Genomic DNA, 270,532 nt, shown 5'->3' with positions numbered 1-270,532 from the left:
AGGGTAACAGCAATAGCCAAGCCTCAGTTAGAACTTCATTGGCTACAGCATTGCCATCCATTACCCTCCAAGGGTATGGAAAACAGCACAATTTCCTCCCTTTATAATATTACCAAGTGAATGCAGAAGTCATATCACCATATACCAGTTGCTAAAAGCTGTCAACACCTTATTATTAAAATTCTCTGGATTAGAGATAGTTGATGGAAAGTGAAAAAAACTTTCAACAACTATCTATCTCTAATCCAGAGTATTTTTAATAATAAGGTGTGACACCTTTTGGCAACTGGTATATGGAAATATGCCTTCTCCATTACTTCCACCTTAGTATCACCACCTCTGGGTCTGGCTCCCACTAATGAGACCTCAATAAAGATCGAAACTGGTCTGGGTACCTTCCTTTAATGCATTGCATTATACATGTCTGCAAGGAGATGTGCTTTGCATTATGGGATACTGAGGCAAGTGATGCGAAGTTATACCACCTTTTCCAGGAGTTGCCCCACTCCTGAAAGATATTTCAGGCGCAAACTTTGTTTGCTTACACTTGGATAATGGATTAAACCAAGTATATAATTTATGGTATCTTTAATTTATAATATAATCAAGTGAAAAACTTTCAACAACAGCAAAAAAAAAAATCTAGTATAAGATATTTGCTAACCAATCTATTACACAATTCCCAGGGATAACCCCTTGTTCTTTACCTTCCTGTTATGTATTGGGAAAAAAAAAATATATATATATATATATTTCGTGTTAATGCTATAAACCCTTTAATAACTTACAAGTTTCTATCATATCCATTCTTTTTTTTTTTTTTTTGAGTTAGCCAATCACATACGGAGGCAGCAGGTTTTTTCATCCCGCATACAGACAAATCGGCCCTTCAGAATACACGGAATTTACAGACAAAAAATACTTGTTGTGATGGTGGTAATGGGCGGTAGGTGGCGCTGATGTAGTTGATTGGAAGTAGAGGTTCAGGTGGTGGAAACGGAGAGTTTTACAGTAGGTATTCTCCCGCGATGAGTCTTCAGACTCCTTGGAGGTGTCATGAGTAATAATAATAATAATAAATAATAACCTTTTACCAACTTATATGCCACAATCATTTCCTCCTCCTCCTATCCACTATGCTCTGAAAATTGCATTTCCTCAATATTTTTTCAAGCTTAACATTCAGGAGACCAGAAATCACCTTAGTCTATGAACGTTTTCCAATACCTCTTCATTATTTTGAAAAACAGGGCGGTTAAATCTGTACATACACAGTAATACAAATGAAGTTTGATCATGGCCTTATAACAATGTAACCATAATCAGTATAGCTGAAAAGGTTAAAATTGAGTTGGATGAATACAAAAAGTTTACTCCTCAAAGCAAGGAAGAGCTGAAAAACTATTTTTTCAGAAGACCATTGAATATAAGAATGACACTAAATTCTGCTGAAAAACTATTTAGCATATCATGATTACCACTTACCAATGTATCCACAACCTGGTCTCAGAGCATAATTCTCAGAGAGAATATCAGAATCTTCATAGTCTGTTTTGTAATAGTTGTTAGTTTTAAAGTTTGGGTTATATAATCAAATAACTGATGTAATTAAAATTTATTTTATTGACACTAAGCAGAGTGTAATAGGCTATTGTAATAATTTTGGGCTTAGAAATGCATATCTAATATTAATTTGAAAAAACGGAAATGTTTTGCCAATATACTCAACTTAGAAATTAAAGTTTTATTATTATTATTATTATTATTATTATTATTTATTTTTATTTTATTTTATTTTTTTATCATAAAACGAACCGAGGCAGTAGTGTTAATAGGACATTACCAAACGCTGTAACATGGTCAGGTCATCATATAATGGTCATACCGCATCGTCCGTCGCGCGGGTTACCAAGGGATGCGTTCGGGTTTTAATCAGAGGGACCCGTCCGAAAAATATGGTACAGTCTCCCTTAGACACCATTCCTCGGCACTCTGTAGAAAAAACTCCATCAGTGGGCCTGCTACCTGTTTGGGGAGGTGTTTAGGGGAAGCACAAAGAAAGGGTTCTGCAAAAGGAGGGAAATGGCAATGCCAACGGCACCAGATAATGGCTTTAGGAAACTGGAATATCTTTTTCTGACGGGGAAGGAAAAGGATGGTAGAGGAAGCCAAGCTCTACCAACTAGATTTAGTCGGGCTTTCTTCGACCAAGAGGCGAGGCCCTGGAACTGTCGACCTGGATGAGGGATGGAAGCTCTTTACTCTGGTCTGAGCCCGACAATGACTGCTCAGGCGGATGTGCAGATATTCACATCTGTCAGACTGTGTTGCTGAGTGGATCCCATTGGGGAGGACGGGTATGTGTGTTACAGCTCCAGATGAAAAACCACAACTTGGCTGTGGTCCAAGCCTATGCATCTAATCTGGAGTCAGAATACTCTGCCTTAGAGGAAGTGGATGCTACTTGTGACAGGGTGGCAGACATGGAATCAGTCCTGCTAGTAACTTCAATGCACATGTTGGAACAGATTACTAAACATGGAGGGGTATGGTTGGGAGGAACGGAGATTCTGACCTTAACGCGAATGGGTTGGAATTATTGGACTACTGCTGTACTAATGGCTTGTTCATAATGAATACCTTCTTCCAGCACCGAGAAGTTCATAAGTATGCAGGGATACAGTTGGACAAAGGTCTCTGATTGACTTCTTCATAGTCTCAGCAGACCTATTTATCTCAGTGCTGGACGTTCGTGTGAGGAGTGGGGCAAAACTGTCAACTAACCACCACCTTGTTGTGTGCACTCTACAGCTACAGAAACCAAATACTACCATCGACGCTGGTAGACCTAAGCAGCTATACCGCGTGAAATGGGAGGCATTGGGAAATGAGGTGGTGAGGAAGAAATTTACAGATGACATCTCCTCCAGTTTCAAAGAGATTCCCAGACATACTGCAGATGATGAGGAGTGGGAGCTGTTCAGAACTACTGTCACTGCCTCTGCACGCTCATGCTGTGGCAAAAAGCGGCATGGCGTGGGGACAGGCAGTGAGAAAAAGAACACCTCCGTGGAACCAAGAGCTCCAAAAAGCGGTCCAGCCAAAAAAAGGAGGCCTATCTAACATGGCTTAGGGTCAGGTCACCTGAGATGCGTTTTGGGTACACCGAGGCGCAAAAGGCTGAAGACAGCAAAGCAGAAGGCTTGGGAATCCATTGGAGAAAGATTAGACTCATCCTATGCAAATACAAACAAGGTATTCTGGCAGACCATCCGCCGCCTTCGAGGGAGGAAATCGTGCACAGCAAGAGCAATTAAGGCCTCTCATGGTGCATTTTTAACAACCGAGAAGGATATCCTCCACAGATGGAGGAAATACTTTGAGAGCCTTAACCAAGGTGGCCCAGCAGCTGTGGAAATCCAAGAGGTGCAGATCGGGGTGAGACCTAGTCTCACAGCAGAAGAGGAAGATTTAGCTATAAAATCGCTAATATCGGGCAGGGCTGCTGGTAATGATGAAATTTGGAGCGAAATGCTAAAAGCCTTAAATCGAGACGATGTTCTCTGACTGACTCGAGTGTGTCAGGCTGCTTTGGTATCTGGGTCAGCACCAAAGCAGTGGCAGACAGGCTTAATAATACTAGTCTTAAAGAAAGGGGAGACCAGAGAGAGATTGCAGCAACTATCGTGGCATCTCTCTCTCTCTCTCTCTCTCTCTCTGCTCGGCCTACCTGGGAAAGCATATGCTAGGTGCTTGGAAAGAAGGTGCAGGAGCATAATTGAGTCAAAGTTCCAGGAAGAACAATGTGGCTTTCGTCCTAGTAGAAGCACAATCGACCACATCTTCACTTTAAGGAAAGTCTTTGAGAAATCTTGGGAATATGGCAAGAATGTCTACACCTGTTTTGTGGACTTGGGAAGGCATATGACCGGGTTCCTCGGGATAAGCTTTGGGAAGTAGTACAGGAGTATAGAGTGGATGGCCAACTATTAGCTGCCATCAAGTCCCCGTATGAATGCCCGGAGTTTTGTGTCAGGGTAAACAGCACAAAGTCTGAATCTTTCACAGTCTGTGTTGCTCTCCACCAAAGGTGTATTCTGTCACCCCTCCTTTTCATAATATTTATGGACTGGATTGGTATGCAAAGCCGAGGCAGTGAGTGTGTCAGAATTGGAAGATGAAGCATTGGATGTCTGCTTTTTTTTTACAGATGATCTAGTTCTGCTTAGCTCTGCTACAGATGACCTCCAGTGGACCCTGCATAGGTTTGTAGCTGTTTGTGCAGAAGCCGGGATGAAGATCATTGTGGCCAAAACGGAAACTTTTGTGGTCTCAATACAACCATCCCCATACACTCTACATGTGAGTGGAGTCCCATTGAGGCAGGTGGAGAAGTTTAAATACCTTCGGTCCATATTCACGAGTGATGGAAAGTGGGACATAGAGCTAGATACTCGAATTGGCTCAGCAATTGCAATATTGCTGGAGCTTGGTAAGATGGAAGCAGGAGTTAAGCCAGAAGGTAAAGCTATCTGTCTTGAGTACAGTCTGTCTGTCTGCATCCTCACCTATAGTCATGAGAGCTGGGTAGTGACCGAAAGAATGCGGCTACGAATCCAAGCGGCTAAATGAGGTTCCTTCAAGAGGTTTTGTGACTGACAAGACTCGACACAGTCAGAAGTTCTGCAAATCGGGAAAAACCTCAAGATTCAACCGCTGCTTCTCAATGTTGAGAGATCACAGTTACAATGGTACAAGCACCTGGTCAAAACACCTGAGCTTGGTGAAGGAGGATCATGACCATTGAAAGTCCCACTCCCAGCTGCTTCCCCCACAACCCAATTAGGAAAGGTGAGCCTTGAAGATGGGTGGATGGATATATATGTATATAGTGAAAACTATGGGGTTTCCACAACTATAGAGTGACATGTACGCCACAGTTTATACCTTTAAAAAAATCATCTAACGCCTTTTATTTGTCTTATGTATTACAAGATATCATCAGCACAACTAACGAACAATAGGAATTGAATTCATAAAACAGTAGTGGGCATGCTTAAATTTGGAATCCCTCACGTATAGAGTCACGTGTTCATTGATTAAAAACTACTAGACTGAAATTTAAATTACTTAAAATTAATTAAAATATGGCAGATAAGTTATTGAATACAATTGAGGATAACCATTTCCCAAACATTTGGAACAGTAAGACAGTACTTTCGATTAAGATTAGGTCCATGAAATAAGGCTTCAGAACTCTCTTTATGTAAACGTTCATGTTTATACTCGTATGTGGATCTATGTAGTAACTTGGAGTTTTGCCACTGGATCATTTTCGATTTCATGTTGTGCAGACCAGATTTGTGAGGTTTTAAAAGCTAGTCTTGATGTTCAGGATATGTTTATTCATAGGTCTTGCTGTTTGTCCATAATAAGACTGGTTACAGGAACATTTCAACGAAAGAGATTTAGTGATTTTACCGGTCTCATACGGTGGTGAGAGATTTTTTTCACCGGAAACACCTGTTTTTCATCACCCCAGAACAGGCAAACCGTCCCAGTGAACAAACACGCATCTACAGACGTAGGACATACCAGGAGGAATAATGCAAAGCTCCTCTAGTTACTGTTGCGAAGTCCAAGAATACTTGAAAAGGTCGTGGACGCTTAAGTTCCTGTTAGGAATAGCAGTCGTGTGGACTTCTTGTCTGGCTTGATTTCTTGGAGAGTGGTTCATTATTTTTTGGGTTGTTATTGGATTATATCCATTTAGTAAGGCTGTTTCTTTGATCATTTCCAATTCCTGTTTTATGTATAATTCAGAAGAACAAATCTTCTGTGTTCTGGATAATAAATATTTTATGATGTCATATTTTTGAGATGGATGATGAGCTGATGTATTAGGTATATAACTGTGGATATTTATAGCCAGAGTTACCTCTAGTCATGATATTTTTTTATGTACAGGTGAAAATGTAGGCACCTGTGTAGCTCAGTGGATGTGGTGTTTGCACTCCTCAGTATCAAACTGCCTTCAGAAAAAGCGTCGTCAGTTCGATTCTATGATCGACCAGAGGAATTTTTTCTAAGCTTTTTTTCGTCCGGTTCCTGAGTTTATTGATGCCTGGAACGGGGAAGCGAGTTTTCATCGCCGAAACTTGGGAAGCTTATTTCATAAGTCTAGACAATAGGCCTTAGAACCCACACTATTTCGTCATTAGTCTTTTGGATGTAACGTACGAATAATAACGACTGGGCTTTACCTTTCCTAGACTGTTTTTTAACTAGAGAAAAATGTTTTCGGACTGGAAAAACTCTAGGGGTAGAAAAAGCCTAAGAAAAGTGGACTAGAGGACATATTTAGTCTTCTAGCGGGTAGAAATGAACCTATAACAGCATTTCACCTTCTGATCGGGTATCATGGAAGTTATCACGACGAGTTTATGGAAGCACCTGATTTCAAACTGCTTGTACTGATATTCAAGATATATTCAAGCAATTTTTTCTTCTCCCGGAAATTTGGGTTTTTCGTCCCCTTAGCTGAAGAAAATCGATTGTAGAACCCATACTATGTCCAGTACAATAATATAGTATATTAGATTTAGCGCCCACAACATCGCTGTATTTGTCAGTTTCGCTACATCGAATGTTGTTTATAATTAGAAATAGTTCTTAGACATCTATCCCTGATTGGCTATCAGCGAAGATATAACTTTCTCCTCAGTCTACAAAAGTAAGAGAGGGCTAAAAAGGCCTCGCCACCTCCTTGTAGGAAATAAAAGGCCTTAACTGATTTGAAAACAGAGTTCATTATGGTTTTTTTATTTATTAAATTATAACAATTTTTATACTCACCGCTATATTTAATTCTAGCCACCTAGGTGCAGTGCGCGCATAGCACCTCTAGCAAAAACTGCATCGTGTGAGTTAGATCGTTTTGTTGACCAAGTCTAGAGCATCTCTATTAGGTAGTAAGCTGTGGATTATAATCTTAATATGACAAAGATGTTTATGCATCTATTTCGATGAGAGATGAAGTTTATCGTTGATTGTGTGAAATGGTTACAGAAGGCTTGAAAAATCCGATAGCAGTGGGTCTGAGGCAGAGGGGAAGGTTGACGAGAAGTCATATTTAAGTGGATGCTGCCATATGCTAGAGAAAGTGGTGGGTAGCAATGAAGAAATATATAAGCAGTTTGAGTGTTAGTGAACATGACAATGATGATCATTATTGGTGAGTTTAATTAATTATGGTAATATAAAGTAAAATGTAGAGCTAGAATATTGGAATAGGGAAACGAATTTTTTGTGTTTTTGATAGGACAACTATCTCAGATATTATGTAAAAGAGGATATGAGAGCATCAAGCCTTAAATAAATGGTTTCGCTTAGACTTTTGTTGAGATCAGATGTGTTATTTTTTAGATTGAGCCTGATTAGATTTTATACAAGGTCTTTCGGGCAGCTCACATTGCAATGGCGCTAACACAGTCTGAAACCTACTGTCTCCCCCTCTGCATGAAAAATGCACGAGGTCTGATGGCCGGGTAGGCCCCACTCGCAACGAGGACCAGTGTTGGACGAATGGTACTTTAGGGAGGTAGGTTTCTGCACTGTGCCCAAGTGAGTTCTAGACACTCCTTTCGCCTGTTTTTAGGGCATTTTAAACTTTAATATATCGTTTTGCTGGTAGACACCTGTGTGTGTGTGTGTGTGTGTGTGTGTGTGTGTGTGTGTGTGTGTGTGTGTGTGTGTGTGTGTGTGTGTGTGTGTGTGTGTGTGTGTGTGTGTGTGTGTGTCTACGAGATTTGCCAGTGGACCCTCAAAAGTCCACAGGATTATATGTAATTTGCTCGGGACACCTGAGTAATCTTTATTCTTTCTCTATCTGTGTCTTTACATATTTTTCACTTATTACTGTCATGTCAAAACCTCTGAATGAAGCCATATTTAAGGTATATAAGGAATTGCTCAGACTAGGAAAGCTACTGATTGCAACTGGCAGAGAAAAGTTAAGCTTTTTGATACATCCCACCCCCCTCAGTAGTCATAGAAGACAAAATGGATGACATAAGTGACGAATTCATTACACAGATGCAATCAGACTTTGTACACTCCCCAAATCCATAATATGCTACATCTCAAGACAGCATCTGTCAGACCTTGGAAACACATACAGAATTCCAAACGGTCAAAAAGAAGAGAAAAAACTCTAACCACCACAGACGAACCCAAAACAGCAGAAATGGAATCAGTCAATGTAACTAAAGAAAAGGTACCACTAGTCATCTTAAGGGATAAAGAAAAATGGATTCCTGTCTCATCAGGGAACATAACATAAACGCGTGTGAAACAGAAAATAATGCCAGTCGTAAATGTAAAAAACATAAGTTTTTTACATTTACTGTAAGAACTCATAAGTTAAAGTAAACAAAGAAAATATGATATAAGCAGGGCCGACTAGGCTACCGCCTAGGGCGCAAAACTTCAAGCTATGCTTTATTCATACTTTACTAAAATATCAAAATTAAATAGTGATATATGATTTAGGTATCGATTCTTTTTCCTTATCCCTCACACATCACACTATTTTACTATTTAACTCTTGGTTCTTTTTTGTTCCTTACCTAAATGATTTGAACTTATCGCTATTTAAAATTCAGTTAAGATAAATATTTTAAAACGTTAACATTTTAAAATATTAAATTTCGGTATTTTATTAACTTTTTTTTGTCAATGAATTTTCAAATTAATTAAAAAAGAAAATAAAAAAGAAGCCCTATTAATTTAACCTGGAAGACAATTTTATTTTGTTTAATGTCAATTAGAAACATTTTAGTTTATGAAATAAGGGACGCACTTGTAAACTTTGCCTAGGGCGCAAAATTACCTGCCACCGACAGTGGATATAAGTAATATAAAATTCGGGTTTATTAGTGTAGAAATGGATGAAATTCAAAAACCACAATGTGTTTGTTTGCGGTGTAAGTCCTCTCAAATGAATGTCTGAAACAAATAAAATTAAGAAGGCATTTATACGAAGTATCAGCAATATAAAAATAAACCAGATGAATTTTTATAAGAAAAAAGGATGAACTGAAAAATCAGAAGTCCTTCATGAATGCAATAACTTTTAGAAATAAATCATTAGTTAAAGCTTCGTTTATAACAGTTTTGCATGTTGCAAAATCAAAGAAACTGTTTACGATAGACGAAAGTTTATTGAACCCATGCATGATTAATATTTACCAGGAACCGTTTGGAATACCAGAGGTTACTAAAATCAAAGAAATACCTATGTCGAAAGATATTATTTGTCATAGTACTACACTGATTGCGAACGATCTCCAAGAGCAGTTAATAAAAAATATTAAAAATTCTCCGTGGTTTTCACTACAAATAGATGACAGATAAATCAACTGACGTTTCTATGAACAGTATCTGTTTGGGATATGTGCGTTATATTTTGGCCATAATAAAGAACATATATTTGAAGAAATATTGTTTTGTCTAGAATTAGAAACTGATACAACAAGCGAAAGTATATTTAACAAAATAAATTCATTTTTCATATCTAATGGCTTACAGTGGCAAAACTGTGTCGGAATCTGTACAGATGATGCAGCTGCAATGACAGGTCGTCATATCGGTGTTGTCTCTCGAATAAAACAAATTGCAAATTTTAATATAATGGCTACTCGTTGTTTCATACATAGAGAACAACTAGCTTTTAAAGAAATGAGTCTGGAATTAAACGAAGTAATGATAGTTACTGTAAAATTTATAAATTTTACAAAAGCAAATGCTCCTAATTCATGACTGTTTTCTGTTCTTCGTGAAGTTGGTGCCGATCATACATCGCTTGTACTTCATACAGAAACTAGACGGCTGTCGAGAGGGAAACTTCTTGTTCCTTTGTTAGAGTTAAAAACGGAAGTCGAAATATTTTTAAATGATAAAAAAAAATCCAGCCTGGCCATTTATTTCGATGACAAAATTTGGATTGCAAAACTTTCATATTTGGCAGATATTTTCTCTATTCTAAATCACCTAAATTTATCTTTACAAGGAAACCAGTCTAATTTTTTTACTGTGCTAGTAAAATAGAGGCAATGAAAATACAACTGCATAGGTGGATTCAAAGGGTATATTCAGATGTTTTTGAAATGTTTCCGAACTATTCGCAAATGATTTCGGGTTCCAATTTTAAATTTGATGAACTACACGTGAATTCTTAAATTATGTCATCTCCAGATATTAATTAGAAAGTTCGATAAATATTTTCCAAATAATGAACTTGATTGTAGAAAACTGTGGATTCAAGATCCATATAACAACTTTGAAAATACAAATTTATCACCAACGGACGATGACACACTATTGGAACTGACAAAGGATTAAAATCTGATCTCCAATTTCAAGAAAAGTTTGTCCAATTTTGCATACATATCCAGAGGGAATATCCGCACATGTTTACCATTGACATTCAAAGTTTGTTGCCTTTTGTTTCTACATAATTGTGTGTAAAGGGATTTTCCAGAATAGTAAATATTAAAACGAAACAACGAAATCGACTCCATACCCTGCATGCAAATAGCATTGAGTAACACAATTGAAACAAGAATAGACAAATTAGTAAAGAGTGTTCAACAACAGAGGTCTCATTAAAACACATTTAAAGTTGATTTCTGTTTTTTGATTTTTTTTTTTTTTGTCATTATAATCAGTAAGTAAAACTACTATTTTTAAAAAAGTTTAATTATTATTATTCTTACGTTACTATAAATTAGGCGACCGCCGCCGTTCTAGGCAAGTGTTTAAGAATGCAGCTGGTCGGTAATCGTCAATAATGTCGGTCAGAATGTTCGATAAAGGGCTTATTGTGAGTGTTCGTCTGGCTGGAGCCACCATTTTGAAAACCGCAGAGCTGACTGTTTTTTCAGAAGGTGAAATATTCCGTGTGTTTTAATACGGAAAAATAATTTTTCTAAGAGGCGTAACTGTGGTCCTAAGACAGTCTGTCAGGAATGAGATCACCATCCTCTGAGAAAGCTTGTGAAAATGAACTTTCTGTGTGCAACAATTAACCGAAGCATTTAATGCAAGTCATTCCTGACACATCTCACTGAACAGGGAACTGAAGAAGATCGGTACTGGCAGTCACACGCCTATAAGGAAACCACTAATTTATGCGAAGAACTGAAAGGTCTTCTACATTGGTGTCAGGAATACCGTCAGTGGACACTGAAAGACTGGAAAGTCATGCAATCTGACGAGTCACGGTATGTACTGCTCTGTGGCGACAGTAGGCAGAGAGTTGGGTAGGAGTCTCATGAAGAAATGAACCCAGCTTGCCTTGTAAACACAAGTTCTGGAGGTGGTGTCATGATGTGCAGCATGTTCTGTTGGTATAAACGGGTCCCATGATTTTTCTGAAAGGTTGGTTGTTCTCCAAGGAATATTTGAACATTGTTGACAATCAAGTCCCCCTCCCTGCAATGTTGACTTTTTATCCATTAGATGAGTCGTTTCATGGAAGAAAATGATACTGTCTATCACGCAAGAAGCAGTGGTTCAGTGAGCATGCTAACAACCTCTACCATCTTTCCTGGCTACCACAAAGTCCGATCTACACCCAATTGAGAATTTATATGACATGTTAGAAAAACACATCAGCATTCTCTTTTGTTAAATCTATCCTATCCATCCTAGGACGGGTTGAATCCCTCCCCTAACGAGGGGGTGGGTGGGGGGCTTACGACTAATTAATGCAGCCGGGTCGTCGCTCCTTGCTGCATCCCCCTAAGGGTAGTATTTCTGACTGTAATTCGCGTATGTGTGTGCACGGGGCCGGTTTGCCTACTTGCGGAACGAAACACCCCAGATAAACTGGGGAGAAAAACCCTGCAGTCCAAGACAGGTTAACTTGGTTAGGATCTTTCTTAGACATAGTCAAGTTAGCCAGTTCAATTCCGTCACTGACGTGAGGAGCTGAACCTGGGACACTCCTATCCCAGGCATATATGGTTGCGAAGCACATAGCCACTCGGCTAACCGCACGGACATGTCAAATCTGAGCTAGTTAAATAACACTCTGGTAAACGATGCAATCTAGCACCTTGCAAAATCTATGCCAAACTGCATATGTGCTGTAATTCAGGCTAAAGAAGGTCCAACACAGTATTAAATACGTTTCTAATTCAGTGGCCGGTATGCATAGAAACAAAAATAATTATAAGATAATGAAAATGGATGAAATTTGTAGATTGCAATTCATCAGGGTGTTTCATCCTAAAGAGTGAAACAATTAGCTCAGTTGTAGGAGTGAGAGAATTTGGCTCACTGGTGAGTGAGCACGCAATATATGAGGTGCTAGGTATGCTTGACGTAAACATAGTAAGAGGACATAATGACATACCACATACAGTATCTTTAAGGTAATTTCAGGGAATTTGCGTCAGCCTCGGCATACCCGTTTTACAAGTCATGCAACACCATGAGTTCTAAATGAGGGAAAAGAAAGCAAAATTGTTCTACTTTACAAAGGTCCTAGGCCGATCTATACATCTGTTGTAGGAAAGGTATGAGAGAGGTTGGTGAGAGCTAAGATTCAGAAGTGTGTTGATAACAACAGTATTCTCTGTGATTGTCAGCATAGGTTGTGTAAGGGAGGTCGTGTTTTAAAAATTTTCTTATGTACTATATAGCCAGGTAACGAATGCATTTGGACAACATAAATGCATATGCAGTGAGATAATTAGATCTTGCAAAGGCTTTTGATAGTTGCTAAACAAGTTAGTAACCAAATTTGAACATCTGGGATTGGATACTATATTAGTAAGTTGGGTAGGCGACTGGTTGTCAGATGAGACAGGTATCAGCAAGTTGTGCATGGGGATGCAATATCACGAAAGAGCAAATTTACTAGTGGTGTGCTGTATGGGGGCCACTGTTGTTTAAATTAAGGATATTTGGAGCAGGTTGAACTGAAGATATGGAACCGTTTGAAGATGATGCAAAACATAGGATGGGGATGAGAAGTCCAGGTGTCGTGGCCTCACAGGACTTGAAAAGATTATACAAGTGAGTGGAACTATCAGTTGAATGTTGTAAAGGTTCTTAAATATGGTAGGCAATGATGTGAATCAAATTATATGCCTGATGGGGGGCAGGAAATTGTGAAGAAGGTAGAGACGATAGGTAGGGATCTAGGAGTGGTGGCCTGGGACCTGAAAGGTCACATTGCACAAGTTTTGATGTAATCACATCAGTTCATAACAATAATGGAGTCCTTTGACATGCAGAGATAAAGCAGTTATGGTTCAATTTTATAATGCCTTAAGACTATGCATTATTGTGCATAGGCTTAATATAACCCGATTTCTTCACCTTGTTTTCATAGTGATGATAATATAGCTTAAAGAGAGCAGAGGAATTTCATTATGGTGGCAACTGGTCTTTGGGAGTGGAATATGAAGATAGATTGAGAGAATGCAGCTTACAAAGCCTCGTGAATAAGAATGGAGAAGGGGATATAACTGAGGCATATAAGTTGGTAATGTGCTATTACTAAGTTAATGTGGAAGAATTTTTTCATAAAATGGGAGAAAAGGGAGTAAAATAAGAAGCTTTGTCTGGAGACTGTAAAAGAAATATTCACAAACACGTGTGAGGATCTTTCCATGGAGTGGGGTTGGCGAGTGGAATATATTGTCCGCCAGTGTGGTCAATCCAAATGAGTTGTTTAGAGCACAGTTTGATCAGCTCTCTGTGTGTGATTTCGCGATGATTTTTTTTTTTTTTTTGAGTTCATGGAGTTGTGTTGTTCTACTACTATCATTATTAGTAATCATAATGAAAATGGATAAAATCTCATTTTCATTTCCTTCTTCCATTTAAGTCTAGCGATCACTGCGGAAATATTATTTCGTGTGTCATTTGAAGCTACGTGCTAAGATATTTTTAAGTTTACAAGTTTTTATTTTACATTTTGTTTTTATTTTATTACCATAAACTTTTTTTTGTTGTTAAAAGTAAATTCATTACTGCACTAATACAGAAAATAGGAGTTAACAATCTATTTCCTATATAATTATATATAGGAAATATATAAATTCTTAACAACAAAAATTACACTAGGTAACTTTCTTCGAAGACATTCATCATATTTATATCGGGATTTTTTGAGTGTTTATCAGTAGATGAGTGAGCAGAAACGTTTATTTAGGAACCAAGAATTGTCGTGTCAGAATGCTATTCTGGAAATGTTCCACATCGAAAATTATGCTATTAAGAAAACCGAAAATGTCATATTTTAATTATACGTCTACACATGAAAAGCGAAATGAAGATTACTTATTACACGTTTATTTTCCAATGCCTTTTCATAGAATTAAAAAAAAAAAAAAAAAAAAAGCGGCATTTAAACCAAGTTCATTCATTTATTTTATTTCTTCGCCAAAAATGTAACTCAGCATATATTAAGGAAAGGGTAAAACATCTAAGGCATGTCAGATGTGCTTCGCAAACTGCTTAAACACTTCTTAGTCTTTTTTTTTTTTTTTTTTTAAACCATGTACATAAGTTATTTAGAGCTCTAGAAGGATACATTTAATGGAATTTGCAGAACGGAATCTCTACAAAAATTATCAAACCGTCTCCATTTTTGTTTCATTAATCATGTATATTCAAGAAGGAGAACGGAACAGAACGTTTCGAAATCATCCACAACTATAATACTATGAACAAACTGGAAGGAAACTTGAAGATAATTTCGTACTTCGGAATGTAGGTTAGAATATGCGCACGTGGTTCAATTTTGGTTTCGATTGACATTTAAAAAAAAAAAAAACCTTTCCGAACTGATAGTAATAATGTTGCAACTGGTTAGATAGAATTTAATGAAATTTGATTTAAGGTCTACATTTAAATTTATTAAGTCACATTCACAAAGTGTTTACTCAGTTTGATGGAAACAAGTGTTTTCGGATGTTTTAGTTCTAAGAACTTCTTCTTCTTTTAGATTTAATGAAATTTGATTTAAGGTCTACATTTAAATTTATTAAGTCACATTCACAAAGTGTTTACTCAGTTTGATGGAAACAAGTGTTTTCGGATGTTTTAGTTCTAAGAACTTCTTCTTCTTTTAGATTTAATGAAATTTGATTTAAGGTCTACATTTAAATTTATTAAGTCACATTCACAAAGTGTTTACTCAGTTTGATGGAAACAAGTGTTTTCGGATGTTTTAGTTCTAAGAACTTCCGCTTCTTCTTTTTTTTTTTGCCTATTTTTTCTACCCACTACTGGGTGAAGGCCTCTCCCATTGTGGGAGGTTTTGGGTCTACTGCTCCCATGGTAACCCAATCCACATTGGGAGAGGACATAACAAACATCCATGACTACGTGGGATTCGAGCCCACAGCCTGTTGGCTAGGAAGCGGATATGCTAACCACTCGGCCAGCCAGGCCGGCTTAAGGACTTCTGCTTAACATCGCCTATATCAGACAACGAGTTAGTATGGTTCAATTTTTTATGACATTAGGTCTTTTATAACATTATGATCAAGTCCATCACAGGTCTTCTTGCTGATATGAGGTCAGCATGGGTTTGTTAAAGGGTGGTCTTGTTTTACAAATTTGCTTACATTTTATAATAAGGTGACCACCGTTCTGGATAGGGGCGATTCATATACGGTGATACTTTTGGATTTTAAAAAGGCATTTGACAGGCTACCACATAATAAACTGGTATATAAGTTAAGGCAAATGGGATTGGAAAATCAGATATTGCATCATTTAAGTATTTTTTAAATGCTTCCCATGCACTATCGATATTATTCCCATCTAGTAACCAATACCATCGCTGAACTTGGTATACTTCTCAGTTGGTCATTTAATTTCATAATTTCTTAATATCATTAATATCGTAATTTCCTGCTTTGTAGTTTAGCATGTAACTTTTTTTTCTGAATGATTGACTGACTGATTTTCCCTTTCAATCGTTTCCGACCGTAGGTGACTTTGTAGGCTCAGCCCACAAAGTATTCTTGGTGAGATTTTTACAGGGGAGTTCACCATTGTCCCCCCCCCCAACACACACACACACACACACACACACACACACACACACACACACACACACACACACACTGTATATGTGTAGAAAAAAAAGTTTTTTTAACTTGGGTATACTATGTTATCATCCGGAGATTTTTATTTAATAAGGTCAAAGTACCTTGTGGCAACTTGTTTAGGTAAAATTTATAAGCTCCACATTACTTCACCCTTGGCATTTTTATTGTCTGGTTCCCACTGATGAGACCTCAATAAAGGTCGAAACCGATCTGGGTAGTGGCCCTTGCCTTTAATGCATGGCATCATACATCTCCGCAAAGGGATGTCCTTTGCATTAGGGGAAAATACTAAGGAAAGTGATCGGAGCTTACGAGTTGCCTCAGACTTGCACTACGTGCAGGCGCAAACTTGACTTACTTGTTTGTTTGCTTACTTGGGAAAAAAGGATTAAAACCTAGCTTATAAAATTTCCTGGTATCTTTAACACACACACCTATATATATATATATATATATATATATATATATATATATATATATATATATATATATATATATATATATATATATATATATATATATATATATATGTGTGATTAGTACTATTAACTCGGGGTTGGGATATGTTCATTTTTCTAAATTAACTGACTTAAAACCCGAGAATTATAACACAATGACATTTATTTGAAAAAACGCAACATGTTTCGTCAAGAATGACTTCATATATATATATATGTGATTGATTTTTTTAAATTAAATATTAAATATGATAAAATATACATTGGAAGATAGCAACAAAAAAGGACTATTTACATATAAGAATGTATATTACAGAGAAAAAAAAATGATATTTTCTTTTTAGATATACAATAGAAATGAGGGAAAAGATACATTAGTGGTACACAGGATTTTTCTTTTCGGTTATTACAGTTCAGTATCACTTTCAGTTATTTTTCAGCTGAAGTGTGTCGTCGTCGGCAATCCAGAACAGACTGCCAGTTGGATTCCACTCCTCTATGAATTTTACTACAGTTCTTGTTTCTTTGTAATAATCAAATTCTAGTGAAAGCTTACTTTGTGGTTTACGACGTAGGCTACATATGAGGGTTCGTTCCGATTCAGTGATGGATGGGTGCTTGTTATTTCTTGTGTGCTTAAGGTAGAAACTGTAAATGACGGCCTTAGCGCAGATGAAGAGGAAATTACATATTCTGTGTTTGTTCTCTTCTGTAGGGACTAAATTCCAGTAGTCTTCTTGGCTGTGTGAGTAGTTACAGGTGCTAGAGGCTGTATTCAGGGCGCAGGTGATCATTGCTTTGTTTGCAGGACAGGTTAGATATGTGTTCCAAGGTGCCTGAAACTTTGCAAAATAGACACTGATCCGATTCTCTAAGCTGAAATTTGTAGAGCTTAGTAGGAGTTGGCAAGATGTTATGCCATAGTCTCCGCTGTATGTCGGAATCTAGTTTGGCACACCTCAATTTATATGGAAGATCCCACTGAAAACTGGGTGGCATGTGTGCAGCTTAGAGGGTTAAGGATGAATATACGAAGGGCGAAGTTGGAGGCACTGATATATGGAAGTGGTATACAGCATTTTCTTGCAGTTGGAGGGAAGAACAGGAAGTGAGGCTTCAGATGATGCAGGTTGAAAGGTAGGCTCCCTGTAGTTTCTAGAAGGAATACGGATTCCTGAGGTGTAGCGATATCTCGGAAGGCTTTTATAATAGCAGCTTGCATCCGTTGATATTGCTTTTCAATATTGGGTTTTTCAATGGTAGGCATGTGAGTGTTTTACACTTTACCGTCTTGGTCAAAAGGTCCCCTATGATTCTTATTCCTGCCCAGTTCCATGTAAGGAAAAGGAAGGGCTGGCCAGGTGTGCACCTTTATGTTTCTGTCCGAAAACAGTAGTTCTGTTAGTACCTGGAATTGAAGCAACAATCAGCACTACAACCGATGCAGTTGGTAATAACGATTTAATATATGAAGAATTTACTTCAACTGGAGGTGAAGCTGAAGCGACTACCAACTTAGAGGCTACCGAAGTTATAAATTACGAAGATAAAGGTACTTGGCTAGATTTCTTTAGTGATGTAAGTCGGCAATTAATAGTTGTTAAAGGACTAAAATCCGAATCTGAGTTAAATGATATGGTCAAATTAATGTCAAAAGATTGTAAAGGTAGAAAATTTTCTTCATATTTACTTTATTGTAAATTATGAAATGGCCGTGCTCAGTTAGTTCGAGACTGGTTACGCTGGAGTTCAAGCAAACAAGCCTTATATTGTCTTACCTGCCTATTATTTAGCAATGATACAAAAAGTAAACTTGTCGGCGATTTAAGTAAATCAGAAGGGTTTTGTCATCTAAAACAAAAGTGGCAAATGTTATATACATGTTTGCCTGATCATGAAAAATCGCGATCTCATAAAGAGTGCTACTTGTCCTGGAGTCAATTAGAACGATCTCTAACTGGTAACGGAGTAAACAACAAAATGGAAAATTTAGTTAATAACGAAACAAAAAAAAAAAATTATGAATTGCTTAAAAGGTTGCTTCATGTAATTTTATTTTTAGCATCTATAAATTTATCATTTCGTGGTCTAATAAAAAAATTGGTAATCCACATAATGGGAACTTTCCGGGGATATCAGAATTAGTTGCGCATTATGATCGCGTACTAACAGAACATTACAAAAGGTAAAAGAATCTCAAAACACCGGCCGACTTCAGGCACATTATTTATCGTAGCAAACTTAAAATGAATTCATTGACATTTGCAGTAATTTTGTATTGAACAAAATTTTAAGCTAAAAAAAGAAAGATGTCCATTTATTATTCAATAAATTGTGACTCAACTCCAGATTCGTCACATATCGAACAAAATGTTTTAATACTACGATATGTTTTCAGAAATTCTTTAACAAAAATTGTTAAATATATCGTCACATTGTTAAAAAATTTCTTCACATATCGAACAAAATGTTTTAATACTATATGTTTTCAGAGATTCTTTAACAAAAATTGGATGATTCTTGAAAGATTTATAGAATTTCTTGATTTTTATCATAAAACTGGAAAAGAAATAGCAAAAAAAAATTATTAGAACGCTTCAATCAACTAGAAATTGACATACAAAACTGCAGAGGTCAGGGATATGACAATGTTGCAAATATGAGTGGAAAAATAAAAGGTGTTCGGTCTTTTATTGAAAAAGAAAATGAAACTTCTCTTTATTCTCCATGTGCAGCACATTCACTGAATGTAGTGGGCGTAAATGCAGCTAAATGTTGTTCGGAAAGTACAATATATTTTGGAAACTTGGAGCGTTTATTTGCATTTTGTAGCCCAAGCCCAATGAGATGGCAAATTTTATTAGAAAAAACTGGCTGTTACTATATATAAAACTTAAAAAAAAAAACCTCTAAAAAACCTTTTTTAAGTTTTAAAAAACCTCTTTTAAAACTTAAACTGGCTGTTCTCTTCATGGTCTATCTCAAACTCGCTGGAGTTGTAGAATCGATGCGGTTAGACCGGTTGCTCAGAAGCTTCCAAGTATTTTAAAAGCTTTAGAGGATGTAATTTTGATTGGGAAATTATCAAATGAAGGTCATTCTGAAGCTGTTGCTCTAAAACGATATTTTTCAAGTTTCAAAGCAATACTTTATGCAACAATTTGGTTTAAAATTTTAGCTTCCATTGACGAACGAAATAAAATAATGCAATCTAGTACCATATCGATTGATATTGCAACAGCAAATTTTGAGTCTCTTCTGAAAGAACTTGAACATTTTAGAAATAAGTGGCAAGATGCCCTCTCTGAAGCTACACTTGTTGCAATCGAATTGGGTATAATCCCAAATACCGTTATCGAAAACCGGTCGAAAACGAAAAGAATAATGCTAGCAGATGAAGAAAGTGCAGATGGGAATGATACACAAGGACATTTTAAAAGAACTGTATATTTTGTTATACTGGAATTAATTATTTACCAACTTCACATCTTTAAAAAACATTCAGAATTTATTTTCACCAATATTACATTTTCAAACAATGAAGCGTCAAAAAATTTCTGACTCGTGCAATAATTTAATAAGTAAATATTCGAAAGACTTATCATCTCTGAGAGACGAAATCTATCACATAAAAAAAAGATTTATAACGCCATGATTCCCTACCGGCCGATGAGGATGAAATAGTGACACCAAATTGCACTTCTTATCCATGTTATTCAATGGGTGTTAGAGCTTCGTATCCAGATTTAGCTGAACATCTATAGGCGTCGTGGCCAGTTGGGGGGTTAATTAAAGATATTATACCAGGACTAGAGTTATTAAATACCATTTATAAATTTCGACTTCACGGTGTTTTTCCCGAAATATGTACTTCAATCAGAATTTTTTGCATAATACCAGTAACAGTTGCCGAAGGTGAAAGAGCGTTTAGTAAACTTTCAGCAATAAAGAGCTTCAGTAGATAGATCATCAATGCTCCAGGAAAGATTAAACGGCTTAGCTTTGCTATCAATAGAACATGACCTGGCAATGAAAATTGATTATGACGAGGTGATTAAAGATTTCGCTAACCAATAAAGTGAGGAAGTGGATGAGGGCAATAAAAATTTAAAAAATTCTCTTTTTATTTAATTTAATGTTTGTATTTTGTATGGTATGCAATGTATCGAATTTTGAATTTATTGTACACTTTTTTTAAATAAATGTTTAATGTTTTGACTTTTTTTATTAAACAAAAGTGATGCACATTTTTTTTTTTTTTTAAAGTGGGGCCCGGACCACAGACTTGTCACGGGCCAGAAAATTTCTCGGCGACCCTGTCTCCGTATGAGACCAGTTAACTTACCTTTAGTATAAAGTGACCAGATAATGGTTCCTCGTGTCACTGACGGGAATATAATCCAGGTCTTTCTGATAGCAAAGGGCTTCATCTATATTGACTGAGCTTCTGAGTGAAACAATCCTAAACTTAGTCAGTTCAACTGAGTACTGCATGATCACTGTTACCAACCAGAGGCAGAATAGTTACGTCTTTAACTGAAACACCCTCGGACACTATAATCAAATCTAACACTCTTGGAACTAGAGTTCCTTCTGTCACATTCTGCTTGAAGTTGTCTTGCAACAGCTCAATAAATCCAGTTTCATTCTTCTCATGAGATTTTACTGCTACCCAATCAATATTTGGATGATTTAAATCTCCCATTATGATTACCTTTTTCGCACCACTGTCTCTATTTGGTGATGCATTTCTTCATCACTAGCCACCGATCCACCAAGTCTGTTGTTACAGACCTGGTAGATCATTTTATGATAGGTAAGACAAAATATTTACATAATAAAAAAGTTAATAACTGTGACATATGTGATTCTAGAGTTAAAGAAATCTTTCATTTTTAACACCTCTACATCATTGAACAGAAGTCTGTCCCATGAAACATATACTTTGCCATGATATATGTACTGAACCATTTGTTGTATGTATCTTGTATTCCTGTTGTACACACTGATGGTGTACCATTATTGTACAAAATATCTGTACCTACATTAAAGTTAATTCTGTGGTTATTGCATAATTTGTTGTTTACATTTATGCTACAGGTAACTTTAAAGATTTTTATTTTGCACTTGGTTAGACTATAATAAATTTAGTTTAATCCTTTATCCAAGTGTAAGCAAACAAAGTTTGCCTGAAAATATCTTCAGAACTGAGGTAAGGTGGTACATCCCTTGGCAACTCGTAGCAAAAGTGGACCAAGCTCTCATCACTCCTTGTCTCAGTATCTCCCATAGTGCAAAGCACATCTCCCTGCAGACATGTATACTGCTATGCATTAAAGGAAGGGCCACTACCCAGACCGATTTTGACCTTTATTGAGGTCTCATCAGTGGGAGGCAGACCCAGAGTGGTGATACTCAGGCAGAAGCAATGGAGAGGTCATATTTACTTATACGAGTTGCCAACCGGTGTACCACCTTATTATTAAATTACTCTGGATTTAGAGAAAGATGTTGGAAGTTAATTTTGCACTTGGTTAGACTATAATAAATTTACTTTAATCTTTTATCCAAGTGTAAGCAAACAAAGTTTGCACCTGAAAATATCTTCAGGACTGAGGTAAAGTGGTACATCCCTTGGCATACCTCAGTCCTGAAGATATTTTCAGGCGCAAACTTTGTTTGCTTACACTTGGATAAAGGATTAAACTAAATTTATTATAACTTTAAAGATTATTTAAAGGTATCTGTGAAGATCATGGATGAAATTACCTTCAGTAGCAGCATCTATGTCTGTTGCAGCACTGTCCACCCAGGCATGACTCGACGAACATTCATCTGAGTTTGGGACCATCCCTTGGCTCCTAAGGTTTTTGGATTTAAATCTCTATGGGATGCTGTAGAGCAGAAAATCAGATCCATGTATCTGGGACCTGAGGCACAGTTGTGGACAGTGCTGCAACAGACATAGATGCTGCTACTGAAGGTAATTTCATCCATGATCTTCACAGATACCTTTAAATAATCTTTAAAGTTATAATAAATTTAGTTTAATCCTTTATCCAAGTGTAAGCAAACAAAGTTTGCGCCTGAAAATATCTTCAGGACTGAGGTAAAGTGGTACATCCCTTGGCATACCTCAGTCCTGAAGATATTTTCAGGCGCAAACTTTGTTTGCTTACACTTGGATAAAGGATTAAACTAAATTTATTATAACTTTAAAGATTATTTAAAGGTATCTGTGAAGATCATGGATGAAATTACCTTCAGTAGCAGCATCTATGTCTGTTGCAGCACTGTCCACAACTGTGCCTCAGGTCCCAGATACATGGATCTGATTTTCTGCTCTACAGCATCCCATAGAGATTTAAATCCAAAAACCTTAGGAGCCAAGGGATGGTCCCAAACTCAGATGAATGTTCGTCGAGTCATGCCTGGGTGGATGCAGCCAAGTGGGGGCAGCACATTGTCCTGCTGAAAAAGACCCATGGCTGCAGGATGCATGAAAGTGTGTATGTGATCAGCCAGCAAATTCTGGGCTCACAGCATTTAAGGACCTTTACAGACATACTAAAGGACCTAATATGTCAAATGAGAAGGCTCGACAAACCATCAGAGCCACTACCTTGAACAGAGATGACCCTGGAGCCATGGCCTCATGCTATCAAAGCCACACCCACATCCTCCCATCAGCTCGATATAACTGATAACAGAATTCATCAGACCACAACTCTAGTCCATTTTGCAAAGTTCCGGTTTTGATGGTCCTGACATGGGGCGAGACAACCCGATGATCTGTCAACAGTGGTGCCCGATTAGGGAATCAGTTCCCTTAGCCCATAATATGTAGGTACGTCATACTATTCACTCGCTGACAATCCTTGGACCTCCGACATTGAAATTGGATGCGATTTGTGCCACTGTTGCATTGTGGTTGGTCTGTATGAGCCTGGACAGTCTGTGTTGACCCAGGTCATCAATAGCGTGCGATCAACCACTGGTATGTCTGTTGATGGTATACTTACAGTAGACCCTTGATATATGGTTGCCCTTGAGAACTCTAGAGGTCTTACCACTTGGACAATAGAATGACCCATATGTCTTGTACCAATAATACATCCACAATGTCTGCATATTTACTGTCTGCATTCGGTTTGGGTATATTTCACTCTGCATGGATGATGGCAGTGTCAACTTCCCATCACCACTATCCTTAATGTTTTGTTCACTGAGTATATATGAAGTCATCCTTTTCTGTGAATGATGAAATATTCAAGAATGAAGTGGATGCCATGTGGATTCCATTCAGGTTTGATGTAGAGTCCACATGGCATCCACTTCATTCTTGAATATTTCATCATCACTTCAATATTATTACAGTACTTCTTGTAGAAAGTCCTTACTGCAACTCGCATAATGTTCTTCAAACTATGCCTTAAACTTGTTCACTGCTTTTACATTCAATTACATCTTAGGCAATGTATTCTACTCACCAACTTTCTGTTCTGTCCTGTCAAGTCCATCTAGGGAGTTAACTATTATAGATCTCTACTTGAGACCCATAATGTACAGTAGAAAGATGGCAAGACTCATCTCACAACTAGTGTCCTATGTCTGTAGATATATGGTTAAGGGGCTGGTTTTCCTGTTTTGAGGGACTTAAAACCCGAGTTCCTAGAAGGAAAACCTTCCAACTCCGTATGAGACCAGCTAACTAACCATTTGATGAAAAAAAAGGTAAAGGTTCGTTACATCATAAAAAAACTTCAAAAAATTTTTTAACAGATTTCTAATTTGGCAGATGATTTGGGTTAATTAAGTTAATGTGTTAATATGTGAATGGTGTTGAACTGCGGAGTGTGGAAGCATAAGCCTGTTTATGGCATTGGTACTATGCTCCAGGATGCAGACACTATTTGTACAGTGCATTTCTACAATGATAAGAAGAAGAAGAGCAGCATGTAGAAATAAGGAGATAATGGCTGTAACACTGTACAAGGCCTCAAACAGACCAATGAACTACTGTGTATATATATTTACTCATCTCATTTCCATTGTCATAAGGAGACTCTGGAGAGGCTTCAGAGATGGACTTTGGAATGTTGGCATTGGGCAAAGAAGGGAAGAGATATAAGAGAAATGTTTAGGTTATTAAAATTATTACACGACCAGCAGAGATTCGTGAAACTCGCTGCAGGTCTAGCAGAAAGGTAATAAGACAAAATTTGTACAAAACTGTGTATCCAATTAATCATCTGAAACATCATGGTCACCTTCAGAGTAACTTGCCCTGCACAAAATGCACCTATTTCAAGTTTTTTCCACATAGTATAACAGGATTAAAAGTCCTCTTCTGTTAGCTCATTTATGGCTCTTTGGATGTTTTCTATGTTATACTATGTTATTGCTCAGTTTCAAAATGGATACTTTTCATCTCGCTCTTGAGCTAGGGGAAAAGAAAGAAAGTCACACAAAGACAAGTTTGTGTACAGTGCCTGTTCCAACAATGGAATGCATGTTTTTAGAATATTCATGAACTGACAGCACAGAATGGGAAAGTGTATTGTCATGATGCAAGATCCAATCATTCACAATGTCTGGAAGTATCTGTAAGACATGATTTTGCAACTGTTCAAGGGATTTCTTGTAGCAAATTGATAGAAAGTCACTCCAGGAGGTACAAATTCTTGATGGACCATGCCATGGCTATTGAAAAAAGATGACAATCATAGTTTTTGTTTTGCTCATACATGCCTTCCTTGGTCTTGGAGAATTTTTTGTGTGCCACTTAGAACTTTGGTGTTTTGTTTCAGGATTATACTAAAAAAAACAGCTCTTGTCCCCAGTAATAACACAATCTTGGGTTCAGATTGAGATCAGTCTAGAATTTCCAGACACACTGTGGCAGTGATGTTTTTCATCATCACTGCGATTTTTGGACCATCTTCACACAGATCTTTTGCATTTCTAAAGCTTCAATCAAAATCTTGTGAATGGTGAAATAGTTAATATATAATTCTTCTGAGATTTGGAGCATTACAAGTCAATCTTCACAAATGCAGCACCATGCTTGCTCAATGTTGTTTTTTTGTTCATTCTTGCTGTGACAGGCCACCCTGCATGTTGCTCATTTTCCATGCTTTCTCTTCCCTCAAAAACATCTTGTGCCATTTAAACACTTGAGCACATGATAAGAATCATTATCATATGCCTGCTTAATTTTATAGATGTTTCAATAACACTGTCATTCAGTTTAACACAAAATTTAATCAAGATTTTGCTTCTCCATTTTTGTGATGAACACATCAGACATAGACTAACTAAAAAGAGAGAAAGAGAGTAAGAGAAAGAAAGAAAGAGAGAAAGTCACTCTAGCATACTATGTTATTGCCAGTTCAATAGTGCTGCCAACTGTCACAATAAAAAATATCATATTTTTCTGCTAGACCTCGTGTAAACCACAGGTCTATTATATTACTGTCTATTATATTACTCCTTAAACTCATTCACTGTCTGCAATTTTGCCAGTCTCTCAGAAAATGCGTTCCATGCACCTACCACTTTCCATACATAACCCCTCTCTTGTACAACTTCCAGGAATGGATCTCTGTTCTGTCTGCTGAAAAATCTTCATCTGGTAAATCCTCAAAACACCTTAAATGTTTCAATCTCATATCACTTTTAAATTCTGCAAATTACATGTGATCAGTTTATCCTCTTAGCCCACATTCCAATCCTGATATAATTTTTGTTATCCACTTCTACTCTCTCCAAAGCCCACTAAATATCTGAGCACAGTATTCCATGTGTTATTTGATCAAGGCCTTATGGAATGGAACCACTACATCCTTATACCTGCTGGGTTGATTTCACCATCTCTGCAATTCAAATTTCTGTCCACTGTCACTCCAAGATTTCTTTCCATCCTCATTTTTCCAGTATAGGCTCTACCAAAAGAGTAACAAGCATTCCATCTAGAGATCAAAAAGTTCAAAACCTTATACTTAGCTATGTTAAAGTGGCATCCTCCACTCATTTACCACTTTCTAGCTTATCCAAACCTCTTGAAAAACCACAACATTGGCACCATTACTAATAGCATCTCTAGATTTACATCATCTACATATAATTGAATATCTCCACAGATCCAGTATTGAGCCCTGAGGAATCTCATTTGTAACCTTTCTTCTCCATGACAGTGCTTTTTCCTATCATATAAAACTCATTAACATCTGTCAAACAATAAAAAAAATCCAGTTGCTTCATATTCTAAATACATTCCTTGCAACTTAAAAATTGAGTTGTTTGTGATGCAGCAACTTGTCAAATGCCTTTGCAAAATCCAAAAAATTATGTATATGCATTCTCCTAATCAACCACTTGGTTACTTTATTATAAAAGGTTTTTCAGTATATTACTGAAACAAGCGTATCCCTTAACAAATCCAGCTCTTACTAATTTTTATTTTGCTTCTATTTTACTACCAGCTCTATGTGATGGTACTATCTCACTCCATGGGAACATTTCCAATTCTAAAACTTTCATTAAACAACCAATTCAATGGCAGCATCAGTTCCCTGGCATATTTCTTTAAAACAGGTGATAGAGTCTTCATCTGAGTCCTTTCTACATACATCAGTTTCACTCCTTCAATTCACTCTCCAGTTTATCTAGAAATGAATCTATTTCATTTTGGCAGGATGAAATATCTTTATCAAGGTAATTCAGACATGATAGCATTCATGCTATAAAAGTACATATTGCTAATAACTAACATTATGCACTTTGATAAGAAAAGAGGAGATCTGTTATTGCTTATCAGGGAAGATTTGGACTGGCAAATTAATGATAATTGGAATTCCTATTTAGGAAAAGAGTTTGTGTGGAGATTATGTGGTACATATAATAAGTGAGGAGTCTGCCCATAATATTATGGGCTAGTTATTTAAAGAGATAAGGAAATAGTAGTAATGAAGGATTTTAATATGGGAGACACTGACTGGGAGAATAAAAGAACTGTTAATATAAATTTCTAGTCCAACTTCATGAGAGTTATCTGAAGCAACATGGACCTACAGGGGAAAGAGGAATTTGGATCTTGATGATAGTAATCACTTGATCTTGGAAGGTGAATTAAGAGTAAGGGAAGAAATTATAATTAAGAAGCATCAAGCAGTTTATTCCTATCAAGTTCCCTCCATAATCAAAATTACAGAGTCCTGATAAAGATAAGAATGGAACTACAATAAGGAACCAAGAACAAATCCTAAGCAGGCTAGAAGAATTTTATAAAGAACTCTATAGTGATCCTTCAATAGATAAATCAAATATAAATAACTCTTCTCCATCGCATATGGAATTCATCCCTCCATTCTCTTCAGATGAAATAAAACAAGCATTAAAACAAATGAAAAATGGAAAATGTCCTGGTGAAGAACCTAATTAAATGGGGAGGAAACAATATAATTTACCATGTCACAAACTTACTAAATCTATGCCTAGAAGAGGGGAAGATACCAGAAAATTGGAAAAATGGTACTCTGATATTGTTATTTAAAAAAGGGGACAAAGAAGAAGTAAAGAACTATAGACCAATTAGTATTCTCTCTAATCTGTACAAAATTCTCACAAAAGTAATACAAACAGGTTAACACCTCTTCTTGACTCAAATCAACCAGGAGAACAAGCAGGATTCCGTAAAAGCTTTAACACAATTGATCATATTCATGCAGTAAAACAAATAATAGAAAAAGAAGAAGAAAACCAATTGCCTCACTGTTTAGCCTTCATTAATTATGAAAAAGCATTTGATTCCATCAAAACTAATAGAATAATCAAAGCACTCCAGAATCAGGGAGTTCCTGGAGAATATATGGACCTCTTCCAGGCAATATACATCACTGCAACAGAAACAATCCAACTTCACATGAGTAACAATAAAAATATCAATAGAAAAAGATGTCCGACAAGGAGACTATCACCTAAAATCTTCACAGCAGCCCTTCAATATTTAATAATATAAACTGGACAAACCTTGATATAAAAATTAATAACAGAAACTTAACACACCTAAGATATGCAGATGATATCATAATATTTGCAAACATTCCAGAAGACCTTAATATAATGATAGAAGACCTATATCATGAAAGCAGAAAAGTCGGTCTAAAGATAAACAGAGAAAAAACAAAAATCATGTTTAATCATTTTGCAACACCAAAAAACATAATAATAGAAAACAATTTCTTGGAAAGAGTCTCTTCATATACATACTTAGGTCATCTCAATGATCTAAACTGTGGACTCCAAAAGGAAATAAATAAGAGAGTTCAACCTGCCTGGAGTGCATTCAGAAAATTCAAAAGCATTTTTCAAAACAATGATGTCCCACTCTGTTTAAAAAAGGAAGCCATTTAACCAGTGTATACTTCCAGTCATCTCATAAGGTTGTGAAACTTGGTCGCTAACAAAAGCACTGGCAAATAAATTAACAACTCAAAGAAAAATGGAGAGGTTGATGCTAGGCATCACATCAAAAGATAAGCGAAATACCAGGATAACAAGCTAGACTCGAATCACTGACATATTCTTCACCACAAGCTACTAAAATGGAAATGGGCTGGACATCTATCCAGAAGAGAAGATGAGCAATTTACCTCCATACTAACGAACTGGATTCCAAAAGAAGGGAAATGAGGCCATGGAGTGATGAATTGTCAAATTTTGTTGGGGAAAATTGGTCAACTATTGTCAAGAACAGAGAAAGGTGGAAAGAACTGGAGGAGGCCTTCGTCCAGGAGTGGACAGAAAATGTCTGAAAAGAAGAAGATAATGTCTTAGTTACTCATCTCTGGACTCTTCCCAGAGTTTTCACATCACAATGAAAACTAGCTAACCAAATTTGAGCACAACATTCCATGTGTGGTTTTCCAAATGCTTTATACAGTGGTACCACAACCTTATTCCTAACTGTCCATATTCTCCTTACCATAACAGCAACATGCTATGGTCTTTGAAATATTTGTCATGTGCTCTCTGAAAACTTCAGGCTACTGTTCACCATTATGTCTTGATCTCAAATTTCCTCCACCTACACCTCCAGCATAGTTCCACCAAAACAGCACATAGTATTATACCTCGGTGCTCCAAAGGACAATACTCTAAGCAATTACTAACATAAAACTTTAACCTCGTTCATTATCCAAGCTAAAAGTCGAAAACTCCTGGCATTAGTATAAAGCATATAAATGCCACTGTTTCTATCCAGCATTATCCCTTCTAGACTCCACTGGGCTCAGTGTTACCTGACATCGTCTCCCTTCTCCCAAGTATCCATTCCCACAAGAGGCCACCCCTACTATCATCCTCCCTGGGACACACTGACTCGTTCAGAACAGCAATCTCTCCAGATGCCTACGTCCTTCCTCATTCAAATGTAAGCCGTCTCTCGCATACAATTCCTCTCTTTCCTCAAACACACTCCAAGCATCCACATATACTAGTCCTCTCTTGTCACACATTCTCGCTATTATGCCATTCAATATCACCGCTCTTCTGCTCAGCTCATCATTATCATACCTAGGCAACACGCACACTATTTTTCCTCTCTCTGTCTTCTTCCGTACAGCCTCAAGCAAAAATCTCATATCTCTCGCTGCCCAACTTACATGACCACTCAAGTCATTTGTTCCTACCATCACAATCATCTCATCCACCCTTTCACCTCTCTTAATTGCCATAGCCACCCATTCTATTGTTCCTCCTGGCAAACACTCCTCACGCATACTATCTTGAACACCACGGATCATTGAGTCGCCATACATTATACCTCTTACCATTCCCTCTATCCTATTGTTTCCATTCTCTCCTCTTCTTTCATTCCCATAGGTCTCTCTCATTCCCTCTCCTCTACTGCTATTCTCTCTTCTAGCATTCCCATATCTCTCTCTCCTACTGTTTCCATTCTCTCCTCTTCTAGCACTTCCATATCCCTCTCTCATTACGTCTCTCCTACTGTTTCCATCTTCTCGTCTTCTAGCATTCCCATACATCTCTCTCATTCCCTCTCTCCTACTGTTTCCATTTTCTCCACTTCTAGCACTTCCATATCCCTCTCTCATTCCGTCTCTCCTACTGTTTCCATCCTCTCGTCTTCTATTTTGTGAAGGGTTGGTCATGCATCAGTAATACATGGAATTCTAATCAATAACTGCAGCACATGGGAATGGATATAAAGTTGGTGAAGTGGATAAGAGGGTGGTTGATTTGAGAGATACCAGACAGTAGTAGAGTCCAGCAGAGGGCCTGTGACTGGTAGTGTACCACAGGACTCTGTTCTTGGGCCACTACTATTTAATTTGTACATTAATGATATAGGAAATGATCTGTGAGGAACTATTCAGTTGTTTGCTGATTATGCAAAATTAGGTAGTGCAATAGTCAATAAAGATGATGATAAAATTTTGCATGATAATTTAAATAGACTGGCAGTAGGAGAATGAATGTCAGTTTAATATGCCAAAGTGTAAGGTTATGGAGTTTGGGGTGAAAAGATTACCAGCTGTGTACTATATTGAACTATACTTTAGGAAACTGATGAAGCCAGGGATCTGGGAGTGTTAGTGGTTAGGGTATTGAAGTTTCGAGGGCATATTGCAGGAGTAGCTAAAACAGCTCATCAGATTACTTAGTTATTGAAACAGAGCAAATTTTTCAGAACAGCTCTGGTGGTGGGAGAACTAGGGGACCATCCTTAGAAATTGGTTAGCAAGGGTGTTAGGACTAGATGTTTTGCTTGGAGAGTGATGAATGAGTGGAATAGTTTTCTAGAGTTTGTTGTTTGTGCCATGACTGGGAATGAGTTCAAAGCAAAGTATGATAGGTACTGCACAAATGTTGGATAATAATGTTTTTAAGGCTTTCCCTGATGAGTTTACAGATTCCATAGTCACCCACATAATAATAATACATGCTGTTCATCCCCCCCATCATTTTCAGTCAATGACTCTTGGCACGTGGCTAGTTTTGTCCATATACTCTGATTTTTCCCTCACAAACATACAATTGAATTTGAACATATTTGATAGTAGTCATAGTTTCATGTACATCTATATATAAAATGAATTTAATAATTGTAGATATCTTGCCTATCACTACTGTATAAGGACTTATGTCTCCCAGTAGAAGGCTGATAATAATAATTATAATGAAGTGAGCATTAAACAGCTCCACTATGTCATTTGCAGTGGTCACAAGACCATAACTAATAAGGTCTTCATTTTTTGTTTCTCTTTCTAATGGGCCACATCGTGAAAAAAAAACTGGAGATTTCTGTGACTAGCGCGAGTCTCTTCTTGTATTCTAATTTTTATTATTATTATTATTCAGGCCTCCATATAGTCAAAAGACTCATCGTGGGAGGTTCTTCCCAGGAAACACAAATATGATAGACTTTCAGGGATGCCCCCCTGCCCATTACCGCTCCTTCCCACTGTTCCACCAAGCAAAAGAACTCCCCCCAGTGTCAACTCTGTAATTACCTTTCGATTCTTGTATTCTAATTTCTCCTTACTTACTATACAGGTTGCTTTTTTCATCTGAATATTTTCCAGTCCTCTCTTTATACCTTTTTTTAAATCTACAGTTTTCTTTCTCATTGAAGATAAAGAATTTACCATTGTTGTTAATAAATTTTCTTAAGTGGCTCACAAAAGTTACAAACCTTTTTTCTTTTAAATTCTTACATACATACATAGTACTGCCTCAAGTTGGTTTCTAAATCAATTACAATTATCTTCCTTGCAATTCCACATAAATTCCTCTCCTTTGAGATTGCTATATACCTGCTCTTCCTCCTGTGTCATGAAATGGAAGGATGAACAGGTTCTTCTTCCCACTCCTCTGGATGATCACCGTTATTTGTGTGGAAGGCAAGGATAAAATCTCAATCACAAGCAAATCTAAAACTCATTTCATCCACTTTTCACACAAATTATGGAGACTACAACCATGTTAGCAATAATTACTTTAATTTCACAGACAGAACACACTTCCTTTTCTAGATACACTTGTCACAGGAAAGACTGCCAGAAGGCAGTCTTTCCTTCACTGTTTACCGGAAGCCAACACATACTACACAATATTATTATTATTATTTGACACCTCCAAGCACTCATCAAGGGAGGGCACCTGCTCTACAACTCCGTCTCCACCATTCAATCACCAACTGACCGCAATTACACCAATGCCATCTACTGCTGACCAAGAGTGGTATTTCCACAGACAATCACAAACATCCATGCCCATGGCAGGATTTGAACCCACAGCTTTTGGCTGGAGAGCGGATAAACTATCCACTCGGCCAACCGGGCCAGCTTTATATATATTATTATTATTATTATTTTCGGGCTACTCCAGGGAGTCCTTAGACTCATCGAGGGAGGTCCTAAACATCATGTCCACACAACTATACGACATTCTCACAGTATCTATCATACCTTGCCGTGAACTCGCTCACTGTCATAGCACCCACAACAGACTCTGGCAGCTTATTCCACTCATTTATCACTCTAAAAGTAAAGAACCCAGCTCTAACACCACTGCTAACCACACTCTTGCACAGCTTCCATAGGTGTCCCCTAGTTCTCCCACCACCAGTCCTGATCTCAAAAATATCCTCTGAATTAATCTTATAGAATCCTTTTAGCAAATTGAATGTCTCAATCATATCTCCCCTTTTCCGCCTATCAACCAGTTTCTGCAACCCACAAATCTTCAACCTGTTCTCATATGGTTCATTCCATAGACCCACTATCATCTTAGTCACTCGCCTCTGGATCCTCTCCACCTCCTCCCCATCAAGAAGGAACCTAGGTGACCACATCTGGGCACAGTAGTCGAGATGAGATCTTATCAAGGCGGTACAGAGGTACAATAACTTGCTTGTCTCTGCTCGTCAAGGTATTTTTCAACAACCAAGTGAGTTCATGAGCTGATTTAGCTACTTTTGCAATGTGCCCCCTAAACTTCATCTCCCTATCCACCAACCTCCCAAGTCCCTGGCCTCATCAATCTCCTAGAGTACAGGTCCACCAATGTGGTATACTGCTGCTAATCTTTTCACCCCAAAATGCATAACCTTACATTTTGTAACATTAAATTGACATCCATTCTCCTTAGCCCAGAACTCCAATTCTGTCCAAGTCATCCTGCAAGATTTTGACATCTTCTGCATTCACTATCGCCCTCCCCAACTTTGCATCATCAGTGAACAAATGAACTGTTCCACTTAGATCCTTCCCTATATCGTTAATGAACAGATTAAACAGCAGTGGTCCAAAACCAGAACCCTGCGGCACCCCACTAGTCACAGGCCGTCTTTTGGACTCCACTCCTGAATAAACCACTCTTTGATATCTCTCCATCAACCACCCATCCATCTCACCAACCCTATATCCATTCCCATATGTTGTAGTTTACAGATTAGAATTCCATGTGGTATCCTGTCAAACGCCTTTGCCAGGTCCAGCAGTATCACTGTAAACCCATTTCCCTTATCCAGTTTCCCTTATCAAGTTTTATAACCTTGTTATAAAACTTGAGCAAGTTACTCAGGCATGATCTATACTTCACAAAGCCATGCTGTCCCTCATCGAGTATCTCATTTTCATCACTCCATTCCTGTATTTTTCTCTTGACTACTTTCTCCAAGACCTTGACAACAACTCCTGATATGCTGATCGATCGGTAATTTGCAACCATAGTCTTGGATCCTCCTTTATGCATTGAAACTATTTTCCCCTCTTTCCACGCCTTCGGGACTAAACCAGACCCAAGGCTCAGATTAAACAACATGGTCAAGGGCACTGATAATTCCTTAGCCGCTTCACACAAGACCCGTGCCGGTATACCATCCAATCCCACAGATGTATTCACATTAAGGTTCTGTAATAGATTATTCACCTCCACTTCATTCATCACAATTCCCGTATAAACTAATGGCTCCTTCATTTTTTCAATGTCTCCACCTGGATGATATACTTTTGCAAAGTGCACGCTCAGTAACTCCACTATATCGACTGGTTCAGTGACCCCCTTACCATTGTTATTTCTTAAAATCATTTTGCCATATACAGTTATTTTCTTGCTTGCAGCATATTGAAAGAACTGTCTGGGATTCTCTTTTGCTTGCATAGCTAGTTTCCTTTCATAATCGGCTTTTGCTGTTTTTACCACACTCGTTACCCTTCTGGCCTGCACTTTATACCGTTCATGTGCCTGCAGGTCACCCCTTTCTTTAAATTCCCTCAACAGTTGTTTCTTTTTTTGCAGCTCAAGCTTAATGGTGTTATTCATCCATTTAACCCCTACTTGTTTTACTATTCAGACCCTAGGTATACAATCAGCCATAACCTCCTGTAAATGCTCCTTGACCATTTCCCATGCTCTATCGACGTCCAGCCCTTGCAGTTGTACATGCCATGGCACTGATCCAAGAAATCTCCTAAGCTTGTCATACTTGCCAGCACGGTAATTCCACATATACCCTGTCTTGATCAAAAATTCCACACCTTTAGCCACCTCCCAGGTCAAGACCTTATGATCACTCTCACCAATAGGTGGCAACATGGTCATATTCATTACAGTCAAATTGTGAGATGCTATTACCAGGTCAAGCACTCTCACACCCCTAGTATTTTCAATTACATGCTGTCTCAGATAGTTATCCCTTAATAATTGAATAAAATCCATTTCCTTCCTCACATGTGTCCTCTCCTCCTTCCAATCAATGTTACCATAATTAAAATCCCCCATAATTATACCCTCCTTCCACTCATTTCATCAATTTGTTTATGCATACTATCTCCACCATCTATTCCATCACCTGGTCTATAGCAGCACCCAACTGTATATTTTATTCTGCAGTCTCAATCTCACACCAAATAGCCTCAAATGAGCTCCTTTCACTATCCTGCAATACAACTTCAATTCTCCTTGGTTGCAGTTCATCAGCTATCATCAATAACACCCCTCCCCCCATTTTATTCTCTCTGTCCCTCCTAAACACACTATAACCTACACATTCTATCCCACTAACTATATCATCTTCCGTCAGCCATGTTTCACTAATGCCAATAACCTGTGGCAGGAAGAGCAAATCAAGGCCAAAAATTCTTCCTTCTTATTCCTAATACTCCTGGCATTAGCATAGATGAAATGCAGTGATCCCTTTGTCCCACCCATATCATGATGCGTTATTCTAAATGTCCCATTCCGATTTTTTGTCCTTAGTGCTGGCTCAGGTACATTATATACATTTTTACACTCAACTGTCTCACTGATGTCTGCATATCTACTCCCCCCCCCCATCCTTGGTAGTTCTAGTTTCCCTGGTTCTGCACATCCATTTTCACTTCATTCAGCAACACTTTTTCCAGTCTTCACACACCAAGTCCATTCAAATGCAGGCCATCCATCTTGTATAAGTCCTTTTGCCTATCAAACTCATTCCACACGTCCACAAATTCCACATCACACTGTTTGCATAACCTGCGCATAATGTCATTTGTGATTATGGCCCTCCTTCTAAACTCCTCTCTGTCATACTGCGGCAACAGACTCACCATTCTAACTCTGTCACTCTTTTCTTTTGCTACCTTTAACAATACTTTCAAGTCCTCTCTCATAAAAAATTTATCACCTTTCAATTCATTCGTACCCACCACAATTATTAATTCTTTCACCCTCTGTTTTTGCACTCTAATACTCTCACTTACATCCTTAAATTTCGCACCCGGTAAGTACGATTTAGAAGTTTCAGTCAGATAGATCTATTACTCTCTAATAGATCTATTACAGAGTAATAGATTAGAATTAACTCATTAGAATCGATCAAGTATCATGATTTGTGAAAAATGGATGAGAAAGAATTTCATGTAGTGATATACACAAACTTCTACCACCATCACCCAACACAAAAACTAGTGGTCATTAACATGCTAAAAAACAGGGCTTTGAAGATTTGCTCCAATGAACAAACACTTAAAGATGAATTAAAAGTTACCAACAATATCTTCCTGAAAAATGCCTATAGCCAAATTACTATCAACACAATTCTTCACAAGACCTCACTTAAAAACAAAAATAAACTAGTTTACAGTTTAATAAAACTATAACCATTCCATACATTAACTCATTACTCAACTCATCCAAGGATCCACTTCCTCCGCTGGCCCACCCCTGGAGTATACTGTATTCATTGCACCTGTAATTTGCCCTATATATGAGGGCTGCTTGATAAGTCCATGGAAAGTCTAAGAGATGGCACCACCAGTACGTATAGAGGTTTTTTTAGTTGCTGGCAACTGTTGGAGGATCACACACACACTAAGTTTCAGTCAGATAGATCTATTACTCTGTGTTTGGCGTTCATTAGAATCGATCAAGTAGTATCGTGATTTGTGAAAAATGGATGAGAAAGAATTTCATGTAGTGATTAAACATTACTTTTTGAAAGGCAAAACATCTCAGGAAACCAAAGCTAAGCTTCATAAACATTATGGTGAGTCTGCACCTTCGATTAGAATGATTTATAAGTGGTTTAGTAACCTTCGAAGTGGCCATATGAGCACGAGTGATGTTGAACGTTCTAGATGCTCTGTTGAGGTCACTGCTAGAGAAATTATTGAAAAAAATCCATTTTATGGTGATGGATGATAGAAGAGTGAAGGTGCATGAAATTGCTAAGGCTATGTGGGCATCTCAAATGACCGTGTATATAATATTTTACATGAACATTTACATGTGAGAAACTATCTGCAAGATGGATGTCACGTTTGCTCACACTGGATCAAAAGTGTCAAGGTGTGAACTGTTGAAAGGACAGCTTGAAGCTGTTTCAACAGAATCCAGAGGAATTTTTTTGTTTTGTAACAGTGGACAAAACATGGATTCATCACTACCAGCCTGAGACCAAGGAACAGTCAAAACAATGGGTTGCAAGCAGGGACTCTGCACCAAAGAAAGTGAAACTGTTCCTTCAGCAGGAAAGGTTATGGCCACTGTCTTCTGGGATGCTCATGGCATAATCTTCATAGACTTCTTGGAAAAGAACAAAACAATTACCGGAGTGTATTATGCATCTTTGCTGGATTGTTTAAATAATGAAATAAAGGAAAACGACCACACTTGGCAAAAAAGAAGATTCTTTTTCACCACGAAGATTCATTTTCAATGCACTCGCTCACTCTTCTGCAACTGTGACTGCAAAATTGTTCGATTCACACTACGAAGTCCTTTCCCATCCTCCCCCTACTCTCCAGATTTGGCTCCCTCGAACTACTATCTGTTCCAAACATGAAAAAATGGCTGGCAGGAAAGAAATTTTCATCAAACGATGAGGTGATTGCCGAAACAACTGCCTATTTTTAAGAGTTGGACAAATCATACTATATGGACGGGATAAAAAAACTCGAGCATCGTTGGACTAAGTGTATAGACCTCAAAGGAGACTACGTTGAAAAATAAAAAATGTTTCTTCCAAAAAAATTATGTTTTCTTCATTTTTGCACAGACTTATCAAACAACCCTACAAGGGTTGTTTGATAAGTCTTTAACATGGATTGTAACATGTAATAGTGCACAAAAATGCACAATTCCTATCCAAAAAAAGGAACATAAACTGCACATTAAATTTAATAACTATGGTAAATCCAGCCTTTCTGATCATGCCCTGAATACTCAACATAGAATTGACTGGAAAGGCATCTGTTGTTTACATCACACCAAAACGTGGTATGAACTTAAATTTAAGGAGGCCCGTGAAATTCTTATCAACCATCCTGATCTTAACAATAATGTTGGTCTAAAAATCCCAAGAATATGAGAAGGAACATATTCTACCCACATAACCTTTCTGTCCAAGAGTTGATTATAAATAGGACTGTACGTAATCCAGAATCTTAACTCTAATATAAACAACTCTCGTGTAAAATTAGGACACCACTTTTGCTGTAATAAAACTATCTATATGAAATTGTTCTCTGATGATGTTATAAATAGAATTTAGCTTTGATGTAGTTATTTTATTTTATTAATTTATTTTTATTTTCTTTCACTAGAGGTCAGACTAGTAGAATAACTTCGTGTGTAGAGTTCTCTATTTGGCCTCATGGCCCAGACACATTAGACTCCTTCCTCAGTCATCTTAATAGCCTACATCCAAGAATCCAGTTTACTATGGAAAAGGAAAAGAACAACTGTTTACCCTTCCTAGACACCTTAGTCACACGCCTGCCTAATGATACACTTGCCTTCACTGTATACAGAAAACCCACACACACACACAGGCAGATACATTCACAAACTCTCCCACCACTACCCCTCACAACAATATGGCATGATTAAAACTCTTACTAAGAGAGCCCACAATCTTTGTTCCAGTGGAACCGCCCTTACGACTGAGCTTAACCACATACACAACACTTTCCTCTCCAATGGCTATAGCCAACACAGTATCAAAAAAATAATCAGTTCCTCCCCCATTCCCCATCCTTCTCGTCAACAAGAATTTAAAAATTCCATCACCATACCCTACATCCGTGGCACATCTGATAAAATAGCCAAGATACTAAAAAAGTACAACCTACACACAGCATATAAGCCCTACCGCAAACTTGCTACCCTCATCCGTTCTACGAAAGATCAACTCCCTCCTCTCTTGCTGCCTGGAGTTTACAAAGTACCCTGTTCCTGTAAGCTGGCATACTTTGGACAGACAGGCAGATCAGCATCCATCCACCTGGAGGAACACAAGTCTTACATATGCAAACATAACTATGGCCATTCAGGCTTGGCTGACCATGTTTTGGACACCACCCACAGAGTATCATGGAAGAAACCACCATGCTCCACCACAGCAAATTCAAGAAAGAGACTTTTTTTAGAAGCAGCAGCAGCTCTCAGAAACCAACCAAATCTTAATAAATACGGTTGCATTAAGCTTCCAAAGATTTGGGAAACACTCATCACCAGAGGTCCTACGTTACATTCCAGGCCACCTACTACCGCCCTTAGAGGGCACTCCACCTAGATAGGACTTCAGTGTCACCCACGTGGTTGGGCTTAGTATTGTAAGATTTGTGTGTGCATGTTACATTAATTGTTTCTGTAATCCCTGTAGATGTCCTAGCGACTAGGACGAAATATAGGAAGTATTAAATTCTATTTTAATTCTTTTTTAGTGTTGTAAAAAATCCATTAAGCCTCCAACATGAACAGTAGAATAACTGTTGATCAAATCATTGTCTCTTTGGCATACTGTTTGAAATGTAATATAGCTTGTCTCTGTATATATATGTGTGTGTGTGTATACTTCAGATGATGACCTTAATATGAAAGTTGAAATGTCAGGAAATTAAAGTAATTATTTCTACAATGGTTGTAGTCTCCTTAATTTGTCTGAAATGAATGATGATCACCATGTAACACTAAAAGAAAAGTATTCATTCTCTCCACTGCATACTGGTTAAGATATCTATTCCTCAATGATCAATGAGGAACAAACTGTTTATGTTCTATGACTTACAGCAACACTCCACTAAATATCCTGTCCTGCTCACCTCTACCATCAGTGTCATTTGCTTCCTGGTTTTCTATCCTGAGAGAATTCATCTACTACCATAAGTAAAACTCCACCACTCCATCTACAAAAAATCTTGTTAAAGACTAGGATTAAATCAGGCACTAATGATTTGCCAAATGAGCTATTGCAGCTAGGTTAGTTGGTGAGGGTAATTTTATACAATTAATACAGACGGGACTGTGCATAGAGTGGAGGGCAAGAATGAAAAGCCATGTCTGGAAGTTTATTTATTTATTTTTTAATGACAACTCCACCCACACACACACACACACGAAAGGTTACAAGGCCTATAACAAACAGTGAGAAATGTGGGCAAGTGATTAAGGAGAAGGAAGTAATCCATTAATATCTCTTTAAAAAAGTATGGGATTATACTTATTGGATCATTGGGAAAAACAGTATAGGAGAGATTGTTCCAAAGAACAGAGGTCGAGAAGATTATGAGAAATTCATCATATGTTTTGAGATGGATAGTGTATGGGTATTGACCAGTGGTAAATAGTTCTTACATGATTAGAATAAAGTGGAGGAATGGTAGTGGCCAGTTCAGCAGGGCAATGCCTATGAAAGTACCTATAGAAAAGGAACAATGTGGAAACAGAGTGCCTATGGAAAAGTGACTTGAAAGGAGAGTGTGTGTGTGTGTGTGTGTGAGAGAGAGAGAGAGGAGTCACCTATTAAAAGTCTTCTTCTGCATATCATCAAGCATTTTTAGAGAGGTTTTAGGTACACCATCCCAAATATGAGAACAGCAATTCTGAGGCTGGTCAGATCTGAGATTTATAAAGTGTTAGGAGTTGAGCGAGAGAGAAGTAACGTTTTGAATGAAAAAAAACACTAAGGTTTTTAGAGGTTACTGATGTAATATGCCATGGTAAGCTGGATGTGACAGTCAGTCCAAGGAGGGGAGAAATAATTTTGCAAGGTTATTGGAACATCATGAAAAGTAAGTGGGAATAAGTATGATTTTTCTCAAGTAATAGGATAGGACTGAGTTTTAATAGCATGAAATTCCTAAGTTGTCTTCACCTCATTTGAGAATGGTGAGGAGATCAGTATTTAAGTCAGTGGTTAATGGACAATCTTGATGATTCAATCATCTGAGTACTATAGGATTTCTTAAACAAAGAAGAGGAATAGAGAGTATAGTCTTCATCAAAACTATGAATATAGTTTGAAGTAAAAGAGAGACAGAAGGTTACTGATATAAAGGAAGAGGAGCATAAGAGAGTAAGGTAATCCAGCATTGATAAAGAAATCTGATGAGAAGAAGCCATCCACCATGACTCACAGTTAGAGAGGAATCTGGTAATCCAATCACAAAGGATAGGAGGATGACCATGATGGTGGTTTGTTTGGAGGACATTCATGTCGAACATGATCAAATGCCTTTGAAATACCACGAATGACAACGTACATTTCTCCAAATTTTTCCATAGCCTATGGCCAAAGGTGGGTAAGATTGGTGAGGAGCTCTGCTGTAGATCAAGAATGGCAGAATTCATATTGCTGATGATGATCTCCATCACTTTTGAAAGTTACTTAGGCAAAAGAAATGGGACAATAGTTTGATGACCAACTCTGATCTCCCTTTTTAGGTACAGGCTGGATAAAGGTTTGCTTCCATGCTGTTGGGTAGATGCCAGATGAATACATGATGGGCACTAATTCTAAAGTACAAGTTTTGAGCCCAACTGGATGTATTCACTTGGACCATGAGAATTATTAATATCAAGATTAATCAGAATTTTTTTAGGTCCTTCTGACAAAAGATCAGAGGAGACATGATCTTTTGTCATGGACATGCAATGGACAGTTTGTGGTAATGCAGGAAGTGATATGCATTGGTTATCTAAACAAGAGTTGAAGGAAAAGACTGATGCCAACAGGTCTGCCTTATCCTGGGGTGAGATTAACATGGTACCATTACAATGTGAGAGGAGGAAACAAGGAAGGGCTGACGTTATGTCCAACAGTCTTAGCAAAGAACCAGAAGGCTCGACTGCCAGTTGGGCAGAAGGCAAGATTATTGCATTTCATTCTTATGACGTCTGCTTTTGGAATTGATAACTTTTAACACTTGTTTCAGGCTTTAGTACAGTAATCTACCATTTATCCAACCCTTCAATTATCAGAATAGCGAGTTCTGATAAATTAAGTATAATTAAATGGTGCTCTATCAGAAGTCAGTTGACATGCGAGGGTTGGTTAATTGAGGGGGGTCGATCTTTTAAAGGTCGAATAAATGGTAAATTGCTATATAAGCAGAATGAGAAAATGGAGATTTTGATTTAAGGCATTGAATATATGCTGCATTTTTATCATGGACTGCACAGGCAGATGTTTTTAAGAGAACAAGGACTTGGATAAGGATCAAAAGGAGTTTACAGTGGAGTGGGGAATGAAGTCCTCCATTTCAGTGAGGATTATTTTGATTATTAATTCAGTGCAGTGTTTGGATCACATGAGTGAAAACGGTAATGTAATGAAATCTAAAGAGGCATAATCCAAAGAGGTGTAAAAATTCCAGAGGTCATCTGTCAGCACCAATGTAGAGTAGAATGATCTGTAGAAAAGGAGACTTGTATAAGGCTACTGTCAGAGTTGCCAAGAGTGAGGCAGAAATTCATAATTGGAGGAAGAGCTGGTTAAGAAAAGGTTCAGAGTGTTAGAAGAATTATGAGAACTGTCTGATATTCTGGTAGATTAGTAGGCTAACTACTTGTGATATACTGTTTGACTGATGGCATATGATTTGGCTTGATTTGCGAAGTTAGAGAAGGGAAAGCCCGTTTGTGTTGTGGATGTTAGAGGCTCCTAGGAAGATGGTCTCACAATCTGGGTAATTAGTTCGTATGAAATCAATTTTAATAGCAATAAATAGGCAAAAAAAAAAAAAAAAAAAGGTACATAGTTGTCAGAATTAAAGGAGCAGTAAAGGCTGCAGTGAAGTAAGGAAATATTGAGCAAGAGCAGATGGAAAAGTAAGGAGTCCATGTTGGATAGCCTTTGGCAACAGATATATGATTTGACAAAAGCACACATTCCTTCCTTTTTGTGGAGCACATCATGAAATATGTAGTTGGGACAATGGAGGTGGGCTGTAATCATGGAAGATGCCAATTGGGGTTCAGTGAGGAATAGAGATCAGGTTTTGATTTCTGTAAGTGGCAGTGTATATAATCACTGTTTATATTGACACTTCAGTGAAATGGATGTTTTTATTGGAAGAAATTTTGGTGTTACTTTGGATAATTTTTACAATTTATGTTGCATTTTTCATACCCCCACCCCCAACACATACACAAGTACAACCTGGCAAAGTAAGTAGCAGCAGGATTATCTGTTAACTGATCAGGAAGTCTTCAGTAGATGCATTACCATTGGGCTTGGTCCTATGCAAAAGCGCTCTACTGTTGTACTCTGAAATGGAGGGATACTGGTCCCCTAGCTCAATAATATATATAATGACAGTTGTATAAGGGAGTGGTGATCAAGGGAGTGAGAAGCAGATTTTTCACATGGCGAGTGAGCATGTGGAATGCATTCCATCAATTTTTTTTATTCTGCTTGACCTTGATGAAACAGCAGGTCAAGTGTCCATTTTGTCATAAACTGTGGGTTCAAAACACAGTGTAACATGGATGCATGGTGGAAGATAGATATCAACACCAAGTGAAACTGCTACATCACTCAAGGTCTAAAGTGGTATAAAAAAATCCACGTAGAGCCAGAGCAAGATTTTCAGCATAACTAACATTTGATTCATGCAGGATATTTAAGATGTTATAGATTCCTGAATGGAATTTTCTGAATGGGATTGCAAATAAATAAATAAAATAAAATAAATTTATATTCTATGGTTACCTTTTTATAGTTCATATTTAATAATGATATATTTAAAAAAAAAGTTGCTTAATGGTGTATACTATAGCAAGGTAATGAATGCATTGGACAAAGGGGGTTGCATATATAGTAGGATACTTAGATTTTGCAAAGGCTTTTGATAGAATACCATAATGGCAAGTTAATAGTTAGCACGTTTGCTGCCATGCTACTTCGGCATAGTTTGTTCCCCTACGCCGAGCAATTTTGCTTCTTCAAGGTCAGTACGGTAATCTCGTTGCCGGCGGTAAGCGTCATACAAGTATACTCGTAGTTGGCTTGTGCAGAGCATATACCGTCTATGAGAATACACAGTTTTGATGCTAGCTCCACAAGCCAAGTATTTTCACTTCAAGGTCACTACAGTAATCTCGTTGCCTGCGGTAAGCGTCATACAAGTATACTCGTAGTTGGCTTGTGTAGCTGGTTTGCCAACTACGAGTATACTCGTAGTTGGCAGCGAACGTGTTAAACTGAAAAAAGATGGCATTGGTTAGTAGATTGCACTGGATTGCAGACTGGCTGTGTGATATGGGGGGGGGGGGTTGTGTTTAGGTGGGATGATATCCCAGAATAGGAAAGTCACTAGTGGTGTGCCCCAAGAGTCTGTTTTGGGGCCCACTGTTGTTTAATTTGTATGTAAACGATATTGGAAAGGACTTAAATGGTGATATACAGCTCTATGCAGATAATACAAAGTTGGGGAAAGTTATAAGAAGTAAAACAGATATTGCAGCCTTGCAAGCGAACTTGAATAGACTGTTTGAATGAGCGAGCATGTGGGGATGGCAGTTTAATGTTGCAAAGTGTAAGGTTTTAAAATTTGGGAAGCAAAGATGGGATGCAGAGTACAGTATATACAAAGTCCATTTTATAGAAGATGGTGGAGATAAAAGATTTGGAGGTGATGGTGGACTTGAGATTTCGTGGACAATTTGCTAAAATTGTGAGGACAACACAGTAGATTATGGGAATGATTTCCATTGTACAATGCTTTGATCAGGACACATTATTATATATAAGGTGCCTCCATGGAGTCAAAAGACTCATTGCGGGAGACCCAACATTGACATACTAACCGTTATTCACACAATACCTGTCGTACTTCCCCTTAAACTCATTCACAGATGAAGCATTCACAACCACCTCTGGCAATGCATTCCACCCATTTACAACCCTCCAAGCAAAAAATCTAGTCCTAACATCCTTGTTAACCACACTCTTACACAATCTCCAGGGATGACCCCTCGTTCTCTCCCATCCTGCACTGGTCTTAAAAAAAGTTATCAGTATCAATCCTATAAAATCATTTTAATAATTTATATCTCTATCATATCTCCTCTCCTACGTCTATCAACTAGTTTTTGAAGCCCACAGACCTTCAATCTATCCTCGTAGGAGACATCCCACAGGCCTGCAACAATTTTCGTAACCCGCCTCTGAATACTCTCTATCATTTCCACATCACCAAGAAATCCAGGTGACCAGATCTGTGCACGATAGTTCCAAATGAGGTCTTATTAATGCCTTATAAAGTGGGACAATCACTTCCTTATCCCTGCTTGTCAGTGTGTTTTTCAATAACCATGTAATCTGATGTGAAGTTTTGGCGACCTTTTCATATGCCCTCGAAACTTAAGTTCTCTGTCCGCAATAACTCCCAAGTCTCTAGCCGCATCAACTTCTTGCAGTTCAGTTCCATTAATATAGTAAGCAGCATGTGATCTCATCCTTCTGAAGTGCATCACCTTACACTTGGCCACATTAAACTGGCATCCATTTAGTTTAGTCCAAACCGTCAGCCTATTTAAGTCATCCTGCAAGATATCCACATCATCTGAATTAACTATCGCTCTTCCCAGTTTTGCATCATCAGCAAACAGGTGGATATCTCCTTTCAAAGTATTCCCAATACCATTGATGTACAAATTAAATAACAGAGGACCAAGCACTGAGCCACACCACTAGTCACCTGCCTTCTACTGGACTCCGCTCCACCATAAACCACTCTTTGATATCTATCCACTAGCCACCCTCTAATCCAACTCACTAGCCTCAGATCCATACCCATTTGCTCCAATTTATGCAACAGAGTTCTATGCAGAATCTTGTCAAATGCCTTTGCAAAGTCCAGCAGGATCACTGAAAAAGGATTTCCTTTATCCAACTCCATTGTTACTTCATTATAGAAAGTGAGCAAATTGCTAAGGCAAGATCTACCCTTTACAAAACCATGTTGCCCCTTATAAAGTATCATACTGCTGTCCACCCAGTCCTGAATTCTAATTTTTATCAATTTCTGAGTACAATGATTCCCCATATCACAGTTATTATTGACCTTAGTACTATTTACAGCTAACTACTTTCCTGTCATTATTTCTGACAACCATCCTCGCATCCTCCCATTCTAGTAACTTTCATTTCCCTGGTCTAAAATCCTCATATGTTCATTAAATAGTAACTTCTGTAAAAGCTTACTCCCGTACTTATTCAAATGCAGACCATCTTCGGCATATAATTCTTTTCTCCCATAAAACTCCTCCCATATATCCACCCCTCTTTTCCTCCACATCCTAGCTAATATTTCATTCATCATCAATGCCCTCCTTCTCATTTCTCGACTATCATATCTGGGCAGCACACTGACAATCCTAACTCTTACTCTTAAACCTAGCAATCTCTAACATCTCCCTTAAATCACTTGCCACACGATTTATGCTGTTTCCCAAATTACGTCCTAACCATTAAAATAATTTCATCTACACTATCACTTCTCTTTACAGCTCTAGTTACACACTACCGTACCTCCCGGCCAACATTCTTTAAAGACATCTCTGGTTTTTATTCTACGAATCATTGAATCTCCTATTATTATTTTCTTAACCTTTCTCTGTCTATCCATTTCTACCAATTTCATCCTTTCCATTCTCTTATCCAACACTCCAACCTCACTCTGTGCCGTCTGCTGTGAGCTCCAGAGTGCCCTAAATCTCCCTAAAATCTCATTACCGCACTTCCGTTCTTCATTCATCACAGAATTATTCACATTTACATGCATATTCTGGCTTAATCCTCCTTAACTTCATACCACATGTTTTTCTGAAAGCCTGAGGCATACATTAAACAAACATAGCATTTAATATTGTTTCTAAACACCGCATCCTTGAGTACTGGTGGACGAGAAAAAAGAGACGCACTAACAGTTACTCCATTTGTCAAATTTTGTTTACATTTGCTACAGTCCTTTGCACTGCTAGACGTTGACTCTGTAATTCCTTGTGCACAATCAGTCTTACCAACATCTAAAATAGCATCCTTAGACCTAGAGGTCATCTTCTTTTTACCATCAAGGTTTTTCTTTTTGCTAGATGTTGACTCTGTAATTCCTTGTGCACAATCAGTCTTACCTACATCTAAAATAGCATCCTTAGACCTAGAGGTCATCTTCTTTTTACCATCAAGGTTTTTCTTTTTGCTAGATGTTGACTCTGTAATTCCTTGTGCACAATCAGTCTTACCTACATCTAAAATAGCATCCCTAGAGATGGAGGTCCTCTTCTTTTTACCATCAAGGTTTTTCTTTTTGTTTACCTTCTTTCTCTTCCTAATAGAACCACACGTTCTCTTGCAAGTTTCCCCTCACAAGGTGTAATTTCTCGCTGCAGATCTATCAAAGGAATCGATACTAGAATTCGTGGCTGGGCCTGTAATGATGTATAACAAGATCCATTGGCTTTATTTGTTGACAAAGCATGAAGCACTTCTTCTCACTCCGAAGATATTATCTGTTGTTCCCCACCACCAAACACAGACTCTTCCAACAAGGCAGCAGGCGACAGACAAAGTAGTATCTTCTTCAAATACGATGATTCCATTTCATCCATTAGCGATGAAATTTGATCCTCCTTACAGTCTTGGCAATTAATGCCTATGAGTTGTGTAAGGCTGTTCACCTTAAGCATTTGGGCAATTTTCAAAAGTTCAGGCAAACATTCATGAGATATACTAACTTCGCCACTATACATAAAATCTACAACCAATTTTAAATCCGCATATCCTATATCTTTCATAATTACAATAGGATGCTTACATGGATTTTCCACAAAGTTTGAAACAGGGCACTACATGCTACAAGCACTATTTTGGCTTTTAAACTTAATCTTTCACATGCTAAAGTCACATCAACAAGCGATTCACTAGAAAGCAAGTCCTCATAAACATTGGACATATTGGCTTGATGATCATTCCACTTTAAAAGCAACATTGACTCCATTCTCATACCTTCACAATGTTCAATGAGAGAGATAAAGGCAATACTTAACAACTATCCACTACTTACACATCCACAAACCAATACAACCAATATACAATTCATAAATATCCACATACAATTATGTTCGTGTACAAAAATGTCTAACATAAATTACATCAGAAACTTTAAGAAGCATCCAATTAGATATCTAACACAATATCAACACATATTTATAAAATATCACTGAAGTACTTTTTAATATTGCAGTGGGTGGAAAAGTGGAGAGTGATCAGGTATATGTGGTAAGCGGTGATAAAGGTGATTTGGCAGGTGTAGTGGGGAAATCACAACCAACATATGGCTTGGACAGGACTGGCTATAGACCTAAAAATGAACTGTTGTGTTTGTTTACAAATGCCAGAAGTATCAGAAATAAAGGGCATGAAATGGTTTCAGTGATCAAGTTTATTTGCCCCCAAATCATTGGAATAAGTGAAACATGGCTGAATGAAGATGATATCGTAACGGGAATAGAAATGGAAGGGTACAGTATTTTTCATGAGGATAGAAAGGGCAGGAAGGGAGGGGCAGTGCTGCTGATGATAGCAGGGGAATTAAGTCCACATAAGGTAGACATGAAAGGGGGAAATAGTGGCAATGGTTATGATGCGGTGTGGTGTTGCATGGAGGTTGAGAGGAAGACATATTTAGTTGGATGTTGCTATAGACCTGGGAATGTGGTAATGAAGAAATGTATAAACAACTTGGATTAGTGAACAAAGGAAGGGTAATTATTATGGGTGATTTTAATTATGGCTTTATAGATTGGAATGAAGAGATAGCATTTGGAAATAAGGAAAGCGAATTTCTCGAGTTCTTGGGAGATAACTATCTCAGGCAGCACGTAAAGGAAGGCCGAGAGGATCAAGAGTTCTAGATCTGATCATTTCATCAGAGGATGTAATTGTTAGAGGGGAGGGTTTCATATTTTCCTCCAGTTGGTGAAAGTGATCATGAAGTAATCACCTGTGTTGTGGCTAGTCATATGTAGGCTTTTGCGAGGAAAGGATATATGTGGAATTATAAGGTTGGTAATTATGACAAGCTTAGGAGACAACTTCGAGCTATAACATGGAACGAGGAGTTGAGCGGTAAGGAAATAAATGCTGCATGGGAACTTACAAAGAAATACATAACAGCATCAATGTATGAATGTATCCCAAAGGCCAAAAGGCTGAATAAGGTAGGTGTAAAATGGATGAATGTGGAGCTTAAGCATGAAATCTGGAAAAAGGAAGTACTTTGGAGGAAGTACAAGATGAATAATGGTAATCAGTGTCACATGAAGAATATAAAGAACAAGACAGGAGAGTGACTCGGTTAGTAAGGAAAACAAAAAGTAGAGTATGAGCAGAAATTGGCAAATCGGGTTAAGAAAAACCCTAGAGAGGTTTTTTTTTTTTTTTTTTTAGATATGTGGCAAGTAGAAGGAAGAATGATCATGGAAAGATGAAGTTAAGGGATGAAAGTGATAGAATGGTAACTGCTGCAGAAGACACTGCTGAGGTATTCAGTGATCAATATATAAGTGTTTCATCCTGATCAGGGTGGACTCATGAGGAACTTAAGTGTAGAGGACATAGGAGAGGATAGCTTAATTGTGAGTGAGCAAAAAGGTATTTGAGGAAATAAATAACCTTGATGTTAATAAGGTGATAGGATTTGATGACATGTTACTACGCATCTTAAGGGAATGTTCCAGAGAACTAGCAGTAGCATTGTCATTCCTGTTTAATAAAAGTTGCAACAGCACAGGTTCCAAGGGAATGGAAGGAGGGTAAAATTGTTCCACTGCATAAAGGCAGTGATAAGGCTGTAGCTTCAAATTACAGGCCGATCTGTATATCTGGAGTTATGGTGAAGGTCCTGGAGAGATTAGTGAGAAGTAGGATACAGAAATGGGTTGATAATAGCAGTATTCTCTGTGGTTATCAGCATGGGTTTGTTAAGTGGAGATCATGTTTCACTAACTTACTTATGTACTATAACAAGGTGACAAATACCTTGAACAGAGGAGATGCATATACAGTGGTGTACTTGGATTTTGTAAAGGCTTTCGATAGACTGCTACATGATAAGCTCTTAAATAAATTGAAACAGATGGGATTGGATAACAGACTTGTGTGTTGAATCAGTGACTGGCTGTCAGATAGGTATCAGAAAGTTGTATATGGAGAATGCAGTATCTCAAAAGACAAAGGTCAGTTTTGGGCCATTGTTGTTCAATTTGTATGTTAATGATATTGGGTCGGGTTTAACTAGTGATATCCAGCTGTTTGCAGATGATGCAAAACTGGGTAGAGCAATGCACAGTCAGGCTGATGTTAATACCTTACAAGAGGACTGGAATAGACTGCATGAATGGGCAGGTAAGTGGAACTATCAGGTCAATGTTGCCAACTGTAAGGTTTTGAGATTTGGTAAGCAATGATTGGATGCAAAGTATACACTTGGTGGGGAAACTTTAACAGAAGTAGAGGAGATGAGAGATCTAGGAGTGATGGTGGACAAGGACCTGAAATTCCTGGGCCACATTGCACAAGTTGTGAAGATATCACATTGAAGAATGGCAATGATGCAGAGAACCCTGACATGCAGAACTAGAGAGGTTATGATTCCATAACCTCTCTATTTCTGCCTCATATGGATTATTGTGCACAGATTTAGTCACCAGTTTTTCATGATGATGAGGATATGTTGGAAAGGGTACAGAGAAGATTCACAAAGGTAGTCAACGGTCTTTAGAATGTGGAGTACGAGGACAGATTGAGAGAATGTAAGCTGCAGAGCCTCGTGAATAGGAGGAAAGGGGAGGGGTATGATTGAGACATAAGCTGGTCAGGGGTTGTTATCAGGTAGACATGGAAGAGATTTTTCATAGAATGGAGAGGGGAGTAGAACAAGAGGCCATTGCTGGAAACTGTATAAGGAGGGTGTGAGCAAAGGAGTGAGAAGCAGGTGCTCTGCATGGAGGGTGGTTGGTGAGTGGAATGCATTGCCTGAGTGTGTTGTAGATGTGGACACACTGAATCAGTTTAAGATGCGGTTGGATGAGCATTGTATGAAATAGTGAGTACCTCCCATGATGAGTCTCTGACTCCATGGAGGTCAAATGCATGGCTCCTCCCTTAATGCATAACATTATACATATCCACAAGGAGATGTGTTTTGCATTATGGGAGATACTGAGAAAGGAGTGATGTTAGCTTGGTCCTCCTTTGCTACGAGTCGCCCGGTGTTGTACTACCTTACCCCAGTCCTAAAGATAATTTCAGGCACAAACTTTGTTTGCTCACACTTGGATAAAGGATTAAACTAAATTTATTATAGTCTAACCAAGTGAAAAATAAACTTTCAACATTAACAGATCATGAGATCCGCACTTAAAATTCAAAGCCTTACAAATTCCTTTTATTTGCACAAAAGTTTTTAATCCGAGAAATAACTTGCGACGACTGCTGTAGCCATGACACCAACCAATATGGATTACTGTGCACAGATTTTGCACAGTAATCCACAGTGTAAGTAAGTGTCATGGCTGCAGCAGTCGTTGCAAGTTATTTCTCGGATTAAAAACTTTTGTGCAAATAAAAGGAATTTGTAAGGCTTTGAATTTGAACTTTCACTTCACAGCACTTTTTTTTTATGAAATATTTCATAATATAATACAGTATATTTTTTACTTTGAGATTTATTAACAAAAAAATATTTAACACTCCACAATCTGCAGGCAGATATTCATCACCACAAAAAAAGTAAATAAATGAAGAAAATAGCTCTTTTATCACTTAAATTGAAAACAGTATTTAATATATGTTTCTTGCTGTTATGAATTTTGAACTGTGTAATGCTATTTACAGAGCCTTATGGATAAGAGGAGAAGGGGGTAAGATTGAGACATCATTTGGTGAAGGGTTTCTATCAGTTTACTGCAGAAGATTAAGAAATAGAACAAGAGCTCATTCACCTGTAAAGTGTATAAGGCGTGAGCAAGGAGCATCTTTTTGCTTGGAGAATGGTAGTAGTTGAGTGATATACATTGTCTGAGAGAAATATGTGTGGTAAGTAGGGCAAGAGTAAATGAGTTTAAGGTAAGGTTTGATGTGCAATGGGTCTAACAGTAAAGACCTCATAATGGATCATGCAACTCCTGGAAGCAATAATATATTCAGATGGTTGGGTTGGTTGTTAGATTTTGTCAAAGCAAGGCTATGAAGAACATATACTGTCTGTACTTTCTCAACCCAGTATGAATGCCATGTGAGATGAAAAAGCTATAATTCCAAGAAAGAAAATCCAATCACTACTATTTGAAACAACTCACTTTAGTTGAAAATTAATTAAACCCAAAGGAGTCTTTTTTTTCCCCCCAACTGTCTGCTATAAAGGTGCATGCATTACACAGTTCAAAATTCATAACAGCAAGAAACGTATATTAAATACTGTTTTCAATTTAAGTGATAAAAGAGCTATTTTCTTCATTTATTTACTTTTTTTGTGGTGATGAATATCTGCCTGCAGATCGTGGAGTGTTAAATATTTTTTTGTTAATAAATCTCAGAGTAAAAAATATACTGTATTATATTATGAAATATTTCATAAAAAAAAAAGTGCTGTGAAGTGAAAGTTCTTTTCAATAAGCAGTTGTTACATAAATTTGCAAAGTCAATAAATAACATCATCAAGGAGCAGAGCAACCATAAGGCATCTAATGTCTAATGAACTTATGGATGAAATAAGTAACATACGGTATTAGTAGCACATAAAAATGTACCGTGCTGCCTTTAATGCTAGGTTCATTGTTATTACTGTTCTATTTGTGTTTGCTACCTGACACCTACATTCAGTGGCAAATACCATGAGGAGAGACTGCCTCCCAAAGTTTGTTTTTTTTTTTTTAATTGTACTACAAAATCAATTAAATGTTGCAAATAAAAACCCAAATCTATTATACTAATAAATAAACATTCAATAACTGCAAATATATACAGGGTGTTCGGGATAAATTTGACATATTTATAATTAATTATATTTTTCCGTAAGTTACATGTATTAACACACACTTCTCTTCATTTAAAAGTTTGGACCCTTCTTCATTCATATACAAGATGGCAGAAAGGATGGATAGCTGGAACCCACCTGAATCATGGAAGAGAATAACTTGTATCATGATGATTCGTGCCCGCCATCAAAATAAGGATATTACGACTGCTGCCCAATGCTCCCTGAATACAGTAAAAACAATCAGGCATGAACTAGAGACTTGCAATGGTGACTACGAGGATGTAGCAAGAAGAAAGATCCCTAGCAGACGATCTGATTGCGTTCGTACAGCAGAATTCCTCGCAAATCTGCAGGAACAGGTGTTGAAGAACCCTGGCATTGGAATTCGGGCTTTGTTCGTGGAGTTGCTAACTGTAGTCAAGCCCTGGATAACAAGGGTAGCCAATGGTAGGCCGTATGTATGGCAGCAGGATTCGGCCCCTTGCCACACCTCTGGGAAAAGTCAAAAATGGTTGTCTGAAAATTTCTACGACTTCACCAGTCCAAATGTTTGGCCTCCAAACTCCCCAGACCTTAACTCCATGGATTATTTTGTATGGGGCGCAGTTGAAAAAGACACCAATCGCACTTCCAGTAATACAAAAGCCCAGTTAATGGATAAAATTAAAACAGTTTTTGCAGCCCTTCCCAGGGAGACTGTAGCATCAGCTTGTTCGAGGTTCCGAAGCAGAATTGAAGCTGTGATCGATGCTAATGGTGGTTATTTTGAGTAAATCTTGTTGATAGTATTGTAATTAACTCTGCCTGTAATGTTTTTTTGTCAATTCATTAAATTTAATAGATACAAAGAAGATTTTCTTTTTCCTTACGAAACTGTCAAATTTATCCCGAACACCCTGTATATATATACATTAAAAATGCCTAAAACCTTCTTCCCATAGATGCCGATTTTCTTTCTAAAATTGAAAATATGGATCAGCCACTACCAATAATCTCGAATGAAAAAACTTTTATATGTGCATATAAACCTCCGTACACTACCATACTGGGAAACCCCGGAATGCAGGAGGGAAGGGAGTAAATCCGACTGCTGAGCAGATTCAATTAAAGCACTTGAATGCAAAAATCATAATGGATCTGTTTTAAGTTTTATTGCAATCTTATTGTGGGAGGTTATGCTACTGCTTTCAGGTAAAATGAAAATCAAGTTTCTAATTCGAAACCTGGATTCTCATTTTCAGGAATGTTTTCATCTATATCCTCCCCCTCCCCCCCCCCCCCCAAAAAATCACAAGACTTAAGAGACATACGGCATCCTGTTCCTTTGGCTTCGCCTGGTAAAGAACACTTAAAAGACATTCTTCAAAAAATATGAACCACGCAAGTTTGCATTTATTATATTTTCCCCCCATAAAGCTTGGCAAGACCCACCTGAAATTCGCTTGAGAATCATGGATTGCAAACACTGCGACATACAATTCAGATATTAAAATCCAGATGTTTATTCTACAGTGTCATGATGACGGCGTATTATCTTTGTTTGCTATTACGAAATACAGAAAAAGAAAAGTTATACGGTATGTTTCATCGATACTGATGCATCAGAAGAGCATGATTCTTATTTTTCAAATCAACAATTGTTCCTTTTTGACGTCCGATACACCTCCCCCCTCACACACTCCGTTTCATTCCCCACATGGTGCAGGTATGGTAGCGCCGCCTCTGCATAGTACATAACTTGGTCGGCGGCAGAACATCAACCTAATACGCTAAATCGTCCTGATAATTCGCAGCTGTAACGACAGGTTAACTGGATTGCTTAAGAAATGTCTTTATGTCCCAATAACGGGAAACTACAATAATATTGAAATCATTTCAAATGATAATTGCTCTTTTCGCATTGGATTGCTTACGAAGTTAGTTTTTTTTATATCTACAAACTTGGGGCAATGTTTAGAAACAACCGTGTATATAGCACACTATGTTCACAAGAAGACAAGTAAACTTGATCTGATGTCTGCACAATTAATCTCAAATTTTTTAATAATTCAGCGCCTAATCCCATTGGCTGACCAGCAGAACCAGTTTCAATGTTTCCTTGGACGAAGACAAACTTTTAATCACTTTCTATATCACAAAATTTTATCAAGATATACATACGCATGCGCAATATTAATCGCAATGATCAGTTAATCTTACTACATTTACTCAAAATCTATATACAGTATTTCTATAGTATTTCTATATACAGTAGTTCTATAGCTTAGGGTATTTTCATTCGTTCTATATTTGATCGCGAGATGGCGCTGTTAGAAGCCGGCATAACCACTCAGTAGTGGGAGAACGTGAAATTTCTAGAAACTTGCGTTGATTCATTATTTAAACTGCCCGAACACAAAGGACGCATCGCTACAAACGCCAGTGGTTTTGCCTTCCTTGAAGTTTTAAGAATTTCTTTGGCAAAATGTCTGTGTTAGGAATAGATATTGGAAATGAAAATTGTTACATAGCTGTAGCCAGAGCTGGTGGAATAGAGACTATCGCTAATGAATATAGTCAACGACTCACGCCGTAAGTACTTCAGACATTTATAACTCAACAACTCGAAATGCTAAGATATTTCGCGTTTGATTTTAGTGAAAATGGAAAGTTACATTTATCTTAAATCAGATCTTTTCTCTCATAATTCCATAGCTAATATTATTTTTCCTTCTAAGGAAAAACTATAAATTAAAAATTCTGGTATACAAAAATTATGAATGTTGAAGTCTTTGAATCGTGGGCGTGAAATTACTGAAGAATTAACTTTTATATTTGAAGCTGATCGCAGATCTTATTTATGTTAAATCAGTTATTAAAATCGTATTGTAAAAAATAATATACAAACAATGTCAAAGGGAATAAACTCGCACTTGATAAAATCCTGTTATTGAAAAACACCAAATACTGACATATCTGAAAGAATCGAACATTATATTTTGGATTATAAGTTTCATGTAACAAATAGAGAAACATATTAAATATCTGATTTTTTTCCCCGTAAGTTCCTTTTGTAGATTATTCATTTAAGAAAACTAATCATTTATTTCTCCAAAAATGTAAATAAAAAAAAATTGAATTTAAAGTTTCCTTCTGAAATAAACAAAAGGTGCATTCTTTAAATAACTGAGTTAAAATAAAAACTAATTCTCATTGGACACAGCTGTAATCGTTAGATGATGCTAACAATTAGAAATGAATTTCAAAAAAAAAATATTTAAAATGAAAGTAAATCTTTTTGATTATATACTTTAACTGTTAAATGTAATAAACCACTTATTTAACTTATTTTCCAAGTGGTATTATATGTGATTGTGGATGCTAAAAATTGTTTTCTGTCTAGAAGTCAAACTCTCAGCAGTTCTGAAGCTCAAATGGGACTGTCAGTCCTCAGAAATGTTATGTAATGACTGCTTATGCTGAACAAACCTCATTTATGCATATTTGTACTTCTGCATGTTTTCTGTTTAGAATATTTCATAGGTAAAAAGTTTCATGTATCTAGTTGTCTTGGCTCTCTTTTTGCTACAGAATTTCTTGTATGAGTTATAGGAGGTTGCACACATTTCCGTGAGACAGAATGCATAAATTCCAAGTAAGGCAAAGTTCATCAGAATTTTTCTTTTAGTTTTTGGATGAAGAATGCTAAGACTACTTTGGATGAAGAATAATGGAAGGAGTAAAATTCATGAAATACATCTTCCCAATCTGGGATCTTCTTTCTGTTGATCTACTGTCCAACTAAAACAAACAATACATGCAAATCTTAAAGCCTAAAATTAGTTTCCATTCAACTTCAGAAATTTACAATGTCTGGAGTGGAATAACTTTAGGAAATCTTGTGAAATAGGTAGTAATTTGATCTTTACATAACAGTAGTATCTAAAAATCAGTCCTCTTCCTTTTATCTTAATGAATTCATCTCATTGAAGTATTATGTTAATGGAATTGGATCTTCCATAAGAATTTAAAGAAATAAGAAGATAGGTCAGATTCCTTTTTTGTTATGAAATTGATTTTATGCATTGAGATGCAAAATTATAATTTTTTGAGGAATATTTCTAATAGTTTTGGCACCAACTGAAGTTATGGAAATTAATTTTTGTCATAGGAATTAAAGCAAATAAGAAAACAGATCTGGATTAAGTATTTACTAGGTGTGGTCTGTTTCTTACCTGTTTAATTCTTGTTTCTCTATGCGAGAAAGAAAAAAAAAATCAGTTGTTTGGCTTCCTTTTTGTGTTTCTAGACATTTTTTTTTTAAAATATTTTCAATTGACCTAATCTCAATTGCCATGACTGAAAAGTTTGAAGAAACTTATACTGTTATATTGATCCTTTCAAGATATTTGATAGAGTATTGCAAAGAGGGCTTCTCAGCAAATTGCTGTGTTATAGCATGCTTTCCACACTTTGTGTATTCGGTTTGGTCTTATATAGTCAATTTTCTCATACTTTTCTTTGTCTCAGATCTGCTGAGATGTCAGAAGCAATATGGGTTGTGGCTTTATGGGATACTGAGGCATATGGTATGAAGTCGGTAGCAGTCATGAAGATAGTTCATGACAAGCTTACACTCAGGTAAAGGATTAAAACAATATAACTTCTTGTTGAGTATAATGCAACATATAGAACACAGGAATTCATTAGTTATTACCTAAATAAATTATATCAACTAGCTTTACCACCTAAATGAGAACTAGTGACTTCTACAGGAATAGACATAACAAAATATATTTGCAAGTTTATCAATTAAAATAGCAGTTCTTTATAATAACTAAACAAATAACTAAAATTCTGGATACTATAAATATCCAGGAGTATATAGAATTCCAGCTTGTGTGGTTTGGCCTACATAGGACAGATAAGCCATGGAATTGATGTGAGAAAGATGGAACATGTTTCAGATGTCGATCATAAAAAATCACATATGGTTTAGCCAACCATCCTAATACCAACCACATCATTGGAACTTTCAACCGTAGCTTATTTAGAAGAGAAAGCTTATTCCGTACTTTTGAAGGAATCTGTTGCAGTCATCCATTCCCAAGGATCACTGAATAAAAACTTAAGGACTGACATTCTTTAAATAATAATAATAATTATTATTATTACATGACACCTCCAGGGAGTCCAAAGACTCATCGAGGGAGGGCACTACTCTACAACTGTCTCCACCACTCACCACTCAATTCACTAACTACAGTGAACCGCAACTATACCAGTGCCATCTACCACCACCACAACTAATATTTTCATTTTCACAGACAATCGCAAACATCCATGCCCACATGATCGAAACCCACTGGATTCGATCCCACAGCCTTTTGATGGAGAGCAGGTATGCTAACCACTCGGCCAATCAGGCTGGCATTTAATTCTTTTAAATGATTATGAAAATCTTTCAAGATTAGAGATTCAAGATTTAGTCAGTTTCACCAACAATCATCTTCTATTACTAACTGCAGATAGCTAATGCATGTCACATGTCTAGCATGAACTTGCCTATTTGCATTGTAGTGTTTAATCAACTTCATAGCTTTTGTATTTATTGTTTTGATGTGTCTAGCCCTGAAGAAGCCACCAGTTCTCTTTTAAGTGGTGAAACTGGTCAATGTAACTTATTTAGGTAACAACTAATAAATTCCTGTGTTCTGTGTATTGTTTTTAGCCATAAAACTTTCTTTTATCAAAGTATAATGTAAGTTCTCTTATGTCATTTGTTTGCTGCATGTAAGAGCAGAGTATCTTTTCTTGCATGTTTTTTTTCCTGTTGTTGTTCCTCAGGGCTATCCGTCCATCCTCTTCCTCATGTACATGAGGAAGAGGATGGACAGACAGACATAGGTCATGGAACGTGCCATAGAAAGAGTCCATCTTTGTAAAGCGAGTGCATAAGTTTTTAACACCAGATTTTTTTTTTTTAATTAGTTATGAAAAACCACATCATGTAAATTGCTTCCATTTTTTTTGGCTTCATGTGGGCCACCCTGTATATAATCTTCTCACTGATCTCGAATCCTCTCCATGTCTTTGTTTTTGATGCTGTCTCCATTTTGCCTATTTTACAAACCTTGCAATGCTCAAACATGACATGATTCAAGTTCTATAACTAGTCCCCTGTACACTGATCTTCTGAAGTGGGGTGATGACATCTAAACTTTCAAAACAGTCATCCCCCCCCCCACATTTCTGCTAATCCTACAATAACATAAGTAGCAGCTATTCAACATCCATTAACAGATTGATTGCTTAACCTGATGAATATTCCATCTGTCTTTAAAAAGTTTTCCCCATGAACTATTCTCAGGCTAACCTCTAGCTTCTCAAACAGAACATCAACAGATTCCTTCTGTTAACCCTACTCACATGCAACATCAGTTTGCAGTAGGCACTTAACCTCTTGCAAATGGGGATTTAAAGAAACTACATTATCACTGCTTGCTGAACAAACTTCTCAAAAAGAAAAAAGTGAATGCCGGTATTATATAGTTCTTTGTACTTGTTATACAAAAGTTATCTTGTTTTTGTTTTTCAGCAGAACAGATTTATTTTAGAAGCAAGTTGTAAAGCAGATATAGAACTTAAATGTTTTTATCATTAGATGTTCTTTTTTTTTTCTTTTTTTCTTTCTCTATTCCCCATCTGCGATGACTTTTCCTCCTGGAATCTCAGGAGATTTGTTCACAGAAGGCAAAAAATAGACTAGAAGAGATGCATTTAAAAGATAATACTCTGGTCTTGTAGCCTTAGTTGCTTCTGATGTAATTCAAACAGCACTTTTTTTTTGTGCGTGTGTGTGGATGAGATCCTTAAGCATATATTTTGAAATAGAACATATGACAGTTATGCTTGCTATAAATTTCTACTGCATTTATTTTGCTGTGCAGCACATTTTTTATTGAGCTTGCCACTTTTCTTCAAGACAGTGACTTGAATTACATTAAGGCAAGGATTGTAAAAGCTTTCTAGATGAGCTTGTATAGCTCCTTAAGTTTATAAAATCTTAAAAAAAAAAAAAAAAAAAAAAAAAACTATTTGTGTTGAGATGTACTAAATTCCTGCTTTCAGAAAGAACTCTCCTTAGTCAGCACAAGAAAATGGTGAAATTTTTTGATTAAGTGTTCAACCTTGAATAGAGACTCAGTACAGATATTTGTATCTCATGTTATGTCTTGCTTATATAAAGAAAAACATAAATGCTTAACTAAAGATGTTAGTCTCAAATACTGCTTTGGCCTCAGTTACATCGTCAGACTGCCTTTTCCTTCCAAAGTTTACTTTTTGATCGGAAAGAGGTTGATCTAGGTTTTGATGTATTGGTGTTTTTGCATTCATGAATGCCTTCTCTGTTGTAATGTCAGTGTCATACTCTTTAGTTGCAAGCATTTGAAGCTGCTTGCAATTAAAGACTTGATCGAAAAATTTGGATACAAATTTTCAACTTTATGCAAGTCATGAATGAAATGTGCACAGTATATTTAATATACTGCATATTGGATTGTTACTAATCCTCTCTAAATGTGCATGTGTCTAGAAAATTAGAAACACAAACATTCAGTTTAATTTATTACATCACAAGAGATAGCTGAGTGATTACTTAACTTTCAATTTTGGTTTTGCTTTCCCATGTATGTATCAGAGTGGAGGATTAATCTGAAGCAACAGCATGTGTGTGTGTGTGCCAAAGGTACTGGTTGATAGAAACAAAAAAAAAAGTAATGTGTTTAATTGTACAGAAGCCTGAATATAATCTAATTAGTATAGGTACAGACTGACTAAGTTTGATCTTTTGCTGAAATCTGACAACTTGAACTCCAACCCAAGGACCTGATGCAGTGAGTGCATATGTGAACTTAAAAGACTATTTTCATTGATGGCATTTGTTGCCTTTGCACTTTAGCATGCAAGGTAGTCTGTCAGATACAAAACAAGATCTCCACATGTAACTGATAAGATGTACATAGAAATGATATTGAAGGTGTAAGATGTACATAGAAATGTATAGACTTAAAAACAATCATCATGTAAAAAATCTTTACAGTTGCTAAATACTGTCAGTATTCTCTCATGTAGAGAAAACATTATTTTTTATTACATAATAAATATTATGTGGGATCATGACAAGAATCGTTATGAGCTTTTCATATTATTGCTTTTCTTTAATTCAGGTCAGTAGATTTGCATTCTGCTTGCCTGCTATTATTATCCATACAAAGAATATAATCATTCTTTTCTTCCTATATTTTCCTTATTCAGTTTCTAGCAATAATCTTGTTCCTTCTTTAAGTGTTTTCAAAATGTTCATGCACCTATTTGGATTGCTTTGTTTATCCATATACACTAGTCATGGTTTATAAGTTTACAAAATGAGGGGCAGCTGATTTCATTGTCCATAGAGATAGCATGCAGAAATACATTAAGCACCAGCTGATGAACTTTAATTGATAGCATACCAGAGTAAGTTTTGTAGTACCCTTCTAATTGATTCATTATGCTCAACGTATTCCCTCTGAAAGTTACATTAGCTTTTCCATTCCAGTACCGAAATTACATTTCTTCATAGAAAATATACCAAATATAATAAACTATACCTATCTTCATAAAAATTATGGCTTTGCATTTAATGAGAGGTGGTAAAGTATGACATTGGAAATATTTGCCATTTTATCTGCTTTCTCAGTCACTAAACAAATGAGCCCATACTTCTCAAATGATCCACATTACAAAAAAATGGATATTAGAATGAGATTCTCCTGAAGAGGAGAAGCATTTTGAAGGATTTTTGCAATTGGAGGTTTCTTTTGATTTCCTCAAGATGGTAAGGCTTTGGCAGCTGAAAGCCTGACCATTTGCTGAGTTATGAGGAGTAGAAAATTTTACATCATTTCTGACTTGTTAGTTTTCAGTACTTATTTGTTTTGTACTTCAGTATTGTGCATTTTTTTTTTTTTTTTGTAAAATAAATCTAAATGAAAGTATAATTTGTGTTTTGGTATAATTTTTGATATTGACAAGTATTGGACTCAGCATTTTAATATATATATTTTTTAAAATCAGATATTTTTCTTATTCTGGATACTAATTGCTCAGGCAAATGATAATCATGCATATGAATTTATTAGCATAATAAAGCAGTTCTTGGAACTTGGTAAAGGGTTATCATTGTTTAATTTATAATCTGCATTTAATCTCATTTCAGTATTTTTTTAAAAAATCTAGCTTTATAGCAATGAAGTAAATGAGAACATAGGCAGCTGCCTGCAGAAATTTTTTGATTTCAGTATATTAAATTTATGAAGTCAACTATTGTTTGATATAAAAATTTTAAAGAAATTCTACACTTAGACCTTTTTTAAATTAAGTTTATTTTCAGGAATGTATATATCTACATACACATGACTAAGAAGTTACTTAATAACATTATTATTATTATTATTATTATTCAGGCCTCCATGGAGTCAAAAGACTCATCGAGGGGCGGTCCCCCCCCCCCAAGAAACACAAAGTCTATCATACCACTCCTTAAACTCATTGACCGTTCTTGCTCTCACCACTCCATCAGACAATGCATTCCACGGTTCAACCACCCTCCACGCAAATAAACCACTCCTCACCCTCTTGCTCACAGTTTCCTTTCGTAACTTCCAGAGATGGCCTCTTGTCATCAAATGCTGGGGACCAAATCTGAGAACAATGGTCTAAGTGTGGTCTAAGTATAAGTCATTGTATAAGACTTATATAATCAGTCTCTGATCAGACTTATATAATCATTGTATAAGTCTGATCAGAGACTTATACAATGGAATGATAACCATTTTATCTCTGCAGGTCAGTGTCCTTCTCATAATTGCAGCAATCCTCTGTGTTACCTTCACCACCTTTTGCAATATGTCCTTTAAATTTCAGGTTTCTATCAATCATCAGCCCCAGATCTCTTGTCTCCCCTACTTCCTTCAGTATAACTCCTCCCATAGAGTATGCAGCATCCCATCGACGTTTCCCAAACCTCAAGACCTTACATTTTGCTGCATTAAACTGACACCCCCATTCATTTGCCCATCTATCTAGCTTATTCAAATCCTCTTGCAGGGCTACCACATCTGCACTATTACTAATCTAAAAACTACTTAATTTATCTAGCCTGACCATCTAGTTGATATTTTGCTGGTGTTATACCCAGCGTCTTCAAATCACAAAGAACAGTTTGTTACAGTATGTGAACATCAACAATTAGTTAACAGGTCCTTAATTTGTTAGTTTTATTTCTGTCCCCCCTCCCCCATAGACATTTGAATTATTCAAATTCTGATATGTTCTGTGGAACTGACCATTGCATTCTTTCAGCAAAATGATGCCCAGTGTCATAAGGCTGCTACTGTAACTGCATGGTTTGTGGACTTTTTTTTTTTTCATAATCATCTTCAGTACAGAAATGGAAAAGCAATTAAACAGAAAATTCTGAATAACACTACCATTGTAGCTAAGGTAAGGTAACAAAAATGGTTAACATATTCTGACATGAATCTGCACAAAGAAACATCTAGAACCAAGGACTCACAACATGGATTTCCATGATAGGACTAACATGCAGCATCGTCTTCAGTGGTTCAAAGCGCATGTATAGCAGGATGTGGAAGCTTGGAAAGCTGTGTTATGGAGCGACAAATTGCGCTGCACTGTCTATCAAGCAGATGGATGGGTGTGGTGTGGCAGATGCCCAGTGAACGTCTCTTATCAGAGTGCATAATCCCAACTATGAAATTCATATATAATATTTATAATATTGAATGGGATATGAGTCATATGCCCTACATAGAAGAGAACTACCATTCCAGAACATTCAAAGAAGCTGCTACAGTCGCCCGTTCAACAGGTAACTTAAATAAGAATCAAGGCCTAATCCTACCAGATATATGGAAAACTCTAATTAGATCATTTAACCAAAAAGAAATGAACTTTCATGAAAATTACAATAAATATCTCAACAAATAAAACATTGTACTTGCGGCATGCTTATTGTATCACGCACAGTGATAACTTTATATAATTTTTAGAATTTTCGGTTAGTTTCCTAGTTTTTGTTACTTTCCATTGCTTACCAGTGTATCCCTGAAAATGCTGACAGATATTAAACAATTATTTACTTGACTAACATACCGAATTTGGAAAGCTTCCTTCTTTGTGGTGGGGTTTTCTATGAAACTGACCAGTTTTTCTTTCAGCAAAACGATGCACTGTCATAAGGCTGCTGCTGTAACTGCATGGTTTATGGACATAAACATCACTACACTTACTGGCTTCCACAGAGCCTTGATCTCAACCCTATTGAAGATCTTTGGATGGACTGGAGCATTGGGTGAGGTCAAGAGATGTCTGTCCCACAACATTCCAGGGCTTGATTACATGCCTACAGGAAGAATAGTCTAAAATGTCCCATGGGATTGGTGTTCATTATTTCTTTCCATGCAGTAGATAAGTTAGTACTTTTTCAGTCTGTTAATCTTTTCATCTCCCATGAAGGAGAAAACATTGGCAATTGGATCTATTTGAGGGAGCAATGTTTCACAAGTTTCTCCATATAAGAAATAGGCTCTTAAGGATTCTTGTCTTATTCCAGAGAAGTGTGCCTAGTGGAGATGGAATGTTCAACAAGCCTTCAGGTTCACAGTACTTGATATTAGAGAATATTTTAGAAATATTTCATTAATGCTTTGAGACCATTCTACTTATAGGCTTCTCTACTAATTCTACTTGTAGCCAGATCAATAGATAATTTTCTCATTGATATTATTTCTGTTTGGGATGAAGAATTAAAGAAAAAACTTGCAACCTTCCATGCAACTCCTCCAAGATTTTTTGGGTTTGTTTAAGAAACCTGGTGTTCCATTAAGGCTTATTGTTGATTGCATTAGATGTCCCACTAAGAAGTTAACAAAATATTTGTCTACATGCCATTTCTATAGGATGGAGTAATTTGATGGTATCGGATTACTCCATGGAATTCTTGCTGGATATTCTTTCTGATGTTGTCAAACTTTTTGACAATATCAGAAATATATGCTTTGTATATTTCGCCTTTTGAAACAAATTTTATCATCAGATTGAAGGGATAGCAATGGGAAGTCCTCTTTCTCCAACTGTTTTGAACTGTTTTATGAAACACTTTGCAAGTCATCTTGACAATATTTCACCATAACCTCCACATTGGTATTGCTATGTCAGTGACATTTTTGCAATTTGGAACAGTTCTTTTGCTGATTTCAATATAAAATAAATGCAGTTCATCCTAGAATCCAGTTGGCATTTTTGGATCTGTTAATTCATTATCCTGACTTCAGTTTTCAGTATATCAGAAGACTATAGGCTGCTGCATCCATGTAGAATCACACCATCATAGTCGAAAAAAAGTGGAACTATCAAGCCCTTAATACAGTATATTAAGGTTTTGATATACTGATAGATACCTATCATTATCTCTGTGGTAGTGAAGATTTTAGAGAAGATGGTAAAAACTTGCATACAGAAATGGGTAGACAAACAAGCTATACTCTTCAAAGAGCAGCATGGAATTTCTAAAGGAAGGTCATGTTTTAGCAATTTGCTCATATTTTATAACAATGTTATGGCTGAGTTGGATGCACTATGATAATGTTGGATTTTTCTAAGGCATTTGATAGGATACCACACACAAAAGGCTGTTGCATAAATCAAAAAATATGGGATTGGAATATAAATTCTTGACTTGGATCAGGAGATGGTTGATAGACATCAAAAAAAGTGGTATATAGTGGGTGTTAATCTATCTGATTTAAGGTGACCAGTGGTGTACTCAGGGTTCGGTCTTGGGCCATTATTATTTAATCTATACATTAATGCAATCAGGCAGGGCCTAACATCAGTTGTGCAATTGTTTGCGGATGATGCGAAGATAGGCAGGGCAATCAGGGATGCTACTGATGTTCAGCACTTAAAATGATTTGAATTGACTGAAAATTTGGGAGAACGAAAATGACTGTCAGTTTAATGTTGGTAGGTGTAAAGTTATGCACTTTGGCATGATGAGATTTCCAGTGGCATATTACATTAGTGAGGTTATACTACAAGAAACTGTGGAGGCAAGAGATCTTGGCCTATTAGTGGATAGGAATTTGATGTTCAAAGGTTACATAGCAAAAGTTGCAAATACAACTCAGAGGATAATTGTGATGTTGAAGCAAATCTTGACATGTAAGGATAAGGAAGTCATTTTGCCTTTGGTTATAAGGCTTTGATAAAACCACACCTGGATTATTGTGTACAGATTTGGTCTCCCAGATTCCATGGGAATAAAGAAACTGTGGAAAGGGTACAAAGAAGAGTTATAAAGATTATATCTGGATTATGAGGACAGATTGGAGTATGTGGATTACAGATTCTGGTTAACAGGAGAAAGAGGGGAGATATGATAGAGGTCTATAAACTTTTGAATGGGTGTTATAGGATATCATCTGAATGTTTTTTTTTTTTTTTTTTTTCTTTTTTTGTTATATGGAAGGTAGGGAGAAAACACAGGGGCATTCATGGAAGTTAAGTTTGTTCACAGTCAAGAAAGGGGGTAAGAGCTAGGCTTTTCTCTCACAGAACAGTGAGTGAATGAGTGGAATAGTTTGCCTTTAAAGGTAGTGAGTGCATCTAATGTGAATAAATTTAAGGGAAGGTATGATAGCTGGTTTGGGTGATTTCCCTTGATGAGTCCTTTACTCCCTGGAGGTCTCAGGTACTTACATTGTCTGTACTACTACTACTGCAGTTCTCTCCCCTCCCCCTCCATAAATCAATTTATAGCATTCAACAGATCTTGGATTTTCTCCTGTGTAATTACAAGACTTATTGAAATTTGTTGTTCATGTCTTCAGTCCAAATTGCCAGTAATTTTTCAATTTTTTTTATATTGTGCTGCATAATGCAAACTTTATATTTTGTGATTGTTCTGACAGTTGATTCATTCATTTTGTAAGCTTTTGCCTTTTATTACCTTTTTTAATGTCACTTAATAATATACTTCGGTCTCCATAGTTATAATATGCCTCTTCTTACCATTGTAAATGTATGTATTCTCATCACTTAAGTTTTTCTTAGAAATATTTTTAGGGTTCATGCTTTGTTTACAAAAGTATTAAGTAGGATCACGAACAAAATAGAGTTTGCACTCAAGGTGCAAGCAAACAAATGACAATTAAGAAATGGGCTGCCGAGTTTAAACATGACCTACCAGCCTTGAAGCTGATCCATGTGAAGGATGTCTGAAAAGTGTAACAACACCAAAAATCATTGATCAAGTGCACGATATGGTATTGAATGACCGGTGAGTCAAAGTGCGTGAAATTGCTGAGACTATAGACATTTCAAAAGAATATATAGGATATATTTTGCATGAAGAATTGTAAATGAAAAAGCTTCGCATAAGATGGGTGCTGTGCTTGCTCACAGCAGATCAAAAACGCACTCGCATGAAAATCTGAACAGTGCTTGGAGCATTTTAACAAGAATAAAATTGATTTTGTGCGTCGATTTATTACAATGGATGAGACTTGGATTCACCATTACACACCAGAATCCAAACAGCAGTCAAAACAGTGGAACAAAAGCTGGTTGTTCAGCGCCAAAGAAGACAAAGTTGGTTCCATTAGCAGGAAAGGTCATGACATCGGTGTTTTGGAATGCTGAAGGCATTTTGTTTATTAATTATCTAGAAAAGGGTAAAACAATAACCGAGGAATATTATTCCAATCTTCTAACCAGACTAGACGAACTAGCCTGTTCTGCAAGCCAGGTCTTTTTGTGAGAAAAGACCTGGTTTGCAGAAGAAAAAAATCATCTTTCATCAGGACAATGCACCTGCTCACAAAGGTGTTTTGGCAATGGGAAAATTAAGGGATCGCCACTGTGAATTGTTGGAACATCCACCCTATTTCCCAGATTTGGCTCCATCTTAATTTGTCTCTTCCCAAAACTAAAAATCTTCCTCACTGGTCAGCATTTTTTTTCGAATCAAGAGGTGATTGCAGCCGTTGAGGGGTATTTTGCAAATGTTATTGGGAACCACTACAGGGACAGGGTAATGGCACTGGAGAATCACTGGAATAAATGTATTAGTCTTAAGGGAGATTATGTTGAAAAATAAAAATAATTTTGAAATTATAAATTCGTTGTTAGGCCGAGAACGTTTCAGACCACCTTCGTATGTATGATCTGAGTAATCAGAGTCTTATTATATATATTTATATTTACTGTTTATATTTAATTTTTTTTAAAATTTAATTTAATTTTTGTTCTATTTCCATTTATTATCTGAGTTGTATTTGCAACTTTTGCTATGTGACCTTTGAACTTTAATTTTCTTTTTGAATTTTTGAACTTTAAATTTCTGTACTGAAGATACCTATGAAACGGGGGCAGGGGGAATTTTACATTGTATTATTATCAGTAGTATGGCTACTCACTGATATTCCAATTTTAAAACAGTTAGGCATGGTCTTTATTCCAGGAAAATAAGACCAGGTTATGTTATGTTATGTTATGTTTTGTTATCATTATAATTTAATAAATTGTTTTTACTTCACTTGGCTGGCAGAAGACAAGTTGAAAGCATTGACCATAGATCTTGAAGCTTATCTGAACACAAGATTTTATAAATGAAGAAGAATAGTGTACTGTCATCGGCAAAACTTGAATAGGATTGTTTCGTTAATGCTTCCTTTGAATAGTAAGCATGGATGAAAGCACAGAGCTTTGGTGCTGTAACAGAGAGGGAAGAACCACCTTCTATGACATGCAGTGAACCACCAGAGAAGTTGCCAATCCAGTTACCAATGGTAGGAGGAAAATCATAAGATGGCAGCTTGGTAAGAATGCTGTAATGCCAAAAAGCAAGGGCACATCTTTGGCTTTGTAGCTTCTACAAAATTTTGGTTTGTCTTTGCTGTAAAACAAGTCATAAGGTATACATTAAATAAAAAGGTAAAATTTACAAGAAACAAACCCCCTTTTTATATGAATGTTTTTATGCATGTATTATTTAAAGTTAATTATTAAGTATCGAAAAACTAAAATTACATAGGAAAGCGAATATCTCTGTATGGAAATAATACTTTTTAAACAGAGTGTATGAGTGTATTAATTCACTCATGTGAAAAATGTTGCAAGTTTATTTTTCACTTGGTTAGACTATGATAAATTTAGTTTAATCCTTTATCCAAGTGAGAGCAAACAAATTTGCGTCTGAAAATATCTTCAGGACTGAATATGGTGTTGTACTATCTTACCTGGGTAAGTAGCACAACATCAGGCAACTCGTAGCAAAGGTAGAGCAAGCTACCAACACTCCTATCCCAGTATCTCCCAAAATGCAAAACACATCTCCTTGCGGATATGTATAATGTTATGCATTAAGGGATTGGCCACTACCCAAACTAGTTTCGACCTTTATTGAGGTCTCATCAGTGGGAGCCAGGCCCAGAGTTGGAGATACCAGGCAGAAGCAATAGCAAGGTCATCTTTACCTATAGGCATTGCCAAAATAAGACGAAATAAGACACCTCAATAAAGGTCGAAACTAGTCTGGGTAGTGGCCAATCCCTTAATGCATGACATTATACATATCCGCAAGGATATGTATAATGTCATGCATTATACATATGTGTTTTGCATTTTGGGGGATACTGGGATAGGCGTGTTGGTAGCTTGCTCCACCTTTGCTACGAGTTGCCTGGTGTTGTACTACTTATCCAGGTAAGATAGTACAACACCATATTCAGTCCTGAAGATATTTTCAGGCGCAAACTTTGTTTGCTCTCACTTGGATAGAGGATTAAACTAAATTTATCACTCATGTGAAGTTGCAAAACCCAGAACAAGTGATGTGAAGTCATTAGCTGCGATATACGAGTTGCCCAGTTCTCAAAATAGTTCAGGAGCAAACTTTGTTTGCTTAAATAATTAAATAATACTTGGATAAAGGATACAATTTCTTGGCATCTTTAATTTTTAGAGCTATAAACCGTTCATTAATAGAATTTTGCTATAATGATGCGACAAATGAAGAAATTAAATATCTTGATTAGCTCTCTTTCTTGAAAGAGTATAGGTTGGGTTGTAGTTGGACTACCAAATGAAGTTAAGCAGAAATTTTATTGTTCTGCTTTTCACTTCTGGTGAAAAGCAGAACAGTAAATTCCATTTTTATAGAACATAAAAGTGGAGCACCTGCAGAAAGAAAAAGGCACAAAAACATTAGAGTTGGAGTCAGTGTGAGAGAAGGGAAATATCCAGACAGCCTGCTTGGACAGTAAGAAATTTAATCATTTTTTTTTTTTTTTTTTAGTGTACCATCCTAAACATGTAAATCATATTCTAAGGTTGGACAGATATATGAGATGTTGTTTATTTTTTAACGGTATCTATTAGAACACAGAAAAATAAGTAAATTATTAATTTATTAACTTATTGCTGATATTTCGCTGGTGTTATAACCAGCATCTTCAGAGCACAAAAACACAGTTTGTCACAACATGTGAGACTATAACAACATGGTGTAATCAACGGACTAGTTAAACAAAATTGTAGCAGCAACACAAAGACTAAGAGTCTCTTAGAGGCAACAGAAGCCCTGAAACACACTCCAAATCTCAACAAATATGGCTGCATAAATTTGCCTAAAATCTGGGAGACAGTCATCTTAAGAAAGAACTAGTACCGGTTTTTTTCTCTGTTTAGGACTCTAGTCTCATGCGATAGCTGCGATTTTTTTTTTTTTTTTTTTTTTTTTTTTTTTTTTTTTTCATATAGAGGGCATCAAAATCAGGACTAGTCTTTGTGTTGCTGCTACAATTTTGTTTAACTAGTCCGTTGATTACACGATGTTGTTATAGTCTCGCATATTGTGACAAACTGTGTTTTTGTGCTCTGAAGATACTGGTTATAACACCAGCGAAATATCAGCAGTAAGTTAATAAATTAATTATTTACTTATTTTTCTGTGTTCTAATATATACCATTAAAAAATAAACAACATGTACGACGAACACATAAGTCTGTCCACACATTTAAAGATATATGAGATGTCCATCCAGCTACTAACTTTGTACGAGAAGTTTTTTGATGAGGAGAGAGAGTGTGCTGCATTTTTTAGAAGCTACTGATGCAGTGTTAGTCAGGAAAGGCAAAAGTAAATCTTTCCTAGAAGAGAGATCCTGATCTTGTCTTGATTATGAGTTATTAAAAGAAATTATATCTTCTTCCTCTTTGCAAGAAAAATTGGCAAGCCTGTTTTGTTAATGTTAGAATAATTTGGTTATTCTCTCATTACTAAAGAATGCCACGAAGATCTAGCATCAGGAGCCAAAATCTCAATATACTTAGTTGGAACATTGATCTGACAAACTAATACTTTTTTTGAAGGCATTAAGTAATGAAACCTAGTTAGGAACCCATTGCCATGAATTAAATCATTTTCTTTTAAGTGAATGGAACTAAAATAAAGTATGATGTTCTATAAGGATATGCTAGTGAGCTACATTTGGTTTTATAATTATTATTACAGTAACTTCCGTGGAGTCTGTAGACTCATGATGGGAGGCCCACTCAATCAGCAACATTTCTATCATTAGACCTTGAAATTATTTACACTCACTGCATTCACAATGCACTCCAGCAGTGAGTTCTACTCAACAACTCTCCATGCAATAAAATCTCATATCCTTTCTACACTACATCTTTATACAACTTCCAGGAATGCTCTCTCATTCTTCCTATCTTACCATCCACTCTTTTTATAAATCCATCTGTATTAATCTGGTAAAATTCCTTAACTAACTTGAATATCTATCATATCTCCTCTTTTCCTCCTATTCACCAAACTCTAATCTACATTCCCTCAACTGCTCTGCATGACCAAACACCTCAGAATCCCAATAATCACTGTTTGTCATGGAACTAGAGAAAATAGTGAAAAATCAAACTGAAACTCTGAATTCCATCAGCAGAATTCATGATTGTCTCACGCATAAGAGGATTCAACAGAAAAGATTTATTACTAGAAGAAAAACTGGAGAAGTACCAGTTCAACTTGATTGATGTTACCTAAACAAATGGGTAATTTTTCTAAATAACTACAAGATGTTACATTCAGGCCATAAATAATTATAAAAAGGAAGGTACCTAATTCCTTATAGTATTCAATACCTGAATACAAAAATAATCTTCATAAATGAGTGTCAGGAAGTGTGAGCAAACATCAAAATGGGAAATTGAACAATGAGATTTAATTGTCTGTGATCCCACAGAAGGTTCTACCAATGAAGGAATTTTGAGTCAGAGAAGGCATCTTGCATAAAGAAAATTGAAAAATTCATCCTTGTTGGAGGTTAAACAGCAAATTCTATATCTGGGAAATTATTCCCAGTTATGGAATTTGTTTTGGGAGATGGACTAGGTATTGTTAATATCTTGTTCCAGCATAAAAATGTACAGAAATTCACATGGACAAAAGACACAGTAAACAAGTTATTTACTGTTATTGTTGAAAGCAGTCAACATAAATCATGCTAGTTCATGAGAAATGTGTACAGGGGATTTGAAGTAAAGAATTGATCGCCATTTAGTTTTGAACAGGATAAAAATATTCATTTTTATCCTGTTTAAGAAGAATTAGAAATCAGCCTGAAAGAAACAAAAAAACAGAAAATCACCTGGAGAAGATAAGCTAGGTATAACTATATAAATATATAAATATGACCTATATAACTATATAAATATGCAAGAACAAGGTTCAAAGAAAGACTCCTATTATTTTTAAATAAAATCTATTCAACTGGTAACTCCCCCCCCCCCCAATAGAATGGAAAAAAGCAATTGTGATCCCCATCTTTAAAAAAGGTAGTAGAGATGACCCTAAAAATTATAGAGGTATAAGTATACTAAATTCCTGTTACAAAATGTATAGCAGAATTTTAAAACAAACTAATAAAATATTCTGAAAACTTTATTTTAGAAGTACAGAATGGATTTAGAAAAGGATGATGTATAGACCCAGCCTTTTGTCTAAAATTAATAATAGAGAAAAGAAGAGAATACAATTTAGAAACACACATTACATTTATTAACTTTGAGAAAGCATTTGACAAAGAAATTAAAAGAAGCATTTTATGTAACATACTAGAAAAAAGACAAATACCAAATAATATTCTAAAAGCTATAAGTATACAGGTGTCCCTCGATGTTACTGCATATATCAAAATCGCATTAATCAAATCTAATAATCAATGGTAAAAAGTACAATTCGTCCATGATCGATTACTGTATTAATAATTCGTTTTTTATGGTAAGGAAAGATAAAAAATAAATGCAAAGTAAATGTTTAATAAATACTTGTACATTATTTATTTACTGTACACTACATTATTTACTGCAAATTTTTTTGTCAAAAGAAGTTATCAAGAGTCGTTTGAACAGTTTTAGTTTTTTTCTTATCGGCATAAATTCTATGATAACAAGCAAAATGTCTCACCAGACCTCGGCAAACAAGCAATAAAACATAAAGAAAAAACTCTGTAAATATAATACATGATGGTACGAATTAAGTGGATATTGAATCTAATATTATTTCACACCGGAATATAGAAACTACAAAAGTTTCGTGCCGAATATATAGAAACTATAAAAGTTTCAGCAGATGCAAGCATAACAACTTGCAAAGGTGGAGTAAGCTCCAGATCACTTTCCTTAGTATTTTCCATAATGTAAAGCACATCTGCTAGAGGGCATGTATGATAAATAAACCTTTGGCTCTCTATTTCAGTAATACATAATGGTTTATTTATTTTCAGTTACAATCTAGAAATTATTGAACAAAGAATTAAAAAAAAAAAAAAAAACTAAACCATACTATACTGACATCGGAGGTCGTGGTATCTCTCGGATACAATTTACTGTCAAATATCACAAACCTTTACATAGCATTGTGTTAAACCAAATTGACAGCAAAAAAACAGTGCGAAATATCACTCGTAACATATGAATGCACAGCTACTCATGATCCCCAAGCTATACACTGGATATGTGTAAGAATATTTATATTAAACATTTTGCATGTATCTGTCAGATCAGCTGCGAGCTCCACAGGGTTAAAGGTGCATTAATCAAAACTCTTGCCTCGTATATCAAGATTTCCGCAATTAATTTCGGCACGTTAATCAAATCCCACATTAAGCAAGGGATACCTGTATATGAAAATAATCAAATACAAATAAGATTAAATCATGAGCTGTCATATACGAGAGAGAGAGATAAACCAAGGAGTCTGACAGGGATGACCCCTCTCAGCAACTCTCTTTAATATTTACAAAAATGAAATGAAATTGGAATAAAAATTTCCATCAAGGTATTAAACTTTCTCCTACTGTGAACTTAACACTCCTTTTTGCCGATGGCCAAATAATAATTACAAATTCTGAAGATAACTTACAGAAAGCTATTTTAAATCTAAATGAGATAGCCAAAGATTATGGAATGATAATATCAACAGAAAAATCAAAAACAATGGCCTATAAAAAGGACAAGATCCACTAAGAACTAAAATCGTAATAGATAACAAGATTTTAGAACAGGTGAATTCATTTAACTACCTAGCTTGTATGATTACATATGAAAAAGATATAAACCTAAAAATTGCAAAATATTTAAAAATAACAGGTGTAATTCATTTTATATTTAAACCAAACCTAGTTCAAAAACAAAAAAAACTAAAAGTATAGACTAACCAGACTAAAGCCCTACCAGTCCTATTGTATGGAAGTGAAATCTGGACAATAAAACAAAAAGACAAAGATTAATAACAGCTGAAATGAAGTTTATGAGAAAAACTGCAAAGTATACTCTATTTGATCACAAAAGAAACAAAGAAATTATGAAAGATTTAAACCAGGAATCAGTAATAAAAAAAACTAAAAAATATAAACATAAATGGATGGAACACGTTCATAGAATGAAAACAGAAAGATTACCGAAACAAGCTCTTAAATTACAAGCCATTAAGAAAAAGAAAACCAGGACATCCTCTTAAAAGATTCAACGATGACTTCTAAAACTGGAACAGGCCTTAGAATGCCTAAATCCTTGATAGGCATGATGATGATAAAATTGAATATCTGTATTGAAAAGAGAAGTGTAAGAAAGTTTTATTAAAAAGAATAATGTTGACCACCTCTCAGAGGTGAACTGTAGAACCAAATATACAAATTTTATTTCAGAAAAAATGAGAAACAAGAATCAAACCTTGGAGACTTAATAGCAAACTTTGAAAGCATTATTGATCCATCATAGAATATAGCGATATCTGCAGGGGGGGGAGAGGAAGGGAATCGTAGCAGACGTGAGAGTTAGAGGCAGTCATGGAAAAGAAAGCATATCAAGGATTCCAATCAAGTGTTCTTAGAGAATAAAGAGAATGTAACAAGTGAAGCAATGTGTAAAAGCAATTGAACCAAAGTCAGGTGAAGAATTTGGTAAGAAATGGAGGAGAGTGTACTGTAAAAGGAATTGAAGGTGACCCGAAAACTGAAGATAGATATTCTAGATGTTTTGAGAAATTACCTTGAAAGATTGCTAAATGAAAATGAAAACAGTTGTAGAAAACCTTCAAAAGTAGCCATCAGAAGCACATATCGATACAAGGGGGGGGGGACATCAAAACCCTCAAATGTGAAAAGGCAGCTGGAGTGGAGTAATGATATTCAACCAGAAATGCTAAAATATGGAGGTATAAAGTTTTACCATTGTTGCCCTACATTATTCAGAAGGTCTCATCAAGACGAATGACAAGAGCGTTCATCGTACCCATCCATAAAAAGGGAAATAAAGCAGTGTGAGAATTAGAGGAAGTTCCTTATTGAGTGTTCCTGGTAAGATGTATGCAAGCATACTTGAGAAAAATTGTCTAATGGAAAATTAAAGAATAGCAAGCTGGGTTCAGCCTAATGTATTATTTGCAATAAATTTTCACTTTAAGACAAATAGATGAGAAATCATTGAAACATAACAAGGATCTACATTTCAGTTTTGCAGATCTAGAAAAGGCATACAGCAAGGTACTAAGAGAAAAGCTGTTCATAATGTACAGTTATATAACTTAAATGGTATAGTACGAACCTCTGTAGCTCAGTTGGTATAGACAAGCCCTTGGTCGGAAAGATCTGGATTTGATCCCTGTCCATGACATGAGGAACCTTTATCTGGTCTCTTTCGAATAAAGGTTGAGTTAGCCGGTCTCATGCAGAGGTGGGGGAGTTTCACCCGTAAACTTGGGTTTTTTTGTCCCCTAGAACAGGCAAATCAGCCCCGCAAACACACAGATTTACAGCCATGAATACTTACGACAATATGTGGAAGAGGTAGTCCTCACCACATTTTGTAATGCCTGTAGTTAACCATGAGTCACATCATGGTAGTCAACCTCTTGGATAGGAGATGGCACTTGAATGTGATATTGAGTAATAGGTAGTCTTTATTTGAGTTGTCAATTAGAATTGAAGAAGATATAGGAAGATGGTTTGATGTTATCTCAGGTATGAGGTAAGGGTGTGTAATTATCTGCACTTGTTATTCATCATCCACATAGATCACTTCATGATGGAAAGTGACATTAAGCTTGATGTGGAAAATGGAGATATTCAACTTGGCTCTTTACTTTATGCAGGTAATGTACTCCTAACCAAATTCAATAGAAGTGTGCAGTATTCCCTAACTAAATTGATAACAACTGTAATAAATTCAGTATGAAAATCATCAGTAAAAAAAAAAAAAAGACTGAAAATGGGAACACTGAAATTATTAACTGAATCTTGAATGGAGAACTTATAGGACAGGTAAGAAAGACATATTTACGTACAATTTTTAGTGAAGATGATAAACTAAATATGTATAGAAATAGACAGCAGAATTAGCAAAGCTGGTATAGTATGGCTGTGAGTCATCTGAATAAATTTATATTTAAGGAGAGAAAAATCAGAACACTAAACTAGCTGTATGCAAGACAGTGTGTTCAATCCGGTTTACCTTATTTTTAACCTATCTTTCTGGATAATTAATAAAACTTGCTTAAAGACTAGAGACTACATATGAGTACTGAGAAAAAATTAGGGGAGTGCATAGATGGCATCAGTGAAGAATCATAAAAGTGATTCTATTGGGAAGAAACTTAATTGTTAGAATTTAGGAATGTGTGAGCACAGCTAACCTCAAGGATTAAGCAGAAGGAGAGGAAAGGATAGCAAAACAAATTGTTTCAAGAGGATGGCAGGAAAAAGATCTTGAAGAGGACCAAGATCTAGGTGGATTGATACACTGAGAAGTGCCTTGAGTCCTGACAGATGATACTTTGGAAGAAAATTTGTTAATAGGAAATTAGTAGTAATTTAAACTTCATAGTAGTATCATATCTGTGCACCCTTGAGGGTATGTATAGAAATTAATTCCACCCATGAAAGATTATAGTACATTAATATTGTGGGATGGTTTCCACAATATGGAAACTATTCAATATCAGGAATGTCATTTTACCAATCTTCCAGTGATTAGAGTAGTGATTACCTAAAGACATCCACAAGCATCCATGTTGCAGCAGAATTTGAGTGCATAGTCTGTGGTGCAGAAAAGTTATCTAACTTGGCCAGCTGGATTGAATTAAACCTACTGGATTATGATGCAGGATATTAATATTCTCCACAATTGAAGAATACTAAAATAGAACTATATGCACTGCTGAGGTCAAAATAAACAGCAAAGAAATCATATGAGTTAAAAACATGGTTAGAGATAATAAAGATAAGTTGATTTTCTCATCTGAGTTTTGCAGCATTATAGTCAACATTTTGCCTTATTATACTTATTTTATGGTTCCATTCTTTACATTCCTAATTAACTTTAGCATATCTTTTTATATACCTCTTTCACTAATAAGGTTTGCTTCATCCCCTAAATATCATCAGTATGTGTAACATTTTGTTTTGAATTTAGTGCGGTGCATCCTTAACCCAATTGCAGTACTTAATGCATTTCAGAAATGTAAGATTATCAAACTTATTGGTGCTTCTAATTTAAATATAAGTATCTCACATTTTCTGGATCTCAGTGCTTACTGCCGTTTTTTCATGTTTAGGAAATTTTTTTTTTTTATTGAGTGTGCCAATTATAGTATTAAATATTACAATTTTTAATTTAAGCAATTTGGTCTCATGTGGTATGCCAGCTTACATTGTCAATTTTTGATAGTGCCTGCAGTATTAACATATATAAATTGTTGGTCATTTTTGATGATATGGCTGATAATGAATGTGGAAAGACTTAGTTGCCACTTTCTCTGGTCTTTCACTTATGCAAAATTTTTGGAGGAGGAGGAAAAACCAAATGGCAATGTATGTTTTATGGATTTATATCTTGCAGATCTAATACTCTTATTTTGTATGGATATGAAAAAAACTTGTTTATTTCATAAACATTGACATAGTAAGTATTCTTTGTTGGGAGTCTTGAAAGTTGGAAGTATGGGATCAAGTAATGTGGTTTAGGTACACAACTTTTTTTTTTTTTTGCAAGTGATTGCTGTTGAAAATTGAATGATAATTTCCTTTTTATATTGTTATATTGTAATCATGCTTCTTTGGATAGTCTGTCAGACTTAATTCATGTTTTATTTGATTTTTCTAGAACTTATGTGGCATTTGGAGAAAAAAATAGAGACTTGGGTGTATCTGCTAAAAATAAGCAGATTACAAATTTAAGGAATACAATATTTGGTTTCAAGAGGCTCATTGGAAGAAAATTTAGAGATCCTTTGGTTCAACAAGAAATAACATATTTACCGTATGATGTTTGTGAGCTTCCTACTGGAGATATTGGGATCAAGGTAGGTATTTGTTCCTTAAAGTCAAAAGTTCTTGTTCTATTAGTGACTTTTAGCAATTAATCTGCTTTTTTAAAGCATGTAAGCCAGTCTAGTATAATACTCAACATACTATTTATAGAAAGTTTACTTAGCTTAAATGATGTTATTCTCACATCTCTACCAGGTATTATGACAGTAATATTCAGTTTTCTCTTAAATTGGTATGTTTATCCAGTCTCAAGTCTGACTTCTTAACCATGTTCTAACTTACCTGACTCCAACTCTAAGGTTGCAAACGTGTGATACATGAGTATTGTGGATGGGTTAAGGATTTTATTTTTTACCTAATCCAGAAACCCTACTCTAAAAACCAAATATAGAACATTTCAAGCCACTTGATGAAATTCATCTTCCACATAAGGACAATTGCAAACATCCGTGTCCATGGTTGGATGTGAACCTGCATCCTCTTGATTGAAGAGTGGATTTCTTTTATTATACAGTCTTGATTTTTAGTCTTTTCTACTGTTTTTGTTTCAGACACTTGTTTTACTAGTCTTTAATCTTCTGTTCTAATACATTAGTTTATATTAGCTCAGCTTGCACATATTTGAATTACTTTTTTTCTTCTTATGTCTTCACTGTTTTTTGGTCTGCTGCTTTGTCTCTCAACCTCTCACTTGTGGTCTTCAGTTTTTGATATGCTGTTTCATTTTTAATTCAGCTAAGATTTGCATGTTTAAATTGATACTGTCTCTTATTCTCTGTGCTTGGCCATTTTAGCTGATTTCTCTTATTTCTTGTGACTGCCTGGTTTCCTTATGTCAGTTAGATCATCAGTATATGTATACATATGTTCTACAGTATTTTTATGTAATTAAATGTGCAAATTAAATTTTTTTAATTACCAATTTCTTTTATTAGTGCAAAATATATTGTGAAAAAAGTACAAATTATTGTCATTTTTAAAATAATTTAAAAAAAAAAAACTGTTTCTGCTGAAGAGTTAAAGAAACTCTTTCTTTCAACTTTTATTTTATTAGGAATGGAGATGCAGTTTAAGAGAGATCTATGTTTAAGACTATATCAAATTTAATACTACTCATAGCTGAGAGAGAAAGAAATGTGTACATATACTTCTATTCTACTATTTATTTATTATGGTTGCCATTGTTATCATTGGATTAAATAGCTGGCAGCAAAGGTTGGTCGATTGGTAGAGCCTCTGCTACTAATGGCTCAGCAAAAGTTAAGCAAGTTTGAGCATGGTTAGTAGCTGTAAGGGAATCAATCGTTCGATGCTGTTGGCACACTCTCCCTCGATGAGGCTTTGGACTCCCTGGAGGTGTCACATAATAATAATAATAATATTTTGGGCTCAGATTAAATGTGAATTATCTATCCTTTTGGGTCTTAAGTTTGTTCAAGTTAACTCAGGATGTTTTCTTTTTTTTTTTATATGGAAGTGTGAAGACTTCATTTTTTTAATTATTGAAGTAAAATTAATTTTTAAGAATAAGAGAATTATCATATTTATTTTATCTATCCAGGTTCAAACTTTTATGGCTAAAATTTCAACAAAATTTAATACTACTACTTATAGTTGAGCTTGAGAGAGGGAGAGTGTATGTATACTTGTATTGTACTATTTACTTCATTATAGTTCATTATAGTTACCATAAGGCATCTGTTGTATATGTTTGTTACTGAGAATAGTTTCCCTATCTATTTTCATATTTTAGTATATTTTAAAATTTTTATTGTTTGTAATACCAAATTTGTCTCAATATTTGCTTAACTCGTGCACTGATGAAAAATATCCAGACCCCCTGCTAATCCTATCTCTCTTGAATATGAAAGGGTAATATGGAGTTGGTCCTTTGCTGCTTCAGTCTTTTGGGAAGACTACCCTAGATTTTTAGCATGTCACTTCAGTAATTCTCTTCTCTTCTTCCAGAAGAACATTACTGAAGGTGGTTAGTAATGTAGAGCAATGTTGCCTTACTCTCACCAGGGATGAAAGTTTTGCTGGTTTGGTTGACCGAGCGGTTTGCGTACCTGCTCTTCAATTAACAGGTTGTGAGTTTGAATCCTGCCATGTGTATGGATGTTTGTGATTGTCTTTTAGATGGGAGATGAATTTCATTGCTTAGTGTGAGACCACTGCCCTGCTTATAGGAGGCCTGAAGTAGCTTGAAAAGTTCCACTTTTGGTCTCTAGAGCAGGGTTTTTGGACCTGATAAAAAAAAAATAATAATAATAATAAAATAATTACAGAAATATAAAATTGATAAAAATGGGGAGAAAAATACTTAGTTATTGGTAAACTTGTAGTACAAATGTATTACAGGTTTACCAATCACCTTTCATGGGTCGGAACCACATAAAAAAAAAGAAAAAGAAAATAATGATTAAAAAATTGGCGTTCCAGTTCATTTCACATGTGTTCATTAGGATTTAGATCAGGGCTCTGTGTAGGCCAGTCAACTTCTTCAGCACCCATCTCATCAAACCATAGAGTTGCCATAAAGTTCAAAGCACAGAATTGTCTAGAATGTAATTATAAAATGCAGTGTTTAGATTATCCATCAGTGGAAATAGGGATAAAAAATCAAACCACAAACACTCTTAGACAATGGTGCCTCCTCCATCAAAATTCACACTTGGCACAGCACATTCAGGCAGATTGTGTTTTCCTAGCATCTGCTAAACTCAGACTTTTCCCTTGGATTGCTATATATTGAGGCATGATTCATCACTCCAGAGAATGCATTTCTGCTGCTCCAATAGCAGCAAGTTTTACACTACTCCAACCAATTCTTGGTATTGTCCTTGCTGCTGTTAGACTTGTATTCAGCTGTGCGACCATGGAAACCCATGTTCTTGCACTCCCAATCAACAGTTGTGTTGCAGAGGCATTTCAGAACTTGTTAGCTAGTGTTTCAGCTGAGGACTTATTTTTTTCACAGCATGTGCTTCAGCACTTGATGATTTTGGGTGGCCTATCACCACACAGTTGTGCTATTGTTGCTCCTAGACAGTTCTACTTTACAATAACATCACTCCCAGTTGCTTAGGATATCTGCAGCAGGGCAGAAATTTCCCAAACCGAGTTGTTACAAAGATAGCATCTTATTATAGTGCCACATCAAAAGTCATTGAGTTCTTCAGTATGGCCCATTTTACACTGATTTAGCTTTGCATTAGGAACACTCACCTAATGATGCATTGGTGGGTGTTCCATCTGCAAGCCATGACTGTGCACAGTCATGGCTTACAGATGCCTAGGAACAGATTCCACAAAGTGTCGAACATCCTCCACGAGTAACTCGACCCATGTCAGCTGCAGCAGCTCTGTCAGTTCACTCTCATTCCATGGAGGAGGAGGATCAGCAGTTCTCCCATCCTGTTCTAACATATCCCATACATGTTCAATTGGGCTAAAGTAAGGGGAGTTTGAGGCCAAGGCAATGTGGTGAATTTGTCATGTTCCTCCAATCAATCAGTAGTTGCATGAGCCTGATGACAAGGTGCATTGTCCTGTTTGAAAGATGGCACAGTGGTTGTGGTAGACGTAGGCCTTCTGTAGATATAGCTGGAGATGGTTGGGTTAACAAATCCCTGCAGCATTCACCATTCAGTGTTTATGGGGTAATAACCAATAGACCAAGGCGTGCTAGGAAAAAGCTCCCCAGACCATAACACCACTTCCACAGGCCTGTTGAATCCCAGCTATGTAACTAGGGGATAGGGCTTCATGCTGTATATGCCAGATGTGAACCCAGTCATCAGCTTGGTGCAGCAGAAAATAGTACTGATCACTCCAGACAACCTTCTATCTATTGAGAGTAGTCTTGCTGACGTTCCTTGGCCTATGCAAGGTGCTGTTTGCAATGTCTGGCTGTCATCGTGGGTACCCTTGTTGGTCTCCAGCTATTTCACTAATCTTGTTTTACTAATTTTACTCACCTTGTAGCTTCAATCACCAGTCTTTTCCGAGTTACTGAAACATTTGTATATATGTTTATACTTTTTTGATGCTCTGTGTCAGTGTATCTAACAGTTTTTTCCCGTATGGTCTTGATCTAAAAATCGATGCCTTATTATTTCATCAGATGTCTCTGGTCTCCTGATGCTGTTACCCATTTTGAAATTTTTCCATTTCCTTTCTTTAAAAATCATAATTTTTCTACAGGTTAAACTTTCTTGATAGTCATTTTCTTTGATATTCACAATTATTTTTCCTTCTTCATCTGCACTGATCCAAGACAATCTTGCCAATTTTCCACATGTCCACAAGAATACTAGGTAACCCTAACCATTCTCTAAACATTAACCTTCCTCACTAGTGAGCTGAGCTAAGTATATTATGGATGTTTGTGCTGCAGATAATTCAAATCACAATCTTGGTATAGATTTGCTTTCATCAATGCTGCTCTCACCTACATGTCTGGCATTAGTAATACAAAGTGAGATGATCTTCGATTTCCTTTCTTCTAGCTATCAGTTGGACTCTAATTCATTCTTCTGATCCAAATGTTTGCATTTCTCACATCATGAAAACAATTCTTATTGGTAATAAACTATTATTCTACTTTAAATTCTTGTCCATTACTAAACCCTTGGTTTTCCAAGAAGTGTGCCAAGGCTGTACTTCAGGAATCAAGCATATTGCATTTGCCAGCCTGGTTGGTCGAAGGATTGGCAAAACTTCCAATATCCTTAGATGTTGGAACTTTTTCCACTTGGTTATACTATAAATTAAAGATGCCAAGAAATTATGTTCTTGGTTTAATCCTTTATCCAAGTGTAAGCAAACAAAGTTTGTGCCTGAAGTAATTACACTTGGATAAAAGATTAAACCAAAAATATAATTTCTTGACATCTTTAATTTGTTGTTAGGTGGAAGGTGAATTTCATTGTACTAATATGAGATCAGTACCTCACTTATTTGGAGACATAAAGTGGATTGAAAAATTCCATGTTTTATCTTTAGAGCAGGATATTAGGATTATGTAAAAATAAATAAAAATACAATAAAAAAAAGATTCTTAGCTCATCTGCAGTACTATTGTGCTATATAGGTTCACAGCCTTTCATGGGTGTGTAAGGAGGGGATGGTGGTGAAGTCACATAAAAAAATTGCTTTAATTTAACTCTCCATCTTCCTGTTCTGTTTTATACCAATATTTGAAATAGTTCAGAGATTATCAACATATCCAAACTGAGTTTGAAAGAACCAAGTGCAAAAATTAGCATCATGTTCTAAATGCCACTTCTGCTTTGTCCTTTGCCAAAGCTTTTAGTGTCTTTTTTCTTTTCTTTTTTTCCCCTCTTTCCAACTCTTCTTCAACCTCTTTTACACTAAAAAAATTCTACTGTATTGTATTAAAAATACTCTTGACTATTTCACTTCTTGCACTTAGTAAATGTTCTCTTCTGGACAAAACATCAACTGTCCCCTTTGGTTTTTCTAGAAAGACACCAGAAGACTTCAAACTGTGCTCTGTTTTCCACTTTAAAATTGCAGCCTGCTCACCACAAGGAAGGGGTTGCATATCCCTCCGAGCTCTCTTTCCCACTGCCTACTCATATTTAACAGATGTTCTGATGAAAACGGCTTTTTTTTGCAATTTGCAGTCTTCAAATTTGACATTTACAAGAAAAATTTTCTATATTTCATTTTTGTTAATTTTATTTTTCTATCAATTTATTTTATTCAATGTTAATTTTATTTTTATTACTTTTCTTTTTCAAATGTCAATATTTTGTTTTAAATTTCGTATATAATTATTTTTGATCTTATTTATTTTATTTGCAGCATGGTTAAGGATTTCTTTTAGCAAAATATGGCAGCCCTGCTAAGGGCTGTTTTTGACCAGTCAGTTGGCAAATGTCATCTTTGTCTGAATCACTGTCATTTGCTTGGATAATGACAGGATTCACTGTGTTTTTGGAGAGAGTATCAACTATCCAAAACTTTTTTTTTTTTAATTGTGTTTAATGAAGTTGTTGCATGAAATTAACCCACATTTCATCCATGTTTCTTCCCCAATTCAATAGCTGTTGAATTGGGTAAAGAGAGTATCAACCCTTCTGTAGGAATGGTTGATCCCCCCCCCCCCCCCCAAAGAGCTCCTTAAAAATTCTTGGCTCAGTACAGAAGTCAGTGAGGTTTATTACTGACTTGACTCTTATGAGTTCACTTTTTTAACTCAGACTTAGTTTCTACTGCTTGTGTATTATTATAAATATTTCCATGTTTGCTGTTCATCAGAATAGAAATGAGTTATTCACCATTCTTATTAAATTTGTTAGTATCAGGGTGCTCTTTGACACACCATCATAGTTCATTTCTGACTTGGTGAACAGTATTTTCTTTGTGCCTTCTTTTACTATCTTGTAAAACAGTCTTCTCTCTTATATATATTTTTAGAGTACAATCTGCAATTTCCATTCATAAGAGGTTGGACAATCATGAATGGGAATATTACTATGTTCCCTTTCAGCTTCTATTTCACAACTTGCAAACTGCTATTAGTTCTTTATAGTGTATCTCAGATATTTGAAGATTTTTGTCTTAATTGCTTTTATTGCTTTATTTATTTATATTATTTATTTTTTGAAATAGGTAAAGTATTTAGGGGAGGATTCTGTATTTACAGTGCAACAGGTAATGGCTATGATGATGTCTAAATTAAAAGAAATAGCAGAAGCTGCGCTCAAGATGAAAGCTCATGATTGTGTGATATCAGTAAGTATTTAAGATTTATTTTTTCTTTTGCATAAAGTGCAAACAGTAATAATACAACCAAGCTGCAGAGAAATCTGGTATATTTATTAGTATTGCAACAAGATCTCAAGGTGCTCATAATCACATTTCTTCAAATGGTAAAGCATAAGTTAATACATGTTTGTGAGACAAAATATTATGCCCCCTCACCTAGTAGCTTGCTGAGCTTCCTTTGGGCAAGATAACTACTTGCATCTGTCTTGGCATTGACTCCACCAGACCACAGGTGTCCTGAGATATTCCAGACCAACTAGGCAGAATAACGTCCTGGAGGTGAGCGAAAGAGTGAGGCACTAGTGTCAACTGGCAGATGCTTTGTTCCACATCAGGGACATGTTCTAACTACCTTCTTTGCCTTAATTTTCTGCTCCTGATATTATTTTCTTCAGGAGATTGTACATTAAAACCATTACTCATTAACCGATCCCTAAGGCCACAGGCAATGAAAGATGTGCATTTTAACACATTACCGGTGCACTGGAAGGCAAACAAAAAAGGGTTGGGTTATAAAAGAAATTTCTAATGAATGGTTCCATCATTGTTTTGTTCTAGAGGTCAATGCTATTTGATGGAAAAAAATCTGGACTTTAAAGATTATAGACAATGCGCTTGGCCATCCTGTTTTAGAACACCTGAATGTGTAATTTTGTTTTCTGCCGCCTAAAACAACCACTAGACCAGGGTGTGATCGCTACCTTCAAAACTTACTACATAAGAAGAACATTCCAATACATTTTGGATAAATTAGAAAAGGACAATTTACTGACAGTTATTGATGTGTGGAAGAAATTTTCTATTGTGGATTGCATCAAACTTGCTAAGTTGGTGTTATCAGAATTGAAACCATCATCTTTAAATGCATGCTGGAAAGCTTTTGGCCAGAATGTGTGAAAAAGTAAAACCTTGTATCTTTGCATGCAACTGAATATCCTAATATCATCAGATTAGCACATGCAGTTGGCTTAGAAGGATTTGATGGTTGACAAGGCTGTTAGTGATGACGAAATAATAGAAGCTGTCCTTGAGAATCTCGATGAAAAAGAAAAAAGTGATGATGATGAAGAGATTCCACTCACTGCAGGATTAATTAAAGAAGGGCTTCAAATGACTAGTGTATTGCAGTCATTTTCTTACACATGATCCAAATACTGAACGAGCTGAATAGTTTAAACATGAACTGAAGTCATGTATGGTGCGATATGAAGAATTATACAAAGGTCAAAACAGGATCCCAATTAATTACAGAGTTCATGGTAAAAAAATCAACCTTCAGAATTATTGGAAATTAATGCTAATTTAGTTCCTTTTACTGAAGAAAATGTTTTACCATTGCAGTATGAACAGGAAGGCCAAAGTGTTTCAAGTGATGGAAGTGGTTTTATTCCAGTCTCTCACAAAAGAATGCGGCTACTGTCAGAAAGTGATAGCGAACAAAATGTAACTAATAATAATTAAACTAATATGCACGATGTATTTTAGCATTTTCGAATTTCCATTTTATTAGTGACACACTATTTTCTTTAAGAAAGATACATATGTATATACTTTGAATAAGTGTTTAAAATAAAAATATTCCATTAAAATTAAATAGTTTTATTCAATGATTTTTATATATTTTGATTGAAAATAACTTATTGTTCGTATCAGGTTTTTCAAATCTGGAACTTCTAATCTTATTTTCTTAAATAAAGAATTCATTCAGTATCGTATTCAATATATTAAACAGCTTTCATGTAATACTGCTTAATATTTTCCCCCTTAAACCATATTTTCTTCTGAGATAATTATATCTGTTGTAATTAATTACTTTTATTTTGTTTAGGTACCAGCATTTTTTACTGATGCAGAAAGAAGAGCCATGCTTGATGCATCAGAAATTGCTGGATTTAATGTCCTTCGATTATTAAATGAAACAACAGCTGGTAAGTTTTTGGGTTATATTAATAATATACTGTAATACTTATAGGAATTTAAAATATTACTAATCATCGCTTCTGTTTTTGTATTCAAATTCAATCCAAGAAATTAAGTCTGCATTTGTATGTAACTCATAGCAGATTGATAAATTTTTTTTTTTTCCCCTTATAACTTTTTTGCTGTTTTTAAACATTAAACTAGCTTTAAAATCTTAATTTTAAGATGCATACATATATTTTATCAAAATGTAGTACAGAATTTCATGTACTATGTTTTGATAATGTACATATCTTAAAATTAGGAAACTTTCTAGAGACCTGCATATGTACATCTTGCATACGCAGGTCTAACAAGTGACTTATCTTTTGGTGTTATTCAAGTACTGTTTTTGCAAAATTAATTTAAGTTTTATTTAAGTCACCTAATATTCAATTTCACTTCATATAGCAAAAATTATCCCCAAGAATGTGTGAATTTTCTTCCAATAACAGTTGTTCCTGATCAAGCAGTTATCATACTCATCAAAAATTAAAGGATCTTTTTGTACAACAGTGACAAATTTGGTAAAAATTATTTGGGTTCAAGCATGTCTAAGATGGGAGGAATATTTTTTTAGAGCCTTTTTCAACTGAAGCATAAACGGAAGTAATTTAAAAAATTTACTGTGCATGTGATAAATGTGTAGGTCATATTTTTGAATATATCACAGGTTTTTGAATTGAGACAAAAATTCATTCTAATACTGAATGGAAATTCATATCTGAAGCTGTGTTCCCTTTTTTTCCCAATAAAAAGACAAGCTCTCTACTTAGAAATATTAAGGGATAGGGGATATAAAGCACATTGTGTAGCATATTAAAAAATGAAGGTAGTAGTTAGCCTCATAACTTGGGTCATATTGTTATCCGTTTAACTGTAACATACCAAACAATAGAATTTTTAAATGTTTTTTCTCTATTTTTGTTGGTGTTTTGCTGTCTACATCCATGAATTAAAACTAGATACCACCTTGTATACTGCTAGTTGAATATTTCAACAAATTTTTTTTTTTTCTTATTTCATCTAAACTTATTCATTTAAATTGCCATCTTCACCACATCTGGTCATCACAGACCCTTTTATGTCGCATCTATGAAAGGTTATTTGCAAACCTGTAGTGCATTTTGTGCCATGGGGATAGGGGATAGAATTTTTTTTCCTCTATTTCTATCAATTATATATATATATATATTTTTTTTTTTTGTTAATTTTTTTTTATTTAGTTCAGAAACCATGCTCTAGAGCAGCATTTCCCAAACTTATCCGACGACAGAACACTTCACAATTCCTGAAATTTTCAGGGAACACCTTGGTTATTTAATAATGTAATGTATAGCTGATTTTTTATTATTAATTATTAATTAAACATCATTAAATTAATTTGTGCTGATTTTCATTGATATATCCCATTCTGATCACTAAAAATTTATAATATTATAAGTACTTACGAGTGAATGCAGACTTTTTCTCCTGTGTGCTGGTAGTTTTCCCCTCCTTTTGTACATTCTGGAGATAGCTTTGTAGGCTGGTGGTGGATGACTCACTATCTGTTGCATCACAAACACCTTCAATAAGAGATTTCTTAATACCAAAATTAAACAAAGTCCCTTGTCTTTTATTCATATTAAAATTTAAATCTGCAGGCCTATTACTTTTAAAAAATCACGGCACTTCGGTTTCGAAACTTTCACTTTACAATACGAACTTGCGAAGAAATAGTAATACTGAAATCTAGTAATACTGAATACTGAAAGTATTCAGTATTACTAGATTTGAGAACCAGATACAAACTGCATTGATCTTCAATTTTAATGGAAAAATTTTCTTTATACTTCCTTGCTGATTGGTCACTAACTTTTGCAACACAGATGTTATTTCTTTCAGTTTTTGAGAATATAGGATACGTCACCCATTGTTGTAATTGGCTTGCAGGCAATTTTTATGATCAGTCATAAACAACGGTATTCTCTTTACCGATTGTTAAAAGATTTCGATGTGTGAAAATTGATGATAATTAATGAATATTTCCATGTTTAAAAATATGCCGCTTGGTCACTGAAATTTGCTACACAGATGTCATTCAGTTTTGAGAACAGAGGATACACCGCCCATTGTTATAATCCACTTGCAGGCAATTTTTATGACCGGTCATAAACAGCGGTATTCCCTTTCCCAAATGTTGAAAGGGAATACCGCTATCGATGTGTGAAAATTAACGATAATTCATGAATACTTCCACATTTAAAAATACACGGCTTGGTCACTAACATTTGTTACACAGATGTTATTAGGCATTCTGGGTCTGAGCTTTTCGACATATTCACGAATATTATTCTCCTCAGAATATTTCCACTATAAAATATTTATTCATGAAAAATGCTTAGAAAACTAAATTGACAAATTCCAGGAGAATTTCTCACGGAACACTTATTTGCCTTCTGCAGAACACAGTTTGCGAAACCCTGCTCTAGAGGGCAAACATGAAACTTCAAGCTTCCAATAAGTAGGGCGGTGGTCTCACACTGGACAATGAAATTCATCCCCACCTAAGGACAGTCACGACATGCCTACAACAGGATTCGAATCCACAGCCTGCTTGTTGTGGAACAGGCTAACTGGTCGGCCAACCAGGCCAGCATTTGGCATATGATCCAGATTTTTGGGGGAAGAAAACCAACTTTTATTTCCTCAGTTTCTCTTAGTTTTTTCTTATTCTCTTTGAGTTCATGGTTGCATAAATCATCTGGAATACTCAGTTGCAAACTTACTCTGAACTTGCACATTCAGTTTTATCTACCATTTTTGTACGTGAGTACTAATGGTTCTTTGGGTCAAAGTTTTTACTCGCTCGATAGTCTATAATATAAAACTAATCCATATTCAAATTTTGTATATTTATTTAGATTTTTCACTATTTGTTTACCTTTACTAATAAACAGGGCTCCAGAAAAAGAACTCAGTCTGTTCATAAAAATTTCACTCACCCAAGGTATAGGTATACTTCATGAGTTTAAAATATATGCCACAACACAGCTCACAACAATTCATTTTGCGTTTTCCTTCTTTTATTGTTCATAATGAAGAGTGAATTTATATAAATTATCCATAAACAATAATTTAATAGGAAAGAAAATCAATAAAATTCACCAAAAAGAAGGTAGGTAGCATAGAGCCAGATTCTTTTTTTTGCAGTGCCACATGATCCAGTTTTTGACTGTTCTTTGCAAGATAATTGTAGTTGTTAAATAATAGAACAGTATGAAAAGCATTTTCATTTATGTAAAATGTTCAGGTATTTAATTACACTAGGCTAATTCATATTGTGAGCTGTGAAAATAAGCTTAGGACAGTACTATATTACAATTGTGCAAGGTGTGAGAAGAATAACATGTATAGATGTAACAATGTTTAATTGGATTGTGCCAATTTCAATTTTGGTGCTTATAATTACTGGTTTCTTTTGTTAATGAAATTATACTGTGAGAAAAAGCACAATTTTTTTTAATATTGTTTATTATATATATTGTGCTTACTGTACATGTGTGAGGTTAATATTGAACTAAATGAAATGCATTGATTTTGCTTATAAAATTTATTTATTGGAAATGATAACTGGTCTTAGTTTAATTCACGAGACTCCTTCCATAGTGGTAATGGAGCATTAAAGAGTCCTATATTCAAAGTCGGATATTTCAAAAATTGTTGATTGCCCAGAAATTTTGATGAATGTTCATAATTTGTCCAGAGTAAGGAATAGGTTTATGTGATTTTCTTATAAATTTTTGCATGAATGAAGATAACTCTTCTTCTTCCTTTCCAGTAATAGGCCTAGTGGCCTGTTATGGTCTCTTCTCATCTTTTCAAAGGCCATCCTCTATTCCTTCTCCCTTCTTTCACTCATGCTTTCTGTATGTTGTCTCCATCTCACTCTAAAACAGATATCACCTCAAGTTCCTTTAAGATATTGCTATTTCTTTTGAAGTCTACTCTATTATATCCAGCTGTTTTGCGCATGAATCTCATTTTAGAGCTTATCAGTCTTTTTCTATCTGCTTGAGTCCAGGCTTCTGAACCATATATTAAGATTGGTCTTGCTATTGAATTGTGGATTCTTATTCTTGTTTATCTTGCTTATTAAATTTGGATTGAATACCTGATTGATAGTTTTGTTATTCGTATATAATTGGTTATTTTATATTGCATGTCTTTCTCTTTTTCATAATAAAGCCCAGATATTTGAATGTATTAACCTGTTGTATAATATCATCGTTGATGCAGATTTTGCTTTTAATTGCATCTCGGCCTTTAAATGCCATGACTTTGGTTTTGGAAGTGGAGATTTCCATATTATGTTTTTGCTATTTCTTTTAATGAAAAGGCTGCTTTCTGTATTATATTCATTATTTGTAGATAATGAATCTTCATTATCTTCAATTAGAACCTGATCATCAGCGAATAAAATTGTATTATCGATGTTAGTGTAATCATTTATGTGAAAGGTAAAAGTGGTTGTTTCTCTCCACTCTCTTATAATATTGTTAATGTAGATATTAAAGAGGAGTGGCGATAGACTACATCCTTGTCAGACACCTGCATTTATGTTCTGTGATTCAGATTTTTGTGTTTCTATCTTTATTATAATTTGATTATTGCAACCAAAAGGAAAGAGAGAAAGAGGAAGACCAGTGAAGCCAGAACAGGCAAATGACTAATCCTTGAAGAGAAGAAGAAAATATAAAGTTAGAATCACTTGGTTTTCATGGACCATCCTAATGAAACTGAGTTGAGTTTCTTTCAGATTATATGATAAGTTCATTCCATGATGTTTCCCACCCACTTCACTATCTTTTATGTTAAGCAGATACTGAACTGTCTGCTGCATATCTCATTTGCTACAACTTATTGTACAAATGTGAAAAATTAGGCAACAAAGTAACATAACTCATACGTGCCATTATGTAAATTACAACCACACTTGTGATGTTGCACATGTGCATTAGCAGAACTAAAACATATAAATACTCACCAGGTGACAAAAGAAAGGTTGTCTGATTCAGTGAGTTAAGATTCAAGGAACAAGAGACAGGACTCGTTTGTAGAAACTTCTAAGTCTGCAAAACAGTGGAGGTCTCCAGTGTCCATACAGAAGGAAGTAACTTCATTTTAAAAGTATCTCATCAGCAGACTCAGAGGGATAATAGATATTTGTTGGAGCATTCATCAGTAGCATGCTGATGAATGATAACTGAGTTGCTATGGAAACACTTAAGCTCCAGCGAGAATTGTAGTGTTTGGAGTAGAAACTAGATATTATTTAGCTTACTGTCCGACCACAAATACGAGAACCTCAGTTGGCTCGACGCCAAGAAGAGTCAATTCATGTTGAAGGGGAGAAAGAAATAAGGAGATGTATGAATTGGTCACCAACATGCGAAATCATGTGCTTTATATGTGAAATTTTCCAACTGTTATACAAGCAAAATAGTTACCACTCTATAAACTACAATATTTGTAAACATGTAATAATAAACAACTCATCCCACAATACGGACTGATTACCCTATTATCAGAATGGATTCTCCTTCTGACATGCACAGAAGTGTCGAAGGGTCTCGCATCTGTGGGAGTACAGTACCTGCAATCAAAATCTTTAGGGGAAGGAGGAGGAGTCAGTTTATTCATGAGTAGAAATTACCACTAAATTTTCATTCCTTATCCCTGCTGTAGTTTGATAGAAACTTTAATGCTTATTTCTTAAAGTATATTGATATGTGTTGTGAACTCAAAGTTGAGTTATAAACCCTTATCAAAGTAGGACTTTGGGCTGAGAAGTTAACTTATCTAAGCTGCTGCTAATGGGAATTTGAACATTGTTTAAGGTTTGATTTGTGTAAACTTATGTACTTAAGTACTAAAGAGTGTAGTGCTAATGATTGTTAATTGATATCTGTAAGATAAGTTACTGCTGACTACCCATTATATTATGTAGATATTAGTGTTGTTCATATTAAAGCTTTTAATTTTTCAAGAAATAACTTATTCTAGAATATTAATTAAAAAAAACTTTATCTTCCTGTATTTCAGCAATGTTACATTGCCATCATCAGAAATCGCAAAAAAACACTGATATGTACATGAAGGCACTAACACTGGGCAAATGAGGCTGAAGAAAGGCAACAGTAGTCTGGCCTAGAATCCTAAAGTAGCCACCTAGTGGGCTAAATTGGAATGTCTTGGCCATTGGGCTAACGATCTTAAAATGTATGCTTCCCAAATTTGTTGAGGTTTGGAAAGTTCGAGTCTGAAGCAGACTCGAGGAATAGTCTTTCATAATTGTATTTTCTGCGATCTAATAGACTGGCCTTCTTCCAGCGTATCCTGTGGTGAGTGTCCAAAGCATAGTCAACAAGGCCTGAGTGGCTGTATTGGTGGAACCAAATATAGTTATTGTGTTCAGATATCCTGATATTGGCTGTCCTGCCTGTGTGGGTGTAGTAGGACAGTTTGCAACTGTGAGGACCTAGTATACTCCTGGTAGGTCTGGTGAATGTGACTGGTCTTTGGTGGAGGCAAGGAAAATTTGGCCAGGATTGGTGTGGTTTGTCAAGGAAAATTCTATAAACAGAGGGGGACAGCCATGGGTTCTCCACTCTCTCCATTCCTGGCCAATTTCTTTATGGAGACCTTTGAAGAAAGAAGCCTTAACCTCTGCCCCACATAAATCTGCTGTCTGGCTATGCTACATGGATGATGTGCTCTCTATTTGGCTGCATGGCCTGGATACACACAACACACACACACACACACACACACACACACACACACACACACACACACACTACAATTTCTTAACACACCTAAACAATCAACACTCCAGGATCCAGTTAACCTTCGAAAAGGAAAACAATCATCATCATCATCTTCCTTATACCCTCTTTTACTTTGCGGTGTCGAGGGTTCATTGATCATCGGACCTCACTCTGTTTTTACAGGATAAGGTGGTCAGCCTTATGCCCTGGTGTATCCTATGGCCTGTAGTGTTGAGTTCTCAAGGCCAGTTTGCCTGTTTGCGGGATGAAAAACCACAGAATAAACTGGGGGGAAAACCCTGCTGTCCACGCCCAAGACTGGCTAACTTGGCTATGGCTGAGGAAAACATCTTTTCCTCAAACAAATTTCAAGGAAAACAATAGTCTCCTATTCCTAGGTACTGGTTACAATTACATGCTATCTTGATGGATCCTTGGCATTCTCCATCTACAGAAAACCTACACATAGAAGTAGATACATTCACCAGCAGTCGCTCTCCCCCATCGCAACAATATGAGATTATAAAAACTATGTAACAGGGTAAAATTCATCAGTTTGGATAACAGTGCCCTAACTACTGAACTTGACCATATCCTTAACACTTTTTTTAGCCAATGGCTACAACCTCCCAAAAAATATTAAAACCACAACCCTCCTTCCCCTTCAAAGCAGAGATTACTCAAAATCTATAATGATTCCACGTATCTGGATCACTTCTGAAAAATTAACAAAAATCCTAAGATAATATGACCTTACAACCAGTTACAGACCACATAGGAAATTGGCATCTCTTACCTGCTTCACTAAAGACCAGCCACATCTCCTAGACCTAGCAGCAGCATACAAGGTCCTTTGCAGTTGCAAACTATCCTATGACCAAACAGGGAGAACAGCCAATATCAAGATATCTGAACACAAGAACTACATTCAGTTCCACCAATACAGCCAGCCACTCCCAACTTGCTGACTATGCTTTGGACACTTACCACAGGATACGCTGGAAGAAAGCCACTCTACTACGTCGCAGCAAATACAACTATGAAAGACTATTCCTTGAGTCTGCTTCAGATCTGAAAAACTTTCCAAATTTGGGAAACATACATTTTAAGATCGTTAGCCCAACAGCCAAGCATCCCAACTTAGCCCACTAGTGGCTCTGTTTAGGATTCTAGACCTGACTTCTGTTGCCTTTCTTCAGTCTCATTTGCCCAGTGTTAGTGCCTGCGTGCACATATCGGTGTATTTTGTGGTTCCTGATGATGAATGTGACATTGCCGAAATATAAGAAGGTATTAAAGTTTATTATAATTAATATTCTAGTAAATGTTATTTCCTAAAAAATTAAAAGCTATGTATAACCAAACCACCTTATGAGCTTGTCTACAAGAATTGCTATCATCCACTGAGATTCCATCGCACGTAAGGCCTGTTAATATATCAAGTTGAAGCTGAAGATATCCAGACAAGTGAGTTGATTAGCCTTTTTTTAAAATGCTTCTGGGATAATAATGTGATCCTGAATTGCGTTAAATTGAAACACCGATTTACGTCACTGAAGACTCTGCTCATTTACAGACAACACTAGCTTCGCTCTTCTACAGCAGCAGATTGCCACCACCTGCTTCTCCTATCCGACACCAATGAATCCATCCATTCCCTAGAAGAAGAGCTTGCCATGTTGCTGAACGCCGACCTTTGGATGATCCTTTCCATTATCTTGAACATTTCAGCAGACAAAGAATTTCGAAGAATACAATGTTGGCATGTTAAGAAATTTGAAAGTCTACAAAAAAAAAAAAAAAAAAAAAAAAAAAAAAAAAAAAAAAAAAAACCTCTGCTTCCAAACCTCAACTACCTCCTAACATGGTGATAAACCTATCATCTCTTAGCCTGAAGCAATTAACTCGCTCGCACGTGGCCATAACTTTGCAGTAGTACCTAAAAAAAAAAAAAAAAAATTAAAAGAAATTCCTGCAGAGGAAATAACGATACAAATAGAAGAGTTATTCACAGCTTTCCCAACCATATTGCCAACAACATCTGACTGGATGTAGCCAATGTTCTCACCCAAGCTAAACCATCAGAAAGCAACCTGCCAAAAAAAAGAATTTGAAGCTCTTTTAAAAAATTAAAAGCAACAATAAAATAGTAATTACCAAAGCGGATAAGGAAAATACCACTGTGGTTTAAAACTAATTCAATTACTAAAATAAGCTTGCCTCCTTACTTCTAGATCGTTCTACCTACAGACCATAATTCCACCATCACACAAATCAGAACACTTCATAGGCTCCTTAAAAAGGTTACCTCTTGGCCTATGGAAGTTACAGACTTAAACCTTATATCTCTAGGCTCCTGCCAGATATATGGACTCCCAAAAATCCCTAAACAAAATGTGCCATTATGTCCCATGTGGATGCTATTGATTTACCCACATACCAATTAGCCAAACATTTAGCCAAAGTGCTCACACAATATACTGACAACACACCTTCACACAAAAAAAATTCAGCCCACTTTAAAGCCAGTATAGAAAACTTCACACTCCAACACACTGACATAATAGTCAGTTTTGATGTCTCCTCTTTATTCACCAATATCTCACTCAAAGGTACCTTAGACCTCATCCAAGCCAAATTTCCTCCTGATATCTCAGCCCCCATTTCCGTTCACCATGAACTCAGGCTATTTCGTTTGGCAAGGAAAATTCTACAAACAGAGGTGACAGCCATGGGTTCTCCGCTCTCTCTCAACCTATGGCCAACTTCTTTATGGAGGCTTTTGAAGAAAAAGCCTTAAACTCTGCCCCACATAATCCCACTGTCTGGCTATGCTACATGGATGACGTGTTCTCCATTTGATCACGTGGCCTGGATACATTCCACAATTTCTTAACTCCGCAGGATCCAGTTTACCTTGGGAAGAGGGAGAACAGTCATCGTGGGGAGATGACATTTAATCCGGGGGAGGGGGAGAACTGATTAAATGCCAGATTGATGGATCCCTGGCATTCTTCATTTACAGAAAACCTACACATACAGGTAGATACATTCACCAGCAGTTCTCTCCCCCCCCCCCCCAAAAAAAAAAAAAAAAACAACAATATAGGATTATCAAAAGCCTATATAACAGAGCAAAATTAATCAGTTTGAATAACAGTCCCCTAACTAGTGAACTTGGCCATATCCTTAACACTTTCTTAGCCAATGACTACAATCCTCAAAAAATCCAAAAATATTAAAACGATGTAACTTCCCACCTCCACCCCCTTTTCAAAGCAGAGATTACTCAAAATCTATCACTATTCTATATATCCAGGGTGCATCTGAAAAATTAACAAAAATCTAAAGGAAACATGACCTTACAACCAGTTACAGACCACATAGGAAATTGGCATCTCTTATCCACTCAATCAAACACCAGTCACATCCCCTAGACCAGGGGGGGTGGCCAACCTTTTATAGTTCATGCATCAATTTTTTCATTTTTTAGTTAAGATGCGCCATACAAACTTATACCGCTTTTCAGCTCTTTTAAAATATGGTAATATGGATATATTTAACAGTTATGCAGAAATGATTTATTATATATATGGTAATATAGGCACTTTTAGCAGTTTTAAATAAAAGGATTTCTTATAAAGACAAGATAAACATTAATTATTTTATTGAGACTTTTGAAATTACTTTGCTTTTGCTAAGCTTGTAATGTTTGGAATTAAATCAGTTACAGAAAGCATCAAACAATTTTTCAAATTTGAATCTGCGACCGTAGTTTGTTCTTAATCATTTTCATCGATGAAAATGCTTGTTTGCATCTGTATGTAGTTCCAAAATGACAGATATAACTCTGAGCAAATTTTCTCAGTTCTGGAAAATGTTCACAGGGCAGCAATCGCCAGAAATTAATTATATCAGAAGCATCTGGGAGTGGTGGAAGTTCATTAAATTTCATTTTCAATAAAGAATTGGTCTTAAAATCAATAAATTCCATTTGTATGTTACTGGGCATCGTCAAGATTTTTTGTTCGGTAAGTGAAAAGGGATTTATAAATGCAAGCGTGCAGTCTTCTTCTTCGGCAAAATCGCTAAAACGACTGTTAAAGGATTCTTGCAATAATCTGAGTTTCTCAGTATATTATGTAAAGTCGCCATTATCTTCAACAGATTCACCATGTTCTTTTAAATGTGGAAATTGACTTAAATCCCAGTCTTCTAACTGGGAGATGAACAGTTTTAATTTCATTTTGAATGCACTGATGTCATTTACTAAGCTAGGAAACAATTTGTTCTTGCCCTGCAGTTTCAAATTTAGATCACTGAGGTGGCTGGTAACATCAACTAAAAATGCTAAATCAAATAGCCATTTCTCATCACACAACAGGGCTTTTTCCTCATGCAGCTCATCCTTCTCTTCCAGAAAATTACGAACACTTTCTTTCAGCTTCCAAAATCTACTGAGAACTTGTCCTTTAGAAAGCCAGCACACCTCACAATGAAGGATGAGATCACCATATTCCATATCTAGCAGTTCACATTATTCTCCGAATTCTCTTATGTTTAACCCTCTTGTTCTAATTTTATTCACGTGCTTTACAACTGTTATCATAACATGCTTCAAATTTAGAGTTTTTCCACACAGAGATTCTTCATGTATAATACAGTAATGCTTTAGTAGAGAACGACCTAAAAACCTTTCAAGTAAAGTTACAGTCCCAGAAACTCTACCTACCATTGACGGTTCTCCATCAGTGCAAACACTGATGAGCTTACTAGAATCTAGTTGTTGATTTTCTAGACATGACTTTACTTTATCAAATATGTCTGACCCCTCTGGTTTTTCCATAAAGTGACTCAAGACCAATAAGTTCTTCAAAGATGTCAAAATTACCATCAATTCCTCTTATAAAAATGCTTAATTGGGCTACATCACATATGTTGCGGATTCGTCCAAGGCTAAAGAAAAGAAAGAACAAGCATGAACATGGTCTTTCAATTGATCAGTAACATCGTGGGAAAGTTCTTCGCTGCGTCTTGTAATTGTTTGCTTGGACAGAGCTATTTGGTTTACTTTTCTTTCAACATTCTTATCACCAAGACATTTTGCAAATTTTTCGAGACAGAGCTTAACAACTTCCTCTCCATTAGAGAAAGGCTTGTGTATTTTAGCCAACATAAAGGCAATTTGATAAGATGCCTCCAGCATTGTCATGCTTTCACAACTTCGTTTCACAAATATATTTTGTCTCTTTTTTATTTCTTCCTTTTTCTTAACCACATATTCTTTCTGCAACTCAGACCCAGGAACTAACTTCAGTTTTTCTTCTAATTCAGCTTGATGTTTTCTATAGTGTCTTTTAAGATCATGTCTTCTATTATCTGAGAGAGTGCTTTCACAAACAATGCACAACGGTTTTCCTGAAGGACCCGCAATAAATAAGAACTCATTTTCCCACAGTTCATTAAACTGGCGCTTGCTATCACCTTCTGCTTTTCTTCTGCTCATTTTCTTTTGCAAAGTAATGGGTAACTGACTGTAAAAAAAATTATTTTAAAAGTAAAGCTTATTATTAAATAATTTATTTAATTAATTATTTTATCGTTTTAAACATTATGAACATTCAAAAACAGTTCTACAAGTTTAAGATAAGATTCTTGTTTTCATGAAGGCCTAATACAGTTCTGTAAGTTTAAAAATCATATATATATATATATTTTTTTTTCCATAGAGAGTTTTCGTCTCTCTCCCTCTCTTGTAATATATTATGTCCAATGAAATACGAGATCGCTTCTTGCCATAAAACAGTCGATCAGCTGGCAATCACACACACAACCCAAACATCCTCATTACGAAAGCTTTGCTGATGATCAATTAAATTTTAGCAATAAACCTACCATACGTAAATAAAAAGTAAAGATATTGTATAAAAAAACATAAAAACACACACACACAAATACACAGAATAATTGCAGGTTTCACTAATCAGCAAATTAGGGGAGTGGGCAAGAACTTGACATATGCGTTCAAAATGAAAAAAAATTATTTTTAAATTTACAGAACTATATTAAGCCTTCATGAAAACAGAAATCTTATCTTAAACTTAAAGACTGTTAATAAAAACATAAGTTCGAAAACACAGAATTGTTCACTCACATCGAATCAGAAGTTCATCGTACATTATGACACCAGAGTCAGCTGTAAACTGATTGAGTAACTGGTGACGCATGTCAGCATTTGCTGGTGCCTGTTGCTTCAAGATCAAATAAGTATAATAAGTGCGCACTCTAGAATTCAGTGGTAGGTTAATTGTGTGTTTTTATATATATACGTATAAATTGTATACAAATTTTTTTAAAATTTTTCTCTGGGGTTCAGTGCGCCACTTTTTGCGCATGCGGCATAGGTTGGCCACCCCTGCCCTAGACCTATCAGGAGTATACCAGGTCCTCGCAGTTGCAAACTGTCCTACTACACTCAGAGGCAAGACAGCCATTATTAGGATATCCGAAAACAAGAACTACATCTGGTTCCACCAATTCAACCACTCAGGACTTGCTGACTATGCTATGGACACCCACCACAGGATACGTTGGAAGAAGGCCACTCTATTACACTGCAGCAAATATAAGTATGAAAGACTGTTCCTCAAGTCTGCTTCAGCTCTTAAAAACCTTCCAAACCTCAACAGATTTTGATGCACGAGATTGTCCCAATTTTATGAAGCATACATTTTAAGATCATTAGCTCCGCGACAAGACAACCCAATTTAGCCCACCGGGGGGGGGGCTCCGTTTAGCACTCGAGGCCCAATTTCTGTTGCCCTGTTTCAGCCTCATTTGCCCAGTGTTAGTGCCTGCATGCACATATCAATGATTTTTGCGATTCCTGACGATGGCAATGTAACATTGCGAAAATACAGGAAGATATTAAAGTTTTTTACGATTAATATTCTAGTTTACGTTATTTCCTGAAAAATTAAAAGCTATGTATAACCAACTTATAAGCTTATCTGCAAGAATGTTCATATTAAATTATTGTTTAATTAATCTCGCCATTCCTGAAGTCTGAACAGTTGCCTTCCTGTTTGCTGTTTTAATTAAGAGATGCCCCTCTTATCATAATCACAAGATGAATCTGTTTTCTCACCCCTCAGGACATACTGAGTTTGCCATTCACATGGGTCATAACATGATCTATAAAATATAAACTAATAACTAAGTCAGTATTGATTAGAATATGTGATGTATTGACATTTTCTCTTGCAGTGGCACTTGCATATGGATTTTACAAAAATGATCATTCAGAAGAAAAGCCTAAACATTCCATATTTGTTGATTTGGGTAATTCATCACTACAAATTTCTGCATGTGCATTCACAAAGGACAAATTACAGGTATGGTATTGAGCAATATTTTGAAGTTAATATCTCAGCTTATCTTCAGAACAATTTGCCGTTAGTTATTCTCTGTATGGCTTAAAAACAAGCTGAAGAAATCTGTTACTTGTACAAAGTTATATAATTTTAACTGAATTATGTAAAATAAATTTTGACTTTACTCTTTTCTACATGACCAGTTTTAAAATAAAAGTGTCTTTTTAAAACCAATGAGTGGTCAGCCTCTTAGTTAAGAGGTTAAGATTTAATTTCTTGTCTTTGGGTTGGATGGGAAGACAACTAAATTGTCCATTTACTTAAGTATGGCTCAGTATCAAGTATGTATTATTATATTTGTTTGCAGTACATGCATGACAGAGAACCTTTTGGCATAGTTGTCCTTGGTGTCAGTTTATTTTATTTAAAAAAAATAAACTTATTTACTTTACTGAACAGTGAAGTAAATAAGTTTTGAAATTATAGTTAAAATATAGCAGTAGCTATATCCATTAGGCCTGCGATCTAATGGATAAGGAATCGGTCTCCTAATTCGGTGATTGCAGGTTCGGATCCTGCCAGGGGTATTTTGTTGAAAGATTTTTAGTGCTGGGACCATCACTGTTTAATTTGTACATAAATGATATAGGAAATAACCTGAAAGGAAATATTCAGCTGTTTGCTGGTGATGCAAAATTAGAGTAATAGTTAATCAAGGTGATGTGGAGAGCTTGAGGATGGTTTAAATAGACTATCAATATAGCTAAAAGTTAATGGATGTCAGTTTAATGTTGAGAAATGTAAAGTTATGCATTTTGGGATAAATCGATTACAAGCTGTGTATCACATTGATGGCCCTGTACTCCAGGAAATAGATGAAACTAGAGATTTAGGGGTGGTTGTAGACAGAGTTAAAGTTTAGAGGATGTGTTGCTAAGGTAGCTCATAAGATTACTTGGCTACTGAAGAACACACTAACAAGTAGAGATACTTATATAGATCCTCTTCATAAGACCTTGATATGCTCACATCTGGATTACTGTGCTCAAGTCTGGTATCCTGGGGTTTCTTTGGGATGAGGAAGATAGATTGAGGGTGTGTGGATTGCAGAAGTTGGTTGATGGAGAAAAATAGAGGATATGATAGAAACATTTAAGTTGCTTAAAGGGTTTTATTGGAGATATACAGGGGGAAATGTTTTAGCACTTATCTAGAGGGAACAGAACAAGGCTTCATCCCAGAAATTTGAATAAAGGTGTGGTTAATAGGTGTGTGAGGACTAGATATTTTGTTTGGAGAGTGGTGAATGAATGGAATGGGTTGCCAGAGTCGGTTGTGAGTGCTTCGTCTGTTAACAGGTTCAAGGAGAGGTATGATAGATTGGGTCTCCCGCAGTGCATCTTAGGACACCATCACAGTGCCAGTATAATAGCAATAATAATAATAATAGTGTTCTTAAAAATAGAATAGACCCATCTTAATGTTTTTTTCTTGCACTCTGTTATATAATTATAAAATCATTTTGATCTACTTGACTCAAGTTCAAATAATGAACTGAACACTTCAAACAGTTATTTTCTTCAGCCAGTTTTGGTGTTTTAAGGTGTTCTTGAAATCAAAATTCCTTTTTTAAAGCAATATTCCACATTAATCAGAAGTGGTTTGACAGATTGACATCCTAAGAGTGATGAATAAGGGGAAATTAATGGCAATCCAGCAGCCTAAACAGCTGACAGCTTTTGAATGTGGTGAAGGCAGAATGAGTGATACCGTTCCAAAGAACAGAAGTAGATAGAATGAAAAGGAAGTTGGTAATTTGAAATAATTTGAAGCTGAACAATAAATGGATATTGACCAGCAGTTAATCATATTATGATCTTTGAAGAAAGTGGCTGAATGATTGCCATTTCCATAGAACATAGGTATTTCTAATGCCTATTTATTATGCCTTAAGGCATAATAAAACACAAATAATTATTTTTTGATATTTTCTCTCACAAAATTTAGAGATCATCTGTATGGCAAGTCGGGATTGGCAGGCTATGCTCTGGATATTCACATAGAATCAGATGGAGAAAGACATCTATATTTATTACATAAGTCATCACAGGTCTATGAGACTATTCTTAGAGTCAGCATCAGCTATGAGGCACTCTCCCAACCTCAACAGGTATGGTTGCATTGATTTACCAAAGATCTGGGAGACAATCATTTTATGACCTAATAGCCAGACTTCTCTGAATTAACTTTGTAGTTATCGGACCATGGACGGTACCACATAGGGACATTAGATGTCATTTATGATTTAAATTGTTTCTACAATTACTTGGTTCAGTGTTGTGTGCCTGTCACAGTTTCATTGTGCTCTGATGATGCTGGGTAGAATGTTAGTTATACTGTTAAGCTTTATTATGGACCATTCAGATGCGATTCAGATGAAATTTTTATATAGTTCCACAGGTGCATTAGGGTTTTCATAATTTACACTGAAAAAAAAGAAAAATGAGATATCAAATGTCCCATTTTTTTTCTGACCTGAGGAGAGAGCTTGAGATTTCCTCAAAAAATTAGAAAATTATTTTCAAAGATCTAAAATACACTATTTTGACTACAAAAATTGTTAATTGGAATAAAATTAATATACTAGACAAGTTTAGGTGTTAGCTATTATTCATAACTTATTTTAACAGTTGGAATAAGTATTGACCGACCTATTTCATGGGATATTCGGTTTAAAATGTCACCACAGTGAAGTGTGGATCCACATGCGAGTGTAAATCAGGATTGTCACTAAAAGCAAAATGTATTGATGCTGAGGAAACAGCCGTGTATTGCATCAGAAGATGCACCACAAATTGAGATGGGTTCTTCAGTTGTAGCCAAATCTGCTTGGGAGTGGAACAAATGTGCTTAAGATATATATGAAAATAATAATTAGAGAATACTATATTTGGTTGGTATATTTGAATTACTAAAAGGTGTAAATATGTGAATCAACGTTTGGTTATATTTGGTTAGTATATTTGAATTACTAAAAGATGTATATATGTGAATCAACATTAATGAGCATTTGAGAATGGAAAGTATAAGGGAGAGAAAGAACAGGCATGAATAAAAATGCTTTCATTATTGTCAAATGAATAATTACATTTGTGATACTATATGCACTCAAATTCATGGACTCAAAGGAGAAAACCCAATAAGAAGTAAAATAGTGATGGATAATAAAATATTAGAACAAGTAAATACTTTCAGATACTAGGAATGTGATCTGTCTTTTTCTTCTTTGTATGATAGATCACATCCCAAGTATCTGAAAGTATTTACTTGTTCTAATATTTTATTATCTATCACTATTTTACTTTACTAAAATATCAAACTTTGTCAAAGTAAATGGCATCTCTAGTACAAAAACACACTAGAATCGGACTATATAATGTCTTGTCAAAACGAACTCTACTATATGGAAGCAAAACATGGACCATAAAAAGGAAAGATGATAAACAATTTCAAACAGCAGAAATGAAGTTCCTCAGAAAAACAGCTGGATATACCAAGTGGGACCATAAAACAAATGAAGAAATCTTACAATCCCTGAAAATAAAACCGATTAATTACTACATAAGACAGTATAAACAAAAATGGCTATAACATTTAAATCGAATGGACAACAGCAGACTACTGAAAATATTATACAGATACAAAATAAGTGGAAAAAGAAGAATCGGAAGACCAAGAAAGAGATGGCATGAGACCGGAACAGGCCACTTGGCCAAGAAGAAGAAGTGATACTCTATACACATGTTCTATAAGTTGCTAGATGGAGCGAATAACATGTGATCTTATAAACTCTAGACATTAAGTTTTCATTTATGATGGGTATAAATAATTAAATGTCCAAAATTAATTAAAAAGTATTTGAGGAGAAAATTTTGGAAACACTTAAATATCTGTAATACATCTCTAGCTACTTCCAACATTCCATCACAATTGAGAGAAAGCCTAATAATACCAACACCCTAGAAAGGCAGTCTGAACAACCATTTCCACTGGAGTTCTTTGGGGAGACCCTTTGGAACCATATCTCTTCATTATTACCCTTGATTATGTATTCATACTTACAGATTTGGCAGGACAAACTCACATAAGCAGTCTGTTTTGCAGACTGCTTATGTGAGTTTGTCCTGATTGACTCTAAAATTCAGACTGTTCAAAACCACTGAGATAATTTATGTAAAAAATGCAGCACTGATCAGGTCCTACAGAATAGAAAGAAATATTAGGCTAAATGACTACTTTTTTGAAGCAAATAATTTTCAGTATCTTGTTCCTACCTTGATATTCTGACATGGCGAAAAGAAAACAAAGCTCTTCTATTCCACAAAATTCTAACTAAATCCATTCTCATCACTACATATACCAAAATTCATCTATACAAAACCACCAGTTGAGCCATATCTGGGCAACATATTTATATCTGGGCAATATATTTATATATGTTGCCCAGATATTGAACATCACTACTTAGTTCAACATCATTACTCAGTAGCACTAACAACATGCCTTCGAACAGTACCAGGATATATATATATATATAGCAAGATCACATTCCTAATACTCTTGTTCTTGAAGAAAGTCAGCAAAGATCCTAACAGAAACAACTCAAAAAATGTCAGCTTAGTTGGGAACACCAACTTAGACACCCATCTTCACCATCTGCTTCATCGTTAGTGTTCTTCTCTCTACAGCCACCTGATGGACACAGAGGAAGATCAAGGCAACAGTTTTGGCAACACATAAGCAAACTTCTTTTTGAAGACTATTCTCATAAACCACCTGACATTTAACATAAAACAGAGCAACCTGGCTCACTTTCATCTTATAGACTTTAACTCTGAAATTTTGTTATACGAATATTTCTGTATATAATCCTTATTCATAAATAATTAACCAATAATAAACAGTGGCTGTATATACATTGGGTAGCTTAATAAATAACTGTAGGGTGGGGACTAATCAAATGAACTAATAATGTTCATCAAGTATTGAGGGTGTTCCATTAGTTTCTGACCTGACTAACTTTTAGAGGCGATAGAAAGAAAACAACTTTGTCACTTTTCAGCATAATCTCCTTTTACTTCAACACACTTTTCACATCTTTGAATTAACATTTCTCTGCCCTTGAAAAAATAGTCTGTACTTTTGTCTGCAAAATGGTTTAAAATTGCATCTTTCACCTCATTGTCATCTGCAAATTTTCTTCTTTGAAGGCCTTTCTTCGGTTTCAAGAAGAGGTAGTAATCACTGGGTGCTAGTTCTGGGCTGTAGGGTGGGTGTTCAATCTCCTGGAAGCCACAGTCCTTCACTGCAGCCTTTGCAACATTAACTATATAGACTAGAGCATTGTCATGAAGCAGGTTAACACCATGATTCAGCATTCCTTGTCTCTTCTCCTTTATGGCATCATGCTGTTTGTGCAGGAGTGAAGCATAATATTCTGTATTCACGGTGATATTCTTGAAGTCAATCAAGAGAATTCCCTGCCAGTCCCAAAAGATTGTTGCCGTGATCTTCTGAGTAATCCTGGCCTTTCTCGGCAGTGCTTTGCCTGGTTTGCATCACTTCGTGGATTCCCTTTCGGAAAGAGAATCATAATAAAGGACCATGATTTCCTCTCCAGTGACAATGCATTCCAACACTTCTTTCTAATTCCCTTGGCAAAGCTCTAAAATCTTGTGTGAACAGATCACACGATGCTCCTTTTAAATTGAAGAGAGAAGTCAGCCACATTGCACTGACCTTCATGTGAAGCTACTTGTGAATGATGCGAAAGACGGTTATTATAGAAAGCCCCAACCTTGCTGAGATTTCTTTGAGTTTCACCCATCTGTCATTGAGCAGTTCCTCAACATGAGAGACATTTTCCTTAGCCATCACTTCCACACGCCGACCATCACAGTTTCACCTAGTTTCCTAGGTGAAGCTGTTTAGCCCATTCCTTCACTGCGGAATATGAAGGCGAAACCCTTCTTTGGTGAAAAAACTTGATCAGAGTATTTAATTTTTAATATTATAGCCACTTAGCATGCCACGTGTTAGTTAAACAAGCATCTCCAACTGAATGACGCAGTAGTGAGTTGAAACTGGTACACTAAGCTCCTCATAGATGGTGCTATCTGTCACACACAGTGTTTTTAAATTGACGTGAATTTTGCATGCCTACATGCATATAATGTAGGAAACTTTTGGAACCTACCTTTAATTCATCTAGGTGTGGCAGGAATATATGTAAGTTGATGAACAGCAAATCATCTTATACAATTTTTTATGCTTGTTATGTAATTTATTTCTGCTTTATTTATATTTTACTTTGTTTTCTAAGAATTCTAAGCATTTTCTTTTATTCACTGATGATCAGTATACACTTTTCACAGAGTAATATATACATAATTTCTGATCACCATTGGAATTATTCACTATTTTACAATTTGTAAGTTCATTACATAATTTTTTGTCATTAGCTTCTTTTCTGTCTTATCAATAATAGATATCTTACATATGATAGTCTGTTTTGTTTGAGATCAATGAATGCAGTCCACTTCTTATAATACATAAGATTCATTTTTATTCAGGAATAGATATAAATTTTTTTTCTTACTATCTCTCTCTCTCTTCTTTCTGAAGATTGGAATTAAAATGTTCCAATAGTGTGGGGAAAAAAATACTGCAGAAGCAAGAAAAATAAGTTTTATTTTATCACTAAATACACTACAGAGATATTTAGTCAGTGTGCTATAGATTAAAACTTGCCAAGAAATTATATTCTTGTTTTATCCTTTATTCAAGTGTAAGCAAACAAAGTTTGTGGGTGAATTACATTGACAACATAATATAATTGTATATAGAGGCTTAATGACCTTACATTTAATTGCCTTTGTGTTCCATAATGCACACACCCTTTCAGATGTGTATAATGCTATGCATTATGGGAAGAACCACTACTTATACAAATGTATGGGTCTTCTCCAAAAACTAGGCTCAGATCACTAACCTCAATAAGTGACAAGGATCATTTTAACTCAATCACTCAAAGATATTCAGTGGTGGTTCTACCTCAGTGTAAAGGCCATGCCACTAGATGCTATACCATAGGCTAGCATCAAATGGAATGCAATGATCACGACCACTTCAGCAGGTCCCACGTTCATATGGAAATCCAAATCAGTGGGAGCCAAATCCAGAAGAGATACCAAGGTTTAGTTAATGCATAGATCATATATTTTGCATATACAAGTAGTAAAAAGTTATATCATCTTATTGAAATTCTCTGGATTAGATATAATGTAGGAAGTTTTTTTCACTTAGTTGCAAATTAAACTTGCCAAGATCAAAGTGCAATGGCAATTAAGATGAAGTCAATTAGCCTCTATATGCAAGTAGCCTAGTCGTGAATGTTTTGCTTACACTTGGATAAAGCAATATAATTTCTTGGCAATTTGACTTGAATTTGCAATCAAGTGATAAAACTTCCTAAATTCTATGTACTATATTTAGCAACAACTGCAATTATACACAACTGAAATGACATTTCATAACGAAAAACACATAGATTTCTACAGTTTGCTATATACATTCAAGAAAATTTTATTGTAGTGCCAGATATCTAACTAAATACATTTATCCTGACATCCTATTTCAAATTTTCAGTTGCAAAAAATATAACACCTGTTTGTCATGTAGTCATTGAGTGCAGAAAGCAAACAATTTATGTTAAGCAATTTTTCTCTTTCTAAAGCAAATAAAGATATATTTATAAAAATAAATTTAACTGACTAAAACCCAAGAAAATAAATTTATTTTTATAAATGTATACATCCCGAGTAAATCCTAATTTCAATAATATATATATATATATATATATATAAATAACTTCAAGTTGATTGTATTTGAGATTTTAGGTATCATTATCATTTCACAAATGCTAACTTAACAATTAAAATTTTACCAAAAAAAAAAGTTGCAACTAACGTGCCATATAAACTGCATGAAAATGTTCCTGCCTGAAGTGGAAGCAACATACATATGCTGAAGTTTCTGGAGGCAGTGTTAGCACTATGGACACTGCCCAGTGTCAGTGTATTAAATAATATATTCTTTGGAAAGCGATTCAAAGAAGTGTGACAGTGTTCAAAGCAGTTTTCCTTTTGATTGCTTTCAATATATCAGTAAACATTGATAGTATTCTGCTGATATTCTTGTTGAGAGGCTTATACGCTGGTTATACATGATAAATTTCCTCCCGATATCTCGGCCCTATTTCAGTTTACAATGAACTCAGGCTATTTCGTTTGGCAGGAAAAATTCTACAAACAGATAGAGGGGACAGCCATGGGTTCACCACTTTCCTCACCCTTGGCTAACTTCTTTATGGAGTCTTTTGAAGAGAAAGCCTTAAACTCAGCCCCACAAAAACCTACCATATGGCTTCACTACGTTGATGATGTGTTCGCTGTTTGGCCACATGGCCCGGATTCACTCCTCTCCTTCCTAACACACTTAAACAACCAACACCCTAGAATCAAGTTCACCCTGGAAAAAGAGGAAAACAATAACCTCCCCTTCCTAGACACACTAGTCACCCGCCAACCTGATGGAACCTTGGTTTTCACAGTGTATAGAAAACCTACCCATACAGGCAGATACATTCACCAACAATCCCATCACCCCCCCCCCCACACACACACACACAACAATATGGAGTTATTAAGACACTATTTAACAGGGCAAAAATAATCTGTTCAAATGATCAAGCCCTAACCACTGAACTAAATCACATCCGTGACACTTTCTCAGCCAATGGCTACCCCCCCCCCCCAAAAAAAAAAAAAGAATCCAAAAAATACTTAACCCAGTTATCCACAACCCCCACCATCCCTCCCCCTTCACAAAAAAGATTACTCTAAATCCATCACCATTCCCTACATCCGAGGCACCTCGGAAAAAATCAACAAAATTTTAAAAAAACATGACTTGACCACCTGTTACAGACCACATAGAAAATTGGCATCCCTTATCCACTCCACTAAAGACCAACCACTTCCCCTAGACCTACCTGGTGTATACCAGGTCCCTTGCAGCTGTAAATTGTCCTACTTTGGCCAAACAGGCAGGACAGCAAATATCAGAATCTCAGAACACAAGGATTACATCAGATTTCACAAGTACAGCCACTCTGGGCTTGCAGACCACGCTCTGGATACTCGCCACAGAATAAGATGGAAGAAAGCCACAGTAATACACCGCCGCAAGTTCAAATATGAAAGGAAAGACTATTCATGGAATCAGCCTCAGCCCTTAGGAACATGCCAAACCTCCACAAATTTGGATGCATGAGACTGCCCCAAATTTGGGAAACATTTAACAGAAGAACTTCAGGCCAAAGGCCAAGAACTACCAATATAGCCCTCCAGGGGGCACCATCTGGACTTTAGGAAAACGTTAGCTTCCTAGCTTTTCTCATTTGCTGTTATGTAGTACTTGTGTGCACTTGTCTTTGTAATAAGTTCCCAAGAAGATGGCAACGTGACGTTTGCCGAAATATCGGAAAGTATATATTAAAGTTTATTTAATTTATATTTATCATATTCTGCTGATAGTTTTGTGAAAGGCACTGAAAAAATGGAATATAGCATATACTCAAATGGCAGTGTGTGGGAGCAGGAATTGGAAGCTCTACATCACTAAGTGACTATTGTTGCAAGTTGTAGAACAGTAAATTGAATTTTCAGTTTTTCCTTTTCTCACCATAAGTACTTGTGATCCACTGTTTTTAATCTATTCTAGTATACTTAAATATAGTAAAGATAATATGTTGAAAGAATTCCCAAACATTTTGAAGACCTGATGCATGAACCACAAGAAAAAAATAAATAGGATATTTATTAAGCTGCTAATATTGCATTCATTTCAAACTAGAATTTCCAAAGTGCTAGCATATCACAGTTCATCTGTAGCAGTTCAAGAATTGCTACAGATGGATCTGATAGCTCTTTCTGCCAGTCTCAGTCATCCTGAGTTGCCATAATGATGGTAGTAAATGTATTTGTTCTTGGCGGCATATGTTGACATCTTCCTTTCTTCCCATAGTAGGTTAGGTTGCAGGCAAAGCACTTTATACACTTAGAGAGTTGGTCCTTATGTGAATACATCAGGATTGCTAATTTGATATGTAGTTTAAATGATCATCATCATCATCAAATTCCTGCCATGTACCCACAAGGGATGTACAGGATATGATAGTACTACATGAAAAAATTATATCATTACTAACTTCCTATCTATAATTTCCCTCCAAATCAGTCTGTTACTTGTCAAGACTCCAACATTATCAGATCTTATATTTCTGTCGTCTAAGGCACATTGTACCGTATCAATCCACCTATATCTTGGTCTTCCACTGGGTCGTTTTGCTGCCAACCTGGCAGAGAACACTTGTTTTGCTAATCTTTCCTTGCCCATTCTGTTTAGGTGACCATACCACCTGAGATTAGCTCTGCAAACGCATTCCTGGATGCTGACAATGTCAGGTTCTTTCCTAATATCCTCATTTTTAATATGATATTGCCATTGATGCCATCTGTTCGTGCCCCTATTCTTTCTCAGGATTCTCATATCTGCGGTCTCTAGTCTTTGGTCAAGTGTTTTACTTCTGACCCAGCTCTCAGATCCATAAATTAAAACTGGTTTGAACACTGTCTTGTATACAGCTAATTTAGTGTTCTGACTAATTTCTCTCTTATTCCATATGAATTTATTCAATTGACTTCCCACCATACCAGCTTTGCTGATTCTGTTGTCTATTCTATATTTAATTTACCATCTTCACTAAAAATCATGCCTAAGTAGCTGAAAAATTTTACTTGTTCCACAGGTTCTCTATTCACAACATAGTTGACATTTTCACTGATTCTGCCTATTTTCATTGTCTTTGTCTTTTTATTGCTGACCTTCATACCATATCTATTACAACAGCTATTCAATTTAGTCAGAGAATCTTGCAGACTTGTAGCAGATTTATTTAGAAGTATAACATCATCCGCATAAAGCAAAGAGCTGACATTAACATCTCCAATTTTGATATCATGTTTAATACCACTTTCCTTCATAATGTGATCCATATAGATAATGAATAACAGACGGGATAATGTACATCCTTGTCTCACACCAGATTTAACATTAAACCATCTTCTTGTACTTCCTTCAATTCTAACTGCTGACTTACAACTCAAATAAAGACTAAGTATTGCTTGATATAATGCCCCATTGACACCATATAACTGTAGCGTATTGAATAGCTTCTCTCTTGGCACCTTGTCATATGCCTTTTCCAAATCGACAAAACTTAAATACAGATCTTTGTTATATTCCCATGCTTTCTCAACTATTTGTCGTAAAGTGAAGATCTGATCCTGACAGCCTCTGTTTGGCCTGAATCCAGCTTGTTCTTCACCAAGCTTTTCTTCCACAATTCTTCTCAACCGTTTCTCAAGCATACTTGCATAGATCTTGCCAGGAACACTCAGTAGGGAAATACGTCTGTAATTCTCACATTCAGTTTTATTTCCCTTTTTATATATGGGTACTATGAGAGCTGTACTCCAATCATCAGGAATTTGTCCCTCTGTCCAGGCTTTCTGAACTATGCAGTGCAGCCACTGTAAGACTCTTATACCACCATATTTCAGCATTTCTGGTCGAATATCATCTACTCCAGCTGCCTTTCCACATTTCAAGCCTTTGATGGCTTTTTCTACTTCAAGTATGGATATGTATTCCTGACTGCATGCCTGGTCAGTGTTTTTTACCACTGTGCTGTCATCACTGCTTGTTTCATTTAGCAGTTTTTCAAAGTAATTACTCCATACTTCAAGGATATCTTTTTCTCCAGTTTTCATGTCACCTTTATCATCTCTAACTCTTTTTACAGCACTCTTTCCTCCATTCCTAAGCTTCAACAACCTCCAGAATATTTTGCCACCTTCTTGATATTTATTTTCTATATTCTTGCCAAAGTCCTCCCATGACTTTTGTTTAGCTAGTTTTACACAGTGTTTAGCATTCTTGCATTTGTCTCTATATTCTCTAAGAGCCCAAGCTGACTTATTTGACAGGAACTTTTGATATGCTTTCTTCTTTTCCTTCACTGCCTCTTTAACTTCCTGTGTCCACCAGGGAGTTCTGATTTTTTTTATCCTTGCAGACAACCTTACCACATGCTTCTCTTGTGGAATCAATCAATGTTTTCTTCAGAGTTTGCCACTGAATCTCCAAGGTTTGATTCCTGTTCTCAAACTCTTTCATTTTTTCTTCAATAATCTTTGTGTATTTTAGTCTACAGTTCACATCTGAGAGCTGCTCAACTTTTATTCGCTTAAAACTTTCTTACATGTTATTCCTTTCAATATGAAATTCAATTTTATCCTGCTCAAGACTAAATAGTGATCACTTCCAATTTCAAATCCTCTGTACACTCTAGTGTCCTGCACCAGGGAGAAAACATCACTATCAACAATAACATAGTCAATGACACTTTTCTTATTCCTAGCCTCTTTTCTCCATGTGAATTTGTGCACATTTTTATGTTGGAACATGGTGTTAGTAATAACCAGTTCATGTCCTGAGCAGAAATTCAACAGATATTTGCCATTGTTATTAGCTTTGCTCTTTTCTCCAAATTTTCCCAAAATATTTTTGTATATCTCACAATCATTTCCTACTCTGCTATTTAGATCCCCAACAAGGACTACCTTTTCCTTTTTCATTGTGTCAGTTGCTTTTTCTAAAGCCTCAAAAAATTCCTCCACTTCTACCTTAGTAGAACCTTCTGTGGGACCATAGGCACAAATAAGTCTCATTGTCCAGTTCCCCATTCTCATATTTGCCCACATAACTCTACTTGAGACTGACTGCCATTCAAGAAGATTAGTCTCGTATTTTATGTTGAATACTATGGCTACTCCTTCTTTTCCTTGATTGTCATTGCCTGAATATAACATTTTGTATTTATTGCTCAGAAAGATCTCACCAGTTTTTGTCTTTTTTGTTTCAGCCACCCCTATTATGTTGATCTGGTACTTATCTAATTCCTCAACTAGCTCCATTTCTTTGCCATTCAGGCTTCTTACCTTGATAGTACCGATCTTCAACTCTGGTGATGTTGAGTTGGGGTTTGTTTTCAGATTTGTTCCAGTAGCTGACTTTTCGCTGTTCGTCCTGGTTCTCTGGCAAGAACATCGGGGTCCTTGTTTAACCGCCCGACGCCCCAGCCGGTATGAAATTTTGTCATGTTGTACCATCATTTTTTATTTTGGCTTAACCAATAAGAATACAATTTGGTCGGCTAAATCCCAAATTGCCAGCCCATCCTCGTTCGTTCAGTATCCAAGTAGATACCCAACAGGTTGCACCACGAGAAGGTGAGGTTTGGACATTAGGTCAGAAGCCCTGGTCGGTTCTCTGCATTCCTTTTAAAGCCTATATGGAGGTCCCCTCTCAGTTATACAGCTTTGACCCTTAAGCACCCCTGTAGTTTAAATGTGGTGTGGAAAATTTATTTAGTACTGACTAACTTTTCATATATACTTAGAATATAGGAGATGAGAATAGCTTCTTTGAACTTGTGTTAGGAAGAATAGAAGGCATGTATTTCATCTATTTTATGGTGGAGGGGCAACCACTCGCTAAAAATGCTGGTGGTTGCCAGTGATGGCAAAGATAGAGATGATTTGACTTTTGAGGATAATACCAGAAGTATTCTAGCATGTGATGTCATAAATAGAAAAATATGTATGAATCATTTCAAAGATGACTATCTAAGAAAGGTACAGTTATTTCGATTTTTTCTTTAAGCATATTTTTAGGATGTTGGCTGTTTAAATGTATTTAAAATGGTGAATACATTAACCACCTAGTGCAGCAGATGCAGGTTTGAATTAGTTTTCAGCTTTGTTCTGTGTTCTGTATAGAAAATTATCAGAAGTATGAGGGAAATTTGCATTTCCATTCAGTTGTTTGTATTTTTTTCTTTTCATATAAAATAACCTGCATGTACGATAAATGTAAATAATGCAAATAAGTCCATATTGAAAAACTGCATCCTTAAAATGTCTGATATAATTTCTGATGTAAGGAAGACCACACTTTGCACACCTGACATCAGACAGGACTAGATAGAAGGAAACTTGTTATGGTGTACATGTGCCATGAATCTGTGTCTATTGGCCTTCCCAAGATACACAAATCAGGTTATCTGCTACCATACATACTGATCTAGCACTACTAGAGACCTCAATTCTCTACCTGCCCCCACTCCAAATGTCTGTATAGAAAACTTAAAGAACACATAACTTATTATAGATTTACACTCAAACCAATTATTGTTGCATTTGTAGGTGTTGACTATATTTGTCTTGAAACCAGACTATAGTGTTTGTGCATTTAACCCACCCACAGTACAAATGTACTATAGTTAACAGCAAAAAAGATCACAGTATTTGCCCTTCCTAGACATTAGTTGGAAATCTTTCATAAGGCTCATTATCTTTTTCTGTTTATAGAATGCTACTACATACCATATCATACTTACCTGAACAATCACACCAGTAATATATTTCCTCCAAACATCTGTAACCAAGACACAGGTTATACCATAGAATTCGACTAAAACTTTTAGCCACTGACTACAACTCCTATAAAATTGATAAAATACTACACCCATACACAAGACCAAAGGGAAATTATTTCCAAAATTGCCAAAGTGTTAAATGTAATCTCTACGTTACTTTTAACTATATATAAAGATAGCAAAGCCAAAACATGTTAACCTCAAGACAAAATCTTCAGGCTTTATCATATCTGAGTTTATGAAGTATCCTCTGACTAATTCTGCTACTGATAGATCTCTCTATCAGTAGCAGAAATCTCTGGTAAGTCAGAAAGATCACACTTTATACACCTGACATCAGACAGTACTAGATGGAAGAAAACTTGCATGCTATGAATGTGTGTATCTATGGCCTTCCCAAGGTACACAAATGTGGTTATCCACCAAGTCCAATAGTTGATTGCATCGGTTCTCCCACTTATTTAGCAAAATACGTTTCGAAGCTTCTCTGAAACCTCACTGGTCATACCGACACATTAAACATAGTATCGACTTCAATGAGAAAGATATTTAATTGCTGGAGTCTGATGTTATGGTCTTTTGATGTAGTTTCTCTCTTTACAAACATACCCCTCCATGAAACTCTTCAGTTTTTACAAGATAATTTTCCTGAGAACATTGTTAAATTTTTAAAATTTACCATCTATGCAGCTTTACATGGCAGAACAAATTGAATCAGAAAAATAGAAAGAATTGCCATGGGCAATCATATCTCACCTGCTTTGGTTGATTACTTCATGGAGCATCTGGCAAGCCAAGTTTTTAACTCTATTTTTAATCAGCTTCATGTCTAGCTATGTTTTGTTCATGATATATTTGCAGTCTGGTTCCACTCAAACACAATGACTTCAATTTTTTTGGAAACGGTAAACTCCTTATATGGCTTCATCAAGTTCACTACTGAACGTGAATTTAACGATTCTTCCTTTCTTTGGATACCTTAGTAATCTGTAACTCTACAGGCAATATTGAAAATCTACAGAAAGCCTTCCTTCACTGGTAGGTATATCCACCCATCTTTTCATCATCCTTCATGCAAGAAAATTATAAAGTCTTGTAATTATCAAGACACAGATCATATACAATTTGTTCTTCAGATACCCTTCTTTCAGAAGAATTAAATAAAATACGAATTGCTTTGTTATCTAATGGATATAAAGAAACTACCATCTAGAAAATAATTGATAATCGTCATTCTTAAGCCAGACTACAATTTAATATAAAGAGAATTTCCATATCCTACCTTAAGGTGATTTCCAAACAAATAGCAAGGATTCTCTGCAAATACAATCTGTACACTACTTTAAAACCAGCATGAAAGTTGTCTTCTTTCTTACCATCTGCTAAACATCAATTGCCTCCAATATCCTTGCCTGGTGTCTTTCAAGTACCATGTTCATATTGACTTTGACCATTCTGCTAGGATAAGAATTGAACACCAAGATTATATACCTAAACCTTCTGATTCTAGAATCAGAAGGTTTAGGCTTTGCTTCTAATAGGTATTAGACAGTTCACTATAATCAAAGATGTTACACTATAGTAGATTTAAATTAGATCATCTATTCCTTGAAATGTTCAAACATTACATCATTATCTAATCTTAGACTAAATGCCTAGTTTTGAGAAGTAATAGCCATTAACTGTTGATCGTTATTTTTTTATTATTTTTTAATTACAAAACTATACTTGACCTGACCTGATTCCATTTGAACTTTAATAATGTTGTCTCGTGTTCAGTAGCTGCGACTGAGACAAAGTATGATTCATGCTGTTTAACTTGTTCTTGTGTTAATATTTTAAATATTGTTACCAATTCTTTTGCTCTCCTTCTGAGTGTTCATGGTACAGTAAGTGAAATATATCATAATCATCATCATCAAATTCCTGACATATATCCTAAAGGGGTGTATAGGATATGATAGTACAACATAAAAAATTTACATCATTACTAACTTCTTATTCACAATTTTCTTTCAAATCAATCTGTTGCCTATCCAGACTCCAACATTATCAGATCTATTTCTATCTTCTAAGGCACTTTTTTACCTTATCAGTCCACCTATATCTTGTTCTTCCTCTGGGTTTTTTTCCTGCTAACCTGGCAAAGAACACTTGCTTTGCCAATCTTTCCTCTCCTTCTATTTAAGTGACCATACCACCTCAGATTATCTCTGTTAATGCATTCCTAGATGCTTACAATATCAAGTTCTTTCTTCATATCCTCATTTTTAATATGATATTTCCATTGATGGCATCTGTTCATGCCCCAAATCTTTCCCAGGACTCTCATATCTGTGGTCTCTAGTCTTTGGTCAAGTGTTTTAGTTAGAAGTAAAACACTTGACCAAATCCATACAAATTTATTCAGTTGACTTACTACCATACCAGCTTTATTGATTCTGTTTTAGAAGTATAACATTGTCTGCATAAAGCAAAGAGCTGAGATTAACATCAACAATTTTGATAACAGGTTTAATACCACTTTCCTTCATAATGTGATCCATACAGATAATGAATAACATAGGAGATAATGTACATCCTTGTCTGACACCAGATTTAACATTAAACCATCTTCCTGTACTTCCTTCAATTCTAACTGCTGACGTACAACTCGGATAAAGACTACCGTATATTATCGCGCATAATGCGAACTAGAATTTTTGTTTGAAAACTAACCCTAAAATGCCATGTCCACGTATAATGCGATCTGTTAATCTTGTTCCATAACATTATAAATAATACAATATGAATTAACAAAAGAAATATTTATTTTAAAACAAAATGTCAAAATTCTTTAAATTCTTCTTCATCTTTTGAGTCGTCAAACATTTCATTTATAAATTCATCTGTAGGGATTGCGTCATCAGTGTAGCAGTTGTCATCATCGCCTTCATGCTCTCCAATTTGTTGTGCGTCATCCTCACTTTTGTATATGATGTGATCTTTGGATCCATCCATTGAATTACTTATTCCACATTTAAGAAATGAGAGTTGAATCATTTCAGATGGTATCGAATCCCATGCTTCTTTAACCCAGCTGGTGACTAGGGTGATCTCAGGCTTCTGAAAATTTCCACCCTTTGTCATCTTCACCAAACCAGATGACATCCATTCTCTCAATTTTTCACGTAAGTGATCTTTAAATGGCTTATTCAAGCTGACATCAAACAGCTGCAAAACGGAAGTTAGACCACCCGTTATGACTGCTAGGTCTGTATGTAGCTCACGTGCTTTCTCTTTGCTTGCCTCTGTTAAATGCACCTGGAACATATCCCAGACTAACATGCTTTGTTGATGTAACAAGATACCTGGATGTATGTTCCATTTAAAAGGAATTTTCTTCCTTTTAAATATCACTGTTGGCTTTAATTTGGTTCCGTCTGCCATGCATGCTACAACAATGGTAAAATGCGTTTTTTTCATGTCCTGTTGTGTTTATGAAGACACCCTTTTCACCAACTGAATTTACTGTTAGATTCCCAGGCATATCAAAGTACATGGGCGTCTCATCCATATTGCCAATTTGGGAAAGTTCATATCCATGACACTTCCGTAATTTTATGATAAATTTATGGAAGGACTGCACTTTTTCTTCAAGCTGCTTTGGTAACTTCTGTGCAATTCTTTGTTCGGTGTCGTAATGTTAATGCTTTGCGTTCCATAAATCTGTTGCACCTCCCAGGCAAAGCAAGAAAAGATGAAATACCTGGTGTGTCCTTGAATTTATCATTATTGAAGTGTAGAGCTCGAAAACGAATTGCATTTCTTGTTACTATAATGCCATCTTGTCGTTCCATCAAAATCCATTCATTTAGCTCTTCTTCGAGTTCTGGAAAGGATGCCACGATGGGCACGTTTCGTTTCGGGAATTTTTTCAAGATTGTCTTTTTGCTTATGCCAAAGTCTAATATTACTCCCTGCTACACCAAATTCTCTCATAGCAACACTGATATTATGTTCTTCTGCAAACTGCACGACACACAATTTAAATCCTACTTCAAAAGATGAACGTTTACATTTCAGTTGGCTCATTTTCAGGCTAGGTTTGTTTAACGAATAATATTTAAAATGAACTGTGGTTAAACCGATATACCTAACTGTGCTCTATCATTCGGCAACGGAGAGCGTATGCGCAGATACAATGCCCACTCAGTCACCGAATGCAAGTGGGTCAAGTCGATTTGGTTGCATAGGCATTAGGTAGTATATATTGTGTGTGCAAGTCTAATAAAATGTTATATTTTTTAGGATCCTCATATAATGCGAACCACTAACTTTAAGTAGTATTTTTTACCATAAATTTCGCATTATATATAATTTAAATATTATCAAGTAAGTATTACTTGATATAATGTCCCATTGACATCACATAACTGTAGTGTTTTGAAGCTTTCCTCTCAGCACCTTGTCATATGCCTTTTGCAGGTCTACAAAACTTAAATACAGATCTTTGTTATATTCCCATGATTTCTCGACTATTTGTCGTAAAGTGAAAATCTGATCCTGACAGCCTCTATTTGGCCTGAATCCAGTTTTTCACCAAGCTTTTCTTCCACAATTCTTCTCAACCGTTTCTCAAGTATACTTGCATATATCTTACCAGGAACACTCATTAGGGAAATACCTATGTAATTCTCGCATTCATTTTTATTTCCCTTTTTATATATGGGTACTATGAGAGCTCTACTCCAATCATCTGGAATTTCTCTCTGTCCCTGCTTTTTGAACTATGCAATGCAGCCACTGTAAGACTTATACCTCCATACTTGGGCATTTCTGGTCGAATATCATCCCCCCCCCCCTCCTGCCTTTCCACATTTCAGGCTTTTGATGGATTTTTCTACTTAAGTATGGATATATATTCCTGTTTGCATGCCTGTTAAGTGTTTTTTATCACTGTGCCATCACTGATTGTTTCATTTAGCAATTTTTTGAAGTACCGTATTTTTCCGTGTATAAGATGCCTCCACGTATAAGACAAACCCCAAATTAAGAAATCAATATTTTAAACATAAAACAGAACACATTTGATATATTTTTTAAATATTCAAAGTATATTTAGTAATTAGGTAATATTTTTAAGATACATACTAAGAATTATGCACCACTCTCAGTTCTGGGCATATCATTTTCTTCATCATTTTTTATTTTCGGACATTTTTATGGGCTAGTGCAAGCATTAACAAAATATTGTAAATGCATTAATTTACCCCACCAATGAGTTGCAGATATATGAATGCTTTCAGAGTTCTGATTGGTTTATTCAGAATCAGCCATTAATGATGTCAATTGACAGAGTTAACAAAGGCTAGTGATTGGTGGAGGCCTGTTCATGGAGACAAGGTACTAGCAGTTTCACCACTGCAACCATGTGTCTCTCAACCGGTTACTCCCCCCCCCCTGTATACCCCCCCCCCCCCAATTTTTGATCTAAAAAATTTAGAAAAAAGTATCATCTCATACATGGGAAAAATACAGTAATTACTCTATACTTCAAGGATATCTTTCTCCAGTTTTCATCTTACTTTTATCATCTCTAATTCCTTTTACACTACTCTTTCCTCCATTCCTGAGCTTCTTCAACGACCTCCAGAATATCTTTGCCATCTTGATATTTATTTTATATTCTTACCAAAGTCTTTCCATGACTTTTGTTTAGCTAGTTTTACAGTGTTTAGTTTTCTTACATTTGTCTTTGTATTCTCTAAGAGCACAAGCTGACTTATTTGCCAGGAACTTTCAATATATTCTTTCTTCTTTTCCTTCACTGCCTCTTTAATTTTTTGTGTCCACCATGGAGTTCTGATTTTTCTATCCTTGCAGACAACCTCACCACGTGCCTCTCTGGCTGAATCAGTCGATGTTTTCTTCAGGGCTTGCCACTGAATCTCCAAAGTTTGGTTCCTGTTCTCAAACTATTTCATTTTTTTCTTGAATAATGTTTGTGTATTTTAGTGAAATATATAGGAGTTTGACACATGTAAAGGAAATAAATTCTTATTTCCTTTACATGTGTCAAACCATTTTTAAAATATAGCATTGTCTACCACACATTTTTATAAAATGTCTGTTAACAGATATGAAAAATTTCAATTGGTGTAATAGATTTCTAATGTATGTGCCTATATAATCTCTGTGCTGGGATGAATTCAAGAATAAATTAAACAGTCAGTACAATACCTAGAAATTTTCTGGTATATAGTGAATGCAAAATAGAGTACTCAATGTTAAAGCTACACGTGCTGGATGATACTTACATGAACATTCACTACAATAAAATACTGAACATTACAATGAACACAAAATATTTAAAGATGTTAAGGATTTTCTTTAAATTTCTTAATTTTCATACCAAATTTTAAAATGAATGTAAGTTAGCACATTGGTTTTTAAACTTGGTAGACTTTTAAGTAATTGTTGCATTTTTGCAGAACTCTTTAAAGATCATAATCGCTGTACTGAGTGATTAATATATAGAGGGAGCAATCATTCTGATGCATATGTTATATCTGAATCTATGGTTGCTGTAACTGGGGACCATTGTACAAAGTTTATAAGTAAACCCATTCATTTATAATTAATGACTTATGAAGAACCTTTAAATTTAATACACAAAAATTTTATTTCTCTAAAATATACATTTCTAAGAGATAATTTTATTCAAATTACTAAATGATTTATCACAGTGTAAAAAAAACAACTGAATATTTCACCTCCTACACTTACTAAGGTATTTTAAAGATTAATCAGCAAGTGATCACAGAAGCATTCCAAACACAAAATATGTCCCTTCACTTTAATTAGAGGGCATAGTTAGAACATTAGAATATTTGCATTCTAATGTTCTGACTAGACAGTATGGAGAAGTGAATATTTTGTATTCAATTCTATGAGGTCTAAATATGCTGTGCTCTTGCATTTGGAACTCTGTACAAAAATAAAAATAAAGCTGGGTGCCTTACTTATGATAGAAATAAAACAACAACAACAAAAAATATAACAAGGGAACTTTTCCAGCTTTTGAGGATACCAATGCATTTTCCAGATTTTGAAAACTTTATTGATTGAACTATGAGTTTCCTAGTAATCACCTTTTATAACTGTGCACCAAAATAGAATCCACCTTGTGTAACTTGGTGATTTAATGTACATAGCAACCAATATTAACAGAAAAATTTGGGGTCAAAATGTCAATCAGATCATTTTCTGACAAGTATTGGGAATATTTGTAGTAAGGAATTTTTTTGTTCTCACCCATGAAGATTATATGCAAACCTATAATGCATTTTGTATTGTGGGTAGGCTATAGATTTTTTTTTCTAGTTTTATCTATCTATCTATCTACATATATATATATATATATATGTATATATATGTATGTGTGTGTGTGTGTGTGTGTGTGTTTATGTTTTTTTAATAATTTTTGCAAAGTCCAGAAACCCTCCTCTAAAGACCAAACATGGAACCTTTGAGCTGCTTTGGGCCTCCAGTAAGCAGGGCAGTGGTCTCACACTGACTGATGAAATTCATCTTCCACCTAATTTCTGTAGGAGAATCTTTTTTTAGTGAAATAACTCTTACATCATATTGAAATTCTTTAGATTTATTATAATTAAAAAGGATTATTCATTTTTCTTATTGGCATTATAGTTGGAAGATTGTATGTACATAATTTTTATTTATTTTTTCATTACAGGTTTTAGCTACTATATGGGACAGAAATTTAGGTGGAAGGGATTTTGATACTGTTATAGTGAAATATTTTGTTGAAGAATTTAGAACCAAATATAAACTTGATGTCATGTCTAATAAACGTGCACTTGTAAGATTAATTCAAGAATGTGAAAAACTAAAGAAGCAAATGAGTGCCAATCCTCATGAGTTGCCTCTTAATATTGAATGTTTCATGGAAGATAAGGATGTAACTGGAAGGATGAAAAGGTAAGTTTTTATTTATAGACACCCACAAATTATGCCAGTTCCCTTATGATTCTCAGAGGAAAGGCAGATTCAATGGATATCATTCACTCCTGACATTTTGTATATGGTTTATGATTAAGTAAATTATGTATTAAAATTAACAATGAACATTTGAACATCAACTCAAAACTGAGAGCTAATTTGTTATAACTGAAATGTGGATTTTGTACATTTTTTTTTTAATTACACATAAAGAAAATAGCAACAGCAAAATGGTCTTTTCTAGTGACCAGCAGAGTTAAATTGGCAAAGGATAAAAAATAAATAAATAACTACTATATTAAATATATCACCTGAATATAACAGGTATGAGAAATGTAAACATTTTTCATACCTGAACCACTAAAACTAAAATGGCCTTGATAAAAAACACATCTAATTTTCCTCTAGAACATATAGCCCAACTTGTTTTCATTGCAGTAAAGTAATTTTAGAACATTTTCAATTTAAAAAATTTGTTATTTGTTCTAAGTAGCAAATTTTTTCAGATGAAATTCAATCTGTGCACCATCACACCCACTTTGAAAATGGAAATGGTTATGTGACATTGCTTTTCAAACAAGTCATTTCAATGAGTGACTTCTTTTTGCACATTAAAAACTTCTGATATTCAATAAATACTATAAAAGGCATATGCGTAGAGAGATTACTGACTTGTTTAATTTATTTCAAAGACACCAGAGTAACTGAATTCAACTAATATTTCAAAACAAACGTGAGTGCGTGTACATGACTGTTTTGGGTACATGAGCAGAACATACTATTCATCCACTATGAATATATTAGTACAGGAACTATATACTTTTTAAAAATCTCATTTTAGAGATCTCGCTATAATCAGAGAATTAAATGTGCTATTAAATGAAAAAAGTTCATGACAAATAAGTTAGCTTGTGCTCTGAAAATACAAGAAAGTGAAATACTGTGTAAAACTACCTAAACTATTCTGGAACAGTTTAGGTAGTTCTAAAATATTCTGGAGGCTGATGATAAAGGTGATATGAAAACAAGATAGATATTCTGGAGTGATTCATTTGAAAGATTGCAAAATGAAACAAGCAGTTAGCAGATCAGGAATGAATATATATATATATATATATATATTCATTCCTGAGTTCTGGACTGGTAGGGCAGTTCTCCTTCAATTCTGATGACTCGAATTTTGAAGATTCGAAAGGGTTCCCCCCCCCCCCCCCCACGGCGGCCAACTCCCCGAGTTCTGGACTGGTAGGCTGGTTCTCCTTGAATTCTGATGAATTTTGAAAACTCGAGGGGGGGGGGAGGATCCGTATCCTGGCACCTATGGCGCCCACCCCTCTGAGTTCCGGACTAGTAGGCCGGTTCTCCTTGAATTCTGATGACATGAATTTTCAAGACACGACACTCAAGGTAGCCTTGAGTTTCAAAACGTTTCAAATAACTTGACAAAAAACGTTACAAAAAAAGCTTATCATTTTATATTATAGAGTAGATATATAAAGGGTGATTGTACTTAAAGTTCACATTTCTAAAGGCTGTAGCTGGGTAACTTCTCAGCAGAACAATTTAATATTTAACATGATGATGTAATGAGCAATGGAATTTTATTTTGTGCAAAAACCAATGTTGTTGTTGTTATTAAGAGAGACATCTAGGGAGTCGGGAACTGATCAAAGGATGCCATGCTATTTGCACCAGCTGTCATAACTATTCTTGAATTCATTCATTCATGCTACTGTCACATACAATATCCAGTGGCAATCCATTCCAATCATGCACCACTGAGAGAAAAAAATCTAGCCCTCATCCCCTTCATGACAGCATTCATTCTCAACTTCCAAGGATGTCCTTGCATCCCCACCCCCCAATTAAATGAAAAATTCCATCTACTGAAATTCTCTATTACCCTTTCAGAAATTTTAGTCTTAATCATATCAACCCTTTCTCCTGTTTCTAGTATATGCAGCCTACAAATTCTCAATTTGTCTCCATAATCAGTATTCCACAATCCTGCTATCATTTTTGATACTCTCCTTTGCTCTCTCTCTCCACTGTATCAGAATCGCCATGGAAACCAGACCAGTGCAGTAGTCCAAGTGAGATCCTATCAAGGCCCTGTAAAGAGGCAAAATTACTTATCTTTGAATGTCAAGGTTTGTTTCAGCATTGCAAGTATTCTCTGAGTTGTATTTACAATTTTTGCTATATGACCTTTGAATTTCATCTTCCTATCCACTAAAACTCCAAGAGCTCTAGCCTAATCAGTTTTTTCTTGCATAATCACACAAATATATTACGATATTGGATATCTAATACCATCAAAAGTGCATGACCTTGCATTTTTTAACATTAAACTGATTGCCACTTTCACATGCTCACAATATTCCAGCCTACTCAACTCATTCTGCAAGTACTGCATATCATCAGCAAATAGCTGTATCACATGTCAAATCTGTCTGCCTGTTTACCCTCCGTGTTTGGTTTGGATACATTTCATTCTGCATGGAGGATGCCAGTCGCAACTTCCCACCACACCTATCTCTAATCTTTTGTCCATTGTGTGTGTGTGGACAAAACATTGACAAGCAAATACACACATTGTGTGTGTATATCAGAGACGAATATTCAGAGTGTGTGGTGCATATCCACAGAAAATCAGTATTACCGATATTATATATTTGCATTTATTCTAGTTAAAGATTTTCCTAATTGTTTTCTGGCTTCGTGTCATTCCTAAAATTAAACACAACATACTATGCTTCATGAAGAGGACACTTTTAGATGCATAAACATTGTATCACATTTACGTAACTTTACCAGGTGTGTGGTCACAAATACATACACTTTTGAGCCCTTTGACCTGCTGTGCCATCTGTACATTTCAAATTCTTAGTATTCCAGTTGTTTTAAACTGCTCAGAAGGCAAGGCAGGATGAGCACTGAGACAATAACAGCTAGAAATCAATGGCTCCGATTGGTTATTGTGTCAACCAGTCCAATCGAATGTTGTCATGAGTTGCTGGTTTTGTTTTCTGATTTCATCTGTTTTACATGCGTGAAGGGTGAACCGACTTGTTTAGGACACCGATAAAATAAGTCATTTCAGCCTTTCTTTGGTTAAATCCAGAAAACTAATAATTTTCCAAGTGATTACGTGGTCTGTACATATTACATGGCTATATTTAAAAATCGTATCAAAATTCAAATTATCCATGTCTCACTCTAGTATTTGTCGATGATAATCTAATCTCACCATGAAGCATAAACCCTTTGTGCTTCTCACATAAACGGCACACATGAAGCATAGTTATTGTTCATTTGACCTTTATGCTTTCCATATTTAAAATTATATTAATTGATAAATTAAAGTATTCAAAGTTATCCTACAATTAATTGCATTGGACCAATTAAGATGAGTGCTGATGCGCTACACACTTTTAAACTTTCATACATCAATAACAATACAATCATATGGTCAAATTGACATGAATTTTGTAGTGCTGGTTGCATAAGCCACATGACAGCACATCCAACTTAAATAGGCAATCAACACCGTGTGTGTGCGTGAGAGTTTGTCAGTACTGTAGAACAGTGGCGTGCAGCAAGAATGAAGGACTAGTAGAACTCCCACACGGTGGGTGCGCATCATTGGTTGAATGCATTGTTGAGTTCAACCAATCCATTGGTTGAACTCAACAATGCTTCTTGCAATCTGATTATTCACTCTTTCTAAGCACAACTTGGTAGAGTAAACAGTAGTAGGATTATTTGTGATCTAATCAGGACACCTCCTGAAGTGTTGCCAGCAAGTTTAGTCCTGGGTACTATCTAGTGGCGAGTGTACAGAAAGTTCTGCTGCTGTATCCTCAAATGGAGGCGGGCTGGCTCCATAATTATGGTGTGGAGAGAATGCTTAGCAAAGCTATCATCCACATGGTGAGTTGGCTACCATCTATGCAATTAGCTTAGTTTTGAAGATATTCAAAGTACATATTTTAGTTTGTTTACAGCCAGGTATAATTTGTTAAGCACTGTATCAGGAGATGAAAAGTTGAGTTCAATTCTGAAGTTTTTTCTCTCCTTGAATAATAGTAACAGAACATGCATAAATCTCTTGCAGCAGCACCCTTGTTCTTTTAATTCACTTCCCAACATAAAAATAAATATGAATTTAACAAAAGATGTTACATTTGTTGTTTTTAGATGCTAATCTAAGGGTTTTAGCATTTAAAGGGCAGTTTAAGTGTTTTTGAAAGCAAATCAATTTTCCAGCCAAGATCACTATATATGAACAGGAATAGTTTAGCAAATTTGTTGTATAACAAAACCTGTGGAGCATTCATGACTAAACATACACATGTAACTACAGTAATAAGATTTTTTAATAAGTAAATATTTCATCCTAAGTATCATCAGTACAGTTAATTCGAACAATATTAGGAATAACATACAGTTAGGGTGCATGCTTACAATGGAAATATTTACTTATTGAAAAATCTTATTACTGTAGTTACATGTGTATGTTTAGTTTAGCAAATGTTGCTGTGTGTTATAGCAAACTATTTGTATAATAATGAAAAAGTTTGTTTGCAGTTCTGATAAAATATTACTGTAACTAGTTCTTTGATATTTTTGCATGATTTTGTATAACAAAAAATAGGTGAATTTAAAAAAATCAATGTTATGGTTTAAGTATTGTGTGTATGCACATTATTTAAAAATCTGAAATTCAGTTTGTTTGGGTTTTTTAATTTTTTTTTTTTTAAATAGGGAAGATTTTGAGAAGCTATCAGCAGATTTGCTGAAAAGAGTTGAGTTAAAAATGAAGTTGGTGCTGCAAGAAGCAAGTAAGTAGTAATAATGTCATTATGTCACTACTCAAAAGTATATATTCCAGAATATTATAGTTTTTTACAGATATCTAAAATTCTTATTACTACATGAATCTTATTTTTAAAGGTTTTCAATTTTTCAACAAATATATAAATTGATTAAGAAAAAATGTTCAAGAAAACAAATTAACATTTAAAATTTTTGTGGAAATCCCAGGGATGTGTAGAACAGTTTTGAATATCACTGCTATAGGGAAATGGGGAGGATGGTCATAAGACTAAGCATTATCAAGTTCTACTGCCTGTGTAGAGCTCACCAGGTTAGTAATAATTTAGTTCCCTCCCTAGGAATTCACATTTATTAGTATTTGAACTTTTTTTTCCTTAATGAGGTGTGTGCTGGGACAGATATAAGATGCATTCATTTTTAATAATTTTCTTGGATAATTGTTTTGTGAGTCCATATCCATAATTGCAGTCCTAACCTAGCTTAGAGTACTTATTGATTTTTAAATTGACTTTCCTTCTAAGGTTCACTAACAATTGCAGCTGGAGACAATAGCCCAAATCAATGCTTTGCATTGCATACATCTTATATTCCATACTTGTATCCAAATGCATGCTTCTTAATATAGGTAAATTTGCTTATCTCATTCAGACAGCATGTATTCTGTCTATATATATATATATCAATGGAACTGTTTGGGAATTTGTGCATATCAATCTGCTGTACAATGATCATGTCATGTTCATGTACTGAGATTGTCAAACCAGTATACGAAGGCAAGTGACATCACACTCATTCCATCTCTAACAGGTTGAGTAAATAGTCAAGCTGCACTAAGAAGCCGACTGGCCATTAATTTGTCCATGTTAGGCTGTGCACAAGTTAGGGTGCATCACATCTTAGTCATTTAGTTTTGCTCAGTACTATCTGTACAACTACATTTTCAAGTGATCATGCATTATTCTTTCATATGATAGGAAACCACTAGAGGTCATAGAATCAGCATCAGTTATTGTATCTCATAACCTGATCCTTAACTACTCATAGTTAAATACTCTAAGTAGGCCAAGTTGAGAGAAGTATTGCCAGTAATTTTATAGTATGTTTCTGCACAAGTAATGTGCTGAAACATCCTGAAACAATTCAAAAGAGATTCTTATGTGTTTATTTGCTCATATTTAAAATGAGCAAATAAACACATAAGAATCTCTTTTGAATTGTTTTAATTGTTAATTGTTACCTTGCATCACAATTTGTTACAATAACTGTTAGTATTAGTGTTTCATAGCACCTCTTAAACATTTGTAACAAGCAGAACACAAGATAGCATTACATTCTTGAAGCTATAAGATATATGCAGTGAATATGGAATGTTGATTTGAACTACTGTCTCAGTGCAGTTGTAAGTGAACTTTAGAAAGAAAGTCTCAATTTAAAAATCAGTAAATAGTCTTTAAGTCCAGGTTAGGACAGTGATTACCACTGTGTAAAGAACTTCAAAACATTGATGATATTGTAGTGCTCTTTTTATGTCATTAGCAGATGTCATTGTAATATGCATTTAATGCAGCCAAGATTACTGGCTTCATTATATATATAGACAACGTCTTGTTATTCCATGACTTAACTGGAACGTCTAGCAACTTCACACAAAAATTTATTTATGAAAAGAAAATGTTGCTATCTACTAGAGAGAGAGAGAATCATTTGATTAATCATAAGCCAAATGGACACTTGCAATTTGCTAGCTACACAACTTCAAACTTGTGCATCACCATCACTCACAAAAAGTCATGATCTTGAAAAAAACTTGCCAAATGAAACAGATCTATCTTACACATTTAACTTATTCACATTTTAATCCATTCCATGCTGCCTCTTATTCAAGCATTGGTATCCTTTAAAAGTACTAGAGAAATAGGAAGGATGTTATGTTTATATCATGTAATAATATAACAGCTGTAATATTAATGTTAGATAACATTAAACATAAATATCACCTTAATAGTAAACACTGTTATAGCACATTTCTGAAGTCCTAGACAAAAAAACCATAGGCAAAATTCTATTAAGTGAAATTTACTATACAAGAATTAACAGGCTTGACTGATGCAACTTTTTTGAGAGGTGAGGCAAGGACTTCAAAAGTTCCTTTTTTACATGTTGGATTTGATCCAAGTTCCCCCCCCCACCACCACCACCACACACACACACACACACACAGGAGTAATACTAGATTGAAAATCACTGAGCCAGAGAGATTTGTCATATGGTTTAACTTAGGATTATAGCTAGATACTAAGAGATCTCCACATAGCAGGAATGTGGAAAACTAACTGGTGGTGCACCTCATTAGTGCATGTCAGCTGATCTTGTACAGGAGGCAGGAATTTTTTCTTTCTGAATACTCAGGTGTTTCATCTTGCATAGTGCAAACTGATCAAAACAACACATGCAATTCTGATAAATACAGTTTGCCATCACTAAAGCAAACATCATTGCAACAAATTTGCTCACTATAAAAAAAACTACTGAGTAGTCTCTACCTGAAGTCCCACAGGCATGGCACTGTTATAAAAAAAAAAATTACTATAACAAATTACAATATAGAATAACACACACACACAGACTGAGAGTCAATTGTGTACACAGCTTTTAATTATTTCCAATGTAATTTTAAATGATAACAAACAGCCTGTTAGTTATAATAATAAGGATGTACTGGTAATTTAGGATTTAACTGACCAAATTATATCCTGTACCACTTTTATGATAGTATAACCATGTCATGCTGGCTAGGACATCACCAATTTAAACAAGGTCTTTGATTTGGTTTGGGAATTAAGATGAACAGTGAAAAAATCAGCTTCTTCAACAACCGAAATATCTCAACAAAGTGAAAATAATTACCATCACCAGTAGAGGTCACTGGGGGAAAAAGGAGCTAGCAGAGAAATTAAAAAAAATAGTGAATTGGCAAATTGTCATTACTGACAGAAATTATAAAAAGTAGGATATAATTAAGTTGTTATATTCGTCCATCTGTGATCAGGAAAAAAAGTAACAACTCGAGTATTCAAAACAAAGGTTAAATTTCTTGAATGCAGGCAATTTCAAGTTGTGATGTGAGCTAACATCAAAATGGAAAATTGGATGAGACATACATCTGCTTGTGGTCTCACAGAATACAGTAGGGAAATAGAGAAATTTAATTCATTTAGAGAGGGAACTGACATAAAGGAAAAGCTGTTTGTCAAAGACATGCACAACAGAGCAGGAAATTAATCCTAGACATATAGAAATGTTTTGGAAATTTGTAGAAAATACCAAAACTAACAAATATCTACTAAATTTCTGTTCAGAACAGACTAATTATTACTAGCACCATGCCCAACATAAAGATGTTCACAAATTGCACTGATAGAACATGCAGGAAATGTTTTATGTTGACAATGATATCTTCATATACTGGCTTAAGATGCAAGAGTATGTAGGCAGTTTGAAATCAAACTGTCAACATTATAGTTTTTAGCAAGATAAAAGAAAAAAAATTTCAGCTTTTAGAGATAAACTGCAGACTCAAGCATACAAATATTATTTTGAGAGAAAATGAGTTTGAAAACAATAACCAGTTAATTCAGGGAAGCATGTAGGGAAATTGTTTGCAAGGATAGAAAAATTAGAACTTCATGGTGGACTTAAGAGAAAGTCCAGAAAACAAGAAATCATTGAAATTACTTGGCAATTAAGTCTGCATATACCTTTGTTGAATACAGATGCATGAAGGCAGCAAAATGTTCTGGAGACAATTGAAAAATTTAGAAATTTGGAATCAGATAAGCAGCATAAAAGTCGAGATGGATATTCTAGATTAATTTGAAAATTGAATAAGAAAGGTAGAACAGTGGCATAAAATGTTCCAGCAGAATGTGGTCATAAGTACATTTCAGTATGAAGGTAAAAACTGTCAAATGCGTGTAGAAAGACAGCTGGAGTAGGTGTTCACCCAGAAATGTTTAAATATGGAGATGTAAGTTTCATACTCCATACAGTTGGAGTTGTTCTTGTAGTAGCTATCTGTAAGAAAGGGAAATAAACTGTGAGAATTTCTGTACTGAGGTTCAGATGATTTATTCAACCATACTTGAAGAGGCTATAGAACTTTGTACATAGCATTAGCTTATTCTACAGGTAGAAATGGACATACTTGAAGACAGATGCATTCTATAGTAAACACTTATATATAGTAAACTCATAGGCTTGAAATGTGGAAAGGCAGCAGGAGTAGATGATATTCGACCAGAAATGCTGAAGTATGGTGGTATAAGAGTCTTACAGTGGCTGCACTGCATAGTTCAGAAAGCCTGGACAGAGGGACGAATTCCCGATGATTGGAGTAGAGCTCTCATAGTACCCATATATAAAAAGGGAAATAAAACTGCATGTGAGAATTACATAGGTATTTCCCTACTGAGTGTTCCTGGCAAGATCTATGCAAGTATGCTTGAGAAACGGTTGAGAAGAATTGTGGAAGAAAAGCTTGGTGAAGAACAAGCTGGATTCAGGCCAAACAGAGGCTGTCAGGATCAGATCTTCACTTTACGACAAATAATCGAGAAAGCATGGGAATATAACAAAGATCTGTATTTAAGTTTTGTCGATCTGGAAAAGGCATATGACAAGGTACCAAGAGAGAAGCTATTCAATACGCTACAGTTATATGGTGTCAATGGGGCATTATATCAAGCAATACTTAGTCCTTATTTGAGTTGAAAGTCAGCAGTTAGAATCGAAGGAAGTACAGGGAGATGGTTTAATGTTAACTCTGGTGTTAGGCAAGGATGTACATTATCCCCTCTGTTATTCATTATCTATATGGATCACATTATGAAGGAAAGTGGTATTAAACATGATATCAAAATTGGAGATGTTAATGTCAGCTCTTTGCTTTATGCAGACGATGTTATACTTCTAAATAAATCTGCTACAAGTCTGCAAGATTCTCTGACTAAATTGAATAGCTTTGTAATAGATATGGTAGGAAGGTCAGCAATAAAAAGACAAAGACAATGAAAAAAGGCAGAATCATTGAAAATGTCAACTGTGTTGTGAATGGAGAACCTGTGGAACAAGTAAAACATTTCAGCTATTTAGGCATGATTTTTACTGAAGATGATAAATTAAATATAGAAATAGACAACAGAATCAGCAAAGCTGGTATGGTGGGAAGTCAATTGAATAAATTCATATGGAATAAGAGCGAAATTAGTCTGAACACTAAATTAGCTGTATACAAGACAGTGTTCAAACCAGTTTTAATTTATGGATCTGAGAGCTGGGTCAGAAGTAAAACACTTGACCAAAGACTAGAGACCACAGATATGAGAGTCCTGAGAAAGATTAGGGGCACGAACAGATGGCATCAATGGCAATATCATATTAAAAACGAGGATATTAAGAAAGAACTTGACATTGTCAGCATCCAGGAATGTGTTAGCAGAGCTAATCTCAGGTGGTATGGTCACTTAAACAGAATGGGCGAGGAAAGATTAGCAAAACAAGTGTTCTCTGCCAGGTTGGCAGCAAAACGACCCAGTGGAAGACCAAGATATAGGTGGATTGATACGGTACAAAGTGCTTTAGACGATAGAAATATAAGATCTGATAATGTTGGAGTCTTGACAAGTAACAGACTGATTTGGAGGAAAATTGTAGATAGGAAATTAATAATGATGTAATTTTTTTCATGTAGTACTATCATATCCTGTACACCCCTTGAGGGTACATGGCAGGAATTTGATGATGATGATGAACTCATATGGATGACAGATAGCTTGGTATAGTGGATAGTTTTCTCTAGTGAATTTTTTTATTTTTTTTTTTTTAAAAAGTCATTTGTATCTTCACTCTTATTTATTTGTTTATTTATATGGATTATATTATGTGAAGGAAAATGACATGAAACATGGCACCAAAATTAGAGATTCGGCTTGTCTTTTCTTTATACAGATGTTTACTTGTAAATGTCACAAACTGTTATTGCTTTCTTAAATATGATATAAATAGGCTGAAGACATGGAAGGACTGCAGTCTTTTGTGTGAGCAAAGCTAATATTGAGCTCAATATTCACTCATTTTAAGCAGAATTGAAGAGGAAAGATTAATAAAACAGGTTTTCGATGGCAGGAAAAGACCTAGAGGAAGATCAGGATTAGGATGCATTTAGTAGCACCTTATATGGAAACTGGATCTGACCATAGCGGAGGCTTGACAAAAAAAGATTAATACTGAAGAAAATTTGTTGGCAATGTAAATTTTTAATCGTGCATTATTATTGTGCTGTGTAAGCCACTTGAGCCATACATAAGGAAATAATGCTGAACTTTTTCTTTCCTCTGGCAGTTCCTTTCCCAATATAACACCCAATATAAATGAACAGGTGTTATATTGTACTATTGGGAAATGTTCTTTAATCTATTTAATAATAATAAATCTTTTTAACATGATAAAAATGGGAGTGCATGCTTAATTAATTGAACTTGTTTAAAACTGCAAATGTAATTCTTTTTAGAAATGAAAAGGATTGTTTTTGAGAAAGCAAACAGAAGGTATTCTCCATTGATTTTATAAGTTTGATGAAATATATTCACCGCCTTTTATTACTTGATAGTTCTGTAAATTAGAATTCTGTTATTGTTTCTATAGTTCAAACAATCAAGAGATTCTAACTAAACATTTTCTGAATTGTCTTTGCTGGCCTAGTTGGCTGAGTGGTTAGCGTATCTGCTCTCCAGCCCAAAGGTTGTAGGTTCGAATCCTGTCATGGATATTTGTGATTGTCTATGAAAATACTAGTAGTTGTGTTGAGTGGTAGATGGCGTTTCGTTGTGGTTGGTGTATTGAGTGGTGAAGACAGTTGTAGATGAGTCTTTGGACTCCCTGGAGGTGTCAAGTGATAATAATAATAATTAATTCTTTATCAAATATATTAGTTCAGTTGATATAAATAATATATATATATATATATATATATATATATACACAGTAGCCCCCCCGTATCCGCGGTTCGAAAAAGTGCACGAAACAGTCGAGTGCCACACAGGTTGAAACATGCATACGCGCAGGCCTGAAAACTTGTCAAAATGCACTTATTTTGCTAGGCGTATGGATTTACACCTGCATGTTTTGTTCATGTTTAGTTTTACTCGAATTGTCGAAGAAAGCAGTCGATTGTCTGTCATTGCCATTAAAAATTGCGTTTAAATTCAAGCAAATAAATTGTGAAAAATTTAAAAATGGCTTCAAAACCGAAGTGAAGTGCTCAGTATTAGTGAAAAATCAAAGATTATCAATATGATTGAAGTAGAAAAAAAGTCAATTGCAACCATTGCCAAGATCTATAATAAAAACGAATCTTCGATACGTGAAGTGTAGAAGAACAAAGAAAAAATTTGTGCCAGTCTTTCCGTTGCACTCAAATCTGCAAAAGTTATGGATACAGTGCATGATAAGACGCTACTCAAGGTAGAGAAAGCTTTGAATTTGTGTGTGGAAGACATGACAAGAAAAAGGATTCCTATTGACGGTAACACGTTATGGCAAAAAGCATTGATCCTATATGAAGATATGTGGCCGCAAGACGAAACAGAAGAAGAAGAAAAGTTATTTACAGCAAGCAACGGCTGGTTGCATAGATTCAAAACTAGGTTTAATCTAAAAAAACAAAAATACTGGAGAATCTGCATCGGCTGATGAGAAAGCTGCTACATTGTTCCCAGCAGAATTTTAAAAAATTATTGCAGAGAAAGGTTATCATCCTAAGCAAGTTTTTAATTGTGATGAAACCGGCCTCGTTTGGCAGAAAATGCCTGAAAGGACCTACATTCATAAAACTGTGAAGCAAGCACCAGGCTTTAAAGCATTTAGGGACAGATTGACGCTGGTACTTTGTGGCAACGCAGCTGGTCTTATAATTAAACCTGGCCTTGTTTACCGAGCACAGAATCCACCTGCCCTTAAAAACAAAAACAAAAGTTATCTGCCTGTTTTATTGGCAATCAAATCCGAAAGTGTGGGTTATGACCGTGTTATTTATGGAATGGTTCCATCAATGTTTTATTCCAGAAGTTAAAAAATACTTTGAGAGGGAAGGATTACCGTTTAAAATTTTATCGATAATAGACAACGTTCCAGGGCACCCTGAGTCACTAGTCACCAAAACCACTTGAACATGAAAATGTTCAAGTGGTTTTCTTCCCACCTAATACGACCTCATTGCTTCAGCCACTCGATCAAGGGGGTCATTAGATGCTTCAAAGCCTCATATGCTTGGTAGGTTTTCAATATGATTCGTGCAATGATTGAGGATTCTGCTGATGTTGGAGTCATGGAATGCTGGAAATCATTCACAATTGCAGATGCAATTGTATTCATCAAGGGAGCAATGGATGAATTGAAACCAAAAACAGTAACTGCATGCTGGAAGAATTTGTGGAGTGATGCAGTTCATAATTTCCAAGACGTCGCTGATATTAACTCAGATAACAACGATAATTAACACGGCACGGGAAAATAGATGGAGAGGGATTTGACGACATGACAGAAGAAGAATTATTATTATTATTGTTCCAGGAAACTCCAAGGAGTCGACAGACTCATCGAGGGAGGCCCTAACATCATGTCAAGAACAACTATTCAACATTCACACAGTATCTATCATACCTTGCCTTGAACTCATTCACGGTCGTAGCACCCACAACAGACTCTGGAAGCTTATTCCACTCATTTACCACTCTCCAAGTAAAGAACCTAGCTCTAACACCCTTGTCAACCACGCTCTTGCCCAGCTTCCATGCATGGCCCCTAGTCCTCCCACCACCAGTAATATTTTCAAAAATATCTTCTGGATCAATCTTATAAAAACCCTTCAGTAATTTGAATGTCTCAATCATATCACCCCTCCTTCGCCTATCGTCCAATTTCTGCAACCCACAAATCTTCAACCTATTCTCATAAGGTTCATTCCACAGACCTGCTATCATCTTGGTCACTCGTCTCTGGACCCTCTCCACTTCCTCCCCATCACGAAGAAACCCTGGTGCCCATAGCTGGGCACAGAAGTCCAGATGGGGTCTTATCAAGGCTCGATACAGAGGAACAACAACTTGTTCGTCTCTGCATGTTAAAGTATTTTTCAGAAGCTAAGTGATTTGGTGAGCTGTTTTAGTTACTTTTGCAATGTGCCCCCTAAACTTCAACTCCCTATCCACCAACACTCCCAAATCCCTGGCCTCATCAATCTCCTGGAGTATGATTCCACCAATGCGATATACTGCTGCTATTCTTTTCACCCCAAAGTGCATAACCTTACACTTTGCCACATTAAATTGACATCCATTTTTCCTAGTCCAGTCCTCCAAACTATCCAAATCATCCTGTAAAATTTTGACATCTTGTGCACTCACAATTGCTCTACCCAACTTTGCATCATCAGCAAACAAGTGAACACTTCCTCTCAGATCCTTTCCAATATCATTGATGAACAAATTGAAAAGCGGTGGTCCAAGAACAGAGCCCTGTGGCACTCCACTAGTCACAAGACGTCTTTTAGACTCCACTCCTGAATAAACCACTCTTTGATATCTCTCCTTCAACCACCCTCTTATCCATCTCACCAACCCTATATCTATACCCATCTGCTCCAGTTTACTGATTAGGGTTCCATGTGGTATCCTATCAAAGGCCTTGGCAAGGTCCAGTAGTATCACCCATTACCCCTATCCAGTTCAGCCGTCACTGTGTTATAAAACGTGAGCAAGTTACTGAGGCATGATCTACCCTTCACAAAACCATGTTGTCCCCCATACAATATCCCATTTTCATCTATCCAATCCTGTATTCTTTTCTTGACTAATTTCTCTAAGACCTTGACAATGATTCCTGATATGCTAATCGGTCGGTAATTTACAACAGCAGTCTTGGAACCACCTTTATGCAGTGGAACTATTTTCCCCTCTTTCCACCCGCTCGGGACTAACCTAGACCCGAGACTCAAATTAAACAAAATGGTCAAGGGTACTGACAATTCTTTAGCTGCTTCTCGTACAACACGAGCTGGTATACCATCCAATCCCACAGATGTATTGACATTGAGGTTATGCAATTGAATTGAATTGATTACATAGATGGAAATCATGAGGTACTCACTAACGAGGAGTTGAAAGATCTTGACAAATCTTCTACAGAAGAAGATGACGATGAGGATGAAAGTGAACAAGAACCACCAGCGTGGACTCGAAAAATTGGCCATGATATTTCGAACGGCTCAAACATTAAATGAACAGATAATGAATTATGATTGAATGATGGAGCGCAGCATAAAAATTATTTGCACAATAACAGAAGCTTTGGAACCTTTGCAGAACCTGTTTACTGAATTGAAGAGACAAAAACGGCTTAAGGGCTAAGGAAGCTATATTGCATTGGTTAAGTAGACAGGACAAATCTGTTCTTGAATGATTAAAGTAATCAGTAATGCCTGAGCAGTGTTTATCTTAAGTTGTTCAGTACCAACACAACTCCAGTGCTGAAAGCTGTACAGGCAGTTCTTGCTTTAAGAGTTCCTAGGTTTTAGTTTTTTTATTTATTCTCAGATATCAACAAAATCAAAAATATTAATATCAAATGCAATAAACATGCTAAATTTTCATAAATACAGTTTCGAACCACACATACAATGTGTACTACTCAGTTCGTTGATAATTCTGAAGGATTTAGATAACCAACAGAAATCGTACAAATTGAATAATGGTTAAAATGGTCCTCAATTAGTTGCTAACCAATTCCAGTTTCTACAACTGACATCAGTGATCTACTTTGAGCACAAAGTAGAGCTTGGAATGGCAAATTGTGAAGAAGCTGACAAAGATTTAACAACTGAAACCTCCTGTTCATTCATCCATTCCTTCACTCTTAAGGGATTTGCTAAAGCTTTTCAGCACATAGAAAAAGCAGCTAATGTTTTTTTGAGTCACACAACTCAAATTTTGAGCACGCTAAAAAATATAAAAGATTTAAAAAAATGCTTTTGCATACTATTGTGACATTTATAAGAAAAAAAAACCGTCTTAGAAACAAATGGCTTATGTAATTTGCTTGATTATAAAAGCTATGTTTCATACTTTGGAATTTTCTGGAAAAAAAAAAATTTTTTTTTTCATTTCTTTGGATAAATAAATTATTGTTTAAGCATAAACTGTTGTCAAATTAATCAGTCTGAAACTACCTGTATTTATATAAGGTTGATTTCAAAATTTAATTTTCAAATACTTTGTTTCGAAGCACTCACTTTTGTCAACAGTGACAGTGCAAGTAATTGACACTGTCCATTAGTTTGTTACCTGCAAGGTTCTAGAATGTTGCAGTTTCCCAAACTGTATAAAAATTTAAAAAAGGACCTCAAATAAATAAAGCAAAGTTATTTAAATAGACAAATATAACTCTGCATATAACACAAGATTAGCCCAATAAATATCAGCATCTCACTATAAGTAAGCTGCTTTGACTGTTTGCTTTTTTAAATATATAAATCTCATTTTTCATGGGCAAGATTCACATTAGCCATAGGTTACATTTGTACCAGGAGTGGAATGTGGGTTAGATAATTGGGAAAACTGCTGTAGACTAGACACAAAGAATTTTTTTCAAGGTTTCATTAAACAGGATAGCGGTGAAAATCGACCATTCATTAATATTCAACAGGAGAAATGAAAGTTTTTTTGTATTCAAATATTGTAAAGATCTCACTATAAGTAAGCTGCTTTGACTATTTGCTTTTTTTAAATATATAAATCTTATTTTTCATGGACAAGATTCACATTAGCCATAGGTTACATTTGTACCAGGAGTGGAATGTGGGTTAGATAATTGGGAAAACTGCTGCAGACCAGACACAGAGAATTTTTTTCAAGCTTCCATTAAACAGGATAGCAATCTTATATATATTATATATATTAGATATTCTTATATATATTAGATAGCAGTCAGCTGGGCGGTGAAAATCGACCATTCATTAATATTTATGCCACAGCAACATTTGAATCTATTGCATATGTGTTGGAGACCAGTGATGTTATCATGTCTACCGTGGTAAACTGATTTTCTACATCATGAAAATTCAGGGGAGGGGGTGAATGCTATCTTGTGTGTGCACATACAAACAATTTTGTTTTCTATGCTGGCCTTGTTGGCCAAGCTGAATAGCTTACCGATTTTCAAACCTGTATAAAAAATGTAAAAAAAAAAAAAAAAAAGGTCCTCAAATAAAGAAAGCAAAGTTATTTAAATAGACAAATATCACTCTGCATATAACTGGTTTGAACTGTTTGAGTATTGGGTGTTTATGAATTATCTTTAAGTGGAAGATAATTTCATTGCCTGGTGTGTGCTGGACTACTGCCTTGCTCATTGTTGTAGGGCTAACAGAACTGAAGCATCCCATGTTTCTTCTCTATATCTAGGTTTCCAGATTATGTAATAATAAATAAATAAATGCGTATTTTAAGAAGGGAAAAAAAAATTAGCCCACTGTTACTAATGTATTATAGGTTTACAGTCTTTCATGGGTGGGAATTGTATAAAAAAAAAGCATACAGGTCAACAGGAGAAATGAAAGTTTTTTTTTTTTTTTTTGTATTCAAATATTGTAAGGATCAATGATCTTCACAATATTTTCATAGATAAAATTAAGAAAATATCTTTTTTTTTCTTTTTTTTTTTTTTAAACTTTAGCAACATACTGTATACTTCATTTTTAAGTTGAATATTTTAAAAAATATATCTTTTTTGCCAGAATTACAGCCATCTGATATAGAATCTATTCAGATTGTTGGTGGATCTTCACGAATTCCTGCTGTCAAACTTCTGGTTCAGAAAGTATTTGGCTGTGAACCCAGTACCACTCTAAATCAAGATGAAGCAGTAGCCCGAGGTTGTGCACTTCAGGTAATGAAACATCTTTTGTAAATGCTTTTTTTTCTTTTTTCTTTTTTTTTTTTTTTTAAATTATAAAATAACTGGAAATTGCTATAAATGATGAAATAGTTGCATTTTTTGAGAAAGTTTAACAATGGATATCAGACATGCTTTACAGTGCACCATTTTTTAGCAACACAAATAATTGTAGGAGCAAAATTGTGAGCTATTAATTTATCTTATGGAACAGCCAGCAAATTTTTCATAGGCTCTTGGCAGTTTGTAAGTGTATATGAAGTAATTTAATTCTGCATCTGTTTCTTCTGAACATTAGTTGTGTATATTAGCTCAATAACTGCTATTAAACCTGCCTGTTTAAATCATTTTGTAGTGAATTTTGAAGTAATAATGCTTCTCATCTCATCCTGCCTTTCATATTAGACTTAAAAGTGTGTTACCGCTTCTTACAAATCTGATATTGATTATTAATAGGGTGGGTAATCCTATCTGCATTATATTCTATGACTAAATAACGCATTCTTCTGGCCAGTTTGCCTGTTCTGTAAAGGGAAACCTCCATATGAGACTAGTCAACTTACCTGCTGAAAAGTCCTAATAAAGATTCTTTGTGTCCTAAATGGGATTTGAACTTGGCTTTTTGTTCAAAGAGCCTTATCTGTACTGATTGAGCTATAGACATGCTCTTAGTATTTTTTGTTGTATAGACTGCCTCCCATGTGTTTAATGTGTTTTAATGCAACTCATACATATGAATAATTTACTACTTTTAAAATAATGCAATAATGTAGAGTCGTTATGTTATCCATAAATAAAATTTTTCTGTGCATAAGCAAATTTGATATTGTGAGCTTTTAAAATAAAATGTCTGTTTAAGGAAGAACAAAATTATTGATTCAAATATAATACTTTCATGTTAAAAAAAAATACTGTTCATCAATAAATAAAAGAATTATCAGAAAATAAAGTGAAATACAGTAAAACCCTGAAGTTACGCGGTAGGTGGGAGCAACAAAAAGCACGTAACTCGGGGTATAATTTTGCATGTAATTTATATATACAAACATACAATTGGGACCAGAGGTTTACAAAAACACCTATATTTTTTAAGAAATATAACATTAATTGTAGTTTTTCGTACATAAAAAAGAGAAAGTTATTTCGATGTCGATGGTTTCATAAAATCTAATAGATTCGTCTGACGGCATAATGTCTTTTTCTTGTTTCTTCATAGCCAGCTAATGATTTTTTTTTATTCCTTGCCTTGTGGCTACAATTCGTTCCTCGTTAGAATCTATGTCCTCCAAAATCTGTAAACCTTTCTTTTTTGATTATTCTTACTGTGAATTCCTGTAGATCGAATTTTTTTGCTAGCTCACAGATTTTCATTCCATCTTCAAAATCCTTAATAATGTTGAGTTTTGTTTCCAAAGTCAATGTTTTTCTTTTCTTGCTAGCTGTAGAAGAATCCGACTTGCTTCTTTTGGATGACATTATTATTTTTTATGTGATAAAATTTTTATCAAGAACATAACATTAAACAATCGCAAGGTTTGTAGACGATAAAAATCTTGTATGAATGGAGACTGTGCGAAACACGTCAGTGCTTGTTCACAGCATGTGCGACACTGCCGAATGCGGCCGGCGCCTGAAAGATATGACTTGTGGTGAGGCGTGAAGTGGGACGGGAATACGTACATATAAGAAACCGCATAACTCCGGATTCGCATAAGTCGAGGTATGATTGTATATATAAAAAAAGAAAGAAATACACATGACAAGCACAATAAATTATACGAGATATTTGCTCTTCAGTCAACCCACATGTATTCCTGCCACACTCACCTGATCAGCTTTATTAGATCATAGGATAAGCCCCTCCCAACAGTTCTTTATTGAGCTAGCAATGTATACAGTCGCTGTTCCTTATTAGTTAGTGATTTATATTTTGTAAACAATAAGTTTTTTAATTACGCACCATAAATGCAAATATGAAAGCCCAGTGTTTATAGGATCATGTATTCTTCACTCTACCTCCAGATACTTATTACACAAACACACACATAATATCACAGATGTAATTTATTCATAATCAATTTTACAGTACTGAAAACATTTTTATTCGTGCCTATTCTTTCTCTTCCTTATATTTGCTATTCTTTACATCTTTTAGTAAATCAAGTATAGTAACTAATAATGAAATATATCATTCTCTTTATTGTTTTTTAATATATTCTGAAAATAACATTCCTTTTCACCTATCCACCTCTCCTCAATGCAGGATTAGTTACAATTGAAGAAACCGTTATGAAAATCGCACATTCGATGACATGCAGAAACAAAATTGCTTGTAATTTTGCTCACTTTGACAGATAGTTAGGTTTGCAGTGAGCAAGCTACAATCGCCCCAATCTGAATGCGTTAAAGCAAGGGATAAGTTGCCTAGATTCAGTGTCTGAATTATATGGTAGCTTGTTTTCCAGAAATATTGTCAGGAGATCAGCTTTATTTTTAGACTGCATAAGTAGAAACATTTATTGAGTGTTGGAGGAGGGAATAAGCAATATTGTAAAGATTGGCCTTTGCTAAGATATGGTTATCAGAATTGCAAGCTGTGGTATAAATTTCAAGGAATTCTTTTTAAAGAGTTAATTCAGTTCATACATCGGATCAAGAGTTCAGATTAAGAGAATGAAAACAGCTTAACAAGGAAAAAGATTTGGCTGATTCTTGTCATGTCATTGTAGTGATAAAAACTGAAAATAACAACAGTGTGAAGTTATCAGTATTAAGAGTTAGCAATGACAAACTGTTTTGTTTCTGGTATTGGAAAAGGAGAGTGATTCATCATCATCAAATTCCTGTCATGTACCCCTCAAGGATATGATAGTATTATACTACATGAAAAATTTACATCATTACTAACTTCCTATCTACAATTTTTCTCCAAATCAGTCTGTTGCTTGTCAAGACTCCAACATTATCAGATCTTATATTTCTATCGTCTAAGGCACTTTGTACCGTATCAATCCACCTATATCTTGGTCTTCCTCTGGGTCGTTTTCCTGTCAACCTGGCAGAGAACACTTGTTTTGCTAATCTTTCTTCGCCCATTCTGTTTAAGTGACCATACCACCTGAGATTAGTTCTGTTAACGCATTCCTGGATGTTGACAATGTCAAGTTCTTTCTTAATATCCTCATTTTTAATATGATATTGCCATTGATGCCATCTGTTCGTGCCCCTAATCTTTCTCAACACTCTTATATCTGCTGTCTCTAGTATTTGTCAGGTGTTTTACTTCAGACCCAGCTCTCAGATCCATAAGTTAAAACTGGTTTGAACACTATCTTGTATACAGCTAATTTAGTGTTCCGACTAATTTCTCTCTAATTCCATATGAATTTATTCAATTGACTTCCTACCATGCCAGCTTTGTTGATTCTGTTGTCTATTTCCATATTTAATTTACCATCTTCAGTAAAAATCATGCATAAGTAGCTGAAATGTTTTACTTGTTCCACAGGTTCTCCATTCACAACACAGTTGACATTTTCAATGATTCTGCCTATTTTCATTGTCTTTGTCTTTTTATTGCTGACCTTCATACCATATCTATTACAACAGCTATTCAATTTAGTCAGAGAATCTTGCAGACTTGTAGCAGATTTATTTAGAAGTATAACATCATCTGCATAAAGCATAGAGCTGACATTAACATCTCCAATTTTGATATCATGTTTAATACCACTTTCCTTCATAATGTGATCCATATAGATAATGAATAACGGAGGGGATATTGTACATCCTTGTCTCACACCAGATTTAATATTAAACCATCTTCCTGTACTTCCTTCAATTCTAACTGCTGACTGACAACTCAAATAAAGACTAAGTATTGCATGATATACTGTCCCATTGACACCATATAACTGTAGCGTATTGAATAGCTTCTCTCTTGGCACCTTGTCATATGCCTTCTCCAAATCGACAAAACTTAAATACAGATCTGTTATATTCCCATGATTTCTCGACTATTTGTTGTAAAGTGAAGATCTGATCCTGATAGCCTCTATTTGGCGTGAATCCAGCTTGTTCTTCACCAAGCTTTTCTTCCACAATTCTTCTCAACCGTTTCTCAAGTATACTTGCATAGATCTTGCCAGGAACACTCAGTAGGGAAATACCTCTGTAATTCTCACATTCAGTTTTATTTACCTTTTTATATATGAGTACTATGAGAGCTCTACTCCAATCATCAGGAATTCGTCCCTCTATCCAGGCTTTCTGAACTATGCAGTGCAGCCACTGTAAGACTCTTATACCACCATACTTCAGCATTTTTGGTCGAATATCAACTACTCCTGCTGCCTTTCTACATTTCAAGCCTTTGATGGCTTTTTCTACTTCAAGTATGAATATATATTCCTGACTGCATGCCTGGTCAGTGTTTTTTACCACTGTGCTGTCATCACTGCTTGTTTCATTTAGAAGTTTTTCAAATTAATTACTCCATACTTCAAGGATATCTTTTTCTCCCATTTTCATGTCACCTTTATCATCTCTAACTCCTTTTACAGCAATCTTTCCTCCATTCCTAAGCTTCTTCAACAACCTTCTTGATATTTATTTTCTATATTCTTTGCAAAGTCCTCCCATGACTTTTGGTTAGCTAGTTTTACACAGTGTTTAGCATTCTTGCATTTGTCTCTGTATTCTTTAAGAGCACAAGCTGACTTATTTGACAGGAACGTTGATATGCTTTCTTCTTTTCCTTCACTGCCTCTTTAACTTCCTGTGTCCACCAGGGAGTTCTGATTTTTTTTATCCTTGCAGACAACCTCACCACATGCCTCTCTGGCAGAATCAATGTTTTCTTCAGAGTTTGCCACTGAATCTCCAAGGTTTGATTCCTGTTCTCAAACTCTTTCATTTTTTCTTCAATAATCTTTATGTATTTTAGTCTACAGTTCACATCTGAGAGAGCTACTCAACTTTTATTCTTTTTAAAACTTTCTTAGATGTTATTTTTTTCAATATAAAATTCAATTTTATCCTGCTCAAGACTTAATAGTGATCACTTCCAATTTCAAATCCTCTGTACACTCTGGTGTCCTGCACCAGGGAGAAAACATCACTATCAACAATAACATAGTCAATGAGACTTTTCTTATTCCTTGCCTCTTCTCTCCATGTGAATTTGTGCACATTTTTATGTTGGAACATGGTGTTTGTAATTACCAGTCCATGTACTGAACAGAAATTAAAAAGGTATTTGGCATTATTATTAGCTTTGCTCTTTTCTCCAAATTTTCCCAAAATATTTTTGTATATCTCACAATCATTTCCTACTCTACTATTTAGATACCCAACTTTTCCTTTTTCATTGTGTCAGTTGCTTTTTCTAAAGCCTCAAAAAATTCCTCCACTTCTACCGTAGTAGAACCTTCTGTGGAACCATAGGCACAAATAAGTCTCATTGTCCAGTTCCCCATTCTCATATTTGCCCACATTACTCTACTTGAGACTGACTGCCATTCAAGAAGATTAGCCTCATATTTTATGTTGAATACTATGGCTACTCCTTCTTTTCTTTGATTGTCATTGCCTGAATATAACATTTTGTATTTATTGCTCTCAGAAAGATGTCACCAGTTTTTGTCTTTTTTGTTTCTGTCACCCCTATTATGTCGATCTGGTACTTATCTAATTCCTCAGCTAGCTCCATTTCTTTGCCATTCAGGCATCTTATATTGACAGTACCGATCTTTAACTCTGGTGATATTGGGTTGGGGTATGTTTTCAGATTTGTTCCAGTAGCTGACTTTTTGCTGTTCGCCCTTGTTCCCTGGCGAAAATAACAGGGGCCTTGTTTAACTGGGTGACGCCCCAGCCGGCATGAAATTTTGTCATGTTGTACCATCATTTTTTATTTTGGTTTAATCAATAAGAATACAATTTGGTCGGCTAAATCCCAAATTGCCAGCCCATTCTCGTTTGTTCAGTATCCAGGTAGATACCCAACAGGGTGCACCAGGAGAAGGTGAGGATTGGACATTAGGTCAGAAGCCTTGGTCGGTTCTCCACATTCCTTTAAAGGCTATGTGGAGGTCTCCTTTCAGTTATACATCTTTGTCCCTTAAGCACCCCATGGAGATTGAACTCTGTGAGAGAAGTTGAATTGAAGAAAATCATTATTCAGGAATAGAAAGTCTGAAGGTGGACTTGAGGAGCAAAAACATTTAATGTTTACAGAGTTCAAGGAGTAGAGGAGAAATGAATTTGACAGAATAGATAAGGAAATTTCAAATTGAAACAAAGAAAAGTAAATATACAAAATTTGATGTTCAGCCTGCTATATTTGAGCATGCAAAAGTATTTTCATGCTCGTATATTTAAAAAATCATGCAGTTTGTAACAAGACTGTTCAGATGAATGGTACTTCTTTTAGCTGATAATTTGGGTTCTGTGAATCTAATTTTGATTATTTTAGGTGTATTTGCTTAGTTATATATCATGATTTCATGATCTCTTAGTATGCATAAATGATGTTAAAGGACAAAAGGTTTCATATTATTCATTGCTAACCATTTGTACTTGGAGTTAGGAATATGTGCAAAAAAGAAGGGATAAAACACTTAAGTATTACCAGATTACATGCAAGGAAAACAGCCTTGCTGAACAGTATTAACAGTGTCTTTACATATCTAGTCACACCTCTTCCAGGTAATCAAGCAGAATAGATGGCATGAAGATAATGCCAGGTGATTCTGGGACCTCATTTTGCTGCTTTATCTTCAAATAGAGGTTTTCATCCCACCCACAAAAGGTTGGCCATCTCTAATTCGGGACCAAATTTGTTCCAAGCCACATCAGGCTTTCAGTGTAGGATAGTAGTCCTGCCACACTGAAAGCATGATGTGGCTTTTAGTGTGGTAGGTGGTGAAAAATAGTCTATCACCAAAGACCTATATAAATATCCATGCAGCATTGTAAGTCAAAGTTTGATGGGTGCCTTTAAAGTATGGTAGTATCCTGGAAAAGTGTCCCTCACACCATTTATATATTTCACATCCATTAGAAGCACTGCAGAATTCAGCAGCTAAATTACATAAGTTATGAGAAGGATAGTAATGCAAGTTAAGATATTAAAAAAAAATGTTCAAATTTAAATGTCAGTATAGAACTTTGCACACTAAACAGCATCTGTGCACTCGGCCAAATCTCTGGTTGTGCCAGGCTGATCCATTTTTTTGCCATCAAAAATATTTTGCCATTCTTGCAGAGATCTCAATCTTTCATATAACTTCCCTTTCTCTTTTTAGATTGTTTTGGATTTTTCCATCTTGGAATACTTGAAAGAGTCTGTTCCAAGATGGATGCTTGCTATGTGGTAGTTTTCTTCTGACATTGGCAATTGTAACTTGTTTTGGTGTTAGCGTCATCGAGTGCTTTTTGCCAGAGTTCTAGCTTGATGATTACTGCAGTTTTACTGAATATTCTGGCTAACACAGAAAGCAGTGGTGTGAGTTAAGATGCTGTCTGTATGGATTTTGTCTATATCTTGGATGTAGCAGCTGAATGATTAGATCATTCAGCTGTTAGGTGTCCTTTCATTGTAAGAACAGTTCTTCTATAGCTGGTAGAAATTGCTCACCTTTTGTTGGTTTTAAGCAGCCTTTGATCTGTCTGCAATTCTGATTTAATGCTACATGGAATAAATTTATCCGTAACTGGGCATGCATACTCTGCAGGTGCAAACAGAAGAGTTGGAGTTCCCGAGTTATGAGTAATGCACTCCAATTTGTTGAGGTAAGTCTTTGTAGGAGGTTGTTCCTTTTGCAAACGTAAGCCTTTTTTCTCTGTTTTTTAAATATCAGTCCAGTCAAGAGTCACACCTAATTATGTTAGATACTTTTGGCATGTTAGGACTGTATTGTTCCTTGTAATGTTTAGTTCTCTGTCAGTTTCATGATTAAGGTTAAATAGGCTTACCTGGATTTTGATTGGATTGGCATGCAAGAAATTTTCTTTGTAGTGAACTGAAAGGTGAAAAGGCAGTTGGAATTAGACCAGAAATGCTTAAGCACTGAGGTATAAAAGCTTACTGTGGCTGCACTGCATTATTCAGAAGGCTTGGTCAGAAGGTAGAATTACAGATTAACTGAGTAAAGCCCTTAGTACCCATCCATAAAAAAGGAAATAAAACTGAATGTGAGAATTAAAGGAATCTTACCCAGTCTGTTCTCAAAGTTTCTCGTTGACAATTTTTGTTAAAAAAAAAATTAACAAAAATTGTCAAAGAGAAACTTAGAGAACAGGCTGGGTTCCTTACAATTGCTTTCATAGGTGTGAGGTAACAGTATACACTATCTTCACTGTTATTTATCTATATGGATCACATGAAGAAAACTTGCATTAAACCAGCTATCAAAATTAGATATTAATCGGCCTCTTTATGCAGTTGTTATACTTCTAAATTAATCCAGTACAGGTTTGCAGGATTAAATAATTTAACTTCTGTAACAAATATAACATGAAAATCAGCAATAAAAATGTCAAACTACAAAAATAGGCAGGAACATAGAAAACTTCAACTGCATTCTGAATGGTGAATCTATAGAACAATTAAAATATTTCAGCTATTTAGCACAGTTTTTAGTGAAATTTCAAATTAAATATAGAAATTGATAACAGAATGAGCAAAGCTGGTGTGGTAGGGAGCCAGTTGAATAAAGTTTTATGGAATAAGAGAGAAATTAGTCACAACATTTAACTAGCAGTATACAAGTGAGTGTTCAAGCCAGTTTTAACTTTCAGATCTGAGAGCTAGCTTAGAAGTAAAACAGTTAGTCAAAGACTAGAAACCACAGATAAGAAAGTTCTGATAACAGTTAGTGAACAGTTGGCATCAGTGGCAGAATCATATTAAAAATGATGATTTTTAAGAAGGAACTTGACATAGTTAACAGGGAATGTATGAGCAGAGCTAATCTCAGGTGGGCACTTAAATTGAATGTGAGAAGAAAGATTAGTAAAGCAGGTATTTGATTCCAAGATGACAGTAAAAAGATCCAATGTAGGACCAAGATTTTGGTGGATCGATGCAGTTAGAAATGCCTTAAAAGATCAAAATATAAGAGCTGACAATATTGGAGTCTTAACAGATAAGACTGATTTGAAGGAAAATTGTCAATGGAAGTTTAGTAATATATGAAAAGTTTATATTATTACTATCATGCTATCCTGTACACTCCTTGAGGGTATATATCAGGAATTTAATTACAGGAAACTGCTAGGGTTTTTAGAGATAGTGACAGTTTATCTTCCTCACTATCCCTAAAAACTTGGCAGTTTATCATTAGTCAGAGGCGGGTTACAATAGCCAGATCTACGATAAGCCAAACCACTTGCATCAGGATAAATTGGTTGGTCGTTGAAATAAACCATAAAAAGAAAAGGCAAGTATGCTTCCCTTACTGTAGTCCCCCCCCCCTTTTTTTTTTTTTTTTTTTTTTTTCCTGCACTACTGACTTTTTTTGCCAGATAGTCACAAAGTACTATTCATTATTCAACAATAGCAAAAGGCATGGGTTTGTAGTCCTTGATAATGTGATAAACTTTGCTGAAGTGAATTGTGGGATAGTGTTGGCAGCAGTGAAGTCAACCATCTTAAGAAGTCATGTCATCTTAAGCTTCCTCTCAAATCCATCTTTGACATGCTGTATGAAATTCAAGATTTATGATTTGCAACATCTGCCAGGTGTTTAAAGCTAAACTTTACTGGAATAAAATACTTCTTGAATCAAGGGTTGTGTGTTGAGGATCATCCTTTCATACAGTTTGTAGAGATTATAGAGTAAAGAAATAAACCTATTCACACCATACAAAAGAGGATACCTGCTCAATAGTTAAACATGGCTTGCCACAACCTATATGTAATCTATCATTTCTCGGACCCTTCAATTATCAGAACAGCAAGCTCTGATAATTGTTGCATTGGTGCTCTATAGAGAAGTCAGTTGACAAGCAGAGGTTGGTTAATTGAAGGGTTGTTGTTTTGAAGGTCGAATAAATGGGTTACTTTATACGGTAGAGAAGGCTGAATTGTCTGGAATGAACTGTTTTCTACTTAATCAGACTAAGTAGAAAACAGCTCATTTGAGACACTCCAGCCTTCTCTACCATATAGTTTGTTGCCTCACACTTGACTCAGTATAGCAAACTCATAGGAACCACTAGAACATTATTTGTTATAGTAGATAGTTTGCCATAATAAGTAGTGTTTATAATAGCATTGTGCCTATGGGACTTCAGTGGGGACATTTCAGTAGTTTGTTAGTGAACAAATTTGTTTTAATAGTGTTTGCTATAATGAGAGTGCCAAATGTTTTGATAATGTTTCCATGATCAATTATCCAGTCTTATATTATTTTATCTTGACATTAATTTTATAATAAAAATACTTTCATTGTTCAAATTTTATAATCTCTTAATTTCTTTCAGTGTGCAATGTTATCACCAACTTTCAAAGTTAGAGATTTCACTATTTCTGATGCTCAGCCTTTTCCTATTCAAGTATTGTGGAATGCAAATAAAGGTGAAGAAGGGTAAGTAAAAATTATTTCTATAATTGAAGTTTAAATACAATATGCAGTCATTTCTAAATGAATCTAATCTTCAAATAACTGAACTCTAGTTGACCATTGGATAACCAAGAGATTACTGTATTGTATAAAAATTATTCTGTGTTTCAGCATTCTTTTTTCACCATCCTGCAAGAACCACAATTTTCCTAGAGACATGTCAAAGGTATGCATCTGACCCTAAGTCTATGAAGCTCAGTCAATGGCAGTTTAGTTGTAAAGATCTAAGTTTAAATCGTGTTTAGGGTGTGAACATTTATAAGATTCACGCAGTCTCTTTATAAGGGCCTTTTGACTAAAGGTGAGTTAGCTAGTCTCATACATAGGTTTCCTTTCTAAAACCATTGTTTTAGGGAGAACTTCCACTAGTGATTTAAGTTTCTAACATGTTCCCTCTCTTTTTTGCCCATCAACTAATTTTTGTAAGTCACAAATCTTCATTCTATCCCTAGGGAGCTTTTGTAGACCCATCACCATCTTGGTCACCTCTCTCTCATCCCTCTCCCACTTCCTCATTCCTAAGAGCCAGATATGCACAGTAGTTCAGACGTGGCCATATCAAACCTTAGGAGGAGGTCACACAAAATTCTTATGCTGTCAGTGTTTACCAAGCAGGTGATCAAATAAACTATTTCTCCACTTTTGCAATACACTGCAAATACACTGTCTGAACTTTAATTTGGTGTAATACCAAATCTGTCAGTGTAATACATAGCTTATGTCTCATCCTAAAATTATCCTCCACATTACCAACCATTAGCCTTTGCTTGCACTATCTGCCTGTTTAAATCATCCTACAGGTACTCTACATCACCTTCATTCATTATTGTCCTACCCAGTTTTGAATCATTGACAAACAAGTGGATGTTTCATTTCAAATCATTTTCTGTATCTATTAATATACAGATTAAATAGAAGCAGCTCACGTACAGTCCTGTGGCACATGGATTCTCCTACTACAGTAGGAGATCCACTCTTTGTGGATCCAGCAGCTACCTCTTATCCACATCACCAGATTCATCTCCATTAGCTCCAATTCATATAATAATTGTGTGTTGTATCCTGTCAGATGATTTGGTAAAGTCCAGCAGTATTGCAGTGTAACCATTTTCTTTCTCAGACTCAATAGTCACTTTATTATAGAAAGTGAGTAAATTACTAAGGCAAAACTTCATTCATAAAACTGTTTCCAACCCCTCCCCCCACACTGAGTATGGTATTTCTACCACCCATTCCTGAATTCTGCTTTTGCTTACACCTCAACCATCACTCTGTAAATACTGATTGGTCTATAATCTGCTTCCTTCATTCTTGGGCCTCCAAACAATGTAACAGTGTTTGCCCACTTTCCACTCTCCCTTGGGATTACCAGAGCTGAGATTTATCAGCTTGTCACAGGACTACATTAACCTCGCACATTATAATACACTAGCCATTATCCTGCCTAATCCTATGGCACAGACATTATTCACATTAAGATTCTTAGTATCCTAAGCATCTTGAATTTGTTAACCTCTGTACAATCTTTGTAAAGTGATTACTCAGTAATTCAACTATTTCTTCTACTTCTGTCATTTCCCCATGAACATTCATTGTTATACTTTCATGGCCATTCTTTCTTTCATGTGGGGAATGAACTGTTTTTAATTTCCTTTAGCCTTCTGAGCTAATTTTCTTGTACTTTTTGCCTTCCTTAACATGCTGGTTAACTCTCATTGTGTTTTTATGCTCTGTACTGCTCGTAAGTATGCTGATTACCTCTTATACCTTCCATTTCTTTTGATTATATAGTCTAATATTGCTTCCTTGTATGTGTGTATATATATATCTTGACATTTTCTATGCACTGCTAACATTGTTCTCTTGCAGACTGTTATGCTATGGTATTGCTTTAAGCTTCCTCTTTCTTCTTAAGTTTGTCATAATCACCTGCTCTGTAGTTTAACATATCCCTTTGGTACTGAAAATGCCATGTTTGGCAACCTCCAGATTAAGACTGGGTTAAGAAATTTTCAGTAATTTTCTAAATAGCTGTATAAATTTTGATGCTTTCTCTCCATGTGACCTTTCCTTCTTTCTAAGTTCTCATAGCTTATATGCTCAACAGCAATTACTTGCCCTGCACTTGTCGTGCTACTTTGCAATGAATGCCATCCACATCACCCTGTTTTAAACCTCCTCATCCCAACCTATTCTAGCAAATAGGTATATTTTGTTCTGTTGACCTCTGCTCTCACATCTGTCTCCCTGCTGAACTTTTCTTTTTGATGCAATTAATCTTCTGCTGGCCATTTGCTCTCTCCTGAAAATACTATACATCCTATCCCTATATCATTCTCCTTAAACCAAGTCTACTACCTGTCACTTTTGGGCAAACTGAAGTAATCAAGTAACTCCTCTCCCTTATTCCACGTGCTTCTCTCATTAGTAATTATTAATTACAGTATCTCCTTGGATCCACAACTACCTTAATACTGACCTATTATTAAGGTATTGTCATGATAAGTATGTTTTTTTTTTGTTTTGTTTTTTTCAAGCAGAAAACTAATGTAATTAAACAATAACTAACACTGCGTCGTAAAGAAGTAAAAATTATGCATAAGTAGCTGAAATGTTTTACTTGTTCCGCAGGTTCTCCATTCACAACACAGTTGACATTTTCAACAATTCTACCCATTTTCATTGTCTTTCTCTTTTTAATGCTGACCTATGCCATATTTTTTACAACAGTTATTCAATTTAGTCAGTGAATCTTGCAAACTTATAGCGGATTTATTTAGAAGTATAACATCGTCCGCATAAAGCAAAGAGCTGACATTAACATCTCCAATTCTGATATCATGTTTAATACCACTTTCCTTCATAATGTGATCCATATAGATAATGAATAACAGAGGGGATAATGTACATCCTTGTCTCACACCAGAGTTAACATTAAACCATCTCCATGTACTTCCTTCATTTCTAACTGCTGACTTTCAACTCAAATAAAGACCAAGTATTGCTTGATATAATGCCCCATTGACACCATATAACTGTAGCGTATTGAATAGCTTCTCTCTTGGTACCTTGTCATATGCCTTTTCCAGATCGACAAAACTTAAATACAGATCTTTGTTATATTCCCATGCTTTCTCAACTATTTGTCATAAAGTGAAGATCTGATCCTGACAGCCTCTATTTGGCCTGAATCCAGCTTGTTTTTCACCAAGCTTTTCTTCCACAATTCTTCTCAACCGTTTCTCAAGTATACTTGCATATATCTTACCAGGAACACTCATTAGGGAAATACCTCTGTAATTCTCGCATTCAGTTTTATTTCCCTTTTTATATATGGGTACTATGAGAGCTCTACTCCAATCATCAGGAATTCGTCCCTCTATCCAGGCTTTCTGAACTATGCAGTGCAGCCACTGTAAGACTTTTATACCACCATGCTTCAGTCATTTCTGGTCGAATATCATCTACTCCTGCTGCCTTTCCATATTTCAAGCCTTTGATGGCTTTTTCTACTTCAAGTATGGATATGTATTCCTGACTATATGCCTGTTGAGTGTTTTTCTTTTTATCACTGTGCTATCACTGCTTGTTTCATTTAGCAATTTTTCGAAGTAATTACTCCATACTTCAAGGATATCTTTTTCTCCTGTTTTCATGTCACCTTTATCATCTCTAACTCAATTTACAATTTCTACTAGTTTTACACAGTGTTTAGCTTTCTTACATGTGTCTCTGTAATCTCTAAGAGCACAAGCTGACTTATTTGCCAGGAACTTTTGATATGCTTTCTTCTTTTTCTTCACTACCTCTTTAACTTTCTGTGTCCACCATGGAGTTCTGATTTTTCTATTTCAGACAATCTCACCACATGCCTCTCAGGCTGAATCAATCAGGGTTTTCTTCAAGGGTTGCCACTGAATCTCCAAGGTTTGGTTCCTGTTCTCAAACTCTTTCATTTTTTCTTCAATAATCTTTGTGTATTTTAGTCTACAGTTCACATCTGAGAGCTGCTCAACTTTTATTCGCTTTAAAACTTTCTTACATGTTATTCCTTTTAATATGAAATTCAATTTTATCCTGCTCAAGACTAAATAGTGATCGCTTCCAATTTCAAATCCTCTGTACACTCTAGTGTCATGCACCAGAGAGAAAACATCACTATCAACAATAACATAGTCAATGAGACGTTTCTTATTCCTTGCCTCTTCTCTCCATGTGAATTTGTGCAGATTTTTATGTTGGAACATGGTGCTAGTAATAACCAGTCCATGTCCTGAGCAGAAATCCAACAGGTATTTGCCATTATTATTAGCTTTGCTCTTTTCTCTAAATTTTCCCAAAATATTTTTGTGTGTCTGACAATCATTTCCTACTCTGCTATTTAGATCCCCAATAAGGATCAACTTTTCCTTTTTCATTGTGTCAGTTGCTTTTTTTAAAGCCTCAAAAAATTCCTCCACTTCTTCCTTAGTAGAACCTTCTGTGGGAACATAGGCACAAATAAGTCTCATTGTCCAGTTCCCCATTCTCATATCTGCCCACATCACTCTACTTGAGACTGCCTGCCATTCAAGATTAGCCTCGTATTTTGTGTTGAATACTATGGCTACTCCTTCTTTTCCTTGACTGTCATTGCCTGAATGTAACATTTTGTATTTATTGTTCAGAAAGATGTCACCAGTTATTGTCTTTTTTGTTTCAGTCACCCCTATTATGTTGATCTGGTACTTATCTAATTTCTCAGCTAGCTCCATTTCTTTGCCATTCAGGCTTCTTATGTTGATAGTACCGATCTTTAACTTGGGTGATGTTGAGTTGGGGTGTGCTTTCAGATTTGTTCCAGTAGCTGAATTTTCTCTGTTCGCCCTGGTTCCCTGGTGAAAACAACGGGGATTTTGTTTAACCAGGTGACGCCCCAGCCGGCATGAAATTTTGTCTTGTCGTACCATCATTTTTTATTTTGGTTTAACCAATAAGAATACAATTTGGTCGGCTAAATCCCAAATTGCCAGCCCATCCTCGTTTGTTCATTATCCAGGTAGATACCCAACAGGGTGCATCATGAGAAGGTGAGGATTGGACATTAGGTCAGAAGCCCTGGTCGGTTCTCCACATTCCTTTAAAGGCTATGTGGAGGTCTCCTCTCAGTTATATAGCTTTGACCCTTAAGCACCTACTGAGATGGCAAACTACTTGTTCTGGATTTTCATTTTTATTCCATACTCTACTAGTTCTTTGTCTAACATTATTGTTTGTATTTGTGCTTTATGTATGGTTCCTGAGTATCCTTTTCATTCTGTGGTCACTATAAGATTTCACATCATTTTCTTTATTTACTGACCTCAACTACAGTTTTTGCATGTTATTTTCCACTTTTAATGCAAAATATGAATAAATTTTATGCAGTATTTTCTAAAGAATTACTTCCAACTGCTGTATATTATGAACATTTGTGAAGAAATTTTAAAATAGCATTGGTTCTATGGCACTCAGACTTTTGATGTCTAAGCAAGAAATAAAACAGTTTCTGTTGGTTCCCATAAAATCAATAGAACAATAATTCATTATAGCTCAATTTGTTTATAAAAATGTATGCTATAGTGATGTCTACTGTGTTGACTTACACCCTCTGTCCAAAAAGAAACCAAACTTTTCGAAAACAGAAGAAACTAGTAGCGTGACCTGTTGTATCTTTTTGTTGTCGAAAGCTTCCTTAGTGTTCTGTCAACTGTTTATGACATTTGTTTCATTAGAAGCCGAGTTATAGTGCCAAGAGTGACAGTGTGTTTTGACGAACGGTCGAAAAATGAGTTTCAAACAGAGAGCTGCGATTGACTTGAAAATATTCACTATCTTGTTATTACTTGCTTTCACAAATATACTCAAATATACTCTTAAGCTTGATAGTGATTGGTTTTTCTTGGTGCATGGCTTAGCATGCTTAACATCCTGAGTGGGGATGGATGTTTGTGGTTGTCTATGAAAGTACTAGTGGTGGTGTTAGTGTAAATGATGATGGTAGTTGTGGTTTTGTAGTTGGTGGGTTGAGTGTTGGAGATGGAGAGTTGTAGAGTAGATGCCCTCCCTCGATGAGTGTTTGGACTCCTTGGAGGTGTCATATAATAATAATAATTGACATTCTTTTTTTTAGTGTACTAGCATTAAAAATTTCTGATCCAGATACACTATCTGATATAAATCTCTCTTCCCCCCCCCCATAATAGTGGATATTGCTATACATGTCACAACCATGACTCATAAGGTACAAAGAGAAGCACATGGTCTTGCAGTCTTCATAGACAAACATTAGTAAAATAGGCCATAGAGAAGAGCTCAGTAACTTTTGATGTGGCACTATCACAGGATGCAACCTTTGGAATAAAATTGGAGAATATTCTGCCTGATGTGGCTGCCCCCATTCAACCATGAGTGATGTTATTGTGAAGTGTTAAATGCCTAGGAGCAACATAGCCTTACTTGGTAAGCTGCATGAAATCAGACTGGGACTGCTGAGTACTGAAACACATGACACGAAAAAAAATTGTCTATCTTCAGCTGAAACGCTAGAGTTCTGAAATACTAATCCCACAACTCTTTCATACCACCATAAAAACATGGGTTTTCATGGCTGGCTGCAAGGGTAACACATGCATCAGATGCTAGGTGCCAACCAACTCTAAAGCAGCAGAGACAATGTTCTCTCAAGTGGTGAATTATGCTTCACTATCTGGCAATACAATTGAAGAATCTGGATTTGGCAGATGCCAGAACACTACCTGCTCAAATGTGTTGTGAAGGTTGTTAAGTTTGAAGGAGGCATCATAGTCTGGGGCTGTTCTTCATGGTTTAGGCTGGGCCCCCTTAGTTTCTAGTAATGGGGAATCTTAATGCTGCAACTATAATGACATTCTAGGCAATTCTGTGCTTCCAACTTTATGGCAATAGTTCAGTGAAGGCTCTTTCATGTATCAACACAACAATGCTCCATCCACAAATTGAGCTCTGTGCAGGAATGGTTTGATGGGATGGATGTTGAACTTGACTGGCCTGCACAAAGCCCTGATCTCAACCCCATCAAACACTTGTGGTATGAATTGAAATGCCAATTGTTAGCAATGACAAATCACCTGACATCACTAACCAGCTTCAGTAATACTCTTCTGGAAGAAAGAAAGAGAATTATCATAGTAATGTACTAAAATCTAATGGAAAGTCTTCTTAGGGTGAACCAAACTCCATATTAATGCCTTTCATGATCACCTTTGTGAGGGTATATATCATCTGGTTACTGCTGTAATATATGTGACAGACATTGATGTGGGAACAGAAGTTGGATGAAGTAGAGGTTTTCTTAGGATATTGCAGAATCTCAGTGTAAGTACAGCTGTGGGATTAGATGGGATATCAGCTTGGGTTTTGTAAGAATGTGTAAGTGAACTAACTGGGGAAAACCTCTGAGTAGACGCTTTAATTTAAGCCACAGCTCTGGTAGAGGGCAAAATAATTCCCTTACATAAGGGAGGTTCTAACGCTGCAGTAGCAAATTATAGACTGATCAGTATCTCAGGCATGTGGGTAAAAATACTAGAAAAATTGATCAGAAAGAGAATTCAAGAATGGATGGATAAGAATATGATACTGTGTCAGAGGAGCTTGCAGGACTATTTCATTAGGCCGTTAGTATGGGCAAAAGATAACGGGTGTCAGTTTAATGTGAAGAAATGTAAAGTTACGCATTTTTAGGATAAATAGATTACAAGCTGTGTACCACATTGATGGAACTGTACTCAAGAAAATGGATGAAACTAGAGATTTAGTGTTGTGGTAGGCAGAGAGTTAAAATTTAGCATACATATTGCTAAGGTTGCTAAAGTATCTTATTCAATAGCCAAGTGATCTCATAAGATCACTTGGCTATTGAACAGTACACTAACAAGTATATGAGGAAGTTGTTCCACTTTATAAGGCCTTGATACATTCACATCTGGATTACTGTGCCCAGGTGTGGTCTCCTGGGTTTCTTGGGGATGAGAAGTGGTGGAGAGGTTTCAGAGACAAGCAGCCAAGTTGGTGAGTGGTTTGTGGATGTGTGAATTGCAGAAGTTGTTGAGATATCAACAGCTTCTGCAATTAAGTTGCTTAAAAGGTTTTGTAGGATTGATGCAGGGGAAATGTATCAGCACTTAGTTAGAGGAGCCAGAACAAGTCATCTCTAGAAGTTGAATAAAAGTGTGGTTAGTAGAGGTGTGCGAGGACTAGTTTTTTTTTGCTTGGAGAGTTGTGAATGAGTGGAATGGGCTGCCAGAGTCAGTTGTGGGTGCTTTATTTGTTAACGGGTTCAAGGAGCGGTATGAAAGATTGTATGAATAGTTTGGGTCTCCAGTAATGAGTATTCGGAATCCATGATGGTGTCCATACAATAATAATAATATTAGAGTGAGAGTTCAGATGAGCAGGTATCTGGATATTTTTGATCATAGTGTGTATCTAATATATTCTTTTAGTATTGTCACCATGACAGATATTTTCTTTGTCACAATTGACAAACATATATCTGTGTGACTGCATTGCCTTTGCAAATGCTGTTGCTTATAATTATTTCCATGTGCATTTAAACAAGACTGGTTTGTTTTAAGAAAATAAGTTGACTTTTAATAAGAACAGGAATTTTATTAGACTTTAGTGTCTCTTTTTAGGAAAAGTATTCTTGGTGATTTAAGTTTCATAATTATTTCTTTTAGGAAAATGGAAGTCTTTCCACGTTATCATCAAATTCCATTTTCCAAGATGCTGACCTTTTACAGGAATGAGCCATTCTCTCTTGAAGCTCGTTATGTTGATGTTGCGGACATTCCATTTCCAGATTCTTTTATTGGTTGGTAATTATTTATAATTTTCCTTAATTGATAAATATTATTCAAACATTTCAATCATAATTTAAATATGACATTCCTTTATTAAATCATCTTTAAAATGTAAACTTTCCAAAAGCAATTATAGAAACTGCAACTGAATCCAGTCACCACGTGCATTAAAACTTGCATCTCATAGATTCATCATCATCAAATTCCTGCCATGTATCCACAAGGGATGTATATGATAGTACTAAATGAAAAATTTACATCATTATTAACTTCCTATCTACAATTTTCCTCCATATCTGTCTGTTACTTGTCAAGACTCCAACATTATCAGATCTTATATTTCAATCTTCTAAGGAACTTTCTACTGTATCAATCCACCCATATCTTGGTTTTGCTTTGGGTAATTTTCCTGCCAACCTGGCAGAGAACACTTGTTTTGGTAATCTTTCCTTGCCCATGCTGTTTAAGTGACCATACCACCTGATATTAGCTCTGCTAACACATTCCTGGATGCTGACAAGGTCAAGTTCTCTCCTAATATCCTCATTTTTAATATGATATTGCCATTGATGCCATCTGTTCGTGCCCCTAATCTTTCTCAGGACTCATATCTGCTGTCTCTAGTATTTGTCAAGTGTTTTACTTCTGACCCAGCTCTCAGATCCATAAGTTAAAACTGGTTTGAACACTGTCTTGTATACAGCTAATTTAGTGTTCCGACTAATTTCTCACTAATTCCATATGAATTTATTCAATCGACTTCCTAGCATGCCAGATTTGTTGATTCTGTTGTCTATTTCCATATTTAATTTACCATCTTCAGTAAAAATCATGCATAAGTAGCTGAAATGTTTTACTTGTTCCACAGGTTCTCCGTTCACAACGCAGTTGATATTTTCAATGATTCTGCCTATTTTCAATGTCTTTGTCTTGTTATTGCTGACCTTCGTACCATATCTATTACAACAGTTATTCAATTTAGTCAGGGAATCTTGCAGACTTGTAGCGGATTTATTTAGAAGCATAACATCTTCCGCATAAAGCAAAGAGCTGACATTAATATCTCCAATTTTGATATCATGTTTAATACCACTTTCCTTCATAACGTGACCCATATAGACAATAAATAACAGAGGGGATAATGTACATTCTTGTCTGACACCAGATTTTACATCAAACTATCTTCCTGTACTTCAATTCTAACTGCTGACTCACAACTCAAATAAAGACTAAGTATTGCTTGATATAATGCCCCATTGACACCATATCACTGTAGTGTTTTTGAATAGCTTCTCTCTTGGCACCTTGTCATATGTCTTTTCCAGAGCTACAAAACTTAAATACAGATCTTTGTTATATTCCCATGCTTTCTCTACTATTTGTCATAAAGTGATGATCTGATCCTGACAGCCTCTATTTGGCCTGAATCCAGCTTGTTCTTCCACAGTTCTTCTCAACCATTTCTCAAGTATACTTGCATAAATCTTACCAGGAACACTCAGTAGGGAAATACCTTTGCAATTTTAAATTCTGTTTTATTATCCTTTTTATATATGGGTACTATGAGAGCTCTACTCCAATCATCAGGAATTCGTCCCTCTGTCCAGGCTTTCTGAACTATGCAGTGCAGCCACTATAAGACTTTTATGCCTCCATACTTCAGCATTTCTGGTCAAATATTTACTCCTGCTGCCTTTCCATATTTCAAGCTTTTGATGTCTTTTTCTACTTCAAGTATGGATATGTATTCCTGACTATATGCCTGTTGAGTGTTTTTTATCACTGTGCTATCACTGCTTGTTTCATTTAGCAATTTTTCGAAGAAATTACTACATACTTCAAGGTTATCTTTTTCTCCTGTTTTCATGTCATATTTATCATCTCTAATTTCTTTTACAGTTTCCTACATTCCTGAACTTCTTCAACAACCTCCAGCATATCTTGCCACCTTCTTGATATTTATTTTCAATGTTCTTACTAAAATCTTCCCATGACTTTTGTTTAGCTGGTTTTACACAGTGTTTAGCATTCTTACATTTGTCTCTGTAATCTCTAAGAGCACAAGCTGACTTATTTGCCAGGAACTTTTGATATGCTTTCTTCTTTTCCTTCACTGCCTCTTTAACTTCCTGTGTCCACCATGGAGTTCTAATTTTTATAATACAAAATACAAAATAATGGTACAACAGGACAAAATTTCATGCTGGCTGGGGCATCACCCGGTTAAACAGGGACCCCAGTTGCTTTTCTCAGGGAACCACGGGAAACAGCGAAAAGTCAGCTACTGGAACAAATCTGAAAACTCACCCCAACTCAACATCACCGGGGTTAAAGATCGGTACTATCAACATAAGAAGCCTGAATGGCAAAGAAATCGAGCTAGCTGTTGAATTAGATAAGTACCAGGTCAACATAATAGGGGTGACTGAAACAAAAAAGACAGAAACTGGTGAGATCTTTCTGAGCAATAAATACAAAATGTTATATTCAGGCAATAACAGTCAAGGAAAAGGAGTAGCCATAGTATTCAACACAAAATACAAGGCTAATCTTCTTGAATGGCATGCAGTCTCAAGTAGAGTTATGTGGGCAAATATCAGAATGGTGAATTGGACAATGAGACTAATTTGTCCCTGTGGCCCCCACAGAAGGTTCTACTAAGGTAGAAGTGGAAGAATTTTTTGATGCTTTAAGAGAAAGCAACTCACACAATGAAAAAGGAAAAGTTGGTCCTTGTTAGGAATCTAAATAGCAGAGTAGGAAATGATTTTCAGACATAAAAAAATATTTTGGGAAAATTTGGAGAAAAGAGCAAAGCTAATAATAATGGCAAATACCTGTTGGATTTCTGCTCAGGACATGGACTGGTTATTACTAGCACCATGTTCCAACATAAAAATGTGCAAAAATTCACATGGAGAGGGAATAAGAAAAGTCTCATTGACTATGTTATTGTTGATAGTGATGTTTTCTCCCTGATGCAAGACACTAGAGTGTACAGAGGATTTGAAATTGGAAGCGATCACTATTTAGTCTTGAGCAGGATAAAATTGAATTTCATATTGAAAGGAATAACATGTAAGAAAGTTTTAAAGTGAATAAAAGTTGAGCAACTCTCAGATGTGAACTGTAGACTAAAATACACAAAGATTATTGAAGAAAAAATGAAAGAGTTTGAGAACAGAAACCAAACCTTGGAGATTCAGTGGCAACCCTTGAAGAAAACCTTGATTGATTCAGCCTGAGAGGAGGCATGTGGTGAGATTGTCTGAAATAGAAAAATCAGAACCCCCCCATGGTGGACACAGGAAGTTAAGGAGGCAGTGAAGAAAAAGAAGAAAGCATATCAAAAGTTCCTGGCAAATAAGTCAGCTTGTGCTCTTAGAGATTACAGAGACAAATGTAAGAAAGCTAAACACTGTAAAACTAGTAGAAATTGTAAATGGAGTTAGAGATGATAAAGGTTACATGAAAACGGGAGAAAAAGGTATCCTTGAAGTATGGAGTAATTACTTCAAAAAATTGCTAAATGAAACAAGCAGTGATAGCACAGTGATTAAAAAAAAAAAAAAACTCGACAGGCATATTGTCAGGAATACATATCTATACTTGAAGTAGAAAAAGCCATCAAAGGCTTGAAATATGGAAAGGCAGCAGGAGTAGATGATATTCGACCAGAAATGCCTGAAGTATGGTGGTTTAAAAGTCTTACAGTAGCTGCACTGCATTGTTCAGAAAGCATGGACTGGGGACCTAATGATTGAAGTAGATCTCTAATAGTACCCATATACAAAAAGGGAAATAAAACTGAATGTGAGAATTACAGAGGTATTTCCCTACTGAATGTTCCTGGCAAGATTTATGTGAGTATACTTGAGAAACGGTTGAGAAGAATTGTGGAAGAACAAGCTGGATTCAGGCCAAATAGAGGCTGTCAGGATCAGATCTTTACTTTACGACAAATAGTTGAGGAAGCATGGGAATATAATAAAGATCTGTATTTAAGTTTTGTCGATCTGTAAAAGGCATATGACAAGGTACCAAGAGAGAAGCTATTCAACACTACAGTTATATGGTGTCAATGGGGCATTATATCAATCAATACTTAGTCTTGATTGATTTGAGTTGTAAGTCAGCAGTTAGAATTGAAGGAAGTGCAGGAATATGGTTTAATGTTAAATCTGGTGTGAGACAAGGATGTACATTATCCCCTCTGTTATTCATTATCTATATGGATCACATTATGAAGGAAAGTGGTATTAAACATGATATCAGAATTGGAGATGTTAATGCCAACTCATTGCTTTATGCGGGCGATGTTATACTTCTAAATAAATCTGCTATAAGTTTGCAAGATTCCCTGACTAAATTGAATAATTGTTATAATAGATGTGGTATGAAGGTCATCAATAAAAAGACAATGAAAATAGGTAGAATCATTGAAAATGTCAACTGTGTTGTGAATGGAGAACTTGTGGAACAAGTAAAAAAATTTAGGTATGGATTTAGGCACCCTTTTAGTGAAGACGGTAAATTAAATATGGAAATCTGAGATCCATAAATTAAAATTGGCTTGAACAGTTTTGTATACAGCTGGTTTTGACTAATTTCTTTTACTCCATGTAAATTTGGCTAGTTCACTGTCCACTATACTAGCTTTGCTTATTGTGTTATCAACTTCCATATTTGATTTGGCATCTATATTAACAATTGTTCCTGAAGAGTTGAAATGTTTTACTTGTAGTGTCTCCATTCAGGATACGGTTGGTTTTCAATATTCCTAACTATTTTAGTTTCTTTTTATTGCTGATTTTCATACCAAATTTGTTATAGCAGTTGTGCAATTTGGTTAAGAAATCCTATAAACTTGTATTGGATTTAAGAATATAATGTCATCTAAATTATACAGTACACCCACTGTAAAACATTTATAGCTACATATTTGAGTATTTCCGGTCATTTATCATCTGTTACAGCTGTTTTTGCATTTTTGACATGTTTGTGAAGGCTTTTTCTGCCTCAGATTCATACGTACTCCTGAATACACTCTTTTTGAATATTTACTGCAGCAATTCTGTCACCTTTTCGTTCACTTAAGCGTTTCGAAGTAATTACTAATTACGAGTAAGCCTCCTTGTTTAATTTCCACATCACCAAACTTCTGAAATATATTATCTTCAGTTTTTGTCATCTTTATCATCTGATTCCTTTTGCACTACTCAGTATCCTATTTTTAATATTTTTCAATACGCTCCAGAACATTTTGCATCCTTTTGTTTATATACAGCTTACTATTCTTATGATTTTTGATTTAGCTATTTTTTTACCTATTGCTTTGCTTTCTTATATATATTTTTTTCTTTATGTTCTTTCTGAGCACACATTGGTCTACCTGCTGAGAACTTTGTTTTCTTCTTTTCCAGGAAACTTCTAGAATCCACTATGGAGTGCCTATTTTTTTCCCTCCTTTCAAGCAACTTCACCACTTCCTTCTCTGGCTGAATCAATTTATTTCAGCGTGACGGTCTTCAAAGTTTGATTTCTTGTTTTAAGTGCTTCCTTTTTTTTTTGAATAATATTTGTATCTGGTAATACCTCACATAACCAGGTTTCAAAAAACTGGTTTTCACTATAATGCAGTTTATAATTACTATAAAATGCAGTACAGTACATTTATTGTAATTTCATCAGAAAGGCAATAATCTTGATTATATTTTACATCAATAATTATTCAGTGCATTTTTGGAATGCTTACACTGAAACCTATTATAATTAATGCTCTGTTCTATGTGGTTTCAGTTGGAACTTATTTTTTTGCCCACATCAACCACACTGTTTTAGGATATTGCTGTACTTGGGTCTCCTCTGCAGAACTGAAATCTGCTCAACTGATTATTTTTAAAACTTTTGTATATTTTTCTTTTCAGTATTAAATTTGTTTTTTTTTCTTCTGAAAACTAAATGATGATCATTTCATATTTCAAATCCCTTTTAGTGTTCTTGAACCAGCAAGAAAATATTGCTAACACCAGAAATGCATGAGACTTTTCTTCTTTCCATTTGAGTTTGTGCACATCTGTATGTTAGAACATAGTATTAATAATGAGTAAAGAATCTACTGGATTTCCTGACAAAAATCCAGAAGATATTTACCATTATAAGTTTTGGTCTTTTCTTCAAATATTTCCCAAAAACATTCTTATCTAGTATTAATTTCTTGCTTGTTCAATCCTTAAGATTTTTTTTTTTTTTGTCAGATGCCTCCTCTGAGGTTTGAAACATTGCTTCTTCCAAGATGAACCTGTTATGGGACTGTACGTACGAGTAAGCCTCCTTGTTTAATTTCCACATCACTACTTGAAGTCTCCTGCCATTCAAGATTTATTTTTGTATTTAGTATTGAATGATGTTGCTACCCCTTCCTTTCTATAATCCTTGTGTGAATATCTTTTAACCAGTTATTTAAAATAATCTCACTTGTTTTTGTCTCTTTGTCTGCTGGTTCAATTTTTCTTTTGGATGCTTATTGTGTTAATAGTTCCTGTCTTGTATTCTGATGTTCAGCAGGAGTTTTTTGTAGTAGCTTACTCTTCGCTGTTTGTCTTGATTCTCTCAGAGTCTTGTTTAATGGGTGACAACCCACCACCACCATGACATTGTCATCTTGTACTATTACTTTCTTTTAGTGTTAAGCCAATTCAGAATAGTCTAATCAGTTAAATCCCAAACTGCCAGCATATCCTCATTCATTCAGAATTATGGTAGGCATTTATTTGTAGGATGAACCATGAGAAATCGAGGATAGATCATAATGTCAGAAATCCCAGTTTGTTATCTGCATTCCTTAAATGAATATATGAAGATCTCCCAGTTATCTAACTTTGACTCCCAGTTATCTAACTTAAGCAGTTCCCTTATTTATTTTAATGTAAAATTTCCACATTAAAATGAATTTGTTTATTAAGAAATTAGAAAAATACCATTTCTCTAAATTGTAATACTTCATCCTCTTGTGTATGAAAGAAAGACCATTTGAAGTGAGTATTCATAATCTCAAAGAACAAAAATTATGTAAAATATTAATGTTTAGCATGAATCTCATTTCAAAGTGTTTATATACAGTGGACTTCAACTGTGTAGGGCCATTAATTTAAATGGCCCTACAGTTGAAAACAACAGGCAAAATCTATTTGCCAATTGTGCATAATATAGAAAGATGGGTCACAAGCTTTGAATATACAATAATTAGAGCAGGGCTCTTACTGTTCCAATTTTATAAAAAAAAAAATAAATAAATAAATAAATAAAACAGTGTGAGAATTACAGAGGAACTTCCTTATCGAGTATTTTAAGAATAGATTGCATATGTAGAAAAAAATGAAAAGCAAGCTGGATTTAGGCCAAATTTCAGTACCACGACCATACTATTTCCTGCAAAAGATGGGAAATAATAGGAATAAAGTAAAGAAAAAGCATTGGTTTAACCCCTTAACATACAACGACGTCTATGATACGTCTTTTATTTATTGCACCAAAATTGATTTTGAATTTTGGTTTCACATATAAATACAACAGAATATAGATGCTAGACAATTTTGTGCCTATTTTCTCTCAGCTGAGAAAAGTTGCCAACAGCGTGTATCGGCTATTTCATTTGCATTTGCACAAATTCATCATTATTTTTCAAATAATGATGAATTTGATCCAGCAATTTGATCCCTTGCCCAAAACTCGCCCAAAAAATTGGCAGAAAAATGGCCGCTTTCTGATTTTTAATTGGTACGTTAAGAGGTTAACTACCACTTACTGTATACTCATCATCATCAAATTCCTAACATATACCCTCATGGGGTGTACAGGATCTTATGATAGTAATACATGAAAGTTACATCATTACTAACTTCCTATTTACAATTTTTCTCCAAATCAATCTGTTACCTGTCAAGACTCCAACATTATTAGATCTTATATTTCTGTCTTCTAAGGCACATTTTACTGTATCAATTTATTTCGTATAATTGTAAGTTCAATTGATGGGTAGAGCCTCTGTTACTAATGGCTCACAAAAAAAGTTAAGCAAGTTTGAGCATGGTTAGTAGTTGGAAGGAGATCGATCGTTCAATGCTGTTGGCACACACTCCCTCAATGAGTCTTTGGACCCTCTGGAGGTGTCACATAATAATGATATTTATGGTAAATAGAGTTGACCCTTGAACAACATGGGTTTGAACTATGCTGGTCCACTTATACAAGGATTTCTATAAATATATTGAAAAAATTTTTTGCCAGCCTAGTTGGCCAAGTGGTTAGCGTATCCGCTCTCCAGCCAAAAGGCTGCGGGTTCGAATCCTGCCGTGGGCATGGATGTTTGTGATTGTCTGTGAAAGTACTACTAGTGGTGGTCAGTGGCAGTAGATAGAGTTGATGTAGATGATGAGGATAGTTGTGGTTGGTGGAGATAAAGAGTTGTAGAGTAGATGCCCTCCCTCGATGAGTCTTTGGACTTCCTGGAGGTGCGACATAATAATAATAATAAATTTTTAGCGAAGATGGCAAATTAAAAGTCGAAATAGATAATGTTGTGAGGTGCACTGATAGCCGACTAAATTTATAAAAGAACAAGAAGGTCAAGAGCAAGTTAGTGTGTGGTTGTATACATGTTAGTTTAAACCAGTTCAAACTAGTGTTAAGCATTCTGGCATTCTTTTAATTAGAGAAGGAAAATATGTAGCGCAAATCCATGATTTAATCTTTACATCACAAATTGCTTGCACATTGTTCTTTGTGAATACATTGATCTCTTAACCTTTGCATTGGCCTTTTTCTCTCAAACTAGGTGTTTTAATCTGCAACTCAAAATCAAACCATAGAACTGTCACTGTTTGGGGCCAGGAACACAAGATAGCTATCTAGCTGTAGTGTACTGTCATTATCCATATCTATAAGTCATCAGTAGAGATGAATTTTATATATGACAAAAGATAGATATAAGCTACTTACTAATTTCCAAAAGTTGGCAGAGTTCTGCCTTGTGGAATGAAAGGGTATTAGAGAATTTTTAATTATATTTATTTAGATGCTTGTATTCCATTAGTATTATTCACCTAGCATAGCTAGTTGTCATCTTTAAATAAACTAATGGAGAATGTGATGTCACTGAGAAGTATTACACTGTTTCTATTTAGGATTCAACGGGTTTTCTGAAATCTAACAATCTGCCATATAACAATATGAACTGTCAGTTCTCTGTACTTTTCTCAGTCAGCACATGCTGCATCAGAAAAAAAGTAGCATGGGCATTGTTTTGTCCTGTACTCCAAAAGTTTTTATCTGAAATAATTTGAAATGGTATTGTGAGAACAACAGATCTTAAAGCCTCAGAATTTTTTCCTTAGTGTGCATGCAAAAATTTCATGGATCACTGCTGTTTTTGGAAATACCCTATCAGGTGATGTGTGATACTTCTTGGTAAGATGTTTTCATAGCATGTATCAGTGAAAGATATGATGGACTGTAATTTTGTAATGGTTATGATTCTGGTTCTTCTTTTTAAAATCTGTTACAGATCTCTGTTTGCGCTCCACTTTGCTGTCCTAATGGTACACTTCTACCTAGGTTAATGTGAAGTGTGAAAAAGCATGTAATTTTATAGTATGTTTTCTGTCTTAGGAAGGCACAGAAAAGGAATTTTTTTTTATAAGTCTGCTCTGAGAAACTATATTTTTTCTCTTAATGAAACTGAGAATTTCCTCTAGACAGAATAACCTTCCTGATCAAGAAATCCCAAATAACTAAGACTGCATTTTGGTTATAATTCTTATTATATGTAAAGTATGTAGGCATGATTTGCTGTCACCTTCCCACAAACTTTGTAAATCTCACTTGACCAGTATGAGCTGGTACCACTAATTCAAACATATAACACTTAAAATTTTAAGTTGCCTATTATACTTATTCCGGCCTGGTTGGCCGAGTGGGTAGCATATCCGCTCTCCAGCCAAAAGGCTGTGGGTTTGAATCCCACCATGGGCATGGATGTTTGTAATTGTCTGTGGAAGTTGCCAGTGGTGGTCGGCTGTAGATGGCGTTAGCGTAGTTGTGATCGGTTGGTGATTGAGTCTTCGAGACGGAGTTGTAGAGCTGGTGCCCTCCCTCCGATGAGTCTTTGGACCTCCTGGAGGTATCAAATGATAATAATACTTTTCATACCCCCAATGGTTCATAAGAGCAAGATCTGTTTCTTCTAGATACCTCTGGCTTGTGCACCTATTTCTGCTTCCCTCCAGCTCTCCGAACCAACCATTTTTCTTTCCTTTTCTGTAATTGTCTGTTGGATTAATTTAGGCCTTTCCTTTTTCCTTCTGGAATTCATATCAAATCACTTAGAATCTCCCTGCTGTCCATTCTCACTCATGTCCAATCATTTCCTTTTGCATTTTTTTAAAATTTCAATGCCGATACTTTTTTGCTTAGTTTATTTATATAATTCACTGTTATATGTTGGGGCCAAAGTATTTTCAATATTTTATGCAAACATTTTGGTTGAAAACTTTAATTTACCTTCTTGTTTTTTCCATGTCTGATCCATATAATAATACAGCCTTACTGTTGCTATTAAAGATCTTTATATTTTAGTTCTTTTTCAGTGAATATTTATATACTTTTCAGTTCCACTTTTAGCATCAATATTAGCTCCGAGGTATGTAAAATTTTTAACTTCTATTGCATGTTGATAGATTGCAATTTCTTTATGGCATTTGCTGTTCATTTTAAGAACTTTTTATTAGTCATTTGTCAAAATTGGTAATGTTAATCCTAGCTCTTTACTTTATGCAGATGATGTTATACCTCTGAATAAATCCATTACAAGCCTACAAGATTCCCTGACTAAACTGAATAACTATTGTAATAAATTTGGTATGAAAATCAGCAATAAAAAAGACAATAAAAAAATAGGCAGAAAGATTGAAAACATCAACTGTATCTTGAATGGTGAACCTATAGAACATTTCAGCTATTTAGGCACAATATTTAGTGAGGATGATAAATTAAATATGGAAATAGACAACAGAATTAGTAAAGCTGGTATGGTAGAGATCAGCTGAATAAATTTTTATGGAATAAGAAAGAAATTAATCACTAACTTATGGATCCGACAGCTGGGTTAGAAATAAAACACTTGATCGAAGACTAGAGGCCTCTGATATGAGAGTTCTGAGTAAGATTAGTGGAGTGAACAGATGGCATCAGTGGCGGTATCACATTAAAAATGAGGATTAGGAAAGAACTTGCCATTGTTAGCATTCAGGAATATACTAGTAGAGCTACTCTCAGGTGGTATGGTCACGTGAACAGAATGGAAGAAGAAAGATTAGTGAAACGAGCATTCTTTGCCAGGTTGGTAGGATAAAGACCCAGAGGAAGACCAAGATGTAGATGTGTTGATACAGTAAAAAAAAAAAAAAAAACACCTTAAAAGACAGAATATAAGATCTGATAATATTGGAGTCTTGACAGATAACAGATTAATTTGGATGAAAATTATTGATTGGAAGTTAGTAATGGTGCAACTTTTTCATGTAGTGCTATCATAATTCTCCTGTACACCTCCTTAAGGTACATAGCAGGATTTTGATAATGATGATGTTTTAATCATGTTTATTTCAAGACCAACCTTTCAGCTGTTTTATATAATGCTTCAGATTTTGCTAGTATATTGATATATTTTGATTATAATAAAATACACAGATAATTATTTTTTCGGTGGAATTGAAATAATTTGAACCACTGAATTGAACTATCAATATAGTTAATAGTGCCTAAGAACTGTTTCAGCTCTCAAAAATTTCAGCTACTCAGATTGTTGATAAAAATCTAGTAATAAATGTGCAGTACTATCATTTCCTATACACACACACACACCACTTGAGAATATATATCAGGAAAATTAAAATAAACAAATGTATTTTCATCCTTCATTGGAATAACCATAAAACTTTTGACAGAGCCTGATTCATATGTACTTTATTTTGTGATATTTAATAATAAAATTATTTGCTTTGAAATTAAAATATAATTTTAACAGAAGCAATAGTAATGTTTTTCTCTCTTTCCATATAGGTGCATTTACAGTAGACAAAGTTACAAAAACATCAGAAAATGAAACTACCAAAGTTAAGGTTAAAGTGCGTGTCAATTTACACGGAATTTTCTCTGTGTGTTCTGCTACTATGGTGGAGAAAGTAACAGTTGAAGTTAATGAACAAAACAAAGAGGCTGAGAGTGGACAGAAACAGGACTTGAATACTCCAGAAAAAGCAAACCGGAATGGAAATGATGAAATGGATATAGAAAATTCTCCCAAACAGCCACCAAATGGTGATATTTCAAATTCTGAGCAAAATGATGGAGATCATATAAATGAGGTGTGTTTCTTTAATTATACAGCAACAGTATGCATAAACGTTTTTACTACAAATAAAAATCTTCTTCTTTAACCTTTTGGTTCTGTCCATTGCTGAATGAAGGTCTCCCCCATGGTTTTCCTGGCCCACTCAGTTTTCTACCTCCTCACTCCTGCAACTTGTTCCGGTTCATCCCTCTATCTTCTTCTTCTTCTTGGTCTTCCTCTTCTTCTCGATCAATCCATTGTGTCCACTCTATTGTTTTTCTAGTCCATCTTCCATCTGGCAATATGGCCAGCCCATCCCACTTAGCCTGTTTAATGTATTTTGCAATATCCATGACACCTGTTTGAGATTTTATCCAGGTATTTGTTTCCTATCTGTTAATGTTATTTTTAGCATACGTCTCTCCATTCGATGTTGTGTTGTTTAGAGCTTCTGTTAAAGTCCACGTTTCTCCTCCATAGAACAGGAAGTATGCACTGGTTGAAAGCTTTCCTTTTTAGACTCACAGGGATGTTCTGAGTATGTCTCTCATTTTTCCATAAGGCATCCATCCAAGGTGAATTCTTCATTTAATCTCTTTTCTTTGCCAGTCCTCAAAAGATATCAGCTGACCCAAATATACATATGAGGTAACTTGTTCTATTTCATGGTTTTCAACTTTGACAGTTCTTTGGTTTATGTATTTATTCATCATTGTTTTTTCTCTATTTATTTTTAATCCAATTACTCTGGAGGCTTCCTTTAGCTGATTTAGCCTTTCTTCCAGATCTTCAAGATTATCTGCTATTAAGACGACAACATCTGCAAATTTTAGATGACGCAGCCTTTCTCCATTTATGTTTATTCCTTTTGTTTCCATTCCCAATCAAGGCTTCTAAAGACTTCCTCTAATGCAGCTGTAAATAATTTGGGAGATATAGTATTGCCTTGTCAGATGCCATTTTGTATCAGAAACTTTCACTGTTTTTATATAATTTAATTACAGTAGTTGCATTATTGTAAATATGGTTTAGTGTTTCAATATATGGTTTCTCAGTTCTCTGAGTTTCAGGAGCTTCTAGTATTGCAGATGTTTTAACTGAATCAATTTTTTTTTCGTAATCTAGGGTTTGTTGTATTCAGTTGATTTTCAATAAGTTGTCTTAATGGGTGTATATGGTCCAAAGTATTGTAATTCTTCCTTAATCCAGCTTGTTCACAGGATTGCATTACCTCAAGTTTAGATTTTATTCTATTATTTATAATTTTTGTGAAGACGTTATATATATGGTGGCGAGTAGGCTTTATAGTCTGTAGTTTTTAATTTCTTCTTTATTGCCCTTTTTAAAAATTATTATTAGGAGTGAATTGTTCCAATTTTTTGGAATTCTTCTCTGTTTTAGGCATTTATTAGTTTGGTTTCCTGTTTGACAGGACTTCCTCCCAGTTTTAAGAAGTCTACCATAATTCCATCTTCTCCTGGGCCTTTCCATTCTTTGCTTCCTGCAATGCCATGTCTACTTCACCTTGTAAGTTGAAGTAGAAATAAATAAAGATTCTGGATTAATTTTTCCCATTGTAAGTTTTTAGCATGGTGATTTAAAAAAAAAAAAAAAAAACAGCGCAGCTTTCTTTGATATATAAATGGATAAATAACAAGTAAGGAAACCAGTCATGCAATGTATTTTGTAACTGACATTCATTATCTTAAATTGAAGGTACACTGCTTGGAAAGAAGTCAACAGACATCAGTGTGAGGAACAAACAGGCACTTCATAAAGATGTAGGACATCCTTTCACTGTGGTGACTGCAGCAATCCTACGGGGAAATACTTTCATATGATAGTGATTAATGGGAATTTTGGACCATTCTTTCTGTAGGCATGTAATGAGGTCTTCAACTGTTGTGGGTGGATATCCCTTGACCTCAACTGTTACTCCAGTTAATCAGAGCTGTGTGGAGGCCACTCAACTGTGGTGATGTTCATCTCCACAAGCCAAGCAGTTGCAGCAGCATTATGACACAGTGCATTGTCTTGCTGAAAGAGACAATAGTCAGTTCTGTAGAAATGGTGCAGAATAGGAAGTATTGCATTGTCCAGAATGTTCAGATACCTCTCAGAGTTCAGTGTTCATGACACCACAAACAGAGGTCTGAAGCCCAACTGGGAAAAACAGGACTATGCCAATCTCACTGCCACCACTGAGTTGTGATGCACATTCTGGTAAAAGACATTCACTGTGCATCTGCCACACCCACACCTGCCTATCTGCTCAGTTGAGGGTGTAACATGATTCGTCTCTCCATAACTCAGCTTTCAAAGCTTCCACATCCTACACTCTTTGCACCACTTACAGTGCTGCATGTTGGTTCAGGTAATGTGGTCTGAATGTTGTGAGCCTGGATTCTGGATGTTTTTGTGCAGATTCATGTTCCAGTCGAACCTGAGAAATGGCAGTTTTTATATATTCTTTGTAGCATCCTATGGTCACATTTGGTGAGTCATGCACTGTCGGTAGCAGTTACAGTTGCCCCCCGTGCTTTCATCTCATTATCACTGATTGTCGAACTGGAGTGGCCTGGTTTGTCAACAATTTGCTGAACAGATAGGCCTACAACATGTCATCCACTCACAATACCTCTTTCAAACTCCATCAGTTCCCTCCTCTCACAGCCATTTCACCTGGACACAGTTGCACTGACTTGGGAGCATCACATTCCTCCAATTTATACTAGTTACAAACATGTAATTTGTTACATGGCATGATGCACCTTGCTCCCGATCAGCTGATTTCTTTCCAAGCAGTGTATATCCATGGTTCATATGTCTAAAATGACATACTTTTCCCATTAAAATAGTTGCCCAGTTGAAATGATTCAAGTTATCTTAAATACCAAATTGTATTAAATTTCATCCAACTTGGGATGTGAGGAATATCTATTAATCAACACCTCAATTAAGCAAAAAGGAATCTTGAACTGTTTCACCAACAAAGATGGAATTGTAAACATCATCCTGTCTTAATCCTAGTAATGAATTATCTGAAATTACTGCCTTGATATGTGGTATATTATTGCTTGGCCAATAAAAATATATATATAAAAAAAAAGGAATTATACAGAGGAAAAAAATCTACTTTTATGACACAGTCTCGAGTAATAGTTTTGCATTCATCCTTGCATTATGCCAAATGAGCATTTATGACTCTTAGTTCTGTTTTTATGAGAACTATCATAAAGCTTGTAACAAAGTAATGTTGTTCAAAGAATGTTATTAAATTTTACCTGTTTTGACTTGCATATACTTCGCTGAATTTTATTTTTATTTTATTTTATTTTCTAATTTTGCCATCACAAATGATCTAAATAAAGTGACTCAACCAATTTCATGAAATTCAATGTTGAAATTATTAGCTTGAATCATTTTGCCAATAAAGAATGGGTCTGTTCAAGGCAGAATTTATCTACTTGTGTATGTCCTACAGGGTGTTCGGGATAAATTTGACAGTTTCGTAAGGAAAAAGAAAATCTTCTTTGTATCTATTAAATTTAATGAATTGACAAAAAAACATTACAGGCAGAGTTAATTACAATACTATCAACAAGATTTACTCAAAATAACCACCATTAGCATCGATCACAGCTTCAATTCTGCTTCGGAACCTCGAACAAGCTGATGCTACAGTCTCCCTGGGAAGGGCCGCAAAAACTGTTTTAATTTTATCCATTAACTGGGCTTTTGTATTACTGGAAGTGCGATTGGTGTCTTTTTCAACTGCGCCCCATACAAAATAATCCATGGGGTTAAGGTCTGGGGAGTTTGGAGGCCAAACATTTGGACTGGTGAAGTCGTAGAAATTTTCAGACAACCATTTTTGACTTTTCCCAGAGGTGTGGCAAGGGGCCGAATCCTGCTGCCATACATACGGCCTACCATTGGCTACCCTTGTTATCCAGGGCTTGACTACAGTTAGCAACTCCACGAACAAAGCCCGAATTCCAATGCCAGGGTTCTTCAATACCTGTTCCTGCAGATTTGCGAGGAATTCTGCTGTACGAACGCAATCAGATCGTCTGCTAGGGATCTTTCTTCTTGCTACATCCTCGTAGTCACCATTGCAAGTCTCTAGTTCATGCCTGATTGTTTTTACTGTATTCAGGGAGCATTGGGCAGCAGTCGTAATATCCTTATTTTGATGGCGGGCACGAATCATCATGATACAAGTTATTCTCTTCCATGATTCAGGTGGGTTCCAGCTATCCATCCTTTCTGACATCTTGTATATGAATGAAGAAGGGTCCAAACTTTTAAATGAAGAGAAGTGTGTGTTAATACATGTAACTTACGGAAAAATATAATTAATTATAAATATGTCAAATTTATCCCGAACACCCTGTATATCTTGATCAGCTAGAGAAAGTTATTTCAGCATAATTTCAATTCACTCTACCCATATAAATGGTTTGCTCGAAAGAAATCAGAATAGACCAAATTTAAGTGAAATAATCTGTACATTCAGAGTGCTGGAATAATTTTGATGTATGGACCCTTAACCAGGCTACCGGTCATGACGTCTGTAGACATCAAGGTTATCATGGATGTGAAGTGCATATTAAAATTGTAATACCATTGTTATTACATTGAAATATATGAGGATGTGTATTTGATCCATAATGACTGGTAAGGTGGTTAAACTACTTTGAAATATCATTTTATCTACACCTCTGTAATATGTATTTGTATCACACTTTTTTAAAAATCTGTCAGGGTTGATTCAAATATTTTGATATTTTCTTATCAAAAATTTGTTTTAGAATTTTATTGTATTGCTTTCTTAGTACAGAGTTAAAAGAATATGCATGCATAAGTCTAAAATAAAAAAAAATTATATTAAAGCTTGATATTGCTGTGATGTTTGGAGTAATACAGGGAACAGAAGGCCAGCCTGATTGGATGGATAACATTACTTGTAATCCAATGAACAATAAGTAATATATTTGATCTCTAGATAGAGCTCCTTGTTTATTTAACTCTTATTTAACATGGTACTAAATATACTCTTGCAACTTTTGTGGTGGATTTGCATGAAAAAAAAATGTTGTAGGAAAGACTAAGAAAAAAAATAGGTGCAATTCATGATAAAAATAATGTGTGTGTGTGTGTGCACACAGAGAGAGAGAGAGAGATAGACAGACAAAATTATGAGTAATTTTGTCTGTCTATCTCTCTCTCTCATTTTGCAAGGGTGTACCATCTGGGTGATGATATTACAATTTCAGATGTCACATTGACTGATGGGAGAATAGAGATTTGAAGAAATGGAGGTGCTTAGAATATTGTAGAACCTCAATGCAAACATGGCCATAAGATTAGATGGCATATTGGCCCATGTGCGAGGTGGGGCTATTAAATAACGAGAAAAGTGTGCTGTGAATCGTGTACTCATAGTAGTGGGATGCGCTTGTGCCGTGAATGACCTTGAAGGTTCTAGAAGCAGTTGAGATAAGCATTGTTCGCTGTTGCTCGTAGTTAATCTGTAGGCAGTTAAAAAAGAAACACGTATGAAGTCGCTTTGCCAGAATAGCGTGTAACGTTAAACTCGATCAGCGCATTAATCTCAAGAGGAGAAGATCGTCACATATGATGAGATGTGGATTTTCCAGTATGATCCAGAAACAAAGAGACGATCGATGCACTGGAAAACTCCCATGTCACTGAGAATGAAAAAAAAGCAACAGTGAGCAAGTCAAAACTGAAGGCAATGCTGATCATTTTATTTTTTTTTATATCAATGACGTGGTAATGGTTGAATGGTACCAGAGGGTCAGAAAGTTATCCAACATTATTACCTTGAGGTTCTGGCCAAGCTGAGAGAACGAGTGAGGAAGACCCTATCTGTGGAAGAACAACGCTTGGATTCTCCATCAGGACAACACTCCAGCCCACAGTGCACTGTCTGTAAAGCAGTATCTGGCTGATAAGAAGATCTCAGTGTTGGACCATCCACCTTACTCACCGGACTTAGCTCCATGTGACTTTTACCTTTTTCCAAAGTTGAGATCTGCATTGAAGAGCACCCATTTTCAGTCATTGGATGAGGGGGAGAAAACGGCAGCACAACTGAAGCAGTTAACACCTGATGACTTGCAACACTGCTTCCAACAGTGGAAAATTTGTATGCAACAGTGTATAGATAGAGGAGGGGAGTATGTTGAAGGGGATCAAAATTAAGTTGTACAATTGTAATAATAAACTACATTTTTGCAACTAGTCTCGTTATTTAATAGCCACCTTATATTACAACAATGTGTGAGGGAATTAGCAGCTCTTCCGACCAAACTATTTAAGGTTCTGGTACTATTTAAGCCTCGGTACCAGGAAGATGTCGAGAGTGAAAAGGGAACAAAATAGTCTTAATGCATAAAGGAGGTTCCGAGACAGAAGTAGCACATTGTAGGCTAATCAATATTTCAGGAGTGGTTAAGGTAAAGACAGTATTCAGGACTAAGTGGATAGGAATATAAGGGATGTATGGTTTTGTGAAGGGTAGGTCTTGCCTTAGTAATTTGCTTGCTTTTATAATCAAGTGACAATGAAGTTAGATTAAGGCTTAAGTCCTGGGAGACATCATGTTGGAGGTTTCATGGAGTATTACAGCACTAAGAAAGGATTGAACTAATTTTTAATGCTTCCAGTATTTCATGTGTCACTGAGACATCTCCAAGGAGTACAAATAACACTAATACCCCCCCCACACACACACACAAAGACAACACAATACTCAGTGAAACACGTGGCTATTATTCTAAAGTTCAGTAGTTCAATCTAGGTGGTACACCTTATGTGAGCATTTGTAGGCAACCTATGGTGTAAATTGGGAGCGCTGACACTTAACATTTCCCAAATTTTAGGAAATTTTTTGTACCCGTATTTGGTTTATTTCTGAGTGTTGCTGCAGATTCCAAAAATAGTTTTTAATTTACTGTAATGGAGCATGGTGGTTTTCTTCCAGAAGAAAACTGGCCTGGTTGGTGAAGGAAGTGGTTAGCATATGCGTCCAGCCAAAAGGTTGCAGGTTCGAATTCCACCATAGGCATGGATGTTTGTGATTGTCATTTGTGAAAACACTGGTGGTGGTGGTTGGCGCTAGATGGCATTGGTGTAATTGCGGTTCATTGTAATTGGTGGTGGAGACAGAGTTGTAAAGTAGGTGTCCTCCCTCGATGAGTCTTGGACTCCCTGGAGGTGTCATGTAATTTTTTATTTATTTATTTTTTTTTTTTAAATTCTGTAATAGCATTTTATTTATCATCTTACAGAGCACTTATGGCATTTACATATATGCACATATTTACATATTACATATATTTTTACAGTGAATTTCATACAAATTTTTCTGTTTTTTGTATTCTGAGATGCATTAATAATAGTTACTATGGATGGTAATTTATAGATTGCAATTGGATAAGGTTACATTTTTAATAGCATTTAGCTACAGCACTTCAATGTAATAAATAATTCTTTTTTTTTTTATCTCGGTTGAGATGTAATGTCTCTGCTTGCATCCTCGAAGCTTTTTAATGAGCTTATCTGAGGATGACACCAGTTAGATATATGTATTTTTATTTTATTTTATTAATTTGATTGCTGTAATAATAATATCCTAGCAGTAGTATCCAATACCTAGTGTGCAAGACCAAAATGACCATAATCATGATTTCAGATGTAAGTTTTGTGTTCATCTAAACAGATGGTGGCTGATCTACCTGTCTGTCCGAAGTAAGCCAGCTAGCAGGAACGGGGTACTTTATATACTCCGGGCAGTGAGAGATTAGAGGAGTATAACAGATAAGGGTAGATCTTTGGTATAACAGATAAGAGTAGAAAGTTTCTGGTGGAGTTTAAAAGCTGTGTAGAGGTTGTACTTTTTTAAAGACATGGCAATTTTTTTTCAATGTGCCCTGGATGTAGGGGATGGTGATGATGTTTCTGAAATCTTTTTGAAGGAATGGCTAAGAAATGGAGGATTATTTTTTTAATTCTGTAAGCACTGTAGCCATTGGATGGAAGGTGTTGTGTATATAGTTGAGTTCTGTTGAAAGAAAGGATCTACTGGAACAAAGATTGTGGGCTCTGTTGATTAGAGTTTTAATGATGCCATGTTGTTGGGAGGGGTGGTAGTGCAAAAGTTTAATGTATCTGCTTGTGTGGATTTTCTGTACGCAGTGAAGGAGAGGTTACCATTTAGAAGGTGTGTCACTAAGGTGTCTAGGAAGGGTAAACTATTATTTTCCTTCTCCATCATAAATTGGATTCTTGGATGTAGACAATTGATGCGACAGAAGAAGTCTAATGTGTCTGGGCCAAGAAATATTGGAAGCATTAAAATTAGTTTAATCCTTCCTCAGTGCTGTCAATACTCCATTAACACGTTCGCTGCCAACTACGAGTATACTCGTAGTTTGTATATGAGCTTCACAAGCCAACTACGAGTATTCATATGTCGATTTACCGACCTCCTATGCCAAACGCGAGTTATTCCTTTGTATAATTACCGTAATTTGGACCCTTGGATTCTGAATAAAGCGGAGAGCATGTCTGGGGGCTTGGTAGAAGAGAAATAATTTCAACTAAAATATAGTATATTGTGAATGTGCCTCAGATGCCAACTACGAGTATACTCGTAGTTCGTATATGAGCTTCACAAGCCAACTACGAGTATACTCGTATGTCGATTACCAACCTCGTATGCCAAGCGCGAGTTAATCCGTAGTATAACATGTAATTTGTAAATCAATTTTAAACTAGTAAAATCAATAAAAATAAAAACCAATCAATGAAATAAAAAAGCACTCAGTAAAATAAAAAAAAAACAATTTATTCAAATTAAGAATGGTACATTTTAAAACAATTTTCCACGCACAATGATGGTTTTTCCTAGCAAACAGGACAGTAATAACGTGTTTCGCGTCTACGTTTGTTTCTTGTACAGACACGGCATGGCTTTGTCTTCTTCTGAATTTTCCCAATAAGCTGATGTTGATGTATTTGGCTGGTTGCTAACTTCATCTTCAAAAGTTTCTTCATCATTGGAGTCACCGCTAGAGTTGTCTGTAGGATCATCTTTGGAATCGAAACCAAATATTTCATGAAATTCATCATCGCTCATATTAGCATAAGCTTCTACTTCTATATCAGTAAGTTTTCTTTTACTGGTCATGGCGAAATTGAAGGTTCTTAGAGACTAGAAACTAAAACTGAACTAGACGCAATAAACACTGGCATCAGCACATGTAATATATGGATGGAAGTGATACGAGATTACTCGTAGTTGGCGTATGAAACAAAATTCGATCTGATAAGCTGGCTACGAGATTACTCGTAGTGACCTTGAAGATGGGAGTGATACGAGATTACTCGTAGTTGGTGCATGAAACAAAATTCTGTCTGATAAGCCGGCTACGAGATTACTCGTAGTGACCTTGAAGACGCGAAAAGCACTTGGCGTGTGGGAACAAACTATGACTGAGTAGCGTGGCAGTGAACGTGTTAACCTCCAACATGAGTTGGATAAGAGAAATTGCTACTCAGTGATACTTCTGAACTTTGCAAAGGCGTTTGACATAGAACTTTGTTGTATAAATTGGAGAAAATTGGGATGGATATGAATCTGGTGATTTTGATTAGAAGATGGCTAATGGATGAATATCAGAGAGTGCTAGTGGTTTATTGAGGCATCTAAGAAGGCAAATGACCAGTAGTGTACTGCCTGGCTGAGTACTTGGTCCTCTGTTATTTAATTTGTACATCAATGATATAGGATAATATGTATAAGAATCGGATATAGGAAATGAGTGAAGATGAGAATTACAGAAGTATTTCCCTGCTGAGCGACAGCAGGGAAATACCTGCTGTCACTCAGTAGGTATTCTCAATACCTTGAGAAACAGCAAAAAGAAAATTTGAAAGGGAAGCTTGGTGAAGAACAAGCTAGATTTAGGCCAAATACAGGTTGTCAAAATCAGATTTTGATAATATTCTGTTGTCTATTTCTAGATTTAACTTACCATCTTCACTGAAAATTGTGTGCCTAAATAGCTGAAATATTTTACTTGTTCTATAGGATTTCCATTCAGAAATGCAGCTTTTTTCTGTTCCTGCCTATTTCATAGTTTTTTTTTTTTTTTTTTTGCCACATTTGTTGCAGCTGTTATTCTTAATTAAAGAATCCTGGAGACTTTGGAGTACATGATCTGCATAAGCAAGGAACGAAGTTTGACATGTCCAATTCTAATATCAGGCCTGATGCCACTTTAATGTGCATCCTTATCTTACTCCTGATTTTACACCCAACCATCTTCCTATATTTTCTTCAATACTAACTGCTGACTGACAACTTAAATATAGATTATGTATTGTTCTCTATAATGTTCCATTTACCCCATATAATTGAAGTATTTTGAAAAGCTTTTCTCTGGGCATCTTGTGTTCCTTTTCCAGATCTACAAAACTTAAGTACAGATACTTATCATATTCCCAGCTGTTGATTTCCCAATAATTGATTTCTCAACTATTTTTTGTAAAGTGGAAATCTGATCTTGACAGCCAGTTTCTCTTCCACAATCTTTCTCAACCTCTTTTCAAGTATGCTTGCATAAAAATCTTATCTTGAACATTAGAGAAATTTCTCTGCAATTCTCACATTAAGCTTTATTCTCTTTATATAGATATAGATAGATGGGAACTATGAAAGCTTTACTCCAGTCATCTGGAATTCGACCTAACCAGGCCCTTTGAATTATGCAGTGTAGCCAATGCAAAACTCTATACTTCCATACTTAAGCATTTCTGATCAAATATGATCTACTCCAGCTCATGTAATAACCATAATTCCAAATCAATAATCCTATGATTTTAGAACTAGCACTGTAATCAGAAGACTTTGTCACAAAATTAAGAATCCCAAACGGGAAATAATACTAACAGTGAGAATTAGGAATTTTCTAGTATATATCAGGAAAGAATTATGCAAATATACTGGGGGGGGGGGGTTAAGTAAACAGAAAATGAAGCCCAGAAGTAGATGCTTACCTATAATCAGCAAGGATCTCAAACAGAATATAAGGTACCTGGAAATAATTCAAAACATTGTCTGTAGTGTAAATAGAGCATTATACAGAACTGTATGTGCTTTTACTTATGTTGCATATCAGGTTATAAAACAGGGTTGTACAATCTTATAATCTGTATGGACTACTGAATGTTAAAATTTTTTTAATGATATTTTGTTTCCCATAGGTAGGCAGAACTTTTAAACTCTAATTGCTGAAATTGGGCAGCTGGTCTCCATTCTTTGCAGTCAGTGATACATCAGTTCATGTTACCAGTGATTTTAAAGTTCTGGAGTAGAAGCATGGCTGGTAGCTGCATCTCATTCCCAAACTCTTAACTCATATTTGAAATAGTGTGAATTCTATTTGTGTGAATTGCGCCTGAAGTATCTTCAGGACTGAAGCAACTTGTGGTAAAGGTGGACATCACCACCTTTTGGGGTCTGGCTCCCACTGACGAGACCTCAATAAAGGTCGAAACCGGTCTGGATAGTGGCCCTTCCCTTAATGCATAGCATTATATATGTCTGCAAGGAGATGTGCTGTGCATTATGGGAGATACTAAGACGAGAAGTGATGAGAGCTTGATTCACGTTTGCCACAAGTTGCCTCATCCACAAGATATTTCAGGTGCAAACTATTTGCTTACACTTGGATAAAGGATTAAACTAAATTTATTAGTCTAGCCAAGTAGAAAAAAACTTCCAACAAAGATCTATGAAAAATATAAAGGAAAATATATTAAAAGATGAGATTTAAAATAAGATATATTAAACTTAATTTTTTCCTCTTGGCACTTGTTATCTTCTTAAACTGCCGGAGATCTTCAAGAGTCTTTATCCAAAATAATTACTGTGATAAATTTGCTATGGAAACTGGCAATAAAAAACCCAGTTCTAAGAAATTGAGCAGGAAAATAAAATACATCAAAGTACTTTTTTTTTTTTTTTTTAGTAGTAAACCTAGAACCAGTTACACACTTCAGTAAAGCACAATTTTTGCATGATAAATTTAATAAGTAAGGCTGGTTTGAAGCCAGTTAAATAATTTATTTGGAGCATAAGAGAAATCAGATAGAAGACTAATTATAGCAATGTATTATTATGTATTATATTTTGAACAAAACAGTGTTCAAACAAATTTTAGCTTATAGATTTGTGAAAGTTCGAAAAATAGGTAAAGATTGATCTCAAATCTAATTTTAAAGAAAATTAGAGGAGTAAACAAATGGCATCAGTAACTGAACCATATTAAAAATAAAGATATCAAACCTAAGATTGTTAATATTTGGGAATATAAGCGGAATTTATGTAAGATGATATTGTCAAACAGGAGATGAAATATTAGCAAAAAAAAAAAAAGTTGAAATGCCGTGAAAAAGACCTGGAGAAAAATAAAGATATAAGGTGTGATATTGAAGATAAATGTAAGAACTGACCAATTCAAAGTCCTTGTAAGACCAGTTTTGAAAGGGGGAAAAAATGTGACTGATAGGAAAGTAATGAAATATGTTGAATAAAAGAGGATAACAATTTTTATGTGGATCCTACACACAAAAGATTGTAGCCTATAGTACATTGATATTTTTATTGTACACGAGTTTGAGTTAAATAATCTGGAAACGCAGCTCTAGAAACCATCAAATTTTATTTTCTAGCCACTTCAAGGGTGGATATTATATTAGTCAATGAAATTCATCTATCCTCTAAATGCATAAAACCACATGGTGGTTTTGTGCATTCACAGTGTTGGGATTAGAACACCTATTTAAGAATCACACATATAAGTAAAAATAATGTACATTAGTTTGTTATAGAAGTCCTCCATGTTGCACTTTACCATTTACCCTGCAAATGGTAACTTACACTAAATTTAATTTTTGAAAGTAGAGAACCAAAATTTTTTTCCTTGATATAGTGTAATAGGTTTATTCCATGGAACTCAGTCATATATGTAGTCATTACATTCATAAAGTGAAAATAAAGATAATATTCATAACAAACTAATGCTGCAACAGAGTTGTTTGCACATTATGTCAAAGAAATGAATATGTATTAAATTAATTTAATTCGAGTTGTATAATTTTTTTCTAATTTTGATATTGCTTTCTTTTTTTTCAGAGTGAAATGCAGACTGATAGACAAGATGTAGGTGATCATTCAGTTAGCAACAAAGTAATTACTTTCTTTGGTCTTTTTCATAAAATTATTTAATATTAGCTGTTGCATGTTTTACCCTGCAGTAAAATTCCTTTATGAATACTGAGAATTTATGGTACCATTAATAGCATCCTGTTTCTGTCATTAGCAGAACCTTCAGTTTACATTTACTCAAAACTGAATAAATGTAATTCCATTACAAATTCTGGAAATATATAATCTGCAGTATACTTTTATGTGAGTGTGCATTATCCATGCTTGATTCTCTTTAATTTAATGAGTATTTGATTCATTAAAATTCATAAGTTACATGCTATAAATATATGTACAAAGAATATTGGATTTATAAAAACAGATAGGTAAATCCTTGTCTAATTCGTCTATTCTGCATGAGATGTGCACATCTTAATCTGCACCCAACTAAAGAGGTCAGTGTATATCTTAGCACAGTAACTTAGCAAAATTACTTGTTATACACATTTAATTTTTCAGTGTGTAAAACCTTTGAAAATGCCTGGAAAATAATTTTGCTTACTATAAAAAAGTAGTTATATAACACTACTTGTTTAGTTGAGTATAATATCACAGTGGTGAGGTAAATTTGCATGGACATTTAATATAAATAACATTAATGTATATACTCATACACATATATATATATATATATATATATATATATATATATATATATATGTGTGTGTGTGTGTGTGTGTGTGCGCTTTAAATGATATATACATCTCTGCATTTAATCTGGATAATGACCTTCATTTCATGCTACAACATCCATATCCCAACTTACTTACCAAAACTTCTGATCTGGTTTCTGTTTCAGGGGTAGAGTAAAACACTGCTGCAGCCCTGTCACCCCATCCCATGTAAGGCACCTGTTTGTAGTGGGGGGGCTTTCCAATGATGGTACTGGCCCTTTTCATTCTTATTTTGTTTCCATGCTTTTCTTCCTGAATTCTTAACTACTACTTCTCTTTATTACTTACCGTGAATGGCCTGGCCAGGATAATTCTGCTAATGGGCTAGCCCACAAGGGGGCAACAGTGTTGCAGTAAGTCTCTTTCCTTATGGTATGGGCCCAAGGCTTGCTGTGGTGCCAGTATAGTGGGTAGTCTTGGCATTCCAATTCCAAGTGCAGTCATTGCTTGCTGGAGTGTGAGTATCATTTGTGGCTCCTTGCTGGGTGGGAGGTCTGGCTGAAATAACTCCCATTTGGAATAAGTAATTTTTCTTAGTTTATCGCAGCTTTCAGCAAACACCAGTCATGTACAGAAATCATTGCAACATCAGCTGGAAACAAAAACATCAGAAGCAGCAGTAAACATACCAACCTTTTTAATATTACACTCAACTGAAGAACGTCCACTCACAAAAATATCACCCTTCTTTTATCTAGAAGAGTTTGGAAGGACCTCTAAAATCAGTGAAGAAACTCCATTTGTGGAACATTCCTGTAGAAACAAAAACTTTAACATAATCAGAGCACCTCCTTTATGCAACATCTATTAGAGAAATACTGATGACATTCACAAAACTATTCTTGGGAGATAATATTGGTGTGGATCTTGATGTTCCCCATGATGAGATCTGCTCTGAAATGACAGCCATGAGAGAATATTCATACATAGGGACAGTCACTGGGTTCACACCAAGAATATATCCTTACTTTCAACACACCTAAACCACCACCAACATTTGTGAAAGTAGAATAAAAAACTGCCTAGTTAGGCTCTACATTCCCAAACCTTCATTTGCATCCATTTTATGGCAATAAACATCATGAAAGCAAAAACTGTAAGAGCAAAATGCTGAAATTTCCTAATTGTGATGGATCATGCAGTGTGCTCCTGAACATGCCAGAGGTGAAAGAATGAAAAGGAGATCCAAAAAAATAAAAATTTAAAAAAAAAATGAGGCATGGTTGCAGGGCATCCCCTATCATGAGGCAAGGAAGAAGTGTACCACCAATGTAGCAACATCTAGGAATAAACCCTCTTATACTGAAAAGGCAATTGTAAAGAAAGTGTCACTAGGGACCTTTGGTCCCTCACTTTCTCAGAGTTACATCCCTGAACAGCATGATTTGATTGCTGTCTCTTTAAGAGTGCATAAAAGTGAAAAATTGATATAGGCTCATTTCTGAAAACATGCCAAAAACAGTCCCATTACATGGGAATTGACTAATTAAAATAATAATGGAACATGTACCACAGAGGAACAAAGTCAAGCCTACAGACCCATTAAGAGATGGAATGGATACCTCTGTTCCCCCCCCCCCAAAATAAATAAATAATAACAATAATAATTTACCTAGTGCAATGGGAATCCAGTTTTGATGGCATCTTGAATATTTTTCCTGATAAGAAAACAATAATAGACACTGGCCATCCACAATTTTTCCAAAAATAAAAAGAAAAAAATGTAAGGCCAATGAAAACAAAATCTCACAAAATTGGAAGCCAGTTGGTACCATCAAAAAGAAATAATGAAACATTTCTAGTAAAATTGTGGATTTCATCAAAACATCAGTAAGATCAAGGCTATCTTGCAGAAGTATAAACCAATCTGGTTTTGCTTGCAGGAAACATACATGAAGCTCATTGTCAATCTAACTTTATGATGTGTAGCAATCATTCCTAATGATGGGAAGGGGTGGGGGGGGTGGACCTGCCCACAGAGGAGGTACCATCTTTGTATCTATACTCCTTTCCAGCAAGTCCCACATAATACAAATGTAGAGGCAGTTGCCATCTGATTCTAAGTTAGATCTCGTATAACAGTATGCTGCCTCCACTTACTTCTTTTTTTTTTCCCATAGTCCTAAATGGACCGTTGGGTCATTCATGGCCGGTAGGTGATATTCTTTGTTAGCCTCCTCCAATCATCTCGGTCTCTTGTTCTTGATGCCAGTTGAGAAAGGGAGGAATTTGTCCATTTTAATCGAGTTCGGCCCCTAACCCTCGGTCCCGGAATGATTCCTTCTAGTGCTTGCTTTGAAATGCCATTAGCCCTCTCCAAATGTCCGAACCATTTCATCTGTCTTCTTCTGATGACTGTCAGAATATTTTCCCCTTTTCTCCCGTCTATTGAATCAATCAGTTTTCGGACATTTTCATTGGTTTCGTGAGCGGTATAGGGAATTCTCAAAAGTCGTCTGCAAGTTTTCATTTCAAAAGACAGGAGTCTCCTCTCATCTTCCCTCAATAAAGTCCAGGCCTTACAACCATACAAGAGGACAGAATTCACCAAGGTGTCAATTAGTCTTATTCTGGTTGTGATTGCTATTATGTTATCTCCCCACAATGGTTTTAACTTCTGTAGGGCGACAGTTGCCTTAGCAATTCAGTATGCTGCTTCCACTTACTACTTCTTGCAAATATCTCTCAGAATGACCTTGATGTGATATTGCAGTTACTTAGCATTCCCTTTAATGGATTTAAATGAACACAACACTCTAAACTCAGAGGAAGAGTTGTTGAGCATATGCTCAACAACAAAAACCTCTCCCTCTTAAACACTGGAAGCAATACCTTTCATATATTTCTACTCTACCCAAACACTCACTCCCATTAACTTTTAACTGTCTGCTCATTCTGCCTTTTCACATTCTGGTAAACTGATGACAACTTATTTGGGAGCAATCATTTTCCAGTTATATCCACTTTCTTGCATGGGCAACCATGTACATCATGGATATTATGATGAAAAATCAAATAAGCTGACTGGCTCACCTTCTCTTCCCCAGCTAAATTTATTTCTGTAATAGTTAGCTCTTCTCCTATCAGTGATGCAGTGAATCATGACAATGTATTACACGAGCTGCAATTACATAATTGCAATTCCTAAAGCATTTCTCCTTTTCCCTAAATCGTTGTGAAACATAGCTTGCGCATCAGTCAAGGAAGCACAGAAGACAGCATGTGTGTATTTCCCCACAGATACTCCACAACAACAAACTTCATTGCTTTCAAAAGTACTCAAGTAAGACAATCCATCATAAGAGGCAAAAGGACAACTAGATCCAATACACATCTTCCATAACAATAATAACCTATATGATTAATTTTCTAAAAGTAAAGGCAGAACTACCACCTACCCACTCTACATCATTGAATATAATGGATGTACAATTGCTCAGCCAACAGTAGTTGCTGATACTCTCAGGGAGAAATTTTGCTAAAACATCAGCAGTATCTTCTTATCCCCTAGAGTTCCTTGTCCAAAAATGTAAAGTAAGAAAACAAGTTAGGCCATTCACGAAAGAAGAAATGAAAACTGCTTTGCTTAAATGTCATCCAACTGCTGTTGGACTTGGACCAGGTAACATATATTGTGAGATGACCAAATATCTGTTATCAGTTTCCAAGGATCAGCTACTGCACTTGTTCAACAGAAAGAATATTCACTGAGAACATTTTTTTCATATACCTGGCAAAAGGTTGATTGTTCATCATAATCAATTTCCTGATTGATTCTGATGTAACCCCCCCCCCAAGGGATGTTCATGTTACTAACAGCACTACATGATTAAGTTTACATTATTATTAATCTCTTATCAACAATTTTCCTCCAAATCAATCCATTACTTGTGAGTCACTTTTGACTGAATCAATTCACCTAAATCTTGGTTTTCCTCAGGGTCTCATCAAACACCTGTTTTGCTAACCTTTCCTCACATTGTATATACAGGGTGTTCGGGATAAATTTGACATATTTATAATTAATTATATTTTTCCGTAAGTTACATGTATTAACACACACTTCTCTTCATTTAAAAGTTTGGACCCTTCTTCATTCATATACAAGATGTCAGAAAGGATGGATAGCTGGAACCCACCTGAATCATGGAAGAGAATAACTTGTATCATGATGATTCGTGCCCGCCATCAAAATAAGGATATTACGACTGCTGCCCAATGCTCCCTGAATACAGTAAAAACAATCAGGCATGAACTAGAGACTTGCAATGGTGACTACGAGGATGTAGCAAGAAGAAAGATCCCTAGCAGACGATCTGATTGCGTTCGTACAGCAGAATTCCTCGCAAATCTGCAGGAACAGGTGTTGAAGAACCCTGGCATTGGAATTCGGGCTTTGTTCGTGGAGTTGCTAACTGTAGTCAAGCCCTGGATAACAAGGGTAGCCAATGGTAGGCCGTATGTATGGCAGCAGGATTCGGCCCCTTGCCACACCTCTGGGAAAAGTCAAAAATGGTTGTCTGAAAATTTCTACGACTTCACCAGTCCAAATGTTTGGCCTCCAAACTCCCCAGACCTTAACCCCATGGATTATTTTGTATGGGGCGCAGTTGAAAAAGACACCAATCGCACTTCCAGTAATACAAAAGCCCAGTTAATGGATAAAATTAAAACAGTTTTTGCGGCCTTTCCCAGGGAGACTGTAGCATCAGCTTGTTCGAGGTTCCGAAGCAGAATTGAAGCTGTGATCGATGCTAATGGTGGTTATTTTGAGTAAATCTTGTTGATAGTATTGTAATTAACTCTGCCGGTAATGTTTTTTTGTCAATTCATTAAATTTAATAGATACAAAGAAGATTTTCTTTTTCCTTACGAAACTGTCAAATTTATCCCGAACACCCTGTAAGTTACCATTACCACTTTAGATTAACTCTGCTTGCACATTCTTGCATGCAAACAATGTCAAGTTTGTTAATAATATCTTCATTTTTGTTATCTTTCTACCACTGATGCCATCTGTTCACTCCCCTAATTTTTCTCAGAACCCTCATATCTATGGTTTCTAGTCTTTAATAAGTGTTTTATTTCTAACTAACTTTCACATCCATGACTTAAAACTGGTTTGAACAGTGTCTTGTATACTGCTAGTTTGGTGTTTTGATTGATTTTTTTTCTTTCTTATTCCATATAAATTTATTCATATGGAATATGAAAATATAAGATAAGAATTATGGAAGCATTTCCCTGCTGAGTGTTCCTGGTAAGATTTATGCCAGTATACTTGAGAAAAATCATGAAAGAGAAGCTTAGTGAAGAACAAGTAGATTTAGGCCAAATAGAGGTTGTCAAAATCTAATTGACAATATTCTGTTGTCTCTTTCTAGATTTAACTTACCATTTTCACTGAAAAACTGAGCTATTTAGGCAGATAAATTTTACTTGTTCTATAGGATCTCCATTTAGAATGCAGCTGAAATATTTTGCTTGTTCTGTAGGATCTCCATTCAGAATGCACTCAAATTTTTTGCGTTCTTGCCTATTTTCTTAGTTTTGGTCTTTTTATTTCTGATTTTCATTCCATATTTGTTTCAACTGTTATTCAATTTAATTAGAGAATCCTAGAAACTTGCACGAGATGTGTTTAAGTGATCTGCATAAAGCAAAGAACTAAATTTGACATGTCCAATTCTAATATCAGGCCTCATGCCACTTTCTTTATAATGTGATCCATATAGATGATGAATGAGTGGAGATAATTTTCATCCTTATCTTACCCCTGATTTTACTTCGAATCATCTTCCTGTATTTCCTTCAATTCAAACTGCTGACTGACAACTTAAATATAGATTATGTATTGTTCTCTATCCATTTACCCCATATAAATGTTATGCACAAAAATGTTTTGCAATGTAGCCACTGCAAAACATTTATATTAAGCATTTCTGGTCGAATATCATCTACTCCAGCTGCCTTTCACATTTCAAGTTTTTGATGGCTTTTTCTACCTCAAGTATTGATATGTACTGTCTTTACATTGTTTTCGAAAATTTTCTACTATGGTTCTGTCACTGCTTTCTTTAAGTAATTACTCCAGACATCTAGGATATCCTTATCTTCAGTTTTCATGTCACCTTCATCATCTTTGATTCCTTTTACAGTACTCTTTCCTCCACTTCTAAGCTTCTTCAATAGCCTCTAGAACACTTAGCCATCTTCTTGATATTTATTTTCAGTATTCATACCAAAGTCTTTCTGTGACTTTTGTCTAGCTAATTTTACACAGCTTAGCTCTCTTACATTTTTTTTTTTTCTATATTCTTTTAAGGCATCCGCCAACTTATTTGCTAGGAATGGTTGGTATGCTTTCTTCTTTTCCAGGACTGCTTCTTTAATTTCTTGTGTCCACCATGGTGTTCTTATTTTTCTATCCTTGCAGACAATTTCACCACATACCTCCCTAGCTGAATCAGTGTCTTCAAAGTTTGCCATTGAGACTCAAAGGTTTGGTTTCAATTTGTTTCATTTTCTTCTTCAGTAATGTTTGTATTGCCTAGTCTATAATTTACTTGTAAAAGCTGCTCAACTTTAATTCTTTTTAAAACTTTCTTATTTACTATTCTTTTCAATGTGATATCCATTTTTATCCTGTTTAGTACTAAGTAACAGTTATTTCCAATTTAAAATCCTCTGTACCTTGTATCCTGAACGAGCATGAAGATATCACTAGCAACAATAACATAGTCAATGAGGCTTTTTTTTATTTCTTGTGTATTCTCTTCATATGAAGTTGTGCAGATCTTTATGTTGAAACATTATGTTAGTAGCGACAAATCCATGTCCTGAGTAGTAAATATTTACTATTCTTTGCCCTTTGCCCTTTTCTCCAAATTTTCCCAAAATGTTGTATGGTGGGATTCGTTTCCAACTCTGCTGTTCAGATCTCCAACAAGACCTACCTTTTCCATTTTCTTTGTCAGCTGCATGTTCTAATGACTCGGGAAGCACCATCTTTGGGACTATAGGCACGAATAAGTTTCATTGTCCATGTCCCCAATTGGAAGTTTGCCCACATAACTACTTGAAACTGCCTTCCAATCAAGAAGTTTCTCTTCATGTTTGGTGTTGAATGCCATCACTATTGCTTCCTTTCCTTGATCATTATTGCCTACACACCACATGAGGGGGGGGAGGGAGGTGAAGATTGGACATTAGGTCAGAAGCCCTAGTTGGTTCTCTGCATTCTTGAAAGGTGATGTGGACGTGTTCCCTCCAGGTGATTCTTGCCTTTCCTAAATCGAATATCAGGATGCAAAATCCCCAATAAACTATTGACCAATTACTCTGATGTTGTTTGTGCTTGACTGGAAAAAATGGTTAACTCTCTTTTATGATTTCTGGAGAAAAACGCCTTTTTTTCCAGAACACAGTCTGGCTTCTGCAAATATCATTTATCAAGACTGATCATCTAGTCTGACCGTAAGATTACATTTGAGATGCCTTTCTGAAATGTGAGCACTTTAGTATCAGCTTTCTTCGATATGAAAAAAATATATGGCACTGCATGGAGATTTGAAGCACTGAAAGACGCTGCTTTGGTCTCAAGGGAATCTTCCTTTTTATTAAACTGAATCTTTCAGATCTGAGACTGTGTTAATAATTATTTTAGCTATGCCAATTATGTTAAAATTCTTACTGGCTGTACCATTTATGTTATCTCTTTAAGGAGAGATTATACCAAAACATTATTTTGGTTTAGAGACTGTTTTTACACTGAGTGTTTAAGTAAATTTTGCAAGAGTTCAATCCAATTGGTGCAATGACTTTTAGACATCATTCCTTTTTTAGAATCCAAGAAATGATTGACTCGAGACCAAATAAAAAAAATATATTTAATGAAACTAAAAACTATGTACATCGTAAATAAAATTAAATCAATAACTATAAAACTATTTGGTTCAAAGGTCTTTTAAATTAAAACTACTTCAGAGATCTCCTTTATCTTACAGGATAAAATCACTGACTCATTCTATTATTGATTTGTTTTTACATGTACTTAATCAATCTACTAGACTCAGCATCTTTTTGTTTTCAGAACAAATTCCTACAAACAAATGTTCATTAGTCACATCTTTATCAGGCCTTTTCTCAAAATAAAAAGCTTAACTTGAATGGGACTATGCTGTGTTTCCTTATTTTAGCATATTTTTTTTCCATTCATCCTCCCTATTTCACTGAGTATAAATATTCTTACCTCAGGTAATATAATTACAAGATGTAGAAATTCATCACCAGAGAAAAAACAGTTTCCTTTATTACTTTATAAATAAAAGTATCAGAGTAGAGCTCTTCATTAAAGCTACTTTACTGTTTCAGCTTTCTCTAATTACATCACGTATTCTAATAAAATAATTAATGTCACCACCGTCCTTGAGAGAGAAGACAAAACTTTCCATTTTGTTTTTCTTTGAAATAGAATGTCTACATAATCTCCTTTTATTTACTATTCTTCACTTGTTGATTCTCATTTTCCAGTCAAAAGATTAACCTTGTTAAGATTCCCTTTTCAGAATCCTCTCTTAATATATTCCAACTCAAGATTTTCAGAAATTTCCATTCTCTCTTCTCTTGTTTCCTCCATTACCCAGGTACTGAATGCTCTATCAGCTGTTAGTCACCCAACAACCTCTTTGGTGAGGATGTGCACTTGTTCCACTAAGTGGCAAGAGAGAAATCAATAATGATTAACATCTTAGCGAAAAGAGAATTTCTTCACCAAGAATGACAAATGCTACACTTAACAACCGTGAATTACGATAAAGAACATTGAAATTATTACAACTATCAGAAAACTGATAACCATATCAATCTCAAATACTTTATATATATTTTTTAACATAAATGTCAATATCATATCATAATTGGTTATGAAACCAAACTAATAAAATTGTAACATAAAGAAACAATTGTAAATTATTATTATTTTTACAACTGTATGCCCAGAAAGTAGTGATCTCACAAGGTTCAATTCACACTTTTTGCAATCAAGGTTAACTTTAACCGAAAAACTTCCTCCAACTGTATTAATGCATTTTGTGAATGACTTTACCATCTTCTATCATTCATTTGATATGAGGTTCATAGAAAACAGCTGCAACAAGCCATCGGCAATCTTTCAAAACGGATGTTTGCAAATGGGCTTAAATTTTCTCAGCAGAAGGCAGTTTGCTGTTTGCTATACATCTTCATTGTGACCCAGAACTTGCACTAAGACAAACTTTAATCATGCACCAGAAGCCAAGTTCTTGGGCTAATGTATTGATAAGTACCTCTGCTTCCCCCTTCACACCTTATCTTCCATCTCTTAGGGTCTTGACAGGTGTTTGTTTTAACTGTACTGTGCACTGTTTAGATCAAACTTCATCATTATGGGTCTCAAGTCTATGTCTCTTCCAGACCATATTCTAAGAATTGCAACTTGATCATTTTGAACCTGACTGATCTCTACTCCAGATGTTGAGGCTTTGGTCAGTTGTTACACATAGGAAGTTCTGTTTGTGTGTACAAATCTTATCAAACTATGGCGATCTCATTTCTGACATCACATTATGAAGGAAAGTGGTATTAAACATGATATCAAAATTGGAGATGTTAATGTCAGCTCTTTGCTTTATGTGAATGATGTTATACTTCTAAATAAATCCGCTATAAGTCTGCAAGATTTTCTGACTAAATTGAATAACTGTTGTAATAGATATGATATGAAGGTCAGCAATAAAAAGACAAAGACAATGAAAATAGGCAGAATCATTGAAATTATCAACTGTGTTGTGAATGGAGAACCTGTGGAACAAGTAAAACATTTCAGCTACTTAGGCACAATTTTTAGTGAAGATGGTAAATTCAATATAGAAATAGACAACAGAATCAGCAAAGCTGGTATGGTGGGAAGTCAATTGAATAAATTCATATGGAATTAGAGAGAAATTAGTCGGAACACTAAATTAGCTGTATACAAGACAGTGTTCAAACCAGTTTTAACTTATGGATCTGAGAGCTGGGTCAGAAGTTAAACACTTGACCAAAGACCAGAGACCACAGATATGAGAGTCCTGAGAAAGATTAGAGGCGTGAACAGATGGCATCAGTGGCAATATCATGTTAAAAACGAGGATATTAGGAAAGAACTAGACATTGTCAGTATCCAGGAATGCGTTAGCAGAGCTAATCTCAGGTGGTATGGTCACCTAAACAGAATGGGTGAGGAAAGATTAGCCAAACAAGTGTTCTCTGCCAGGTTGGCAGTAAAACAACCCAGAGGAAGACCAAGATATAGGTGGATTGATACGGTACGAAGTGCCTTAGACAATAGAAATATAACATCTGATAATGTTGGAGTCTTGACAAGTAACAGGCTGATTTGGAGGAAAATTATAGATAGGAAGTTAGTAATGATGTAATTTTTTTTTCATGTAGTACTATCATATCCTGTACACCCCTTGAGGGTACATGGCAAGAATTTGATGATGATGTCTTAAGATAAAAGTTATGTCTCTTAGACGAGTAAAGTTGGTTGTTTTTCTACTGATTAAACACCCAGGATATCCCATCTTTTGAGAAGCCAGTCAACTCTGCTGTTTTCAAAACTGTGGCCCCTGGCTAGACAGGCACTCACAATAAGCCCTTTATTGAACTCCAAAAGATTCTTTTGTTTTTCCCATTAGAATCGATACTGTTGACAATTGCTTACCAGCAGCATTCTTAAATAGTTGCCAAGAAAAGAGTATTTTGCATATACTCTGTAAGTGATGTTACATCTACCTAAAGGTTTCTAATTCAGTGACTGGTATGCACATAGGCTTTTTAACTTGTTTTTATACATGTTTATGCTCTTTTATGTATTTACTGTGTGTACTGCTGAGACACATTACAACAGTATGACCTTAGCTGTCCTTTTGCCATTAAACTTCAAACTAAGCTGCATCCAGCCAACATGTGGTGCACAGGACCTGCCAGTAACAAAGGTGAGCCTCCAGGCACCATCTGGTATTGGTAGATGTGACGTGCTGTTGAGGCCGCATTATGGCAAGAGGATTACTTGCTGTTGCTCTCTGCATAAGTGGTATCTTCAAGAGTATTTCCTCTCTTGCATATCCTTATCTATAACCTAATCAAAATGAAACATACAGCAAACATGGATAATGTCACTGCAATTAAAATAAACCTCCCTCAAAAGTTAATTTCAGCAGAAATAACTATATAACGCATACCAAAATCCCTACCAAAAAAATTACTTGCATTCATTTTACCAACATTTATGGTATAAATGACATATTGTTGGATCCTACTTCTTCTCAATCTATACTTTGGATCCGACATAATTACTATTACGATGTTCTTAACTAATTGATAAGTTGTAAGTTGATTTCTAATTCAAATATAAAGAAAATTTATATTTAAAGACTGCGCCACTCTATATCTGAATTAGTTCAAGAACTGAAGAAAAACCAACTCACAACTGTCTTTCCTTTTAGGTGTTAATATTATATATACTGGCCGAGTATATTTAACTTACTTAATTTACCCGCTTTGGTTCGAATATTTTATGAATGGTGCAGTAAAAGAGATTCAGGCAAAATACAACTTTTGATTAACAAAAACAAACATTTAATTTTAGAATCACAAATTATACATTTAAGATCAAAACATTAAATAAGTTAATATAAACACTTCAGCCTTTCTGGCAATACAGTCATACAAACTCAGACAATGGTAATTCTGTTATCTCTATAACAGTCTTCTCACAGTTCCTTAAGTTCTAAATACGACAAAAATTGTAGTAACACCTCTTCACAAACAAACACTTTTAAATTTACACTTCAGCTAATTTCCGCAATAGTCACTGTTAGTATAAGGAAATTCTAGGATGAAACTCACACACTTCTCTGTATAGAAATATTAAAGGTTGGAATGATCTTACCGACAATCTTCTTTCTTCATCGACTTATACGCAAACATTTTTTATAACTGTAAACACCTTAAACATTAAATGGCACTCATTAAAATAATTCTTCTAAGCAATAACTGAATTAATCATTGGTCACTATACACATAAACAAACATTCTTGCATGAAGCACTACTGATTACTCATGAATTTAAAGTAACACAATAATTCTTTAGATTTTAGACTTTATATGCACAGTTGTTCATTCCTCCGGCATTCAATTAACTCTTTAGGCACTATAATTCTAAGCACAGCTAACGGTAAACTTCAAATTTACAGCCTCTACTATTCTCTCATTACTCCGTGCTATGCTTAAAGATTCCGTGTGTCCTTGAAAGGTCAACCCTGAAATTAAATCTCAACTCTAGTATCGCTATTCATTCAGTAGTCACTCAGCTGTCTTCCGTAGCTATAATTGTTATTCTACAACTTATTAGCTAACCACTTCTCGACTACTGGACTTTTAATTAGCTGCTTGAGTGTCTTGCCGACTCGCTATTATTACACTCTGATTCCTGAATGCTGAATTAGAATATCCTCTGATTCCAACCGAATGCCAATCCTGTCTCTCTCTCTCTCTAATCTATATTTTCAGCGTTCTTCCTTTTTATATGCGTTCTTCCCGCCTAAATTGTTTTTGTGATTTCTTTGACTAAAACTCTTTTCAATAATTTTCAACATTATTCCCACGTGCTGTTCCAAAAACGTGCTTGCTCACTTACATATGTCTCCATGACAACCAAACAAAATATAATAAAATTGAGGTATTGCATAACACTAAACTTCTACAAATAGGAATAAATAAAGAATATTTACATTTCAATTAATGCGCAGTTAAATTATCAAATACAAGTTCTTATAATATTAATATAGTAATGAATAAAATAGCCTAATAATATTTAATGCAGTCTTTTCATTATTAATACATATCTTTGATTAATTAATTAAATATTAGATAAAATTAAAGGTTATATGAATATTAAATTATAAACAAGTGAATTACATTAAATAATATTTAAAAGTCTAGCCTATGTGATGGAAGATCATGTTGGATTCTGAAACAAATAATAATTACTCCATTCTCTATATAATCAGAATCCAACAATATCATCACCTAGGCATCAGATCAAACCTCTTTTTCTTGAGAAATCCCAGATTGCAGCTACAACAACCACAGTTCATCTTCAATGTCCACACCTCCTGCATGTGAGGCACTTGTTTATGGTAGAGGGAATCTATTGATGGTACAGGCTCATCTCATTCTTCCTCATTTTGTCTGCTTTTCTTTGCATATTCTTTACTCTATTTCTCATGAGATTTTACTGTCCTGTCTTCCAGACTACCATTACTGGGATCCACAGTGTTTGCTGTGTGGTGCAATCCATGGACATCTGGAAGGGAGGATCCTGGTATTCTTGCACTACTTTGGCCTTGGTTTCAGCAAGACTGGCAGTCCACGATGGCCTAACAGGACAATTGGCTAGTGGACTTGCCTGCAAGGTTCAAGTGTGCTATAGTTAGTCTCCTTCCCCCATGGTCCAGATCCACTCCCAAGTGCGGTCATTACTTGCTAGAGTGGGCATTCATGTGGGTGAGGAGCTCGGGTGCTGAACAAAAAATACACTCAGACATGAATTATTCATCCTCAATTGTTTCAGAGGCCCTAGCAAAGTCTCAACCAAGGTGTATCAATGATATCCTTGGTACACCTTTCGATAACAGAAGTAAGACCCAGACGACTGATACTAGTGCACCAACAAGTGCAATTTTTCTAATCATCTATGCAGCAGGTGAAAAGCCAGTAGGTAAAATGTCACTCTTTTTTATTCAAAAGGGTTTAGAAGGACTGACAGGTTTTCTTAAAACAATTAAACTATATTCTGGTGATGTCCTTATAGAAACACTACATCACATCAACAACATTTTGAAAAACTATGCAGAGTAACATCGATGGGTGGAATACCATCAACAATTGCATCTCATAAAACACTAGATTCCTGTAGAGGAGTGATCACAGAATGATATCTCCTTGATGTTCCTGATGAGAAGATATGTTCAGAGCTGAAACATCAGGGGGATGACAGTTATGAGGTACATCCTGATCAGTGGGGATGGTCACATGAGTCCAATCAGTAACATCATCCTTACTCTTTTTTTTTTTTGTTATGAAGAGATGGTTATTATGTTATAGCCTTGATTGCAGCTAGAGATAAGTTTGGGGAAGGAAGTTTAGCTCTGAGTAGTACTGAGGAGACTTCAAGTCAGTGTTTATTAGTATTATCACTTGAGAGAGGTTCCTCTCAATGTTATGTAGGAAATCCAGATATGGAATTATTTTAGGCACTTAGTAAAATCACGGTCTTTCACAAGAACTGACGTTTTTGTAGGAGTGAGGGAATGTCTGGATATGTTGCCAGGTGGTTTACCTTGGTTGATTTTTGCTTTTGAGCAAGTGAGTCAAACTTGCAGTCGAGAATAAGTCTGTTTTTACTGCCTAGATAAGTTAAAAACTAAGGAGGAAAAAAGATTGCTGTTTAAGATAGAAGATATTGTCTCTTGAAGAGAGATGTTGCAAATATCCAGGGTGAGATCATGTTTGGTGACTTAGTTGATTACGTGTGAGCCCCATGGCTCATGCACAATCAGAAAGTTTGCCAAGTTTACCAGTCTTCATGATCATTTCTTCCCTGTGAAGGATAATTAGACAAGTTTTTAATGGAACTTGTACCATTATAACATTTATTATACACGTGTATTCATTAACATTAGCATGATTCTGATTCATCCATAGAGGCATGTGGTGAAGTTGTCTGTGATAGAAAAATCAAAACTCTATCACACCAAGACATTCATGGAAAAGAAGCAAATATGTTGAAAGTAAATAGGAATAAGCATAGCTTGTGTTCTTGGAAAATGCGGAGAAAAATATAAAAGTGAAGCAATATGTAAAACTAGCTAAACAAGTCATGGGAAGATTAGTAAGAAATTAAAGATGAATATCAGGAAGGCAGCAGAATGTTCTGGAGGATATTGAAGAAAATTAAATGGAGGAAGAATAGTATTAAAGGAATCAGGTGGTAAAGCTGACATGAAGAGAAAGAAATTCTAATGTCTGGAGTAACTTGAATGATTTTTAAATGAGACAAGAATGGTGCAGAAAATATTCCAGGAATGCAGTCAGAAATGTACACTGCTTGGAAAGAAGTCAACAGACACCATAGTGTGAGGAACAAACAGCCATGGCACCCTTAATAAGATGTAGGACCTCCTTTTGCTGCAATGATTGCAGCAATCCACAAGCATATGATAGCGATCCATGGGAATTTTGGACCATTCTTTCTGTAGGCATGTAATGAGGTCCTTGACTGTTGTGGATGGACAGCCCTTGACCTCACCTGGCACTCCAGTTAATTGCACTGGTGTTCAATAGGGTTGAGATCAGGGCTTTGTGGAGACCAGTCAAGTGTGGTGATGTTCATCTCCACAAACCAAGTAGTTGCAGCAGCAACCTTATGACACAGTACATTGTCTTGCTGAAAGAAAAAATGGTCAGTTCCATAGAAATTACCACAAAGAAGGAAGCATTCCATTGTCCAGAATGTTCAGATACCTCTCAGAGTTCAGTGTTCGTGATACCACAACCAGAGATCTGAAGCCAAACTGGTAAAAAAACAGGACCATACCATCACACCACCACCACCTCCAAATTTCATAGTTTAGGTAGAAAATCATCAAAAACCTTAAATATGGGAAGAGAATTGGAGTAGATGATATTCTACCAAATATGCTCAGATATGAATATATAAAAGTTTTACAGTTGAGTGCACTGTAAAAATTCAGAAGACCTGATTAGATCAAATTCCAGATGATTGGGGTAGAGCTCTCATCTTCCTATCTATGAAAAGGAAAAATAATATAATCTAAAAATTTATAAGCAATTTTCCTACTGAATGTTAATACAAAATTGTGAAAGTAAACTTGAACAAGCTGGGATCAGACCAAAATAGGTGTTACGATCAGATTTTTATTTAAGATAAATAATTGAGAAATCATGGGAATTTAACAAGGATCTGTATTTAAGGTTTTGTAGATTTGTAAAAGGTATATGATAAGGTCGATGGAGAGAACTTTTCCAAACTTTGCAGTTATGGTGTAAACAGCACTTTTGTGAAACATTAGATGTCAATATGTATTCTTTGCTAGCAGGAAGAATTGAAAATTAGAATGATATGCAAAGAAAACTAAAAAATATATTCACTGGTATTTTACTTCATGTTGTGATAACATTTTTGGGATAAGAACAACAGATTAAATGTATAACACACATTTGATTAAGCATGATTTTATAAGTATATAAAAAATGATGAATGCATATGATAATTCTTAATAAATTTTATATAGTAAATATATTAGGAATGGATGTCCTGAAAAATGCAGATTTCATTAAGCAACTTGTTGCATACCATGTGTTTAAAAAAAAAAAAAAAAAAAGCGAATTATTACAAATTTCTAAATGTATCACATCCATATGTCATGTCACTGTTTACCACACTACCGGCCAAGACGTCTATAGATGTCAAGGTTATCATGGATGCGAAGTGCATATTAAAATTGTAATACCATTGATATTACATCGAAATATATGATGGATACAAAGCGTATGATGTGTATTTGGTCCATAATGGTCGGTAAGGCGGTTAATGAAGGTGCTGGTATCATTGCTTACCATCCCAAAAAAAAAAAAAAAAAAAAGCAATGGGTGTAAATATCAATATGCACAGTCAATATTTCAGTTGTAAGTCAGCAGCTAAAATTGAAGGAGGTACATGAAGATGGTTATGATATGAAATCAGGTTTTTTTGGGGGGTGGTGGGGGACACCACATCCACTGTTATTCATATACATGAATCACATCGCACACTATGAAGCAAAGGGGCATTAGGTCTATCAAAACTGGAGATGGTAATTTTAGCATCTTCTTGCAATGAAATGCTGCATTTATTTATATCTAGTCTGCAGAATTCCTTAATTAAATTGAATGTTTATGTTAAATGAATTGAATAAATACTGTGATAAATTTAGCACATAATAAAAAAATTATGAAAAATGGCAGGGACTTTAGAAACATCAGCTGCATCCTGAATGAGAAACCTGTAGAATAAGTATAATATTTATGTTTAAGTACAATTTTAGTGAAGACCCCAAATCAAACATGGAATAAACTGAATAAGCAAAGGTAATATGGTATTGATTCAACTGAATAAATTTATGGAATAAAAAGAACCTTTAGTCAAAACAGTAAAGCAGCTATATGTGCATGTTCAGTTTTAACTCATGGATCTCCAAGCTCGATTGAAAGTAATAGTTAATTAGTCCAGAGATCATATATACTGAGAAAAGTAGTTAAAGGAGTGAACAGATGGCATTAATGGCAGTCATATTAAATTAAAAAATATTAAGAAGAAGCTTCACATTGTTAGCATTTAGGAATGTGTGAGCAGAACTAATTTTGGGTGCTATGGTCATTTTCTAAGTTTAGCAAAACAAGTATTTGATGGCAGGATGGTAGAAAAAAAGACCAAGGAAGACAAAGATCTAGGTTTAGTGATGTAGTTAAAAGTGCCTTAGACTGAAATAAAAGATTTGACAGTAGTCCTAACAGACTAATTGGGAGGAAAATTGTTGATAAGTTAGAAACGATAATTTTCATATAGTACCATTGTAATATCCTTGTAATCCTTGATGTACATATACCTTCAAGAGGTATACAAGGCATATAGAGTTTGACCCAGTGTTCACTTGGTTGACACCATTCTAATCTTAATATTTGTTTCATATTTAACCATTTTTTTAATCTCTTTCTAAATATTATATTTTTCTTATTGTAATTTAAGACTCGTTTGTTGCCTTACAGCCATAATATATTTCAACAGTAAAACCCCAAACTTCATCATGCACCAAAGACAGCTTAGAAGTTGAGGATATTTTGTCTGAAATCATGCAACTTCATTTGCTTCAGTACAAGAGTTTGGGGAAGAAAAAATTATCCATGGGGGGAAAAAAGAAAAAGTGCTAAATAGTACATCACTTCTTTTTTGTAATTATATGCTCACATTTCTTATCAGTCATTTTTTAGATAGGTTATGCTGGTGCAATTTCATTATCTCTTGGTTTTTCCATCAGACTTAGTCTCACTAGATTTCTGGAATTCTAATGAGACTTTTTGCATTTTCTAGTGAATGCTAAAGATTTAAAGAATAGGATATCAGAAATGCAATTTGCAAAAGACTTCCAATAATTTCCATCACACCTGAGATGGGATGCATGGTGGGTCACTTGTAATGTAATGTAACAGTAGGAAGTGATACTGAAATCATTGCATAGCAACATAATTATCATTAGCAGCTATGTCTGAATATATTATCAATTTATTAACTGTATATCCTGTCATTTCTGTATTTTTATGAAAGTTATGAAGCTACTTAGGCTTAATTTATACCTATGAATACACTTATTTGGTGTATTTAGTTATGTGTTGCTTAGCTACTATGAAGTTTTTATTCAAATATTTCATAGATTCCATTATATTTTTTTAGGATAATGAGCAAAAGGATCAAAACACACAAAAGAAAACTAAAAATGTGATTAAAAACATAGAGTTGCCAATTCAAGCAAATGTTCCCCACTTGTCACAGGTTCAAATGAATGATCTCATAGAAAAAGAGGTAAGAACTACCAAATGGAAGTTGTTTAGAAAATTATTGCAACATTGTGCTGTAGATCTCATTGAAAGTCACCTTTGATCTGCCCTCAAAGGAATGTATGCAATTGTTTACAAGTCTAAATTAAGCAATTTAGACTTGTTAAGCAATTGCCATTGATACAAAACTTAATTATTGATGCTTCTGTGATATTCTTCCTAACTTCAGTAATAATTCATATAATGAGTTTTCTCTCTCTTGCTCTTTCTCTCAAAGGACAATGTTACAGTTCCAAAACTTTGAAAAACAACTTTACCTTAAATGTTTTATAGGGTGAATTTCTAATTGGATTAATTTTTTAGAAACAAACAGGCAAATGTAATAAACTGTTGACTTAAACAAATAGGTATATATATATATGGCATGTAAACCACTTATGCCTTAACATTTAAAAGAATGTTTGTCATTATATTTTGGTACAAACTTGAGAGAGAACTTGATTTAGAGGACTCAGAATACAGATTTTATTAAACATGGCATGCAGTGAGCAGATGGTTCTATAACTTTTGTCACTCCCACTAAGAGATTGTTCCAGCCTCATAACAGCTAACATCGGGGAAATCAGATAAGTTTACTTTTGGTTGCTCTTCCTGAGAACTGAATTTTTATAGCAGATCTTTGCCCAAGTTTTCAGACAAAAATGCAGATTTTTATTAATGGTTTTATTAATTATAGTTATTAATGGTGTTGTAGTCAACTTAGTGGATATCAAATATAGTGTAGATCATCATCATGAAATTCCTGACATTTACCCTCAAGGGGTGTACAGGATATGATAGTACTACATGAAAAATTTACATCATTACTAACTTCCTACTTACAATTTTCTGCCAAATCAATCTGTTACCTGTCAAAGCTACAACATTGTCAGATCTTTATATATCTATCTTCTAAGGCACTTTTTACCATATCAATCCACCTATATCTTGGTCTTACTCTGGGTCTTTTTCCTGCCAACCTGGCAGAGAACACTTGTTTAGCTAATCTTTCCTCGCCCATTCTGTTTAAGTGACCATACCACCAGAGATTAGCTCTGCTAATGCATTCCTGGATGCTGACAATGTCAAGTTCTTTCCTAATATCCTCATTTTTAATATGATATTGCCATTGATGCCATCTGCTCATGCCCTTAATCTTTTTTCAGGACTCTCATATCTGCATTCTCTCATTCTCTAGTCTTTGGTCAAGTGTTTTACTTCTGACCTAGCTCTCAGATCCATAAGTTAAAATTGGTTTGAACACTGTCTTGTATATACAGCTAATTTAGTGTTTTGACTAATTTCTCTCTTATTCCATATAAATTTATTCGGTTGACTTCATACCATACCAGCTTTGTTAATTCTATTGTCTATTTCCATATTTAATTTACCATCTTAACTAAAAATCATGCCTAAGTAGCTGAAATGTTTTACTTGTTCTATAAGTTCTCCATTCACAATGCAGCTGATATTTTCAATGCTTCTGCCTATTTTCATTATCTTTGTCTTGTTATTACTGACCTTCATACCATATCTATCACAACAGTTATTCAATTTAGTCAGGGAATCTTGCAGACTTGTAGCGGATTTATTTAGAAGTATAACATCATCTGCATAAAGCAAGGAGCTGACATTAACATCTCCAATTTTGATATCAGGTTTAATACCACATTCCTTCATAATGTAATCTATATAGATAATGAATAACAGAGGTGATAATGTACATCCTTCTCTGACACCAGATTGATTTAACATTAAACCATCTCCCTGTACTTCCTTCAATTCTAACTGCTGACTTACAACTCAAATAAAGATTAAGTATTGCTTTATATAATGATTCACTTACACTATTTACAGTTGTATGGTGTAAGTGGATCATTATATAATGATCCACTTACACCATACAACTGTAACATTTTGAATAGCTTCTCTCTTGGCACCTTGTCATATGCCTTTTCCAGATCTAGAAAACTTAAATACAGATCTTTGTTATATTCTCATGACTTTTCAACTATTTGTCGTAAAGTGAATATCTGATCCTGACAGCCTCTATTTCGCCTGAATCCAGCTTGTTCCTCTCCAAGCTTCTCTTCCACAATCCTTCTCAACCATTTCTCAAGTATACTGGCACAAATCTTATCAGGAACAATCAGTACAGAAATACCTCTATAATTCTCACAATCAGTTTTATTTCCATTTTTATATATGGGTACTATGATACCTCTACTCCAATCATCTGGAATTCATCCTTCTGTCCAATTCATCTGAACTATGCAATGTAGCCACTATAAAACTTTTATACCTCCATACTTGAGCATTTCTGGTCTAATATCATCTACTCCAGTTGCCTTTCCACATTTCAGACTTTTGATGGCTTTTTCTACTTCAAGCATGGATATGTATTCCTGATTGCATGCCTGGTCAGTGTTTTTTATCACTGTGCTCTCATCACTGCTAGTTTTGTTTAGCAATTTTTTGAAGTAATTACTCCATACTTCAAGGATATCTTTTTCTCCAGTTTTCATGTCATCTTTATCATCTCTAATTACTTTTACAGCACTCTTTGCTCCATTTCTGAGCTTCAACAACCTCCAGAATATCTTACCACCTTCTTAATATTTATTTTCTATGTTCTTATCAAAGTCTTCCCATGACTTTTATTTAGCTAGTTTTACACAGTGTTTAGCTTTCTTACATTTGTCTCTGTATTCTCTAAAAGCACAAGGTGACTTATTTGCCAGGAACTTTTGATATGCTTTCTTCTTTTCCTTCACTGCCTCTTTAACTTCCTGGGAGTTCTGATTTTTCTATCCTTGCAGACAACCTCACCACATGACTCTCTGGCAGAATCCATCAGTGTTTCCTTCAGTGCTTGCCACTAAATCTCCAAGGTTTGATTCCTGTTCTGAAACTCTTTCATTTTTTCTTGAATAATGTTTGTATATTTTAGCCTACAGTTCACATCCGAGAGCTGCTCAACTTTTATTCGTTTTAAAACTTTCACATGTTCTTCTTTTCAATATGAAATTCAATTTTATTCTGCTTAAGACTAAATGGTGATCGCTTCCAATTTCAAATCCTCTCTACACTCTAGTGTCCTGAAGCAGAGAGAAAACATCACTATCAACAAATATAGGCAGTGAGACTTTTCTTATTCCTTGTCTCTTCTCTCCATGTGAATTTGTGCTCATTTTTATGTCAGAACATGGTGTTATTAATAACCACTCTATGTCCTGAGCAGAAATCCAACAAGTATTTCCCATTATTATTAGCTTTGCTCTTTTCTCCAAATTTTCCCAAAATATTTTTGTATTTTTTCACAATCATTTCCTACTTTGCTATTTAGATCCCTAACAATTACCAACTTTTCATTTTTCATCGTGTCAGTTGCTGTTTCTAAAGCCTCAAAAAATTCCTTCACTTCTACCTTAGGATAACCTTCTGTGGGACCATAGGCACAAATAAGTCTCATTGTCCAGTTCCCCTTTCTGATATTGCCCACATCACTCTACTTGAGACTGACTGCCATTCAAGAAGATTAGCCTCGTATTTTGTGTTGAATACTATGGCTACTCCTTCTTTTCCTTGATTGTCATTGCCTGAATATGACATTTTGTATTTATCGCTCAGAAAGATCTCACCAGTTTTTGTCTTTTTTGTTTCAGTCACCCCTATTATGTCGATCTGGTACTTATCTAATTCATCAGCTAGCTCCATTTCTTTGCCATTCAGGCTTCTTATGTTGATAGTACCGATCTTCAATTCTGGTGATATTGAGTTCTTGCGTGTTTTAGGATTTGTGTAGATGTTAAAGTGTATATAGTAGATGTTAAAATTAATTTTAAAAATCTTTACATAATTTGTCTACAGGCAAATTTTGTTAGTTTCATTATTAAAATTAGAATCAAAAAAAAATCTATACATTAAAGGATTAACATTAATGTTTGAAGCTCTTCAGTGTATCTCTTCATTGTTGGGTGTGTACATATATTCAAGGTCTTGTGAATGTGCCCAAGTTGTAGCAATGTAATGACAGTCGGAGAGATTATAGCTGAAATGAGTGTTGAGATGTACTAATCGAGGACAATTTCTTTAGATTCTGCAATTCTTATATAAGAATTCTATATGTACTTTAATAATGTTAAATCGGAAAATATCTTTCGACGCAATGATGAACTGGAAAGAAGAATTGTAACTTTATTTTGTGGTGCAACCTTATTGCACCACAATTCATTGCTAAGAAAATCAGCTAACTCAGATTGTTGAGTTGTCAAAAAAAGTTGGCTCCTCTTTTAACTTATAGTACCTTGAAAGAACTCACCCTCGAGATACACCTCACTTCTGTATGCATTAACAGCTGCATCTGAGAAGCTTCCATTGAGGAACGTAGTGTTGCAAACAATCTTGATTGTAACGGTCTGCTTTTGATATACTTAATGATTTTGACTATCTCATCTAGTACTCTTGTCAGCTCAGGTACTAATGATTTTGAAACTAGTACTCTGTGTAGAAAACAATGAGTAAAAACAATTCTGGGGTTCTTTTGTTGAGCCAGCTTGACAAATCCTTTTACACTTCCCAGCATAGAGCGAGCACTATCTGTACAAATACTAATACACGATTGCCAGAACAAGTGAGAATTGAAATAATTATCAACAACATCAAAAATTTCTTGGCCCTTTGTTGTTTTCAGGACTGGTTGACAAAATAAAAACTGTTCTATGATATCTGTATCATAAACAAATCTAACTGAATGCTAGAAGTTGAATAGCAAACATATTAACTTCTTTTTTTAATGTGAGCTATCATTTGCAGCTCAACATCTGAGGACATATCCTAATACATCAACTAATGTTATCTGTCTGACATAGGGAAAGGATTTTTAAAACCTCCTTTTCATATTCCTCACCAAACATTTGCAATTTTACAGCATTCGGCGATTGTGTGAGATTTCATATTTTTTGGCAACTATTTCAATGACAGCGTAACTTGCATCTTGAGCTTTTTCTGATATTGTTCACAAATTGGTACATTTTTTTGCCTGGCAAGTTTTATTGAGAACAAGTCATTTGAAATATTCCACTGGTTTCTCGCACAAGTAGGAGTGTTTTGATTGCAGATAATGTCTTCATTTTATTAGGAACCATTGCTTAATTTGCCAGTTTTTTGCACATACAACACACGTGGGGCATGGTGAATTACCTTTACTTGAAATAAAGCCAAACGGCAAATAATCTATTGTACTGGCAGACAATACTTTTAGATGTACTAACGTTACTTCCTACTTCACTGTCATCTAACTTTCATTTTATTAATTAGAAACTTGTCCATGTTGAATGGGTTCTTTTAAAAAAAAAAAAAAATCAAGGCAGGGAAAAAAAAAATTGAGAATTAACTCTCCAGTTAAAAGAAAATATGGGTATCACTTGAAATTACTGGTCTCATGTTTTAAAAGTGCAGCACTCATAGTTTTCACTAAAATTCAATACCATTGAAACACAACAAAACAGATCTTACAGAATTGAAACTGATTTAGTTGTGTCAGCAAGAAAAATGCTCAAAGATTTCAGTTGTTCACTGATTAAACCTGTCTCATCTTTATACGGTGCTAATGCTACAGTGTAAGTGCAGCGTATGCTATAATTGTTGTACAATTGGAGGAACCTGTAAATGCATTCAACAATGCTAATCTATAATAACAGGTATAACAAATCTATATTATACCAATATAATCATAAAAATTTTATTCGCTCTTAACAGTTCTGTTCGATGCAATATAAACATCGACTCCTCATATATTTTGTAGGTAAAATAAATCCCTTTTGTAATAAAAAGCAGGACTGTGTTTTGGTGGTATTGAATGCAACCTGGTATCTTTGCCCCTGTGAAGGGTAGTATTGAGATCAGTGTTTAAAGTACATTGGTTGAAGATTACCTTGGAGCTTGGTACATCTGAGAACCACATGGTTTGTGAAAAGAGTATGATGAATTTAGTGTGTACGATTGTTGGTAAAGCTGTAATAGGATTAGTGGCAATTGATAGTAGGCCATTTATGTATAGTAGAAAGAGCGTAGGTGATAGAGCAGGGCCCTGAGGCACTCCTCCAGTAGTGGATGAAGCAGGCTGAGATCATCCATGGATCTAGATTGACCAATCTCTAGTTAGTGAAGCTGACTGTTGTTGACTGAGTTGTTGTTGGGGTGCTTAAGAGTCAAAGCTGTATAACTGAGAGGAGACCTCCACATAGCCTTTAAAGGAATGCGGAGAACCGACCAGGGCTTCTGACCTAATGTCCAATCCTCACCTTCTCGTGGTGCACCCTGTTGGGTATCTACTTGGATACTGAATGAACGAGGATGGGCTGGCAATTTGCGATTTAGCCGACCAAATTGTATTCTTATTGGTTAAACCAAAATTAAAAATGATGGCACGACATGACGAAATTTCATGCCGGCTAATTTATCCCCCTTCAAATCATGGGGACCAAATCTGAGAACAATAGTCCAAGTGTGCTGTGATCAGAGCCCGGTTAAACAAGGTCCCCGTTGTTTTCGCCATGGAACCAGGGTGAACAGCAAAAAGTCAACTACTGGAACAAATCTGAAAACAAACCCCAACTAAACATCACCAGAGTTAAAGATCGGTACTATCAACATAAGAAGCCTGAATGGAAAAGAAATGGAGCTAGCTGAGGAATTAGATAAGTACCAGATTGACATAATAGGAATGACTGAAACAAAAAAGACAAAAACTGGTGAGATCTTTCTGAGCAATAAATACAAAATGTTATATTCAGGCAATGACAATCAAGGAAAAGAAGGAGTAGCCATGGTATTCAACACAAAATACGAGGCTAATCTTCTTGAATGGCATTCAGTCTCAAGTAGAGTAATGTGGGCAAATATGAGACTGGGGAACTGGACAATGAGACTTATTTGTGCCTATGGTCCCACAGAAGGTTCTACTAAGGTAGAAGTGGAGGAATTTTTTGAGGCTTTAGAAAAAGCAACTGACACAATGAAAAAGGAAAAGTTGGTTCTTGTTGGGTATCTAAATAGCAGAGTAGGAAATGATTGTGAGACATACAAAAATATTTTGTGAAAATTTGGAGAAAAGAGCAAAGCTAATAATAATGGATTTCTGCTCAGGACGTGGACTGGTTATTACTAACACCATGTTCCAACATAAAAATGTGCACAAATTCACATGGAGAAAAGAGGCAAGGAATAAGAAAAGTCTCATTGACTATGTTATTGTTGATAGTGATGTTTTCTCCCTGGTGCAGGACACCAGAGTGTACAGAGGATTTGAAATTGGAAGTGATCACTATGTAGTCTTGAGCAGGATAAAATTGAATTTCATATTGAAAAGAATAACATTTAACATTTAAGAAAGTTTTAAAGCGAATAAAAGTTGAGCAGCTCTCAGATGTGAACTGTAGACTAAAATACACAAAGATTATTGAAGAAAAATTGAAAGAGTTTGAGAACAGGAATCAAACCTTGGAGATTCAATGGCAAACTCTGAAGAAAACATTGATTGATTCTGCCAGAGAGGCATGTGGTGAGGTTGTCTGCAAGGATAAAAAAAATCAGAACTCCCTGGTGGACACAGGAAGTTAAAGAGACAGTGAAGGAAAAGAAGAAAGCATATCAAAAGTTCCTGTCAAATAAGTCAGCTTGTGCTCTTAGAGAATACAGAGACAAATGTAAGAAAGCTAAACAGTGTGAAACTAGCTAAACAAAAGTCATGGGAGGACTTTGGCAAGAACATAGAAAATGAATATCAAGAAGGTGGTAAGATATTCTGGAGGTTGTTGAAGAAGCTCAGGAATGGAGGAAACTGTAAAAAGGAATTAGAGATCATAAAGATGACATGAAAACTGGAGAAAAAGATATCCTTGAAGTATGGAGTAATTACTTTGAAAAATTGCTAAATGAAACAAGCAGTGATAGCCTAGTGGTAAAAAAACACTCAACAGGCATACAGTCAAGAATACGTATCCATACTTGAAGTAGAAAAAGCCATCAAAGGCTTGAAACGTGGCAAGGCAGCAGGGGTAGATGATATTCGACCAGAAATGCTGAAGTATGGTAGTATAAGAGTCTTATAGTGGCTGCAATGCATAGTTCAGAATGCCTGGACAGAGGGACGAATTCCTGATGATTGGAGTAGAGCTCTCATAGTACCCATATATAAAAAGGGAAATAAAACTGAATGTGAGAATTACAGAGGTATTTCCCTACTGAGTGTTCCTCGCAAGATCTATGCAAGTATACTTGAGAAACGGTTGAGAAGAATTGTGGAAGAAAAGCTTGGTGAATAACAAGCTGCATTCAGGCCAAATAGAGGCTGTCAGGATCAGATCTTCACTTTACGACAAATAGTCGAGAAAGCATGGGAATATAACAGAGATCTGTATTTAAGTTTTGTCGATTTGGAAAAGGCATATGACAAGGTGCCAAGAGAGAAGCTATTCAATACGCTACAGTTATATGGTGTCAGTGGGGCATTATAACTAGCAATACTTAGTCTTTATTTGAGTTGTAAGTCAGCAGTTAGAATTGAAGGAAGTACAGGGAGATGGTTTAATGTTAAATCTGGTATGAGACAAGGATGTACATTATCCCCTCTTTTATTCATTATCTATATGGATCACATTATGAAGGAAAGTGGTATTAAACATGATATCAAAATTGGAGATGATGTAAATGTCAACCCTTTGCTTTATGCGGATGATGTTATACTTCTAAATAAATCCGCTACAAGTCTGCAAGATTCTCTGACTAAATTGAATAGCTGTTGTAATAGATATGGTATGAAGGTCAGTAATAAAAAGACAAAGACAATGAAAATAGGCAGAATCATTGAAAATGTCAACTGTGTTGTGAATGGAGAACCTGTGGAACAAGTGAAATATTTCAGCTACTTAGGCACGATTTTTACTGAAGATGGTAAATTAAATATAGAAATAGACAACAGAATCAACAAAGCTGGTATGGTAGGAAGTCAATTGAATAAATTCATATGGAATAAGAGAGAAATTAGTCGGAACACTAAATTAGCTGTATACAAGACAATGTTCAAACCAGTTTTTACTTATGGATCTGAGAGCTGGGTCAGAAGTAAAACACTTGACCAAAGACTAGAGACCGCAGATATGAGAGTCCTGAGACAGATTAGGGGCACGAACAGATGGCATCAATGGCAATATCATATTAAAAATGAGGATATTAGGAAAGAACTTGACATTGTCAACATCCAGGAATGCGTTAGCAGAGCTAATCTCAGGTGGTATGGTCACTTAAACAGAATGGGTGAAGAAAGATTAGCAAAACAAGTGTTCTCTGCCAGGTTTGCAGCAAAACGTCCCAGAGGAAGACCAAGATATAGGTGGATTGATACGATAGAAAGTGCCTTAGACGATAGAAATATAAGATCTGATAATGTTGGAGTCTTGACAAGTAACAGACTGATTTGGAGGAAAATTGTAGATAGGAAGTTAGTAATGATGTAATTTTTTTCGTGTAGTACTATCATATCCTGTACACCCCTTGAGGGTACATGGCAGGAATTTGATGATGATGATGACTGTTGTTGACTTCATTATTATTTTGGACAGGATTGAGTTATTCGTTGGCAGTTGAACAGCAGGTTTTTATAAAAAAAAAGATTTCGGTATTGTGACCAAATCTTTATTAAGATAAATAAAGATAAACAAACCCAACAAGTTTCGTGTGTCGTTTGACTTATCTTCGGGGGTTAGAGGTAATTAAAAGTTTAAACACAAGAAATGAGAAATTACTCAAAATAGTCCATTAGATGTTGTTATGGCCATCTAACTGTTCATCAAATTAAAAAAAAATCTCAATGCAGTATCTATACATACATCAATGCATGCTATGTTTTAACAATGCTGGATGTTGTCACCAGGTCTGACTTAGGTATATTTTTTATGAATGCTGACCAAACTTGGTGTAGAATTAGGCCCTGGTTTTTGTTGCATTGCGTTGGGATTCTAAGCATATTTGTATTTGCTTAGAATAATATTTGTATTTGCTTCCTTGAATTTTCTTGTGAAACTTTTTTTTTTTTTCAATATAAGACGTTCATTTTATGCCTAAGTACATTATGGCCAGTGGCAGTTGTGTGGTTTTTACAAATGTTCCCAGAAATTAAACAATGAATCTCCTTGAAGATCTTTTTCCACTGGAAATTGTAGAACTATATAAACATTGCATAAAAAAATAATTTTTTAATGTATCAAGACAAATTTTGGGAACAAAAAGGACTGGCAATGGGCTTCCCCCCCCCCCTTTCTCCCCAGCTTTAGCAAACCTATATATGGAAAATTTTGAAAATAATGCATCATAAAAAAACCGAAAATTTGGCTTCGTTATGTAGACGATATTTTCATCATATGGCCAGGAACGACAGAGGAACTCACTGCTTTTTAAAGATTATCTTAATAATCTTCACAACAACATAAAATTCATCTTTGAACAGGAAGAACATTAAAAAAACTATCCTTTCCTTGATATCCTAATAAAATCAATGAAAAAGAAAACAGATTATCTTTCTTTTATAGAAAACCCACCAATACAGAAAGATTTCTTAATGCTGCCTCACACCACCACCCCATGCAAAAAATATGTTTATTAAAAACCTTGAGGGATAGAGCTTACAATATTTCCAGCACATAAAAGCGGAATGAAGAATTACATTATTTAACACAGATCCTCAAAATGGTTTTGAACAGATAATCAAGAAAATCCTCAACACACCTCCTACGACCATCTCACAAAAGCAAGATTTCAAGAATGCAAGTACACCACCATACATCAAGAATGTTACAAATGGGCCAAATTACTATACAAGTATAACATTAAAGTAACTTTTTTACTGCTAGAAAAAATATCAAGATTTCTACATTCCTCAAAACCTTCACATCACCCTTTAAAAAACCAGGTGTCTATAAAATTTATTGTTTCTTTGGTATCTGGAAGATCAGGGGAAATTTGTATGAATGAACATCAAAAAGACGTACCAAAAAGGAGAGAACACAAATCAGACTTAGCATCCTACACAACTGCCATTGGCCATAATGTACTTTGGCATAAAACAAACATGTCTTATATTGAAAAAAAACTTTCACAAGAAAATTCAAGGAAGCTGCAAATATGCTTAGAATCCCAATGCAATGCAACAAAAACCAGGGCCTAATTCTGCACCAAGTTTGGTCAGCATTCATAAAAAAAATACCTAAGTCAGACCTTGGACAGAGTGAACATGAACAACAGGACGTGACAACATCCATCATTGTTCAAACATAGCATGCATTACTGTATGTATAGATACTGCATTCGGATTTTTTTTAATTTGATGAACAGTTAGACAGCCATAACAACATCTAACAGACTATTTTGAGTAATTTCTCATTTCTTGTGTTTAAACTTTTAGTTGCATGTAACCCCTGAAGATGTAAGTCAAACGACATACGAAACTTGTTGGGTTTGTTTATCTTTATTTATCTTAATAAACATGCTCACAATACCGAAATCTTTCTTTTGAACTGCTAAACCACAGAAACCTATGCCTACTAGCAGGTTTTTATATCCCTTGGAATAGGTTGGATATATACTTGCTCAGGAGCACAGGAAACATGGTGCTCAGTTACTAGCATGGAAGGAGGTGATTTGCCTTTGTCATCTGTGCAAGAGTTGGAGGAAAAAGTGATGCCAGGAGGATTGTCCTAGCATACAATCCCCTTGCCAGATCTTGTGGAAGTAGTGGTATATGATGGGAGGCACTGTTGAAGCCACATTATGGCAAGGAGACTGGTTGCTCTCTGTATGGATGTCATGTTCAAGAATCTCATATCTTCTTACTGCATGTCCCCCCCAGTCTTTCTTTGCATCACAAATGAGTACAGTTGTGATGAAAGGAAAGACAATGAATCAAAAAGCATAATATTCAAAGAAGATATCAGAATCTCTGCCAGGGAGGATCACTTTGATGTCTGCTTTATAAACATCCATGGCATAAACTCCAGCATAAATGATTTACATTGCCACTTGCAGACATCCAGACCAGAACACCTGCTCTAGACAGAAACCCAAATTATAACTACATCATCCATAGTCCACCTTCAATTTCATTTTGCCATGAGGGTGGCATGGCACCTGTGCCTTTGTGTGATCCAACATTGCCTATCAAAGAATGCCAAATTTAGAATTTCTTGCTTTTGACCTTCTTTGGTTCAAAGTTTCAATAGCATTCTGTATTTACTGCTCCTCAAATTCTGAAAACCACTCTGACCTGTTCACCTTCCTATCCACGAAGCTCAACCTTCTGCATTCCAGCTATCAAAATAGTGAAGTCATCTTCCTTGGTGATCTTCATGTCCACAACTGTAACTGGCTCATCTTTTCCAGCATTACTGATCAAGCTAGATATGATGTGGAATTTTTTGCTATAAGCAATAACCTAACACAAATCATACATATACCTACCCAAATTTCTGATAACACTCTCCACTTTCTCAACAACTTGGGTCATAATCATGTGCAAGTTTTTACTAACACAAAATGCCAACCTCATCCTTTGGCACTATAAAAGTACAAAGTGGGATGATCTCCATAACTACTACTTCTCTCCATGGTCTGGCTATTGCTTTCATTCTGACAAAGTCACGAAATTATCCTCTTTGGCATTGAAGGTTTTCATCTCCCTTCTACACAAAATTTTCATCCACCCTCCAAGCCCCTGCTTCAACAGAAGATGTATTAAAGATTCGATTCAAGATTTGAGTGATGGTTGACAGTAGACTGAAGTTTAGAGGGCATGTTACAGGTGTTGCAAAGACTGCACATTATAATGCTGCTATGATATGAAGTACTCCGACATATAGGGATAAGGAGGTGGTTGTGCCACTGTATAAAGCATTGGGCAGACTGCACTTGGACAATTGTACTCGAATTTGATCACCTGGTTTTCATTGTGATGTAGAAACATTGGAGAGGGTCCAGAGAAGAGTGACTAAGACAACATTTGGAATGCTGGCTGTGGAGAGAGAGAGAGGTTGAAGAAATGTAGATTGCAGAGTATGGTGGATAGGAGAAAGGATGTGATATGAAGGAAAGAAACTACACCTATGCAGAGGCATACAATAAATGTAAATCAGCCATCTACAAATCCACCTTCATAAAGATCAATGGCAGAAAACTTGCCTCCTGTTCAAATGAAAGCTTGTGACTTCTGGTAACCTGCACTTCCACCTTCTCTCTCTCTCTCATCCAGATGGTGCCACTGTTACAACACCTGTACATATACTTACGCATGCGAGAGGCACAGAAAGCTTCTCACTGTATTAATGAACAAAACCGCTTTTAAGCTCATTTTAGAAGTCTACAAACAAGTGCCATCCTATCGACATGGCAGTTACACATTCCATTCCTTGTCTCAAAACAAGGCTAGGAGTTTGTTTTTATTTTTTAACAAATTTTTGTTCCTGGAGCTAATTAGTTTTGTTATTAAGGATAAGATCCAGCATTTTAGAATTGTTTTGTATTTAAGATTAACGTAATAACTTAATTTCTTCTGTTCAGTCAGATGAGATTTGTCAACATGTTCATAAATGCTTTCATCTGATGATTTGCTCTGGAAACAGAAGGTTCAGCAGTCGCTACTGTAGTAACTCCCTATGATAGTGGAGATAGGTGCCAGAAGATCTAAAGAATGTGGCACTGCCTTATGGCAGATTCTAAGTTTGGATATGATATCAATTTTTTATTTATTTATTTTATTTATGAAAACACTTTCACTTTTCATTCCTAATTCAATGATGTTTGTTTGATGGCCATTTTTGCAAATGAAAGATATCATACAGTGGATGGAAAGGTTGTCATTAGACTTTATGACCAAGTATCTGAAGTTGAAAATAATATACAATTCACACATTTGCTACAAGCAGGGACAAATAGTCTTGTGATGTACACTTTGGAGTAGGCATTCCACAAATCGTAGTTTTCATTTCGATCAAAATGCATGCTATGTTGATGGGAGGGAAATTCTATATTTGATTTATTTAAACTAATAATAAACATCTTTAAATATGGATAGCTTAGTACTGGAATGAAACTTACCCTCTATAGTGAAAAACATTTCCTTCTCAACTGACAGCAAAATTCTGCCACAGACAAATACAGTCAGTTTTATTGTAGCACTAAATATATATGGCATAAACTTATTTTTTGATGATAGGATGGCAGTCATAGCTATGAGGAGTTGTAAGTCAAGGGCTGATGGTAATAACTGTCATGATTTCGGTTTTTTCCAAGTCATTGGCATACCAAAAGTCATTCTCCTTTCCCTGAATTGATAGTCAAACTTCACAAGATATGCAGCAATAACAAACACACTTTTTATCTTGGTTCCTTATTGCACACCCAAAATAATGGATATGTAGTAGGGGACTAAGAATCCATTTTGAAGCTTCCTTTAGTCAAAAAGCAGCTATGACAATTTAAAATTCTATCATTATTAGTTACTCATTCATCAAAACATTTAAGGAAAATGAAAAGCAATATTTGTTTAAACAAAAATTGCATCATGGAATTTTTGAATAAGTTTGACCACTGTTATTATATCTTCCAGGCAGAAATAGCATGCATGGCAGCATAATAAAGCTTAACTGTATAACTAACACCAAGAGGGAAAAAAATACATTTATTAAACTTACTAATATTTCGCTCGTTTTCTACCCAGCATCATCAGAACACAATGATAATGTTGTGTGACAGGCACACAACACTAAACCAAGTAATTGTAGAAACAATTTAAAATTGTAACTGACACCTAATGTCTTTACATAGCCTCTATGGGTCATAAATACAAACTTAATTCAGAGAAGTTCAGCTATTAGGTCTTAAAGTGATAGTCCCCCAGATCTTTGGTAAATTAATGCAACCATACTTGTTGAGGTTGGCAGAATGCTTCATAGCTGATACTGATTCTAAGAACACTAGTTATCTGACCCATAATGGGTGCCACGTAAGGACATTAAGTGTCAGCTACAATTTTAAATTGTTTAGTGCTGTGTGCCTGTCACAGTTATGATGATTATGCTCTGATGATGCTGGGTAGAAAACCAGCAAAATATTAGTGAGTTTAATATAAAAAAAAATGTGGATAATGAACAACACCTAAGCCTTTCTTTGCATACGTGTGGCAGCATTTAGCAAGAATGTATGTGAATGGATAGATGGAAGGGGGATCAGTTTAGAATAATTGGAGTACTATATATATTCAGTATGTTTACAAAAAAAAAATGGTTAATATAAGAAAAGCTTTTATTTCATGCTCTTCTCTGATATCTGTTATGGTATTGCCATTTTCAGGCAAAAATGGTCATGCAAGACAGAATGGAAAAAGAAAGAGCAGATGCCAAGAATGCTGTTGAAGAATATGTATATGAAATGAGAGGCAAACTGAGTGAAGAATTAGAGAAATTCATATCACAACAGGTAATGTTTTGCTACATAGCTTATTCTTTATGATTTAATATGCTATTTAGTATTAAAATAAATGTTCAGTTGTAATTATATATTTATCTTTGTAGGATAAAGAAAAGTTTATGAAATTTCTTGATGAAACTGAAGACTGGTTGTATGGTGATGGTGAAGACCAACCAAAAAGTACTTATGCAGAGAGGTTAACAGAATTAAAGGCAAGTCATAATGAAAATGCACTGTTTGGTGTGATCTGATTTTATGCATTTTTCCTTTGTGTGTGTATGCTTCATTTATTGGCAGTTGAGTTAAACAAGCAATATTATAGCCATGGAGTTGGCAGATTCATTGCAGATGCACAGTTTATTAACATTTTGTCTGTCATATTTGAACCTTACTCATTTATGCTCCCTGCATTCATAACAGATTAAGTGCCTGTGGATTCTTTCATTTCGAAAGAATCCAGAAAGGATTATGGATTGTTTCAACAACATGCAAATTTCAACATACCAAACTGAAGTTATAATTAATTGCTCTGCCATAGTATAAAATAGGTTTATGAAAGCTAAGTTGTTCAGCCATAAAAAGACTAATCTGTGGTCTTAAACTCAAGATAAAACACCTTCTAAATTTACAACATTTATATTTAAATTTAATAAATAACTTGCATTGGCTATTTATTTCTATATAGTAATTCATTGAACTTAGTGTTTTTTGACTACTAAAACAGATAGCGTATACTTTCACTGTGTGGACACCACCACTTGCTTATAAAATTGTTCATCCCATAATGTGAAAAGTTTTGTATTGCACATCAAGTAGTAAACTTCCTTGGGCTTTGCTGAAACCAGATGTGGATTTCACTCTTCTTTCTTCCATTCTTTCTACTTTTCTAAGTCTGCTTACAACATTAATCCTTCATATTCAGATGCTAAAGCTGCTGATAATGTTTCAAGTGATCACAAATACGAGAGCTTTTATAATTTATAGTACACTTAGTATCATGGATGGACAGAAAAGTCAAGCAGGAACTAGTTAACATTGAATTTGAAGACCTGCAAATAGTTTTCTTTTGAAAATAAGCAAGTTGCTTTAAAGTATAGCCAATGGAGTAAATGAAGAGAAAGGAATTTGTTCATAAGTTTGGAGCTGAACTGCTTGGCCAGTAACTAGCTCCACAATGAGCTGTGTAATGTCCTCTTGTACAAAATTTTTAAGGAGTCACGGGAAGACTATCAAAAATGTTAGAACACTACAGGATTAATGATGATTCAGAGATAAAATAAATGCATGGAATCAAACAGAACCTGATATCTTGGATGCTAAGATCATGCTTTCTGGTGTAATATGTCTGTACCAAGAATGATTGGAGTTAAGAAAAATGTTATCTTATCTTATCTAGATATTTGATATTATAAAGAGTGGAAAATAGGTAACTTGTTTACTTGTATAGCAAATTTTGTGAAATGAGAATGCACTGTAATCAGCAAAACTGGATAGGTGGTCTGCTGAGGGTCATTGATATATATATATATAACAGTAGAAAATGGATGAAAGAACAGAGCTTCCTATAATAACCCATCTTCCTTAGATTTTTGCCGTTCATCAGATGCTTTAGAAATGTGGGGACAACCACTTATGTTTCTCGAAACTTTCTGTGGCTTTTGTTAAAAGGTGAATGGCATGAACAAGGAGAGTCCCCTCTTGATTGACATTGGTGGAATCCATACCGGTGATAATTTCATTTGAGAGATTTTCATGTTAATATTAATGAATTTTGCCATTATTTTAGCAAAAAAATTAAAGAGGAGCAATGGGACAGTAATTTTATGGCAAAGATTTAATATTTCATAGTAGTAGTAGTAGTAGTAGGTTGAGTATTGGCTAATTTCCAAGCCATAGTACCAGTGGAAGAGAGTATAAAAATGATGAAAGTCCTCTACAGAGCAAAACTTTCAGAATCACTTATCAAGATCAGAAGACTTAGTATCCAGTTTTTTTTACTTCCATCAGTGAAAGGCTATAAACCTATAATACATCAGTGCTGTGGGAAGGATAAGGATTTTTTTAAGTTTGAACTCTTGTATCTAAAAAAGATACAAAAAAATCTGAGACTAAACATATACATTTTTCATGGTTTGTCTCAGATTTCATTAAGCTTGTCCAATGAAGTGGTGCTCCTGTTAAGAAGAAATATCCTTCTCCCTCATGTGGTAGTTCAACAAGAACTCAATGTTTTGGTTTCAAATATGCTGACGCATTATTATTATATTGAGGTGCAGAAGTTAGCATGTCTATAGTTGATTCAAGCAGCTTTAAAGCAACTTGACGAAACTTAAATAAATACTTAACTTAGTTGTGTTTAAGCTAATACTTTATTAACCATATGTAAAATGCTTTGCTTCATATATTCATGAATGCAAGGCATTAATATATGACAGTAAGCTATTGTTGCTTAATCCGACATTAATATTTTGTTCTTATTAAACTATTGTTAATCATCCTTGTGTCATTCCTGAAGTCTAGCAGTCACTCACTGTTTGTTGTTTGAGATTCCTCTCTTATCTATAATCAGGTTCCACAACACCAAACACATGCTGAGTTTGCAACCCACTTGGGTTATAACAGGGTGGCTCCTTGAGAACTTGCCAATGCTGGGAGGATGAGGGGAGAAGAATATGATTAATGTGGATGCAATGACTCCAAAAATGGTGGGACTAGCTTGGCAAACATTGATCGCACTGGGGAATGGGGGCTGTATGGAATTTTTTATTCAACTCAGGCTACTTATTTAAACCAATCAGATTTTAAGAGATTTGAATATGCTTCATCCTGACAATTATCATGCATGGTCGCTAATTTCAGATGCATCAAGAATAGTAGATATTTCTTAGCATTAATAAATAATGTGAGACCACAATTATTGGCATTACTTGAGAGCTGGCTTAAAATATCCCTAAGGAAGAGAATGTAGTGGGTACGGTATATTTAGTGATGATAGAAAGGGTGTGGAGTTTGATTTAATCCTCTGCTGATTGCAGAAGTTTAAATCCAACTGGAGTAGAGATCCCCAAATGGTGGTAGTGGTGGTTGGCAATATAAATAATATAGGCAGTGGGTTTGAGGCTGTTTTAAACAGAGGTTAATAGGAGAAATTACATAATAGGATGCTTCAGTCCTCTTCAGATGGCAAGGGTCGCCTGAGGAGGACTGAGCTACTTAGACAGATAATCCTTATGGATAAAAGTAGGACCATTATTGTGGACAATTTCAACTCTGGTGATATTGACTGGAGAGGAGGAAAATGCATACAACACAGGAGAAAAGGAATTTTTATAGCTGCTGAAGAATGACTGCTTTAAGCAGTATGTGATAGAAACAACCGATGGTACAACATGGACCTAGTAATGGCAAATAACATGAGATCTTTGAATTAAAAAGATATGGGATGTGAACTATAAGGTAGGTAATTAGGATCCTGAAAAGGCAATTCCTTGGCAGTAAAAAGTGCATGGTAGAGGAATCAAGATTTTGAAGCAAGAGATGCATTAAAAGAATTGATCCATTATTGGGAGAAAGGCAGTGGTGACAATGCCTGGGAGCTTGATAACCATCGTGAGGAAACATAATCCGACTATGAAAAGCATTTAACCTTATAGGCAATGAGAAATGAGAGAATTTTGCTATTATGTGGCAAGTGAAAAGAAAACTTTAGAAGAATAACCATAGTAGTGAATACAGAAAGTGGAAATTGTTAGATGTTTTAGAAATAGTAAAGTGATCACTCGTTATCCTAAGTAGACTCATTAGTTGTTGGGATGTGGAGGTGGAATAAATGAGGTATTAAAGCTCTTGCACAGTCATTGATTCAAAACTTTACAGTTGGATTGGATGGAATATTCAAGAGAATTCACAGTGCCTGTAAATCAACAAAAGCACAATTTCTAATGAGCAAGTCAAGATAATTCCATTATATAAGGATAGGGCTAGGACTGAAACAGAGTGGTGATTATAAATCGTACTACCCAGTTTGGGATAATTCCTAACCAGTCTCCATTACCTTGATATATTGATCAGTCTATAATTTGTTATCTTCTATAGAGGATATGGTTTTGTTAAAGGTAGGTCTTTCTTTAACCTGCAGAGGTCGTGGCTGATCTGACAGATACAAACAAATTGTTTTAATATAAATATTCTAACACATATCCAGTTATAGCTTGGAGGTCATGACTAGCTGTGCATACATATATTACGAGTGATATTCCGCACTGTTTATGCCATCAGTTTAGTTTAACACATGTTATGTTATGTAAAGGTTTGTGATATTTGATAGTAAAAGGTATCTGAGAGATACTGCGAACTCTGATGATCAGTATAGTATTGGTTTACTTTTTTTTTAATTCACTGCTGAAAATGGCTGGAAAAATATATCAGTTGGATAATCCATCAGATGTTGAAGAGATTCAGTGAATGTTACTCGAGTCCGATGATGAGAATGATAGAGTTAGGGATCCCATATGTCCCGGTTTTATTACTTCTGTCCCGGTGTCCCGATATGTTTAGTTCGGGATGCTAAATGTCCTGGATTTTTTACAATATAAAAATATTAACATTTCTAATAAGAATAAGTACAAGTCATAATATTTTTGGGTGCTTTTAAAAATGCATGTTTACAAAACAAAAAGCAGAGACATATTTATTTTGTAGTTTGGTGAATTGCCATAATGATAGAATTTTGGGAAATGATTTAGTTCCATACATTTCATTCAGCCAGAGAAAAGAATGTCAGAATGAGGGAGACAATCACCCAACTGTATGTTTAATTAATCGCAATCACGGCATCTATTTCGTTCGTCTGGTCGGCCATAAATTTTTAGCAATCTTTTGTCTCAAGCTTAGTTCGCATAGCATATGATATCCGATGGTCCGAAATGTTTCTCATTGCTCGACATGTTTTTGAATATTAACGTGCCACGATAGTTCATTTCCTTTCAACCAATGAGAAACATTTCGGACCGTCTGATATTGTACGCTATGCGAACTAAGCTTCACGCGTCAGGTGCTAAACTGTTTTTATATCGCTACAGGGTTTGTGATATAACCTAGTTTTGAACTGTTCATTTCGTATTCTTGCATTCTCGTATTAATTGTGAATATTGTATTTTTTAAATTAATAAAGTTATACCATTTATTACAAAATGCCCAAAAGAAAGTGTAATTTCAATGAAAAATTGAAGGATCTTTTTCCTTTCATTTTCATAACAAAAAGCAGTGATTGTGATGATAGCTCAAGAGTGAAATGTAGCGTGTGTCGTGCAGAATTTAACATTGGCCACAGAGGTAAGGCAGATATAACTGACCATGTCAATACAAAAAAGCACAAGTCTGCTGTGTCTGCAAAAAGTTCAAGTCAATCATTGACATCATTTTTTGGGTATCAAAAGTTAGGTAGCCAAGAAATGGAGTTGGTTGCACAAGAGGCTACATTTGTTTTTCATGCAGTTAAACATGATCACAGTTTCCAATCTATGGATTGTACGTCCTCTATTTAAAAAAAATTCTTGAATAAGAAATTTTCATGTGCACAAACGAAGTGCAAGGCTATTATTACCATTGTCTTATCACTACATGTAAAAAGTGAAATATTAGAAGATCTGAGGAATGTAAAATATTGTTGCATATCCATAGATGCATCTAATCATATTGATCTTAAGATTGTACCTATCAATGTGAGGTATTTCACTGTTGATAAAGGGATTTCAACAGAAATATTAGAATTTTCTAGCCTTCCTGGAGAAACTTCTGATCTAATTTGTAATCACATTTTAAATGCTGCTCAAAAATATAACATTACTGATAAAATAATAGGCATTTCAGCAGATAATACCAACACAAATTTTGGTGGATAAGAAAAGATAAAATTAATGTTTTTACTAAATTACAAAACAAATTAAACAGAAAATTAAAAGGTGTAGGTTGTGCAGCTCACATTATACATAATGCTGTACAAACTGCTGCTGATATCTTACCAATAGATATTCAAACAATTTTGGGTAAAGTTTTCCAGCATTTTCACTGTCAGAGTCAATTAAACATGCAGCCATGTTTAATTCGTTTTATTGAAATGTACGATGGGCTTAAATCCTATTTCTTGTCTCAAGATAAATGTCCAACTATTTTGAATGCGTTTTTCAGTGATAAGAAGTCTTTCATTTATCTTCTATTTTTAAAAATCAGATGAAAATGTTTTCTGAGGCAATCTAGCGAATCGAAAGAGAATATGCTACTACGGGTTGTGAGGTAAAAAAAGTGATAGACATTCTTATTACGAAAATTTTATTGCATGAAAATGACAAGTATTTACCCAGTGAAGTGAAAATCGAAATGAAAAATCTTTGTGAAGAAGGTTTAATGACTGAATCATCATTTAGAGACATCTCCAATTTCTACTTCACTGCAATTCAATATATTCAAGAATGGACTCAAAATCAGTTTAGTGTATTTACTAAAATGGAATGGGCTTGCTTGAACACACTTGTATCTTTGTAAAATTTAATGGAATGTGTCAAAGAATTTAAGACCATCTTACCAAATTTCAACTTAAATGAAGAGAACTTATTTGATCAGTACAGCCATGTTAAAATGTATGCAACTGAGTATAAAATTAATGAATAGAATAATGCCAGTTGTAAACTTCAGGATAGGTGGAAAGAAATCTTTGGTCATTTTAAAAAGGAACAAATTACTTACAGTGAAATATCTTCAATTATAAATTTTTGTTTGACCTTATCAGGATCAAATACTTCTATTGAACGAATTTTTTCATTGATGAATTCGTTATAGACAAATGAAAGGAATCGCTTGCAACTGGACACAATTAAATCTATCATGCTTGTTAAAACCCATTACAGAAACATGTCATGTTCAGAGTTTTTCGATATAGTATCTAAGAATTGACAACTCTTGCACAAAATCCATTCTTCAACCAAATATAATAATGATTCTGTAAGTAGCAGTAAAATGGGACAGGCAACGACCAGCTGTAATGTACAAGAAGAGGCAGAATAAGGAAGAGAGGAGGTATTTATTAAAAATTAATTATAAATTTGTTTTTATTTTTTTTAATTTTTAAATTAAATTAAATTATTTTATTTTTCATATAATTTCAGATATTATGCATCTACACAATATGCATGAGGCTCGTGTTTTTTATATTTTATTGTATTTACATTGTAGTTCCCGTTTTATTGACATATTAACATTTTATATCTTTATTCTATGTCTTTATATTTCATATACTTATTAATGTTTGATTTAAGTGTTACGTGTTTAAGCGTTGTTATTAGAATTCTATTTATTTGACGTATGTATAAACATTTATGTTATCTAAGAAATCAAATTCAAATAAATATTTAATTTTTTTATTTTAAAATACATAATGTTAACGAATAAAATTTATTTCTCTTAACCCTTAATTCTACAAAGCTTATTGTGTCCCGTTTTTTTGTTTTCAAAAAATGGGATCCCTAGATAGAGTCGAATGCGGAAGTGAAAGTGATATTTGATAGTAAATTGTATCTGACAGATACCGCAAACTCCGATGTCAGTATGGTATTGGTTTAGTTGAGTTTTTTCTTTTCTTTGTTTCTTTGTTCAATAATTTCTAGATTGTAACTGAAAATAAATAAACCATGTATTATATTCGCAGCTTTTTTTTTTTTTTTTTTTTTTTTTTTTTTTTTTTTTTTTTTTTTATTGCATTTCAGCACATACTAGTAATGAATGTATCTCTCGGATACACTTGACCTAAGCTACAGTTTTTTCAACCGCAATCTCCACATGGTTAAGGAGAATGAATATGCACACTAATCTTTTGGATTTTGTCAAGGTATTTGACAGGATTCCAATTCTACGTTGCAAGATTGTTACACAAACTCAGAAGAATGAGTATGAAGTATAGACTTGTGACAAGAATAGGAAAGTGGCAGACTGACAGGTATCGGAAAGTGATATGGAAAGACTGAGTCAAAGAGAAAAGGGTAATCAGTGGGATAACACAGGATTCTCTATTTGGGCTTCTGTTCTTTTTATCATAGGGGTGGTCTAGATAGTAATATACAATTGCTTGCTGATGCAAAGTTAGGAAGAGTAAAGGCTATTTCAGATACAGAATTCTTGTGCTCTGATTTGAAGAAAGAAAGAAAAAAAACTGGTTTCAATGGCAAATGACAATGAATGGCAGTTCAATGTTGCCAAGTGCAGGGTTATACATTTTGGAATGGGGACATTACAGCAGGGTATTATATTAACACTCCAACCGGTTAAGATGTCCATAGATGTTCAGCAAAATCTGGATACGATTCTGTAACACCTATTCAATAACATGGATAAGAAGTGCAGTTTGGTCTCACTATTTCCTCCACCTAGCTGACCATGGTGAATGAAATATGCCAACTATCTTATACTTCATTGTTATTTCAGCGGTGCACTTCATATCCATGTTTTGCAAGGCAATTAAACACATCATGGCCAGTACAGTGGTTAATAGTAATTTGATACAAGTGGTCAGTATACAGTTAGAGACCTCTAAGTGATACTTCATAGTATTTAATTAGGGGACCACAGTAAAGTTGGTTGTCATAACCTATAGCTGCAGTGTTGAAGAAAACACTTCTTTTTAGAAATAAAGAAGTTATTCTTTCACTGTCCAAGACATTGATAAGACTGTATCTTGTATATTGTGCTCAGATATTGTCATCTGGGTGCAGAGGAGATGAAACAGTTGAAAAGATCCAGTGGAGATCTATTGAATTGTATACAGGAAAACCTTGCTTAATGCGAATTCGATATGTGCAATAATCAGTTGGAATGATTGAATAAAATGATGCTAATTCCTGCTTTAAGTGAGTGATTAATCAGTTAACACAGTTCTTTTACATTAAGCAAAATTTTTTGTCACCAATCTGCAATGAGCAGTGGCACTTGTCAGTGTAGTGGGCAGTAGCTGGCGACACTCAAAAGTTGACTCAAAGCTATCCACATGCAAACTCTGTTTGCTTGCTCAATCACTTTTCCTTCATTTTGCTTTCATTTAGATATCTATAAGCTTTATTATATTCAACCCGTGATACGAAAAAGAGAAAGACTGATAAAGCCAGTGGCAGTAATAAAAAGAGAAGAAAAGTAATTATGTTAGAGGGAAAAGCTGGAAGTCGTTAAGAGACATGAGTGGTGCTAGTAATATAATGATTGTGTGAGTCTCGCACAATTATTGTATATACGTGCATATGAAGGAGTGTGAACAAGAAGAGAATGTTGAGACTAAGAAGCTAATGGCAAAAGAACTTGAGCTAGTTTTCAATCACATTGAGCATGCTAAGGAAATTTTGTTTGAATCTGATCCTGCCAAAATCTTGATAAAGAAATCGCCAACTATCGCAGATTGCTTGACAAGATGAAAAACTCGAGCACTATTCAAACATCTTTACTTTATAAAAAAAAAAAAAAAAAAAAAATCAGCTAACGCCTTTTTATTCCCGTATATACGGGAGTAGGCGAGGCCATTTAGCCCTATCTAACTTTTGGAGACTGAGTGGGCAGTTCAATCTCCACTGGTACCCAATCAGAGACAGATGGCCCAACGCTATCACTAATAAAGCAGTACGCAGTGAAGAGAGACGGCTCAAATGTGCCGCCATCTCGTGGTCTCTAACCCTAACACAATATATTTAATGTCTGAAATAATGTGGGTTCTACGGTCGATTTTCTTGAGTTTACAGGACGAAAAACCCGAGTTTCCGGGAGGAAAAACCTGCTTGCCCGTGCCAGAGATCGACTAACTCGGGAACCGGTCGAAAAAAGGCTTAGAAAAAATTTCCTCTAGTCGCCGACTAGACTCGAAACCAAGACTTCCTTCGTGCGGCCTAGCGCGATGGTGTGCAAACGCCACATCCACTGAGCTACACAGGCTCCTGAGCTACACAGGCTCTGTTCTTTATTCTTTTGTAAAAAAAAAAGTAGCTCAATCAAATGTTTAGACATTAAATAAAAATTTAAGCAATTGATTTTTATTAACTTTGATGATTTTATTCTCTAATATAGCTTTTTTTTTCTTTAAAATTTATGCTAACTGATGGATGAATTATAATTATTCCTATTGTTTATCATATTGCTTAGCACACATTAATTGATGGATTAATTAATCGCATTAAGCGAGGACAGACTGACAAGGAATGTAGTTTTCATAAGTTTTGAATACTAGACAGAAAAGAGGGGAGATGATAAACATAAGTTGGTAAGGGAATCTTATGGTATAGACAAGTGAGCCGTTACAGTTCATGGCAGAGGAGGAAAGAACTTGGCCATCCCTGGAAACCAAGTAAGGATGTAATTAGTAAGATCAAGGTTCTGATGACATGATTGTGGAATGGGGAAGGAACTGCCACTGGATGTATGAGTGTATCTTCAGTCTGGAAGAGGCTCATCCTCAATGAGGTCTTGGAGGAGCTTGCATAATAATAACATGCAGTTAAAGCAAAACATTTAATTTCATTTTGTGTGTGCGTATCTTGATGCCAAAACTACAATAAGAAGTGCAGTATAGTAGATTTATCATAGCTTTGTCAGCTTGTGAGACTAAAATAACTTTGGTGTGCTAACTTATTATGTAAATCACTGAGAATTCATGAGAAGAAATCTTAAGATATAAGATGAACTCTAAACATGGATTTTTACAGATTTGTTGGTTGATGGAAATCATTTTTTGCCATTGTAAAATGAATAGATTCTTCTTCTTCTTTCCACTCTTGATGTTGCAGATGAAATACCAAACTCAAATTGATAAGTAAAAGCAACCATAAATTACTCTTACAACTATAAATATAAATCTTAATACACAGTATTGTGATCTGATCCTTACTCTCAACATTTTGTAACAAGCATTAGCTCTACCATCATGCACACTCTGCACTGCAGGGACTGACACTCTCAGAGGCCCATCTAGACCTTACTCTGCTTTGTTATAGTAAAGGAGATGTTTTTGCATAGTGCTGTCACAGTAGTTTTTTCAATATAAAGTATATTTCAGAACAACTTCACACTGAATGCATAGGTCACATCAAAAACATTTTTTAACATGCTAAACGAAGAATGAACTAAGATACCAGACTCACTAGCATAAACTTGATTTCCATGATTTTATGAGTTATTTGCTAGTCTTTATTTACAAAAATAAAAGAAATAAATCCTTCCTGAAAAATGCTATTTTGAATTATTTGTTATTGTATTTCATTCACTGGATTTATACATGACTGTGGCTTTAGACAGTGACTGATTTAAAATGTTCATTTATAAAAGCTGATCAGGAAGGGGGGGGGGTGTAGAAAAATTCAAGTACATGCTTGCCCTCCATCCTCGAGAGTGCAGGTAAGAATCTTTGTGAATGTCTTTAAGTGGCAGATGAATTTCATTTCTTGGTGAAAACTGCCACCATGCTTGTTGGAGAGAAATAGCTCCGAAATGTTCCTTCTTTGACCTCTAGGATTTTTTAATTATCTAGCCCTTAGTCTACCACTACAATTCTGATCTCTGATTTTCCCTTTCAATCATTTCTAACTATAGATGACTTTGTAGGCATTGCCCACAAAGTATTCCTGGTGAGATTTTTACAGGGTAATTAACCATTGCTCCTCCCACCCTGAATTTTATCTGGGCTTGGGACTGGCATATGCGTGGGATGTATTCATGACTGTAATCCATGTGTGTTCATGGGGCTGGTTTGCCTGTTCTGGGGGGGGGGGGGGGGGCTTATGAGACTGGCTAATTCACCTTTAGTTCAAAGAGACCTGTAAAGGTTCCTCACATCACTGACAGGAATCGAACCATCAGTGATGTGAAGAACCCAGATCTTTCTGACCAAAGGGCTTCATCTATACTGACTGAGCTACGGAGGCTCTTCCAATGCAATTACTGTGCAAAAATCTCCCTCAAAACATAATCCTGATTATATATAGCTAATCTAGGAATCCTGTTTAAATAAATTGCTGGAAGGTGGTGGGTTTGGAATGGCCTGCAGCTACTATATTCTTGTGAATTGTATGTCTGAGATGTCTTAGAATAATTCATATTCAGAGAGAGAGTGAGCTAGTGAATAAGAAGCTGTGCTTGGCAAAGAATTCATGGATTTTTGTGTGACATTGTAATGGTGTAAGAATGTTCTTGAGGCGATCTTCAACAAACCATATGCATCAAACATCTGAACATTGGGGATTTTGTAGATAGGCTTATTCATACATCTGAAATTTTTTTTTGTGTACTAGACCCCTGTGTCAAAAGAAATTATTAATATCTTGACAAAATTGATTGGAAATACTGATTGGATGTCCTGGACCAGGTCAGTGTAATTTCTTCACATATGTTTCTTATGGCTGCATTACCAAATTTGGAGAGATATATTTCATGCGTGAATAATACTATTTTAACACCATTTCACTAATGGGAGGGGGGGGGTATGCTTACACTCTAGACTAAATTAAGCTGCTGCCTTTTCTAGTAGATGGTGTATCTGTAAATATTAAAAATATTCTTCTAAGAAAATTAGTTTATTTCTTTATTTTTTTTAAAAAAACTTCTCAATAATTTTCATCAACATGCATACAGAAGGAGTCAAATTGATGCATAAGTGTTACTCTCTGTATGTAATTTATATTTCTGATAGTTTATTATAACTGATAGTTAATATTTCATTAATGAAGATTAGTATGAACAGGAATAGCCAATGCTCCATTATTTTTCTTTTCTATTTAGAAACACGGAGAACCAGTCATACATAAAATGATGGAATTTAATCAACGAAATGGTGTTATAGAAGAGTTTGCTCGCCTTCTGCAGCAGACAAATAAGTTTCTAGATTTGTATGCACGTAAAGATGAGATGTACTCCCACATTGAACCGGAAGAAATGGATAAGGTAAGTACCAGACCGCAAGTGTCTCTTCATTTTGCTAGGAGCCATTGCTTAATTTGCCAGTTTTTTGCCACGTGGGACATGATGCTTTATCTTCACTTGAAATAAAGCCGAATGACAAATAATCTCCATTGTAGTGCGGACAATGGTTTTAGATGTACTAACATCACTTACTACTTCACTGTTATCTAATTTTCATTTTTTTTAAATTAGAAATGTGTCCATGTTGAATGGATCCTTAAAAAAAAAAACCAAAGTAAAAAAAAATTGATGAATCTTACCAGTTAAGAGAAAATACAGGTATCACTTGAAATTACAGGTCTCGTAACATTTTAAAAGTGCAGCACTCGTAGTTTTCACTAAAATTCAAAACAATTGAAACCAATTCAGCTGTGTCAAGGAGAAAAATGCTCAAAGATTTCAGGTGTTGTTCACTGATTCAACCCATCTCATATTGATATTATATTGGTATAATAAATCTATATTATACCAATATAATCATAAATTTTATTCACTCTTAACAATTCCGTTCGATGCAATATAAACATTGACTCTTCGTATACTTTGTAGGTAAAATGCACAAAAAAGTAACTGCTTTAACATAAATTTTTATTCCTTTATATCAAAATCTTGGAGCACGCCATTTGAAAATCGCTGCTTTTTTGCCATTTCATAAATCTATGCACACTGACAACAGTATTAGTTACTGTTGTCAATTACTCTATAGTTACTGTACTTCCTCCTACGGTCTCCATTGTATGTTGGATAGTAATTCTTTTTATCCACATCTGGTACTATTTTTTTCCAGATCAGTCAAAAGGTTAAAATTTCAATCCAGAACTAAGGGATGTAGTTTACTGGAAAATTGTCTTGCATTTCCATTCTTCACAATTCTTAATACTTCAATATCTGCCAGACTTATTTCCATGTTACCCCTTTCTCACCTTTATTCTGGTTTATTTCACTCTTGTTTTCATCTTTATCTAACAGATCTCCATTTATTAATATGAATGTTCCTCTTCATGTTTTTTTTTTTTTTTAATTATAAGCAATTATCATTTGACCTACAGCAGTTCTGAAGTTTATAAAAACTTAAAGCTTTTTTTATTTAATTTTTTTATATAACGCCCCTGATCCAGACAGTGTCATAAGCAGATGTTAGGTCAATGAAAGTGGCTACAGATTTAAGTTTCTTCTGGAAGCCTGCTTCAATTTGAGTTGCCAGGGCCAGCACCTGGTCACAGCAACTTCTTCCTGGCCTGAAGCCAGCTTGTTCAGTTGGGAGTGCTCTTTCGATGAGTGGTGAAATTCTTTTAAGGAGAATTTTTTCAAAGAGCTGAAAGGTGGTGCAAAGCAAGGAGATAGGTTGCAGGTTTTTCACATCGTTTGGATCTTTCCCTGGTTTGGGCATGGCAATTATTTTGGCTTCCTGCCACAGCTTTGGTAGTTTACCAGTAATGGTGATTTCTGAGAAAAGGGCAGCCAGCCATGTTTGGCCATGTTGACCAAGATGTTTTAGGAACTCGGGGAGTATACCATCCACTCCTGCAGCTTTGCCATTCTTGGAAGTTTTAAGGAGTTTATGTAATAACTATATAAATGGCATCACATTCTGTTTCCCATCAGAAACTAGTTAGTAACATTCTGATCATTGAAGAGGAATACATATAAAAAAAAAACTCGTACAATAAACATCTCCCCCATGAGCAATTCCATTTCTACTTTAATAACAAACTAAGTCCAAATATCAGAAAGATATCTGCATTAAAATGGGCGAGATTTAATTAGTTACAAAGTGTAAGCAATCAGTCACCATGCTGAATTATTTTTGGTCCATCTCAAATCAACACTTTCTTACCAATCCTCCTGATATCACATTCTATGGAACAAACAGTCTATTGAGAAAACCAAAATATATTACAATTATTAGATAAATTTAATTTATCTAATGAATAATCAAAGGAATTAAGTTATACCTTATTTAGTGATGGATGAAATAATAATAATAATAATAATAATAATAAAGGTAAATGGGGAAGGTGTGAAAAAAAATTGAAATTAAGAACTAGATATGCAGATAATATAATCTTACTAGCAGAAAATGAAGTTCAGAAAAGGGAAAGATGATAATCAACAGAAAAGAAAACTAAATAACTATGACATCACATAAAATAAGGTACAATCAATGAAACCTAGTAGAATAACTGAATGTATCAACAGCCTCATTTGGAAGAATAGGAACATAAGAAACAGAAATAAGGATGTACTATTGGCACATGCAAACACTATGAAAATTAGACAAAATAATGATACCATTGAGATGAAAAACATTAAGAAAAATTGAAGCATAACAATATTGAACAAAATCAGGAACTCTAAAATCAGAAAATTGTGGATTAGATCCAAAAACCAAAAAAATGGAAAAAATCATATAGTAAAAAATGTAAGATAATGTTCTTTCTATATGATTCCAGAAGGAAGGCAAGGGGAAGATGACAGGATCGTCTTGAAAACAGTGCCACTACAATCAAGAAGTTGTAATACATCATCAAATTCCTGACATGTGCCCTTAAGGGGGTGTACAGGATATGATAGTATTACATGAAAAATTTACATCTTTACTAACTTCCTATCCACAATTTTCTTCCAAATCAGTCTGTTACTTGTCAAGACTCCAACATTATCAGATCTTATATTTCTATCGTCTAAGGCACTTTGTACCATATCAATCCACCTATATCTTGGTCTTACTCTGGGTCGTTTTACTGCCAACCTGGAAAAGAATACTTGCTTTGCTAATCTTTCCTCGTCCATTCTGTTTAAGTCACCATACCACCTGAGATTAGCTCTGCTAACGCATTCCTGGATGCCGACAATGTCAAGTTCTTTCCTAATATCCTCGTTTTTAATATGATATTGCCATTGATGCCATCTGTTCATGCCTCTAATCTTTCTCAGGACTCTCATATCTGCAGTCTTTGGTCAAGTGTTTTACTTCTGACCCAGCTCTCAGATCCATAAGTTAAAACTGGTTTGAACACTGTCTTGTATAGAGCTAATTTAATGTTCTGACTAATTTTTCTCTTATTCCATATGAATTTATTCAATTGACTTCCTACCATATCAGCTTTGTTGATTCTGTTGTCTATTTCCATATTTAATTTACCATCTTCACTAAAAATCATGCCAAAGTAGCTGAAATGTTTTACTTATTCCACAGGTTCTCCATTCACAACACAGTTGATATTTTCAATGATTCTACCTATTTTCATTGTCTTTGTCGTTTTATTGCTGACCTTCATACCATATCTATTACAACAGTTATTCAATTTTAGTAAAGGAATCTTGCAAACTTATAGCAGATTTATTTAGAAATATAACATTGTCCACATAAAGCAAAGAGCATACATTAACATCTCCAATTCTGATATCATGTTTAATACCACTTTCCTTCATAATGTGATCCATATAGACAATGAATAACAGACGGGATAATGTACATCCTTGTCTCACACCAGATTTAACATTAAATCATCTTCCTGTACTTCCTTTAATTCTAACTACTGACTTACAACTCAAATAAAGACTAAGTATTGCTTGATATAATGCCCCATTGACACCATATAACTGTAGATTGATAGCTTCTCTCTTGGCACCTTGTCATATGCCTTTTCCAGATCTACAAAACATAAATACAGATCTTGCTTATATTCCCATGCTTTCTCAACTATTTGTCGTAAAGTGAAGATCTGATTTTGGCCTGAATCCAGCTTGTTCTTCACCAAGCTTTTCTTCCACAATTCTTCTCAATCGTTTCTCAAGTATAATGGCATAAATCATGCCAGGAACACTCAGTAGGGAAATACCTCTGTAATTCTCACATTCAGTTTTATTTCTCTTTTTATATATGGGTACTATGAGGGCTCTACTCCAATCATCGGGAATTCGTCCCTCTGTCCACGCCTTCTGAACTATGCAGTGCAACCACTGTAAGACTTTTATACCACCATACTTCAGCATTTCTTGTCGAATATCATCTACTCCTGCTGACTTTCCACATTTCAAGCTTTTGATGGCTTTTTCTACTTCAAGTATGGATATCTATTCCTGACTGTATGCCTGTTGAGTGTTTTTTTACCACTAGGCTATCACTGCTTGTTTCATTTAGCAATTTTTCGAAGTAATTACTCCATACTTCAAGGATATCTTTTTCTCCAGTTTTCATGTCATCTTTATCATCTCTAATTCCTTTTACAGTTTGCTCCATTCCTGAGCTTCTTCAACAACCTCCAGAATATCTTACCACCTTCTTGATATTTATTTTCTATGTTCTTGCCAAAATCCTCCCATGACTTTTGTTTAGCTAGTTTCACAGTGTTTAGCTTTCTTACATTTGTTTCTGTATTCTCTAAGAGCACAAGCTGACTTATTTGCCAGGAACTTTTGGTATGCTTTCTTCTTTTCCTTCACTGCCTCTTTGACTTCCTGCGCCCACCATGGAGTTCTTATTTTTCTATCCTTGCAGACAACCTCACCACATGCCTCTCTGGCTGAATCAATCAGGGTTTTCTTCAAGGCTTGCCACTGAATCTCCAAGGTTTGGTTCCTGTTTTCAAACTCTTTCATTTTTTCTTCAATAATCTTTGTGTATTTTAGTCTACAGTTCACATCTGAGAGCTGCTCAACTTTTATTCTTTTTAAAACTTTCTTAGATGTTATTCTTTTCAATATGAAATTCAATTTTATCCTGCTCAAGACTAAATAGTGATCACTTCCAATTTCAAATCCTCTGTACACTCTGGTGTCCTGAAGCAGAGAGAAAACATCACTATCAACAATAATATAGTCAATGCCTCTTCTCTCCATGTGAATTTGTGCACATTTTTATGTTGGAACATGGTGTTAGTAATAACTAGTCCATGTCCTGAGCAGAAATCGAACAGGTATTTGCCATTATTATTAGCTTTGCTCTTTTCTCCAAATTTTCCCAAAATATTTTTGTATGTCTGACAATCACTTCCTACTCTGCTATTTAGATCCCCAACAAGGACCAACTTTTCTTTTTTCATTGTGTCAGTTGCTTTCTCTAAAGCCTCAAAGAATTCCTCCACTTCTACCTTAGTAGAACCTTCTGTGGGATAGGCACAAATTAGTCTCATTGTGCAATTCCCCATTCTGATATGTGCCCACACCACTCTACTTGAGACTGCCTGACATTCAAGAAGATTAGCCTCGTATTTTGTGTTGAATACTATGGCTACGCCTTCTTTTCCTTGATTGTCATTGCCTGAATATAACATTTTGTATTTATTGCTCAGAAATATCTCGCCAGTTTTTGTCTTTTTTGTTTCAGTCACCCCTATTATGTCGATCTGGTACTTATCTAATTCCTCAGCTAGCTCCATTTCTTTGCCATTCAGGCTTCTTATGTTGATAGTACCAATCTTTAACTCTGGTGATATTGAGTTGGGGTGTGTGCTTTCAGATTTGTTCCAGTAGCTGACTTTTCGTTGTTCCTGGTTCCCTGGCTAAAACAATGGGGGTCTTGTTTAACCGGGCAACGCCCCAGCCGGCATGAAATTTTGTCATGTTGTACCATCATTTTGTATATTGGTTTAAGTCAATAAGAATACAATTTGGTCAGCTAAATCCCAAATTGCCAGCCCATCCTCGTTTGTTGAGTATCCAGGTAGATACCCAATAGGGTGCACCACGAAAAGGTGAGGATTGGACATTAGGTCGGAAGCCCTGGTCGGTTCTCTGCATTCCTTTAAAGGCTATGTGGAGGTCTCCTCTCAGTTATACAGTTTTGACCCTTAAGCACCCCCAGTTGTAATACATTGGTTTAATTTTATGAGTTAATTCACCATAAACCCATAAATATCGAAAATTGCCTACATTTCTTCTTATCATCCTCACAATATCAAATTTTATTTTAAGGCAGTTTATACACACCTACAATCCTGCACATCCATTACAGTATGAATTAAGAAATAAAATTTTTTTTGCAAATATTATATTAGCTAATATAATGCAATCTACATAGCAAAAAACTATAAACTGTCCAAGTAAACATCAAGTTGCAAAGAGACATTAAAATATCCATTTGTTGACAGTGTATATAAATTGACCAGACACATCTTTAAGTGCTTCTTGCAAGGCAGTATTTAAATCTAGCTACAAATTTCAGTATCTTCTCAATGTGAAAAAAATTACTATTCTTTTGCTGTTCAAAATTTAAATAATTATTGTTGAGACTATTATATCTCCCATTTCTGATCTTCCAAAAAAAATTCTGGCAAAAAGAATCCAATTAAAAACAATCCAACAACAGAAAACAGCACAAACATGTTCCTGATATTGTGAATATTTACTTTCATATGTAATACTCTTTCCTACTGGAAACAAGTAGATAAATGTTCATTGCAGATAATTGCAATAAATGTTCACAGATTGAAGACTGTATGGAATCCATAGGATTTTTACTTTGTACAATCTCATTTTAATACCAGTATTTAATTACTTCCTCTTTTTTTTTTCCTCTTTTTGCACTTTACATTAGTAGTTATAATTTTAAAGCTAGTTAATTTATTCAGATATTACGTCTTCGTTTTATCCTCGTAAATGAATAATGGCATGACATCTAAATAAGTTAACTAGCTTTCATGCCTAGAATTAGTCAATCTCTGGCACAGGCAAGCAGGTTTTTTCTCCTGGAAACTAGGGTTTTTTCATCCCATAAACTCAAGAAAACTGACCATACAGCCTACGTTATTTCAGACAGTAACATCCTGTTAGGTACTAACAGATGGCAGCACTTGTTTGCCAGTCTCTTCATCGGTTGCCGCCAAAAATTAGTGATAATCATGGGCTAACTATCTCTGATTGGTTACCAGTGGAGATTGAACTGCGTATTCAGTCTCCAAAAGCTAGATAGGGTTAAAATGCCTTGCCTACTCCCTATAAGGGAATAAAAGGTGTTAGCTTATTATCATCTAAAGATGGTTTTATTCTAAAGCTGTCTTCTAAATTTAACTAGGTCGAGAACATAAAAGATGGGCTGCTCCAAACACTTTCAGCGTGCAGATTAAAACTGTGTTGATACCAAGATGGTATTAAAACAATTTTGTAACTTCTAACTGTAATAAAATGTTAAGATATGTTTTTATAATTGTCATGTCATTTTTTGCTTAAAATCACTCAGAATCAACTTTTGAAGTTGATTCTGAGTGATTTGATCATTTCCTCCTGAGAAACTATATTGCAGCATGTGTGCACTTTGTTGTGCTCAGTTTGTGAATTCAGTATATACAGTGGTTCTATATATTTGTGTTATTCTTTGACTACATAGGTTGATGTGTTATTTCCTACAATCAGTGCTGCCCTTAAAATCAAATTTCATTGCTTTATCTTTCCTTTCAATTGTTCTTTAAATATTACCTTTATTGCATATTAGTATAGTTTTAAAATAATCAGGGGAATTTCTTAAGGATCAAAGTGGATCCTGCATTCCATTAATAGGTATCTACTTGGACTGAATCTGATATCATGCTGATTGGGCTGCTGCTGCTCAGCCAAATACAAATTTGCTGCTCTTTTAACCAGGGAACTAAAATAAACAGATATTGTAACAACTTGAACAGAATTGAAGAGGGTACCACAACATACAAAGTATCACTAGAAAAAGTAACATTGATGACTGAATTAAAGAAATAGTAATAACACCAATTCTGTCAACTGAGACAAAAGAAAATAATTGGTTCTTCTAAATATTGAGTATGAAATTTATTTGGACACTAGAGATCACAGAGGATAAAGTATCCTGACACTAAACATGAAGATGAATTACTTCAGAAGGTCAGCAGTAGAAAATAGTGATGTTGGTAGACTTCATAATGGAAATTCAACAGTGTGATTCACGTCTGTTCTTAATGTGCAGGTAGAATATAGAAAATCACTTCACGGGAATTCAACAGAATGTGCAGGTGCTAGTATAATATAGAAATTCTTCCAGTCCTTAAAAAAGAGCTTGAAATTCTGTTTATTAGTTCCTGAAGATCTAATAAACAGAATTTCAGCAAGTTGATAATAGTCAAGATAAAAATTATAATAATAATAAAAGGTGGCAGAGCAAGTATGTCCATTTCTGAAAGGAAATGCCATGTCTTTGCATTGCTGGATTGTAAAATCCTTATGTTTTCAGTTATTTCACACAGAAATAATGCAAGAATGAGAAATAGTTCCAAATATAAATTAAAGATGCCAAGAAATTATATTCTTGGTTTCATCCTTTATCCAAGTGTAAGCAAACAAAGTTTACATGTGAAGTCACTTCACCACTGGGCTACTTGTATATAGAGGCCAATGACTTTACATCAATTGCCCTAGTATATCATAATGCAATGCACATATCTTTACAGACATGTATAATGCTGTGCATTATGGGAAGGGCCGCTACCCAGACCAGTTTCGACCTTTTTTGAAGTCTAATCAGCGGGCACCAGCCCAGAAGTGATACCAAGGTTGAAGTAATGTCGAAGTCATAGTTCCATATGACTTTTGCATTACTTCTGAAACCAAGAATATAATTTCTTAGCATCTTTAATTTATAGTATAATCAAGCAAAAAAAAACTTAACATCTGTCTCTAATCCAGAGTATTTTAGTAATAAGGTGTGACACCTTTTAAGTACTTGTAATGAAGTCATATTTCCATATACTTGGACTTTAGTATCACTCCTAAGTCTAGCTCCCACTGATGAGACCTCAGTAAAGGTCAAAACCTTGTGGCTGTGCTATAATGCATTATGGGTTACTAAAGTAATTGATGTGAAGTCATTAGTCGCTATATTCAAATAGCCCAGTCATGAAGTGACTTCACATGCAAACTTTGTTTGCTTACACTTGGATAAAGGATGAAACCAAGAATACTAATTTCTTGGCATCTTTAATTTATAGTATAACCAAGTAAAAAAAAAAAAAAAAAAAACTTTCAACATAGTTCTGAGTAATTGACTCAGTGACTAATCGATTAATCATTAATGAAATCAACAAACCACCATCCTACTTATGGAAGCTTGAAGTGGCTTAAGTATTATAAATGGTTCAGAGCCTATAGTACTTAAGCCACTTCAGAAATTTGCAGAAGTACCAAAGTTGGTACTTGAAGATGCAAAGAAGGTACTTGAAGTTTCATTCAAGTACCAAACTGTGAAATGATTGGGGCCTTATAAAAGTCCTTCCAACAAAAAGACGTTGAGCCACGGTGACTTATATTTCTTAGTTTGATACTTCTAGTTATTAATTTTTAACATGCATTTAGTTAACTAGCATTATTGCATTGAGATATTGTATACTGTAGAAAAGGTTTGGGTATTTTGTGTCAGCCAGTATTCTTACTATAGCCAAATATTCCTTTTAGGTAAAGAAATGTGTACAAGAAAAACAAATATGGTTGGACCAGCAATTGGGACTTCTTTCTCAAGCTTTACCTCATGACAATCCTCCTGTTCTTGTTTCTCAAATTAGGCAGGAAAAAGAAGTAAGTTATGACTTTCCCCTCCTAATCATTTATCTTTTGCTTCCAAATATATATAAAATATTGTCTACATTAAAGTCAGTCATTATTTATTTACTGTAAAATTTGTGGGTTTCATGTCATATTTCATCATTTTGTGTATGAATTTAATATAGGAATGCAGAATGAATATTTAAATTTCTGCAAATTTCTGAAATGGCTTAAGTACTATAGGCTCTGAACCATCTATAGTACTTAAGCCACTTCAAGCTTCCATAAGTAGGATGGTGGTTTGTTGATTTCATTAATGATTAATCGAGCTCCTAAAGATATTTGTAAATATTCATGCCTGTGGTAGGATTTGAACTTACATCATGTTGATTTAATGTTAATGCTTGCCTGTTTGCTCATTTTTAAAATATGTCTTTATTTGACAGCCACATGATTTTTCATGAAATGTGTACTTATTTCATTTCATTTATGGAAGAAAGTAGGCATGGAAGACAAACTTGTATAAATTTAAATATTAATTCTGCATTTCTACATGAACTTGTCTGCATGATGAAACGATGAGAACAGTTCTCCATCAGGCAGAGTGATGCCTAAGAATTATCAATTGGTAATTCTCCTAGCATACTAAAATATGGCTCTTTTTTGGAGGGGTGGGGGACTATTTAACATTATTACATGAAAATAAATGTTCCATTATGAAAGCAAGTTCAAATCATAAAAGGCAAAGTAGGCACAACTATTTAAATTACCTATGTTGAATTTGAGATAAAGTATAGTCATCCCTTGACTTACGTCTGTTCGAAGATACGTGTGTGATCCCATAATGGAATAAATAACATTTTAGAATAAGACGCAAGCGAGCATGAAGTAAAAAGGTTTTTATTTAGCAACAATGCAGTGGCAACAGCGCATTCAGCGGCAACCTCCCTCGGCAGTTGGCACATGGCTTCAGCAGTTCCTCTGTTGAATTTATGTTTAAAAAAAATAAATTATTTGTGTATTTATCGTTAAATATTTCACTATATTTTGTGCAACATGGCCCCTACATACCAAATTAAGAAACCTAGTGAAGAATCACAGAAAAAAGAGGCAAGCAATTGATCTTGAAACGAAGTTGCAAGTTCAACGATAGTGATGAAGCAACGACAAGGTCCTATCGGCGAATGGAAAAGCTACTTCCATCATGGATAGAGAACCTGAACCAAAAGCGCATACCTCTTAGCACTATAACCATAACCGCTAAGGCACTAAGTTTCTTCAACATGTTGAAGGAGAAAGCAGGACTGATTACGACTACAAATTCAACTCTTCTTCCGGTTAGTTTATGAGATTCAAACAGCATTTTGCACTGCATAATGTGAAAATGTATGGTGAATGTGCAAGTTCCGATGAGAAGGCTGCCAAAGAGTTTGTGGAGAAATTGGATAAAATTATTACGAAGGGAAATGATTTGCCGCAGCAAAAATTTAATAATATGGATGAGACCTCCTTGTTTCGGAAAAAAATGCCAGAGCAGACAATTCATCCACAAAAGGCTAAAATGTATGCCTAGTTTCAAAGCTCTTAAAAACCGTATTACAATTCTGTTAGGGGATAATGTGACTGGATATAAACTGAAACCATTTGTGATATGGCACAATGAGAATCCATGAGCTTTCAAACTGCATTAGGAAGCATACTCTTCCAGTTCATTAACGGAGATATAAGAAGTTGTGGATGACTCAAAAATTGTTTGCGGATGCCTTAATCAACTGCAATGCGAGTGAAATGAAAAGCTGTTGTGTGAAAGAAAATGTAGAATTTAAAATTTTATAAATTCTAGATAATGCTCCTGGTGATCTTCACCAAGTTCAGAGTCATGTTTCTCCCTTCAAACATACTTCGTTGATCCAATCGATGGATCAGGGAGTTCTTGTAGTATTTAAGGCTTATTATCTACGGAGAACGTTTTCACATTTCTGCTACTGAAGGAAACGACCAGACTCTCATGCAATTCTGAAAGCATTCAATATTTATCATGCTATTAAAAATATTGCTGTAGTTTGAGACAAAGTGATCTCTCAGTATATAAGTAGCATATGGAAAAAGACATTAAAAAGGTTTTGAAAGTTTATTTTTCACTTGGTCAGACTATAATAAATTTAGTTTAATCCTTTATCCAAGTGTGTGCAAACAAAGTTTGCACCTGAAAGTATCTTCAGGACTGGGGTAAAGTGGTAACAACACTCCTATATCAGTATCTCCCATAATGCAAAACACATTTCCTTGCAGATGTGTATAATGTTATGCATTAAGGGAAGGGCCACTTTACTCCAGTCCTGAAGATACTTTCAGGCACAAACTTTGTTTGCACACACTTGGATAAAGGATTAAACTAAATATAATATAGTCTGACCAAGTGAAAAATAAACTTTCAACATCTTTCTAAGTCCGGAGTAATTTAATAAAAAGGTGGCACACCGTTTGGCAGTTCCTATAGGAGGAGATAACCTTGCTAATGCTTCTACCTTGGTATCTCCACTTGGGCCTGGCTCCCACTGAAGAGACCTCAATAAAGGTCAAAACTAGTCTGGGTAGTGGCCCTTCCCTTAATGCATAACATTAGACATATCTGCAAGGAGATGTGTTTTGCATTATGGGAGATACTGAGATAGGAGTGTTGGTAGCTTACTCCACCTTTGCAAGGAGTCGCCCGGTGTTGTACCACTTTACCCCAGTCCTGAAGATACTTTCAGGCGCAAACTTTGTTTGCACACGCTTGGATAAAGGATTAAACTAAATTTATTAAAAAGGTTTGCACGATTTTGGAAGTTTTGAAAAAAATGAAGAACTTTGTAAATTGAATGAAGAAATGGTGGACCTAGCAAACAATCTGAATCTCGAAGTGAATGATGATAACATAGTTCAACTCATAGAAAGTGCCCCTGAAGAGTTGACCAACGAAGAATGGATTGAACTGGAGGAACAACGTGTTGCAGAAAAGGAAGAGGGAAAAGAGAAACAAGAAGAGATAATTCACAGTGAAGGGTCTTGCAGTTCTGCAATTAGCAATGTTCTGAAAATGGTTGAAGACATGGACCCCAATGTTGAATGCTATCAGTTAGTAGAAAGGAAAGTACATGATGCATTTGCTTGCTATAAAGAAATTTATGATGAAAAGAAGAAGAGGAATAAACAAAGCACATTGGACATTTTCATCAAAAAAACAAAGGTTATACCAGAAGAGCCATAGTCTGATGCTTCACATAGAGGTAATGAAGGTGGGATTGTAGAGGAAGATTTGGGTGATTATTCTCCTGTTTTATAGTTGCAGTAATGCACAGTACAGTTTTATAATAAGGTTTTAAAAATTAAAATGACAGTATACTGATTATAAAACTGTAACCTTAACCCCTATAACTTTGTTGATTTAATGTATCGACTTACATCCTGCCGGATAGAATGGAACACCAACGTAAGTCGAGGGATGACTGTATAAAATGTACAGTTTTAATAATATATTTTATTGATGTTACATTGGATGAAATATAATGGAAAGTTTTAATAAATTCTATATATATTTTCTATAGCAGTTGACTGTGAAAGTGTTTACAATATAACTTTTTTTTAAATTAATTTATTAAAAGAATAATTTATGGTCTGTTTGTAGGTGTTTTAAAATTGAGATTAAGGGTATAACCGATGTCATGTGGTTGTTTAAATAGAATAATTTTTATTGGCAAAATTTGACAGTGATTTAAGCTGATAATTTAGCTAGTGCTTTGGCACTAGCTGGATGAAATTTAACTTGTAAATCTACTTGGTATTTAGGATAACGAGTAGATTTAAGAAGTTAAATCTTAAAGTTAAATTGTGGTCATATCTGACTTTTCAAGACTCAATTTTCCCTTCCAGTTTATTGAAATTTGATGTTTGTTAGTGACAGGTATATTGGGAATAGTCAAGAGCTGAACCTACAAGATATCATGCCTTGAAATATTAAACAGAAATGTGGAATTAATGTATTTTTCCCCTCATCAAATTTTGACCTACCTTTTTTTTGCATATTAAACTATAGATCTGTTTTTGTTTCCATTTCGTCAGAATTCAGATTTTTTTTTTTTTTTTTTCCCGTTGTACAATGCAGTATAGTAAGATATTGTGCAGTTAACATTAAAATAAAAGAGGTGTAATTGTGCAGTTCTAATAGTTTGCATTCAGTTTACGTAGATGCCTATCACAGTTAACTGTGAAAAACTATCATTTAAAAAAAAAAAAGCATGCAAAAAGCTGGGGGAAGAGAGAAACATTTTCCTTATACATGAAAAAAAAAACTGCTAAAGTACCTTGCAGATATGAAAAAGATACAGATGTGATAGGGGTGCTTAAGGGTCAAAGCTGTATAACTGAGAGGAGACTCCTCATAGCCTTTAAAGGAATGCAGAGAACCGACCAGAGGGCTTCTGACTTAATGTCCAATCCTCACCTTCTTGTAGTGCACTCTGTTAGGTATCTACCTGGATACTGAATGATCGAATATGGGCTGGCAATTGGGGATTTAGCTGACTAAATTATATTCTTATTGTCCTAAACTACAAATAAAATGATGGTACAACATGACAATTTCATGCCAGTTGTGGTGTGCCTGGTTAAACAAGGACCCAATTTGTGGACACCAGGACAAACAGCAAAAAGTCAGCTACCGGAACAAATCCTGAAACACACCTAAACTCAACATCACCAGAGTTCAAGATCAGTGCTATCAACATAAGAAGTCTAAATGGCAAAAAAATGAAGCTGGCTGAGGAATTGGATAAGTACCAGATTGATATAATAGGCATGAAAGACAAACTGGTGAGATCTTTCTGAACAATAAATACAAAATTCAGGCAATAACAATTGGGAAAAAAAGAAGTAGCTATAGTATTCAACACTAAATATGAGGCTAATCTTCTTGAATAGCAGGCAACATCAAGTAGAGTGATGTGGGCAAATATCAGAATGGGTAACTGGACAATGAGACTTATTTGTGCCTATGGTCCCACAGAAGGTTCTACTAAGGTAGAAGTGGAAGACTTTTTTTGATGCTTTAGAGAAAGCAACTGACACAATGAAAATGGAAAAGTTGGTCTTTGTTGGGATCTAAATAGCAGAGTAGGAAATGACTGTCAGACAGATATATTTTGGGAAAATTTGGAGAAAAGAGAAAAAGCTAATAATAATGGCAAATACCTGTTGGATTTCTGCTCATGACACAGGCTGGTTATTACTAACACAATGTTCGAACATAAAAATGTGCATAAATTCACACAGAGAGAAGCGGCAAGGAATAAGAAAAGTCTCATTGACTATGTTATTGTTGATAATGAATGTTTTCTCACTGGTGCAAGACACTAGAGTGTACAGAGGATTTGAAATTGGAAGTGATCACTATTTAGTCTTGAGCAGGATAAAATTGAATTACCGTATTTGCCGGCTTATGAGACTCACTTTTTTTCTTTGAAAATAGGTCTGAAAAACAGCGTGCATTTTTCAGACTATTCTCAAAGAAACGCCGATATTCAGTTTTTTATTATTTTAATTTATGGAAATTTTCTCTGTTCCGAGTTATGTGATTTCTTTATTGCTTCCTTGCAGTGTGTGTGTGAGAGAGCATTCCAGTTACTTAGAGTAGTGTTTCTCAAACTTCAGACATCCGCGTTCATATGATTGGTACGGTATTAACAAAAAATCGTGCTACTAAATGACAAAGACAAGCCGACAGTGAGTTGAAATGCTAATTCTCTTCAACCAAATTCCTTATATAATATCTGAAACATATTCACTATATATTTCTTTGTTTTAAGTTCACTCAAACAAAACCATATGTTGCACCGGCAACATATGGTTTTGCTTGAGTCATACATCGTTTTCTGTGTGAGGGGACGTGCGATTCATTAGTTAGTGCCATTTTTATCCTAGTTGTCTCTAATTGCACTGTTTGTTGAGAAACATATTGCACAGCTTGCAGATGCCTCTGTACCTTATTCAGTAATACAACAGGAACGTTTTACGATCTCGAACTTCACGGATACATTGAATTTTATTCTATGCGTTAATGATACATAGCCGAAAATTGCCATGGACCCCCTGAAGACCTTTCACTTACCCCCCGGGGGTGTACGCGTACTACACTTTGAGAAACACTGACGTAGAGTTCAGTGGATGCGCATGCGCTGTCATCGACGATCACAGCTGTGTCCTGTTCGTTTAAACTTTCCAATCGCCGATGTTGTGAATGGTGATAAATTTCTTGGCAAATTATGGCTGAAAAACGTCGGCATTGTTACAATATTGCAAACAAGCTACATGTGATTGGTATGCTAAAGAACATGGAAATAGGGCTGCAAAGAGGCATTTTGGACCACTCCCAACTGAGAAAATGATAACAACTTGGCAGAATCGGGAAGAGAATTTAAAAAAAGCAACTTGCAGTAAACATAACCTACGAAGTGGAACTGCAAAATGGCCAGAATTCTGAGGCATTCTTGGAGTTTAGACCACAGAAAAGCAGGACTTTCAGTGTCTACAAAAATGATTATTCATCAAGCGAAAGCGATAGCCACTAACAGAGGGATCGCCAACTTTACTGGATCAACATCATGGTGGTCAAGATTCATGGAGAGAAACTAGCTATGTATGCTGACTAAAACAAAAATATCACAAAAGATGCCAGCTGAATATGAAGAAATAATGATTGAATTTCATCGATTCATCATTAACGCGAGGAAACGGGAAAATTTAGATCTTGTGCAAATAGGAAACATGGACGAGGTTCCACTGACTTTTGATGTGCCCTCAAACAAAACTGTAGATTCCAAGGGCACTAAAAGTGTTACTATTAAAACTTTGAGGGCACAAAAAAACTCATTACACGGTTGTTTTATCCTGCTATGCTGATGGGACAAAATTGCTGCCACTATTGATTTTTAAAAGGAAGACGCTACCCAAAGAAAAACTGCTTAAATGAGTGTTTGTACATGTTCACCCAAAAGGTTGGATGGATGGAGGAGGAATGAAGTTATGGATATATAAAATTTGGTCCTGGTGGACTGTTGAAGAAGCCTGCCATATGCTAGTATAGGATCCATTTCGTTCTCACAGAACAGAGAATGTTATAAATAAACTCAAGGAATTGAAAACTCAGTTAGCTGTAATTCCAGGAGGTCTAACTAGTCAGTTTCAACCTTTAGATGTCTGTATTAATAAACCATTTAAGGGATTTATGGAGGAGAAGTGGAACAGCTGGATGCAGTCTTCAGATTTTGAGGTTACGCCATCAGGAAGAAGGAAGAGGCCTAGCATTTCGCAAGTTTGTGAGTGGGTCAAAGCTTCATGGGATGCTGTGAAAACTGAGACAGTGGTTAAATCATTTAAGAAGTGTGGAATTAGTAATGCACTGGATGGTACAGAGGACAATTTGTTGTATGAGGACTTAGATTCTGATTTAGAAGAGGTTTCAAGTGTCTCTTCATATAGCTCTGGAGATGAATTTCTGGATTTTGACGATTCAAAAAGGTGGGTGCTCTTTCCTAGGTATTTGTTGAAAGTAGACCTATTTATTACTTTATGTTTGAAATACTGTAAATTCATTATAATATTCAGTGATAAAGTTTTTTTCCTAAAAAATGTATACAAAAAGGGGGGTGCATCCTATACGCCGGCAAATACGGTATATATAGAAAAGAACATGTAAGAAAATTTTAAAGCAAATATAAGTTGAGCAGCTCTCAGATGTGAAGTATAGACTAAAATACACAAACATTATTCAAGAAAAAATGAAAGCGTTTGAGAACAGAAACCAAACCTTGGAGGTTCAGTGGCAAATCCTGAAGAAAACATTGATTGATTCAGCCATAGAGGCATGAGGTTGTCTGCAATGATATCAAAATCAGAACGCCATGGTGGACACAGGAAGTTAAAGAGGCAGTTAACGAAAAGAGGAAAGCATATTGAAAGTTTCTGGCAAATAAATGTTTGTGCTCTTAGAGAATACAGAGACAAATGTAAGAAAGCCAAACACTGTGTAAAACTAGCTAGACAAAAGTCATGGAAAGACTGTTAAGAACATAGAAAATAAATATCAAGAAGGTGGCAAGATATTCTGGAGATTGTTGAAGAAGCTCAGAAATGCAGGAAACTGTAAAAGGAATTAGAGATCATAAAAGTGACATGAAAATTGGAGAAAAAGATATCCTTGAAGTATAGAGTAATTACTTTGAAAAATTGCTAAATGAAACAATCAGTGACAGCACAGGGGTAAAAAAACACTCAACAGGCATGCAAACAGGAATACATATCCATACTTGAAGTAGAAAAAGCCGTCAAAAGCCTGAAATGTGGAAAGAAAGAGGGCGGAGGTAGATGATATTCGACTAGAAATGCTCAGTATGGAGGTATAAGTCTTACAGTGGCTGCATTGCATAGTTCAAAAGGCATGGACAGAGGATCAAATTCCAGACGATTGGAGTAGAGCTCTCATAGTACCCATATACAAAAAGGGAAATAAAACAATGTGAGAATTAGAGGTATTTTTGTACTGATTGTTCCTGGTAAGATTTATGCAAGTATACTTGAGAAATGGTTGAGAAGAATTGTGGAAGGGAAGCTTGGTAAAGAACAAGCTGGATTCATGCCAAATACAGGCTGTTAGAATCAGATTTTCACTTTACGACAAATAGTTGAGAAATCATAGAATATAACAAAGATCTGTAAGTTTTGTCGATCTGGAAAAGGCATATGACAAGGTGCCAAGAGAGAAGCTATTCAATACGCTACAGTTATATGGTGTCAATGGGGCATTATATCAAGCTATACTTAGTCTTTATTTGAGTTGTAAGACAGGAGTTAGAATTGAAGGAAGTACAGGAAGATGGTTTAATGTTAAATCTGGTGTGAGACAAGGATGTACGTTATCCCCTCTGTTATTCATTATCTATATGGATCACATTATGAAGGAAAGTGGTATTAAACATAATATCAAAATTGGAAATGTTAATGTCAGCTCTTTGCTTAATGCTGATGATGTTATACTTCTAAATAAATCCGCTACAAGTCTGCAAGATTCTGTGACTAAATTGAATAACTGTTGTAATAGATATGGTATGAAGGGCAGCAATAAAAAGACAAAGACAATGAAAATAGGCAGAATCATTGAAAATCAACTGTGTTGTGAATGGAGAACCTGTGGAATAAGTAAAACGTTTCAGCTACTTAGGCACGATTTTTAGTGAAGATGGTAAATTAAATATGGAAATAGACAACAGAATCAAGAAGTCTGGTATGGTAGGAAGTCAATTGAATAAATTCATATGGAATAAGAGAGAAATTAGTTGGAACGCTAAATTAGCTGTTTACAAGACTGTTCAAACCAGTTTTAACTTATGAATCTGAGAGCTGGGTCAGAAGTAAAACACTTGACCAAAGACTAGAGAGACCTGAGAAAGATTAGGGGGGTGAACAGATGGCATGAATGGCAATATCATATTAAAAATGAGAATATTAGGAAAGAACTTGACATTGTCAGCATCCAGGAATGTGTTAGCAGAGCTAATCTCAGGAGGTTTGGTCACTTAAACAGAATGGGCGAGAATAGATAAGCAAAGCAAGTGTTCTCTGCCAAGTTGGCAGGAAAACGACCCAGAGGAAGACCAAGATTTAGGTGGATTGATATGGTACAAAGTGCCTTAGACGATAGGAATATAAGATCTGATAATGTCGGATTCTTGACAGGTAACAGACTGATTTGGAGGAAAATTGTAGATAGGAAGTTAGTAATGATGTAAATTTTTCATGTAGTACTATCATATCCTGTACGCCCCTTGAGGGTACATGGCAGGAATTTGATGATAATGATGATAAATTAAATATGGGAATAGACAACAGAATCAACAACGCTGGTAAGTTAACTGAATAAATTTATATGGAATAAGAGAAATCAGTCAAAATAATAAATTAGCTGTATGCAAGAGTGTTCATACCAATTTTAACTTATGGATCTGAGAGCTGAGTCAGAAGTAAAACGCTTGACCAAAGACTAGAGACCACAGATATGAGAGTTCTGAGAAAGATTAAGGGCCTGAACAGATGGTGTCAATGGCAATATCGTAATTATGATTACGATATTGCCATTGATAATCATAAGTATTATCATAATATCCTGTATTAAAAATGAGGATGTTAAGAAAGAACTTAATATTGTTAGCTTCCAGGAATGTGTTAGCAGAGCTAATCTCAGGTGGTGGTGGTATGGTCACTTAAACAGAATGGCGAGAGGAAAGATTAGCAAAACAAGTGTTCTCTGCCAGGTTAGCAGGAAAGAGACCCGAAGGAAAACCAAGATAGAGGTGGATTGATACAGTAAAATGTGCCTTAGAAGACAGAAATATAAGATCTGATAATGTTGGAGTCTTGACAAATAACAGAGGAAATTCGGAGGAAAAATAAATTGTTGATAGGGAGTGAGTAATGATGCAAGTTCTTCATGTAGTCCTGATATAATATCCTGTACACCCCTTCTTATCCTGACATGTGCAGGATTCATCGAATTCCTGTACGTCAGAAATTTGATGATGAAGAAAATAAAACATTATGTAGAAAGTTTTTATTATGAAGTAAACTATAGTTGCCAAGAAATTCTTGTTTAATCTTTTACTGAGGCAGCTGATGTGAAGTCAACAGCTTCTTCATACAGGTAGCCCTAGTTGTGATAAGTATTTTCATGAGCAAACTTTGCTTGCTTAGAAATGGGTAAAGGTTAAACAAAAATATAATTTATTTTTAACTAAAGAAAAAAACATTCTATGTTTCACATAGAGAACCTTTCTCCTTCTAAAAATAAGTGATGACCGATCCCCAAGTAACTAAGAATGACCAATAAACTTCATGTAACAACTTTCTCTTATAGGCAGTGACCCTCCCCCAACCTATCTCGCTGGAGATGTTGATACTGTTAATGAACTAGGATTCAGTAAATGAGAGTTCTGTTTTTGCTTTAAAACAGATTGCTGAGATCATTTACTTTTTTTATTATTAAAATGCAATATATATTTAATTGTAAGCAGGTTTCTAAAAAAAATAAATAAAATAAAAAATTTCACTTACATTTTTGATAAACTTTTATTTATTTTTTTTTAATTTGTAATTTCCATTTGTTTATTTTCTTTTTTTCTTGAAAGACAGGAAGATCACAAAAAGGTTTTATATACACTTAATTAGAACATCATTTGTATACTGTATCATTATGATAAACTATGATGGGGTGGGGGGGGGGGGACAAACTGATTCCTATTATTCACACATTTTGAAAATCTCTTGATGCCAGTTTGTTGTATATATGCCTGTATGCAGCTAGTTAAGTGTTTTGGCTAATTTCTCTTTTTTTCATATAAATTTATTCAGTTGGCTCCTCACTTATTGTGATATTTCCAAATTTAACCTGTCATCTTCACTAAAAATTATAGCTAAAAAGCTGAAGTATTTTACTTGTTCTTTAGACTGTTCATTTGCACACTTGAAAGCTAATACAGTAAATGAATGACCACTGTAATTTGGAAAAAAATTGTTGATAGGAAGATAGTAATAATACAAACTTAATCATATATATATAAATATATATCCCATTAGTGATACATCAGGAATTTGATAAATTTGAGCAAACTATTTGAAACAGAATGAGAAATGAAAGGTTAATAAAATAGGGGTTTGAACTGGGATAATAAAAGAGAAAACCAGAGGGGGAAGACCAAGATATGAGCTGACGTGATGTATAGTTAGCAGTACATTTTGAAGACAGATTTAACTAGAGAAATACCAAATAACATTCATTTGGAAGAAACTTCTTCTTTTTAGGTAGTTGGTTTGTATGCCCCTGGAAATGATCTCTAAAATTTGTCAACATATTTCACTTAGATCACTTGTCACCAAATTGTCTAGAATATAAGCCAAAAACATTAATATTGCATAAACATATTATAATTTTTGACACAGTTGGAGCATTTTTACAAAAGGACTACCAAGTATGAGGCAGGGAAACTGTAAGTCATGTCTTTTGAGTAGCAGTTGGGTTGGTCTAATCAATCCCAAGGTATGGGGGGGGGGGAGAAGAAGTGACTTTTTGAAAACAAAAAATGCATACACTAAATTTATAATCTTCCAGAATTATTTAAAAAAATTAAGGTTACATAATTATTAATGATATTAATATTATTTTCCCCCCTTTTAATCGTAGTATTAATGCAGCAGTAGATCAGTGGTGTGATTTTGAAAAGTTAAGTTTGACTCCACTAAGATGCCAAAAGCATATGCTACAATGATTGGTGCAAGATAATCATGACTTAAAGCTGCAGGAAGTTAATGGTGGATAAAAGGAATTACAGATTTTGAATTAATGAATTTGAAACACAAATTCATAATAGTAGTATTTTATGATGATTTCATTAATTAACATCTGTGTCTCAGTGGTTGCAAGTTGTCACATGTGGGAAAAAGAAATCTGGATGAAAATGTAGTTTCTCATAGCTGAAAATTCATTAGAATTTTGTTAAAATTCTAACAACAACATAAGACTAAATTAGCTAGTTTATTTATTCATATGGGGTTTCACCCCCATTCCTCATCCATCCTGTAGGATTAGTTGAACATTCCTAATGAGGGATTAAGTATGTATTTATGCTGTAAATCCCTGTGTTCACAGGCCAGTTTGCCTGTTCTGAGGGACGAAAAACCAGAGTTTCCGGATGAAAAAACCCTCTACCTCCATATGAGACTAGCTAACTCATCTTTACTCAAAAGAGACCTGAGACCCTTTTCAGGTCCTCACATTATGGATGGGAATCGAACCCAGGTCTTTCTGACCAAAGGGCTTCATCTATAACAACTGAGCTACGAAGGCTCAATTAGCTAGTAACAGACTATCAAAAATTTGTTTTTTCCTTCCTCAAAAATTAGCCCATGGATAATGAATGACTATTAATTTGATACAGTAAACCATTGAGTTTAACATCTAAATGAAAATTTTTTTGCATTGTTAAATGTACTTGGCAAAACTACTAATTAAGTGACTTTTGCTTGCATTCCCTACTCAAATCATATTCCATTGAAATTACACTATATACTTATTTGGATGTACCTTCTACCACATACTACTAACAGAAAATTCATTCTTATTGTTATTTGATAAGTTTAGCATTGTATACTTGGCAAGTTGAACTGCAGTTCTTGATTAAACTGAGTTTCATAAAGCATAAGTTGTGTAGATAGATGACTTTCATTACCCACTAAACCACCATTGCTCTGTTTATTTGGAAGCATGAAGTGGCTATTGCCATGTTTGAACTCTGGGGTAGGGGTCTCCAGCTTGTCTTCTCCCCTCCCCCTTCTTCTTACATGCAGCACAGGTGGTGGCAGCCTTGCTGAGCATGCTGTCCACTAATTATTCAACAAGGGAGCCATTTGCGAATGTAGTAAAGTGGTTTCTACAGGCTGACTGCCAGATAGTGCATGGAACTGAACCTGTTCCTAACATTTCTGGGAGGCTTCCTGATCAACTGTTGGCTCCAGGTTGTGTCCAAGGGAGTGTATCACAACTTGTAGGAGTTCTTACAGGGATCCAGACTCCAACCTTACTTGGATTGGAGTCTGGACAAGTCCATGGACACAAACTTGTTCAGACTCCAATGTCCCTACACTAAATTTTTCATGTCCTCTTAATTTTTTGAATATTCCTTCAACCTGAAAGACAGCATGAAAAATGAGTATTGCTGCAGTTAAAAAAAACTTCCATTTAATACTGACATCCAGAAGCTCAATACCAATATGTGCACCACAACTTGCAGACATCTAAACCTGATTTATATTGTTTGTTACTGAACCTCAACTGGCATTTTCTAACTATGCCTTGTCTAACTTTCTTTGTTACATCATGCATGATGCCTTCCATAAGAAAGATAGAACATGTGCCTTTGTCAATGTGATATCTCATGGCAAAGGTTGTTTAGACCTGGAATCTCCTTTATCTGATCTGCTTTAGTCAAGATTTTCATGTCTCATTCAGTTGCCTTCATTTGCTGCTTTATACTCTCTTAATTCTGCCTACTAACTTCTGTGATTATCTCCAAAATTTGGTCATATACAACTTTACAAGGTATACAGTCTAATTACAATGAAATCATCCTTGGAGATTTCAGTGTTCATATCATAAATCCACCTGGCTTCCCTTCTCTAACTCCAAAAACCAAGCTGGAAGAAAAGCTGAATTGTTTGCCATCAGTAATAATCTAAAACAAATTATTCACATATCATCTACCAGAATACCAGATAATCTCATCATTCTTTCAATACCGTGGATATTTTCTTAAATAGCTCTCCCTCCAAATACACCATTGATATTAGTTCTCTTCTTGGCAACTCTGATCATAACCTTGTCCATGTTTCTTTATTTACAGTTTGTTCTTCTTCCAGCCATTCTCAGCCTTGTATCCTATAGTATATCCTAAATGCCATTTCAGATGTTCTGGATTTCTATGCCTCTAATTTGAGCCACTGAGCATAGGCTCTGTGTTTTGGCACATTTGCTAGAAAACCAAGGCTCGAATAAGGAAAAAATGAGAAATAACAGCAAGAACTCATGTAACGGCAAGAACAACCCCAATTATTAGATTGGAGAAAGTGCCCATATCAGGGGAGTGGAAACAATCAGATCATGGAAAAGAGGAAATCCTGAAGATCATCCCAACTGTGACACCATTGTGTGCCATAGAATACGAGGCTGAAAATGGCAGGTTAAAGAATGATCTGTAGACAGATTCTCCACATTTTCACTCATCTGACATTATGACCCATAATAACCATAAGAAAAATCAAATTAAATCAGATTTATATGTAAGGGCCAAATGTACAAAGCTTGCTTCAAGCTCATAAAAATAGTAATCAAGCCCTTTGGTCTCTTTATCAAAGTTATTAGGCAAAATTTTGCTTTTATTCTCCCTTCCTGTTTTACAGTATCCCAAAAGTGATATAGGTCATCAACCAACTTCTTTACTACTTAGAGGCATATCAATCAGTTAGCGATCACCAATATGGATTATACAGTTCTCATTCCAGAGAAGCCCTCCTTCCTAACCTTGTCCATCTGTGGACACAGGCCATGCAAAGATTTGGAGAATTGTGGTCACTCATATTTCCAAAGCAGTTGATATTCTGGCATCATGAGCTTACCAAGCTGCCAGCTTTCCTATATATCAATGAGCTTGTCTTGCTGTTATCCAATCGTGTTGGATTTCCAATTGGTTTTCCCAATCATCGTACACTCCTTTCCTCTTCCGCAGGAAACATGTTAAACATATCCATAGCTTTGTCAGCCTCCAAAAAACTCTGTATTCTTTTTCATTCTAAACAGTACTTCTCTTCTGCCTAACACTGTGAATCCCAAATCTGTCCAACTTTGTTCTTCCATTTGGATTGGCACGTGAAAAACGTCCCACTGAATGTTTGTATTCAGAAGAGTTAATTGCTTAATAGATGATCCCTCTTTCACTGACTCCTCTCATCACTTTTTCATAAATCCTCTTTCTAAATATGTGTAAAAATACCTCTACAGGTATTTTTACACATATTGCTCCACTTACTGGCAGTTGTTTCCTATGCTTTCTTCCAATTATATATGAATACAGGTGGCTGCTGCCAATATCCATATATGGCTCAGCTCCCTACTTACTTGAACCAACTTCTCATCCTTCCTTCATTACATGCTACAATTCTATACTTTAGAACAGTCTTTCCCTTGTTTTTTTTTTTTTTTTTCTGAATAGACTTAAACTCTTTGAGAAACACATTTACAGATTTCTTGCTTCTCTAATCATTTGCCTACACAGAACAATGTTGTTTCATAGCTCTTGAGATCACTTATGTGTGAGATTGATGTTTAAAAAAAAATATGTTGTACAAAAGAGAAATAACACTTATATCAGTTCAGAAGTTTTTTTAATCCTGTGTTCTTTTCAGTTCTTGGAAAATACGGTGAAACCAGTTGTGAACAAACCAAAGCCAAAGGCTGAAGTTCCTCCTCCTCCTGAGAAAGCTCCTGGAGAGTCTGTCAGTGAAGAAAATAGTACCTCAGGTAATGCAGAACAGAGTACTAATGAACAACGGCAACAACCAGAAAAAATGGAGACTAATTGATTCCATCCAAGAATAGAGCAAAGTTGACTTATCTTTCATGTGAGATGTCTTCAGAGTTGTCTTCACGAACATTAACAGAGAAAAAATTTGTCTTGCATATAAATCTAGCATTCCTTCATTGAAACATGGCTTCATTTATTTACTGTACATGCACACACACACACCTAGCTATTTTATTTTCAGAATCATCAGTGATAATTATCATTACAGCTGTGCTGCTAGAGACTGAATTCTCAGTAAGTGACTCGTGTTCACTGTAAAGCATCTCCTATGGAAGAAGCTATACTGTACAAAAGTTAGAATATATTAAAAATTTGTAATTTAAATTCATAGCAGTATTTATATCTAGATATTTCACGTGTGGAGTTCATTTTTCTGTATTGCACAGAACAAATTACTTTTAAAAGTAATTAGTTATTCTTATTGGGCTTTTTTGCTTTTGTTTCAAATAACATTAATGCTATTCAGATTTCTCACTTGTTTTAATTTTGTAAACTTTAAGTTGATAAAGGATTTTTATATCCTCATTTAAGCATGAAAATTGTGAAGCCAGTAAAAAATGAGAAAATTAAAATATAGCTTTTTAAAAAAATATATCAAAACATGTAATGTCAACATGTAACTCTTCCACTGCACACAAAGGTTTATTATTCAACTTTTCCATTAATATGAAATGAATCTTTATAAAAGAACACAAACCATACAGGGGAGGAATGAAAAAGAAAGCCATGTATGAAGTTCATTCATAACGTTCATTTAAAATGTTAATAAGCTTATGGTGACTAACCATCTGTAAAATTTGTTCATTTGTTTATTTATTTTTTAATATGTGCTTCATATGCACCACGCAATGTATGATATATATAAAAATTGTATAGAAATCAACAGTGTTATGAGGAATCTGAATTTCCATGTACTAATGTAAAAAGTGGTGATTATCAAATGGCTAAATAACTTAGAGTAATAAAAATGCCTTCATATATCAGAGTTATATATACTCGAAATAGGAGGGGGGAGAAATAAGTAGTCAGTTTACATATGTGAGATCTGTTGTAATTTTGTCTTTTGAATTATCCTAAAAGGCAAAAAGAAATCCCATCTGTTATGTTTTTATGCAGGAAACTGAACAAGTGTACATTTTTTATAATTTTAGTTTAGTAAATTTGATTTGTGCTGAGAATGAAGTCTATTGTCTGAATATACTAGGTAGGCTAAAGAATATTCCTAAGTTCATCTATTAAAAAATAACACATTTAGATTTTAATAAATCTCTTATCAGTTCCATAATCAATTTTTTTTAAAAAAAGGCAATTTCTACTTATATACTGAATTTTTCTATTTCAGAGAGTTCCTTTAAATAAAAATTTCAATTCCCAAACTATTGGATATCAGGAACTAAGGTTATATCTTTGGTTGGATGGCTATTTACATATAAATGACAGATATTACTCAGTGAACCAAATGTTGTGTCAAAAACTATCTCTCCTGCTGACTCTCAGAGTTTGCTACATTTTTCTGTTTGGAATTTGAAATGCTGCTAGAGTCCAGTATTAGTTTTTCAACCATTGTTATTGCAGTCTTCTTTATGGCTGTATATATGTGTGTGTGTGTGTGTATATATATATATATATATATATTATTATTTTTTTTTTTTTAGCCCCACACAAAAGGTCTAAACAGAGCACAACAGTGTTGTAAAGTGATTAGTAAGAAGAAAAGAATCTTAATGTGTTTCTTGAAGAGGCAGGTGTTGTTTTCATTGAAGATTTGAAGTTGATTTGGCAAGTTTGCAGCTGAATGGTATATAGATGTTGACCAGAAGTTGCTTTGTGTGTGTGTGTACATGGAGAGTAAAGTGGAGGCAATGGTGGTGGTTAAGTTCATTGAAGCAGTACCTAGTGGAAAGCATTCAGGTTTTTTTTTGGGGGGGGGGGGGGCATCCATTAGGCAAATAGCTCTTCCTCTGGATATAATCAAGCATGTAAGGGAAGTTCTGTACTACCTCAAATGTGAAAACTACATTTTTTAGTTGGGTGGATTTGGGATTTATGAAGTGTTAAGAGTTGAGCAAAAAAAGAAGTAATGTTTAGAATAAAGAATATCTAGCATTTGGGAGGAAGGATGGACTATGGATGTGATGCGTTTGTCATGATGCAAAAGCCAGCCTAGGAAGAGAAAACCGAGCTTGGTTGGTGAGTAAAATGTACCATGTGAGGTATGAGCTACGAAATAAGGCAGGATTATGTTCTGGTAACATTGAAATTTAGTAAATCTTTACCCCACTTCAGAATGACTAGAAGATTGGCGTTTAAAACCAATCTTCTAGTCATTCTGGCCATAGATCTTGAAACTTGTCGTGTGAATATTACACGGTTTCATAGATGATGGTGAGGAATGGAAAGACCTGCCATCAGCAAAACTATGAATAGAATTCGACAGCAGTGAGAGATTATCATATGGCAGAAAGAGTTTAGGTAACAGCACAGAGCCTTGAAGGAACTATTACATAATGAATGATCAAAAAGGAAGTTGGCAATGCACTTAAAATTGGGGGGAGGGGGCATAAGGCTGCAATTTCAGATACATTCAACATCTTTGGACACAGACAAGGGAAAGATTTGGAGAATCACATGGTTACTTGAAATTTCCAATGCAGTTGAATGTATTGGTAAGGTTAGTGAGCAGGCTTGCTGTAGAACAGAACAAACAAGTGTTTGTTTACACTTGAATTTCAGACGCTGCTCAGTGGGCTAGACATCGATCTTCTCTCATAAGTTAAGTTTTTGTCAATTGAAATATTATTAGGAGGTTTAAAAAGAAAGAAAAAAAAACTAATATTTCTAACCACCACTAGGCAGTTAATTGAATCTTTAAATAAATCCTTCAAGGCACTTTTTTATTCCACAAAGGAGAATAAGAAGGCTGGCCTCCTCCAACCTGATTTCTAAAATTTGTTGGGCAACCGGTCTCTATTCTTAGTTATCACTAACAACTAAGTTCATGGCAACTGACAATTTTCAAGGCATCAGGATAAGAGTATTTTCTCTTGCACACAAGAGGTACAGAACCTGTAGCACATCAATAGAACCTATTGACATTCTTCTTAAAGAGGTTGAAATTGTTGGAAAAGACAGTTATGAGGGAGGCCTGTTCCAAAGGACAGAGATAGATGGAATAAATGAGGAAAAGGAAAAGCAGGTGCAATGAGTTTCCAGGTGTATTGTAAAGGATGTTTGATGGCAGCTGCTCTTGTTTAAAAGGCTTAATAGCAAGTGGAGGAATGTTTGCCAATTCACTGGAGCAGTGACCATTGGAAGAGACACAGAGCTGAAACATTGCATCTGCGAGATAGAGGTTGAAGTGAGCTTGTGAGGGAAGGATCATCTATAAGCTCAGCTCAGTTGCTCTTCTCTGGACAGCATCGAGGATTTTTAAGGTTTTTGGGCACACCATCCCAAATGTGTGTGTACAGTATTCTAAGAATGAACAGATTTTGGATTTATACACGATTAGTAGCTGAGTGAGTGGAAAATAATGCCTAGTTTTTTAGATGTTGAGGAAGCTATCGATATGATGTTTGTGCCAAGAGAGGTTGGAGGTAAATGTCAGTCTTGGGTGGGGGGATCATCTTGTCTGATGTGTGTATTACTAAGGATGAGCAAAGGTGAGCCAAGATCCCTTTTGCGAGAGAAGGCAGGATGGTATTTTGATGGCACTGAAAGCGAGTGGGTTATCCTTATCCTACTGAAGGATGGTATGGGGATCATTGTTTAAGGCACTGGTTCTTGACAGATGATCTTGATGTAAGGAATGTCTGGGAACATTCTACTCCTTGTCAAAGGAGTAGGATGAATGGAGAGTACTATCATTGACAAAGCTATGGATAAGGTTGGGGTGATTGAGAGTAGGTCATTTATGTATAAGAGAAAGAGGGTAGGTGAGAGAACAGCCCCCTGAGATACTCCCGCATTGGTGGCAAACCTCAAAGAGATGGTGCTGTCTACCATGACATGCAGTGAACGATCAGAGAGAAAGTTGGCTACCCAGTTACAGAAGGTGGCAGGTAGACCGAAGGAAGGTACTTTGCATAGCAGGCTTTGATGCCAAACATGATCGAAAGCCTCGGAAATGTAAAGGGCAACAGTACACGATTCTCTGAATCTTTCCATGGCACGTATCCAGTGGTGAGTGATGTAGGCTAAGTTATCAGCTGTGGATCTGGAGACTGGTGGTTACTGATTAGTTTCTAGATAGTGAAGAAGGTGACCATTGGTGACTTTCTCCATTATTGTGGAGAGGATTGTGGTGATGGCAATTGGTCAGTAGTTGGATGGTAGTCTTTTGTCTCGATTGAAGAGAGAGGACAGGCATTAGCTCTAGAGCACAATGTTGCCATTGGTGTAGTTGTGGTCAGTTGGTGGAGACAGAATTGCAGAGTAGGTGCCCTCCCTCGATGAGTCTTTGGACTCCCTGGAGGTGTCAAGTAATGATAATATAATAGGAGAGCCATTGGGACCAGACGACTTTGTAGTGTTCAGGTTGTTTGATATTCTTATGTCTTTCTGCTGAAAGGCTACAGGAGGCATATGGTGCTCAGTTGCTGGTATGAAGGGAGGTGATTTGCCTTCATCTATGCGGGACGTAGAGAGTGAGATTAGAAAGCAAATATATGCATGCCTGGGCAGTGTGCATGTTTCTGAGGTGGTCCATGCTGGGGCGACTCGTAAATGCTGGAAGGCATGTTCCTGTAAGCTCTCTGGTCAACTTACTTTTGATGAAACTCTCATAGTTTCTACATTCAGCTTTGAAATGGTGCTGGATCTAATATCTACTTGATTTTTATGAATTTTGCATCACTGAAGTGAAGCCTTTTGGCTCTTTATTTTAGTAAATACTTGTATATATGGCGAGTAATATGTTGGCATGGAGGACTGTTGAAGAATCCTTATGATAATCACATTAATTGGTAAAATTTTGGCTGCTGAAAGAACTGGGATTAGTTTAATAATACTTTAAGTGCTGTGGGAAAAAAGAATGGGGAATAAGACTTCTCAAAATAGGAGTAGAGAATAGACTACTGAAGAAAAGAGGATTATGGACAATGTACCAGGTTTGACAAGTCTTGAGAGAGCTGGCAAGAATTTGTATAGCTTATTACAGAGGTTTGGGGTGAGCATACAGCAATCTACGATGTCTAATACAATAACAGAACATAGAAATGATTTGTTCACAATTTTTATAATTCTTTCCCAAATTTCTCTTGTGGGGAGAAAACTTCATTTGTATGTGTGATGCTATGTGCAGAATTATTGCAAAAAATAAGAATCTAAGAATACATGAATGAAAATAAGCAGGCTTCTTTTTGATATTCCAATTCTAGGGATAACTATTTTGTGATGATATATCTACTCATACAATATATTAGTCTTTATCCTATTACCATTTGATTCAAAAAAAAAAGTTGGTCAGATCAAATGACAGAGAAAACTTGACAAGTTTCGTTCTATGATTTGGTCTACCCCAAAAGTTTTTGTTGCATTAAACTGCCATTTTTAAATTTAGATAACCACTCTGGTATCTGATTTTCCATAGTCAAGATATCCAAACAGGGCATCTTCCTTGAGCTTCAAGGTGCACAAACACATACTGGCTTCCCTTCTCTAATCTAATTTTAATGATCATTGGAAGTAAGTATTGCTACTAATGATCATTAATCTAGTACAAATATCCATCTGCCCTTCAGAATAAGAGAACCCTCGATATCATCACCTGTTAAGCAGTTTTTCTACTAAATATGCTTGTAGATATTAGGTCTTCTCTTGGAAATGCAGGAATTGACTTAAAAAAAGCAGTTTTTACTCCTTTTTCTAGTAATGAAAAGGATTAGTGATTTCTACTCATTTTCATGGGGTAGAAATTATCTACTCTCCTGCTCTGACCAAAAATAAGCTGAAATCCTTTGAGTGAAGCTTTCATCATCTACCACTATCCAATCCTGATTCTTGTGTACCAAAGTAGTCCATGATAAAGTCCAACTTTACTTACACTTTCAGCCTGTAACATAGCCACAACTGTTGTAAAAAAACAAAACTTGCTTTCTACTCAAATAGGTAGGGGTCTTCTGGTTGCTTGCCAAGGCTATTGGTCTAAAATCCACTCCTCCCCATTTCTACCTCTCTCACACATCTAGATGATACTGTAACATTGTCTATATGATAAGTTGCTGCAGGCTTCTTATGATATCTGTCCAGAAAGGTATTGAAAAAGAATCCCTTGGATAACCAACAAATCTGCTTCAACTACCATCCCAACATTTCATTTCCTTCTTACTGCCAGAACTACTACTATGTGCCATTGAATATGTTATCTTCATATGGATTCAATCCAATAAATTCTTGCCAGCTAGGTTTGACTGTACGAATAGAGCTTCTGCTCTTCAACAAACAGGTCATGGGTTTCAAATCTGACTGCAGACCTAGCGTGAGTCCCATATGTGCATTATGGCACCATCTTATAAAACCAATATGAAGCTTTTATAATCTATTTTCTGCCAATTGTGTGTGTGTGTTTTCTGGCCAGTTTGCCTAGTTGTGGTATGAAAAACCTGAGTTTCTGAGAAGAAAGTCCCTGCTACAAGACTGGCTAACTTACCTTTGATTGAAAAACACTGATAAAAGTTCTTTGTGTGCCAGACAGGATTTGAACCCAGGTCTTCCTGTCCAAAGGGCATTGTCAAAATAAACAGATATCCTTTAAACATTATAGAAGATGGGTTTACAATGTCAGGATTACTTCTAGTAGATCTGTGATTGTCTAGGGTGGAGGATACAAATGTCAGGTTTCTTGATTCACATCATCCTAGAAATGGTAAATACGATTCAGATGTGGCTACAGTAGCACCTACAGGTTGCCAAGGAACCATTTTCAAAATACTGGCAATGTGGCACAATGCATTATCCTGCTGGAACACACCTGTGCTATTTGGGAAAGCGGTCACCATAAAAGAGTGTATCTGATCAGGCTACAATGAATAGGTTCTTTGTGGTGACATTCATGGTATGGTCAACAAGCATCAGTGCTCCAAGAGATTCTTAGGAAAAACATCCTCATACCATAATGCTACATCACCTAGCTTTCTTGTGGCTCATGATATTAGGGTGATTACTCTTCCTAGATTTTTGCCTAACCCTCTACCTACTACCCACATAGCATAGCTGTAAAGGAGATTCATCCAAAAAGGCAACTTTTTTTTTTCCCCAGTCTTCAGTGGTCAAGTGATGCCTCACAGATGCAAGTTGGAGATATACCAATGATTAGGCATAGGAATGAACACACTGACTGGATACCTGTTTTGGAGGTTCCAAAGCAAGAGGATACATTGGATATGGGTCTGGGAAACTCCCATTTACACCCTAGTTAAATTCCATAGTAAATTGTTTTTGAGTTTTTTTTGTGGTCTAGCACAAGGTGAAACAACTTTGTATTTACCACGAGCCTTGGCTCTATATAATCATGCCTTTCTGAAATTTTTCAAACCATCCAAATCAAAACATCCCTTGCCCATCTTGATCAGCAGCTTTGAATGAACAGTATATTACTTCCAGTATCATGTATATACTTTCATTGTGATATAAGTGCCATCTAGAGGGGGAATAGCCAGTTGTGAAATAATGGAGTTATATAATATTTTGATTGGAATGTGTCTATCATCTGTACAAGCTGTAGAGTTTGTTTGCCTTGGTTAATGTATTGGGACCTCATATTGTAGGCATTAGTGAGACCTGGCTATCAGAAATGATACATTTGTACAAGCATAATATGCATAATGGAATCAGGGCCGCACTTGTGCACAAGGCCGACACCAAAAAATGAGGAGGGGGGCAGAGCAATCTAGCACCTCACAAAAAGTGTAAGTACAGCCCCTAGACGGAACCAAAAAAATTTGGAGAAACGTGGGTTCTTTTGATATGTCTGTCTAAGGAATGTGATCAGATCTGGCAGAAGCTTACTTAACAAGCTACTATGGGCCTTCCACCTTTTTGCAAATTATTTATCAGTTTCTTCTCTAGTCATTTACTGTCATGGTGGATTCTCTCTCTCATGCTTTTCCTACTAATGCTACAGTACTCTTTTCTTCCTATATATGTTAATCACTTTTTCTAACTTAATTCCATCCATAGTTTTGATGATGATAGCATACTCCATTTCTCCTCATGTGACAAATTGTATAGTGCTGAAATGACCCAAACTTTGGTCCTAGGTACAGAAAGAAAATGTTAACTATATGAAATCCTACACTGCAGAGAAAAAAGAAGAAGAAATGAATGCTTAGAGGGCTCAGTAAAAAAATCTTAAAGGGGATCCAGTAAGGGAATTCTTACTGGATCCCCTTAAGAAAACCATCAAGGAGTACACACATATATATATATATATATATATATATATGCTCTCAAAAGTCCAATGAAAGATGTCTTGGTAAAAACTGGTTATTATTTCATTAAAAGTATAAATACAATACCAATTTAGATAAAATATGTGTAGGAAATATATGTGAAAAATTAAGCATCTTTACGATTGAAGTACAACAAGTTTTAGGTGACAGATGAATTCCACTGCCCAATGTGAAACCACCACCAATTATGAGAGACCTGAAATGACTTAAAAAAGGTCCAAATTTTTTCTCTTGAACAATATTTCCAGTCTACCTAATCCTTGTGCCCTCATGGATTAATGTGCTGTATGTTTTAAAACCTCTTTGAATGGAATTCTTGTAAAATCAGTGAAGAGGAGAGAAAGGGGATGATTAAATGTAATTGCTACTTTTTTTTTGACTAACGCTAAGATCTCTGAAAGATATGAGAACCATACAAGATGTGAG

At 35.4% G+C, this 270,532-nt stretch overlaps 1 protein-coding gene across 1 annotated transcript; it reads left to right on the top strand.

Moving 5' to 3' along the window:
- Positions 1–55,755: 55,755 nt before the first annotated feature.
- On the top strand, positions 55,756–262,834 carry LOC150105699 (97 kDa heat shock protein-like). The gene is made up of 18 exons (XM_090395021.1): positions 55,756–56,004; positions 79,216–79,414; positions 86,025–86,147; positions 88,009–88,108; positions 102,218–102,345; positions 124,746–124,990; positions 129,779–129,855; positions 142,698–142,849; positions 153,344–153,447; positions 162,225–162,358; positions 174,468–174,772; positions 187,970–188,023; positions 207,314–207,442; positions 222,856–222,981; positions 223,077–223,184; positions 235,771–235,932; positions 245,350–245,469; positions 261,478–262,834. Exons 1-18 carry the CDS (start codon positions 55,898–55,900, stop codon positions 261,652–261,654), a joined length of 2,550 nt encoding a protein of 849 aa, XP_090251147.1. The 5' UTR covers positions 55,756–55,897; the 3' UTR covers positions 261,655–262,834.
- The last annotated feature ends 7,698 nt before the right edge of the window (positions 262,835–270,532 follow it).

Source organism: Typopeltis vanoorti, chromosome 6 (assembly GCF_054136105.1).
Source record: "Typopeltis vanoorti isolate ZY-2024b chromosome 6, IOZ_Tvanoo_1.0, whole genome shotgun sequence".
Lineage (NCBI taxonomy): Eukaryota > Metazoa > Arthropoda > Arachnida > Uropygi > Thelyphonidae > Typopeltis > Typopeltis vanoorti.
The sequence above is the reverse complement of the archived record's forward strand: the minus strand, read 5'-3'. Positions and strand labels throughout refer to the sequence as shown.

Bases quoted from the DNA above. Each gene is read 5' to 3' on its own strand.
- LOC150105699 (XM_090395021.1), top strand. From the start codon at position 55,898: ATGTCTGTGTTAGGAATAGATATTGGAAATGAAAATTGTTACATAGCT. The intron at 207,443-222,855 runs GTAAGAACTACC...TGCCATTTTCAG, and splicing joins ATGATCTCATAGAAAAAGAG to GCAAAAATGGTCATGCAAGA. The intron at 235,933-245,349 runs GTAAGTACCAGA...TATTCCTTTTAG, and splicing joins AACCGGAAGAAATGGATAAG to GTAAAGAAATGTGTACAAGA.